This window comes from Durio zibethinus, chromosome 16 (genome assembly GCF_047325235.1).
Source record: "Durio zibethinus cultivar Kanyao isolate XHJ-2024 chromosome 16, ASM4732523v1, whole genome shotgun sequence".
NCBI lineage: Eukaryota > Viridiplantae > Streptophyta > Magnoliopsida > Malvales > Malvaceae > Durio > Durio zibethinus.
Genome location: NC_143177.1, coordinates 23,654,881 through 23,909,687, shown reverse-complemented (window position 1 = coordinate 23,909,687; position 254,807 = coordinate 23,654,881). Strand labels below are relative to the sequence as shown.

The following is a 254,807-nucleotide window of genomic DNA, read 5'->3' as shown; positions in this document are numbered from 1 at the left end:
AAGAGAGTTATCTTTCCATCACATGTAATCCAATCAAATGCATTTTGAAGAAAAAAAGGAAAAAAATGATAAATGATAAAAATAAAAATAAAAATAATTTAATTTAATTAATTCGTATAATTATTAATAATAAATAAAAATTTTAATATCTATAATTATTTTTTTTATTCTTGAACTACGACCTCTTTTATAAAATATAAAGCATCAAACTTTTGGTACAAAATTTTCAAACCTACAAAGGAAACAAAGCAAAGCAACATCTTGTTAATCTTTGTTTCTTATATGCATTGTCATTGCATACGTCTTTCACTTCAAAAAAAAATTTTCTGATTTGATGATGAAAAAGAAATATGGTGAGTCATTGTTTATGAACATCGGAACAGAACAGGTCACTTAAGAATCTTGGCTAAAAACGAACATTTGCTACAATCATCAAAACTTCCATCTATTCCCTTAAAATTTAAAAATGAAGTCTCACTTTGTCTTATTAATTAAATGGCCAAGCCATTTTAATAAACATTCGAGATAAAACTATACGATGAACTGATCTTATTCTATCGAATAATAAATCATATATTAATCATTAAATCAAATATTATTATTCGTCGTCATTTTAAGTAGTTCGATTTTAAGTATATATATATATATACAGACATAAAATTAGTGGTAAAATGACCAGAAAAAATTAGGTAATGTTTTTGTAAGCTTGTAATGAAAGAGCTTGGGAGTTGGAATTGGAAACCCCACATGATTAAAGTTTCATGTTCTTTTTTGGCTTTGGTTCCCTCATTTGCTTTTCACATGCAACCGTAGGCCATATTTTGGACTCATCAAAGTCCCTTTTTTTTTTTTTAATCTCGTGTTCTCACTTATCGTTTTGAAAATGCGTTCATTACCTTTTCCAGCAAGTGCTCTCCTTCCAAAATCCTAATATTCCTGATACATGTGCAAAATAAATTCAGCATCCATGATTTTAATGTTTCTCTTTCTTGGTACCACATATCTAGATGAACATGATTTTATCGTTTTGGTTTTTTAGTATGACTTTTGCAAGAAAGGACCACTTGGTTTCACGTTGTTATCGATCTAGACAGAAAAATAAAATCCATTCAAATATAATTCAGAATTTCATTCAGTTGTTCGTATAATTATTTTGAAAAAATATCATTCAATAAATTTAAATTTTAAATTTTAATACGTACAATTATTTTTTTGAACAATAATTTTTTTATATAAAATTATGTATTAAAATATTTGATTCGTCGATTGATGCATAATTTTTTTTTATTAATGAAAGAGGAAGATTTGAATCTCCTTTCCTTGAATCAAGAAAATGAAAGACAGTAATATTTTTCATTTTCCTTTTGGATCATTTATCCTTAGTTTGTACATTGCTATGAAGTATATAAACGTCATACCCAAATAATATATAAAGTACAAAGCTAATTGGTATTTTAAAACTTTATTAAAGTGGGTTGCTCAACCAAAAAATATATATAAATTTAGGACTCGGAAAGTGAAATTCACTTTAAATAACTATATAAAGGAAAAATAGATGTTTACTCAAAATTATTATTATTATTTTTTTATATAAGATCTTTCAGTATTCGATAGTCACTTTAAATTTTAATTATCGAGCTGGATCGAATTTCATAAAAATAATAAACTCCTTACACTTATTTTTTTCATTCATAAAATTTGAAATTAAAATTTTATTTAAAAAAAATCGAATTTTTGCTTATTATTATTATTATTATTATTATTATTATTATTATTATTATTATTATTATTATTATGTGGCAGACATCATCTTTCTATACAAATGCTAATTTAGGTGAAGTTATATTTTAACTCAACAAGACCAAAAGTAATGTTATTATAAACAACACTGATGAAGACATTGATGATTCCTTTGTAATACAAACCACAATTTCTTTAACTTTTTTTATAATAAAAATTTGTAATTTAAGAGCAAAAAAATTAAAGTTATTATAAATATTATCCCTTAAAAGTAATTTTAAAATTAATTAAATTAAATTTAACGTATTTTAATTATACTTTTTATGATCAACATCAAATTTTCGGTGTGTGGACATCGATGCATTAAAAAATAATTAACAGCAAGCGATAACGTTTCCCTGGAGATAAGCATCTTACGTTGGAAACCATGGAACGTTTGATTTGTCATATCCACAAAACATGTTCTATTTAAAATATGGTCAATGCTTGTGGTTGGCGGTCAGCCGATGAGTGCTGCTTTAAAGCAATTTGCATGATTTTGAAGTTTTAAGTGTGTTTCTTATTAGGTCATGATTTCTGGTAAAGTTTTTTTTCATTATCGACGAGTTAGGTTGGTCTGGAGACGAAAGCCACTGGGAATCGGAAAATCGTACCTTGGGATGATCATGATTCAAATTAACTTACATTTGGTTTAATATTTTAAATAATATATAATATTATAAATTTTAAAAATTCAATTAAATTTGAATTTTATTAGTTTAATTTAATTTTTAAAATTTATTTTATTTTTAAAATATTATTTAAATATAATTTTCAAAAACTTTTAAACATAAAATAATTATTTTTATTTTATATAAAATTTAAAATATATAATTTAATTTGATTCAATTATTTTTATTTTTTATTTTTAATCTAAATTTTAATTAAAAACAAAAATATTTGAATTTAATTAAATCAAATAAAAAAATCTATTAAAATCAGATATTACAAGTTTATATTAATTTTCGATTCTGTCGATTTTTTTTTTTTTACCCTGATGCTGTGGAAGGAAGCTAGTGGTCAATGCCATGAAAAAAGGAAACACACAGTGTACAAGTAGTAAAATTATTGGGCAAGAAAAGAATCATCAGAGGCACAATAAAAACTAATATTTTTCTCTGCTCGAGAAGACCAAGATGACGTAAGCTGTCTTTGTTTTCCGATCTAGTTCACGTTGGCTACGTACATCGCGTAAAGAGAGTTTAATACTGTCACCCAACATGAAAAATTATAATTTAATTATTTGAATATTAATATTAAACATTATAAAATTAAAAGAATATATTAAATATTTTCGATTTCATGCGTTTAAATTATATATAAAATATCATCAATTTTGTTGTTTGTTGGTAAAATATTATATTTTTATTTTAATATTTTATTTTCTAAATAACTAAATTTTATTATTGAAATATATATCTTCATAAATATCAGGTTATTAGTTTGACGTTAAATTAAGAGGGTACAAGAATTTTAAATATTATCTATAATACTTTTTTTATATATTTGATATATGAATTATTTATGTTTGATATAATCTTGATACGATAATTGATCTGTATGTTATTAAAATAATATCAGATAATATCGATATCATGATTCTACCACTAAGAGAATCCGAAACTAAAACTATCAGTTATCAGCACCTTGACACATGTTATCTGCCGCTGTTTAAAAATGATATCAAAGCTAGTTTAACAAGAATATTATAAACAATCAAAATCATGATAAAAAATTCTCACAATATAATCTGTAACGAAGCATTGGCTCTTACCTCAATATGATTAGACAAGTTAGCCACCTTTGCGGTTGATAAATCGAGAGGTTTATCGAAAACTAATGTTTGAGGTACCCATAAAAGCCTCCCTGCAAAAATCAAACTAAACTCTATGTTTGCAGAGCTCAGAGTAAATAATTTTGTATATTTTTATTACATTTATGTAAGTTTTAACTTTTAATTTATAATTAAATAACCATTTAACATAAATTAATTTATTCAAATACAAATTATAGAGTAAAATTTTATTTAAATAAAAAATATACAAAGTTTATCTAAAAATAATAATTCAAAATTTTTGTATATTAAAAAAAAAGTATGGTAAGATTCCAACCTGGGGTAGAAGAGTAAAAATATGAATTAAATGTTACAAAACAAAATTATTAACTTAAATTAATCAGTAAATCATTAATCATGACCGCAAAACCATGACTTTGTTTAAAATACTAATAGTTTCCTTTTTAAAAATGTATCCCTAAATGATATAATCACAATCAAGAATGACGGCTTAATTCATCTTTGTTGGATTTGAATTTAATTTGATTTAATTTTATATAATCAATTTTTTAATCAAATTTTAAATCAAATCGAATAATAATAATAAAAAAATTTAAGTATAATTTTAAGTAAATTCCTTTCCATTTAACATATATAAAAAATTATTTTTAATTAATTATTTGATTTTAAATTTATATTAAAAATAATATTTTATTAAATAAAATTTAAATTATATTAAATATAATTTTATGTAATATCAAATTAAATTAAATTTCAATAAAAATTATTAAATTAAATTTAAATATTATAAATATAAAATCAAATCAAAGTCTAAACCAATAAAAACTTGTCACGAACTCACGTGATGCTTCCTACGCACCGTCACTTTTCATTACCCCTTTAAAATGCGTGAATGCCGCCCTATCTGCGATTACACGTGTCCATCTGGCATCATGTAGCTTCAAGGTTTCCACTCTAGGCGCTGTAACCCCTGCCCAATTTTAACTTTTTTTTAATTATAGTATAACTTTATAAGAAAAATGAAAGAAATTTCATTAAAAAAAAAGGAGTAGATTATACTTGGGAGGGGGGGGGGGGGGTGAGGTGCGGTGCATGGACCACCATAGATAAGAAAATAAATTAGACTAAATAAAATCACAAAAAATTTGGACTTAACGTTAAACATAAAAGTATTTATAGGTTAAATCAAATCAAATTTAAAACAAGTTCATATTTAATATTAATAATTTATATATTTATTTAAATTTAGTTTGATTCGAATTTTCAAATCTTAAAACTTTTTTCAATTTGATTCAAATTAAAAAATAAAATTTAAATCCATCAATTAAATTTAATTTATGTAATTAAAAATTTTATTTTAAAAATAAAATGTAAAAATAATAAGTCAAATATATATTTATATAATTATAATATTGTAATTATATATTTTTTATTTGGTTAGGGTGGGTTCGGGTTTTAGTTATTTTATCTAAAATTCGATTTATAATTTAAATAGACTTAAAATTATATCTAAATTCATTAAATTAATTTAATTTATTGTTCAAATTTTTTTAAAATTTGAGCGAATTTTCAAATTTAAACAACTAACTCAATTCTTAAACAAATCTAGTCAAACATCCTCAAATTGAGCTAAATGGGGTTATGCTTAGGCTAGCACTCAAATTTTTATTTAAGATTCGATTTGGTTCGTTAATTTTATGAAGTATTTTAAAAATATATATTAAAGTTTTAATATATTTAAATATATTTTAAAGTAAATTAAATAAAATTTTAGATCAAACTCATGCTATAAAATTCGAATTCAAGTCAATCCTTTCACAAATATATTTGGAGTTAAAGGACACCAATTTTGAAGAATTCATGATGCATGGACTCCACCAAAGGCACCATTTTTTTTTTTTTGGCTATTAAGTAATTACAAGCACCAATTTTCTACAATCTTTTTAAATAAGAAATTGTTCCTATTTTTATGTTATTTTAATATATATATATATTTTTTTTTTATTTCAATGAGGATAGATCCTTACAATAAGGGAGATGGGAGAAGTTGAAGTTAAACCTCATCTCTATATCTTTTTAAAATTTGTTTGATCATTAAATCATATATACTATCATCATATTATTTTTTTTATTTTTTCTATCATAAATTATGAACAAGGATGAGATAAAAGGTCAAAATCTCCAATCTCGACGTATTTTTTTTTTTATGATTCCATTCACCAAATTTTGCATGCATGTTATACTCAGTCATGTTTCACATGTTCTTTTTTTTTTTTTTTGTGAAAAAAAAATGTTTCTTTTGTAGAGGTAAATTGACACGTGTTTATATGGGTATGGATAATCTTATCTTGCACGTCAAAATTACAAAATATCTGGAGAATTTTCAATAATGTGAAAAAATACTAAATCAATAATTTTATTTCATTTAGTCGGCAGACATATAGTACATTTTATGTCATATCTATAAATTAGTACAAATCTGAGAATATTATTATTAAAAAAATTATTAAAATTGTTGATAATGTTTTTTTTTTTAAAGATAAAATCTTATAATAAAAAGAGAGAGACGTTGGAGTCGAACTTTAATTTTATATTTTTTTAAGGTTTTTTTTTATGAAACAGTTCAAAAGAATAAAATGATATATATTTTTTAGTGTATATTTAAAAATTAATAAACTAATTTTATGTTGAAAAAAAAATAAAATGGTATTATAGAAATAAGAATGAATTTTTTAATTGAAATGAAACATTAATTTAAGATAATTAAAATTATATAAACAAGACAATATTTATAGAACAAAAGGAGTATTATGTTTAATATAATAACAAATTTGCATATTAAGATATATATAGAAAAATTATTCCAATCGATAAGAAAAACATTTTTATTAATCAAAAATTGATTTTTATAAAAATAATTTAAAATACAAATTTAAATACATTAAATTAATTTCTCAAAAATCAAATTAAGATTGAAATTGAATGAATGAGAATTGAAGATTTTTTTATGTTTCTGTTCCTAAATCACGGGTCTCTTACTGTGCAAAAGGACAAGCAAGAGGGGGGCAGCAGACCTAATTGACCAATGGGAATGGGATGTGTGAGAAATCTTTAACACTTTTTTTTTCCTTTTTTGTTATAAACAAATTTGAAATCCGCGGAACCCAACGCCTAGAAATAGAATCTTAGGCAAACTCTCCAGCTCCCCCCTCTTTCCTCTTGACCCTACAAAAAAAGGCACATCCTCTGTCAATTTCCGGTCCCACTCTCCTGCACCACAGCTCCGGAAAAACCGCTTCAAAAGATTAGAATGCTTTGATTCATCCGTCAGATACTGCCACGTTGAAGAAAACCCTTTTCAGACAATGAATTTGAAACTTATAACAAATTTGTTTAATTATTCATAAAAATTTTAAATGATTAATTGAGATACCTAAAGTCAAGAAAGAAATTTGTCGGCTCCATTTTTAAATATATAAGAATTATTTTGCTTATATATTTGAAGCTATTAAAAATTAAAATTTAATTATCCAAACTAAATTGCTAAATCTTAACCACATAAACTAGAATAGAAAAAAAAAAAAAGTCAACTTGAGTGGATTACAAAGACAAGGAAGTTCTTGATGAAATGATGAGATAATTGCTTAGGCAGATTGAGTAATTTAACTGATCCATGTCGGAAAAATTAAACGCATTAAAAAAATATATTATTCAAAAGCTAATTCAAACTCCAACATTTAACTGTAAGCTTAGTTGTTGTCAATTATTAGTTTTGTTTGAAGGACTAATGAGTAACGAGTTTGGCCAATGTAAAATCAACATCGGTTGGGTTGGGACGATAGCATTTAATAACTTTTATTTTGGTCATGTCGTATTTAATATTTTATTAACGAAAAACATTATTAATTTGCTATTGGGCTATCCATATTCCCAAATCAACTAAAATGGTCAAATTAGAGTGAGTTGCGGGTAAAACCTGTGTCATATTCAACAACTAGTCTTTGGCCAATCGAGCGCTGACTACTTGGTCTTTACGTTTGCATCATCATTTTCTTCGATGTTACCTTTTTATTATTAATTTTTACTGATCATTTACGTTTTACTTAATAAAAAATTTTATTAATATAATGAATAAAAATTTATAATTATTTCATATTTTATAATTTAATTATTAAAAATAATAAATTTTGTATTTTTATTTTTTTCTTATTTTTACTAAACAAAGCCTTAAATATTAATCAAGACACCCACCAACTATGCAAGAGCTTCAACTTGCGATCCCACCTTTGGGATTTTTGATCATGAAGTGATCTCTTCCCATGAAAAAAAAAAATTGCAGCTAGCTCTAAAATGTGAGAATTTTATTATAATAATAATATTTATATTTTGTATAAGAACAAATATATATTTTACTTTAAAAATCAAATTTAGTGTTTTTCTCTCTCAAGTTAAAAAAAATTTAAATATTAAAGAAAAAAAAAAAAAGAAGAGGAGCAGGGGCAGGATCGGATTAGATGAGTTACAATTGTGGGTGATGGAGCAGCAGGGCCATCCCGAGACCACGACGGCATGTTACGTAGAGCCCCCCAGTACCGATCAGCACAAGACGCAGCCACAGAAACGATAAAGGTCAAATTAGTAACTTTGGACTTCAGTCAACCCAATACGCAAGCCCTGGCGTCGTTGGACGGTCCCCTCTAGATTTTCTTTTCTTCCAAATCAACCTGGCCAGGTGCAACCGAAAATCTTGTTATAGATCCTAAAAGAAAAAAGGCGGGCAGCTTTTTTTCTTCACTGATTGAAGCCTGTGGTTTTTTCCTTTTGTCAGTTGCAGATTTTGAGTGTCTTGTTAGAGTTGGCCGAGTGTTATCTAAGTTTGTAATGCGCGTAAAAAATAAACGGACGTTAGGTTATTTGTCAAGGTTTCAACGTTACGGAAATTTTATTTTAAGCTTCAGACGTGAGAATCTCCGTTACGGTCACCTAAACGTTAGCTCACCGATACATCATTTTCTCGCGACGATTTATTTGACATCTCGTTTTATTCTTCTTCCCTGAGTCGGTTGTACGTCGGTAGAGTTTCGTTTCTTAGTAATTAATTAATTAATATTACATTAAAATCATAAGTTTAATATGAAATTTCGTACTTCTTCCGTTCTAATTTATTTGTTTTATATTAATTTTTATAAAATTTAAAAAACAATTTTAATATGTTTAATATTAAAATTAATTTTTTATAAAATTAAATTTTTGTGATTTTTAATGTTAAAATAAAAAATCATAAAATTTAATTTTAAAAATATAAAAAATAAAAATTTTAGATATTAAAAAAATAAAACATAATTTTAGGATATCTAAAAAAAGATATATGGAGTAGTAATTTATGATTTCATAAGAATAAATCTATAAAAAAGATAATTAATTTAGCTTTTCCCTATAAGAAATCTTTATCAATCATGATTTGATTTTGTGAGAAATTTCACAAAAATAATAAATTATTCAAAATATTTATATTTAAGTAAAATTAAAAAAAATCAAATTATTTTGGTAAAAATAAAATTATTTTTGCATTCAGTTACAATGCCAACAAAGATAGAAAATTGGAACTTTATATGCTTTTAATTTATATATTTTTTATAAAAAAAGTTATTAGTGTTAAAATTAAAATTAAAATTTATTAAATATTATATTTTAAAAATAATTATATGAATTAATTATATTAAATCGTATATTTCTTCTAATTTTGATTATGATGAATTATAAAAGATTAAAGAACCTTTTTTGGATTTTTATAAAAAAAGGTTAATGAATTTATTTTTCATAAAATTTATGAGATATTGGGTCGAGTTGAGCGGACTTTCGTTTTATAAGAAAAATTTGGAATATTATAAAAAGATGATGATTAGGTTAATAACTTAATATGGTAAGCATGGAATAAATATAGAAAGAGATTTAATTATTATCCATTTAAAACATCAAATTTATGAACCAAAATTAGTATTTTACACCTCACATTAGGAAATCCATGCAATTACCAAATACTACAATTTAAAAAATGGTTTCCTACTAAATGATAACAACAATTAAATTAAGATAAATGAAAAAAAATTATTTAAAAAAAAACTCAAATTTTTAGGCTTTTTTTATAAAAAATAATGAAAAAATAAAAAGTATAATTTAAGGTAGACAAAAATTGGGACAATGAACCAAAAAAGGCGGGTCAAAATTCGAAAGGAAAGTGCATTTTTAGAATTTGTGCAATCCAACTAGGAACCAATCGATCCACTAATGGGAGGTCCTAGAGCTCTACATTCCACGTGATATCCACGTGCTTATCTCTAACGAAAACTAATTTTCTTTCGGCGGACAAGCCGATGAATTGTCAAAAACTTAGAGCAGCGCAACTACCACCATGCCTACGTGGTAAAATCACAGCCGTCTATACAAATCCACAGCACCCGAAACTTCGTGCTGCTTTCCTCCCCAAGATATCGCACGACATTTTGACGAAAAACCTCAGCCCCAATTTCTCGTTTAATGTGTTTGATTGGAGAAAATAATGAGGACCCCACATTTCTCAGGCCACGCGGCAATTCGACGCTGATTAATCATCTTCAAAGGAATCTCTGTACAAATTTTTTTTTTTAAGTTCAATAAACTGAAAACAAGCAAAAAAACAAAATAAAAAAAAGGAAAAGAGCAAGTTTTATTTCATTTTTCTTCTTTTTCTTTTTTATTTGTGTAACGAAAATTGAATAGTACACGAGAAATTGATAAGATCTTTATTCGGGCGCCCAAAGTCCAAACCCGCCTCCCAACTAAGCCCGTTGAAACCCCTATATAAAGGACCATCTCGTTCATGCAAATCTCGCCCCTTCCTACCTTCGTTATACGTATTATTAGAAGATAACATCAAAACCCTAATTTTCCTAAAAATTTCCCTTGCTTTCCGGGGAAAGTTCGTTTCTTTCCTCTTGTCCAATCAACCAATCTCATTTACTGTCCTCCGCCCCAAATCTTTTTATCTTTGAAAGAACAATTTTTCTTTTAAGATCTGCATGGTGAACTTCATTTTCGCAGCATAAATTTTGTTGCTTTCCATTAAAAAAAAAAGAAAATTAAAATTTAAATCTGCTATAATCTTCTTCTGAAGGGTCGGCGTGGGGATTTCGAAGTGTAGGGTAAAAGGAGGGTGTTGCTCCGGTTGTAATAGGGTCTTCTACTGCTTCTTTTGAGGGGGTAGCCGGGGCCTCGGCCTCGGCGGGTTTTAAAGCCCCCACCTTTGGACAACTATCAAACCTAACATATTTTTTAACCTTTTTATTTTTCAAATAATTTTTTAGATCGTCGTGGATTTATAATAGGGATGCCGGCCCTGGCTTGCTGCGTAGATGCTGCCGTAGCGCCTCCTGGCTACGCGGCTTTCATTGCCGGGGACAGCTCTCTTCCCGCGACGGTCCCCGTTTCTTCCACCACCACCACCTCCTTCACCGCCGCCGCCGCTAATTCAAACTCAACCCATTGGTCCTCTGTTCACTCCTCTGCTCTCTACCGAATTGATGACTGGGGTGCCCCTTACTTTTCCGTCAATAACTCCGGCAATATCACCGTCCGTCCTTACGGTACGGTCACTCTGGCCCATCAAGAAATCGACTTGTTGAAAATCGTCAAGAAAGTTTCAGATCCAAAATCGGTGGGCGGACTCGGGTTACAGCTTCCTCTCATTGTTCGCCTACCCGATGTGCTGAAAAACCGGCTCGAGTCTCTTCAATCGGCTTTTGAGTTAGCCATTCAATCCCAAGGCTACGAGTCTCATTACCAAGGCGTTTATCCTGTGAAATGTAACCAAGACAGATTCGTGGTTGAAGACATAGTCAAATTTGGGGCGCCATTCCGGTTCGGGTTGGAGGCCGGGTCAAAACCCGAACTTCTTCTTGCCATGAGCTGCCTTTGCAAAGGAAACCCAGATGCTTTATTGGTTTGCAATGGTTTCAAAGATGCTGAGTTCATTTCCCTTGCTTTGCTAGCAAGGAAGCTCGCCTTGAACACTGTAATTGTTGTTGAACAAGAAGAGGAGGTGAATTTGATTATCGACATAAGCAAGCATCTTTCGGTTCGACCCGTTATTGGATTCCGAGCTAAGCTGAGAACCAAACACTCGGGTCATTTCGGGTCGACTTCAGGCGAGAAAGGAAAATTCGGGTTAACAACGACCCAGATTCTAAGGATTGTCAAAAAGCTCCAAGATTCAGGGATGCTTGATTGTTTGCAAATGTTGCACTTCCATATTGGATCCCAAATCCCTTCAACAGCTTTGCTTCAAGATGGTGTCGGTGAAGCTGCACAGATCTATTCTGAATTAGTCCGTCTTGGTGCCAACATGAAGGTTATTGACATTGGAGGCGGCCTTGGAATCGATTACGATGGGTCCAAATCTGGTAATTCTGATCTCTCTGTTTCTTATGGTCTTCAGGAATATGCTTCAGCTGTTGTTAATGCAATTCGGTTTGTTTGTGACCGTAAATCTATCAAGCATCCGATTATTTGTAGCGAAAGTGGGAGAGCTATTGTTTCTCATCATTCTGTTTTGATATTTGAGGCTACGTCTGCTACTGCTCCTACCACCCCATCAATGAATCAAAATAACCTTCCATTTATTATGGATGGGCTTTCTGAGGATGCTCGTGCTGTTTATTGGAATTTGAGTGATGCAGCCATGAGACATGAGAACGAGACCTGTTTGCTTTATGCTGATCAGTTGAAGCAAAGATGTGTGGAACAGTTCAAAGAAGGGACTTTGGGGATTGAACAACTTGCTGCTGTTGATGGGCTATGTGACTTGGTTTCGAAAGTGATTGGTGCATCTGAGCCTGTTAGAACATACCATGTGAATCTTTCGATTTTCACTTCGATCCCTGATTTTTGGAGTATCGGTCAGATTTTTCCTATAGTCCCGATTCATCGATTGGATGAAAGGCCTGAAGTGAGGGGGGTTTTATCTGATTTAACTTGTGACAGTGATGGGAAGATTGATAAATTCATTGGAGGTGAAGCAAGCTTACTTTTGCATGAACTGGGAGGTAATGGTGGTGTTAATGGGCGGTACTATTTGGGGATGTTCTTGGGTGGGGCTTATCAGGAGGCCCTTGGTGGACATCACAACCTGTTTGGCGGCCCAAGTGTTGTTAGGGTATCGCAGAGTGATGGTCCACATAGCTTCGCGGTAACGCGGGCGGTGCCAGGCCCATCGTGCGGTGATGTCCTCCGAGTGATGCAGCACGAGCCCGAGCTCATGTTCGAGACCCTCAAGCACCGTGCCGAAGAATTTTGTGTGCAGGACCATGGCAGTGATGGCGCCAATGATGCTTTAGCTACTAGCCTTGCTCGATCCTTCCACAACATGCCTTATCTCGTAGTGACTTCTTCTTGTTCGTTGACTGCCATGAATAACAATGGTTTCTACTATTGCAACGAGGAAGATTACAATGCCGCTGTGGAGTCTGGGGCTAGTGAGGACGAGCAGTGGTCCTATTGCTGCGCCTGAGGCAGCGTTTTACAATTTGCCTTATTGCATGGTTTATCAGTCCTTGAATGTCTCGTTGTTACATTTTTTGCCCTTTAATTGTTAATTTCCATCTTTAGTGAGCAAAAGAAGTTAGTAGACAGGTTCTTTTGCATTTTGTCAGGAAGGAGGGATGGGAACCGAATCCACCCTTACTGTAAATTCGGGATCTTATTCCCTCTTGTTCATGTTTCTTTTCAAGTGGACTTTGTCAGTTATAGCTTAAAATGTTCGTTTTTTGTTCATTCTTGTTTTTATTCACTCTGGTGGATGTTGCTCCTCTATTCTTCATTCTTTTGAACCTTTTTGCATGTTAGTTGTTACCATGAAAATTTTCCAACTGGCCATGAGTTGCTGATTCATGGGCTGCTTTTTTGAAATTGGTTGCTTTCACTTTAGTCACTTATGATCTCGTGTAGGGTCTTAATAGGGCGGTTCAACTGCGTCTCTCTGTTGTGTTGTGCAAAATGCAATGTAAACGGGGGTCAGCCCCTTGGGGAATGGGCTCTGCTTGTCTTGTATCTTGTCTTTGCTTTTAACGGCTAGGCCTGCCCATTTGATTCCGCAAACAGAGCCCCATCGATCAACAGAAGCTTGTGTATGTTTCAATTTTGATTCGTTGAACTTGAAAACAAGATGGGTTTTCCTTTTTCTTTTCTTTTGCAACTTGGTTGATTCGCTCCTTCGAGTCATCGTTGGTTGCATTCTGTTGACCGCAATTTCGTGAGCTTCTGGCTAGCCTCAGGTCCGCTTTGTGGTCAGGAACAGATGTAGAGCTAAATTTATGGGATAATAGACGTGCAGTTTTGGTGCTTGTGGTGAAGAGTTGAGACACGCAAACCTTGTGAAACGAAATTTCCTTTAAAAATAAAACTATAAATTCTTATCGCCTTGTAAAAGAATAGTACTTTGTTCAGTATCCTGATATAAAATTTGCATTAAAAAGTGTAATTGGGATGGCTCCAAATAGCAGTCACATGGTCACGCAAATTTGTCCAAGCTTGGAGAGCAGAACTCTCAGGAATCTCGAGGGGTTTGTCTTGGGATGATGCAAAGAAATCTGATGAAAGATTGGATTGCTTCTAATAAAAACAAGAACAAAAAAAATTGAATGTTTAGTATTATGGCTGCTATGAAGGGTGATTTCACTGTTTGTACACATACGATATACAGATAATTTTCAAGAAGAAACAGCCAAAGATCCCATGATTTTTCTATTTAGATAGCTAAGCTTTAAAACCTTATGTGAATGGGATCGTTTGCTTCCATGGTTGGTAGTTTCGACTGTGGATGCTTTCCATGCATCTTGAGCTTTGCTTGTTAACATGTAAAGCTTTTTTCGAGTTTTAGTGAGAGCTGTTTCAATTTATTCTTAACGATGATTTTGAAAATATTTAGAAAGAATAAAAAATGATTCGCAACTAGATAAACTCGAGAATTCGTTATACTTTGAATGTCTGATCGGCATTTCAACTGTCCAGTCAATATCCGATAATTGTCATATTGATAATCACTTCAACTAATTTCCTACTTGACCAAGATGGCACTTAATGTGTAGCAGTAGAACAATAATTCGACTTTTTTGAGGTGATGGTCAAATTTAGGATAAACAAACAAGCTGCTACGTACCAGAATTTTTGGAGATTACTTTCACATGGAATAGGCATAACATTATTACTATCATTGCTACAGTTGAATTTTGATGTTGCATTCATATGGATTTCATAATTCGTATTATCGTATTGTGTAAAATATTATATCTGTATTATATTTTATACGAAAATTATATATCAAAGTTTGTGTTAATACGAAAATATAAAATATAAAATATAATTTTTTAATTTTATTAAATTTATTTATAGTTTTAAGCTATACTATTTTTGTATTTTTTATTTATATTATTTTTATATTGTATCATTATATTATATTTTATATTGTCATACTTACGTTCATGTATGGATGCTTAGATTCTTTTTAAGAGCTTTAACTTAGTCTTTTTTTTTTTTTTTCAGATAGTAAAGATGTTTGATTCTTGCTAAATGCTTAATGTGTGGAGACGTGCCTCCAGGACAAGGACAAGAGAGCAATCCCTTAATATTTGGAATATTTGACAAATTTCATTGAGATTGGCTTTGAGCTTAGCGAATTGGGATCTTTTGTACATATATAGGTATCATTTTATCGGTATCTTATTCCCTATTATTGAGGAACCTCGTGCCCATTATGTTCACATAAAATGATACCAATACAACATTTCACCTTTAGCGTTTAAGACTCCGTTTTGGAAGTATGAGGAATCATGAAATGAGTGTAATCGGATTTATAGATATAGAATAAAAATAACTATTTCTCCTAGCTCAATATCACAAGTATTAAAAAAAAAAAAACATAACTAATTGGTTTTCATTGAGCCAAAATTTCATTTGATTGAGAATAAGTTTGATTAATACGAGTTTAAGTAATGTATTTTGATATTTGAATTTGATAGAGTCAATTAAAATTATATATATTTTTATTTATTATGTTACTTAAAATCTAAAATGAGTATCGAATATAGATATGTATTTAATATAGATATGCTTATTTTTTAAAATTTTTTCATATATTTAAAATTTCAACTTTCTTACTCACATTTATTTTACGTGTCGAACACGAATATTTAAAAAAAAAAGAAAAATCTAAAAGATTTTATTAAACAAAAAAAATTAAAACGGTCACAAAAATATATAAAAAAACAAAAAATAAACTAAAGATACACTTGCAGTACTTGATTAAAGATTGAAATCTTGTTGAGAAAAAAAAAGTTAATTTATTTTTTTAAGTATACAAGAATGTGATTTTATATTTATGACAAATTTATTATTTTTAAAGATTTATGATAATGATTATAGGTACAATAAATAACAAATAATAATACAATTAATTTAACTTAAATTGCAATGCATAAAATTAGATTAAAGATAAAAATAAAATTAACAAAATCAATTTTAGTGTAAGAATCAATTTAATTTAATAAAAATATATAAAACAATTATAGTATATAGTATATATAATAATGTTAAAGGGATTTTTTTAATTAGATTTGATAATTTAAAATAAAAAACAAATAAAAGACACAAAGATAATACAGTTTAAAATTTTAACAAAAAAAAAAATCAATTTAACAAATAAAAAAATATATTTTATATTTTTATGTTAACACGAATTATAACATATAATTTTTATATAAAATATTATATAAATATATAAATTATTAATATTTTATTTAATACAAATATACAAATTATCAAGCTTAACTTTAACGGTGATTCGACATTGACAGATCTGATCCTTTTTTATTATTTTCAATATAATATTAATCATTGTTTACAAGTATGACTTTTAAAATTTACGGATTCAAAATTCAGAAGTGAACCCTGCACACTGAATGATGATAATAAATATATTGAAAATGGACGATCGTCTAATCCGGTTATTGCCATTTTCTTGTCGATTCTGCATTCGAATACCCTTTTTAAGCCTTGGCATTGTAATTCATATGAAATCTTTACTATTATAGGCCCAAAAGAAGTGTAATCTGTAAAATTTCTACCTAGAAACTGATTGGCCCAAAAGAGGAAATCAAGCCCGAGAGTTGGTTTTCCTAAACGGATACGTGGCGGATTATACATAAAGCGCATCGCAGGCGATTCCATTCCCCACATTACGTAATCTTTCCTCTTTCGCCACTCTTACCAGTTCCCTTCACCAATCGATCAACGCTCCCGAAAGCGCTTCTCATTTGCTTTTCCTCTCTGTTTTGTCTCAGATATTTACATTTTCTTCTTTCAATTACTACTTTCTCAGTTTGAATTGTGCATAGTAATGTGTTGGATGTTATTCTTAATTTTAGCAAGTTAAGTTGTGTTTATATAATTTAAGACATTTGATCTTCTCCTTGTAGGGAACTTGAACAATAGGTTGTCTGGTTTGACCGTTTGTAAGCATTACAAGATGGTATGTTTGTTAACGGATGCTTTTTTGGGTAATGGGTAGCTGACAATGTTGTTTTTTTGTGGCATTGGAGTTGTTATTAACTCAACCGGTAGTTTTGAAATTTGGGTTGCAATGGATGAGAGATGACAATACATGTACTAGGATGTTTTAATGTCTCCTTTGCTTGATTTCGCAGTTTTTCGATGGATATGGTTATCATGGGACATCATTTGAGCAGAGTTATCTATGTTACCCTGCATCTTTCATTGAAAAGGTCCGACAAGTAGAATGCTATCTTATCTTGTCTTGCTTCAGATTGCTGATATGCTTCAATCTGTCATTGGTTTGGAAAACTTATCATACTTGATTTGTTCTTTACAAGGTATATGATCTCTAATCCTGCAATTTTTTTTACTTTTTTTTTTCTAATGATTGTGATCCTATGCTTCTTTTGCTTGTTTGCTGCAGCCACGAATTGAAAGTGGTGATAAAAGTAAGTTTTCAGACATGTAGTTATTCTAATATGTTCCTTTTTCTGTGCAACTTGCCTACTATTTATTTTTTCATCGTGTTTCAGTTATAATGCCTCCATCGGCCCTTGATCGCTTAGGTTAGTTGTTTTAATTGTGGCATTAATTTAACTTGTGTAAATAATCTTGGTTCCTCCTGTGTCATGATCTTATAATCCAGAATGCTAATGCGTGACTAAAGTTATGCGGCATCTCTTCATATTGATTATCCAATGTTATTTGAGCTTTAGAATGATGCTGCTGAGCGTGTCTCTCATTGTGGAGTGCTAGAGTTTATTGCAGAAGAAGGCATGATCTGTATGCCATATTGGTAGGCAGTGCATCTTTCGGTTTGTATATGCTTCACATTAGTAGTATTGTGGCATCACTTTAGGTCTATTGAGATCTAAGAAATCTTCTACTTATCTGATTGATGCCCCATTGTTTTTAATGGTTTTCCTGTAGATGATGGAGAATTTGCTCCTACAAGAGGGAGATATTGTGAGGGTGAAAAATGTAACTCTGCCGAAGGGGGCCTATGTTAAATTGCAACCCCACACAAAGGACTTTTTGGATATTCAAACCCAAAAGCTATGTGAGTGGATTATTTGTGAATATATGTATGCTTGATTCTTTAATGTTTGATGTTCAGCTGAAAATGGAATTTTTTAAATTGAGACGCATGTTCTATCAATTCATATATTGTATCATATATGTTGACAATTTTGTGTAATTTTGCTTCATGTAAGCCAAATGAGTTTCTGTATTTGGCCTGGACTTGTGAGGAACAAAGCTCCTTGAATGTGTTTTTGTTTTGCATCATATTTTGTAGCTATTATGGATTTTTTCTTCTTACTGTGCCTGTTGCACTCCAAGTAGATTTAGACATTTTCATCTGTAATCTCACTTGAATTATGCAGCTTAGAGACAACACTAAGGAATTATTCCTGTTTAACCACTGGGGACAGTATAATGGTGGCATATAACAATAAGAAGTATTGCATAGATATCATAGAGACAAAGCCATCCAATGCAATAAGTATCATTGAGACAAACTGTGAGGTGGATTTTGCTCCTCCCCTGGATTACAAGGAGCCAGAAAGGCCTGCCGTGCCCACTTCGTCAAGCAAGGCACATCTCAAGGTGAAAAGCTAATATTTTGCTATAGATCCTGGAATGGTTTATCTTGCTCTTAACCCATCGTTCATGATTTTACTGGGTTATCTTAATACCAGTTTTGCTTTTTCTTTTGGGTACAATTTTAAGTAAGTTAAATGTTTCTACAACTATACTTGGTTGGGATATTTTTCTTGTCTTGTTGTACTCTACTTAATTCTAATTCATGGGAATTTATGAATCTCTGTTGACTAGTGAGACATCTAGAAAGACATCCATTATACATCTGTGTAGGCTAGTTCACTCAAGTTCATGATAAATCTTAGTGATGGCTTTTGTTCTGTTCTAAGCCAAACCATCTTTGTTCCTTCAGTTGAAGAAGCTCCAGCTGAGGCTGAACGAAAGTTCAGCGCCTTTACTGGTACAGGAAGACGCTTGGATGGGAAGCCTCTGAAGCAGCAGCCTACACCAGTTTCTTCATCTGGTTCCAAAGACAAGGGACCTGTTTTTTCCAATGGTAATAATAGCCAACTTTCGGGATCTAGTTCACAAAATACTGCACGCCAGGCTCAGGGCAAGCTTGTATTTGGATCAAATGTCAACCGTCCTAAGGAAACAAAACAGGTACACAGCAATTTTGCATTTTCTTTTTCAAATTGCATACCATTTACTTGGCCTATGTTATTCTTTTATATGAAAAGAATGAAGATATAAGATAGTTATTTCTTTAATTTTGCAGGAATCTGGAAAAGAGGCTAAACGGGAGCTTCCTCAAAAGAAGGAAGATTCGAAGTTCCAGCCATTTACAGGTAGAAAGTACTAATTAAAGGGTTGATTAAATTAATCCACATTTGTTATGCTTACCGGCCCTTTCTCGATAAAGGAAAGCTACGGAATTATATATTCATCTGGGATGTTGTATTATCAAACGACTGAACTGTAGGTTCTCATGCCAAAATGAAGAAAGGAAGCCTAACTTATGTTTCCTTTCTGTTGTGAATCTTAAGATTTCAAAGATTCCATTCTTCAATTGAAGAAAAGTACAAAATCAAAAAGCTTCATACTTAATGATTCTTTCTGGCAGAAACAAAATCAAAAGTTTTTCATATCCGGTGTTCAGGACCAGAAGTAAATTCTTGTCCCTGAGAAAGCAGTTGGTTGATAACTTACGAGATTTTTTACTTTCTTAGGATTGCACTTGGTACACCTGAACCAACAACGGCAGAAGCGTGATTGTTGAATAAGACAGTCGTATATCTTGTAGTCCTTGGGAAAGAATGGATTTAAGTGCATTCTTAACATAATAAGGGATCTTAAAAGGGAAACCCAACTCCTTGGCTTTTGCAGGGAGCATCCTTTGCCCCTCCAGAACCTGCAATATCATAAACCCAATTGGTTGGATGTGTTTTGGATGGGTGTAATTGCAGTTTGCAGAAAACACATAAAAGAAGGAAACAGAAGAACAAAAGGAAAAAAAGTAAACACCTATCACTGTAGCACCTTCCCCAGGTACCGCTTTGAGGGCAAAGTCTGGCACAGCAAGCCCGGCCCTTGGCGTTTCCCAAATGATCACACATATCTTCCAACCGAACAGGGTTTGGTGAAGTACCATTTATAACTCCTGACATTTTGGTAGGCAAAGCAGGAGGATGAATCATGACCATTCTCATAATAATAATATAACAGAAAAGTTAATGAGCATAATAAATACACTCTTAAATGGAAAACAACAGGGAGAACATAACAAGAATGATGATCTAGTTGATCCCATCTGCCAAGCAGGCTAATAGCATGATATGGCGAGAAGAGATTGGCTAGGTACACAAAGCATCAAGTCAATTTCAATTCAGTTTTGCTGCTACATCAATGATTTATTTACCCAGATTTGGTTTTGGGAATTTACAAAAATTTTAAGTAAATCGAGACATAGAAGACTACCTTTGTAAGATGGATTAGATAAAGCTTCATGGAATAGGTCGACTATGCCCTCCAAGTTTATATGGGCATTCCTCAGGAGACCATCATGTGCTTATGGGCATTCCAGCCAAATTTACAACAACGTTTGATCCTTCAATGCAATCCTTCCACCCTGCCTCATCTGCAATTATGATTTCTAGAAAGTCCTTCACTGCAAATGCCTGGTAGCACAAAGAATTAAGGAAAAAACACATGGAATTACATACATGTCTACTAAATTTTAACATCAATTGACGACAATAGATGGAGAGACACTTGTTATATTTATATGCTTAGGTTATCCCTAATTTTACACATAGGGATAACGAACCTATCATGTGGCATGAACATCACATGTAGGCATAAAAAGCCTATCGTACGGCATTAACTTTGCATTGTAGGCATCACACACCTATCACGGAGGGGTCAATGAACAAGATATTGATTGCTCTGATATTATGTTAAATTTTAAGATGAATAATCAACCTAAGATCAATGCCACGTGAGGTTAGTATTAAAATGGAGATAAAATAAATCTCACATCAATTAAATTGGAATATCTTGAGCATATAAATATAACAAAGGTCACCTCACCTATTGCCTATTGATTTCAGGTTGTATGCACATCTTCAAATATAACAATGTCTATGCATATATTTTAGGTCTGTGCAAATGTACATCTCCATGTATGTTGCTGGTTTCAACCTTTCAAAAGTTCACACTTTTCTGCCAATAAAATTTTTATTAACTTCTCCATGTGGAAAGCATTGTAGAACAAAATCAAAAGTACTCATTACCTTCTTACCAGGAAATATTAACTCTGCTTTGGATTTAGAGCGTGTCAAGACACGAACATTATGATTGTCTGTATTTCAATTATATTAAAGTTAAGTTGTGGGAAAAAAAAAGCCTGAAACAAATTAATTCATAGATAGAAGTCTTCAATTATAATTATGGTTTACCTGCATGCAATCTTTGCACCAATCTTTTACCTATGAAACCAGTAGCTTCTGTCACTGATACGGCCATCTGATTTGCCTGCAAGAACCTTGAAAGAGTCAACAAAATCTCCAAGGAACCTAATTAAATCCAATATGAAAGAGAAGTGGGACTGCGAAAGGCCTCCATTTTCATGGGTTTTCTTTTACAATGAAACTCTCCCTGTTATAGTTTGGCTGCTAGCTTAAAGCCTGAAACGAAGACAATGGATTTTGTACGTTGAAGATTTAAAAAAAAAAGGGTCGTGTTTAATTGGGAGCCACACCAAACTAAACCCCATCTCCATCACCTGTTTCCAAGTGTGGGTTCTGAACTCTGAACTAAGCCAAATTAGACAGACAATTATTCTTTCCGGTCGATTGTTTTAACTGATCTCAGCCGGGAAAAACGATCATTAAGGGAAAAAAAAATAATACCTCATTTGGCTCTTAACTATTTTAATTTTTTTAATTCGATGTTTAAATTAAAAAAATTTCTAATTAAATATTTAAATTTTAATTCAGTATATTAAATTATCTCAACCTTTTAATATTATTAAAATAATATTAACGTGACATTTAAATATTTTATATAATAGTGATATAACTATCAATTTTTTATTTTTAAAAATAATGTGTAACAGTCACATTTAGATCACGTAATAGTTACATGTCATCTAAGTAATTATTTAAATGTTATATCAAAATTATTTTAATAGTGTTAAAGTTTGGAGTAATTTGATACAGAAAATATAATTTAGATATTTAATTAAAAAAAATTTTTTATTCAAATATCGTCTTAAAAAAGGTTTGATAGGTTATGGACAAATGGGGGTTATCCCAAAAAAAATTGTTTTAATTTAATTGGCCCAGATCAAATCTCCAATTCCTAAAATTTTTGGGCCGGAATGGAACATATTCAAACCTAGGCTTGATTCCAAAGGAGTCCATTTTATCAAATCAAAAGAACACGAAGCCCAATTAACGAATAAACGATTTTAGGCTTCTATCGTCTGCTTCTCAGTTTCCATCCCTGGTATGGTAGTGAGAGACTGTGAGCAGAGAGGGTAAAGGAAATGGCCATGAGGCAGTGGTGCACCGCATCAGCAAGGAGAGTGATGATGACGCAGCGGCCTCCTCTGACATCCGCTTCTCTGAGTGGAGTAGCGGAGGGAGCCCCGATCCTGTGCGGCAGGGGTGACAAAAAGACAAAGAAAGGGAAGAGATTCAAAGGATCGTATGGGAACGCCAGACCCAAGAAGGAGAAGATGATAGAGCGTATCAAGGACAAGGTCGACGTTCCCAGGTCCACCCCTTGGCCTCTCCCCTTCAAGCTCATCTAAAGAAAAATTCACTATTAAATTAAATTTTCTTTATGATTATAAGCAGAATTTGTACAATTTTTTGGCTTTTTGATGAATTATTTTATTTTTATGGGGTTTAAGTTTTAGACATGGATTTCTGTTTCTTCAAACTGTTGTTATGTATTAGAAATTCAAAGTTTATCATTTTATGGCCTTAGGATGAACAAGGTTATGGCTCATTATTGGAAATCTGATATGGATGTTGGCATGGAAAAAGGAAGGATATGAATCTGATGCATTTGTCCCTCCTATATTTGAAGGGTTTAGTTGGTTTAATTTGAGGATCATCAGACAATGTTGACATAAAGCATGGCCTTGCACTTTAAAGTTAAGTTTTTGTTGTATCCTGATCTTGGATAGAATGTGATTTCTGAATATTGCTATACAGATAAAATCTACATGGATACAGATGTTATTTGTCTGACAGGATTAAGAGCACCTGCTGAATGTAAAATAGAAGAAGAGATGAGAGATCATTTGTATGTTGACAATCCATGTGCTGAAAGCAGTCATTTCCTTGCTTTGTTATGTTTCAACCTTTTTGCCTGTTAGCTCCGACGTGGATGAGGCCAGTGTCGAGTTAGAGGGAACAAGCTTTTGCATGAGAGCTCAAGTTCCAGGGCTGAACTCTCCTTTGATCTCAGTATGGTAACAATGCGGGACAAGGAATGTCAAGGAAAACACTTAAACATCTGCATTAGAACCATGATGAAAGCCGGTTTCTTTGTTTTTCTCTTTCTATTGTGTTCGGGTCCAAAATTCCAGCACAAGCTCCAGAACAATGGCAACTCCAATGATGAAATAAATTAAGCCAAAGAAGATCGTGGTGACTCCAATTGAAACTGTCAGGAGATAATGCTTGCTCTCCCCTGATTCAGTTGCAAGCCTAAATCCGGTATACATGGCCCACAAGATCACGAACATTGTGATTATAGTTACCAGGGCTTTGGCAGTAGCTTTGTAGATTTTCCTTGTCCCCTGCCCTGTTTCATGGGAGAGAAAGAAAGTTGGCAATTAAGCAATTAAAACAGATTCCTATTGCTTTGGCATTGGGAGGGGTACTTTGAATTTGATTTATCTATCAAATTACAGACCAGGCTCTCATCTTCCATGTCTAACTACCCTCGGCCTGATTTTACCTTGAAACTTTTGGCGATGAATATCCAACCCCCAGCAAATTTCCTCCAATTTTCTCTCTTTATACCACCAGACTGCCTAGCATGCTCTAGGTGTAAAGACATTGAAGCGAAAAAAAAAATTGAAACAGATAAGCACCCTTGTTATTACCTTGACGAATGACAGATAGCTCCAGCAACATTTCTGATATATTCAAAAACATGTCTGCCAGAATGGAAAGTCCCACGATGAGAAACAAAAATCCGAAGACCATTGTGGTGACTCCGACATGGAAAGCCCTGGCAGCAACGGCAGTGTACCGCCAAGGTTTCATTGTCAAATGAAATCCGCAGGAAATGGTCCATAAAAGCAATACCATTGTAACCACAGAGCCAGTTATACGCAAGAATGCAGGTGTAATTGTTGCATGCCTGCGTTTCATCTTCTTCATCCTCGTCCTCAATTTGTCGTCGTCCATCGCAAGAGAAAACAAAGAGAAATATAAAACGGAGTTTACAATGACATAAAACTTTGCAATGGGAGCACTTTTTTTTTTTTTTTCTAAGCATTCCAGGAAAATTGCCAATGTATGTCGAATTCAGGGTCGTTTTCCATAGTTTTTGTTGGTTAACGCCTGTTGCAAAGGTTTGACAAAAATATACTTTTCACTATGAATCTTAATGGTGATGATCAGAATAGCTCCAACCCGAGATTTGTCATGTTAAGAGTTGTGATTTTTCCTTTCCCCTACGCATCCACCGTTTGCTGAAAGATTGGTACTTTTCCTGTGTCAGAGTAGTGTATGATCCACCAAATTGCAAATTTTGCTATCACATTTTTGTTACATCCCATCTCTGGCAAAACATTTTTATAGTCTTTAAGTCGAGAAAATATTTGTTTATTGTTTGTGTTATGGCGTACAGGGACATTTTGTCCACACCTTTCTTAATGCTAATTCCATACAGGGGCGATGTCTTTAAATTTAGTTTTTCCCTAAAGCTCATAGGCTGCAGCCGCTGCACCCCCATCCCTGACACTAACATGTAAAGGGCACTGATCCAAATGTCTCCAATGGCACAAAGGCCAACTACCCCCAGTAGCCAGAAAGACATGAAATTTAGAGAAAAATAGTTTGTATGCCATGTACACAAGCATTTGGTACCTTCAATCTGAGCAATGATCTTAATACAAAAAAATCCAGACACACAGCAGTAAATACAAAGGAGCATCAACATGAATGTTATTAAAGCTTCATGTTATCTCATCTCACTCGAATGAATATAAAGTAGCTGTTGCCCTTTATCCTCGTTATACTCAAGGATCCTCAAGACCTGCATCAACTGAAAATTAAAAGTTCAACATTAAAGAAATAACCAAATGGGAAGAGCAGGGGGAGAGACTCTTTTATTCACTGCCTATGTGATTCAGCATGGGATTTTCTCATCAAAGAGGATGGTTGGGGAGAGGAGTGGCACCTTAATGCAAACATCATTCAAAATTGGGAACAGACAAACATGTAAAATATCATCCCATAAAATTGATTTGGTGACGAAAAACACATTAATCACTTCATACATAAGCTAGAATAATTTTGGGAAAGTGTATCATAAAAACTCTGTCGAATTCAAATCAAAAATAATTTTTACTACTTTCAACACACTAATCACCCTATCTATGCAAAAAAAAAAATATTTTCAAACTTAGTTCACATTTTCATCGTTACACCCAGCTGTACAAGTGGAGAAGCTCCTCTCTTAACATAGAAACATATTTGCAATATGAATCCAAGAGATTTTTTCAACTAAACTTTAAAGAAAAGTGCCACCAACCAGGAGCCGGTTATTAGGGACAAACCAAAACTTTGTTAAGGAAATTATACAGTGAATAATGTAAATCTAAATAAATGTATATGGCTGGCTAACCTTTATTTGTTGGGATAAAAAAGATGCATGTTTTAATCATTATTTTCTCGACCATAATCATACACAATCTCAATCTGCATCAAGAATGAAAAATCAGAACCGGATGAAAGCAATAAAGCTAGTCAGAAATTTAGTAATAGTGGCTGACAGCACCAAAAAGATCTAGGTCATCTATGTAAGCAACAATATAAAACAACACTGCACTACATATATTGGGAGGTTGCAACCCCATTATGGGACATGATGACTTCCCCCCTTCCTTTCACCCCACCTTTCTCTAGCAATATAGATAAAATTTTGACAGTTGATCAAGAAAATGATAAAACCTGCTTAAAGGAAGAAATAATTATAAAAATAGTGGGAAGAAAGAACCTAACAATCCGCTATAAAGTAGCAATACAAGACAAGAAAAAGACTTCTCTAGCTAGTTTTCTTCTTCTAATCTGCAGGATAATGAAATCATTGTGAACAGTGGATAACCATAGAGGAGGGCAATGGGAGGATGGCATGGAATGTGCAAGGATAAATCTCAAATTGTTTGCTGAAAATACGATTTTTCAAATGCTATGATCAATATAGAGGAAGAAATATGAACAACCTAGAGTGCATGTCTACTCTAAATGCAAGAAAGGGGCCACTTACACTTACAAAGGTTTAGATACGTGAATAATTCAGAAAATAGGAATGCATATATAAAACAAGAATGATGGATAAGAAAGGTAACATGTAAAATGAAAGAAATAGCAGACTGATTAGCAAGAAATGAATCATAACAATTACCCCAGATGGTGGGACAGGGTTTCGAGTAAACTTGGAACCACCAGGAGCCCAAGGAACTGCAAATGGACAAAACATGTGAGCTTCAAACAGCATAATAGGTTTAAAACTGGAAAATATGCACCTCATAATAACCCTACCTATATTCACAGTCAATCAGTCACGTGACATAACAAGACCAAGACCTAATCTGTAATAACCAACTATTGGAAACCAAACACAAGAATGTAAGTGGAAAAGATATGCCACTAAGCAATGAGAGCGAAGTGACATAGTTATAGTTTGGTAGCATTTCTCTTCACCAACATCTGCAATCCTTGGCTCTCATGTATCTTGTTTCTCCCAATCAATGAAAGCTCATTGGTAACATCAAGCAACCATCTAAGAAGTTGAAGTCCTAACTAATAGTTAATTAGTTATGGACAAGAACTCATCCCATTTTCAAAATTTTGAGCTATTTTCCTCTCAATTGTTTCAAATGAAAGTTCAAAAGAACATATGAATCCAAAAATACATTTACAAATTCCTAGCACAAGACTTATTGAGATGACATAAACATTCAACATCTAGTCCATTCAACTCTCCCCTTCTATAATATACCTGTCTCTTCAAGACAAGTCTACGCATCAGTGGAAAAAAAGTTTTTCATATCCCATTAATTCAAGCCAAAACTCTCTTATTAAACCACTAACAAGCTATTACAGCACTTACCAATATAAGGGTCAGGATGCCGCCACTTATTATAAGTTGCTTCACCTTCAGCTATCATTTTGTCAATTGTGTCAAGATCTTCCTGCAAAAACCCACCAAATTGCATAATGCAACATCACCAAAGATACAAGTGCAAAACCACAAAGCTAAACAATCACGATTCAAACGGTTCGACCACGATAATCACCATTTACATGAGTCCTTAACAGGTGCAATGCAGGATGTCAATGAGCTCAAATTATCATCATTTAAGGAAAAAAAAAATGAAATCCCCCAAAAAATGAAATTACTTCACAGTACAGTAAAATGAAAAATCTAAGACTAAACAAATATTCATTCAAGTTTATTAATAAATTTTATTAATTAACAATAGACGACAAGAAAATGTGAAAATGGGAAATGGGAAAGACGAACCACATGCTTGTGGGCTTCAAATTTCTCGCGAAGGTCAGAGGCCTAAAAATAAAGATTGAATTAGTTTAAAAAGAAATAAGTGTGAAAAGATGAGATCTTGGGAGATTGAAAATTGAGGAACTACATCTTGATAGAAGAGGTGGCGATGGACGGCCCAGTTGAGGGTGTCTTTGAGGGCACGGCGGTAGAGGATCCGAACTCTCTCTTTTTGCGCTGCTCTTCGAGCTAAATACGCTGCCGTCGAGGCTCCGCTCATTTTAGTTGCTGTTGTTTTCTGTAAACTCTAGATTCCTCTGTCACTCTTCCCACTCTGTTTCTGCCTTTCAGGTTGCGGCAATGGGCAGCATTTTATATTAACTGTAGATACGGGCCGATTGATACTGAGACGACAGCGTTTGGCATCTTTCAACGCAGCGTTTAACGTTTAAATAAAAGGATTTAATTGATAATTTCCATTAAATTAAAATAAAATAAAATTTCTTAAGTTTTAATATTTGCTCGAGCGTGCTGAATTTATAAAATCTGGAATGTTCAAAAGCCTATTTGTAGGCTATAATTGAATTTAATTTATAATATTTGTTCATCTATCTAGTCAAATTAATGGTTCATCAATATTGAAAATGGTAATTAAAATACATCCAAAAATTATATTTAATATGTTATCTATTTATATTGTATTTATTTTGTGTTAAATACGTAAAAAAAATAAAATTATTATTTCATAATTTATATCAATATATTAAATATAAAAACTTTTTTATCAAATTTATATACGATTTTTAATTTTATTTTTATTTTTATCCAATTGGCCACTCTTGAAATCCCAATGAAAAATTGTCGAGGAAACTAAAAGTTAATCCACTAATTAATTATTCAGCCCTAATTCGGCTGATCCAATTACATGGCCCAATTCTCCAAAAAAGAAACAACCTGTTGTAGCCCGCCCAATATGACCACTGCCCCATTAGGTTGTCTGAAGTAAAATGCAATTACTTATAAGTTACGGCGTTTATGATCATTTCAAAATTAAAAAATTTAAAAAGAAATTTTTTTAATAGATACTTTAAAGAATAAAAAATTTTCACTAAACACCTTAAAATTTCTCATTAATATTCTTTGTATTAATAAAATTAATAAATTTGTATATATTATAAGTAAATATTAAAAAAAAAAATTTCTGGAGCCGTCCGAGAACGGAAACGAGGGAAAAAGCGATGGCCTTGAAAATGTAGGGTGGGTCAATGCAGGATACGAGACTGGTGGATCAAAATTGTTTCAGGGGAGCTTTCATTGTTCCTTTGCCTTCCCACCTTCATAACCAGTCGCCAGATGGAAGTGGGCGCACCACAGTTGGCTCTTTCAATTCATCAACCCCTTTCTCCCTTTGTTTTCTTTCAATTTTTTTTAATACCTTTTTTTTAATAATTTACTTAATTAATGTGTAATTTCGATTTACACACCAAACATTTTATTCCGTATATAATTTTTTATTATTTTTAATATGATTAAAAAAATAAAACTTCTTGTACCGGACAACAATGAAAAATTGTTTATGAGTTTATAAATAATATATTATTAGTATATAAATTTTAAATATTATCAATAAATTATTTAATAATATTTTATTAATAAATAAATATATAAAAATTAATCTTTTTCAATTTACTCATTAATTTGATTAAATTTATTAATAAAATATAAAATTTATATACGAATAATGAATTAAATATAAATTTTCACTTATTTAGTTTCGCTGTCAATTTACAGCAGATGAAAGAACTAACCTTGGGGTTTAGTGGTGTAAAATAAATAAAAAGGAAATATTTTTTTAATAAGACAATCCAAATTCCTGAAAAAAAAAAAAAGGATAATTAAAAGAGAAAAGGATCCTTGTATGGTAATCAAATGGCTACTCACCAAACCTTAAACATAGAATACAGCTAGCTTCGAAAAGCTGACTGCCGGTCAGGCCAGTGGAACCCACCAACCAGGAGTGCTGTGGGCCATCCTACCGGCCATCATCGTACCTTCCACATCCTCAATAAGCGCGTCGGTTATTGTTATTCTTAAGGTCACCAGCAGAAAAATATTTAACAGATCATGGCGTTAACAGCTCAGCACTCGCAGATTTACCGCTTGCCGTAATTAAACAACTCTGTACTCGCCTTCTTGTGCTGACACGTTTCCACACGATAGCGGAGGATTTTCTAAATATATTTATTTATATAAAATAATAAATAATATATAAATAACATGATTTAAAAAATTTTTTAAAAATTTATAAATAAAATTAATAATATCAAAAAATATATTTTTTATATTTTTATATTAACATAAATTATAAAATATAATTTTTATATAAAATATAATATAAATTTATGAATTATTAATATTTTCCGTAAATAGAAAAAAAGAATTGATGGATCTAAATCTAATCTACAAATTTTGAGTTAAAAAATAGAAAGAAGCGAGTACGGGGATTTACATACTGCAGCGAATCAGCGTTGTGTTTTATTCTTGGCAATTTCTTTCTCGCAGTTTCTCCGAGACATGAAACAAAAAAGTCTTGTTTCTCTGTTTCAGCTTCTCCTTTTAACAAAATCCTTTTCATCCGCTCTCGTTGAATTTGTATGAACAGTCATTTGCTGAATCGTTGAATTCCTGTTTTGGAGATCTTGATCAGGTTTTCGCTATGTGAAAGAATGCAGTCGAAGCGAAGAAGGGAGTAAACGGTCAAGCCAATAGATAAACTAGAATGCGAATGCTTTGCGACGTTTGCGAAAAGGCCGCCGCGATCATTTTCTGCGCCGCCGACGAGGCCACTCTTTGCCGTTCCTGCGACGAAAAGGTCTCTTCATTTTAATCTCTGCGTATTTAGACACGTCTACTTATGCTTAAACGTATACTTGATGTACGCACAGTTTGATTTACTGGAAGTCTTGATCTTGACTTTGAATATTCCTAGAAATATACTCTTTTAATGTGCTCTCAGAATCGAAGTTGAGCTTTGGAATTGAAATTAGTGAAATCATCTCAAGATTTTTTAAAAAAAAATTTGGGTAGTAATTAGATTAGAAGGTGTTAAAAAGGGCAAAATCTGAGACAATTAATAAGGAAACTTTATCGAGATTTGGGAGTTTTCAGGTTCACATGTGTAACAAGCTTGCAAATAGACATGTGAGAGTTGGGTTAGCTGACCCCAGCGATGTCCCACGCTGTGATATATGTGAAAATGCACCTGGTATGATTTTTTTTCTTTTTTAATAGTATAATTATTGTGAAAGCTTTTTTTTTTTTCTCATTTTGTTCATTTGTTGATTCTGTATGTAGGTTTCTTTTACTGTGAAGTAGATGGCAGTTCCCTTTGCCTGCAATGCGATATGATTGTACATGTTGGCGGTAAAAGGACCCATGGGAGATATCTCTTGTTGAGACAGAGAGTTGAGGTTTGTGACTCTTTAGGAGACAGGATTTTACCTTTTTATATTTAGAAAACCTGCTAAAATTCTTCCTATCTGTTTTAGTTTCCAGGGGATAAGCCTGGTCGTCTGGAGGAACTGGGATTGCGACCGCTTGATCCAAATGAAGTAAGGAAGGATCAGAATCAGCAACCTAAGCTTGTAGCGAGAGAGAACCAGAAAAATCATAGACTCTCTCCTGTTCCAGTGCTTGATGGTAATGCTGATGGGGATGGAAAGGTGGGTAATAAATTGATTGATCTAAATGCCAAGCCCCGACGGATGCATGGGCAAGCTTCAACCAATCAGGTATAGGTTTTTCCAAATTTCTGTCCGTTTTTACTAGCTTTTTTGTTCTTAACCTTGAATGTTAAGCAGTGTAGTTGGATTTTTTTTAAAACCTAATTAATGTGGTGACTGCTTCATGTTTAAGGAGCAAGCCATGGATGATTCAAGTGGCAATAATCATGACTCTGCGAGTGTGGTCCCTGTGGGATCCTTCAAAAGATGGACCGAAAAAATGAGCTAGGTATAACTGTTATCCCTTACTTATATTGTTCACTTGTTTAAGAGCATTGCTAACATTAGGTTCTGAGGGTTTTCTGTTTTCTGGGCATTTCTTGATACTTTTATTATATATGCTCATTACATATGTGAATGTATGTGATCTAAAATTAATATAGTTGCAATAATTAATAGAATAGCTCAAGCAGGTTGGCTTCCTCTCACATGACAAAGCCTTTTGCACACAGAATGTGTCTCTAACGCAAGACATTTCTTGTGGTTACATTTTCTCGTCATATTAGGCGGATTATTTTGTTTGTCGCTTCGGGATGGGATTTGTTCTGAATGACTTAGAAATTGTCAACTAATGTGAACTATGAACTAAGAAAAGAAATTTCCTTCACTGTTGATGATTCTGATGAAGTTAGCATGAAATTATTGCTGCTTCTGGGTTGCTGATTGGAAGACATGGATGAGGATATATTTTTTTGGTCTCATCTTTCTCTGCATGTATATCCTATTCGCTACGGTGTAAATCTTGAACTGGATCTTTGAAATTGTGTCTTGTTCATAGTGCCATATGTTTGACTTGACATCTAGATTCTATCTTAGCTTTCCTGGTGGGAGGTTTTGGCTTGGTTATCTTGTGATGGGTTTTATTGCCGGTATCATCATAAATTATTGTAGAATCACCTTATATTAATATTTTAGAAATATGTCTTTCTTTGCTTTTGTCCTTGTCTGGAGATCTTGTATAATTTCGTAAAGGTGAAGTTGTATTTATGAGCAAGTGCCACTTCATCACCAGGATATAAAATTAGTCCTTTCCCGCTGATGCTGTAACTGAAACATGATACGGGTTACTAAAATTGAAATAAAATGACAGAGAGTTGGAACTGTATGCAGAGAAGTCCATGTAACCTGGCATTCCCTGTAAGCAACAGAAACAAAGAAATTTCCTTTTTCCCCAGGGTGGTAGAGTTGACATTTGTGTTTAGGTGGCGTTTTGAAAAAGACTTGTCAGGTTTTTCAGCATAGTGCTTGACCCATTGAGCAGTTCCTAACTTCTATAATCACGAGTAAGAATCTCTAGGCTTCTGTCTTGGGCGCAAGTTGAGCTAATATCCTCAAGAGAGATGGTGTCTGATGCAAGTAACCTTCATGCATGATAAGACAGCTAAATAACTTTTGAACACAAATGATAGTAGCATGTTGGTTTCTCCTTGCCTACCTGTCTTTGCTCTCTTATTTTAGGCATATGAGTAAAACAAAGTAATCTGATTGTGACAGAGGAATACAAAAATTATACTACTGTTATTTATCAGTGGCAAGGACAAAACTTTACTGACGAAACATTAATATTTTTCGCTGCAGTTGATAGTTTATTTGTTCTTGATGAACTTTCCATGGTTACAGATATTTTTTTCTTACAAATTTGTTGGTTGGGATGTACCTTTCTATCACTAAGCTTCCATCCATTAGTACAGTTTTACATCTCAAGTTTTGTTGCTATCATGTTTGAGAATTTTCTTATTAAATTACACAACTACCATGTTTAGTAGCTCATTTTCTTAGGGCATTAGTCTATGATAGAGGTTCTTGTTTTGTTTAGAATAAAATTAAAGCATATATATATATAGTTGCCCTCCAAATAACCCTTCTTTCTACTGCATGGATGATTGAATTCTTTGAAATTAGTTTTCTTATCAAATTATGTTGTACATCACTTTTTGGCTGCAGATTTTGCTGGATGAGTTCTCACATCTGTGTATTTACCGGGCTTGTGGTCGTTGTCAGATATGTCTTCCTTCCCCATGCTTTAGGCTTTGTCTATTTCATTCCTCGCACAAAAAATGAGAACTGTTGAAGATTAACTTTTACCATGTACCAAAATCAATGTTCTTGCCTAACCAGAGTAGTGAAGTTTGTGACATTTATATTTTGTTCCAATGCCAAGGATCCCTCGTGAACGTTGTTGCAATTGAAATTTCTTCAACATTGTTGCAGGTGATTAGAAAGACAAGTTGAGATCAAACTTTTAAGTGAAAAAAATAGGAATAATCAATAGGAAAATGGTCACTTCGAAAGATAAATTCCCCATATTTGCTTCTCGTGAATTTCTTTAGGCTGGGATCTTGGGGATGAAAAGCAGAACAAGCAGTGGCAGACTGTTATATAGGGAATTAAATTACATAGATACCTGAGTCATTTTGGTGGTCTATCTATTCTTAATGATAGTTGCATAAACGATCTGAGCTAAAGTTTCGCACCAACAGCTGAAAATGGTGATTACTAGCAATGATAGTATCCAATAAAATCCTACCAGCCGCTACTTTCTTCCTCAAGTTTCTTCTCATGTGTTGGAATCCATGGAAGTTAGACGAATATTTTGAGAAGCAAAGTGTAATTTCAACATCTTCAATTCAACTCATTAAGCATATTCTAACGGTACTAATTTTTAAGACAACAGAAGTGGGCAGTTCGAAGAATACCCTCCCATGGCATGATTTTATTACCAGATGCTTTAAATGACAGAGCCTGCAATAAAAATTGCAAATTGCAGTGAATATGTAAACTATACCAAATAGTTTTGAACATCATCACGCAGGATGAGAAATGATAATTCAGAAATTAATCAGAGTTTACCCAAATTTTCGAGCACAAAAAGGAAATTCTAGCATTTTAGTATGTGATAATGCATACATAAGTGCACACCAACTAATCATCAGCAACAAGTTTATTAAGTGGCTAAAAGTACATTGTAATCAAGAACAAAAATAGTCTCCAGGGCTATGAGGCACAAACAGATTGGGAGAGAAACGATATCCGGATATCTCCATCTTCTTCAATTCTTCATCATCCCATCTGTAGCTTTTTTAAGGCATCTTAGTATACGTAGCCCTTGACAAACATTCCTTTCTTGGCCTCCTCTGATTCTCCCTCACCAGTGTATTTGCCAAGCTGAGCGAGTGAGTTGGCCTTGGCACGTACAAGAAGTACCTCATGAGCCGCCTTAACATTCTCGGGTCTGCCTCCCCATGTCTTCAAGCAAGTGTTCTGGAGAGCTCTGGCATAAGAGAATGAGACGTGCCATGGGTGGGGAGATTGGTTCATTGCGTTCAAGTTAAGGGTTGCTTCAACCTCAGATTGCCCACCAGACAAGAACTGCTCAACAGAAATGGTTCAATCGATTAGTACTGGATTTTGCTACTTTATACAAACAATTTTGAGATCACAATGTTTGTACAGAAATGTACCATGATTCCGGGGACAGCTGGGGGGATTCTCCTGTGGAGGAGCTTGAGGGTGTAGTCAGCAACTTGCTGAGGGGTGGCCTTGTCCTTGCATTCAGCACCAGGCGTGACCATGCTAGGCTTGAGAAGGATACCCTCAAACATGACATTGTTCTCAGCAAGGTAGAAGAAAACCTCAGCCCAAACCTTCTGAGCTACTTCAAAAGTGCTGTCGATTCCATGTTCACCATCAAGCAAGATTTCTGGCTCTACAATTGGGACCAATCCACTGTCCTGCAACACAAAGCAACAAAATTTTCTCAGTAACAATCAACAAACATACTGTGTGGTAGAAAAAATATATATAACTAGTACCGTATACATAATTATTGCTGATCTGTTGACTTACTTGTGAAATGGCGGCATAGCGGGCAAGACCCCAAGCTGCTTCTTTAACTGCCAAGGCAGATGGACCATTGGGAATGCTCACAACAGTACGCCTGGTCAATGAAAAAGAGCTAGTGTTAAATAAGGATGTTTCTTTTGCAATGTATAATATGAGTGAGAATTTATCAAAAATGGGAGTACCATTTGGCGAAACGAGCACCCTGCTTGTAGTAGGCAGCTGTGCGGGAGGAAAGACCATCAAGACCTTGGCACCATGACTCGTTGTTGGAACCAGGGAGGGGAACCAAACCCTGTTTTTTTTTAATCATCATTGAATTACATGTGTTAGTGCTTAGTACAATTCTGATCAAACAAATTTTATAGCCTCCTTTGAGATATGTATGTGTGGATGCTATATGGTCAATTGTTATTGGCTTTACCTTGTCAACTTTGATACCAGGGACAATTTTTTGCTCAACAAGAACATCAACCATCTTTTTTCCATCGGTGGTGGATTGGTAGAGAGTCTCCTCGAAAAGTATAGCTCCAGAGATGTACTCGCCAAGGCCAGGGGCCGACACCAGAAGTGTACGGTATGCTTGGCGGTTAGCCTCAGTGTTCTCTAGGCCAATTGAGGCCAGACGCTTCCCACATGTAGCATTTGATTCATCCATGGCCAAAATACCACGACCTGGGGATGCAATTGTTTTCTACATCCAAATGAAAGAAATCAAACTCACGTCAAATGATGTCTTACATAGTTTAGACTCTTTCACTTTTAACTAGGCTGAGCTAATACATAAAAATTCTACTTCTATCTCTAAAATCAGAGGATTTTTATAAGAAGAGTGGAGTAGCATTTAGTACATACCGCGGTCTGAACAAGCTCATCGGCATAGGAACTGGCACGGACGGTGAAGACCGATGGGGATGTGGGGTGGCACCTGACAAAAGAAACTAAAGGCTGGCGGAGATTTTGGCCCTTAATCCACTCAGACTTATCAAGGATAGGTGAAGACTTGAGGAGAGTTGCCGAAGCTGATGCCATTTTTTTCTCTCTTTTCTTTGGCTAACCGCTGAAGCTCTTGAAGCAGACGATGTCGGCTTTTTCACTAAAATCTTATCTCGTCAATCTTGGCCTTCCTTTACCACATATGCAAATCTCACTCACTGGATTTATAGTTGTTTAGTCTATAGTCATAAGATGTCACATTTGAGGCTGTCGTGCATCGACCAATGTCATCGCGCCATGTGGATGATAATTTTGTACATTTGGCAGGCTACATGCGTGGTTGATATGGATGGCTTTATATTCACCTCGTAAAAATTATTTGAAATAATAGGGCTTTGAAAAACCAAGATTTTTTTTTTCGTATTCTTCTAATGTCATAAGGGTATAGACAAATGCATCACATTCACTATGCTGTACTTCCAAATTAGAGCTGCTTGAGAGATTCGTCCGGAAAGTAAACATGAGGTTCTGATTTTGTTCTGATTAATGGGCATGGTTTAAGTAAAGGGTTTTGATGAAATTGTGAATTAACCCCAGGCCGGACGGTTGGCAGAATGCCAAGTCATCTAGTCCATTGAGATTTTTCAGTGCCATGTGGGCCAGGTGAATCCGTATCATCATGTGTACCCTTTTGATTTTGTTGACCCCATCGTTCGGCATGGCTAATGGAGAAAACCCATCATCTGTTGTAAAGATTCACCAAAGGTATTGTTTTGCTCTGGTGAACTGAGAACCATCGTGGTTGTAATGTTGAGTATCATTTGTGTAGACCAATCAATCCCCACCATTGTAGCCAGAGCTCGATCTTGTTAAAAGAAAAACTGGGTTTTCATTCTAAAGGAATGAATAGGCTGCCTTGAGAGTTCTCAATCTCAATAGACAGTGATATGGCATTTACAATGAAAAGGCTACGTGATGTCCAGCAAAGCTGTCTTGGCCGTATAAAGGCACGTTTAGAGTTAAGCCAAGGTCAGGGTTTAAATCACTCGCAATTCTACGTGATGACCTGGTCTTATTTCAAATCCTATGCAAAACAAAAGGGCGTCTTGAACAAATGAAACAACCAAACGCCTATTACCTCATTGTTAATGTCTGTGATCTTGGCATTATAACAAATCTACATATGTATATGCCAAGATTCTAGTATGGATAGACAACTTAACTAAAAGTTAATAGTATCTAAACACAGATCTGCAATGCCAGCAATTAATTCGTCTACAGATTCATCATTCAAGTCTTTCCATGCCATTAAATCATCAAAAGCCAATGGCATTGATTGAAAGGAAGTCTCTATCTCTGCAATAGCCTCGTACAACTGTTTAATAAAATCATCTTCCTCAGCTGGAATGTCCAAATCCCAGACACCGAAGATATCAACTGTTGATGAATTCGCATCAGCTGCAGATAAACTCAATCCAAGTCCCAAATCAATAGCTCCACCCGTACTCTTCTCCTTGTTGTATGTAGGCAGAAATGGATATCTCCGAAATGTTTCAGTGGAATCATCCTGAAAAAATGGCGACCGAATACCAGTCCATTTGATTGGAATACCATTGGTGTTTCTTACAGTGTTACCATTAATTGGAATGACAACAAGATCGTGATCAGTTCCACCTAAGTAATTGGCAGTAATTACAGTTCCTCCAGCAAAACCATCACTTCCAGTTGCAGGAGAGTCAAGCAACTCAAGTTGGTCACCAATGATCTCTAGCAAAACATCTTTGAAAGAAGTCCAATTACTTTTCAAAATTTCAGTATCTGCAATCAGACAGGAATCAACCCAAGGCAAATCCTCAGCAGAAAGCTTATCTCCCTTCCGTGTCGATTCCAATGATTCAAGAATAACAGAGGAAACAGATCCTTCTCTTGTACTACCTTCTACATCCATAGCTACAAAATTGTAAACAATGTCAATAACAGAAAGAAAGACAAGGCTATACATCGTACAACTTCATCAAATCAAAGAAACTCGTTTCAGGAGCATAATGCAGAACAACTGCGACACTTCCACTTGGCAAATGTTGAATTTTACACATCAGACAAACCAAATAAGCCGACCAGGTAATATTATTTGGTTTACAGAATAAAAAATTGGCATCAGATAAGCATGTACTCATCCTATGGTAAACACATAACCATGACACGTTGAAAAACCACAAATCTGAATCCCCTCTATAAATCTTCATCTAACCATATTCTAGATAAACAATTTAAGAATAAAAAAAAAAGAGTCAGTTCCACTAAGGAAGGCAAAACACATCAAACTAGCAGATTATAGAACATTGCAGGAATCTTCTATAAAGAACCCTTGCCAAATAGTATCAAAGCGAATCCCTCATATAGAACAACACAAGTTAAACCTAAAGGATTTCTTTTTTTTTTCTTCTTTTCTTGTTGTCCAAGAACAGAAGGCATGATCCAAATAACAACATTTAAGAGCAGAAATTATAGTAATCAAGCAACTTCTCAAATCAACCATTAAAGTACACCTTAAATTAAATTACCATAATGTTGAAATTAAAACAAAACGGCTAACAAGAACTTAAAATATTCCATATATCAAATAAAAAAAAAACTTAAGGATTCTTTCCATAATTAATATAAACCCTAAAGCAAGAAAAAAAAATTGAAGTTCGATACTTTGATGAAATGGGAAAAGAAAGCAAGAAACTTTACACAGAGAGAAACTGAAAGTATGAGAAATATACGTACAAAATTAAAATCATTCAGAAAATTGCAAGCCCAAAAATGCAGAATAGGAAAAGTGGGGCATTTTATGTTCTGAAGTTAAGAGGACACGGAAGAAGAAGACGACTTGAATTTGAGGGAATGGACTAAACGTGGGGTTTCAACAAGGCAACGTGCAAAGAAAAATGACGAGCTCTCAATCTTTGGGGGCTTTGCAGGGGAGCGGATCAGCGAGAAGATATATTAGAGAAAGGGGAGAAAAGAAAACGACACTGTTTTTGTTTATTTGGACAAAAAACGACTTCGTTGCCGGGAGTTGAATCAGCGGGAAGAACAGAGAAAGGGGAGAAGAAAACGACACAATTTTAGTCGTAAAAATTTTCCGTTGCCGGGACTTGAACCCGGGTCTTTCGGGTGAGAGCCGAATATCCTAACCAACTAGACTACAACGGATATTGATTTTGCTTACATTTTGGACACCTTAACTATAGATTTAGATATTGCAGTATAATTTAAAGTAATTAATAAATAAAAATATAATAATATTTTAACTTGTAAAATCTAAAAACACAGATTGATGATGTGTAGAATGATAATCCAAAACTTTCATCTTAATTGTAAACTCATGTAAATAAAATATATTTTAAAAATATAATCTTCATTTTCTTTTGGCAATTTTGAAAAGAAGAAAGGAACGAATCTAATATTTAAATGTGATAATAAATTTAAGATTCAAAATTTAAAATATGCATTTTTTTTTTTTGTATTATGATTTGTTTATAAAAAGAGATAGTGTTACCTCCGAATTATTATACTTTCTTTAATGTGATATTTAAAATAAAAAAAATTTTAATCAAGTATCTAAATTACATTTTCATATATTAATTACTCTAACCTTTAATATCATTAAAATAATACTAGTGTGATATTTAAATATTAACATTAATAAAATATAATTACCACGTGGTTTAAATGTGACTATTACATATTATTTAAAAAAAATTAAAATATAATTTATAAGAAAAAAAATTTTAATTAATTTTTAATTTTTACTAATGACACAACAACAAAATTATCACGTTGCATCTACATCACTGTCTTATGACAATCACGTGTAATGCACATTTAGATTTAAGTACTACATCGATATTATTATAATGATATGAATGGATTAAAATAACTTAATATACAAAATTAAAATTGAAATATTTAATTATAAAAAGTTTTTAACATGTATTACATTAAAATTTATAATAATTTTAAGATCAAATGAAGTATCATCCCATATAAAAAATAAAGAGAGAGGAAAGGATGAGAAACCCTAGAAAGTGTTATTATATCATTTAACTAGCTTTTTTAACATGTGCAATGCACGAGATTTTTTATTAATTTTTTTATAATTTTATAATTTATTTTATAATTATTGATTTAATATATAATTATACATTTATAAATGTTAAGTTACAATTAAATGATAATTTTTATATAATATATTATAAATTATACTGTTCATCTAAAAGAAGTATACATTTTTGTAAATTTTCAAGAATTATAAAAATCCTTTATTTTTCATAAAAAAAATATTTTCTTCAATTCACTTGCTAAATACTAAAAATTTTGCTATGATTTTTTTTTTTGGGATAAAAAATCAATAATCAATATTTAAATAGTTAAGATTAATAATTATTTTTATCATAATATTGATTGGGTGTATATGTATATATATATATATATATATATTTGATTGAACAATAAATCACAATTATTAATTTGATTATAACCATTTTCTTTTTATTAGTTTATATTTTTGACATACTTCAAGTAATTATTACACAAATATATAAGGCTAACAATTATTTTTATATATGTCAACAAAATTAAGTAATTTTTTAGATAAAATGAAAACAATGATTCTTTATGTTATACTTAAAAACTTTTGTTTGAAATATTTTTTTTAGTTTTAATCATTTTTAACATAATTGATAGCACTTATTGTAGGTTAGATATGGTAATGATCATCATTATTCTCATACCATCAATTATAGACAATGAAATTCAATAATAAAAGGTATAGCAAAAGGAAACAGAGAATATAAGTTTACATATTAATTTGTCAATATTAAAGATACACAATAATAAAAACAAATACGTTAATAAATTAATAGAGAATATTAACATTGAAGAAATGAATAAAACAAAAATATATATAATACAAAAAGTTAATTATAATCAATCTATGCAAAATTTTTAAAAAAGTCACGGGCTAAAGAGAAACAAATAAATTAACATAATATATAATATAAAAATATTTGAATTAAAATATTAATAAAACATTATATTTGTTTTCAAAGTAAAAACATATTTTTATCTAATTTTTTTATCAACATTCAAATGTCTTATATTTTCATGTAAAGATGTAAGCTTTTATTATTTTAAAAATACATGCTAATCAATAATTCATTAACTTATCTAAAATTATTAAATTTAAATAATCTATTAAATAATTTTCAATATTTGATCGATTTTGATTTGAATTTAAATAATTATCTAAAAATATTAAATTTAAATAAATAATTAAATAAATTTATTTAACAAAAAATAAAAGTTTATTAAGTATATATATTTGGAATTGCCATTAAATAAAAAAAAAATTATGATTTAATTTATTTGAATTCAAATTTTATGTAAAAATTTCAATATCAAATAGATTTTGATTTAAATTTAAAATATTATCCAAAATATTTAATTTAAATAATTTATTAAAAATTTTTATTTGACAAATAAAATAATATAAGTATTATCTAATGTGTCATTAAAATAGATTATCTATTTAAATATTCACATAAATAATTTTTCTCATATAACATTATACGTTGTAATATACTATGTACATTAGATAATTATGAACCAGCATGAGTTGTACCTCATCGAACAGATAAAAGCCCAATGAAGGTCATAAGCTAGAGCTAGTGGGTTGGGCTTTCACTCTAGGTGCCCATCCCGGATCCATACTTGTCATATAACCAAGGCCTTTGCTGTTGGAAATTTAGAAACATGGTGAAGCCCATACGTGGGTAACCACCATTTTAAATTGTGTTCTTAATTCTTAAGCATTATCTTGTCATCTTCACTTCTTCATCAACATCCTTTAAATCTTCCCATAGTCTTCAATTAGCTCTCTGATTTCACTTTCTTAAAAAAATTCATTCCCATAACAAAAAATCGAGCATATATAAAATTGGTTACGTGACCATGATTTTTATGAATAAACAAAAATTAGATTTCAATTATAATTATATAAATAAACAAATTAATAAGTGATTAATTCAATCGATCAAGATCGTTATTTTTTACGAAAAAATTTTTTATTCGAATTCTGTTGGTGATCATTTATTGGAGACATCTTGAATTCACGACTTGCAATCATTTATCTTTAACTGTCAGGTATAACACATTTTATCCTGATCTATGAGATTAAACAACTCATCTATTTTTAAATTTTTATTAAAAATAAATAAATAACATATTAAATTAACATATTTTATACATATATTTAAAATTATAAAAAATTAATTACTAATTATTAAAATAAAAATTAATAACACAAAGATTGATGAAAACCAATGCCTTGAAAACCTAAAGATTCCTTCAAGGTTCGTCTACGATGGGTAGTCAAGGCTTAAGATAAAGTCTAAAGGCATTATCGATGATAGCGGCTTTCAACTTAATCTAACCTGGAATGAAAATAGACTTTAATTAATTGAACCCTTGTTCAACGAAAAATAGTCTTTTTATTTTTATTTGTTTGTCTTATATTAACTTTTACAAAGTTAAAAAATAAATTAATTTTAATATATTTAATATTAAAATTAAAATTTTATGATTTTTAATGTTAAAAAATAAAAAATAATAATTTTAAGACATTTAAAAAAATTTTAAAAAGTAATTGCAACTTGTCGCTTACAACAAAATTCTTCGCTTGGAATATTCATATATACGATGGTTAACATTAAAAAAAAAAAAAAAAGGCATTTCTAAAATTATCCCTAACCAACATATCGCGTTATTGAAAATTTGGTACTACCAGTTATAACAAAATTAGGTTATATTGTCACGGATGTTCCGACAGCATCACGCGTTTCTTTAATAATCCGGATCGGCCTATAATTAAGCTTCGCCGCCGCAAAAGTGATATAATAATGAGGAAGGCAAGAATATGCGGTGGAATACCGATGTACGGTTGTTGCCGGCGAGGATGAGCGTGAGACAATTTAATAAAGTAGGTGACTGTTGGAAAACATAAATATGAATAATAAGAATAAAATTTGATTTGTAAATTATAGATTTAATATTTGTTTTCAACAGTGTGGACGTTTTATAAATTTAATTGTAATTTTCATTAAATTTTATAATATGTTATAATTTTGATACGAAGTAATTTTTTTTATTAAATATTTTATTTTAATAAAGAGAGATTGAGTTGAAAATGACATTTGAAAGATTTTTGATGTTTTTTAATTGAAAATTTAAATTTCATCGTATTTTTATCACGATGCAGTTGAATTTATAATAATATCAATTGAATTCAAATGATAATTTTAATAAAATTCATATAATATAAATTTTTTTTTTTAAATTGTAGTTATAGTAATTCTTATGTTTTCAATTTTATCTTATCATCTATATAAATGAATTCTAAATATCTTATAAAATTTGCATCGCATGGTAATTATGTGGTCCATGGTGTAGACACCCAATTGGGTCCGGGCCCAGATCAATTGGGCCTGGCCCAAATGGGTAAGACCCATTTCAATCCTGTATATTTTTTTCTTTTGTATTTTATGTATTCTATTATTATTATTATTATGTATATCTTTATTCATTTATTTATTTTTATTCAGATTAGATTTATATGTATATTATTTATATAGTTATATATTTATTATTATTATTATTATTATTATTATTTTTGTAAGATATTTTTGGATTTATCTTATTTTATTATTATTTTTTTTAAATTATCTGTTCTGATTTTTTCCTGATTATCAGATATTTTTTTTACTATAATATCTTTTTATTTATCTGTTCTAATTATCTATTATTTTTTATATTTATTTGATTTTTTTTTTTTTTGAAAGGTTGAGATTGAAGCTGAAGAATCCTACTGGGAGTGGGGATTCAATCTAAAGAGTCCAATTGGATTCAAAGACTGAATCCCCGTCCAAGGAGGAGTTGGGATTGATCAGAAACTCCTGATCAACCCCTATATAAAGGACCCTTTGGAACAGTTCAAGAACACACAGAAAACAGTCAGCTAGAGCTACTGATTTGAGAAGCAAAGGCGTAGGGAAGAGTATAGAAGGCTAGGAAAAGGTTTAGGAGAGTTCCAGAAATTATCAGAAATTTTTTTTGGGGATTTTTCGAATTTTTTTTTTCTAGGAGTTTCTGGAAAATTCCAGTTTCCGGTTGAATTTTCCGGCCAACCTTGAAGTTTCCGGCTAAAATTCCGGCCAACATTGAAGTTTCCGGCGAACTGCCCAGTTTCCGGCGAAGAATCCCAGAAACCGGCAAAGAATCCCAGAAACCGGTGAATTTCCGGCCAACTTCCGGCGAAAAAACCCAGATTCCGGCGAAAATTTCCAGAATCCGGTGAATCTTCCACCGGAGTTCTTCGGTTTTTTAGAGAGAAGGGAGAGAAAAGGGAAGGAAGAGAGAGAGGGGAGAGGAGCGTTCTGCCGAAAAACGGAGGAAGGTGCCTTTTATACCCTCCCAAAACGACGTCGTTTTGGCTTTAAGTTAATCAGAGGATCCGCGCGTTTTACCGAACCCGACCCGACCCGAGCGTCGACCCGATTCTGACCCGCGCGTGCCCAGCCCCCCTCCGAGCCGAGCCGAGCCGAGCCGTTCTTCCCGAGCCGCTTCTCCGAGCCGTTTTCTCTTCTTTGAGCCGAGCCGAGCCGAGCCGATAGCCGAGCCGCTCCAGGTTTTTTTTTTTTTTTTTTTTTTTTTTTGAATTTTTTTTGAATTTTTTTTATTTGACTTTGATTTTGATCTTGATTTTTTTTTTCTTTTTTCTTTAATTAATCCGACGACGGAGCCTCTACAAGTAAAAACAGTAGTTTTTCTTGCATACTCCTGAGGTGAGGGAATTTTCTCAATTTTCTGCTAAAAGTATTAGAGTCAATTGAGAATAATTTCCGATAATTAATTACTTGGCTGATTTTGATTTTTTTTTTCTTTAATTAATCCGACGACGGAGCCTCTGCAAGTGAAACAGTAGTTTTTCTTGCATACTCTTGAGGTGAGGGAATTTTCTCAATTTTCTGCTAAAAGTATTAGAGTTAATTGAGAATAATTTTCAATAATTAATTGGATGATTTTGTTTTTTTCTTTAATAAATCCGACGACGGAGCCCCTGCAAGTGAAACAGTAGTTTTTCTTGCATACTCCTGAGGTGAGGGAATTTTCTCAATTTTCTGCTAAAAGTATTAGAGTCAATTGAGAATAATTTCCAATAACTAATTACTTGGTAAAATTTTAAGGCTTTTGGATAACACAAATTCAAGCTGGTACCATCTTTTGATGGGCGTTGTGAGGGTGCTATAACCTTCCTCACACGTAACCGAACTCCCGAACTCTGTTCTGGTTAAGCAGACCCGAACCTATTCTTTTAGGGACCCTTAAGCTTAGGTGTTCCCTAAAAGGGCAGATTCCTTAGGTGGCCAATCGCACCTAGATAAAAAAGATTGGTGGCGACTCCCTGAAAATCAATGTCTAGCGATAGATCCCCGGATCTAGACGTTACGACACCTTGGCGACTCCACTGGGGAATTTGAGAGTCAGGCCAGCAAATAATTTGTGTTATCCAAAAGCCTAATAAAATTGAACCATTTTTGTATATATGTGTTATTATTCATTCCTGTTTATTTATCTTGTTAATTATGTCATTCATGTGCATGTACATAACATGAGCTCTATACCCGAGCTCTGTCCCTCTAGGAGGGAGTAAAGTACCTATTGCTTTCGTGAGGTCTAATGCCTCCGTAGTGGCTAGCGAAATACTCCCACTCAAATTGAACCTTTTCCGCTTGTAGCCTGTAATGGGTGAGGATTAGGGTGCCTTACTAGTCTGTGATGGACAAGGATGTAAGGAACAATTTGAGGACCTTTAGACTCTGACTTTAAAACCACATGTAGTGAACCTTAAGAGTGCCTAACCCTAGGATAGAGTCCTTTCTACCCAATGATAGGTATACCCTGAAATTAGGACACAAAAAAGGTGTTTATCTAATCATTTTGATTGCTTAACTTTGTGTATTATTTTTTGTAATGTTATGCATCAGCATTACTTTCATTTCATTCATGAAACTAACTATGTTGTTTGTCTGATTGTATGCATCTGTATTCTTTTCATGATCATGTTTCAACACAATCATTTGCATTCATTTCATGCTAGATTTCATTCAAAAAAATGTACATTTCATTTATGTATCAAAGCATCATACATAAGGCACAGCATAACATTTCTAATCATGAGTATGGTACTCAAGGTCCGAGGATAGCTCCATCTAGCGAAAACCTTGCTCATCCATACAACACAAGATCCAGAGCAAGGCAAATGGAGGAGGAAAGTTCTCATAGATTTGAAAAGCTAGAAAAAGCTCAGGAGAAGATTGAAAATGAACTTAGCAAAATTCTGGAGGCCCTCAATAACATGAATAAGGGGAAAGGAGTTGAAGGAAGTACAAGCCAGCAAGAAGTGGCTGACCCTTTGTACCCTCCAGGTTTTGGCCCATCTCAGGTCCAGCCTGCTCAAGAGGTCCCGCCATATCTTGGAATACCATCAGCTTTCAACCCAGGGCAGTATAATAGCTATATAAATCCTGTCTTCACTGAAAAAGTAGCAGAACCAATTCCTGACCTAGATGCCTTAAAGGAGAAGGAAAAAGAAAAGATGAAAGTGGAAGCTGAGGAGAGTTCCAAGATTAGCATGCTAGAGCAGAGGCTACGGGCTGTGGAAGGATTTAGCTTTTATGGGTCAGTAGATGCTGCTGGGCTCTGCCTAGTCCCTGATGTGGTTATTCCCTATAAGTTCAAAGTACCAAAATTTGAAAAATATGACGGTACCAAGTGCCCCAAAACCCACATCACCATGTATTGCAGGAAGATGGCAGCTCATGCTCATGATGAAAAACTTCTGATGCATGTTTTCCAGGACAATCTTACTGGCTCTGCCGCCAGATGGTATGTTCAGTTGGATAGGACTCGTATTCGCTCTTGGAGTGATATGGCACACGACTTCATCAGTCAATATCGACACATTATCGATTTGGCCCCTGATCGTTTATCTTTGCAAAACTTGGAGAAAAAGTCAAATGAGTCTTTTAAAGAATACGCCCAGAGATGGAGGGATATTGCTTCACAGGTACAACCTCCACTGACAGAGAAAGAGACCACAGTGCTGTTTGTTAGCACTTTAAAGCCTCCCTATTATGAAAAGATGATAGGAAATGCAACAAAGAATTTTGCTGACATGGTGATCTCTGGAGAAATTATTGAAAGTGCCATAAAAAATGGCAAGTTGAAAGGAGGAGAAACCAAGAAGACATCAGAAAAGAAAGAAGCTGAAGCTCAAGCTGTGAGCTTTGATAGACAACAATTCAGGGGTTATCAACCCTATCCATCCCAAGGCTACTCTCCATACTATCCCGCTGTGAATAATGCCTCATCCTACCCATACCAGTTAGCTTCACAACCATCTCATTCATCCACTTACCGCCTTAACATTCAAGCTCCTGTAAGAACTCAAGTTCGCCCTACTAACCCAGCAAGTGGCTCGCGAGAACAACGGACTGCTCGAGAAAAACCTGTATTTGATCCAATCCCTATGACTTATACAGAGTTATATCGAGAGCTTTATAATAGCCACTTGATTGCCTCCAGCCATGTGGAACCTCTTAAACCACCCTACCCAAAGTGGTATGATCCTACAGCCCACTGCGACTATCACTATGGAATTACTGGCCATTCTACTGAAAATTGCACTGCTTTAAAGTATAAGGTGCAACGGTTGATCAATGATGGAATGGTAAGTTTTGATCAAGGAAAAGCAACAACATTCAATGTTAACACCCTAAGTGAAAGTCAAGAACAGAAAGGATTTGGAGAGTCACAATGAATTGAGGGGCAAGACGTCAATGGGGATTTCTTCACCTGATCATATAGGGGGCTAATTTTTAATGGAGATAAGGCGGGTTGAAAGTTTTTTTGTCACTTTAAGATTTCTTTTCAAGTAATGTTGGATTTCTTTTTGCAATATGACTTTACTTGTTATCATTTTAATAAAGGCAAGTCAATGCATTTCATTACATTTTTCTCTTTCATTTGACCATTATTCCATACCCTGCTACCCTTCATAACTTCACATTCCCATTCTTAAATTTCAGATGATGAATATTTAGACAATGATAACAATAATTCTGGGATTTAATTTTGAGAACTCATCCACATTAATATGAGAAGATGATTTGAACAGAAGTAAGCTATTACTGGAGGAGAAACAGATATGTCTTGAAGATGTGTAATCTTTTATACAGATTCATGAGCTTTGTTCAATAGATGATGTTCAAGAAAGGTATTCACAATTGAGATGAAAAATGGCCACCTTTCTTTTACCATTGGAAAAACCATTTATTGCTACCCCTTTGAGCCAATCATGATTTTTTTTCTTGAAAAACCCCAACCAAGGATCACCCTCTACACTGGAGGGTAATTTTTGAAAAAAAAAAAAAAAAAAGAGAAAAAAAAAAAAAAAACACCACAAAAGGTCTCAAAAATGAAAAAAAAAAAGAGAAAAAATAAATGCCACACATGACTTGGGGCAAAGTAATGAGAATCCTTTGTGTGATGAAAGAAAAAAGTAGTGAAATGATGTGGGGGCAAAATGCCAGGCTGCATCAAATGATCCTTTGGTTTTGAACCTTTTTAATACATGTTTTGAGCCTATTATATCCATTTCTTTTATGACCCTTCCCCTTGGCCTACGTTACAACCTTGAAAAGTCCATTTGGATCAAGTGTGAATACTCAACTTGAATGATCATATGTTGAGCGAAGGTATGCTCATGAGGAAGCAATGAAATCATGGTCTAAAGTTGGACGTATGAAAGATATCAACAATGGATGAAAAAAAAATGATGAAAAAAAAAGAAAAAAAAAAGGAAAAAAAAAAAAGAAAAAATGAAAAAAAAAGAAGGAAAAAAAAGAGAAAATAAAAAAAAGAGATTCAAATTGAAAACCTGAAAGGGTGATTTTAGTAAAAAAAAAAATCAAGTCAAATGGCTCACATGAATGAAAGATCAAAGACATCTGAAGATCCCTCAAAGACTGGGGCAGAGTTCGCCAAGCTCAAGATGACTTCAACAGTAAATGGAATGAGTTTTTGAAAAAGAATCCTAGATTAATGTTGAAAATTGTCTGAATATTCATCATTTGGACATACCATTTACCTCAATGACATCCAATTTATTTCTTTTCCCATTTATTTTCTACCAAAATAGATCTCCATTGATTATCTTTACCATAATTCACTTTCTGTCCTCTTATTGTTACACCCTTAGAATGAATTGAGAAAATGCTTGATTGCATTGTATTTGTCAAAATTTGAAATGATAATGAATGAATGAACATGTACTTAAAAGAATCTTACATTCATTTGAAAAGAAATCTAAGATGATGAAGAAATGGTAGAAACCTAAAAGAGATGATGGGGCAAATCTGGAAAAGTGATGAATTGATCGATATGACTTGCAAGTTATGATTGAATGATGAAGACAATCAGTGGACAGAGTTTGTTTTTGAATGGTTAATGCTGAGACAGAGTAATGACCCAATGATGGTGGATGAAACTTGTTTTGAAAATTTGTTATTGCTGAGAAATTCATTGAATGATGGTCAAGTGATGATCGATTGATGAAACTTATTCCAAAGTATTGAAAAATAGAACAAGGAAGAATCTGAGTGGAAGAGACAATTGAGAGCTACACTGGTTCGATCTTAGAAGAGCAGTGCAATTGGATCCTTGAGGAATCAAAGGGCTTGACACCCAAGAAAAAAAGAGCTTGAGAAACTTGAGTACCATACATTGAACAGGAATTAATTGACCAACATTTGCATAGCATGCATTGAAATTCATATGCATTTGCATAGCATACACTACTTTCAAGAAAGTATAGTGTACAAATTCAAGAAGCAGGGGTGTTCCAACATCCCACATGAAAAAGACAGATATGAAAAGACTTTGCAAGTTTGAGAAGAAATTTGTCAGGTAAGTTCCTAATCCTTGAAATAGGATGTCTCTTGGTATCGGGGTTGATTTATAAGACCTTTGGGCATAATCTCCTGAAATCCCTTCAAACACAACTTTCAACTCCTTCGGACATGATCGTCTAGGAGTATTTACTTTTTCAAAGTTCGTTGCCTCTGTTTAGAGGAGCAATTTATTTTTCAAAGTTCCGTTGCCTCTGTTTAGAGGAGCAATTTACTTTTCAAAAGTCGTGGTGCCTCTGTTTAGAGGAGCAATTTATTTTTCAAAGTTCCGTTGCCTCTGTTTAGAGGAGCAATTTACTTTTCAAAAGTCGTGGTGCCTCTGTTTAGAGGAGCAATTTATTTTTCCAAAGTCGTGGTGCCTCTGTTTAGAGGAGCAATTTATTTTTCCAAAGTTCCGTTGCCTCTGTTTAGAGGAGCAATTTACTTTTCAAAAGTCGTGGTGCCTCTGTTTAGAGGAGCAATTTATTTTTCCAAAGTCGTGGTGCCTCTGTTTAGAGGAGCAATTTATTTTTCCAAAGTCGTGGTGCCTCTGTTTAGAGGAGCAATTTATTTTTCCAAAGTCGTGGTGCCTCTGTTTAGAGGAGCAATTTACTTTTCAAAGTCGTGGTGCCTCTGTTTAGAGGAGCAATTTATTTTTTCAAAGTTCGTTGCCTCTATTTAGAGGAGCAATTTACTTTTCAAAGTTCGTTGCCTCTGTTTAGAGGAGCAATTTATTTTTCAAAGTTCCGTTGCCTCTGTTTAGAGGAGCAATTTACTTTTCAAAAGTCGTGGTGCCTCTGTTTAGAGGAGCAATTTATTTTTCAAAGTTCCGTTGCCTCTGTTTAGAGGAGCAATTTACTTTTCAAAAGTCGTGGTGCCTCTGTTTAGAGGAGCAATTTATTTTTCAAAGTTCCGTTGCCTCTGTTTAGAGGAGCAATTTATTTTTCCAAAGTCCGTTGCCTCTGTTTAGAGGAGCAATTTACTTTCAAAAGTCGTTGAGTCTCTGTTTAGAGGAGCTTCGGCCAAAAAAAAAACAAAAAAAAAAAAACAAAAAAAACAAAAAAACAAAAACAAAAAAATCAAAAAAAATAAAAACAAAAATAAAAACAAAAATAAAAAAAAAATCAAAAATAAAAATGTTGAGTTGAGTCTTGATTGGGTGTCTACGTCTTTGCGCAATTTCTGTTTCACAGAAAATGTGCAAAGAGGGGCAGCTGTAGACACCCAATTGGGTCCGGGCCCAGATCAATTGGGCCTGGCCCAAATGGGTAAGGCCCATTTCAATCCTGTATATTTTTTTCTTTTGTATTTTATGTATTCTATTATTATTATTATTATGTATATCTTTATTCATTTATTTATTTTTATTCAGATTAGATTTATATGTATATTATTTATATAGTTATATATTTATTATTATTATTATTTTTGTAAGATATTTTTGGATTTATCTTATTTTATTATTATTTTTTTTAAATTATCTGTTCTGATTTTTTCCTGATTATCAGATATTTTTTTTACTATAATATCTTTTTATTTATCTGTTCTAATTATCTATTATTTTTTATATTTATTTGATTTTTTTTTTTTTTGGAAGGTTGAGATTGAAGCTGAAGAATCCTACTGGGAGTGGGGATTCAATCTAAAGAGTCCAATTGGATTCAAAGACTGAATCCCCGTCCAAAGAGGAGTTGGGATTGATCAGAAACTCCTGATCAACCCCTATATAAAGGACCCTTTGGAACAGTTCAAGAACACACAGAAAACAGTCAGCTAGAGCTACTGATTTGAGAAGCAAAGGCGTAGGGAAGAGTATAGAAGGCTAGGAAAAGGTTTAGGAGAGTTCCAAAAATTATCAGAAATTTTTTTTGGGGATTTTTCGAATTTTTTTTTTCTGGGAGTTTCTGGAAAATTCCAGTTTCCAATTGAATTTTCCGGCCAACCTTGAAGTTTCCGGCTAAAATTCCGGCCAACATTGAAGTTTCCGGCGAACTGCCCAGTTTTCGGCGAAGAATCCCAGAAACCGGCAAAGAATCCCAGAAACCGGTGAATTTCCGGCCAACTTCCGGCGAAAAAACCCAGATTCCGGCGAAAATTTCCAGAATCCGGTGAATCTTCCACCGGAGTTCTTCGGTTTTTTAGAGAGAAGGGAGAGAAAAGGGAAGGAAGAGAGAGAGGGGAGAGGAGCGTTCTGCCGAAAAACGGAGGAAGGTGCCTTTTATACCCTCCCAAAACGACGTCGTTTTGGCTTTAAGTTAATCAGAGGATCCGCGCGTTTTACCGAACCCGACCCGACCCGAGCGTCGACCCGATTCTGACCCGCGCGTGCCCAGCCCCCCTCCGAGCCGAGCTGAGCCGAGCCGTTCTTCCCGAGCCGCTTCTCCGAGCCGTTTTCTCTTCTTTGAGCCGAGCCGAGCCGATAGCCGAGCCGCTCCAGGTTTTTTTTTTTTTTTTTTTGAATTTTTTTTGAATTTTTTTTGAATTTTTTTTATTTGACTTTGATTTTGATCTTGATTTTTTTTTTCTTTTTTCTTTAATTAATCCGACGACGGAGCCTCTACAAGTAAAAACAGTAGTTTTTCTTGCATACTCCTGAGGTGAGGGAATTTTCTCAATTTTCTGCTAAAAGTATTAGAGTCAATTGAGAATAATTTCCGATAATTAATTACTTGGCTGATTTTGATTTTTTTTTTCTTTAATTAATCCGACGACGGAGCCTCTGCAAGTGAAACAGTAGTTTTTCTTGCATACTCTTGAGGTGAGGGAATTTTCTCAATTTTCTGCTAAAAGTATTAGAGTTAATTGAGAATAATTTTCAATAATTAATTGGATGATTTTGTTTTTTTCTTTAATAAATCCGACGACGGAGCCCCTGCAAGTGAAACAGTAGTTTTTCTTGCATACTCCTGAGGTGAGGGAATTTTCTCAATTTTCTGCTAAAAGTATTAGAGTCAATTGAGAATAATTTCCAATAACTAATTACTTGGTAAAATTTTAAGGCTTTTGGATAACACAAATTCAAGCTGGTACCATCTTTTGATGGGCGTTGTGAGGGTGCTATAACCTTCCTCACATGTAACCGAACTCCCGAACTCTGTTCTGGTTAAGCAGACCCGAACCTATTCTTTTAGGGACCCTTAAGCTTAGGTGTTCCCTAAAAGGGCAGATTCCTTAGGTGGCCAATCGCACCTAGATAAAAAAGATTGGTGGCGACTCCCTGAAAATCAATGTCTAGCGATAGATCCCCGGATCTAGACGTTACGACACATGGTCTTACTCTTAACCAGCACATCCCATTTCTAATTGGCAAATATAAAGCATAACATGCTAATTGCTAACATTAATTTCATGTATACTTTACGTAAAATAAAAAGTTATGGAATAAACATTCTGATTGATAAAATTTAAAGGTAAATTATATTGGGATTTTACGCCTTTAAGAAAAGCTCTTGAATTCCCTTTATTTCTAAAGTCACAAGGAGTTCTTCTGATTCTATATTAAAAAAAAAAAAAAAGTCATGAACTAATTGGCCTCTTCACTCTTTTACTTTATTCAAGATGAGAGACACCATTTCCTACTATCAAAATCGAAAAAAAAAGGGGCTTCCACCGGTTTACTAGTTAAGAGGTTTTGAAGAAGTATATCAACGTAGATTCTAATTCTCATCATTTTTATTTTCTTTTATAAGTGCTTTGTTAATAAAAAATTAAAAAAAAAATTCATTGACTATGTACAAAAGCAAGTTTTCATTGACTATGTACAAAAGCAAGTTGTTTTTGTGCTAGCTAGGATTGGGATTAGCTGCAAAATAGGCTGCTACACCAACAAGTGGTGCATTAATGTAAGTAGTTGGCTCTGACTTCCTAAAATCAGCTCTATCGTCGCCATAGGCATCATCTTCTCCAGGTCCTCCAACTATAGCACCAATTAAAACATTTGGATTAGGATTCGTTGAATTAAAATAAATCGAACCCTCCTTGCAAGCGATGAATTCAGGATGATCTTTTACCGACGGTAAAGATGAGCCACGATGATGAATCCGTTGTGGGAAATTGTTGCTATAACCGACAATATACGATAATCCCATCGGATTGTCACCTAAAATGTAATCAACTTGCTTCTTTGCCTGAATCCGAAGAGAAACCGGGCCGATAACTTGGTTCCCGCAGTTGACTGTTTGTGAGGTACGATCAAGGTATTTAGCATAAACGACGAGGAGGAATGAAATTGTTGTTGCATGTTGCAAATTGCTGCCTCCAGGCTTGTAGATGAGGCCACCAGGGGTGTACTCGATGTGGGACGAAGATGAATCAGGGATTAATGTGCACATGAAGCTATCAGCTGAGGCTTTGTATGATTGTAGAGAGTAGATATTTCCTTCTAACACTTCCTGAAAACAGGGGCCAAAGTCAACTATCAGAAAAGGCGAGCAATTAAATGCTTGGAAGATAAGGAAATTAAACGAGGTTTGACCTTGGAGACAAGAACGTTTAGACCAGCATGCTTGTTGTCCCATCCAAATTCATTAATGTTGTCATCAGCACCAAGGGTTTTGCTATTGTTTTCTATGTAACTAAGGTAAGAGTTGTCTCGAGAGGCTCTCCGTAACCATGCTGCTCCCCAAAGCAATTCATCCTGACCTCCAAAAAAAGCCCAATCAAATTGAATTAAACCATATAAAATATGTTAAACCCATTTCTATTACAACTTTTACTTACTTGATACCCGCTGAAATCACAGTAAAATGGGCAGACACCGTCTCTAATATTGGAATTGTCACTATAAGCACCTCTAAAATTGTCAGCAAACTGGAAAACCTGAACAGCATTCCGCAACAATTTCTCCGCATACCCTGGGTCTACTGATCTGAACGCCATGGACGAAGCTGCAAGAGCGGCCGCCGTCTCACCGGCCACGTCAGAAGCTGGGTTTGGTGTATCCACGGCGTAGACAGTCCTGGCCGTGTCCATATCTTCTGGTCTTTCCCAGCAGCTATGATCTATACTTGGATCCCCAACCTAAATGGCAAATCAATAAAAATCCTATTAACACCAAGATACTAAGATAATTAACATTAGACCATTGTTGGGGAATGTTCATTGCGTGCAAAATGAGCGGGTGGGAGATCAAACAAGCAACAGAGACATACCCTATCTATATGGAAACATAAAGGTTAGGTCGATGGGGACGGTAACTTAACCCATGCAATTTTTTAAGAAGAAAAAAGAATATGGTCCAGATTCCAGCTTCACGTGACTAGTTTGTCAGAAGGAAAAATTGGTCGAGCCAACAAGCGTCAAACCTTAATTACACTTTTAACATTTTAAAAATAAGCATTGGTTTTTGCATTAACGATTGACTAAACATGCCCTGTTACTTTCAGTCCTTCGATTTAAGGAGTGAAAGCTGACTTAAGACTGTAAGGAAACAAAAAAACAAAGAAAGGTTTATTGCGAGAGAGGAGAATTCTTGGATCCCATATTATGGATTTGGTTTTCCTTTCTACAGACATTACCAGCTCCCATCTAATATTTCCAGAGCAGTTGGCGCTGCCAAATGCGCATCCCAAGAATCAAAAGTAAGATTTTCAGGGCAAAATTTGTTTAGTAAACGACAACAATGGAGTAGAGCCACTAGCCACGTTTTTACCCAGTCATGGATTAGTTCAACTGGAAGCCTACAGCAATGAACCGAAGTTTCCCAATTCAGAAAATCACAGAAATGAAAAAGCCACTGCTACCGCTTCTACTGGCAGAGCACCGAGCACTGAGCAGTACCAAAAAAGTAACCATAAAATTGCTAATTAATAATACCTGAACAAAAATTCGGTTAGGCTGAGAGACAGTTTTAAGCAAATAATCAGTGGCCCAACGAATTGCCACAAGAGCATTTCTCAGCTCATTCGGCGGCATTAAATCTCCAAACTCAATCACGCTCCAGGCCAACATTGTCGTCGTGAAAGCCATAGGGAACCCGAACTTAACATTGTCACCAGCATCATAGTACCCACCGGTTAAGTCCGTGTTGTACATCCACCCATCACTCAATCCTGAATTGGCCCTCCATCCTATACGTTGGTCTTGTGGCAAAAAACCTGAACGCTGCCCTTCAAAAAACAGAATTGATTTCGACAATGCGTCAGAGTAGTCGTGGTAGCTGGATTGAACCAAAGGGAAGAATCCTGTAAAAAGAAAAAGGGAAATGAAAAGAAGAAGTTTATGAAGAAGAGAGGAGAGTTTCATCACTTTCATTGCGTTGGGGCTTTCAGTAAGGGGTGTGGTTCTTCCCTTTTGGTTCGATTTATATCGGGAAATATTATTAGTATTACTATAAGTAGGAAGTATAGTTTAGACGACGAGTCACGAGGAAGATCGTGAGTGAAGGGGAAAGCGAAGAAGCGCCGACACTAATTTGGGTTTTGTCAGTGAAGTTCACATGCGTCACAAAATGTGAGTGCACAATTTGCTTTGTAAACCAAAAGGGCAAAAGCGATCGAGGCAGCCAGGAGGGGTCGTTTTGGTGTGGGCTTGTGGGGTACCCTTTATCCTTTGGTTTAAACAAAAAGTGAAGAAGCTGAAGCAAGGGTTGCTATATGTTCTACTTTTAGGTTGAAGAATGTTGGTAACACACAAAGGCTTTAATGGTTATTGAAATTAGACATGGTAATTTATATATTTATATAGTATAATTTTAAATGAAAATTATATATCATAATTTATATTAATATAAAAATATAAAATATATTTATTATTTTTATTATCGTATTATTTTCGTATTTTATTTTCATATCGTATTATTTTATTATATTTTAAATTATTAAATCTACTCGAAGTTGATCACTTTAAGGCCTTGTTTGAATAATTTTTTAAAGATTTTTGTTGAAAATGAGAAGAAAGTTGTGATAATTAAGGAAAGAATTAACGGTTCATTGAAATAAATACAAATTTACCTAGAATAATGCATAATTTGAATTTTAAATATTGAGAATGCATTAGATAATTTTTTATTTAAATATTTTGATTTATTCACCAAAAATGTTTCAAACATAGATAGTAAATAGCTAATCAAAACCAACTTGTTAATATGAACTAATATATTTAAATTATAAATTTATTAAATATATATTTTAAAGATAACCATATGAACTAATTAAATTAAATAATCATGTGCATAGTAACAATTTTAATTAATGTTAAATCTGGCCTTTTCATTTTTTTAAAAGAAAAACTTTATGAAACTTTCAATTATCATAAAAATTGAAGCTTTTTTATTTATATATATATGATAAATTATCAAATAAATTAACAAATTTTTTAATTTCACAAGTAAAATTAAAATGATGACATATATATTTTTAGTATATATTTAAAAAATTATATTATTATTTTAATTTCACTTATAAAATTAAAAAACTCTACTTTTAGCATAATAAAATAAATTTGATATATATTGATTTATTTCAACAAAAATATTCTTGGTGAGACTGGAGAAAAGCCTCTCCTCTGAATCAAGTTTGGGCCTCGCGGCTGAAGACACAGTCACACAGACATCCGTTTAACTCATCAGCCCAATGCTCGAGGAGGATTGAAGTTGTCGGACCCAATAACTTCCGACTACTTTCTATAACCGGATCCTGCCTTTACCCTTCGCTTCAGAAGCACGATTATTAGCCATTTCTCTTCCCCCTCAAAAATCCAAATCCTTCTCTCACGCCGTAAACGAACTTGGGGTGGTCCGTACGGCTTGCCTTTTTCACTTTTTTTTTTTTTTAATTTTTAATTTTTTATGCCTTCCTTCTCGGCCGTATCTTTTACAGAAGGTTAGACTGCGGCCAGTAGCGTCAGGTTCGTACTTTTTTTTTTTTTATATTCCTTAGATTCTAATATTTAATTTTCGCTTTTGTTCCTTCTGCTAGGGTTAGGGTTGTTCTTGCCTTATCTTTTCAATTTCGATTAATTTTGTTCTGGATCCGGTAATTAGGGTTTTCTTCGTTGGTTTGTCGTTAGAATCTGAACTTTAATTTATATCTTCAGTTTTTGTATTAAATCATTGATTCTAGAGGTTGAATTGTTTGTTTCTGCGATAATTGGTTAGTATTGTTTTATTCTTCATGCAAATTCGAACAACGAAGAGAGAATTAGAGAGCAAAAAAGAGAGGAAAACAAATGCTAGGCCCCCTGCGTCACTCTTATTGCTGTGGGAGCAGGTTATACGTTAACAAAGTTATTGTTTCCATGAATTGTTATTGGACTTGCGTTGTAGTGTCTTTTAGTTGATTTCTGTTAGCTTTTTTTCTTTTTCTTTTTTCTAAGGTTTGAAATACATTTGAATTCTTTTTGCTTGGTTGGATATGATGATTGATGGCAAATGTGCCTGAATCGTTTTGTTTGTTAATGGTTATGATTGAAGGGAAATGGCAGGCCACGATTTGGTGTGTAACCGTCTTTGCAATTAAGCGCAGGTTACAATTTACAAAATGCAGGATGTTACTACGGCACTGACTTATTTAAAATAGATTGTGTCAATCGTCTCTTCTTCCAGCTTTTTGAAAAAAAAAAAAAAGGTTTAAGCTTCTCATATTATATATTGAGAAGAGGGCATCTGTTGCTGGGTTTGGAGTCCTTTTGGGGAAGAAAAGGGAGTCCTGATGAGACATAATTTTAAACTATGAAGGTAAATGAGGAGGCAGTTCAGCGGTGATTCTTAAACCGGGAAATGGAATTTTGTAGTTTGTAACATGGTTCTTATACAGAATATCTCCTGTGCAAACTAATAAACTGAGTTTTTTTTTTTTTTGGCTTTCCAACCACCTAGATAGTTCCAATAATCCCCTCTTTACAAAATTTGAATTGTTGTATCACTTTTAAGTTATTTTGTTACAATTAAAGTTGAAAGTCTTAGAGAGAAATCTAGACCATGTTTCCAATTGGATTTTGCTATCTTATATGTTCTCTTTATTCTACTTATTTTCTGTTTTGAGCCACAACTGTTTCCTTTGGCAACGGAGAAGCTCTTCTTCAATCGGCCATTCCTTTTTTTCATAGTTAATGCTATTGCTTCCATTTTTTTTTCTGTCTTAATCATCTCTTGGATTCTGTCCGATTATCTTTGTCCGTGTAGCAGTAGCACAGATGGACGGCTGTGAATTGGAGTTTATGTGTTTGTTTATGAGTTTCTGGGCCTGATGTCTACTGGGGTGATGACTATTTGCAAGAGATGGTTGAATTTTTCTCGAGGAATTTCATTGAGGCGTGGGGTCATCAAGAAATTGGTGCTCACTTGAGTGGCTTGTAATTGATATAAGATGGATTGCTTGTTGACTGTTATGTGTTTTACTGTTGGGATTTGGTGTTTATATTTTGGAGGGAATGAGAGGCTTGATATGGCTCATGGATGATCATGGGTGTGTGGTTGTACTGTGGACAGGGAGGAGGCAGCAGCTGTTAGTGTGTTGGTTGAGTTGGTGTTTTTGCTGATCGGTGGTGGTAGGTGTTGATAAACATAAGTTTGAACATGAGTTCAGTCAGCAGGAGCAGGAGCCGGACCCCCATGGATCGTAAGATCCGATCTGATCACTTTTCTTACCGTAATGCACCCTACAGGAGGGAATCTCGTCGGGTTTTCAGGTTTTCTAATTTTCAATCATTTAGTTAATTTTCTTTTGTCAGCTAGTTAAGTGGCCTGAGGACAAATGTGTAAATATATAATTCTTAGAAAGTTTTCTTTTTTTCTTTATGGTTGTAATATAAATATTTAAAGAACATTGAACGTGGTAATTCCATGGAGAAGTAAATGGGTTTGCAAGTCATTTTTCAGTCTGAGCTTTTTTTTATGGGAATTTACTTGGTTTTACCAATAAAATAACCCATGTTTCTCAAGTGTTTGAAGTCATAGTGGTTGAATGAAAACATTTTGGGTTTGTCCCTCAGTTTCACACTGAAAAGGAACCTATAACATGATTATTGTCTTATGCTTAAGCAAGATGATGATTAAGAAGATATTTTGAAGTCCCTGGATCTATATTTCTTTGCACTGGAGTGTTTGCTACAAAATTACTGCACAGAAGTAGGGTATTCTTTATTATATTTATGTGGCTTTTATCATGTGATCTTATGATATTTTATGTCAGTAGTTTTTCAGTATGTATGGGTTGAGGTTAGGCTTTTCTGGACTCATTTCCTTAAGAGGTTTAGTGAATGGAAAAAGTTTTATCGCTTTCTACTGGGATGTGCCAGAAAGTTCAGTAATGACCTGGCTTCTGCATGGATATGTCTAACAATTTTTCCTTAATATTTTGCCCACTTTTCCTTTCCTTTTTTTGTCCATAGATACCTTTTTTTTTTGTCTACTAGAATTTCCTTGAAGAATAGTGATCTAACAATCTTTGGAATATTAACCCTGTTTCTTTTTTCTTTCCAGCCAAAACAATCTATGCAAGAACTGCAAACGACCAGGTCACTATGCTAGAGAGTGCCCTAACGTGGCAATTTGTCACAATTGTAATCTTCCTGGGTAAGGAACCTTTTTGTCTCCCCGTAGTTAAAGCTGGATCTGATAGATCTTTTGAGTTAATTGAAGTTTCTTGTTCTTTTGTTTAGTTAACCCATTATTTTCAAGGTGTCCAAAAGAGATGTGGGTATTGTTTTGTTTAAACATGTTTTTTCGTCAATAGTAGTTCTTTGGCTAGTCTTTAGCTGCATATTTCAAATTCCTTTGTTTTTGTGCTTTATACTTTGGATAAAACTTTTTCCTGCTTCTTTTGTTTATTTTTTTTCCATTCTTGGAATGAGTTCTTGAAGCAAATATACTAGGTCTAATTTGGGAAGTTCCGATACTATATGTTAATTCTTTGTCATCTCTCTTTTTGTGAGTAATCTCATAGTCTATGCTTCTTTTATTTTCATAGTCTTGCTGTAGATGTGGAGCTGTTATAACTGTGCAGGAACTATTAAACAGGCACATTGCTTCAGAATGCACAACCAAGGCTCTATGCTGGAATTGTCGTGAACCTGGCCACACTGCTAGTGACTGTCCCAATGAGGGAATCTGCCACACCTGTGGGAAGGCTGGACACCGGGCCAGAGACTGCACATCACCCCCAATGCCACCTGGGGATGTGAGGTTATGCAATAACTGCTATAAGTCTGGTCATATTGCTGCTGACTGTACAAATGGCAAGGCATGCAACAACTGTAGGAGGCAAGGTCACTTGGCACGTGATTGTGCAAATGATCCGATCTGCAACTTGTGCAATGTAGCTGGACATATGGCTAGGCATTGCCCAAAAGCTAACATTATAGGAGATCGAGGTGGTGGTGGTCGTAGTGGTGGTTACCGAGACCATCGAGACATTGTGTGCCGAAACTGCCATCAGCTTGGTCATATGAGCCGAGATTGCATGGGCCCTCTGATGATCTGCCATAACTGTGGTGGAAGAGGACACATGGCATATGAGTGTCCTTCTGGGAGATATTTGGACCGCTATCCTCGGAGGTACTGATGATGCAGCTTATGTCAGTGGCAACGATTTATATTAGCATTATGCTTTGCTTATGATTGAAGGTTTGGAAGTTGGAACCAGATAGACTTTTGGATTATAGCCTAGCAATTTGTGGAGTTGGTGTTAAGCATATATTTTATTTTCATTAGAACTTCATTTTTGTTTGGATTAAAAGATTTATTACTACCAAAATCTGCTTGTTGATCCGTCGATGTGATTTTCCCTTGATGTATTAAATCCTCCGCTAATTGTTTCAAGCTTTGAAAGCAGAATGCTTCCCCAGTGACCTCTATCATATGCTAGTGTTGAGGTAGCTGTTAATGGAACGCATCAGGATGTTGCTAGGCATCGTATTGAAATTTATGTATATATGCTTGAATTCCAAGCCTTTAGGTACTTGGAGGATGTGGCCATTTATCGGTCATGTTTTGGGGGCAAAGCTCTCTTAAATAAATGTGGGATGAGGAACTTAAAGCTCCTATAACTTTTACAATGAGTCGTCCCACGATTGGCAGCGAGTTCGTTCACCACAAATCTATGGGCAATCTCCCCAGATCCTTTTGAGACGGATTTGGATAACCCAAACAAGAAAGCCTAAAAAGGGAAAACAGTTGTAAGGCCCACCCAACAATCACGGCCATCGAAAGGCCCAAAGCGAAGTCAAAGATTTATTACATCAATGACCCGTAATTACTGTATAACCTCTGGCGGAGAGGAGTGAGTCCAACAAAGCCGAGGGCCCAGGAGCTTAGATTCGTCATTACATTATCGCACTTTAGGACATAATCGTCATTCGCTCACTCACCAACAAAATAGAACTCTCTCTCCTTAGGTTAGTGTTTTCCTCTCTGTAAACGACACCGTCTCTGTTCCCCCTGTCTTTCTCTTTCTCTCTCTCTCTCTCTCTCTCTCTCTCTCTCTTTGATTCTTTTATTTCGCAAAATAAAAATATTGTATAAAACACAAAATGACGCCCGAAATTTTTACCCCGAATTCAAAGCCCTAGGGCTTTCAATCTCTAGGGTTTCCCTCGATTTTAATTTTCCAATTTTTTTCTTCTATGGATACCGAGGAAGAAGAGCCTGGCCACGCCTCTAACGTTGAGTCTTCTCTTCGATTGGAAGATAAGCCGACGACTACAGCTACGGCCTCCGAGTTACTGCATGAAAGCACTGGGTCACATTGCGAGCTTGAGTCCGTTGCTGGGTTGGACGAGTCGGGACCACCTGCATTATCAGCGTCATCTCCTGTTGCTGAAAAGGAGGAAGAAGGTGAGGGCAAGGGAATTGTTGATGTGCAGGTGCTTCCAGAGCGGGAACTGGAGGCAGCGGTCGGTGATGGAGAGGGCGGCGAGGATTTGATCGCTGGAGAGGAGAAGCACGAGATGTTGGATGCTGGTGATGAAATAAGAGCTTCGTCTTCGATTGATGGTAATAAGGAAGATGAGGGCGTGGCTGACAGAGAGGAGAGCCACGTGACAGAGGAGAAAGATGACGTGATGGAGGAAATGGAGGAGGCTGACGTATCGGATGAAAGAGAAACGGCGGAAGTGATTGAGGTGGCTGTGGCGGACCGACAAGTTGCTGAGTTGGCTGAGGAAGCGGGAAATTTGAAGAAGCAAAAGATGGTGGATTATGTTCTAGACCAAATAGATATTCCAGAGGAGAAAGAGGTGGCTGACGTGTCGGAGGAAAGAGGGATCGCCGACGCGGCGGAGGTGGATGGTGTGACTGAGAAAATTCTGGTTAAGGAAGAAACTGGCGTGGCTCACGTCGCAGAGGAAGAAGGAATTGCCAAGGCAGCAGAGATAGATGATTTAACTGAGCAAATTGTGGTTATGGAGGAAATAGGCGTGGCTAATGTGATGAAGAAAACTGGGTTTATGGAGGAAAGAGAGGTGGCTAACGAGGCTTTGAAAAGGGAAAAGCATGTGGAGAAACAGGTGGATAATGAGGTGGAGCAAACTGGGGTTCTGGAAAAAACAGGGGTGGATAACATGGCTGAGAAAAGGGAATTGCTGGTGGAGAAACTGGTGGTTGATCTTGCAGAACGAACTGGGGTTGCGGAAGAAACAGGGGTTACTGACATGGTTGAGAAAAGTGAAATTTTGGAAGAAAAATTGGTGCTTAATGTGTCTGAGCAAACTGACAATTGGGACGATATTAATGCACTGAGGGAAGCAGGTACGGATATGGCTGAGGTGGCGAAGGACACAGTGATGGAAGAGGAATCAGAGATGGCAGAAGATACAGAGTCGGGAAATGTAGTAGAGGATATTGAGAAAGCTGAAGGGACAGAGACAGAGATGGGAGATGCAGCAGAGGATATTGAGACGCTCGACATGACGGAGGAATTAGAAAGTGAGGCAGCAGAGGAGATGGAGGGTGCAGAGGAGATAGAAGATGGTAGTAAAGCCAGTGGTGGCAAGCGGAAGCGGGGAAAGAATTTGAATTCTAAGGTTCTGGCAAAAGCCCCATCGAGGAAGAAGATGGAAGAGGATGTCTGTTTCATTTGCTTTGATGGTGGTGACCTTTTTCTTTGTGACCGCAGGTGAGGCTACCAAAGCCGTTCTCATGCCAGTGTGATCTTGTGTATTCACTGTCCTAATATTATGCATTATGTTTTTTTTCCTCCTTAGGGGCTGTCCTAAGGCTTACCACACTACTTGTGTTGGTCGAGATGAGGCATTCTTTCGAGCTAAGGGTAAATGGAATTGTGGTAAGTTGCTTTATTTCTGTGTGCCCTCTTTAACTTTTAATATCTGAGTTTTATTTTTGGGGCCTTTTGAAATATGAAATGGGATATGTTGTCTGTTATAGTAGTGCTATTTTATCTTGTATTATGAGTGTACCATGTGCCGATGATTAGGTTTTTTGCAATTTAGGGGAAAAGATTGATGTTTGGTATTTTGGCTGATCCAGATTTGAGAACATGAGCACCTAAATCTTTGAACCGTGACATCCCTTTCTCTTTTATTATTTAATTGCATCATTATTGAACTTGTTACTTCTTTTCTTTGCAAAAGGTTTGATTTACATGATAGTGAAGCTTGCTGGAGTGGGCTTTTCTGAAGGCACAGGAAGTTCAATATTCAGTTTTCCCTGCACACCATTTAAGTTTTGCATGCTCCTCAAATTGGTTTAATGTTTCTCAAAAGAACATTTGAAGTTTGGCATCTTTCTGCAGTAACTAGGGTTCATCTATCATCCCAATTCAAGGCAATGGCTACTGGCAATGCTGGGATTTCTAGTGAAACTGCAAGTTGTAATTATTATCTTGGAATGTGATCGCCTCTTAGTCATTAGATACCCTTGGCTTATGAAAAATTCAATTCAAGATCTCAGAAGCGGAGCTTTCAAGTGACTCTCAGTGTTTATATATGTAAAACACCTTGTCAAGAGTGTGAGAGCATTTTGGTTAGCAGCTTTTTTGTATAGACATAAGCATGGAACTATGAAACTGCTGTGCTTTGACTTATAAGTGGTCGGGAAGAGATAGCATCAGTTATGGAACCTGCAAAATGATTGAGTTTCATGTATAAGTGGCAGAGATGCACTTGCATGCTAAACGTGCATTTGGGTCCAACTAATTATATGTTTGGCATCTTTAAAGTTGTGAATGTCTTGCTGCTAAGTACTGTTCAAATTTCACATGGAATGTAATGGGATGCTGAATTGGACTTTGGGTCAGTTTTTTTTCTTATGTAAAGTTGACTGAGAATGACACATAGCTATCTTTACAAATGGCAATATAGATCTGATCTAAATTCCCTTTACTTGAGCCAACAGGAAATATGTCATTTGTTTGTTTAAACTGTTAGTATATGGTGAACATGCATAGAAAGGAATAAGAACTTAAAATTTCAGTAACTTGTGTCAATTGATTATGGGACTAGAGGCTACTGTTTTGCAAGCCCTGGGCAAATCTTTTGGATTAAGGTCTTACTTTTTCTTAGAAATTTTCTTTTCTTTTCTTTTGTAGCTTTAAGCAGTGCCCTTTTCCCCAAGAAAGCGTAAGTTTTAAATGCTCATTACCATGAGACGAAGCAAAAAGGACTGAGGAGTATAACTTTTTGTGTGAAGAAATGAAAGAAAAAGGATTGAAGGGAACATATATATTTCGGCTTGAATGAGCAATAGCCAAGACATTTGACAGAACTGGTTATATTAATTTCAGGATACATTGGGTAAGATAAGCTAACTTTTGAGGCGTAGTCTACTGAGAGTCAAACATGTAATGTGCCTATGTTTATACACTTTGGGATCGTCTAAGAATGATGAACATTCTATGTTTATACTGAGGGTCTTCAAAATATGTATGTTCAAGGTTATACCAATGTTGCAGCTTGTATTTGCTAAACAATTGCCCTACATTTTTTCTTTTTTCAATGTCTGAAGAAAGTAATAGACTGGTTCAATAAGTTTTAGAATCCTTGATAATGCAAATCTGCTTGTTCAAGTTGCATGGGTGCAAATACACAGGGGAATCTTGGAATATGCTTTCATGACTTTCTTCTTGTTTGCCTGTATTTATGTGACTGCTTGTTTGCCGATACTCTGTTATAATGTTGCAGGCATAATATATGTTACTTGACCTGTGGTCTGATTTTTCTCTTGGATGCTCGTGCTTATATAATATATATATATATATATATATATATTCATTTATCAACTTTGATTATTATGTTTTCAGAACTTGTTTATTATATTGTCTTTTATATCTCTATCTAATTTGATTAATGTTCTTTCTTTGAATTAGGTTGGCATCTGTGCAGCAACTGTAAGAAGAATGCCTATTATATGTGTTACACTTGTACCTTTTCCTTATGCAAGGGATGCATCAAAGATGCTGTAATCCTATGTGTTAGGGGTAACAAAGGCCTCTGTGAGTCATGCATGAATCTTGTCATGTTGATTGAAAGGAATGAGCAGGTAAATGGAGAAATGGTATTATTATACTATTCTTTCATTTTTATTTTTTACGTACTTATTCTTTAAATTTGCCATCTTCCTTTAATTGTTCTTTTTTGAAATATCGACATCTTGATTGTTCTGTTTTTAATTATATGCGCATTAAGTATATATTTCTCCTACTGTTGTCTTTTTGTATTTGCGATATGCTTCCATGATTTTAATTGATAGTGCAAATCTGATAGTTGTCTGCACTTTTCTTGATTGCTCTTGCTATAGCAATTCTGTTTGAAGTTTTAGTTTCTCTTGATGGTTTTTGGGCTAATAGGTTTATGATTTTGTGGTAAGTTAATATGTAACAGGGCAATTTGTAGTGTTAACTTTCTACCTTCACATGGTGTCAAAATAATAATTTCATTCTTGAGCTCTTGTTTTTTTCTCTGGGTGGTTGGCGGGTGGTATGAGTTTGTTCGCTGCAAATATCTTCAATTAATTCAATCTCTTTAGAGCTGTTTTATATAGTGTGATTTATTTTGGTTTTATTGTCTTCACTGCTAGTATTCGTCTTTTCATTTATAGTTTGTTTCACAGTCTATGGTTCTTCATTGCATAACTCTGGGCTATAAATGTTTCATAATCTTTGAGGGCAAATAACGAATGCATTTGAATTGTATGCTGTCTCAAGAAATTCTACAAGCCTTTTGTCCTTACTGGCATTGTTTTCAGTTGTAATCTTCAGTGGTTTCTGCTTTTAGTTCTGAAGTTCCTTGTAAGTGAAAGTGGACAAGACTGGAGAACATCATATTCTTCAGATTGAGAGATACTATGCCGAGCTAAAAGGGAAATCAAGAAACACGCATCCATATTTCTGCTTAATTCAGTAAATAAATTTAACAGTCATAGCTAAGTATTTTATAGCTGTTTTTACATATGAATGTTGATTCATTCCTTGTTGGGGTTTTAGGGCTCTGTATTAGTTGCTTTATTGTCACAGATATCTCTCTCTCGTGCTGTCAATTGTTGGAAATTCTCTTTTTTGTAGTTCTCCATTATATTTTTTTTGTTACTTTTGCAGGCACAAGTAGATTTTGATGACAAATGTAGCTGGGAATATCTATTCAAGGATTACTGGATTGATTTAAAAAGGAGATTATCAATAACTTCCGATGAACTTGCTAAGGCTAAAAATCCCTGGAAAGGTGCTGCTAAACTGGAATCACCTAATGAACTTCATGGTTTTAATGATGGGGGAGGGACTGACTCAGATAGTTCTTCTAGGAATGTGGAATTAACTGTTTCTAAACGAAGAAAGACTAGGAGTCAATCAAAGTCACGTGCAAGGGAGGGTGTTTCAGCAAGCACAGCTAGTGGTGAAGGGGCATCTACAAATGAAAGTGCTGAGTGGGCATCAAAAGAGCTCTTGGAAGTTGTCATGCACATGAGAAATGGTGGCAAATCTGTTTTATCTCGAATGGAACTAAGTCAACTTATACTGGATTATATTCAAAAGCACAAACTTCGAGATCGTCGCAGTAAGTCTTATGTCATTTGTGACTCAAGGCTTAAGAATCTGTTTGGGAAACCAAGAGTGGGGCATATTGAAATGTTAAATCTTCTTGACCCTCACATTTTTTTCACAAAGGAGGATTCTCAGACAGATGATCTTCAAGGGAGTGTTGTTGATGCTGAAGCTAATCAACTAGAGGCTGATTGGAACTCTGATGCTTTAACAAGGACTGGAAAAGATAAGAAACGTAAAACACGTAAAAAGGGTGATGCAAGGGGACTTCAATCAAATTTAGATGATTATGCTGCCATTGATATGCATAATATCAATCTAATTTATTTGCGACGAAATTTGGTGGAAGATTTGCTCGAAGATACTGAAACATTCCATGACAAAGTTGTTGGGTCTTTTGTGAGAATAAGAATATCTGGTGCCGGTCAAAAGCAAGATTTGTATAGGCTAGTGCAAGTTGTTGGTAATACTTGGATAACTGTTTATCTTTGCATGTTTTTGACTTGATCACATAAGTATCAAATCCCTTAAGGTTGTTAAACGCATCAATGATTTGCTGTACAGGTACAAGCAAAGTTGCTGAACCATACAGAGTTGGCAAAAGAACAACCGATTCTCTATTAGAGATTTTAAATTTAAATAAGACAGAGGTCATCTCAATTGATATTATATCAAATCAAGAGTTCACTGAGGTAATTATTAGCTGAATGTGGAAGTACATTTTATTTTTCCCTTTTGTTGATTTCCGTCTGCATTCTTGGTGAAGAGAGTTATGTATCCTTTTCTCTGATTAAAGTAAATATGACCTTTAAGAAAATTCTGATTATAAATATTGAGGCTTTGCTTTTTTGACATCTCTCAAATACATGTTTATTAAAACATTTTCATAATCTGTTGCTTAGACACATAGAGGTTTGTTTAATTTATTTATTTTGCTTGTAGATATAAAAACCTATTTCTCTTTTTCATGGAAAAAATATAAAGTGTCAATATCAGCAGTGTTATGAGCTTGTTATAATTTGGAATCTTGTTGGGCCAGTATTTTGTTTTTGATTATTTTATTTAAATCTTATTTCTTGTTAAAAATATGCTGGCACTTGATCTATTAGGATGAATGCAAGCGTCTGCGCCAGAGCATAAAGTTTGGACTTATAAAGCGGCTGACTGTGGTAATTTTCACTTTTAATTTATCACATTTTCATATATTATGCGATGTTTATCAATTTTTTCTTTCAAATATTATTTGGAAACATATTTAGAAGATTAATTTGTTGCTGCAGGGAGATATACAAGAAAAGGCAATGGCAATCCAGGCAGTCAGAGTCAAAGATGTAATTATCTTTCTTTTAAACCAGGGTTATCATGTATATATTTATGTAGATATATTTGCTTATTTTTATTTGTGGAGAATGGTTAATTAGTATGTTCTGCAATCTTGAAAAGCATGATGCACAACATGATCTGTTGGGTAGTCTTGATTAAGTATGATACCGTGTACAAAAAAGAAAGGCATCTGAAGAAATACATTTCTAAAATATGGATAATATGTAAAAATGGATCACGATCTTTCTTAATCCTGAAATTGATCCACTTGAGTAGTATGATTGGTATTCTAATACTTTATCTGTGGCCTTTTTTTTTTTTGTTAAAAAGAATAATCTGAGTTTCTCTGTTATCATAATGCAGTGGCTGGAATCAGAGATAATGCGTCTCAGTCATCTTCGTGATCGAGCTAGTGAAAAAGGACGTAGAAAGGAATATCCTTTTCTCTTAATTTTAGTTTCTGTTCCATTATTCTCCTCAATTGCAGTTGGATGCTTGTCAATTAGTTTTTGATGGCTTATGGCATTCTTCTGGCATTTGTTGTGGATTTGCTGTGAGGCTTGACTGTGATTTCTGGATTGAGGGAAGGGAGGAGGACCGGTAGCCTCACCCTTGTTCAGAACATCTTTTAGCAGAAAGGGAGGGATTTCCCTCCAATACCCTGGATACCTTCAATTTTCAACCCTCAAAATTGGGGGATTTAATGAAGATTCCTCGTTAAAAATATTTTACTTATACTGATAAAATTACTCTTATTTTAAAATTTTGTTATAACTTATGAAGTATATAAATCTAAAAGAACACAATAAATTATCATTTATTTCAGATTCCATTCTTTGATCAATAAAGGTCGGTCATATTCCCATGCCTTTCCTTTCCCTGTTTGATTTTAAGCAATCCGAATAATGAAAGCCGCTCCCTCTGTTTCCTTTCATCCCTTACCCTCATAGTTAGAAAGCATAATGTTAAGGATGTTTATGTGGCTATGGAGTGTTGAATTATATGATAATTCATGCAGACATAATTTGATAAGGGACTTCAAGCTTGCTTAAGCTTTTTTAAGTGATAGATTCAATGTTCTAGGATAAAATTTTTGATCAACCCAAGACATTTGTGTGAATAATAAAGATGAGTTTGCTGTAATTCAATGCTCATCAATCACTATCTTTATGTTCAATTCATGGCATGTGCTTGTCTTTCTCTCTCCTGTTCTGTGAGTTAGGTTAGATTGTGATAGGATTCATGTTTAGTTATAGTTGTTTCTAAACTAACACCCCGACAAACTCAATGGTGTGGCTTGTCACTTTCCCTTTCATTCAAAAACTATGCCCATTATTTTTGGTTTTGGCCTCCAAAACATACTAATATTTGCATTAGCCTTACTCTACGGGCAATCTGAAAAAATATATATATTGTTTTTTTTTTTAATAAAAAATTGAAGAGACTTCCTGAATGTAGGGTGCAATACATTTCCTATGGCTGAATGCGGAATTGAACTTGTAAAAAAATAATTCTGATTCTAACTATAATTAGAATTTCATATTGTTTGCTGAATTCATCTACAGTCTGTCTGCATCAAATTTCTTTCTAATGAAATGATTGTTTGTCTCCAACAATTTCAATGTAACCCTTGACTTGTGTTCACGCTTAGAGAATGTGTAGAGAAATTGCAGATTTTAAAGGCACCTGAGGAACGACAGCGTAGATTAGAGGAGATTCCAGAGATACATGTGGACCCCAAAATGGATCCTAGTTACGAATCTGAAGAAGATGAAGGAGAAGATGATAAGAAACAAGGTCCTTTTTTCTTGTGAAATTTTTTCTTGTATTCTCTTATATCTCTTATTCTCCATAAAGTTTGATAATCTTTTGGTTCATTCAGATAACTTTATGAGGCCAAGAGGTAGCTTTGGCAGGAGAGGGAAGGAAGCAATTTCTCCCCGGAATGGAGGTCTCAGTTCAAGTGATTCTTGGAGTGGGAGTAGAAATTATACTAGCATGAATCGGGAATTAAGCAGGAACTTATCTAATAAAGGATTTACGAGCAAAGGAGATGATTCTATTGGAACTAGTGAAATGGGAAATGGAAATTTATGGAACCCAGGACGGGAGAGAGAAACACAACAACAAAACAGTTGGGACCGGCCAAAAACTGCTTTGAGTTCAGAAATTGGCTTGAGGAAGGACCACTCTGCTGTAATACAGGAACCACCTTTGAAGGTTGGGTCAGAAATTTCACCTACACCACTGCCCACAGGAGTAACGACTGTTCCAATTAATGAAACGGAGAAAATTTGGCATTACAAGGATCCATCTCGCAAGGTTCAAGGACCATTTTCAATGGTGCAGCTGCGGAAATGGAGTAACACTGGATATTTCCCTGCTGAATTAAAAATTTGGAGAACTAATGAGAAGCAAGATGATTCTATACTTTTGACTGATGCCTTGGCTGGAAAGTTTCAGAAAGACCCTGCAGTAGCAGATAGCTTTCCAAAGGCTCAAAAGGCCTTGTATGGGAACTCTCTTGGAGCAACCTTGAATCAAGGAATAGAAAGTCAAGTTGGAGAAAGATTGAGGTTTGATCAAAATCATGAAGCTTGGAGTCCTCAGCATACTTTGGGTTTGTCAGGCCAATCTGCTGGAGAAAGTTTGAAATCTCAAAATGAAGTCAGTTCTTCCACAGTCAGAGTTGCTCCATCTTCACTTGAGATCCCGAAGTATTCTCGAGATACATGGGGCTCTGACACAAACCTACCTTCTCCCACTCCAAACCAAAATCCCACTGGTGGGACTAAGGGACAAGCATTTGAAAGCAACTGGTCACCTACCCCTGTTCAGTCAACGGGTTCTCTTTCTGTAGCTAATCCATTCCAAGGAGGTACCGCAGGGCTGCAACCTCCCGTTGTTTCAGAGAGTGGGAGCCCAGTTGCTCCTTTAGTGCATTCTCATCCGATGGTGTCAGGTGAATCAAACAGGACACAGGTCAATGCTCAGGCTTCAATTAATTCAGGTGCTGATTTGAAAAATGCTGGTGCATCTCTTCAGAATTTGGTTCAATCTGTGAGTTATCATAATCCTTCTGTTGAAACTCATGGATGGGGTTCTGGCTCAGTCTCAAGGCAAGAAGCAGTTGCCACGTCATTTATGCCAGCAACTGGAACTCAAGCATGGGGAAATGCATCAGCTCAGAAGCTAGAGCCAAATCCCTCACCTGCCATGCCTGCTCAACCTGCTGCTTATGGTCACTGGAATTGCGCATCACAATCTGGTCAAATTTCTGCTCCTTTCGGCATAGGGAATCCTGCTGGGGTATTTCCTACTCCTGGCCAACCGACTATGTTGGCATCGGATTCTTGGATGCCTACTGTTCCACTTCAGTCAAAAGTTCAGCTTCCTGCTCCGCCCAATCTACCTTGGGGTATGTCTGTTGCAGAAACCCAATGTGCTGGCCTGAGACAGGCACCAGCAAATCAGAACACTGGTTGGGGGCCAATGCCGGGGAATCAAAACATGGGATGGGGAGCACCTCTCCCTGCAAATACTAATGTTAACTGGGGAGCTGCTAGTCAGGGATCAGCATCTGTTAATCCAAATCCCGGTTGGGCTACACCTAGCCAAGGACAAGTGCCAGGGAATGCAAATTCAGGTTGGACTACTCCTGGGAATGCAATGCAAGGATGGGCACCACCTGTCCAAGGGCCCACCATTTTTAATGCAAATTCTGGATGGGTTGCCCCCGCGCAAGGGGCAGCATCAGGAGGTGCAAATCCAGGTTATGTGGCGCCCTCTGGAAATTCAGGCATGTGGGGAAATGAATCAAATTACTATGGAGACAAGTTCTCGAATCAAAGTGATATGGGCTCTCAAGGTGGTGATTCTGGTTTTGGTGGGGTCAAACCTTGGAATAGACAGTCATCCTTTGGCAGTGGAGGAAGTTCTTCGAGGTCGCCCTTCAAAGGGCAGAGAGTGTGCAAATTCCATGAAAATGGGAACTGCAAGAAAGGAGCTTCATGTGATTATTTGCACCCTTAAATTTTGGCCAATTTAGAGCAGCATAGAGTATATCTGTACAGTAAAATTCCATTGGAAAATTCCTGACATTATATTATCATTGCATGATTTATGCATGTAAAACCTTTTTTTTTTATTTTGTAGTTTAGCACCTCTTCTTTTTCTTCTAATGTCGTCCTAACTCTTTAATGTGAATAATTCCCTTTCTATTATGACACCAGTTGATTTATGGCAGCCATGTTCGATTATTAGAATTGCTAAATGTGGTAGCTCGAATTGCCTCTTGGTTACTGTTGAACTATGGCTAATAAGTACTGCACGTCCGTTTTTGGGCCCGTGAATCTACATGGGTAACGAAAAAAAAATGTTTGATATATTTTCAATGCGAATGTGATAGAACTCCAAAAGTGAGATCATTATGCATGATTTGCTTGGCTTATTTAATTCTTTGATGAATCCAAATGCTTGATTATAAAGTGAATATATGTTTGTAGTTGGCAGTTGCATCATGTCATTTTCTTCCAGCCTTGCAGCTAATATATATTATACTGATGAGGCAAGAATATTGCTGAAAATACAAGTATAAACTAAGAAATGAATGGCAAATTTTCCATTTCCATCGCATCAAAAGCAGCAAGACCACATTACCCCACCAAATGTACCATATTTTGATCATCACTGTGGTCCACAGACAATGGTGTTAGTGAATCTTGAACTCAGGCTTCTTGGTCAGAGCACTGGGAGGCCAGGGCAGTCCACTCGCAATACTGAGTCAGCCCCCATTAACCCCTTCCAGCTTTGATTCAGATATTTCAACCACTCGGCCAATCTGCCCAGCTTTCGTGGTCTCAAATCAAACCTACATTATTTTACAATTCTTGGTCCCTTAAGTCCCCTTCCAGCCCACCACACACCCGTTGCCTTTTCAATTGTCAAGACTCTAGAAACAAGCAATAGCCATCTGAATCATTTTGAACGTGTCAAAAAATTAAAAACCTCTTGTGAAAATAATACTTGTCAAGTTGAAATCTAAGAAAATTCAAAAACAACTAGTAAAAATAATAATAATCTTCTTTAAATTCAACTTGTAAATTTCTCCCTTTTCATTAAACCTAGAAATAACAATCATAAAACCATAAAAAAAAATTTTACAACGGAATTGACCCAAAAAATTTCTAAAAAAAATGGCAAAAAAAAATGCAAACCTACCTAAATTACGTAATTAGACCTGAAAATTCTACAAACCTTAAAACACTTTTTAAAGAGTATAATAAGCCTAACAAATCCTAGCCAAATATAACCGGGTTCAACCCTGGTCACGTGAACCTGTCCTGCTATTCCTAACTTCAAAAACGCGGAAACATCCGGGTCAACTCATCAGAATCTGTTCCTGCTAGCTCTTTCTTTTTTCTCATTTCTAAGACTTTCCGATGGCTATTGGAGTGCATATCAACAGAAAAAGTGGGGCTACAAGCCGGTCTATACTCAGGGAAAAGCCGACCGGACTTGTAACGAACCCCACAAGCATTGCATAGGGTTTTGGCACCAAGTGGACCGGTTCGCCACTGTGGAGTCTTTTGAACTTGGCAATGACTACATCTCCGTTGAAAAGGGTTCCCACTTGACAGTCCACTAGCTTGAACCGCCGGTTTTTTCTTCTGTTTCTTTGGTGGCGGTTCCGTGACATCATTACCCAACTCCGCGTTTTGAACATTAGTCGAAGTCATGGAAAACCCCGAAGAAGAACTTGAAGATGACGCCGTCGAAGACGACGACTCCGAAAGAGGCATTGACCCAACCGACCATGCTCGGCCGGTTGGTTTAGCCCTTTTGCTCCTAGCTTTAGATGGCACCGGCGATGAAAAACTCGGCGTTTTCACAATAACCGGCTCCGGTTCCTCTTCCAAACGAGTTTTTGCATGGTTCTCGCTTTGCTGTTCAAAAACAGGGCATGGTAAAGGAACCTCTGGAAGCGAATCATCCACAAAATGAGAAACCCATTCAAGCCCTGCTATTTCATCATCCTAAAGAAACATCAAATAAAAAAAATCAAAATTTTGTGTGAAAAATAGGGATTTTTACTCTTTAATAATAATTTATTTAATAAATGAAGATTACCGGTACGGATAGTTCTTTGGTAAGAATAGAATCAATGGAAAAACTGCTAGAATTAGAGTTCATATCATCATCTGCAACACGTTCTCGGGAAGAAACAGAAACAGAGTCTTTTTCTTCTTCTTCTTCTTCTTCTTCAATGGAAGCTTCTTCAAATTCTCCATTCGTGAAATCAAAGAAACAATCAACGGAAAAATCTTCAGTCTGACCGGCGGCGTTTACGACATTCATGTATAAAAAATCATCCAAAACAACTTGCTGGGTCTTTTGCATGGTTAGTTCTCCTCTTACACTTGATTTCAATGCTCTCGCTTCCATGCAGTACTCCATTTCTAAACCCAGAAAAACAAAACTTTCAATCAAGTCCCCAGAATCTCTAAATCAATTAAACCCATAAATTTAGAAACAACAAAAAAAAAAAGGATAAAGAATTATATATATATATATATAAATTATGATTTACCTGATAAAGATGAAAGAGGAGAGGTGAGGAGTTGGTTAAGGCCTTGTTCGTGGGCGAAACTAATGCTAGAGTTAATGGTTTATCTTTTTATGTCTCTTAACAAAAATTTTCAATGATTTTATTTAACAATTTCTCAATTATTCATACGAAAAAGATGAGAACAAACTTGGGTCTTGTTTAAAGAGCTTGACTATTGTAGGGTTGGCTTTGTTTGGACCGAATCATAATTTTCCACATAGATTTTCTGACTTTCCGATTGTTTCATGCTTGACTGTGGTACTATATTATAAAAAATTAAATAAAATAATTTTTGGTCCCTTCCAATAATGCAAAAGCGAGGAAAGTCTTTCCTAATTTAACTAACTTTTTTTTAAATTTTTATTAGATCTTATTATTTAAAATTAGATATGAACATAATATAAATAAAATATTTGATAATAATATAATTTAAAATTTTAACAATTATTATATATAAATTTAATAAAAACATATATTTTTTATATTTTTATATTAATATAAATTATAATACATAATTTTTATATAAAAAATAATATAATATATAAATTTTAAAATTTTATATAATACAAATATATAAATCATTTTATCTAATTTTTATGATTAAAATCGGTGACGAAAGAATTAGTACAACCAATCATTCTAAATGTGTTATAAAAATAATATAAATTATATATAAATTTGATAAAAATGAAAATATATATTTAATATTTAAAGATTTAAATTGTAATAATGATAATTTTATATTTTATAATTATTTAATATAAAATAAATAAGATACAAGGACACGAAATTTCACCTCTAAAGAATTAGAGATTGATGATTGGTCTGTGAGTGGAGATGGTGACAGGCGGCTTCTGGCGCTAAGATAAGTCCAAAAACTGTAACACGTAATGCAGCATCCTCGAAACCGCTGCATTTTGTGTTTTTCTTGCCTTTTCTTTTTCCAAAATTGACACCCAACTTTGGGATTATTTACAGGACTAGATTGCTTTACCGCGTTAATCCCGGCCCTTTTCGATGGATTTTGCATAACAATTCCCGCTCCTTGTTTTCTAATTTTGGGTTTTTTATCAGCAAGCGCTAGGATCAAGCGTGTTTAATCTGACCGAAAAGAGGGCTTAAGATTTTGTATCGGACGGTTCACGAGTCGATTGACAATCACGTGCGCATTGGTACATCTGTGGGTTACTTGATTTGGTGGCCAAATTACGTGTAAGAAGTTAACGCCTGCCTGTTGCATTGTGGAATTGCGTCAAAACTTAGATCACGTATGTATACATGAAGTTTATGAAATTATTTTTTAAAAATGATTTAATAAAATACAAATTGATCAACTAATAATATATATAAATTTATTTAAAATATTATTTATAATTTTAATTTAATAAATATTTATTTAGCAATAAAAATTTTTATTAAAAATATATCAAAATTTATTGAAATTTTAAAATTTTGTGCATTTGATTTATATAATAAAATATTTTAATATATCAATTTAAATTTTAAATTTTATTTAATCATTTTAATAATGAATTTGACTAATTTCACTTAAAATATTTCATTTAAATCTTTCTTGATGGATCAAAAACTAAGTGGACGACCAATGGATTTTGGCTCAAATATTCAAAGAGTTTGTTATAATTAAATACAAATTAATGTTGTTTTGAGTTGATTAAATTAAAAGATTATGATAAGATAATTTTTTCATAAACTTATTAGATTCGTTTTAAATAAATTTTTTTGAATATATTCAAACAAATATTGAATAAAGCCAAAAATCCTATTTTCACTAAAAAACTAGGTGGATAATATTTGAAAAAATAAATAAATAATTGCTCAATATACTTAATTAATCCTCTATTTCTTTCACATACATTTTTTTTAGCAAACAAAATATATATATATATATTTAGCCAAAAAAAAGTTTAAAATTAAAATTTTGGGCAATAGATGATTTTATATTTGCTTTTACTAATAGGAAGAACAAGGAATAAGCAAAAATTGTAAAGATATTTGATGTTAACAACTCAAATATAGTTATTACTCCTTTTAAGAAATTATATTGAAATAAGTTTGAATTCTCTCTATTTTCTTAATTCTTCTCATATATGAAAACAAATGAATGTCTTCCATGAAATACTCTCTTATTTACTAAAATATTTATCTTATTATTAGAATTATCTTAAACGAATTTTATTCTCTAGTGATTTCTAAATTTGTATCAAAATTAATTCATATTCAATAATTATAAAAAGTGAATATATATCTTTAAAATTGATAAATAAATAAATAAATAAATAATTTTAAGATAATTTTGAACATGTTATAAAAAATAATTAAAAAAATAAAATAACTAAATAAATAGCATTGTTATTTATGGCAAGTAAGAGATAATTTTATAATAAATTTATGCAAAAAGGTAAAACATGGTAGTAATATTTTTTTATAGAAAGAAGATAATATTTAGAGAATAAAAATTTTGTAAATATTAGAATTTGAATTTCAAATATAGTCGTTAACATTTTTAAGAGTAATTTATATGAATTAATTTAAATAAACTTTGAATTAAATAATAATATTTTTCTTTCTAATTTTTGAATTATTTATAAATTTAAATCATTAAAATAAAGAGAAATCATTGTAAATATAAAAATAAATTTCATAATTTAAAATATATTATAATAATAAAATATGTATATGATATAAAAAATAAAAATTATATGATTTAAAATTTTAATAATTATTATATATAAATTTAATAAAATAAAAATTATATTTTATATTTTTATATTAATATGAATTATAATATATAATTTTTATTTAAAATATAATATTTTGTATAATATAAATCCATAACTTTTTGTATTTATATATCAAAAGGTCAGTTCTAAGTGATGGCCGAAAAATTTTCCTTTGACAAAAAAGGAAAGGCGGCTATAGGAGTGAATGCCCACGTAGATTTCGTGTTGGGATAATCGTTTGGCTGTACTTTAAAAAAAAAAAAGAAAGTGGCCGACTATTGATGCAAGAAAGACTAACGAATGATCCAACCAAAACAGAACATGGCGTTACAGCCTTTGTATTTGTATGTTTAATTCATGCAAATGGAAATAATGGAGCATGGCATGCCGTTTTGGAATACTTTATTATTGTTGTCAATGCCTAAACGACAATGCACTTCTGAGTGCACTCATGTGCATGACATGCTCATTTCCTTTCATCCACTAACAAATTTTAAGCTCAATGTCGACTGTTTTAATGTGTTTAATGGTCAACCTCATGATTAATACTACTACATTTAAAATTGAAACCCAATTCAATTAATTTTTTTGACATAAAAAAAAGAGTTTTATCTTAATAACTAGAAGAATGTTTTCAAATTTTACACTATGATTCGATTAAGAGAAGGGGAAAGAAAGAAAAGTAACAAAAATAGAAAAACTCTTTATATTTATTTGGAAAAAATTTTAATTTAAAAAAATAAAAAAGTAAAAACTTAATAATATTTGATTTTTTTTGTAATTTTTACTTTTTTAGTATTTCAATTCGAGGAAAAAGTTCAGGAAAAAAAGTTTAAAAATTTTTATTTTTATAAAAAAATTATTATATCTAGGAGCACTTTAAAATTATAGATAATGAAATATTATAATTGAAAAAAATTATTATAATAAATCATTTTTTTCATTTTTTATTCAAATAATAGTTGTTAAATTTTTTTTTGTTTTCTTTATTAATTTTAATTATTTAAACAAGAGGTACATATATCATTTATTTAAAAAAAAAAAAACTTTCATTTCCTTTCATTTCATTTCCTTTTCTTTTATTTCATTTATTGATATTTATCCAAACATTACGTTAAAATCTTGAGTTTAACACTATCTTTGGATTGAGGGAAAGGAAAAAAAATTTTTTTAAAAAGAAACTAATGGAAATAAAAAAAATATTTCTTTTGTTTGAATAAACTTTTAATTTTAATGAAAGAAAATAGGTGAAAACCCAATAATGTTTGGTTTTCCTTATAATTTTTACTTTTTTAATATTTCAAATTGAGAAAAAAACTAACAAAGAAAAGTTGAAAATTTTTATTTTTATGAAAAAACTATTATATCTATATTTTTATTATAACATTAATTTGATTATATAACTGATACTTTTTACAAAAATAATTTTTATTTATGAGTATTTTATATAATATCCTAATTTATAAATATTTTATGATTTTTCAAGTCTTAATAACAAAACAAGCTAAATAATTATCAAAATAAATTAAATGTTGAATTAAACACAAAATTAAGAGTAAATCAATAACTAGCTAATATATCTTATTATATCAAGCATGCTCAATTTTATTTAGAAATATTTGTTTATACAAATTAACTAGTATAAAGATATATTTATATATTATATGTTACTTTTTTAAAAAGAATGTTATAATTAGAAAAAAATATTGTAATGAATTATTTCTTTTCCTTCTCACTATTTATCTAAACAATAGTTATTAAAAATTCTTTACTTTCCTTTATTTTCTTTTATTAATTTTAACTATCCAATTAAAGAGTACATGTACCATTTCTTTTTCTTTAAAAAACTTTCATTTCCTTTATTTTCCTTTTTCTTTCCTTTCTTTTATTTTCCTTTCCTTTTCTTTGTTTTATTAATATCTATCAAAAGATAGCATAAATCTCATTTAATTTTATATTAAAAATATTTTGATATATTAATTGATTATTTATTTATTTTATTAAAATTTAGATGTAATATGTGATTACGACTTTGCTTTTTTATTGTACTAATCAATTCATAAAAAAAAGTTAATATTTGATATACTGGCAATGTAAAATTTTAATTACATAAGTAAGATTAAGAAGGTGACTCATGTTTTATTTTGTTTTTAATTAAATTTTTAATATTTTTAAATACACATGAACAATATGTATCACTCTTTTAACACCATTTATGTAATTAAAATTTTACAATGATAATGTATCAAATATTAAAATCAATCTCTAATAATTTTAATTAAAAAAAAAGAATATAGCTAGCTATATATACACGTAATAAGAACAAAAGAATAAAGAAACAAGGAGAAGGTGGTAGATTTGGGATTAACCTAAGTACCTAACAATTACTATTTAATTGGATAATTAAACCCCATATGAGGATTTTATCCCAATTCACAACCACTTAAATGTAATTAGGTCAGAAGTTGATAAGGCAACTCAAATTCATCAATGGAAAGTTCTGAAACTATGAACTTTCATCGGATATGGGCCGGCAATTATTTTGTCTTTAACACAAGGCAAAATTTCTACAATACCAAAATTGGGGATTAAGTTGATAATATACATTGATGCTAATCTATGTCCTACATATTCCTTAAGTTAAACCTCCGTTTTTCCTTCATAATTAACCTTCTAGATTAAAAACAAGAAATATAACTATCAATCTTTGGTCGAGTGATTAAAAGAAAAATTATAATATGATGTACAAGATTGTTTCGAGTTCAAGTAATTTCAGTTTTTACTCTCAATATAAATAAAAAAAAATACTCATTTACCAAAATTAATTTAATCAAAATTTAGAACTTAATTCTATTAGTTTATGCATCCATTTGACATGCAAAATTTAATTGTGATTTTTTATGAAAATATATTAATTTAATTGAGAAAAATATCAACTTCAAAGTAAAAGCTATTTTTCCTCATTAAATTGAAATGTTCGTTGTTGAATTTCCAATGCTTGTCATTTTTTTTAGTGAAATTCAAAAATTAATTTATGAAAATCACAGCCATTATAGTTGTTGAAGTCAATAGTTTTTTAGAACCGGTTGGTTGTTTACCTAATTTTGATCCAGTCCTTTTACAAAAGTTTTGTCTTTTGCAGTGAATGATTCAATAACATATCATATCATCTTGTTCATTTATGAATGTGAGGGAAACAAATTCAAAAGCAAGGACCCACTCTGCATGGTTTCACCTGGTTTTGGGTTAATTCCTTTTAATTTCTAACGAAAAGCTGGTTTCCATTTTTCTTTGAGCTAATAGGATCTTTGAATTATATTATTTTTAATGATTTAATATCTATTAAAAAATACTTATATTAGATATCTGATTATTCTTTCCTTAAAGTATTTTGTTCAATTAATTAATATCGATATTTAAGAACTACATCACAAATTAGTCCCTTTTTTTTTTTTTAGTTTGGATGTTTGGTTACCTACTTTTATCATCACTACCCCTCCACTATCTAGTCTTTGCATCATTGTTAATGGCATCAAGATAGAAAAACAGTCTCTCCCATGCCGTTCATCATTGAGCAGATATGCAAGTGAACACGCTTGTTCAACGACCCTCATCCACAAATTGATAATGGACCATTGGACCTGATGTTCAGATTAACCTCTTTTTTTTTTCCTCAAATGATCAAGTACATTTGGAAAGGGTGCAGCAGCAACCAGACAAAAGAGCAGTTATTTCATGCTAAGTTCATTATTCAGTGATACAAATTATGGTATCTGAGATCATGTTTCTGAGTAAAAGTAATTGTTAATGACAATTCTAACAATCAGAGGGATCTTTACTACATGAATACCGTCTTCCCAGTATAGATTTCCGAACGAATATCTTCCTTGAATTTTTAGTTGAGAACGAAATGTGACCTTGAACTTTTGCTTCTGTATTGTGGAGTTGAAGGACAAAATCGACGGCTTGACGCTCACATACGTGCCTGCGGGAGCTTGAACACGAGCAGTGTAAACAGAATTGATGGGACCAACGTTTGTGACTGTTCTTGAGACAGTCAACTGCTGCTTAAGCTCAGGTATAGTGATGGAAGGCAGATTTAGATTTACAAGGAACTTGGCTGATTTATGACATGGGGTGTGAACCCTAGTCATTGAGCTGATGGCAGTGCTGTTATAGCCCATTGCATAAAGGAAGCAGACATAATCAGAGATTTCCATGTCATATATGAGTCCAGGGGCTAGAGCTTTGTTTGGATCGACCTGTCCACCTCCATAATCAAATGGGTCAGCCTGCTTGTGGGGTGCTCCCTCAGCTACGGTATTTTCGCCATATTCATCCTTCACAGAAGCTTCGCAACCCAAAGAAAAGAGAAAAAAGTTATAGAAAAAAGTTGCAAGAGCAAACCAAAATCCATAAATTTCTGTTTCCTACCTGTTGTTACCAGTGCAGACTTAATTGCTGCAGGGCTCCACGTGGGATGGATTCCCTTGAGAAGAGCAACAATGCCAGAGACATGGGGACAAGACATGGAAGTTCCCGAAGCAAGTTTAAAGTTAAGTGGAGATGCTTTAGTTTGAGGTGAATCCAGTAACTTGGAGGAAGAAGAAGCAGGGGACCAGGAGGCCAATATATCAACTCCTGGAGCAGCAATGTCTGGCTGAACAATTCGCTGGCATATGTTAATTAAAAAAAGGCCTTGTAAGTTGTAACTTCTCCTTACAAAAACAATGCTAATACCTTCAACACTGATGGTGAAAGGGAGCTGGGTCCTCGTGATGAAAAATAAGCTACTTCTGGGGCTAACTGTTGCCCGACAACTGTCTTTGAGAAGCTAAACTTGACTACTGGTTTTCTGTTACATGAAAGAGTTCATTAAATAACAACATAATGCCCTTCCAATGGAATGTCAAGGCCTAGGTTCAACTGATGTCTTCATAAAGACAAGAAATTATTCAATAGCTGGCTGTTGGTACTGAAGAAAAGATTCATAAATAGTTATATGCCTACAGAATGAGAGAACAAACAATGTGGATTCTTTTTCGTGTCACGTCAACTCTATATCGGTGAGGAACTCCAACCCTCGCCCTCACGCCCAATCAAACAAAGAAAGACAATAAAAAGAAAAGAAGGTACTCTAATGTTAAACTGACCTGCTTGCAGCCATGTATGTCAGCAGAGATGTCCCAGCTTCAAAGTCCACTTGGACACAGGGAAAAGTCCATGGACAAGAAACATCCTTAGTAGGAAATTGTGCAAAGATAACACCTGCACCCTGAACTTTGAGTACAGAGTTTGAAGCAATGGTAGCTGACCTCTGTGACCTAGATTGGAAACAAAGAACTACTTTTCCTCTTGCTAAAGTGGCATTCAGGGTTTCCAAATCACAACTTCTGCAGAAGTATACAATATCAGCATAGTCATTCCTTCCGGGTATTCTAGATCACAAAGATTCATGTGCAGTACGAGTCTTACCCAGCACTGTTTTCATCAACATCAGTGGCTGCGATATCTTGTCCATACACGATAGAATGAAACTTGTTTACTTGCCTTCCTGCATAGAAAGACTGACCCTGTATGAAAAAAGTATAAGTCATAGCTAAATAAACAAAGAGCAAATTTGTATTTCTATCTATTATCACAACTTGTATACAAATTGCATTTACGAACTAAAATGTACTAGTGGATGGCAGTTCAATTACAAGCTAAACATGAATATCTCATACGTATTCATCAGCTGTGCCAGGGTCACATTTAAATGCTCTCACAGGAAATCAGAATCAATTAAAATCTAAAAATTTCAATAGAAAAGCAGAAGCTCATAGTTGATAAAATCACCTTCACTATAAATCAGCAGAAACGGGATTTTATTTTAATAAATTTCTCCTAACAAGAAGATAGACCAACAGACATCAGCAAGGGAACTCGAAACAAAGCTTCATGCGCTCATGGTAATATCATTTAGCAGGTTAGTGGCAGAATTTTGCAACAGGAGGCTTATTTGAGAAAGAAGTAAACTGTTGTATCTTTATTGGTGTTAAACACTTATCATTTTAACTCCAACAGAGCCAACCATATCTAAAAAAACAACCAAATAATAAGTTACTATTTTTTATGCAGTTTTGTTTTGGTCTGATTATTTAGATTTTTTTTTCCTGACATGTCAATAAAACCTTGCATGAATTTTTCGACCGTTAAGAAGGAAATTACGAATTACCACAACAGTTTGGTTGTTTCCCAGGGTGATCACAGTAGGGAATTCTCGATCAATGGTACTTGCAGCAACAGTAATAACCCATGGAGCAGTATTAATGACGCTTTGAGAATAAGGACCAGAGTTGCCAGCAGAGCATACAACAGAAATTCCTCTTGTTACAGCGTGGAAGGAACCAATAGCCAACGCGTCATCAACATAGGGGGAAAGTGGAGGTGGTGAGCCCAGAGATACTGAAAGAACATCAACACCATCAAAGATTGCATCATCAAATGCAGCAAGAAGATCAGCTGAGCTACAGTCACCAGAAGCCCAACAAACTTTGTAGATAGCTAACCACGATGAAGGAGCACCACCTCTAGCTAATCCTTGTGCTAGTCCCCTAAAGTTTGCATTTTCTACTAGAGTACCACTTGCAGTAGATGAGGTGTGAGTACCATGACCTGAAGCATCTCTAGGAGACAAGAACTCGACCCCGTCACTAAGGGCAAGCTTTCCAAATTCAGCTTCATACCCTTTAACGTACCATCGTGCACCGATAATTTTCCTGTTCCAAATACCCAGAATTAGACACCTTATAATTTAGCTAAACTGATCAGTCAACTCTACATACAGTTCATATGAACTAAGAAATGTTGAACAGGATTATTAGATACTACAATGACAATGAACTTAGAAACATCAAAGAAAATTTGGCCCCATTATATAAGCTCTATTTGGCACATAAAGTATATTCCAAGTTTATTGCAAAAGTACTAACAATGGAATAGGAATTGTAAACAGACTAGAGGTTTGAATAAACTTAAACCAAATATGGCATCAAACTGCATTCATTGTCGAAAATCTGGGACTAAGACAAGTGTGACAGAGAAAGGAGATAGTTTCTAAAGAAAAAATATCTCTGGATTCTTGGAAATGCTAACTTGCAATATACTGTAAATTGTAAGAAGTAAATACTCTTATTTTGAGACACATTAGACCAAAAGCACAGAGGTAAAAGGTTCTCAAATTCAAGAGTAGACAGATTCAAATCTTTAGGCTGATTACAAATTATTCTACTAGTGAAGCACGCAACTTAGTTAATCAACGAGAATGTTGCAGGCAATATGATCCACCTAATTTTGATAATGATTTTATACAAAAGGTAATTATACCTATTGCAGTGGGAGTGGTTAAATCCCTCTCCTTCCTGGCATATCCCTTTCCATCGAGATGGAAGCTTTTCCATGCCCTTATCTTTGAAGCTTTCAGACTCTGGCCATATACCTTCTCAGCAACATGTATGATTAAAATAAGATGTCAAATTCCAAGAACCACAAAGATAAATAGCTTTTTTTTTATAGAAAAAAAATGAGAGAAGTAAAAGTATAGAAAGAATTTCTAAGCTGACCAGTATCCATGACACCAATGATAGTCCCAATGCCTGAATGGCTCTTTGAAAGAATCCCAGCCACAATTTGAGGCTTTACTTGCAGGAAATCCCAGCTCCTAGTGGTGTGCAGACTTAGAATTCTATTTGGAACTACACGAATAACTCCAGGGACATCTGCATCAATATGTCATGAGACAGAAAATCAACTAAAAGACTAGTTTAAGATAAATATTAAAGGACAAAAACAGAGTTTACAGTTCACCAACATTGTTGCACCTGCAATAAGCTTGGCTTGAGATTGACTGAGGACTGCAGCAAACCCTGAAAACCCATGTTTGTAGCTGTATAAAATGGATTCCTTGGCAGATTCTTTGCTGTCCAATTGAGATCATAACATGTTATTTACTATTTTCCAATAAATAGGTCCCTTGGTTGACTGATGAACTTGTCAAAAAGAAAATTTGTTTATTCTTGTAAGCAAAAGTACAATTAAGAAACATTTCCTTTATGGAGATTAGCACTTAAAAAATGAATAACATAAATAAACTGAAATTCAACTAATTGGAGGAAAAGCTCCATAAATAGAACAACTTTTTACTATTTTTAATTTGAATAAAGATACTGAAAAGAAAAGCAACTAAACAACTTCTGATAAAGAGAGTTGAAATTTAAACCTTCCAAGAATGTCTGAAAGAATCTGATGATGAGAATCCTCCACTAGATTTGGCTTATCAGTATGTCTATCTCCCATATATACAATATAAACCTGTCAAAAAAGCATCTTTATTAGAAATAACGCAGAGAATGATCATAAACTAAGCAAAAAATTACTTATATAAGTAAAAGAAAGAAAACCCACATTGCTCGAAGCAAGCCCTAGAAGAAACAAAGAATGTAACAAAGCAAGAACAACAGCCCATGGCCATGAAGAAGAAAAAGAAGCCATGATAGAAAGAGAGAGACCTGAAAAAAAGGATACGAAAGACAAAAGGCAATGAAAGAAGATTGATTACACGGTGATTTATATCAGCTGTTGCTTAAGCTGGTGAAAGGGAAGAGTCGAGAAGCGAATATAATAATTTGCAAACATGCTAGGGCCGCAGTGGACACCAGCTCCACTGCTAGTGCACGATGGATATGTCATTTGTCAGTATCATTTAAGGCCTTGTTTGTTTTGTTTGCAATCTTCAGAGTCATCATATGAAGATGGGAGTCTTTGTTTGTCTGTTTTTTATTGTTCTTTTAAGTGAGAAAATGCGTAAGTGGTAGAAGAAACGTTGACGTGAAATTTGGGTTGACTGATTTTCCCCATAAACGGAACAATGGATGGTGAAGTCACTTCTGTTTGATCTGATCTTTCCTAACAGCTTCTGCTACAGTCTTTTGCTCTTGGAACTTTAGCTACTCGGTGGAAAATTCAAACATTATTTTTATATAAAAAAATATGATTCCAATCCGATTCTTTGAAGATGATGATACATATATGATACATTAATATCTTAATTGTTCATTCGCTTATATGAGGTGGATGAATTTGTGAAAAAACCGACGTGCAAAAAAGCGTTGCCTGCAAAATGAAAGCAATTGTTTCAAATTTTCCATGGATAATATGATCATATTTGATCATATTCAAATGAACAATTATTTGTTTTTAATTTTTCTCCCAAAGTGAAATTAAAAGTCGTAATAAAATTATTATAGTTGTAATTAAAAAAAATAATATTATAGTTACGATTTAAAAAAAATTTTAATAAAAATTTTATATTTAATAAATTTCATTAAAATTAATATTTGAATTCAATTAATGATATGATAGATTCAATTATACTATATTGAAAATATGATTCAATCCAAATAAATATTTAGTACTAAACTTTTAACATTTTACTTTTTTATCACCATCAATTATTCATATTAAAAAATTAAATTAAATTACATATTTAATATGTATAAAATATAATATTATAATTTATATTAATATATCAAATATATTTTTTAAATTTTTTAATTTATATATAATTTTATTAAAATTTTAAGCACTATCACTTTTATTTATTTTTTATATTATATTATTTTATCATATTTTAATTTATCAAAATTTAAAAAATATTACTTCAATTATTAAGGTTTCAAATATATAAACGGTTAAATTGCAATCATAGTACAAATATAGAATTTATAAATGATATTGATAAGTGATTTGACGAGTAAAGTATCAAAGTGGTTTCAACGGATCTTGGAGAATGTTTCACCAAAACTTCATCACTACAATGATTGTGTTAGCATGAAATTAGCGAGGTGGGGTGGTTTGATATTTGAAAATTCAAAACAAGAAGAAAGAGCTCAGGAAAAGTAAGATGAAAATGCGTGCACCATAACAATCTCCTTCCGGTCTAAAAAAGGTTCAAATTCAAAAAAGTTCAAATTTTGCTCCCGGTGATACACCAAAAAAGCTTCTACTTCAACCAGTCTCTCAAAAGCCGAAAAAAAAAAAAAAGTCTCCAAGAACATATCCGTTCGACGATTTAAGTTCTCTCTTTCTCTCGCTTTCTCCGTTTCCAGCTCTGCAATCCATCGGAAAAGCGCCATTTTGTCCGTTGAATGGAGGCAATCAGAGCGCGGCTCAGAGAACAAGTCTCCCGCCAACAATAGGTCTCTCTCTCTCTCTCCCTATTAAAACCTTAACTTCTTTTTTCTGACCTTGCTTTAGATCCAAGTCAACGTCCATCTCTCAGCTTCATCCTTGATCTTTCTCTAAATTTTCAATATATATATATATATATATTTGTGTTTTGTCTTCGATTTGATTTTCTTGTTAATCTGCGTGATTCCGATTATGCGTTCGTTCGATTTTTAGTAAATGTTGGATCTATGTCCATGTGCCTTTGTGCGTTTATGATTCGTGAATCGATTAAAAAGTATGTGGAAATAATTAATTGTTATGCGAATATTAAATGGAAAATGATGAGCTAATGGAAGTTGGAGGATGGAATTGGAATCAGTATTTCCTTTTTTTCAATATGGCATTTCAATTGAATGTTAACAATGAAAATGAATCTATAATCTTGAAAATCCATTGAATGTTGAAATCAATTAGAAACTGGTCATTATGCTTTATTTGTTTATTGCTATTTACCAGCAGCTTAACGTGTTGTAATTCAAATGCTTGACTATGTTCTTGTTCTTTTGAACTTCTTCGCTAAGTTTTACTGACAAAGATGATATTTTGCTGAATGTTACTTCAGGCTGTCCTCAAACAGTTTGGTGCCGGGGGATATGGAGGTTCGGACAATGTAATTACTGATGAAGTGGAACGCCACCAACATCAGAAGCTTGAGAAGCATTATATCTCAACGCGTGCTGGCAAGGTTGCTAAGTTGTTCTCTTGCATCAACTTTTGTCCCTTGTGTTTTCTTCATTTTCTTTGATCAATTTTGTTCTCAGCATTTTCAAAGGGATATTGTCCGCGGTGTAGAAGGCTATATCGTCACTGGATCCAAACAAGTTGAAATAGGTGTGTTGGTGAAGCATTTGTTAGTTTTTAAATTCCACTTTGAATTTAATGGGCTTGACATTGTTGTTTTGTTATGTACATTTTTTTTTCAACAGGAACAAAGTTATCTGAGGATAGCAGGAAATATCGTACTGAAAATACTTGTACCAGTGGCACTACATTATCAAAAGCTGCATTAGGTAATGGACGTGCTCGTGCTCAAATGGAGAAGGAACGTGGGAATATGTTGAAAGCCCTTGGCACACAGGTTTGTTTAGAAGTTTTATTACTGGAACAAAAAATCCTAGAAATTTAGGTTGCTAAGTTCATGAATCCATGGAAGAAGACTTGTATGTTACAGGCCATTCGATGATCTGTACATGGATTCTTCATTTTGGCATTTTGTATATTTTTCAACCTTCTCCCTAATTATGATAGGCCATACAATCATCTGGGTAATGTTTTGAATGATTTGATTGTTAGGTTGCTGAGCCACTAAGAGCAATGGTAATGGGAGCTCCTTTGGAGGATGCGAGAGATCTTGCTCAACGTTATGACAGAATGCGACAAGAAGCTGAAACACAGGTTTTATAGGCTATCACTATCTTACTGATTCTTTGGATATCTGCTTGTTTTAATTTGAGAGGAATATATACTCATTCATACATATATATTTCCAAACAATTAGGTTCATGATGTGAAAGGCTTGAAGCCTGCTAATCAGTTGTGAAAATGGGGGTTCATGGCAGGTCTATACATTATGTTTTGCGTTCTCTAGAGAGTTGTCTAGAGTGATATTCCTTTTTTATCTATTATTGCAATGTCCTTATATACTTGCCCCTTGTGCTTGATGATTATTAAAGCTTAAACATGAAAGTTGATTGTGCTACAAGTGCGTATTTACATTCTCTTGGACCTAGACAGGCAATTGAAGTTTCGAAACGCCAAGCAAGAGTAAGGGAAACACCAGGAAATCCTGAGGGTGTCATGAAATTGAAATCTGCGGAGACAAAGCAACAAGATCTAAAGTCAAACATGGCAATATTGGGAAAAGAAGCTGCTGCAGCAATGGCCGCAGTTGAAGCTCAACAGCAGAAGTTGACACTTCAGAGGCTTATTGCTATGGTAATGCAAATTTCCTTCTATGGTAACGTAAATTTCCTTCTATGGAAACTTAATTCTATTCTGGATGACATGCTGTAGAAACGTAATTTTGAAAATTTATCCATGTGTCATTTTATCATGGGCCTAAAGGTTGAGGCTGAACGTAAATATCATCAACCAGTCCTTCAGATACTTGATCAGCTTGAAGGTGAGGTATGCAGTTGTGCTACCGAATCCTTTTTCCCACTTTTCTTTTGCTGCAACTGAGCAGCGGTATTATGACGACATGATTTCCTCCATCTTTCTAACAGATGATATCAGAATGACAACGAATTGAAGCACCTCCTGCCCCAATTGTGGACAGCATGCCTCCACCACCATCATATGAGGAAGTTAATGTTTATGCTTCTCAAACACATAATGGGTCGACAGACTGCATGGGATACTTTCTAGGCTAGGTTTGTAACTTGGTCCTATACACCATTGGCACTTGTGGATTACGAAGTTGTTGTAATCTGTATGATGGCTGACAAATTGATTTATTACTCAGGTTATGCATCCATATAACGGTGAATCTGATGTGGAGCTGAATTTGTCAGTTGGTGACTATGTAGTTGTGCGAAAGGTTTAACAATGACTCGAGTCTTAACAGTTTTACATTCATATATGACTTCCAAGTGTCTAGTGACTCAAGTTTTATTTCCTTCACTTGTTGCAATAAGGATTCACTTTCTATATGCTCTTGGCAGGTGACAAACAATGGGTGGGCAGAAGGAGAATGCAAAGGGAAAGCAGGTTGGTTCCCTATCGGATACATCGAAAGAAGGGAACGTATTCTTGCAAGCAAAGTAGCAGAAGTTTAGACTTCTCTGCTTGTTGGCGTCAGAGAAGAAGAATTTGTATGCGTATTTTTTCCCTTTTGTGCTTATATATATTCAGAGGTCGATCGCCGTTCGTAATTTTTTTCTATTTCCCCATCAATACGTGAATACATTTTTTATTTTTATGACACGAGTTTGTGTCCTCAATTTGTTTCTATTTGCTGATTGATTAGTGTAAAACTCTCGTTTAACTTACTTCTTGTCTGGCTACTTATATCATATTGATTTGAAGTGAGACATTTTCTGATATAAGGCTCATAACCTGTTACATGAACAGATGCGTGGTTATGCGTACGAAGTGATAACAGAGGTTCGGTCCTTTTGGACTTTGGTGCTTCACCACAGGCCTAGGTCCGGGCCCTACCCTCTGCGCATGATGATTCAAAGCATAAGGTCTCTGCACATGATCGCCGTCGACTCTCATTGGTTCGACTGTCCCTCCAATACCCTCTCGGCCTATGCTTTTTTTGTCTACTTCCGGATTCCACATTTATTCTGCTGTAATTTTTCAAGGCGATGGCGATTTCAGAAACTGATCGTAAGTTAACGAAGTTTAGCAATTCTGGGGTAGGATTAAACATGGGAACATCAAGTTTTTTTTTTTTTACCCTATAGCCGAAGAGAAAAAAAAAGGAAAAATTTAGAACATGGATTTATTCCATTTCTTTTATTCTTTTTGATACATTATTTCGCCTCTTCTCTTGTAGAAAACTCGCTTGGTTTCCTTTCCAACGATGGAGATCCAACAGCGTCATAGCTTATGGAAACCAGGAATAACATCAGACGTACAGTTAAGTATAGCTTCATAACTTGGTATATAAACATAGGAAAACAACTTCTTGAGACAACACGTGATAGGATAAAACGATGGTCCTGCTCAAAGGAAAATATGGAGAACAAAGAGGAGGGCCAAGTTAGTGAAATGAATACTAGACTAATCATTTCGTTATTGGGTAAATCGAACTTACTAGTTATTTGGCCAGTTGGGACTCATGTTAGCCAACATGATGGCCAATATAATGAAGAGTATGACAGCCTGCATCGGGTTAAAATAGAATAATTAGTAAATATTTTTGGAATATGACAAAAGGATGCAAAAATGTAACAGTGACTCACCAGAAATGGAGTGTAATTGGACTGATTCTGAATTATGTAAGATTTCCTGGTCAAACCAATTAAAATTGTTAAAGTATGAAAGGATAAAAATGAAAAGAAAAAACCATGTGAAATTTGAAACATTTGCTGACCTTTTGTTCAGGACTCCTGAGTCCCTGCATCTCTTCAGGATTGAATCTAGTCTGCTCGATGTCTTTTGTGCATTAGGATCATTACTGTCAACCTACAATAGCCAAGGAAGTACTTTTGGTGTCATGAAACCAAAAAAAAAAAGAAAAGAACAAAAAAACATGGGTTTTTTTCATGCATGCATGGTTAGCATGTGTTGGTATATCTCATCTAATATTAAGAACCACATACCTTGGCTTTCAACATACAAGAAAAATCATAGAAAGCACCATAGACATCAGCCATTGAGTTTGTTTGGTCAATGACTTGTGCAGTGAGACCTGCAAACATAACCAAGATAAACCAAACATTAACCCTATAACCGTTTACTATATATTCCCTGGACCAAAACTTAAGATGAAAAATCGAATGATCATAGATTGACATAAAAGTAGCAAAGCACACCAAGATCAGGTTTATTATGATTCTATTTATGTAAACAAGTTTAAAGAAATCTTTCAAACCCATTTAACTGTCTGTGCATCAAGTTTAATCTCCAAAGAAAATGATTCCAAAGACTATTATCTTACCACGCCTCATTTTCACCACACCTCTGAAGACTTCAATGTTGTTGTAGCATAAGAATAGTGTTCCAATAGCCATGATCTAGTAAAAGCAAGACACAAGAAATTAGAGACCAATTTGAACAGCTCATTAATATTTGAAAACCGGAGCTGATTTAATGCACTTCAAGAATAAGATAAAAGAATGACATGCAACTCAAATGATATACAAGAGCGAAGACAACTGATGGAATGCTCTCTCCAACCTGAGGGATAGCACAAAATCGAAATATTGCAGGGTCACGTAAAGCAGACATGTACTTCAGGCAATCATCCACATGCAGCAAAGCATTAGTAACCATGTCATTCAAGCACTGCACTGCCTTGACTGAGTTTTCCTCGTCTTTCAAGTCCTACAGATGAAAATATAATTTAATAAACAACTATTTGAAAAGATATTCCAAATATTTAACAAGTTACTCAAACTTGAATTAAATTCAGTTGCAACTTTGACAGGCAGTTAGGATAGAAATTGAGATGGAAGATGCAACAGAGGCATACCTCAAGATTGTTCACATATTTACTCCAAATCTGGTGAGGCCAAAACATGCGTGACTTTGGTATCTCATTAATATCCTCTAGATAATCTCGGATAATATTTGTTTTCTGTCATTTTGTTAGATCCAAAACACATAGTTTTATAATCAAATCTTTAAACAAATGTTAAAATCCAGGCATGAAAAATGTTGGCTCATTTATATATATCAGAGCAAAACCTGAAGAAATAAACCCATTGAATTGGAGAGAGAATCTGGAGTCAAATCTTCTGACCCATAGGCATGGAAAATTTTGGACAGACCTAATCCAACAAGTCCAGCTACATAGTGACAATATTCATCATAGTCATCAACTGTTTCTACCTGAAATAAAAACACAAGTTCTTGGCTTCACATATAAGGTAATATGAATACATTTAAAGTTGCATTTATGCATAACATATTGTGCAAATTTAGTCACTAAGCTTGAGAGATCAAGTTCTCATATATAGTAAGAGACAAACTAGAAGAGATCAACCAGTGTTTGATACTTCATAAATGAACATTTCATTGGCGAATAGTCAAATATCTAAAGCTCAAAAACCTTTTTCACATTCATACATCCAGGTAATAAGTCAGTGCCCAGTAACTCATGACAGGTATAGCAAGTAATATGAAAATATCCATAGGTAAAACCTTCTGTAAAATTAATTCCAGTGTTTAGATATTTCTTGTTTAAGGGAAAACCCTGAATTTAGTTGACCGAAATAGAACCCTGTCATTCCTTCCCACCGTTCACTAGGAAAATCATTGTTCATCAGGAATAAGGCAGGTGAAAATAAATAATATATGCATGACGAACCTCCTTGCAAATAAATTTTGCCATCCCTGCACCCATTCTTAGTGTAATGTCCTCAATTGCCTCCTGATAACTGCAGAATCAATTGAGAACTATTGACTATATGCCAAAAATCCAAAAGCAAAAACAACTTGAACTACATATTTAAGATATCAGTATCAAATTAAACTATTGGCATAAACAAGGAAGATCAAGAAAAAACTTAATAACTAACCCTTTTTCAAGTTCCAGAAAAGCAGCAGACACAAGATGAAACTGGTCCATGAGAACTTTGTATTCCTTTGTACCACCTGAAACGAGAGAAAGCCATATAAGCAAGTGAACCAAGATTCTCTTTTGACAGGTGAAATTTCAAGCAATAAAATGAGCCCAATGGACCTATTGCTATTCCAGAAAAACTAAATACAAGAAAACTTCAAGATGCTCACATGAAAAGTGCCAGTCATGTTTATATATGTGACGATAAAAATCTGTGAGAATAGGAACTTTGACATCTGTTGCTACGCTAGTGTCATCCTCTGCAAGAACAACCATCAGTACAGATCAACCTCATGAATATATTAATCTAAAGAAAAGAGCAAAACTTGTCTTCTCATTCACCAACTTGAAAAGGAATCAAACTAGATCAAGTTTCACATGCAAAATATTACTTTGATTCATATGCAACCTAGCATGTGATGGAGCCAATATGAGGAAAAGATTCCTAATAATGTAGAATCAGTGAAAAAATATACATGATGGGAAAATGACATTGAAGAAAATGAAAGAGAAGAAAAGGAACAAACCAACAGTGTCAAGGGCTCGAAGAACCAAATAAAATATGCAGACCTGCAAAACCTCAAAATGGTATGTTTGAGATTACAAAATCAAAACCTTGTGAAAAAAAATTGGAAGACAGAAAAGAAAGACTGAAGAATTATCAGTCGAAACTTAAGAATTAATACCCATACTAAATATCATAAAAAATTCAAAAGAATTGAGCATCGAGAACAAAAGGTGATCGCTTACGGCGTTTCTGAGCTTGGTGTCAAGCTGTTGAATAACGAGAGCAAAACTACGAGAAACTTTGTGAAGCATGGAGAAACAGAAAGCCCAGTGTGGCTCTGATGGGATCTGTTTCTCGGCATGCCTCGCAGCCATTTTCAGCTTCAACAATGGATAAAAATCACCTGGGTGTTTCACCAGCGCTCCCAAAACCCCCATTTAGAAAGAAAACTCTTCAAATCAGATACAGAACAACAAAATAATGAAACCAGGCACTTTTAAAGAGCGAGACAGGCTGTCGGGTTTTCCATGCCTAATTTGGTAATTGTACTTGATTGAAAAAAGATGCTTGGATTTGGTCTTTTTCTGGCGTCCAGTAAATAATGGGCTGTCAAACTTAATTGATTTTTTTATTAATTTTTGCTTGGAGTGGCCGAAAAATTGAAAAATATTTTATTAAAAATAATTAAATAAAAAGTAAATTTATAAATTAAAATATTTTGTTACATAAATATATAAATTTTAAAAAATAATTTTTTAGATAAATTTTTTAATAAAAATATTAATTAAATATTTATCGTTAAATAAAAGTTAATCAAATTTAAATTATAAATAATATTTTTATACATTATTAATTTATATATTAAATTCAATTGCTCTATCAATTTGAATTTTTATTAAAATTTTTATTAAATAATTTTTTTAATTTTATAAATTTCATTTAAAAATTTTCTTATAAATTTTTTCATAAAAACAATTTAGGTTTTGAATTTTGTAGTTGAGTTTGTGAAAATGACCTCATAATTTTGGAAATACTATAATTGTTAGGCTTCGATTTACTTTCTTTTCTTGGAATGGCCCCATTTGTTTGACAAAATCGTGGTTATGGGAGTGCTAAGTAATTCCCAACAACAGCCAGTGACTCGGAAAGTGTTGAAATCTCGAACATACCGGAAATTTTCTAGTCAGATTTTTTTTTTTTTGGCAATTGTAGTCGGCCCTTAAGGCGTGTTTGGATGTACGGTTTTAAATTTAAAAGAAAAAAAAATAAAATACAAATGAAAATAAAATGAGATAGAGAAGGGAAGAAAATGATTATTTCTTCTAAATTAATCATACTTTGTTTAATTTTGATAAACTATTATAAGACTTAGTTACTTTGATTATAATGTATTTTACATTTAAAACATTTACACTTCAAAACCTTTTAAGTTCTAAATATTTTTCTTTATAATTCCTTAATCATGAGATAGTCTTATTTTATTTGATAAAAAGTTTAATATCCAAATAAAATTTTGAATTTTATTTCAAAAATTCAAATAAGCTCTTGGTTTTTTGTTATATTAAATTAAGACTATAAAATTTTTTATTTTATTGTAATAATGCTCATTAAATCTTAAAATTTGATGAATAATGTTCAATTGGTGAAATTCTTAAAATAATATTCTTTAAATATTGATCATTAATTCATCCAAATAAATCTAAGTAACTTTTTTTTATAAATTAAATCATTTAATTAAAAAATTTTAAATAAAAAATAAATATTTTATATAATCAAGATTCTAATTAAAATAAAATATAAATTTATAGCTTTAATTTCCTACAATAAACGATTAAGGATTTATTTATATTTTTAAAAAAATTTGATGACTTATTTGAGTATTATATCTTGATAAAATTATTTAAAAAAATAACGTATTTTATTTGTTATAACTTAAAAATATTTTAATAATTTTATTAAAATTTAGAGAATACTATACCACATAATACTATATGAGAAAAAGGATCACAAAAATAAAATGTGAGAAATGTCCAAATAATAAAAAGTATAAATGAAATTTATTATCAATACTTATTAATCCGAATAACAAATAATTTAATTTATTTTAAGTAAAATTTTGATTTTATGAATGAATAAAATAAATTTAAAATAAATTTATATATTTTATAAAATCAGATTCGATTTGATTATAAATTAATTGAAATTTAAAATAATTTTTGAGATCGTAAGATCTCATATAAAAAAATAAATGAAATTTATCTTTTTTAAATTAATAAAGTCTGCAAAACAAATAAAACTACCTAAAAAAAGTAAACGAAAGCAGTCCCTTTCCCCTTGTAATTTCCCTACTCAAACGTCAGCACATATTTGTCGTTATTAAATAATATCTACAACATCAATTAATGCTCCGTTGATAATTGAGTTGAGGTGGTCCCATATCAACACAGTTTGTTCAATGAAATTTCATTAAATCGCCGCTATACTTTTGTTATTATAATTGTTGTAGTTATAGTTTCGCAAAAATTGGACTTGGTTGTAATGATTATGATTTTTACCAAACTTTGATTTGTTTCGTTTTGAGCAAAATATCTCAGATTTGATAACAATTAAATAAAAAAAAATCAATTATTATTATTTTTTTATTCATTATAGTCAAAAGAGGTAAGCTGCAGAAAATTTCTAACATTGTTTGGGTTTTGAAAAAAAACTAAAAATCTACCAATGAGGCAATGTTCACTGGTAACGTCTCTAAGGGGGTAATGATTTGAAAGCGATGGCTTTAGTTTTATTTTTTTTATATAATATATAATATATAAATTTTTAAATTTTGATTTATATTAAAATTAATTTTTCATACAATTTAAATTAAATTTTATTGATTTAATTATTTTAATGTTAATTTTAAATATATTTAAATAATTTTAGATATAAATGAATTATTTTTGTTTTATAAAAATTTAAAACTTAAAAAATAATAAAATATATCATTCAATTTATTTTATTATTTATTTTTTATTTATCGATAAAAAAAATTGATTTAACTTAATATATTTGTATAATATTTAAATTTAATTCAAATTAAATAAAAAAATAAATCCAACCAACCAAATCCGACTTTACAATTTTAAAACGATTTTTAATTTTCTCAAATTTATTCCCACGAGATTCCTCATTTGACGATAATAAATGGTAGATTTGAGTCAAAACGTTGAAAACGTCCACCGCCATTTTATTATTAATCTTAATTTTTATATAATATATATACACACATAAATTCAGATAAGATCGAATATAAATTTTAAATTTAAATAAATTTATAAATTATACTCAAATTTTTTTAATGAACTTTTAAAATTTTATACAAATTCACTCAAAATTTGAGCTAATATGAAGATTTGAATAAATAAGTAGACTCTTGAATAAGCTCAATATTAAATTATTACAAAATGAAGTGTCGTAGCTGCGAAAGAAAAATCAACTTATCGTTATTCTTTATTGCCCTGGGTTCGTACATCATGGTTGTAGCAAGGGACGGCAAACGGCACCAGCTAGATGAGTCATTATCAGTTGTTTTTTCAATTACCATTTCCCATTTCTGAAGCAATTTTGAAGGATTGGTTAATTACCAATTTCTATCTGATTCATCTTCTCTAAATTATTAATTTTTTTTTCTTGAATTCTCTGTCTTCAACAACGATTCATTACTTACATTAATAAATCAGTAATAATATTAAGGGATATTTAATTTTAAAAAATGATATTCAATTTTTTTTTTATTTTTAAGATATTTCGTATTTAAATTTATTGATTTAATTAAAAAATTTTACATATAATAATTCTTAAATAATTATGATAAATTTTTTAACATATAATACAAAAATTAAAATGAATCATTTGAAAGTTTATAGTTAAAAACGTCATAAATTAATGTCATTTATTTCATCGACTCGCTTCCTCACATCTCTCGCTCTCCCAAACTCAAGAAGCCTCATCCTTCACAGTTCACACAGTATCAGAGGGGCCCACTTATTGTCTGCTGTATTAGCCAATTAAACACTGCTTAAAATGGAAAACCAATGAATTAACGCTAATTAATTAATACTGCCCATTGCATTAGCGGATTTTGTTCTTTCTTTTCAAACAATTTAGTTTTTAAGTAGAAATGATGTTTTTTACATTAAAATTAGAGTCATATTTGTTTGATTATGACAATTACATAATATATTGGTATAATAGTCACAAAAATTATAAGCTTGAAATCGAATCTCATTAAAATTTATTTTTTAAAAAATTTGAATAAATTATATAAATTAAATTACATATTTAACTATAAAAGTAAATTGGATTAGGATGCCATAATGTTAAATTAAGCAGTAATAAATAATAGATTTATATTATTTTTGTTAAATATTTATACCCAGAAGGTGGAAAGAACCTAGAAATGCCTATTTAATATGAGACGTAGTTGTAGGAATAAAAACTTTAAATGACGATTTGTTTAATATATTTTTTATGTCAAATATCGTTAATTGTAATATAAAAAATTTAGTAGCGAAAGTTTAGAATTGAGTTGTACTCATTTTTAGATATATTTTTAAATATGATAATGATTATTTTATAATTTTTTATTTAAATCAAATTTAAAAATAATGTATTTTTTTTTAAAATTTTAAAATATTACAGAAAAAATGGATTTATGATTCTAAAACTTTAAAGATTATTGAAATTTTGTTACTTTTTTTTATAATTAGATTATTCTGAATTAAACGTGAAAATAAAATAATTACAATCAAAATTTTATGAAAAAATTTATGAATTTTCTCAAATCAAATGCCCATAATAGTTATTCTATCAATTTATTTTACTTGATATTCCTAATCTTTATTTAATTTGTCCAATTCAATTAATTTAAAATCAAATTAAATGATTTATTAAATTCTATTGACATTTTAAAATATAAACATTTTTTTGGTCAATTAAAGTTAAATGTTTAGGTAAGAAAAACTTGTCACATTTCAAGATCAAAACATACTTCAAACATCAGGATTTACGTTGAATTTAAAATTTTGACATTTATATTCTTTTTTTTTTTAATTTGCTATTTAAAACTTTCACGTCAAACGTTCAATGTAAAAATTAGAATTAACTTATACTTTTGTTCTGGTTGCTCAATGATAATTTTTTTCTTAAGCAACTTTGAAATTCTAAATTAATTTTTTTTTTGGAGATTAATCATTAGGCAAGTTTTTTTTTTTCAAAATTGATTCTCAAAAAACAGTAAATTGAGAACTTAAAAGAAAAAAAAAATTTTATTTACCAATGGTCACAAATTATATAGGGACACCAATGGTCAAAAGTTTGACCGGAAGTGGTAAAAAAAAATGTAAATCAAACGGTTTAGAATACAGCCCGTAGTCCTCAACAGTCAAAAGTTTGACCCCAACCTGAGTAAAAAGTACTCAAATCAAACGGTTTAAAACACAGCCCATAGTCATCCACGGTTTACCCTTTTAAGACGTTATAACGCTAGTCAGTTGTTGGAGGTTATCTTAGCCGCCAAAAGAGTGTGTTGTTTGTGTTTAGGTATTTGCCTCCATTTCTTTAAAATCTTTTGTTACTCGTGCATCAGGTTTTTGTGCTTCAATTCGTCACCCAAAACCTATGAAGGAAAACAAAGAAAATGCAAGGCAAAACCCTAACTTGTTATTCTCTCACTTCTCTCCCGAACCCTAATATAAAGTCCCATCCTTCATTTCTTTTCCATAAAAGACCCATCAATTTCCCAACCCGTTGTTTTCAACGGTCTTTATTGCTTTCTTGTTCATGCAATATTACATCGCAACATCAAAGCCGTAGATTTAGATTGAAAATTCATTGCATTAACCCTAGGCAAGAATTAACTTATGAAAGCAATGAAGCTTTGGTTGAGAAAGAAGACGAGGAAACGACGGTGGAAATTAAGGGAGAGGGATTTGCAAATCAGAGCATATGGAATCAAATTAAAGAGATTGTGATGTTTACTGGACCCGCTACTGGACTTTGGATTTGTGGGCCATTGATGAGTCTCATTGATACCGCGGTTATTGGACAGGGAAGCTCGGTTGAGCTCGCTGCTTTAGGTACTTAAATTCGTTGAAATTTTTTTTTGGTTTTTATAATTAATTGAAGAAAAATAGATAAAGAAGTCGAAATTGATACTTAAAAAAAAAAAAAAAACATTTAGGATAATTTGTTGAATAATGACTAATTGGATTGTCAATTTGGATTGGCAGGTCCTGCAACAGTTGTTTGTGATTATATGGGTTATGTTTTTATGTTCCTTTCAGTTGCTACTTCCAATATGGTGGCCATTTCCCTTGCTAGACGGGTTAGTTTCTTAAATGATGTTATGGTTTTTTCAGTACTACTTATAATATAGTGTTATAGCTAAGTTGGTGTCATGACTCGTGAGTTAAAGAAATATCAACTCAATTGATAAACTTACTTAAATGTAAAATATGGATGAAATTTGGGACAGAACATGATTGTTGATTTAACTAAAAAAGGAGATGGGATAGAAGAAAGTAGCTAAGGAAGATGTAATCTCAGCACACTCATGAAACGGTCTATCTAGGCTTCAAGAAGTCATTTAAATACCTCTCTTGTTGCTTTTACATAACAAAAACGACTGGCTATCATAAATTCATAATTCATCTAGCACTAGGATTACAAATTTTGTGCATATTGTTCACATGTATGCTACATCCTGATACAGCATTATTGCATGTTTATTTAATTGTATATGATTAGTGTGTACAGACTGTGATTTGTTTGTCTTCCTATTTTATGACACTCTAGCATTTGGATCCTTTGTATAATCGGTTTCTATTTGCTCCTCGGTGTTTAAGGCTGCATTTTAGGCTTAACTCTTTAACAATATGGTATTGCTGCAGGATAAAAATGAGGTTCAGCATCAGATATCCATCCTGCTTTTTATCGGGTTGATTTGTGGCTTCTTGATGCTTTTTTTAACAAGATTCTTTGGGTCATGGGCATTAACTGGTAATAAAGACTGTTAAAGGTTTTTTTAGTACCAGATTATATAAATGTAGGATGCCTATTAATATTGTTGATCATCCATGCCTGTGGTTTTCATTCATAATAGATAACAAGAATCCAATAAAAAAAATTGCTTCTACTTCTTTGATTTTTCAGCTTTTTCTGGATCAAAGAATGCACATCTTGTACCTTCTGGAAACACATATGTTCAGGTTCATATTCTTCAATCTCCTTTCCCATTTAAACTTTCAGATATTCTCTATTGGTAAGCTTTCTTCCCTTTTATACTAATAAACCTTAGAGTTAGATAGAAGGAAAGGTAGCTACCTTATTAGAGCCATTTTTTCTTCATCAGTTCTATTTCCTTTCCTCTTGACTGTTCAGAGGTCAGAGATATTTGAGAGAATTTTCTTCTTTGGCAAACTGAAGCACACTTCTATTGAAATAAATTTCTTACTTCACTTTGTTACAAGTTATATTTATCTAATGGGATGTCAAATTATATGTACCAGGTTAAAGTATGTTATGAAATGATCTCCATCTTCAATAGCGGATGGAGTTTGAAATGCTATTTTCTGCTTTCATCTGTTCATGTGTTTATCATGGGATGGAGGGGAGAAGGTATATAATTGTCTTGTTGAGGCTATAGTACCCTAGATGGAGTTAGGCAACATAAATCTTCCTTTTGGGAATTGAAGCCATTACTATTTGCATCTGGTTGGATAGTATCAATTACTTAATCCTGTTACCACTGACCTTTATAACATATTCCTCCTGCTTGATATTCTTTGACAGCAACTAGTTGAATAGAATTTTGTCTAATATTTATTCTTATGGCCTCCTCTGTGCTTGTCATGCTTGATTATTCCTCTTAATTGAAGCAAAATATTTTCTTTTTGTAGATTAGAGGTTTATCATGGCCAGCAGTTCTAGTTGGATGGGTTGCTCAAAGTGCCAGGTGGTGATGTATTTTGTTTTCTCCCTTTCCCGTGAATTATGTTTAAATAAGCTTGCAATGCATTTTTCTTGTTGGCTTTTGTTAGTTCTTGACACACTATACTATGTGATGCACACACAATGTTGTGAGTGCCTTTTAATGAGCTTGCAGTATTCTTCTTGTTGTCTTTTGTGAGTTCTTGGCATACTTTACTATTTGATGCACACAAAATGTTGTGAGTGCCTTTCCATTGAGCTTTTGGCAAGGGAAAGTTATTTTTTATTTTATTTGTTTGTAAAGTGAAGCTGTATTAGCTGGACTCCTACTGTCCAGCTAAAACCAAGGATATTAAAAAGAAGCTATTTGGATTATTTATGATCTGATGGATTGATTATCTATTTTAAAAGACATATTTTCATTTACATGCATATATTTACTCTGCAATATCTTATATGTCCTATACCAGCATACTTGTTTTAGTAGGATTTATTCTATTCCGATTACTGATGAATTTTCCATTATTGAATTGTCAAGAGTGTAAGTATTTGTTACTTCATTTTCGTTTCTAGTACTCTGACACTCTCTTTCTGTCTCCTAGTCTTGGCATGAAAGATTCCTGGGGACCATTGAAAGCTCTGGCAGTTTCCAGTGCCATAAATGGCATTGGTGATGTTGTCCTCTGCATCTTTTTAGGCTACGGTATTGCTGGGGCAGCATGGGCAACAGCGGTTTCACAGGTACAGAATGAAATTTGAAAATGACACAGACCCAGATTTCCCATTCATATTCATTTAAGTGTTCGTTGACGGGGTAAAACTCTTTGCCACCATCGCTTACCAGCATATGTTCTAGGTTGTTGCAGCTTATATGATGATTGAAGCTCTGAACAAAAAAGGGTACAATGCATTTGCCATCTCCATTCCATCACTTAATGAGCTGCTGACCGTGCTAGAACTTGCTGCTCCTGTATTTTTAACTTTGGTGTCCAAGGTTTACATTCAACTTCATTTAATAGCACTATCTGGTACTCTGTGATTCTCTCCTTTCATCTGAGGCATTTTTATGTTGTTTTAGGTAGCTTTCTACTCTCTCCTTATATATTTCACCACATCTATGGGCACACACACTATTGCTGCTCATCAGGTTAGATTTACTCACACTCTTTATTTTTAGTCTCTTTCTTGTCTGCTTTAGATTGCATTATTGAAAATCAATGACCAATATTTTCTACTTACTTTTTTAAACTAGGTCATGCTCCAAATATTAGGCATGTGCACCATCTGGGGTAATCCTCTTTCTCAAACTGCACAGTCATTTATGCCCGAGTTGATATATGGAGTCAATCGTAGTTTGGCAGAGGTTCGTTATCTGAATTTTAATTTTATGCTGATTGCTTTTTCCCCTGCCTCAACAGCATTAATGTATAGCATAGAGTAACTAGTACAGCATCTCAATATGGATGTTGTCCTCTAACGTGTGTTGAATCGTTTATGATATCAAACAGGCTAGAATGCTTCTAAAATCCCTTGTCAGCATTGGTGCTACACTTGGTCTGGTAGTAGGGATTATTGGAATGGCAGTTCCTTGGTTTTTTCCCAATATCTTTACACCTGATCCAATGGTCATAGGGGAGGTTAGTTCATGTTCTTCAACTTGTAATCCATCCTTCATGTTTCCACCAGTTACAGATTTAAATATTAGTGGTTTCATTACAGCATGACTCATGAGCAAAAAAAGATTCCACATGAGGTCAATTCTCCTGTTGTGATATTACTCGATGAAATTCAAACCTGAATGTTTTACTATTTGCTAATATCCTGGATATCGTTGCAATATTCACTCGTAAGCTGAGATTTTCTATTTGTCCTGGATTGAAGGTATAAGATACGAACACAAGGATATTTATACAACAATGACATGTGGATCTTTTAAGTATTTGATCCTTGCTATTTCATTGTGCCCATGCAGATGCACAAGGTGCTGTTACCATTCTTTCTTGCATTAGCTGTGACCCCAAGCACTCATAGCCTTGAAGGCGCTTTGCTGGTATGTTGATTTAATTTTAGTTTTAAATATCTCGATTCAAAATAACTTGGTTTGCCAGTTGTCCATGTCATGCTTCATGATGGAGCATTACATGAAAAAACCTATGCTTACTTCTATAATTTACTATCATCAAAAATGCATTTTTTTTATAGGCTGGACGAGATCTTAGATTTATTAGCTTCTCAATGCATGGATGCTTTGCATTTGGTGCACTTTTACTGCTGGTAGAGATATACTTCCTCGTCCCATTTTCAGTACTCTTAATATTATATGTTGCATGGATTATGCAGTAGAATTGTCCTAACTTTATGTTACCAGTTTGTGCGTTCTAGAGGATATGGCTTGCCAGGCTGCTGGTTTGCGCTTGTGGGGTTTCAATGGGTAAAGACTAGCCTCTGTAACAATTGCATTCAAGCCATTGGTTTCAGATGATATGAATGCTGAAATTCTAACATTTTTCAGGCTAGATTCTTCCTCTCCCTTCAACGTCTTCTTTCTCCAAGTGGCATACTCTACTCAGAAGATTTGAGACATATGAAGTGAAGAAGCTCACAGCGTCTTAGTTTCTGAACCCGACGACTATAGAACCTTTTGCCTTTGACTACTGTCAGATGCCATTCATCTTACTGTGCATATGATTGAATTGCTGCTAGCAAAGATCCTTTTAAAAAAAAAAAAAAATAGAAAATGGTTCAAATATCATCTGTCTTTGAGCTCAATAACGCCATAGGCCGAGGTATGTTTTTCCTTTTTTCATTCTTCCCAGCGACTGTAGCAATATATTATTTTTTATTGTGATACTGAAAATGTGTTACTTTTGTACAAAAATCTCACCAACAGATTGAATAATGTGGAGAAATATATATATAGTTTCAAGAAAGTTTGTGAAGCCCTGCTTCACTCAGAATATCAGTGCGGGCGAGTTGAGACCAGTAAAAGCTGATCGTGTACACAACATTCTTTATAAGGGACTTATGTGGATGGACAATAAGATTTATTTTGATAAAATCGAAAATAATAACAAAAATTATTATAACTGCAAAATGATATATACTGAATAAATTTTATTAAAATTGATATTTGAATTCAATTAAAAATACAATGATTTCAAAAGCATCTTATTAAAGGTACGGTGGAATCCAAACCTTTGTTAGGTATGGTTCCCCACTTATTTCCACGGTTGAGGACGTAGCTTTTACCTAGTCTGAAGAAAGAATCAGTGCTAAGATTTCAAAGAGAAAGAATGTGGACCTCAAAGTCACGGAAGGATACCATCCGGCAGATGCTCAGATTCTTCCAAAGGTGGGATCTCTTGCCACCCATTTACATGTATACCTCCATTTTCAATTTACATGTACACCTCCATTTTCAATCTTGAAAGTAAAGAGTAAGAGTAGAGACAGATTGAAACAGTTTCAACCGAGCATTAACTGTCAAGGCATATGCTAAAATTGCATATAAAATCTACACATATTCGGAAGCTAGAAACAACTACAAACATACCTTTGCCATCCTCAATCAACGATGTCCTCTAACCTATCTCCGAATTTGTCTCAACTCTCAACATTACATGCATCATATTTGCCAATGAGCCAAATTGTTCTCTTTCATCAAGCAATACCTGCCATGGATTCCTTTAACTTCAATTGAATCATCAAACTTGTTACCAAACATGTATCCTCAGGGACAGTCTTTTCATGAACAAATGGCCTTATGAAAAGAGCGAGTCACCATGGTCACAGAAAAACATTGCCAGAAATCAGCGTTCAAACCTTGCCGGTTCTCCTTCTACCACATCCGGATAATCTGGGTAACGCTCCTTTATTCTGCATATTTTACAAAGGGAATTAGGGGAGGGTCGTGCAACAGCATACAATAATGTGCATCCAAACAATTAACAGAAAATAGAGAGTAATTCCACAAATGCAGTTGTTCTGTCTTCTGTCTTTACCATCAATGCAGGTTTCAGCTTTGATTGCCTTCTCATAAAAACTCTCTGAGACTTTCTTTTTCTCCTCGGCCTTCAATTTGGTGAGACTAGGCCTGTATATGATCATAGTCCGGCCAATTGGACCGACTACAACAGAACTAGTTGCTTGCTCCGGTTGGTTCACCACATCCTCTAACTCTCCCGGACAGGTCCTGTGAATTTTGATCTGTTCATGAAGTTTAAAGTTAAAAAATAGATATACCAAATAGTAAGCTGGCAATCCCACTGCCTCTTCACCAATATCGGTATGAATCTCTAATAAAAATTGAACATCCACATGAACTTATCTTCCCATAAAACTTAAAATCAAGTTGGCATCTTTGATACTTTTTCTGTCCATGAATGCAAAAAAGAAGTAATATTGACAAGCATCTCACAATTAATTGATGGAGCTCGAGTTTTTCCCGAGTCGACCCAAATAGTCCAAGTAGCTCGACTCGGTTACTCCACTACTAGGACAAAAGAACACAGACTAATCCAAAGCAAAGAGCAATTATGAAATGGCATGGAACAATAATTTTAAGCTAATACAATCAGGAAAAAAAATCTGTTCATTTATTATGATAATTCACTTGGACAACTAATTTTAATATGACATAAAACCCTAAACCCTCAACAGCAAAATTAAAAATCAAACCTTTAGAAAGAGCAAAGGAAAAAAGATGGTACCTTTAGAAGTTCATTGGCTTCAAGAGTATCTAGAAAAGAGAGCACGACATTATCAGTAACACCAGATTTGCCGACCAGTTGACACTTTTAACTTCTTCCCTAATCCATGTGCATAAGAAGCCAGCTCTTTCTTTTCCTTAACCGTTAGATTCGGTAGTTTCACTTTCCTAACCTTGGAATTTCCCGCAACCACCTCCAAACCCAAATTTACCACGCTACCCTCTTCACCATTTTCAATCGCAACATCATCCTCGTCGTCATTACTATCATGTTCTTCAACTTCAGAGTGAAATTCTTGTTCTAGTTCCTTCTCTAGCAAGGGTAAAGGCTAGTTGTCATTGTGGTTTGAATTTGGGGAATTGGTGATAGAGAGAGATTGGGATTGAGGGAAATTGAGCGAAGATAAAGATGAAAGAGAAGAAGAATGAAGGGGTTTTCGAATTATTGTGATTTTATTGTGGAATCCTGAGATTGAGATGCAAAGGGGTCTCACGAAGAAGCTAAGTTTTGCCGCCATTACTCTCACTGGATTGTGTTTTTCTTTAGGGACGATAGCATTGGTCAGAAATTCGTTACTGAATTTAATGGATGCCGCCATGGGTGTTTTGTCTAGTGGTATGATTCTCACTTCCCATGCAAGAGGTCTGGAGTTCAATTCTAGCAACACCCCGACCATTAGGGTTTAGCTCTTAGGCTCTAGCTTTTCCCTTCACACGAGTACTGTTTATTTGTTACTCATTTTATTTGAAATCTTCATCCTATGGTTGGCCATCAGATTGGCCTAGCCTCCTCCAACTTTCATTGTTTCACATTGGCGTGATGGGAATACTTCTCTTTAGGCAAATGCCAGTATCTTGGATTCGTTGCATATTGTTATTTTGTCCTTCCTGCTTTGCTTGCAAAAAGCTAAGCAGGATTTATATACTCTCCACATTTTATATACTGATCCTTCAAAATGAAGACAGTCATTGCCTGCTCTCACTAGCCATTACTTCTGTTGGGCACCCTTCAATGCCAACAAAGCAGCTCCATAGGCAGCCTCTGTTTGAGTTGCTCGGCTCACACGTAAACCAAGTACTCTCTCTCGAATCTTTGTCCATTTCTCGTTTTCTGCACCACCTCCAGCAGTAAACACTTCGTCCACTTGGGTCGCGCCTAGATTCTTCAATAAGATGTAAGCCTTTGCCTAAATATAATACCAAAAGAAGTACATTTTAGAATAATTTTCATCCGTAGCAATGCATGCCTCCTTTCTACAAGCAAATAAATCTCTATACCTCTATACGGGCAATCGATTCCAAAATACCATGCAAGTATTCTACATCACTTTCTGGGCGTGGATGTAACCTGCACAAAATTGAAAATTAAATAATGTTGAGAAGGATAATAATTTCTGTTATTCTAGTACTATATTGAACCGCCAGTCCTGTATGCGACTGTACAAAATCTCAGACAGAAAAGGAACAAAAACATAGTCATTGAAGATACATTCCTCTATAGAAACTATTGTCATCATATTGATCTGCATTCCTTAAATGGGGGAACTAATGGCTCGCTATTCCCTTTTCCAGATAGAAATAAGCATTTCACAGTTCACATTATGGAGCACATTATAGTCACTACGTTTCTTATGCAGTCAACTAACTTGGATATAATACTTTTAAACTACCTGGCAGAATACTGTGGAAGTAGGAATCAGAACTTGTAGTCATATAAAACATTCTTACAAGCAAATAAGTAAGCATCCCTCTCATGAACTGTACAGCTTACGGGATATATGAATGTTCTAATGGGGAGAGAGAGAGAGACTAATACCTAGGCTCCATCTTTGGATCCGCCACAGGGAATCTCTCTCCAACTGATTTTAAGGGATAGTAGTCTAGAGGGGAGGCATCCATGGGATTAATATGTTCACTCAGTTTTTCCAATTGCTCATCAGTGAAAATTTCCTTAAGAACTGCTCCACCGGTATTTGAAGCTCCTCCAACAAGCCATTTATCATCAAGGCGATGACTATACACCCCATATCTTGCATCCTCTATCCTAGTTATACTTAGCAGTTTAATTGCAAGGGTTGAACCCAATGAGGTGACCTACATAAAAAATATGCTTAATTTATGAAACTTGGAGAGAAAAGACATGCTAATTGCAATTAAGGTCTCTAAGAATAGCAGTAAAATGCACCATAGCCAATTGCATCATAAACAGAATTATAGCTGAAAAATGTGTCTGTATTTACTTCGGCAATAATGAACCAAATATGAAATAGATCGAGGAAGACTATCAAGGTCATAAGGAAATCCCGATGAATGTATGAAAACCAACAAAAAGCCACTTCTCATTTCCTGATAAACACAAATTAAAGCCAAGTCACAAAATTCTAACCGCTTTCCCAGGTTTTGTTGCACGTGCTGCAAGAAAGGCCGCTATGCTATCAGTGGTCCCAGTACATACAATACAATCTTCTGAAAAACCTGTTATGATGTATTTTATAAAATATTAATTGCAGCTTCAGAAGTTTAGGGCAGGCTTAACATGCAATCAAGAAGCAACAAATATCATGTGCACATAAATCCAGAACAATTTATCCATAGTTTTCCAACTTTTTCTTTTCAAAATTTCCAACTATTTCTCTTTTCAGAAGAAATAAATATAAAATTCAAATTTACATTTCTCTTTAAGGGATGCAAAATCTCAACTTTTACTTTTCTAGTAGAAATGCAAAATCTCATTCTGACTGAGAACGAAATGTATCACACTTAAACCACACAATTAACTGCCCCTTGAACCATCTAGGGAGGCACAGGAAGCTATTTATGGAACAAATGCATACCAAATTGTGCTCTAACATCCCCTTTCAAATGGCCGATTGAAGTTCCAGGAGCCTTGATTGCAGGTAAAAGTTGCGAATAAGGCTGAGATAACAGCCAAGCCGGATAGGAGTCGAGTTCAGGATCATAACCAACCTAGACACATATGGAGCAATTGCATAATCATTCATTGCTTAAATTTGCTGAAGCCTGTGGGTTACCAGGAGGAATTAAAATCCTAAGCTTATGAGTTAAGAGTAATGAGTTATTGTATGATACCTTCAAAGCATTGTTGTAATCAGAAACTCCAAGCTGCCCATGAAGAAACCACAACAACCAATCAGCTTGATGCAATAATATTATAGATTTTTTGTCTGATTTGTCATTGTTCCACCATGAAACAAGCTTGCACAGGGTAGAGGTTCCAGAGCAGACTGTATGGTTTACAGGAGCAATGGACTTTACAACTGGTAAAGCATCAGGACAACTCTCATTGTAGAGGTAAGGTCTGGCTAATGGTTCTCCTGTATTTCTGCAGGTGATAAATTCAGATACCACATTGAAATTCAATCCAGTAATTGAGAAGGAAAATGCTACATGGATCAGCAAACAATCTTTTATTCTTTTAGATAATCACCCGTCAATAATGAGAGTAGTTGCAGAAGTCCCATCAAGAGAAATGGATGCGATGAGAGGACGGAGATGAACAGGAACATCTTCAAGCAGTGAGAAAAGGGTTGTTTTCCATGACCAAGCCCAATCCATTGTTTCCTCCCTCTTTCTAGACAGCAGAAACAACACCATCAGCATGGCAGGGTAAATAAACAATCCCTATTTGAATTTTGAACTCTAACCTATACAATTCTATGAAAACTTTAAATGTTCAAGCAACTTCGACAAAAAAGATTTATAACTAATCATGAAGTTGTCGAGGGTTCTTACCACGTATTGCGGATATACTCTCTTCCCTTCAGCATGAATTGTCCCTTGCTTGTCAATCAAAGCATACCTAGCTCCGGATGTTCCAAAATCCATTCCAAGATAAAGCCGTTCACTAGCTTGAAAACCCACTTCTTGATTCTCTTTCTTACATCCAATAACCATTGTTCTCCGCCTTGCTGATTTCTCTACTCTATTCTTGCATTGTCCAGTTCTTACATTCAACTTCTTTGAAATACAACATCCTGGAGACATATTTACACTGTTTAAATCCCTGAATGACCATAGCACTCGCATTTTATGCGTGTAAAATAGCTATTTTTGAAATAAATAAATAAATATATAGACGAAATTCACAATTTTCTGGAAATATTAGCGTGTAAAAGGCATACAAATTAAGATATCTGACACTAAAATTTATTCAAGAAATGTCTGGCATGATGATTGAGAGGGGAAAACAGTACCTGGCTTGGGGGGCGATGGATAGAGAACCAGTGTGGAGAGGGAGGAATGGAGAACTGAGCCAAGCATGCTTTGGCACCTCGCTTGTGCTGGTTTCACTCTGATTTGAAGTTCGCAATGGATAAGGGAAATTTACTGTTGTTGGATTCTTCGATTCATTGGTTGTGGTTTGTATAGGCCCCTTCAATTGGATTGGGCTCCTCTGAAATTGGATTGGCCAAGGATTTACAATTTCCATCTTTTTCAGTTCCGTGATAAGAAAGACTCTCTCCATCCAAAAATGTTTGAACTGTGTTACATTTTACGAAATTTTTTTTTAAAAATTTTGATTTTAATGAATTTAATATTAAAATTAAATTTTCATATTTTTAATGTTAAAAACCAACAAAAAATTTAAATATAAAAAAATAAATTTTCTAAATATTTAAAATATATATAATTTTGGAACACCCAAAAAAATTAACCAAAAAAAAAAAAAAGATTAGAGAGAGTACAAAGTATGAAGTTTTGATTGTAAATATTACCTTTAAATGAATATTTTGCTGCTTAGTTCTTGTAGGAGATATTAGTTTCAATAAGCAAAACTTTTATTGATTTACATTTAGTTTGATGTTAATCCTTTTTCCTACGTATAATTAGGTGTTGATTTTTTGTATTTGCCATCTTTTTAACCAAAAAAATCATAATTTAAAAATATTTAAATAAAAAAATTATAAATAATATTAAATTTTAAATTTCAAACGTGTTAAATATTAACACTTAAAAATAATTAAAATATTTTTTATCTTAAAATATTTGTTATATATTTATTATCATGAGTTTAAAAAAATTTTGATTTACATGTGTTTAATATTAAAATTAAAGTTTCATAATGTTTAATATAAAAAATAAAAAAATCATAAAATAATTTTAAAATATAAAACAAAAATTTTTTTGATATTAAAAAATAGATAAAAAATAAAACAAAGGAAATAATTAAATTTAAATTTAAATTCCTGTTATTCACTATTTGATTTTAAATAATCTTATCTTTTGACGTATTGCTCCCTATACATCAATCAAAAACCATACAAAAAAGTTACAAGGTGGTTCATATGTCCTGGCCAAGTCAAAGCAACAAAGCAATTTGACATCATGTCATAATTGATACGGACAATTTGATTGGGAAATGACACTTTGTGACATGTGACGGTGAGCTCATATAATTAGAGATGGAAAAATTGGAAAATATAAATGGCAAAGGATGTGGCAGTTGCTCCCCACATATGAAATGAGACAGATCAGGCTAGCACGTGAGCCAATATTGTGATCGCAATTCAAAGCAGAGCTGACAGCTAATGTAGCGTCTTCTCTCGGTCACAGGGCCGTTGGCTCAGACAGCACTAGACTATTTCCAAATAATTTGCCCACCAGGACCACCCCCGCAAGGCCACAGCCAAAAAGAGGTCGCACGTGCCAATCAGTAAAAAGTAGACGAGAGTCGGGAAATGATACGCTCACCGCATCCGTTCCCAATTCTTTGCTGGCACTCAGCATTCTAGCATAAAATTTACATATTAAAATATATGTAAATTTTTTTACATATATTAATAAAATAATTATAATTTGTTATGTTATATTTTTTTAATTTATAATTTATAATTTATTAATTTTACGTTAATCGATGAAAAACACTAATTAGATAAAAATAAAATCATGCGGTGCGGAAATAGGAAGATGTTGCCGCTTGCCAGACTGTCGGACGCTGATGTCAACGTCGTAATAAAACAATGCGAGAAACTGAGAATGGATTGCATTTTTATTTTTTTTAATGTATTGAACATGATAATTCCAGGCTTTGAAGCGGTATTATTGGAGGCATGAATAGGATATTCCAGCAGAATGCTCGCCAAAATGCAAACATTGTTATTTGTTCCATCAACTTTCCATTACATGCGGATGCCAAACTTTTAATTATGATTTCTTTATTTTCTTTACGGAGAAAAGCAACGTTACACTGTTTATAAGTAGTACTTAAATTTGATTTACTAATACTATAAATTCTTTTCTTTTTCTTTGTATGTATATGCATAAGATTTTTTTTTTTTTTATTCTCATCCCTTTCACTTAGTCAAAAGGAAATGGCAGTTGCTGAATGCAATCTGAAGCAAAAATAAAATAATAAGTTACAAATATAATGGAAGAAGGAACAAAAATACTTATTAACAATAAAAGAGTTAATCACAATGAAAATGTACTAAAGGCAGGCAGCAAGAGCTGGGCAGCTACGGTAGTCGAAACTTCCGTCAACTCCGGTGCACCTTCACTCCACGACAGTCGCTGAACTAAAATTTTATTAAGTGAATTTAATTCAATTATATTAAATTATAAAAAAATCAATAATAACATAATAATATTAAAAGGCTAAAATTTTTATATTCACTTATAATTATCAAAAACTTTACAATTATCATTGACACGATTTTATATTTTAAAAATATTAGACAATAATTTTATTATTAATATTTTTAACTCATTTTTAATACATAATTAAATTATTATTCAACCATTAATTTTTTATTTAACTATATAAACATATATTCAAAATATTTATTACTGAAAATGCTCTTTTGACAATTAATCATAGTTTCAACAATAAATAAATTAAGTTAATAAAAAATTTTAGAACTTTATTTAAAGTACATATAAGTTCGAAATATTTTTTGATCTTAATGAAAGCTTAGAACTCCTGCTACGCCCCAAGAGCCCCCGCTCTACTGGCGGAGATTCAACAGCTAAATGGACGATAGCGGATCCAATGCCACGGTTGACGTGGAATTGACTTTTGAGTTCCTCTGGGACTCGTTCCTACGTGTAAAGCCTGACAGGTATAGAAACCCATCACATGGGAGAATATCCCTTACCCCCCACCGTCCATTAATTCTCCTTTAGATCTCATTTCTGCGCGTGACGTGCAATCGCATTGATTTCTTTAGGTCCCCTTAATCTTTCTTAATACTTGACTAATTAGTAACAACACAAACTGTAATCTTAATTTTTTTTAATTTTAAATCTTATTCCTCAATAGTAATTTTGTTCTTAATTTTGCATCGTGAAAAAAAAAAAGAGTTTTGAGAAATTTAAATATTTGCAAATTGCATTCACAAATTAACATAAAATCATATATACACGTAAATTTTATGTGTACAAAAAAATAAATAAAATTTTGAAGAAATTCGTCTGAATAACATACAAGAGGTGATTTTTGTTGACCTCCACTAACATTGCATTGAATTTAAAGCATACTATAAAACTTGAATTATGTCTTTTTATCAAGCTCACATTTATATTTTTAATATCTTAGAATAAAATATAAATAAAACATAAATAATTATCATATTTTTTAACTTGGTATTGGTTGCATTTTTAATAAATTTATTTATCAAATATATATATATATATACACGGATATGAAAATATTAATTGATAATAAATATATATTATTACAAAGTGCCTTTTATGATATAAACGATGGGTACATGTTGCAACTCGTCTTAATTGCTACTATACGTGTTTGTTAACGCAACATTTGCCACTGATTAATTGCGAATACTTATTTGTGGAACATTAATTAAAATTTCATTATTATTATTATCTTTTCCCCTCGAGTGAATTCCACTAAGATAATGATACCTAATATTACTCCACATTTTTATTACATAAAACATAAAAGGAAAAAAATTTTCACTTGAATGGACAACAACAGCTATGAAAAATAGAAATAGCGAAGTCTTTTAGCCTAAAGAAGAAAAAAAAAAGTTTAAAAATAGGAATTCGACAGGAATTGCATGACAAGGAGCCGTTGAGGAAGTTACATACATAAATACATAAAATTCCGTTAATTGTGACGTGTCGCAATCTTATCAAATACAGCCAAAAGCACTTTCTCCCCACGACGTTCCTCTACTCCTTGATTCCCACGTTTCTACCAAACAGTCGTGGATTTTTTCCTTTTTTTTTTTTTTGGTTTTACAAGAAGGCGCTAAACATTTTAAGTATTTTATTATGTGAATAGTGAGAAACGTTGTTATGTAGAGTTAAAAAAGTTATTTGAATTTAAAAAATTCCGACAACTTGCTAAAAAAATCAAATCGAAACTCGGTTCAATTCAAAATTTCATTAAAAAAATTTTAAAAATTGAATTAATTCAATTAAAATTTAAACGATAAAAAATTAATTTAATATTTAATAATATAATCCCGAACTGAAATATGTCAAATATAAATTAGCTTGTTCTCAATCGCCATCTGCGGTTATTCCCGCTCATTTATCACTTTTTTTTTTTTTTTCAAAATCCATCTACTTTGCGGGTGCATTTCACCGAGTTTAATTAAACCCGCCCCATCTTCCACCCAACCTCCACGTCACTCTACAGTAAAAATAAAATTTGTAAATTCAAACTAAAAAAAAAAAAAAATCGTTCCCTTCTCCCACCAGTCAGGCAGTCTTTAGTATCCTACATTTCAATTTCAAGTTTCCAGCTCTTTTATTTATATATATTTTTTGTTTCTATGCAACCCTTCATTGTCTTAAAGAAGAAGAAACAATCTTTCTCTTTCTCTCTGTTTTCTTGCTTTCTAATTTCTATAGCTACTTTCTCTGCAAGCAATAAAGCAAGTTGAAATAAAATCCGAAAAACAAACGAAATGCTCTTCGCTTTTGTGTGTCAAGCCATGTGAGTTTACTGGCAAGCTCTCTTCTTCTTCTTATTCTTACGCATTCTCTTTACCGAGTCACTGACTCAGTAGTCAGCGTCTCTCCAAAATGGCGTCTTCTTCTCGAGCAAGAAGCAGCTCGCCGTTTTCATATCGAAAACCTTCGAGTCCGTTCTCATCCACTTCTTCAACTTCATCGTTAATGAGCAACAAACTAATGCCTCCCACGTGCTCGTCGTCGGCGTCTTCGTACTTCAACTCAGGAAGTGGTTACGGTTCTCGATCGATGACGCCGAGTCAGTCCAGGTCCGATTCGCTGTACTACGGTTCACGCGGTTACAATGCTCACACACCAGTCGCTTACGAGCCGGAGGAGATAATAGGCGGGCCGTTGGAAGCGCCGAGATCGGGGGATAGTATTTCAGTTACGATTCGGTTTCGGCCGTTGAAGTAAGTGGTAGATCTGAGTGTAGCGGATTAGATCTAAGAAGATGATTTTTCTTTTCAATTTTATTGTTGTCGGAGTTTATTTTCAGGTAATGCAATTCATTTGATTGATATGCTCATTTTTATTTTCTCTGGTTATAGTGAAAGGGAATTCCAGAGAGGGGATGAGGTCGCGTGGTACGCGGATGGCGATAAGATTGTGAGAAGCGAGTATAATCCAGCTACAGCTTACGCATTTGGTAATTGCTTAATTTGTTTTTGACTTTTAGGATTGGAATTTATTGCAGATTTTCCCTGTAGTTTTTTTATTGTCAATTTCTGGAATTGTTGAATCTATCTATTTGAAAAGTATTCCAATTAAATGAAGAAATATATTATTTGTTGGTGGATTTGGTTTTGCTATGTAATCTGAGTTTAATTTATAAGGATTTACTAATTTTTGGTTAAAATGATTTAGCAGAAATATGATGTGTATGCCTGGCAATGAATGCTGATTTCATAAGAAGGTTATGTTGTTTGCTTTTTACAGACAGAGTATTCGGACCTCATGCAACTTCTCAAGAGGTTTATGACGTAGCTGCTAAACCTGTAGTGAAGGCTGCAATGGAAGGTGTTAATGGTATGAAAATTGAGTTACTGGAACTTAAATTGATTTTTTTTTTCAGTTGATTGCTAATTAAATTTTAACTAAAATTATCTAAAGATGAATTGATTCAAAGTCATTTATTGTCATGTTCCTCAAACATGTTGGTTTGTTTCAATTCTGAAATTATATTATGTATTTAATTGAAGCTGATAGTGGCTTGATGGAATTATAGGAACTGTTTTTGCTTATGGTGTTACAAGTAGTGGGAAGACACACACTATGCATGTAAGTCTAGTTGCCTCCCATCAAACTTCTTTTATCTACTGTTTCCCTAGTTTTAATTGAGTAGTATAGGAATTCTTAAAAATCTAGTCGAATCAATTTTGTTGCTTATTTTTCTGTCAAGTACACTTCTTCATTGATTACAGTATCAATTTTGGTTGTGCAGTTATATATATAGATTTTTCAGCATAACAAATTTGCTAGTTTATGTTGCATTTGATTGAATTTGTCTTATAGAGCAATTGGGAAGGGAACTCCTAAAACAAATCTGGAGGTTGCCTCCACAAATTGTTAACAAATAATCAATTACAGACGGTAGAGATATTACACATTGCAAAACCTCTTTTTTGGCATAAGCCATTGCATTTGAGTTTCTTGAAAGTGTCTTATCAATGGAGTTCTTTTATCACTTTTTGTTTATATTTGACAGTTACTCTACATGAAAGTGTCTTATATTTGACAATTTATCCTTTCTGAAAGTTAGTAATCACATGATATTGCATGGACAATGTTTCAGGAAAATGTTCATCAATTAGTACATGTTTACTTGTACTTAAGTAGTAATGAAACCAAATCATGTTTTCATATTAACTTCCAATTTCATACTCTGTGCATCTCTTACATACTCTGAAAAAGACACAAGAAAAAAAATTTTGTATTTGTATTTCAGTTAAGTGTATTTTTTACCACTTAACTACTATCTGGGGATGTTCTGTTGAATTAAAACTGTATATTCATTTGGGACCCTTTATTGGCAAAGAGATTTTTGTAATATGCTCTTGGAATTTTTATTCATATTACTATTTAAATCCAATTATTAACAGGCCCAGTGTGATGCATCCTGAGAATTATCAATAGTTTTACATCTGTTCTTTATTATGAGTCTTATTTGTGTTATCCTATTACATAAATATATAATTATTTCCAGTCATGTTACTTTTTACTTGTTTCTTTCATATTATGCACAGGGAGACCAAAATGCTCCTGGTATTATACCATTAGCAATAAAGGATGTGTTCAGCATTATCCAGGATGTAAGTGTCGTGACATCATTTATTCAGCCTAAATATAGAACCGTCAGATGAATGCTGTTTTTCCTTTCCTTTTCATCTAGTGTTGTTTCTTTAACCTACACCTGCACCTGCATGACTTGAATTTGTCAGTTCCATTTTGATGTGAAACACCCAATTTTCTCCTCGAATTCTAGTTCATCAGTTATAGACCTTACGGTAAAATGTTTTGGAGTATGTCAGTAGGGACGACATTGCTTTATAGAAGTTACCTTTGGCACTTGATTAACAAATGGTATTTACTTGTCATTTTAACTCGATGGTTTTTTTTATTTGTTTGTCTTTCATGTTTCAATGCAATGTTAAGGATTATTTGTGCTTCATCTTATAAAACTGAAGTGCATTTGCTGTTGTCTTAGGCAACTATTTAGTTACCTTTTTTCTCATTAACTTTCATTTATTTAGTGTTGAAAAGTAAGTGACATTGATTGTCTAGGACAACAGTAGTTATACCATAACAATGCTTGCTTGCTGCAGCATAGTTTACTTGTTTTCAATTATTTTCACCAATAGTATCCTATGAATAAAGTTTGAATGACTGACTGCACTCATAATTCAGACTCCAGGGAGAGAATTCTTACTCCGTGTGTCATATCTTGAAATCTACAATGAGGTGAGTTGTACTTTTAAGTTTATGATTGAATTATAACATGGCCTTTGAGGTTAGAATTTATTTCATTTTAGGTTTCACATTTCTGTTGCTGCTGTTTATTTTATGATGTTACTTTAGTGAGAATAGTTTTGCTCAACTGTTAATTCTATAATCTATGTGGTTCAAATTTCCGGCTTTCAGTTCCTTTCCTTTTTAAGTTGGAATTTCTTTTAATTTGATTTTATGTTATTCTGCTTCTTACATCAGGTGATAAATGACTTACTTGATCCAACTGGTCAAAATTTGCGTGTTAGAGAAGATGCCCAGGTATTTTGCTCATCTTATTCAAATTCTTGCGTTGTGTTTATTTTGGTTTATGACCTTGGTGTCATTCTCTCAAAAAAGTCACATGCACACAAAGACACATTCTTCACATCTAATATCAATCTAATGAATCTTCTTTATAAATGCTTTTTCTTTTCTTTTGGGTGGATTTGGGTTGAGATTATCAGAAATGTTTCAATAAAGTTGCTGATGGAATGGCTTGTAATTAACATATAGTAGTTTCATACTTGTGCTTATGTTAGCATTATCTTCCAGGGAACTTACGTTGAGGGTATAAAGGAAGAAGTGGTTTTGTCTCCCGGGCATGCCCTTTCTTTTATTGCTGCAGGGGAAGGTGCTTTCCGGGGTTACTTTTGCAGTTTTCCTACCTTTTCCATATCTTTTTATTTCCCCCTGCTATGTAATCTATTTGTGAGAGTTTTTCTACTACTAAGTTTCCATTTGTGCGTTGGTTGGTAGAGCATCGTCATGTCGGTTCAAATAACTTCAATCTCAACAGTAGCCGAAGTCACACAATATTCACATTGGTAAACATTCTTGACATAGGAACTTAATCATTTCCCTGTCAAAACTTTGGGTAAATTTAAAATTTGGTTAGTCACTGTTTAGTTTAACTTAGAGGGTTTTTCTATGTCTGCTTTTTACTGTTTCTGAAACAAAATTGATACTTATGTTATACATGCCCTTTCTTTTCTAACTGCTGTTACTGGCAAATTCACAGATGATTGAGAGTAGTGCTCACGGTGATGAATATGATGGAGTTGTCTTCTCTCAACTTGTATGTTTTAATTCACTGTCATTTTTCAAGAAAGAATATTCCTCTCTAATAAATGGCTTAACTTGCCACTTTATTTGTTCCTTTCTCCAGAATTTGATTGATTTAGCTGGATCTGAGAGCTCAAAAACTGAGACAACCGGACTAAGGAGAAAGGAAGGATCTTACATAAACAAAAGTCTTCTAACTCTTGGAACTGTAGGTTCCTTGTATAAACATTATTATTGATGAATGTTTATTACTTTCCTCTTGTTGAACACCTTCAGTCTATTATAAGGCCAAAACATACAAAGCCTCAAGTATGTTCCTTCAACTACTCTGCAGGATTATAGTTTCTGTTAAGTTGGAGAAAAGGAATTGATTCTTGACAAATTTATTTTCTCCAGCAGTCTCAGTTATTTACTAATAGCAATAAGTGCGGAGTGGATAATGAGTTTTAAGGTCAAATTATTCATTTCTGACTTTGTTTTATTGGCTGGTATCTCAGCTATTATTTTTAGTTTTATAATTAGATCATCTGGTTTCGATGAGAAGGTAATAGGAAAGTTAAGTGAAGGAAAAGCATCCCATGTTCCATATCGAGACTCCAAGCTTACCCGCCTTTTGCAATCTTCACTTAGTGGGCATGGACATGTTTCGGTAAGTTGATCAGTATATTTTATTTGTAACTGTGCATTATTTGCTAATTCTGATAGGTTCATTGGATTTTACCTACCTTCCTACAACATAAAATTACAATTTTCCTCTCTTTCAATTTTTTCTCTAGTCTTATTATGTAATTTGTCTGTGATTATGTATTCATTATCAATATTGTCAAAATGTTATTCATCTATTTTGCATTTTTCCTCTAAAATTACAGCTTATTTGCACAGTCACACCTGCATCTAGTAATATGGAGGAAACTCATAATACCCTGAAGTTTGCAAGCAGGGCAAAGCAAGTGGAAATCTATGCCTCACGTAATAAGGTCTCTATAGCATCAGTGTCGTTTCTATTGACTAGTTATAGTGAGATATATTTAAGACCCAATCTTATGATGCTTTCAAAATTAAATTTTATTCCAGATTATTGATGAAAAATCATTGATTAAGAAGTATCAAAGAGAAATTTCCGTCCTAAAAGAAGAACTTGATCATCTAAGGCAGGGAATGCTTGTTGGTGTTAATCATGAAGAACTTTTGAGCTTAAGGCAACAGGTTTGGCAATTTCCTTTGCACAATCATATTGTTTTATTTGATAGAGTGACTATTTACTGTATTCTTCATGCTATGTGTTGGTTATGGGACAGTTGGAGGAAGGACAGGTGAAAATGCAGTCCAGATTAGAGGAAGAAGAGGAAGCCAAAGCTGCTTTGATGAGCAGAATCCAAAGGCTCACCAAGCTTATACTTGTTTCTACCAAAGCTAGCATTCCTGGATGTTTGAGTGATGTACCAAGTCATCATAGGAGTCATTCTGTTGGTGCGGATGATGTAAGTTCTTATCATAAATAGGCCAAACCAAAAGCTTGATTCTTTTATACTGATGGTTGAAGAAGTAAGACCGCAAGAATAGTCCACACACCACGCGTACACGCACACGCACACACACACAGAGAAAAGGGCCAATGTACCATTCTATTCAAATGATGAAAAAGATGAAACAAAATATGTTCTCTAACCTGTAAATTTTTTGAGTGCTTATACCTCAACTATGCATCTGTATCTCTATATCATATATCTCTGCTACTGAGTTTTACCATCCTTGTCTGCCTTTCTTTTGTAGGACTGTATATTGTAGTCATGACTCATGAGAACTTTTTGTAGGTCCTGGTTTTCAGTCTATTAACATGATTATGGTGTTAATCTTTTTGACACTTTTCCTTCATCAGAAACTGGATGTAGATGGTACCTTGATCATAGATGGTGAGAACCAAAAAGATTCTCCATCTTTGATTGCAGCGGTTGCTTCTGATCCATCTTATGAGTTTAAACACAGAAGATCCTCCAGCAGGAGAAATGATGAGCTCTCGCCAACAAGCAGTACTGTCACTGAATCAACTCAAGCGGGTGAACTTATTAGTGTGACAAAACTGCTGGCAGTATGTTTGGCTTGTTTCATTTATTTCTACCTTTTTAATTCTCATTTGTTATGTTTTCTGAAAGGATTCCTTGTATTTTCCTTTATTAAATTTCTCTCTTTCTAACTTGACAGTTGGATGGTCTTATACCCACATAATCAATCCTCTCCATCTTTTAATTTCATGTTGTCTTTTTTCTTTTTTAATAATTTTTATGGTGGTTCTCCTTAACTCTAGGTGACTAAAAAGATGTGCCTTTAGACTTATTTAGTTAAAAATTTCCCATACCTGTTAGATATGACTGTGCTAAACAGGTTTTGCTAAACATTAGGAAATAGAATTGAGTGAAAACTATCAGGTGTATTCCTTGGCAATCTTTTTTTAAGTTACTCTTTTAGACATTTAAACTTTGGTTTAGAAGCATCATTTCAGCATGGGGCAGAGTGTAGTTTGACTCTTCTATTCCACTTCATTTCCCTTTTCCAGTTTATCTATCTGCAGCTGAAATTTGAAGTTCACCTGTCACCAACACACATTTCATGTGAAGATATTTTTATAAATCATAATACAGTGACATATCATCCTCTATTGCTTCCATGAATCACAAATCGTAGTTGCTTTCATTGATATCAATCTTTCTAATTTTCCTGAATTGCTATTGATAATGTAATAAAAGCAAACACCTCTGTGGTTATAGGGTGGGATGACATCAGATCAGATGGACCTTCTTGTTGAGCAAGTTAAGATGCTTGCTGGAGAGATTGCATTTAGCACCAGTACCCTGAAACGCCTGTTGGACCAGTCTGTAAATGATCCTGATAGCTCAAAAGCTCAGGTACTCTTTTCCTCCGTCTTACATCATAGCACATGTTAATTCAGAGAAAGTGCTGATGGATATTCCTGTTGCTGGAAGAATTGGGGTTTTGATGGTATTCCATGGGTAACTTACTTTTCTATGGCAAAGAGGAAAGATTGAACTGATCTATTATTAATACTTATTCTCTAGTCTATCTATAAATTTTAAGATTATCTGGATGCCCATGAGGTTATAAGACAAAGTTTGAATCTAATTAATGCAAAGGGGAGTGCAATCTAGACTAAACTTTCAGTTCTTACTTGTATTTCCATTATCTATCTACTGACTCAATATTAAACTTTTCATATTTTTTCTTAAGGTCCTAATAATTTTTATTTTTTTCCCTGAAAACAGATACAGAATTTGGAAATAGAGATTCAAGAAAAGAGGAGGCAAATGAGGGCTTTAGAGCAACACATAATTGAGAGTGGTGAAGCTTCAATTGCTAATGCATCATTTGTGGATATGCAGCAGGTAGTGTTGTCATTCTGTTTATGTCAATGTTGTTTATACTAATTATTTTATTTTATATTAAATTATATGTGAGGGTTTTATTGCCATTGGCTTTCGTTTAATTAATTCTAAATGTTTTCTTGTTGAAACAGACAGTTATGAGATTGATGACTCAGTGTAATGAAAAAAGTTTTGAGCTGGAGGTGAGTGATTTCATTCCAATCTTCTAATTTATGGAGTTGAAGTACATTTGATCACTCTTTCACCATTGATTAAGGCATGTTAAATAGTGACAATTTCTTAAATATTCAATTTTCTGGTAGTGATATAAGTGGTGTGGCATTGATAAACAGGGTTCTTTACGTTCATTGTGTAATCAAGTTGATTCTGCTCCTTGATACAGATAAAATCAGCAGATAATCGTATCCTCCAAGAACAATTGCAGAACAAGGTGAAAGCCTTGTGCTTGATGTCTTTTTTCCTCCATACATAAAATGGCTTATTATGGCTAATATAAATTTTAGTGTTGCATTTGGTCCTTCTTTAGCTGCTGCTAGCTTTTTTATTAAATCAATATGTTGTAGCTTGATAGTTTCTCCTTCATAATTATGGAACTATTTTCACTTATGGTTTTGGTTGTTTGCAGTGTTCTGAGAATGAGGAATTGCAAGGGAAGGTGAATCTCCTGGAGCAGCAGTTGGCATCTCTTTCTGGTGACAAATTATCTTCTGAACAGGGAATATCTGGAGAATATGCTGACGAGTTAAGAACAAAGATTCAATCTCAGGTAATTTACTTATTGTTGGGATAGTCTAACTCTTAATGGCTGATCCTTTCTGTTGTCACAAGTTTTAGTCTTCAACTGGTTTGTTTTCATATAGTGGTATGTCTTAGTTTTATATGATTTCACGAAATATTACCAATATGCCTCTGCCTGAACTCACCTCCATGATAAGTACAAAACAAAAAAAAAAAAAATCATTTTAATCAGGAGGCTATCAATTACTTGTCTCTTTTGTTTCATATATATTAGGAATGTTTAGCACAATTCAAAGTGTGATGGTCACAACTTGCAATTAAAATTTTGTGACGTAATTTGATATCTTAGTGCAGGTGACGTGATATCTTTTAAGCAATTCTCTGCCATTTTCTCCTTTTGAATGTTGCTTCTATCACTTACTCATGACTCAGTAGCATTTTAGGTAGATTGTAAGACTCTTGCTATGAAATTGTAAGGTGCACCTATTATAAACGATTTTTACTTGGTTCTCAGCTTTTCTTTTCTTAAATATTTCATAAAATTTTAAATTTTGATGGAGGTTTGCTGAGTTTTTCTATTAAGATGATTCATTAGTATGCCTTTTACATAGTTAATTATGTAATATGATAATATCCACATGTTAAGAGCAAAGATTTGATTGTCATCAATATAGTCCTTTGTCTTCCTTGCACCTTTGAACTGATCTAAGTTGTGTTTAACTATGCAGGAGATTGAGAATGAAAAACTAAAACTAGAACAGGTGCAACTTTCTGAGGAGAACAGTGGGTTGTGTGTCCAAAATCAGAAACTTGCTGAGGAAGCTTCTTATGCTAAAGAATTGGCGTCTGCTGCTGCTGTTGAGTTAAAGAATTTGGCTGGTGAGACGACCAAGCTCTCAGTACAGAATGCCAAACTGGAGAAGGAATTATTGGCTGCTCAAGAGTTGGCGCACTCTAGAGGTTCTGCTAATCTAACTGTCAATGGTGTCAACCGTAAGAATAGTGACAGCATGAAACCTGGTAGGAAGGGGCGGCACTCTGGCCGCTCTCATGACTTTTCTGGAGCAGTTGGTGATCAGTTTGAGTTGTGGAATCTTGATCCAGATGACCTAAAGATGGAACTACAGGCTAGGAAACAAAAGGAGGCAGCTCTTGAAGCCGCCCTGGCTGACAAGGAGTTCATAGAAGATGAATACAGGAAAAAGGTTGAAGAAGCAAAGAAGAGGGAGGAAGCTCTGGAGAATGATTTAGCTAACATGTGGGTGCTTGTTGCTAAGTTGAAGAAAGAGGGAGCTGCTACTGTTGAGAGTAATACAGATGAGCACCATGGTAATGGTTTGGATAATGTTGATGATCCAAAAGCAAACAACATTGAGATTAATGATATCCTGAAAGAGAGACAAGTTTCAGAAGTGTCATTAAAATCAGCTAATGAAATACCTAAGGAAGAGCCCCTGGTTTCTCGCCTGAAGGTTTGTTCCTGTACAGACTTTTCAAGCACCGCAAATTTGAGCTGACTTCTGTTTATCATGCCCCCCCCCCCCCCCCCCCGCGGGCTCATTGCCTTCACTCAGATGCCTCACTCATAGGCTGTTTTAAGTTTTTCTGCTAGCATGTTTCTTCCTGTTTCAAAACTAAACTCAGTCCATGCTTTAGGTGAGATCAACCCCATAGATCAGGGACCCCTATTGCATCTGTAAACACCAAATACTTTCTCAGACACTAGATCGTAAATGTTTATGTGAGGCTTTAAGTCTTTGTCATTCATTCCTCCCATCGCCCTCACCAAACCTGTGTTCTGGTTGGGCATACTACATTATCATGTTAACTTCAGAGTTCTTTTTTTGAAGAAAGATTATTCCAAATATAATCATTAGGCTGTGCTAGACTTCCAAGTTTCATACTTACACCCGGCTCATCTTTGCTTATATTAATTCTTGCATGTTCAGTTAGTACTCTACTTTTTTCCTTATTCTTGTCAAATCATACAGTTTAGTTTAGAATTCTGAAAGTATATCCTGATTCATTGAGTAATATTGCAAACTTTGATAGGGCTTAGGAGCCCGTGGATTGATTCATTATTGGGAGACAAATGTTTTCTTGAAAGATCATTCTGTTTGATTATTCCGTGGCGATAATCACATTATTTCATGGAAGTTAATGGTTTTGCATAGACCACTGCAAACTTAAACGCTTTAATACTTACAGGCCCGAATGCAAGAGATGAAGGAAAAGGAGCTCAAATCCCTGGGAAACGGAGATGCCAATTCCCATATGTGTAAAGTATGTTTTGAATCACCAACCACTGCAATTCTTCTCCCTTGTCGGCATTTTTGTTGTAAGTGATTTTCTAAGCCATACTGTATATTTTGCACTTAGTGCTTATCAACTATTTTTGGAAATGCTTATTTTTTTCGTTTTTTGCAGTATGTAAATCTTGTTCGCTTGCTTGTTCTGAGTGTCCAATTTGTCGCACACAGATTGCGGATAGGCTTTTTGCTTTCACTTCTTGACACTACTATTTATACCCTCCTAATGAAGGTCATGCAAATTAATTCTTTTCTATTTGTAGTATACACACTCATCTTCTATTCTGAGATAAATCGAATCGAATGAAGAAACTTCGATTCGCTCTTCTTGCTGTCTGCCCACATAAAAAAAGAGCTGTTCAGATCATGAAATTTTAACATTTTTATCTTTTTTGCTTGCAGGGTTCGGATCACCTGTTTCCTGTTTTCAATGTGGTAAGCGGGTACAATTCTTTCATTAGTTTCTCTGTATTTAACTGTTTAAAATGTTTGTCAATGGCTTGTTCTCTACCTCACTGTCACTGGGGAGCTGTAAAAATAAGAAAGAGATTAATGGTCAAAAAGATTTAAAAAAGGGGTAAAATCACTACATCCAAAATTCAGATACACGATGTTGCTTTGTTTTGCAGCGAAATTTGTGATCTGTCTTTTAAAACTTTCAATTGTTACGTACAGAAACGATTTACGCTTCCTATGAAGCAACTTTTCGTGCCGTGGCTATTTGTAAAATGTTATTGTTCATAAACCATGACTGTCTTCATTTTAGGAAACGAAATTGCCCAGGATATCGATGTTATGTTAGACAATTAGGCTATAATTTTTCTGCAATGTTGAGTTGCCGATCTCTTTCATTCTTTAACTCAAAGCTCAAATCTCCCTCTGTTGCTTTTACTTTTCTTGGTTTATGTAGCAAACCTGAAGGGGGAAGGGCATAACACAGATAAAAAATGTTAACAGTTTCTTGAGATTTATTAATTTAGGGTTGAACTTTTATTGTTCGTAAGGGGATCCTTGGGGTTACCCTTTTTTTCTTCTTTCGACCAGAAGTGGTCATCGCCTCAATCCCAGTCCCCCGCCTTAACCAGGATATGAACATCAAAGTAGCTGTTTTGGGGGTTTCAAAATATCGGGTTTATATTTTATTGTAAGGTTGATTAAAGGTGTTTATAATTTGATTTTAATTAAATTAATCAATAAAATTGATTTAATTCAGTTAATTGATCAAATTAATTTTGATGGATTAATGAAAATAATTTTTTAAAATTTTTTATTTTTAATTATTCAATTCGAAAATTGAATTAATTAAAATTTTAATCAAAATATAATATAATTGAAATATAAAATAATAAAATATATAAAATGAATCATGCATTAATTTCATAAATTATTAAAATTTTTAATGTAACATTTTAGAATTTTAATATTTTATTGAATAATTTTATTTAATTTATTTTAAATATAAAATATAAAATATTTAAATTTTATTTTAATTTAAATATATTTATTATTCAAAAAAATTAATCGAAGTCTATTAATTTTAAAAATTTATAAATTCAGTTTGATTAACTAAAATAAAATAATATAATTTGTTTAGTTTATTTTAAATATTTCGATTCGATTTGAAGGAAGAATTAAATGAAGGAAAATGAAACTTTCTATTAACATATGGATAAATTACAGAAGTAGAAAAAAAAAAACCATCGAAAATCGCTGAGAAATAAAAGGAAAGAAAACACTACCCTGATCCAAGGACAAACGGATTGAACAAACATTCCATATGGACATTCTCTATCTCCAGCTTGAACATGGATTTCTAGCGAAATTGTCTGAATTTTTTTGACAGAGGAAGAGCTGACTTGAGGAACTAAAACACCTTTGAACTTCTTTGAACTTCTTACACCCATCTACCAAATCATTTCGACGAATAGAGAAATATAAAAAGCTGAGGCGATTGAGCAGAAACTTCGTCTACCCAAATTGCTTGAGATGAAAAAAAACTTAAACTACTATCAAAAGCTCGTCCGTTCACTGTTAATAATTGCTCAAAAGTCTGCATGAAATTAATCCCATAAATAAACATTAAAAAAAGGGGTCCTTGATAAGTCACAACCACAAAAAACTGTCTTTCAATCTAGATTTAAACCTTACAGAAACCATTGGCAGCAGATGAAGGCTCAAGAAAATCGTCGACGCGCCAACCCGGTAAAGTTTCCATCAAGTACTCTGATATACTGCTTGTTGAAATTGAAGCAGTGTCACTGGTGTAATTATCTTCAACCCTGTAAGTTGTGGAGGGCAATGGTTTCTCAATCGAAGGAGAGCTGAAGACTTCATTATTGGAAACTGAACGGAATCTCTTGGAAGACTGTGAAGTACTTTTAGTCTCAGTTTCAATAGTTGCACCATAGCCATTAGAGGAGGATGAAGTTGGTTTTAAAGTAGGGGAAGAAGAAGAGAGCCTAAAACCTGTGAGAAGAAGTCTGTTATGTTTCTGGGTATGTTCATTGGCTCTGTGAATTGGAAGGTCACATTCTCTGCAAAGAATCGCTCTATCTTCTTGACAAAAAAGAAACGCACGTCTCTCCTGACAGATATCACAAAGCGGGGATTCTTTGAAGCTTGGGTGAAGAAGAGAGAAACGACAGTGTTTGCTTGCAAGCTTGTTTGCATGGTGAACTCGACGATCACATCCTTCACAAAGAGCAGCTTCATCAGCAGAGCAGAAGACTACGGCTTCTTCTTTGTCGCACACAGCACACCAAATCTTCATCGTTAATCAATTTCCTGATACTCTTTCCTGTTTCTTATTTGGTTTCTGATTTGCACAAACAAAGAGCTTTGATATAAAGGGTCGTGAGTGGAAACTGAAAAGGAATGAATATAGATAAGTATTATGGGCAATGAGATAAACAGCAAGTTCAGGGCTCTTGAACTCTATCTGACTCTGAAGAAAGCTCTGGATAGATGCCTAGCTTTTCTCTTTCTTGAGTAAAGAGAAAGCCCCAACTTGGCTTTCTGGAGTTTTTATTATATTCCTCTTTCTGCTAAACCTTTCACTCTCATTCTGAAATATGTCTGCCTGAAAATTTTGGGGGGCATGGCCAGCATTTACAACCAAACCCAAACCCCAAATTTAAAATAAATGTTATCAATTCATTGATGCTGGCAGCTTGCTTAACTTTTCTATTATTGATTGATACATTTATTTAAAGGATCTGGCTCTGGTGTTTCATTTGATTTCAGTTTCTGCCTCCTCTTTAATGTATTTTTTTTTTGAGCCACATGATCATTCTGTTGAACAGAACACACTTTCAGATTACTATATTTGGAAAGGGTAGGCTCTGTTTACTTTTCACCTTTCTATATCTAACAGAAAGACAGAAACAATGCTCTGGAACCCGTCATGGTTGTTGTAGATTCAACAGTAAATTTAATGCTTTCCCTATATAAAAATAATACCCTCCATAGGGTTCGTTTGGATCTCACTGAAGCATCAGTGCGGCGTGATTGCATGCTTTTTTTTGGGCAATTGCTCCATTCAATGTTGTTTAGATCGCATTCGATGCGGTTTTTAACTGCACATATATAATATCAATTGTTGACTGGAGCAAAAAGGGGAATTGAGCAACTGCATCACTTCTTTTTACATTTTTGTCGCGTTTTCTCTTCATGTTTTTCTTTATTTTTCATGCTATTATTTTTTTAATTATTTAAATGATAAATAAATTTATATTGTTAACTTTTTAAATTTGTTAATTTATTTTTATTTTTACTTAATTATTTTTAAATTATTTATGTTTATCAAGTCTCTCATTATTTATTATTTATATAAAAATAATTTAATATTTTTTAATTGTTTATTATTTTTATAAATACTAAATAATTTAAAATTTTTTATTACATATAAATTTTAATTTATATCTTTAATGATTATTTTATTATCTTATTATATTTAATCTCACCATTATTGTTACATTTATATTTAAATATATATCTTATTATTAATTTTAATCTTATAATTATAGTATTTAATTTCATCTTTATAATATTTAATTTTATTTCATCGCGGTTTTTAATTTCATTAAAAATAATCTTACCGTCTATCTAACTGAATCTTTAATCATGTAATTATAAAACATAGAAAAATCAGGATTTCATTCTCAAAACTTGAAAATATTTTGACAGTAAACAAAGTTTGTGAGATCAAAAAAGAAAGAACTGTAATAATTTTCTACTATCCGTCTCAAATTTTCTCACTTTTCTGTCATTTCAAAGCTCAAAAGTTTATGCTTCTTGTCCTGCTTGGAGTAGTTTCTTTGCCATGAGTGGATAGAAGAGAGAAACAAACAGGAGCTCAACTTGGCTGTGGTTGCTAGCTGTTCTCAGGCAACGCTCTAATTATTGCGAATGCAATTCAATAATGATTGTAGCCATATTTAATATTTTAAGAAGTTGTCTTTTTCAGTCTTATCTACGATCAACCATTCTGATTCGCTGTTCCACTTTTAATTATTACATATATAATATATAAATTTATCTGTCAAATTTAAAATTTACATGGCAACCGATTTGCATTCAAGTATTTTTCTTAGTAGCAGTAGCAGTTGATATAATGCATTCTGTCGAATGCCCGTTATAAAAAAAATAGACAATTTTATAATGACAATAGAAATATTCGTTCGATCAATTTAATTAATTTTGAATTAAATTATTTTATTTTATTTTTTAATTAAATTTATAAATTTTAAAATTTTGATCAAATTTAATTCAATTAGATTAATCAATTTTTTAATTAACTGAATAAATATATTTAAGTTAAATTATATTTTTAATTTTTCATATTTTAAATAAATAAATAAAATTATCTAACAAAATATTCAAATATCAAAATGTTATGTTACAACTCTACATTTTATTAAATTAAACGATCTATTACATGTATTTTTTATTTTATATTTGGATTATGTTATATTTTAATTAAAATTTTGATAAATTTGGTTTTTAATCAAATTAATCAAAAATCAAAATTTTTTAAAATTATTTTTGTTAACCTATCAAAATTAATTCAATAGCCAATTGATTAATCGAATTAAATTAGATTGGTTAATTAATTTCATTAAAATTGAATTATGAATATTCTAAGATTGAAGATTGCCTATAACAGGGATTGAATTGAATAGTTGAAAAATATAGCTCTCCAAAATTTATACTTTGAGAGTAGAGGTGGTATATTTAATGCCAACGGTTTTGTTATTTAGTTTGTTAGTAGAATATTATATTTTTAATCTTAATGTTTAATTTTAACTATAACAATGTTAAATAATAAATAATAAATAAAACAATTGGCCTAAGTAAAAAGAATATATATATATATATATAAAATAAGAGAAGTAATATTTAGTTGGAATTTTTTTTGTCTCATAATTGTTAATTTTGTTTTAGTATTGGTCGTATCAATCGATATACTCCAATTATATTAAAATATGATATATTTAATAATGATTTTTTGTATCAAAATTGATACCGGCTAATATTAATTGTTTTCATTAATTTCGATCTATTTCGGTGAATTTTAGTGAAATAGCATGCTTGAGCCGATATATAAATGTAATACATATTTTGTAATTTCTAACTTTTTTTTTGTTATTTAATTATTTTTAACTTAATAAAAAATAAATTTAATTGGCAAAATAACCTTTAAAGTTGAGTTTCTTTATTTTTTTATATTTTATTTTTCAAATAAAATTTTATTTTTTTATTTTTTATTTTTTTAAACAAAATTTATACGTATTTTAATTTTTTTTTCAAGAAAACAATTATACTATTTTTATAAAGTTTAACAATTACAAAGTCTTAGTTAATTTTTTTAATCTCTTTTGTTTTTATCTTAATATTTATATAAAAAATACGTATTTAAATATTATATGATCAAATTAAGTATCTAAAAATATCATAAAAATTGTATGATATTATTTTTATGCTTTTAAATTTATTTATTTGATTTTTGAATATACTACATATATATTTTATAGATTATTAATAATATTACAATATGCAAGTTCATACATATTTATAAATATATTTGTACTAAATCAAAAAAATCTGAAATGATACGCCAAAACAATTGATATCGATATATATTATATTTTTAAAAAATCGAGATGTTATCCATACGATATTAATAACCTTGCTTTGTTTAGGTTCGGGCAAGCATATAATTAATGTTGATGTAGGGCAATTTGCAATTATAAAAAACATTTTTGTGTTTGTGAGTTGTGACAATATTATAAACTAGCAAAAGATAATTATACCAAGACAAAATTACTCATAAGTTAATTGTTTATAATCAAGATTATATCTTTAAATTTACATATTTTAATTAAAACAAAAAGAAATACTTCGAATCTAACTTTTTAAATTATTAAATATATGTATATATATTTTATTTAAAATTTAATTTAATTTATTCATACATTTATTTTTTAAAAAATAACATTTAATAAATTTGATATTTAAAATTTAATACTCATAATTTCTATTTTATTTTTAAGAATTATATTATTTATCCAAAAAAAAAAAAAGAATTCAAACTCACCTTTTGAATATAAAAATATATGAGCTTCAAATTTAACCAAATGATATATTCATACCAATTTACATCTAACTAAAATGAACAAATTGATCAATAAAAATTCAATTCCCTTGTCAAATAATTTGAATTGACACCTATAATAATATAGTAAAGAATTTTGTTTCATGTATAATAGTAATAAAATTTCCTTCTTTATCAAATAGATGCTAATTTTTATCAAAAGTATTTCGAAATTCAAATGGATAAGATTGATATAAAAAATATATTTTTAAAATCATAAAAAGAGAAAAAAAAAATGAACAAAACTTAAAGTATTTTGATTAACTTATAAAAAATATAAATGAATATAATATTTAATAAATAATTTGTGAACATATTTAATTTGTATTATATATATTTAAATTTAATAAATGATTGTGAATAATAATTTAAAATTAATTAAATAAATGAATAAATCACAAAAATCAAGATTTCATACTAAAATTTTAGAAAGATTTTGATAGTAAATAAAGTTCATGAGATAAAAAAGGAAAGAATTGTAATATTTTTCTAATATCAGTCTCAAAATAAATAAAAAAAAAACCTCAGCTTCATTTAAATGTAAGATAAAATTAATTATAATAAAATTTAAAATAATAATTAAATTTACTATAATTATAATTAAAAAATTAATAATAAATTTATATTAATTTAATTTTATTAAAATTTATATTTAAATTCAATTAAAAATACGATAAATTTAATCAAATCACATCATATCTGCGATAAGATCCAAATCACTACTAAAAAGTTTATGCTTCTTATCCTTATTAGAGTTGACAATCCAACCCGAGTCTGATAGGTTTCAATTCGATATAATCTCAAAAGATCGATTGTTTTTTTTGAAAATCAAATTTCGAATCGAGTATTATTAATAAAAAAAAAAAGAATCGAGTCAAAGTCGAGTTTTAGACAAACTGATCTGATTTGATATTATATTAAAATTTATTTTTAATTATTAATTTATATATAATTATATATTTATATTTAAAAAATAATATTTTATTAATTTAAATTATGTATAATTTATATAATATTAAATCGAATCAAATTTAAATATAAAAAATAATAAAAATTTTTTGAATTGAATTAAATTTAAATTTTAAAATTATAAAATCAAATTAAATTTGAAATGAATAAAAATCTATTCCGACATGATCCATTGTAAATCCTAATCCTTGCAGCGGTGTCTTAGCTTGAGTGGAGAGAAGAGAGAAACAAACAGGAGCTCAACTTGGCTGTGGTTGCTAGCTGTTCTTAGGCAATGCTGTAATTATTGCCAATACAATTCAATAATGATTATAGCCATGTTTAATATTTTAACAATTTTTCTTTTTCAGTCTTGTCTCCAATCAATCATTCTGATTTTCTCTGTTTCGATTTAAATTATTACATATATAATATATAAATTCATCTCTCAAATTAAAAATTTACAGGACAACCGGTTTGCATTTAAGTATTTCTATAAGTAGTGGTTGCAGTTGACATAATGCATTTTGTTCAATGCTCATTATACATGGACAAGCAAGAAGGATTGTAAAGGTGTTTATTTGATTTGATTTAGTTAATTTTGAATTAAATTATTTAAAATAAAATTAATAAAATTATTTTATTTTTTTAATCAATTTAAATTTATAAATTTTAAAAATTAATCAATGGAATTTAATTTGATAAAATCAATTATTTTTTTATTAATTAAATAATAAATACATTTAAGTTCATCTATATTTGAAACTCTTAATTTTTTATATTTTAAATAAATTAAATAAAATTATCTAATAAAATATTCAAATACCAAAATATTATGTCATAAACTCTAATACTTTATAAAATTAAATAATTTATTGCATGTATTTTTTATTTTATATTTGAATTATATTATATTTCAGTTAAAATTTTTGTTAATTTGATTTTCGAATCAAATGAATAAAAAATCAAAATTATTTTAAAATTATTTTGAGTAACTAATTAAAATTAATTTGATAATCGATTGATTAATTGAATTAAATCAATTCAATCGATTAAATTTGATAAAATCAATTTATAAATACCTCTAAGAAGGAAGATTGTTTATAACAAGGATTGAATTGACTAGTTGAAAAATATAGCTCTCAAAAAATTATATAAAAAAATTATTGTAGAGATCCGCACTCAACCTGCGAAGTATTGTCTGCTTTGATAAAAAAATCTCATGATTTTATCTCATAAAAAACGTTTCACAAATTGAGATTAAATTTTTATATATATATCATTTTTTATCCATACATTATCTTAATATAAGGTTGAGGGCGTTACAATTATATTTTGAGATTGATTGGACTAGAGGTGGTAAATTTAATGCCAATAGTTTTGTTATTTGTTAGTAGAATGTTATATTTTTAATTTAATGTTTAATTATAATAATGATAAATAAAACAATTGGCCCAAGTAAAAATATAATATATATATATATATAATAAGAGAATTAATATTTAGTTGGGATTGCCTTTGTCTAGGTCAAGGGCAAGCATATAATTGGTGTTGATGTAGGGCAATTTGCAATTATAAAATACATTATTGTGTTTGTAAGTTGTGACAATATTATAAACTAGCAAAAGAAAATTATAACAAGACAAAATTACTCAAACCTTTTATTTTTTCTTCAGCCTTTTTTTTCTAATCATGTATCATCATTGTTCAATATATTTATAAGAAATTTTTTTTAAAAAAATTTTGCATGAAAAGGAATTCAAACTTACCATTTGAACATAAAAATGCATGAAGTTAAAATTTAATCAAATGATATCTTCATACGAATTTAAACTTAACTGAAAAAAACAAATTGATCAATAAAATTCAATTCCCTTGTCAAATAATTTGAATTGACACCTGATAATAATGTAGTAAAGAATTTAGGTTCATGTATAATAGTAATAAAAAATTCCTACATTATCCAATAAAATTTTTTTTATTCAAAGTATTTCGAAATTCAAATGGATAAGATCGATATTAAAATTATATTTTTAAAATCATTAAAAGAAAAAAACTCAAATAAAACTTAAAATATTTTAATTAACTTATAAAAAATAAAAATGAATATAATATTTAATAAATAATTTATGAATATAAATAATTTTTATTATATATTTATTTAATAAAATTAACAAATAATTTAAAATTTATTAAATAAATGAATAAAGCACAAAAATACAAAACATAATAAATTTTATTTATATTTTATTAATTTATACAAGATGACACAAACCAAATTTAAGCATGTTGTTAATCGTTTACATCGCCTACTGGCAACTGACAAAATTCCCGTTGCAATGAAATGGGAAAGCCAAAAAACAAAAAAAAAAGAAGCGTTGCAAAAGGATTTTATTCAAGGAAGGAAATCGGCTGACACACAACACGTCAAATGACACTTTTTTCAGAGCTGGATATGGAAAATTTTGTAAGATTTTCAAAAACCAATAACACAAAAGAATGTAAAGATCAAGCAGCTTGTTTGTCAGCATCATGACACGAAAAAGCCAACAAGAACGAAGATAAGGAAAGCGAACAGAGGACATTGCAGTTTTAATTATTTGACTATATGGTCCCAAAATTTCCTCACATGCTGAAGAGATTTTTGGAGCATAAATAATTCATAATCATAATGTTGGCAACGTTTTGATTTTTTTCATTAAATTTTTTTTATAAATAATTAAGATTATTTCAAATATTTATATTGATATAATATATTGGATCAATTTAATATATTTAATATCATATCAACTCGATCATGTTATTATTATTTTTTATTAATTTCTTGTATTTCATCTATAAATATAGATATTTAAATTCATATATAATTATATCATATTTAAACAATAATTATATCATATTAAATATAAAACATATTTTTATTTTTTATTAAATTTATATATAATTTTATTAAAATTTTAAATTATCATTTTTATATGTTTTTTGAATCGTTTTTATTTTATATCATTATATCATATTTAAAATCGTTATGTCTAATATTAATGGACTTCTGTTATTTGATTAAAAATACCAAAAATAAAGCAAAAAACAATAAAGAGTGATGGTAGAAAAGTGTTTTTTTTTTTTTTATTCTTCCCTTCTCTTTGTGAAAAATTGATAAAAAATTTAACTCCATCCTCCTGTTTAAAAAAATTATATAAATATTCTCCTAATAAAAAATTTATCCCGGAAATATGTAAAGTCCAAACGTTTCACCTGGGTTAACCCTTAGCCTACTATAGCAGTAAGTCCAGTCCCCACTTTCTAGCGAACTTTTCTCAGAGGCCCAAATAAAACTCCAAAATAGGCCCGATTTGGCCCATTAATCAGCCCAAAACCAAACTAGTCGGTCTGTACCGTACGCGATGCGACTTCGCGTGTCTGTCACAGCCCACCGCTGCTCTTCAATGACGAGAAAAAAGATTTGGTTTTTGTCAGCTCAGTTGAATGGTGGTTACTAGCAACCGCTTTCCCGACATTGTCAGTACGCCTAACAATGGCTACAGTCTTCATTCTGGCACGCCCAACCCCTTCTCTTTACTTTACAAAATATCTCCAGGTCAGGTCTTTCTTTATTCTCTCTTTCTCTTTCTTTTTCTTGGGGAATTTTGTTTGTTTCCATGATGGGGTGCTTTAATTTTGTTTGTTTTGATTTGAAGTTAAAGCCCAAATCCCTCAAACTGACTGGAACTGCTTTCTTTTATATGTAATTTTAATTTTTATGACATAGGCACATATTTTTCAAGGAAATCGATTGTTTTATTTTTTATTTTCCTTTTTAGAGCAATATAAAAACAACCCATGGTGTCAATTATCTCATTTTTTCTAATTTAATTTATGAAACAGGTGTTTCATTGCCCTGCAATGCAAAGTCCATTGCTTAAAGGTTGGAACTCTGGGTTGAACATAAAGCAGAAGGAGATGTTCAAGCCCTTTACTTCAATAACTCCAATAGAGTGGAGGAGGTAAAAATTGCTGTGTATTTGTCGTTCATTTGGCACCTGTTTAGTAGTTATCACTTATCTGTTAACACCTAAAAAACATTTCTTGTGACTGCAATTGTCTCTGAGCCGTTTAGTAAATGTTATTGTTTTCGTGTATATCGATGGTAAGTTTTTTGAATCCTAATAAAACAGGAGAACTTTGATCTGTGCAGTCAATCAAGATGCTGAGAAAGCTTTCAAAAAGACTGTAGAAGTTGACAGACTCATCTATATGCCGAGGGAGGCAAATCCGAATGAAGTAAGCATTTTCTTCTCGCTTTTTCTCATAAGCCACCTGAAAATTCATGTGCATGTATGTAAGTGGAAATTCCATTTATGTCTATTAAGCTGAAGTTATGTCTAGAGAATGAATTCTTCATATTTGTTTCTTTATGGACCGATGATTTTTGTGACAAGAGTGCTTATATGTCTGAAATGTTTAAGGAACCATGAAGAAGACCGTAATGCTGCTATTCTCTTAATTAGTTTGGATGGAATTCAGGCTGGGAATAGGTTGTTATTAGTCTGTCTTGTAGGAGATGCCAATGGTAGGATTGCAATGATTTGGTCTTCCTATGCACTGGATTGTCAATAGGCTTTGGGCAACATTTCGATCTATTTAGCCATACATATATTGGCGTTTATTCTTACTTGAGATGGGTTTCAATTCTTTCTATTGTCTAACTTAATTTGGATGCTATTGCCTGGTACAAGGTTGTATGTAATTGAGTTTACTTGCTATTTTCTTTTTCTTGTAACCTTGCTTTTGCTGGGTTTCTCATGTGGACAGCTTCAGAAACTAGTTTTTGAAAACATCCTTGCTTTCAGTGAGAGCTTCTGGATTCTACTTGCTGCAAGAACTGACACTTGCAAATCAGATGATCATCAAGCACGGTTTTTGAGTTGGTTAATTTGAATGTTTCACTAGTACCACTGAGTTTTGACCTCATTATAGTCCCTAGATTTTGTAATCATCATGCTATTGTTTTGTCCTCTTGCAGAAGATTATGAGGAACTGGCTACTGCTGTAATGAGCATAATCGAGTTCTTCATAAGACCCATGTACCTCTCTCTCAGAGATAAAGGCAAATAAATTTGGTTTCTGGAAAGCTGTGTTCTTTCCTTTTGTCATTCTATTCCTTATTGATTCTTTTTCCCCTTTTGACAGGAAAAGATTGATTCAGCAACTGATGTTCTTAAGGGGATCTTGAAACCTGTAGTCCATGAGGAGGAAGGGATTCCACGGCCCCCTGAAGTTCCTGAGGCTCTCAACCAAATGGAGAAAGTATAATGGAAAATTTCTTTAATCCAATTTTGGATGTTATATGAATAATTTAAATTTCTATGTTTCAGACGCCTAAATAATTTTCTCTTAGTACTGTTTCACCTTTTTCCCTCTTAACATAGTAATCCAATAGTGGCTGAGATATTTTTTAACAGAAGTAGCATAGGTTTTACTGTACTAGATGAGAATTATTGTTATATATTTTCTTTGGGAATCAGTCTTTTAATTGGTTCATCTAAGAATAGTTTTATTATTCTTGTCAGCAAATATTTCAAATGGAGCACACAGGGCAACTAGATGAAGGTTTCCTTGCAGAAGTCAGCACACAATTACAACAAGTGAGTTCAGTCTACTGTTTATATATCATATTGTTTTAATGGTAATGGAAAACTGTTCTGCTTGTAGCTTAAGATGGTATGTTAATACATTAAGACCCTTCTTGATTCTGTCCTTGTGAAAGAAGTTGCAATGGAGATTTCTTGCTCAGCTCTCTGCTTGTGGCTTAAGATAGTATGTTGCAAAAGGTTCTGCCAATCTATGCTTCTACAGTTCTCTCGAAACGTAGTTGTGCCAAGAAGGGTAATAATCTCGTATTGCAGCTTGCTTTTTGTGTTGAAGTCAGAAACCTTATACAGCTAATTCGTAACAATGTTTTTACTGCAGGGAATGAAGCGTTGAAGGCTGAGAAGTGTCTTGAAACCTTGATAAAAGGTTTCTGTTTCTTCTTTAGCATTATTCATCTGATAAAGTGATCTTGTCGTATTTATGAAGTTATTCATTCATGTCATATTTATGTGCAGTTCCTGAGCAAGAGTGGAACAAGCTTTTGATTGATGGATTAGTTGTTGGTAAAGGAGAAATTTCTCCAGAAGATTTTTGTGCTGTAATCAAGAAATGGATCGAGCTGACTTTAATCCGAACGATAAGAGGCACACTTTGCCTTGAATTTCTTTTGGCTATAAATTGAACTCTTTTCCAGAACTTTTTCTCTTATCACCCCCTCATTTTTTGTTCTCTCTTTTCAGGATGGAGGTTCTTACCCGTAACTAAAATTCGTATATTTGTATTAAATTTTATACGAAAATTATATGTTATAATTCGTGTCAATACGAAAACATGAAATATTTATGATTTTTGTTTTTATAAACTTATTTATGATTTTTGTTAAAATTTTAAACCAAATTAATTTTGTGTTTTTTATTCGTATTATGTCACTATGTCATGTTTAAAATTATCAAATTTATTAGCAACGAATTCTTATTGAATACTTGAAAGGCATCCAATCAAGAGCAGAGAAGATTGTCCCGTTGCTCAAGGGCAATGCGAAATAGGTGCCTCACCAGGAATGAAAAATGACTCCATAAATGATGTGTTTTCAACATGCAAATTGTGAAAACAGGTCTCTTCTTAATGAAGGAAATGGCACAGTTTGCGAACAATTTTATTGTGCAAGACTGATCCTGTTCCATAATCAAAGGAATTATGGAGTATTTCCATTTGTTTACCAACTTGCATTGTTTATTCATTGTATTTCCAAATGAATCATATGGTTAAATTGATTTTAATTTGTTAAACCTCATTGTCTGTAGATTTATATTTTATTAAAATTAATTTAATTACATTATGCATTTAATAAAATACTTATTTCAAGCCTAATCCAAAGAAGTCTGTATTTAATAAAAGAAAATTATTTCATACATTTTTTGGTGGAATCTTTAGAATTTTTTAGTTAGATTGGAAGATTGTTATATACCTTTTAAGGTATATTAAAAATAATATAAAAAATATATAATAATTTTTTAATTTCGTTTGTAATTTTTAAAATTTTCATTAACATTTAATGATGTATAAAAATTGAATTCTTAATAAAATATTTTTTTATAAAATAATTTTAATGAACACTTTTTAAAAAGTATCCACTTAAAAAAAAACTTAAAAAGTCGGTGATTTTTATATTGAAAAATTATTTTATTTAGTTTTTTTTTTTTGAATTTCATAAAATAAAAAGAAAACACGTACATTTAAAAGTATATTAAAAACATAAAATTAATTAAAAAATAAAATATATCCATTTTTTATCCTTTGAAATTCACTGACATTATACGATGGTTTTTACAATTGCATTATTAGGACGAGACCCATCATTAAAACAGTGAACAATTTTACCTTACCAAAAACGTCATCGTAAAAGCTGTAAAACGTGGAGGCAGACTTATCAAACGATAGCAAAGTTGCAATACTTCGACTCCCAAGGGCTCAAGTCGGATCTTAAAGAAAGAACCGAAAACTCTCTTCCCTTTTCATTAAAACCCAAAGATTTAAAGGAGCTTCCATTTTTGTTCTTAATTTTAGATGCTGAATCAGATCTGAGGTAATTTCTTCTCATTTCTTATAATCCTCAATCTCCCTTATCTCTTTTGTTCAATTCACAAATCCAATTCATTCTCCCTTTTTGGTTACTTGGATAACTTTATTTTGATGTTGGATTTGGTTTGCTTTTGCAGAGAATTGGCGGTTGGAGAAAAGGAAAAGGAAGAAAATGTTGACGAAGTTTGAGACGAAGAGTAATAGAGTGAAGGGACTGAGTTTCCACTCTAAGAGGCCATGGATCTTAGCGAGTCTCCACAGTGGCGTTATCCAGTTATGGGACTATCGAGTGGGAACTCTGATTGATCGATTCGACGAACACGATGGCCCTGTTCGCGGCGTCCATTTTCACATGTCTCAGCCTTTGTTTGTCTCTGGAGGTTCGGATTCCTTTACTTTGCGCCTCAATTTTTATCTCTGATGTGAATGATAATTCTGGATCTAGATTTACTAATAGAGATTTCATGTAGTTGGACTTGGCTTAGACGTTCTAGATCTGACGTTCTTGAGAAAACGAATGTCAATCGAACCATGGATGGAATTACATAGGATACATTCATATATCCATGAACGCATATATCATATGCATTTATTCAGTGGTTTTATGTATGCCTGGTATTTCCAACATGTAGATCTATTTGTGGTGTTTTTTTGGATAAATGAAAATTTTTATTTCACCACCCAAAGTGAACAGAAAAGTCTGCTACTAGTGACAACAAGAAGGAAACATGGTTCATTAAGAAAACATGGAAATTAACACTGAACAAGATTCCAACTAGCACATAAACTCCTATTTGGTGGCGTGTAAACTGCAGCAGGTAAGCTTTGAACCTTAGCTTGAATGTCCTTCACAATTTGCTTGAGGACAGAAGCCTGAGATGGTACTTTGCCTGAATATCTGCATTGATTCTTGGCTTTCCGAATTTACTAGATATAAGCAGACCAAGCCAGATGAGAAAGTAGAGAAACAAGGGAAGTCCCCTTGAAAGTTTGAGCAGCCCTAGGTAGCTCACTTGGCCAGTCCGTAGGATCCCTGTGAATGAATAAGAGCTTCAGTGTATTCTGCCTGACAGCTTTGGAGAATCTGCATGTGATAAAAATAAGATCTCTGGAGTCTACCTCATCATTGCGTAAACTGGAGTTCAAATTTGGAATTTGAATTCCCCATGAACTAAGTCTGGAGAGAGTAGCTAGTCTATCCAAGACTGCAAGCCAGGTGATGAAAGAGTGTTTGAGAATGTGGTGAATCAATCCATGCCCCAAAACTTTCAGTTTCACTGGTCTCCAATCCCAAGTAGATAAGCATTATAAACGGCATATTTTGATGGCAACCAGATATCCAGGTAAGAGTCAGGGCCAGTAGAAATTAAAGACTTGGCAGTATCCCTTAAATGCAAGAGTTTTCTCCAATGCCAGCTACAGGAATTGGGATGGAGATCTGCCAAAAAATCTTTTTTTAAGGTGGTAAGCATACAACTGAGACACCAAAAGAGCCTGATCTGCAAAAGAGAGACAAAATGTGCCTTAAGGTACATGCAAGATTCCCAATGCAGAAAATTTTCAGCCCCGAACTACCTTCACTTTTAGGCCTCCAAACTATGTCCCATCTCTGATCCCAACTTGGCACTCCCTCGTTTGCCCTTCCACAGGAATGCCGATCAAAGCTGGTTGATCTTATTAATCACCCTAGTTGGAAGAACAAAGATATGACACCAATAGTTCTGCATGTTGAATAGAATAGACTGAATTAATTGAACTCTGTCAGCATAGGAAATTCTCTTAACAGCCAGCTGTTAATATGACCTGTGATTTTTGGTAAAAGAAGGTCACAATCTTTATAATCAAGCCTGTGATTTAATGAATGAATAATTTTCTATTTGTGTCGTTTGACTCCTTTTTAGGGTAAATTACTATAATTAAAAGGTATGAAGATGAATATTCTTAAAATATAGAGTTTGAGTACAAATAAGTGGGAAATGGTTTTACATATTTGAGGATATAATGCAGTTACAATTTGTAAATACAAATAGATCGAAATGTATAAAATTTCATAACAATGTGAATTGATTTTTAATGAGATTTGCATTTCACTCCAGTTAGTGATTATATCATTAGAATTAGGGAAACATAAATGGATTTGTTCAAAATGGTTTTATGACCAATAAAAATTTATGAAAAGACAATTTATGAATACAATTAATATTAATATACTTTTGGCTGATAGACTACACTGCCTAGAAATAACTTTGTAGCACTTTTCCCGTGTTTAAACCAAAAGAAATAACTTGCTGTTCAACCTTGCACCTTAGATGTACAGATTCTGTGTGAGTAGATTTATTGTTGAAAAGAATGTTGGTGAGTTTAGTAATTTGAAAATTTGTAGTGCTGTTCAACATGGGTAAGGAAGGTCTGAGCTTAAAAAATTTTATTGGCTTAAAATTTTCCATTTGTGTTATGATTTTCTTTGACAAAGCATAGGGTTCTTGTGCAATACAAAAGATACTAAAAATTGATGGTTTTTTTTCAGGGGATGACTACAAGATAAAGGTCTGGAACTACAAGTTGCATAGATGTCTTTTCACCCTTCTTGGACATCTTGATTATCTTCGTACTGTGCAATTTCATCATGAGAATCCATGGATTGTGAGTGCCAGTGACGATCAGACTATTCGCATATGGAACTGGCAGTCACGAACTTGTATATCGGTGTTGACTGGTCATAATCATTATGTTATGTGTGCATCATTCCATCCTAAAGAAGACCTGGTTGTGTCAGCCTCCCTTGATCAGACTGTCCGAGTTTGGGATATTGGTTCCTTGAGAAAGAAGACTGTCTCTCCGGCAGATGACATTTTACGGTTGAGTCAGATGAACACAGATCTTTTTGGTAGCGTTGATGCAGTTGTTAAGTATGTGTTGGAAGGTCATGACCGAGGAGTAAATTGGGCGGCATTTCATCCCACCTTACCTTTAATAGTCTCTGGAGCAGATGATCGCCAAGTGAAATTGTGGCGTATGAATGGTAATTACAGGAAAACTGTGCCTTCTTCTCCATCTATATTTCATTTGGTATAGATATTGATTAAAGCCTCTTGTAATTATACTTGTTCACCAATTCAAATCGTCTGAAGAACTCACCTTATTATTTTCTTTTATTAAGTTTGATGTGTGTTACATGGCCATTGATATTTTAGCCAAGCTACCTCAACCTTCCCATTATATTTGTGCAGCTGAGAATTTAGACACCTTAATTGATTTGGGCTTTAGTAAATTGTTAATTTATTTGCAGAGACAAAGGCTTGGGAAGTGGATACCTTAAGAGGGCACATGAATAATGTGTCATGTGTTATGTTCCATGCCAAACAAGACATTATTGTATCTAATTCCGAGGATAAAAGTATTCGTGTGTGGGATGTAACAAAGCGAACTGGACTTCAAACATTCCGTCGAGAACATGATAGATTCTGGATTCTTGCTGTTCATCCTGAGATGAATGTTTTGGCAGCTGGACATGACAGTGGCATGATTGTATTTAAGCTAGAGAGAGAACGTCCTGCTTTTGCAGTGAGTGGGGATTCTTTGTTTTATGCCAAGGATCGGTTTTTAAGGTATTATGAGTTTTTGACTCAAAGAGAGGCACAAGTAATTCCAATTCGACGGCCTGGTTCCACAAGCCTGAATCAAAGTCCCCGGACTCTTTCTTACAGTCCTACAGAAAATGCTGTTCTTATCTGCTCAGATGTGGATGGAGGATCTTATGAGTTGTATGTGGTACCAAAAGACAGCATTGGTAGGGGTGATAGTTTGCAGGAGGCAAAGAAAGGTCTTGGCGGTTCTGCTATATTTGTGGCTCGGAACCGATTTGCTGTGCTTGACAAAGGCAACAACCAAGTCTTAATCAAGAATCTAAAAAATGAGGTGGTTAAAAAAAGCGACCTCCCAGTGCCTACAGATGCAATATTTTATGCTGGAACAGGTAACTTGTTGTGTAGGTCAGAGGATAGAGTAGTTATATTTGATCTCCAGCAGAGGCTTGTTCTTGGTGATCTTCAAACCCCTTTTGTGAAGTATGTTGTTTGGTCTAATGACATGGAGAGTGTTGCTTTGCTCAGCAAGCATACCATTATCATTACTAACAAGAAGCTTGTGCACCAGTGTACTCTTCATGAGACAATACGTGTTAAGAGTGGAGCCTGGGATGACAATGGTGTTTTTATTTACACCACCCTTAACCACATAAAATACTGCCTTCCCAATGGAGACAGTGGAATAATTCGAACGCTTGAGGTTCCGATGTACATAACTAAGGTTTCTGGAAATACTATATTCTGCCTGGATCGTGATGGAAAAAATAAGACTATAGTCATTGATGCTACAGAATACATTTTCAAGCTCTCTCTGCTTCGGAAGAGATATGATCAGGTTATGAGCATGATAAGAAACTCTCAGCTTTGTGGTGAGGCCATGATTGCTTATCTGCAACAGAAGGGGTTCCCTGAAGTGGCTCTCCATTTTGTGAAAGATGAGAAAACACGCTTTAATTTGGCTCTAGAGAGTGGGAACATTCAAATTGCTGTTGCATCAGCAAAGGAGATTGATGACAAAGATCATTGGTATAGGTTGGGTGTGGAGGCCCTTCGACAAGGCAATGCAGGTATAGTGGAATATGCCTACCAGAGGACAAAGAACTTTGAGAGGTTGTCTTTTCTCTATCTCATAAATGGTAACCTGGAAAAGCTTTCCAAGATGCTGAAAATTGCAGAAGTTAAGAATGATGTTATGGGTCAGTTTCACAATGCTTTGTATCTTGGTGATATCCAGGAACGTGTTAAGATCTTGGAGAATGCTGGTCACTTGCCTCTTGCTTATGTCACAGCATCAGTGCATGGGCTACAGGATGTGGCTGAAAGGTTAGAATCTGAGTTAGGAGATGATGTGCCTCCTTTGCCAGAGGGGAAACAACGTTCTTTATTGATTCCTCCTGCCCCTGTTATGTGTGGTGGTGATTGGCCTCTTTTGAGAGTCATGAAAGGCATATTTGAAGGTGGATTGGACAGTATTGGCAAGGGAGTTGTGGATGAAGAGGAGGATGGTGCAGAAGGTGATTGGGGTGAAGATCTTGATGTGGTTGATGTTGATGGCCTACAGAATGGGGATGTTACTGCAATTTTGGAGGATGGAGATGTTGCTGAAGAAAATGAAGAGGAGGGTGGATGGGACCTTGAGGATTTGGAACTTCCCCCTGAGGCAGACACCCCAAAGGTTTCTGGCAATGCTCGTTCTTCTATTTTTGTGGCACCAACTCCAGGTATGCCTATAAGTCAAATTTGGATTCAGAGATCATCTCTTGCTGCTGAACATGCAGCAGCTGGCAATTTTGATACAGCAATGCGCTTGTTGAGCAGGCAACTTGGCATTAGAAACTTTGCTCCTTTGAAATCTTTGTTTCTTGATCTTAACAGTGGTAGCCATAGCTATCTTCGAGCATTTTCATCCGCACCAGTGGTGTCACTGGCAGTTGAGAGGGGATGGAGTGAGTCTGCTAGCCCTAATGTGAGGGGTCCACCAGCCCTTGTGTTCAATTTTTCTCAGTTGGATGAAAAGCTGAAGGCTGGTTACAAGGCCACAACGGCTGGAAAATTTACTGAGGCTCTTCAGCTCTTCCTCAGCATTCTTCATACAATTCCATCGATTGTTGTGGAGTCGAGGAGGGAAGTTGATGAAGTAAAGGAGTTAATTATTATTGCTAAAGAATATGTTCTTGGTCTGCAGATGGAGCTTACACGTAGAGAAATGAAAGACAATCCAGTACGCCAGCAGGAGCTTGCTGCCTACTTCACCCACTGCAACCTTCAATTGCCTCACCTCAGACTTGCTCTGCTGAATGCAATGACTGTCTGCTACAAGGCAAAGAACCTGGCTACAGCGGCTAACTTTGCCAGGCGTCTACTAGAAACCAACCCCACAAATGAGAGCCATGCAAAGACTGCCAGGCAAGTACTGCAAGCTGCAGAGAGGAATATGACAGATGCATCTCAGTTGAACTACGATTTCAGGAACCCGTTTGTGACATGTGCAGCAACTTATGTACCAATTTACCGAGGACAGAAGGATGTATCTTGCCCATATTGCACTACTCGCTTTGTGCCCAGCCAGGAAGGGCAATTGTGTACAGTTTGTGATCTTGCAGTGGTTGGAGCAGATGCCTCAGGGTTGCTCTGTTCTCCTTCCCAGATACGATGATCATGCTGCAGAAGTTGGATCTACTTTTGAACTTTATCTTGCTGATCCTTTTAACTGCAAAAACGGCCTCATTGTTCAATATATCCGCAAGTTAAAGGTCAGATTACTGGAGAAAAAGTTGAGAACCAATTGAATTCGTTCGTGCTGTATCCTTTTCTTTGCCTTTTGTTTTGTTCCACTTAATTCTTCATCATGATTTTCAATGTAAGAATGAAGTTGGAGTTATAATTTCAGGCTATTCTTTTTTTTTTTGTTCCATAGACAAGAATAGTCCTGGAGAGTGGAAAACTTGTTAAATGATGATATCTCATAGGTAGCATTTGCATATTGATTTATGCAATGATAATAGTTCGGAAATTTGCTTATTTCTATGATACATTCATATTCTGGAGTTACAATTGGTTGGCACTTCTTGAGTAGTGAAAGTGATATATTTTCCAAATCAAAATAGTTAGAAACTGTGTGTGTGTGTGTGTGCGTGTTTATGTTTATACATGTATATTTGGTCCTATTGAAAAAAAATAGCCCATAGACGCCCTCCAAAGCAGGCCCAAGTTTGCTATTCTCTCCTATGTCTTGTTTATTTTTGGTAGGAGGGAGGTTCCTTACCAGCAACATGTTATTAAATATTTGAAAGCCATGCCATCCAATCAAGAGCAAGCAGAGGAGATTGATTGTCCAGTTAGTTGAGGGCGACGCACGAATAGTTGCCTCAGCAGACAACAGGTGACGAGAAGTGTTTTCAGCATGCAAAACATGTGTAAATAGATCTCTCCTTAAAAGAAGAATGAAAATGTACATTTTTGTGAACAATTAAGCAGGGGCAATTATGGATTAATGGCCAAATGCCCATATTTTTTGCTTCAATTTTGGTCCCTCTATATATATTTTAATTAACCCTCAAAAACCGATGCTTGCCCTCTCTTCCATATCCTTTTTTTTTTTTCATTTCTTTTATTGTATCGCCTAACAAATAAAAGTCTCCATAACTTGATTTGAGAACGGCTTTTTATTGGCTCGAACCTTGAAGCTTACATCCCTCTATAAATTTAGGCTTTTATTAGTATTTTTCCTAATAAAAAAAAAACTTGACCAAAAATAATATTTTGACTTTCATTATTAAAATTAAATAAACTATATTATTTATTTAATATACTTTGCCAAAAACTTGTTTAGTTAATAAAAATCATTTAAAAGTCGGTGATTTACGGTTAATAGTAATTTTTTATTTTACATTGTCATTGAATAAAATATTTTCTTCAGTAGCACCCTAGACAATTGCGTTATTAGGGAAAGACCCAACAACCTTTAAATCATTAACATTTGTACGTTACCAAAAGCATCATCGTAAAAGCTTTAAAATACTTCTCATAAAAAACTTTGAAGACTCAGATCTTAAACAAAGGGAGTATCCTTTCCAGGAAAAGAGAGAGAAAGAGAGAAAGAGAGAAAGAGAGAGAGAGAGAGAGAGAGAGAGAGAGAGAGAGAGAACGGAAAGCTCGCACTTTTATTTTGATATAGACGGAAAGATAAGTTCTCGTCGTTTTGTTCGTAATTGTAGATGCTGGATTAGATCTGAGGTAATTTCTTCTCATCTCTTTGCTCAATTCCCAAATCCAATTCTCCCTGTCTGGTTACGCGGTTTAGGCTTTGGATTTGGTTTGGTTTTGCAGGGAATTGGTGGTTGAAGAGATAGAAAAAGAAGAGGATGTTGACGAAGTTTGAGACGAAGAGTAATAGAGTAAAGGGACTGAGTTTCCACACTAAGAGGCCGTGGATCTTAGCCAGTCTCCACAGTGGCGTTATCCAGTTATGGGACTATCGAATGGGTACTCTGATTGATCGATTCGACGAACACGATGGTCCGGTTCGCGGCGTCCATTTCCACATGTCTCAGCCCTTGTTTGTCTCTGGAGGTTCGGATTTCTTTTCTCTTCGCCTCTATTTTATCTCTGCTTAATAATTCTCGTTGATTATTTTAGTGGACTATGGATTTGAATGTAAAATTTTGAATTGTGCTGATTAATTTCGATTGGATTAGCTTGAATTCCGGAGTCCTTTTATTCTTGTCACTGTATGACATTTGAGAAATCTGATGCATATGATACTGCTGGATCTAGATTTACTATAGAGATTTCATTTTGGTGGACTTGGTTTAGACCTTCTGGATATGCACATCTAATTCAGGGCCAGTAAAAATTAAAGACCTGGCAGTATCCCTTGAATGGAAGAGCTTTATCCAGTGCCAACTACAGGAATTTGGGATGGAGACCTGTCAAAACTCTTGTTTTTAAGTAGCCACCTCACCCAAAGAGAGCCTGATCTGCAAAAGAGAGACCAAATGTGCCTTAAGATATAGGCAAGATGTCAAATCCTCGAAATTTTCAGCCCCAAACTACCTTCACTTTTAGAACAGCAAACTATGTCCCATTACTTCTTGGCTTCCTTGCGAGTCCCTTCTTTGCTTTTCCACAGGAATGCTGAGCAAAGTTGGTTGATCTTATTAATGACTCTAGCTGAAAGAAATACAAAGATATGGCACCAATAATTCTGCAAGCTGAATAGAATAGACTGAATTAACTGAAGTCTGCCAGCATAGGAAAGTCTCTTAACAGCTCATCAATTTATACGACCACTACCTGTGATTTTCTGTATAAGAAGGTTTAATAAAACCTATGATCAGTGAATGAATACTATTTGTGTTGTTTGATGCCTTTTTTAGGATAAATTACTATGATTAAAAGGTTTGAAGATGAAGATTCTTAAAATATAAAGTTTGATTGCAAGTAAGTGGGAAATGGTTTTAAATATTTGAGGATATAATACAGTTAGAAAATTTAAATACAAATATATTGGAATGTTTAAAATTTCATAACTAATTAAATTCAATTTAATGAGATTAGCATTTCACTCCTATTAGTGATTATATCATTAGAATTAAGGAATTGCTGTGGTTTTTGACACTGTGGCTCATGTCCCCACATTGGGGGGGGGGGTTGGTTTGATCCTTCAGGATGAGTGTTCAAATCCTGGCTCTTGCTCTTTCTCTAACTTGGGGGGTTATCCTCTATTACATAGAAAAAAAAGAAAAGATAAATAGATTTATTTAATAAGGTTTGTGACCTATCGGAATTTAGTTATTTATAAATAAAAATTATGAAAGGACAATATTGGAATACAACAAATACTAATGTACTTTTGGCTGAAAGGCTACCCTTATTAGAAATAGCTTTGTAGCACTTTTCCCTTGTTTAAACCAAGAGAAACAACTTGCTGTCTACGTCGAACCTGAGATATTAAACTTCTGAATGAGCAGATTTATTGCTGAAAAGGAATGCTGTTGAGTTATTAATCTGAAATTTTCTACAACTGGTTAACATGGGCAAAGAAGGCCTGAATTTTAAAATTTAATTGGCTAAAAATTTTTCGTTTGTGCTATAGTTTTCTTTTACAAAGCTTAGGGTACTTGTACAATACAAATTATACTAAAAATTGATTTTTTTTTCAGGGGATGACTATAAGATAAAGGTCTGGAACTATAAGTTGCATAGATGTCTTTTCACTCTTCTTGGACATCTTGATTATATTCGTACTGTGCAATTTCATCATGAGCATCCGTGGATTGTGAGTGCCAGTGATGATCAGACTATTCGCGTATGGAACTGGCAGTCACGAACTTGCATCTCTGTGTTGACTGGTCATAATCATTATGTTATGTGTGCATCTTTCCATCCTAAAGATGACCTTGTAGTTTCAGCCTCCCTTGATCAGACTGTTCGAGTTTGGGATATTGGTTCCTTGAAAAAGAAGACTGCCTCCCCATCGGATGACATTTTACGGTTGAGTCAGATGAACACAGATCTTTTTGGTGGTGTTGATGCAGTTGTTAAGTATGTGTTGGAAGGTCATGACAGAGGTGTAAATTGGGCTGCATTTCATCCCACCTTACCTTTGATAGTCTCTGGAGCAGATGATCGCCAAGTGAAATTGTGGCGTACAAATGGTATTATTGGAAAACTGTTCCATCTTCTCAATTTATATTTCACTTGCTAGAGATATTGATTAAAGCCTTTTGTAATACCCTTTTTGGCCCATTGAAATCTTTATGAAAACTTACTTATTTTTTTTCTTTAAGTTTGATATATGCTACATGGCCCTTGATATTTGAGCCAAGCTACCTCAACTTCTCCTTTTTATATTATGATCTTGGCTGTGTATATACAACCTGCTGAAGTAGATGGTTGAAATTTTTGTGCAGCAGGGAATTTCGACCCCTGAATTGTTGTGGGATTGAGTAAATTGTTTATTTGTTTGCAGATACAAAGGCTTGGGAAGTGGATACCTTGAGAGGACACACGAATAATGTGTCATGTGTTATGTTCCTTGCCAAACAAGACATCATTGTATCTAATTCTGAGGATAAAAGTATTCGGGTGTGGGATGGAACAAAACGAACTGGACTTCAAACTTTCCGTCGAGAACATGACAGATTCTGGATTCTTGCTGCTCATCCCGAGATGAATCTTTTGGCAGCTGGACATGACAGTGGCATGATTGTATTTAAGCTAGAGAAAGAACGACCTGCTTTTGCAGTGAGTGGGGATTCTCTGTTTTATGCCAAGGATCGGTTTTTAAGGTATTATGAGTTTTCAACTCAAAAAGAGGTACAATTAATTCCAATCCGACGGCCTGGTTCCACGAGCCTGAATCAAAGTCCCCGGACTCTTTCTTACAGTCCTACAGAAAATGCTGTTCTTATATGCTCAGATGTGGATGGAGGAACTTATGAGTTGTATGTGATGCCAAAAGACAGCAGTGGTAGGGGTGACAGTTTGCAGGAGGCAAAGAAAGGTCCTGGTAGTTCTGCTATATTTGTGGCTCGGAACCGGTTTGCTGTGCTTGACAAAGGCAATAACCAAGTCTTAATCAAGAATCTAAAAAATGAGGTGGTTAAAAAGAGTGGCCTCCCAGTGCCTGCAGATGCGATATTTTATGCTGGAACAGGTAACTTGTTGTGTAGATCAGAGGATAGAGTAGTTCTATTTGATCTCCAGCAGAGGCTTGTTCTTGGTGATCTTCAAACCCCTTTTGTGAAGTATGTTGTTTGGTCTAATGACATGGAGAGTGTTGCTTTGCTAAGCAAGCATACCATTGTCATTACTAACAAGAAGCTTGTGCACCAGTGCACTTTTCATGAGACAATACGTGTTAAGAGTGGAGCCTGGGATGACAATGGTATTTTTATTTACACCACACTAAATCATATAAAATACTGCCTTCCCAATGGAGATAGTGGAATAATTCGAACACTTGATGTTCCAATATACATAACTAAGGTTTCTGGAAATACTATATTTTCCCTGGATCGTGATGGGAAGAATAAGACTATTGTCATTGATGCTACAGAATACATTTTCAAGCTCTCTCTGCTTCGGAAGAGATTTGATCATGTTATGAGCATGATAAGAAACTCCCAGCTTTGTGGTGAGGCCATGATTGCTTATCTACAACAGAAAGGGTTCCCTGAAGTGGCTTTGCATTTTGTCAAAGATGAAAAAACACGCTTTAATTTGGCTCTAGAGAGTGGGAACATTCAAATTGCTGTTGCATCAGCGAAGGAGATTGATGACAAAGATCATTGGTATAGGTTGGGTGTGGAGGCCCTTCGCCAAGGCAATGCAGGTATAGTGGAATATGCCTACCAGAGGACAAAGAACTTTGAGAGGTTGTCTTTTCTTTATCTCATAAATGGTAACCTGGAAAAGCTGTCCAAGATGCTGAAAATTGCGGAAGTTAAGAACGATGTTATGGGTCAGTTTCACAATGCTTTGTATCTTGGTGATATCCAGGAACGTGTTAAGATTTTGGAGAATGCTGGTCACTTGCCTCTAGCTTATATTGCAGCATCAGTCCATGGGCTAAAGGATGTGGCAGAAAGGTTAGCAGCTGAGTTGGGAGATGATGTCCCTCCTTTGCCAGAGGGGAAAGAACCTTCCCTATTGATGCCTCCAGCCCCTGTTATGTGTGGTGGTGATTGGCCCCTTTTAAGAGTCGTGAAAGGCATATTTGATGGTGGATTGGATAGTATTGGCAGGGATGCTGTGGATGAAGAGGAAGGTGCAGAAGGTGATTGGGGTGAAGATCTTGATATGGTTGATGTTGATGGCTTACAGAATGGGGATGTTACTGCAATTTTAGAAGATGGGGATGTGGCTGAAGAAAACGAAGAGGAGGGTGGATGGGATCTTGATGATTTGGAACTTCCCTCTGAGGCAGAAACACCAAGGATTTCTGTCAATGCTCATTCTTCTGTTTTTGTGGTACCAACTCCCGGCATGCCTGTGAGTCAAATTTGGATTCAAAGATCTTCTCTTGCAGCTGATCATGCAGCAGCTGGCAATTTTGAGACATCAATGCGTTTGCTAAACAGGCAACTTGGCATAAGAAACTTTACTCCTTTGAAATCCATGTTTCTTGATCTTCATACTGGCAGCCATAGCTATCTTCGTGCCTTTTCATCTGCTCCAGTGGTGTCCTTGGCAGTTGAGAGGGGATGGAGTGAGTCTGCTAGTCCTAATGTGAGGGGTCCACCAGCCCTTGTGTTCAATTTTTCTCAGTTGGATGAAAAGCTGAAGGCTGGTTACAAGGCCACAACAGCTGGAAAATTTACTGAGGCTCTTCGGCTCTTCCTCAATATTCTTCATACAATTCCATTGATTGTTGTGGAGTCAAGGAGGGAAGTTGATGAAGTCAAGGAGTTAATTATTATTGCTAAGGAGTATGTTCTTGGCCTGCAGATGGAGCTTAAGAGAAGAGAAATGAAAGAAAATTTGGTACGCCAGCAGGAGCTTGCTGCCTACTTCACCCACTGCAACCTTCAATTGCCTCACCTCAGACTTGCTCTGCTAAATGCAATGACCGTCTGCTACAAGGCAAAGAACCTGGCTACAGCGGCTAACTTTGCCCGGCGTCTACTAGAAACAAACCCTACAAACGAGAGCCATGCGAAGACAGCCAGGCAAGTTCTGCAGGCTGCAGAGAGAAATATGACAGATGCATCTCAGTTGAACTATGACTTCAGGAACCCATTTGTGACATGTGGAGCAACCTATGTACCGATTTACCGAGGACAGAAGGATGTATCTTGCCCTTACTGTACCACCCGGTTTGTACAAAGCCAGGAAGGGCAATTGTGTGCTGTCTGTGACCTCGCTGTTGTTGGGGCAGATGCTTCAGGATTGCTCTGTTCTCCTTCACAAATTCGATGATTGAGCTGCTTAAACTGAGGAGTGTTTCTGATTCTTATCTGCAGGTAAAAGGTAAGTAGTGCTAAAGAAAATTTGATCGCCAATTAAATTGCAACTTTTATTTGCTTTTTGTCTTAATTATGATATTCAATGTAATAAACAATTTGGGAATTTTGATTTTGGCTCTTCTTGTTATTCTTTCATGGGCAGGAATAGTCAGAGGGCCCTTGGTAAAATAGATAATGGTCATAGTTAGGACTTCTACATCTCAATATATGCAGATGTCATCTGGCAAATTTGCTTACTCCGTGTGAAACTTTGGGGTTTGACTGGACTTTGTTTTTACATCTTTTCAACTTTTTTTTCTCCCTATATAAGGTCAAAATATTATTATTATATTTTAAAAAATATATTTTAATGAAATATATAGTAATTTTTTTAATTTCATTAATAGAATTTCAAAATTTATTGATAATGTATTAGATAATTTTTAAAAATATTATTACTTTTTACTATTAGTTGTTTTACTCTTGCAATTATTTTTTGTTTGATCTTCCTCTCGTAAAATTGTAATGTTATTGATAATAAAAAAAGTAAATTTTATTAAGTATATAATAATAACTACTTTTATAAAATTACCTTTTGATTAAAAAAAATAAAAAAATTCATAAAGAAATAGCATTATTGTTACATTTGATTCAAGAATCAAAGCACCAAAATATAGAATTGCTATTTGGAAGTATGAGCCAAATTTTCTTGAATTTTTTTTTCTTTGACACCATTTCTTAAACATTATTATGGAATTTAAGAATCCTTGCCCATTAGCATCAGAATCTCTCAATTCTGGCGATATGAAAAAAAAATAATAATAAATAAATAAGAAGGGAAAAGGACCGAATTTTTTTTTTAAGTGTAGGGAAAAATAAAGTAAAGAGAAGTTCTGGGAGATGGAAAGGGCAGTTACGGTTCTAACATGTGGCTTATATTTATTGGTTGAAAAGACGTGGACCAATATATTATGACAGTGACACGTGATCCGCAATGTGTACTTCGTATGAGATCCCAATGCACTAGCAGGATTGCTAGAATACTGTAAACAAGGAACGAGTGAAAAAACAGGAGAGTGGGAAAAATGGAGGAGCAAACCAAAACCAAACCTGAGGTTGTTATTTTTCCAACCAAGAAAGAAGACCCAGAAGAAATTTTCTTCGGAAAAGAAGAAGAAATGAGCTTTCTTATTGGGAATTCATCAACTCCTCTGATTCTGATACTGATGATGTCCTCTCTCTGTCTGATGCTTCTTGGCACTCTTCCCTTTCTTCCTACCCGAAGGACAGTTCGATTCCTGACTTGATTTCAGATTATGATGGTGATGATCATAATCATCACCTTGATTCTGAGCTTTTCCGTGATGGGTATGGTGAGCCGTACATAGGTGATCAAGAAGACGATGATGGTTATGATTATGATGATGAGGATGAGGATAATGGGTATGATTTGGATGATGAGTTGGTGCCACGTGCATTGAGTGGGAAATTTGGAAGGCAAAGGATGAGGAAATTAGGGAAGAGGGCATTTGCCAAGATGAACACTTCAAAAAAGTAACCATTTTTGTATGCCAAGCCTGGGTGTGTTCATGGCAAGCATGGGTTTGGATTGAAGTACAGTTTCTAGAGAGAAAAAGGTAGCAACTTTAGAGGTGATTCATGGACGAGACGCGCCATCTTTAATTGGGTACTTGTTTGAATCTTCATTTAACTTAATAAGTTGTATTTACTGTAGTTTGGATCGCTTAATTATTGGGATTTAATTTGATTTGACTTGGCTCATTTGGTTGTTAATAACCTAGTTATTATGTTAGTGTTTATAAAAGTTTATTCTGTAACCTCCATGCTGCTCATCTAATTTTCTTGCCTCTTTTTTTTTTCATTTTTTTTCTTTTTTCCCTATTTGTGTTTTTGGTTGGTTGAATGTTGATAATTCTAAGGAACTTTAAGGAAATGGGCGTGTTGAAATTGCCAAATAATGAAACAATTTGTGTCCTTTTGGTTTTGCTTGACGTTTTGATGTACCATACAAAGTGTGTTCTAGGCCTGAAATTGTTTTGTGTAACGGTCAATTATGATATTTGTGAAGAACTGGTTTGAAAGGATCTCAGTGGAAATGGATATCTACTTGAGTTTCATATTGGTTAGAATAAGGATCTTTTCATGGTTGGATAGGTCCATCGAGCATTTTAATGTTTTCTTCTATGCTGTTTATAATCACTGTCTTTGGTTGTTTGACTGGTTTAAGTCACATCTCGGGAATTTTGGGGAAAATGGGTGTGTAATCTGAATTGCTAAGGTGACAATGAAAATGAATTCCATGTCCAATCATTAAGACCTTTGGTGAGTGCCGTGTGGTAAACTTTTTTTGCCCCTTCAAAGTCTTTGTAATGGCGTGATTCTTGTGAATTAAGATGCCTGAAGTGCCACAAGATGGACTTCTTGAATGGAACTTTTGCATTAAAGTATAGATTGTAAAAGCTTGGCTTGAATCCTGGACAAAACTGTTCTTGGGTTAGAAATATATTCTGAAGTGATGTGGAAGTGATTGTATGAGTTTCTTTTTCTATGACGCTAAGGTTTTTTATTTTTTTCTTTTTTGTCCAGAAAATAAGAATACGAGTGATATTAACTAGGATCAAAACAAACTCAGTACAGAAGCCTTTGGCTTTCAAGAACGTAGAAGAGGTGGGATGGGCGGTTGGTCGGATCTAGTATGGATTGTACATAGACGGTAGTTGGAGGTAGTTGGAGTTGGCGACTCTTCTAGGTTCCCCCATCTGGGATCCCTAGGGAAGGAAAAAGGGGGTGAGCATAGCAACTCATGAACCTAAGGCTACAACAACTACCCCTTAGAGGGAGCAGGACAGCCATACCAGGATGGGGAAATAACACCCAATTAGAGGGCACATCCCCTTATTGGAATCGGTTGCCACTCAATCAGCAACCATATTGGCTTTCCTACTCATCCAACCAATCTCAAAGTCTTCAAAATAATGTCTCCAAGCCCTGACATCCTCGGAAACAGGTTCCACTTTCCAGTGAACTCCCTTTCTATCAACCTGCAACTCTTTGCATAGAATTTCAGAATCTTTTTCCTCTACAACTTTCTTGAAATTCATACTCTTGGCCAGGTCAATGCCTTCCTTTAAGGCCATTGCTTCACTATCAGACTAAGTTAAATGCCTTTTTTTTTGGTCTATTGTGATTATTGGTATGAGTTATGCTGTATTAACTTTGATGTGTCTAGAACAGTGCTTACTTTCTCACAAGAATGTGTTGATTGGGAGGGAATTATGAGCTGCATATATAGCTTGGGAGTTGTTTTTCATTTCCCAGTTTCCTCTTTTCTCCTTGGAAGTTGGATAAATTGAATTGAAAAGGGTGAGAAAAAACTGAGAAAATTGAAAATTGATTTGAAATTATAGTATTTGGTTCGGTTATGATTGGATCGATTTTTTTCTTATTTAATTCAAATTAAGTTCGATACTAAATATATACATTAGATTTGAATTGGAATTTAGATAAAATGTAAAAAAAATTGAATCGATTCGAATTATATATTTTTATTAATTTATATATATATTTTAAATTTTTATAAAATAAAAATAATTATTTTATATCTAAATTTATTTAAATATATTAAAAATTATCTTAAAATAATATATAAAATTTTAAATTTTAAAAATCAATAAATTAATTAAACTGAGCTAATAGTTTTTTATTCTAATCGAATTATATCATATAAAAATTTAATTAGAATTTAATTCAAATTTTAAAAATTTATAATTTTATTTATTATCAAAATAAATTGAATTTAAATTTTAAAAACTTATAATTTTATATATTATTCAAATAAATTAAATCGAATTTGATTTGACTCTGAATTATTATCCCCATATTGTAATACCCTAAAATTTCATCTCATATTGTAATACCCTAAAATTTCATCACCAAGGAGATGAAGTGTATATTTTCTTAGTCGATTATCCACATACCACAGGGCCCATTCAAACATCCCTGTCTATGATCTATCCTGCCAAGTTTCCAGTAATTCAAGCAAACCTTACTCCATGATTGGGCCAAATCCAAGCTTAAGACAGGAACGAGATCCGATAAAGGTCGTCGTCCAAACCCACCAAGTGGTACGTGAATTATTATCAGTTCGTCCTTTCCCACCCCTGCCCGATCTGCCCTCTACAAAAGAAGACGTGACGCAAGAAAGTAACCTTGGAAAATTTTGGCCGTCCAAACTGCCGTAGATTTGGGGACTGAAACTAAAGTAAAAACCATTAACAGTCACCATGGATTCTGATTCAATTTGTAAAAGATATGACATTGACCCACTGCAAAACAATGCTTCTTGTCTCCTAGTGCCCTTCGTTTCTTAAACTAAACGAAGGCAGTGCTAAATTGTAGACCTGTTGGGAGCCCTAAGACACTAAGAAGCAAGGTTTTCATTTTCTTATATGGCTTCCATTTCATTGCCAGTTTGTCTTAAATGACTACATAATTATGATATCTGTGTAGCAAATTAGCAAATTATAGTTCATTTGCTTATTATGTATATATACTTATGCCAACCTTTGACCTTATGATCATAATGACAGTTTAACGTCTTGTATTCAGATATTTGATTCAATCATAAATTTTTTTTTTTTCATCTCAAAATATTTATTATGTATTGATTTTTATGAAATTAAAAAAAAAGCTTAATGTATTTAATATTAAATTTTCATAAATTTTAATATCAAAAAATAAAAAATTTGTAAAAAATAATTTAAAAATATATAAAAAGATAATAAATATTAAGATTTTTAATATACATTATCAAATTCTAGAAATTGTACTCAATGATATATGCATAATTCTATATGTTCAAACAGTACTTGAATTCAAATAAAAGCAGCAATATATGCAAAATCTCCCCCATCTCTCTTATAAATCAAACAATTGCCATATTTGTTGTATAAATTAGGGTTTAAAGCTAAAAAGAAACATTTCCCTTCTCAAATGCTAAAACATAGAACTGGAGATTTTTAATATGGCTTTACGACCAGTTCATAGAATTTAAAAAGAAAAGGAAAATAATAAAGTAGCAGGACAAAGCAAAATTGGCCATTAAATCAAAATGCCACAGATAAGAAGTTTGATAGAAAATCCAAAACTAAGCTGTCACCATTGATCTGGAAATTTTGATAATTGCAACCTTACATATTCAATGTATTTGATCAATGAAAGATAAAGCTATGTAGGTTCATAGACCCTTGGTTTAGCGATACTCAGTACATAAATTTCATTGATTTTTTTAATCGCATGCATTGCACTTATAGTGATGACTGATGATTTTTCTTCTTTCTCATTGATTATTGGCTTTGAAAAATAGAAATATTCTTAGCAGCAGCACCAGCAATCAGCTTCTCCCAAATGTGCCATTACAATTTGCAAGAGTTTAATATTCCTTGTTACCCGTTAGAATTTGGACGTGATAATGTTTAGGATAAAATCAAATTTAGTTTAATTTTTTTAAATAACATATAATATTATATATTTTTAAAATTTATTTAAATTTAAATAATTATTTTTAAATTGATTCGATTTAAATTTTATTAATTTAGTTCAGCTTAATGAATTTTTCAATTAATTTTTTATAAATGATTTTAATAAAATTTTAATAGATTTATATATATAATACTTATTTTATTTTATAAAAATTTAAAAAATATATAAATTAATTTTAATTTAATATTTTTTATATTTTAATTTAAAATTTAATTTAATTTAATATATATTTGATATTTAAATTTGATCCAAATCAAATAAAAAAACAATCCAAATTAAATTAAATATGATATTTTTAAATTTATTTTTTATTTTTTATTTTTTTTCTCACCCATATTAGAATTTGACTTTTTTTTTTTCTTTTACAGTTGTTAGGTTTCCCAGGGAAACGTGTAAGAGAACGGGTGCTCTTTCATGTTGTCCCGCTTCAGATCCAAAAAGGGCAAAGAAAAAACCTCCATACCCTTTTGAGATGATGATGACAAAACAAAAAAAAAAAGAAAAAGAAAACAATACTGCCCAGACCTCCTTTTTGGGATAAGGATCTGCCCAAACCTAGCTAACTGGTAGTGGTCCGTACTCACTGAAGTTTTCTTCAGATATTTTCATGTGGGGTAGATTTTTTTTTTTTTTCTCTAGAATAAAGTACTTGTTACACATAAGTAAACCCTAACCTCAACAACAAAAAATTAACTACTGAATACAATTTAAAGATTTAAATTTAAATTTTATTACATTTAGCCAATTATTTTTTGAATTAATTATCATATTATTAGAATTAATACTTAAAAATTAGGAATTCAAACAAATTTAAACATATAATTTTCTTTTCAATAAGATATGTAATAAAATTAAATATTTAAAAATAAATTAAAATTAAAAAAATTATTACGTGTAAGTTTGGTTTAATTTTAATTTTATGTTAAATTTACTTAATTGATTGATTTAATTATTTAATAAATTTTATAAATAACTATTATAATTGATTATGTTTATAATTTGTATTTGTAAATTCATCAAATAAAAATATTGTGATGCTCCCTTATGTTTGAAATTATTTTCATAAAACAATTGCCAAGCACTTCCTGTTTTTGATAACAAAGAAAAACCCCCCACTCCTTTTGCTCCCTTCTCAATGGAACAATAATGCAATGGTTAATTTGCTATTATTTTATATTAATTGTAATCACTCTATATTATATTTAAGGTTTAATCCTTAAATATATATATAATTATTTGAAACAATAGTGTGATTTATGATAAAGTATTAAATTTTTAATTTTAATGATTAAGATTTAATTATTAATAAATTTAAATATAAAAATTTATTCAAACAACTTTAAATAAAAAAAGAATTTACAACTTTAATTCATTCTTTGCATAATAAAAAATGAGAATTTTTTAAGTTTTGAAAATTATAAGATGGGATTACTTACAAAAATGACCATTTGTATTTTGGTGACATTTCATGCCTTTTCATCGTTATAAAACCATAGCTTTCAACCTAATTTTTGAGAGTTACAAATTGAATTTGTTAAGGAAACCAATTTTTCTTTTTCTTTTTTTTTTTTTGGTTTGAGGGAATTTGTTCAAAGAAAATAATGCTCCATTTTTTTATTAACTTACTTAAAAAAATCCCTTTCAATTTAAATAATATAAATATTTTTTTAAAATCATTTTCTACAAACAAATCTAAATCAAAACATAAATTTTGAAAAGAAATACTAGCTCACTTTTCCTCCCTAAACCAAGGATTTTTAGCGTCTCGATAAAAATTTAAAACTTGATTTTCAAGCATTGAAAATCAAACAGTATGGTAGGAACTAGGAAGGAATTGAACCAGCTAGGTAGTCATCTCAGTCTTTGGGTTTTCTTTTGTTTTTTTTAATTTCATGAAAGAAAGCTATTTACTACTGGTAAAAGTGAAGGAAACAGTGTCCCTTTGAGGTAAAATTTTGCAGAGAATGCAGGAGTAGAAGGCGATCTAGCCCCAATGAGAAAAACCCACCTCGGACCCAGGCGAGTTGAAGCCCTGGGAGGGTCGTAAAGGCCGGTTTTTGGGGTGCAAAGGACAAGTGGAAAGTGAAAGTTGTCAGTTCTTTACCCACCACAGTTCTACATATCTTTGTACGAAGATCAAACTGTTTAAATGATTAAATCTATCATCTATTGCTTACTTCTTCATACTAGCCATTTCTATGAACAAATGCTGACGATACAGGGAATTCTTTTTTCTTTTGTTTTCATTTTCTCAGCATCTTTTTCTAACAGTTTCCACTTTCCGCAGAAAAAAAAAAACACACAGAAAAGCCAAAGTTATCATTACATATGTAATCAGATACAGGTGATATAAGGTAAAGGAAAAAAAATAATTTAGTAGTATTTAGTATGTATAGATTTCTTTATTTTAATGTTTGTCTTGTGTTTCTTTGTCTTCTGAGAGACTGGTTTCAATTCAACAAACACTAGAGTAGGTGATGATCCTGTGGCGGCGTTTACGCTGCTCTTATTCCCCATTTCTAAACTCTTGAGTTCTTTAATTGTTGTTGGTGGTGGTGAGAGATCAAAAGCAAAGACTTTCTCCCCTTGCTGGTTTCACGGATGTGTAAGGAACAAACCTGAGAAACCCAAATCAAATTACACGAGTCATAAACTCAAAAATATCATGTCTAAAAACACACGACAAACTCCATCAAGAATATAAAAGCACCAACATCATTTCTACCACCCACCTAGACAAACATCTTCCTTGTTAGTGCAGTATAAAAAAGAAGACAACGTAATTTGTCAAGCTGAAGAAGAAGAAGAAGAAAAATCGGAAAATGAGTGGGTTTTATACTAAGTTTTGAATAAATGATTATGTCGAGTAGGCAGGGAGGATTTGAAGGCACAAGGTGCCAAGACTGTGGAAACCAAGCGAAGAAAGATTGTGCTTACATGAGGTGCAGGACTTGTTGTAGGAGCAAAGGATTTGAGTGTCAAACTCACATCAGAAGCACTTGGGTTCCTGCCTATAGGAGGCGTCAGAGGCATCAGCAACTCCCTCCTGTTCCACAGCAGCACCTCCCATTACACAACCCTAAAAGGCTTAGGGAAAATCCTTCTTCAGGTACAGTTGCAGCTTTATACACACAGATCTATCAACTATACTATTTTCAAAATAAAACCACTTCATTTATTGGGATATTCATAGCAGGTTGCATTCCTAGTAGCTTTCTTCTCTTCTTTCCTTTTTGTTTATATTCTACTGTCAGAAATGAAATTTTGACAAGGACATAACTATACAAGGATAGCCAACCAGCTTCTGCCATGTCTCAATCTTTTTTTTTTTTCTATTGTAAAGCTGATTTGCTTGGTTTAAAATTCCATTCTTTTTGTTGGTCTTTTTTTAGGGTTAGAAGTGGGAAATTTTCCGGCTGAAGTGACTTCTCTGGCAACATTTCGTTGTGTTCGAGTGAGCTCCTTTGAAGATTCAGTTGATCAGTATGCTTACCGGACGAGTGTGAGTATTGGAGGGCATGTGTTTAAGGGTGTTCTCTATGATCAAGGCCCTGATCAAGTTCATCACTCACTAGGTGAATGCTCCTCTCGTGAGACACAGGCGCAGCCAAATGAAAGCAACGCTGCTGCTCTAACAATGGCTACTACCACTACAACTTCGACTTCGGTTGCTGCAGAAACTCTTCTTCCTTTTGCATATGCATCACCCTTTAATGCTTTCATGTCAGCTGGTACGCAATTTTTCCTCAACCCAAAATCTTAGAAACATTTTGCATATGGGAAAGTGAAAATTTGAAGGAAAAAATGCTTTAGAAAAAGCCTGTTTTGCTCCAAGCAAGTCTAATCATCTTTTGAATTAGAACTCCCATTTGCGTGCCTTCTTGGTCATAGCAGCTCACTAGTAGTTGCCCTAGTACATATCTGACATTCATAAAAAATTCAAAAAGAAATAAAAAGGGGGAGAAGTGAAAGTTTTTGTATTTTTGTTTCCAAACTCCAAGGCCTGCAATAATATGATCTTGTCTCTAAGATTAAAATGTGGCAACTTACAGATTCGTTTAACTGTTTATCTTCTTGCTTATTTATTTGTTTATTCTTATTCTCTCATGAGTTCAATTTGAATCGGCATTCTCTTTGTTTTATGAACTTCAAAGCCACTTTTTTCCTGTTTATCCGTTTCTCTGCTGGTCCCTAACCGAGCCTGCCACCTGACATACAAAGCACTTCTTACATGCTTCAAAACTACCAAAGATTTTGAGATGATTAACTTTTATATGTTTATGGTTAATTTGCTGTATTTGTTTTAATTTCCCAATGCATAAGCATCAAACTTAACTAGCTATATTCAAAATGCATGAAGCATGCAAAAGGATTGTGGTTATGATCTGCTAAAACTGCAGAAAACAGGAGAAGGTGGTTCACTTCATGAGCAAACTTATCACACTTTGTCACATTTTTGACATACAATTTTTTATTTATTAATGCATTGAAAGATTTAATTAATTAGCATAATGTTGTATGCATATCTTTCTAACTTCTTGTTTGGAATTATAGTATGTTTTCATGTTCATGCATGCAATCTTTTGTGTGTGTCTCATGATATATGGTATAATCCTGGTTAGTTGTGGCACACACCTTATATTAATTTAATCAAAATTGGTGGCATGGGAATCGCCCCCATCTATGGCTATAAAGCATGAGCTAAGCTCTCGAGATGAATAATTTATGGTTTAGAAGTTAAAAAAGAGTATATATGTGGGGGCATCTCATGGAATTTAGGTGATAAAGGCTTTAATTAGAAAGCATTACATTATAAGGCTTCAAGTTTTATTTTTTATGGTAAAGACACAAGTCAAATTATGTAGGAAAAGGTTGATGCCCCTCAATGAGAAAAAAAAAAATGGAATATATCCTTTGTACTTGAATTGAAAGAGAAAGAAGGTACCAAAATCAGTAGTATATACAGCAATGATGCTATTCTGCATAAAATGCATCTAGAATCAGACTTTCTGCAGAAAGTTAGGAAGTGGGATTCCTCTTTCAGGATAGCTGTCCTATTATAGTAAGAAAAACGTTATTAGAAGGAGAGATGAGACAATTAAAAACTTCTGAAGGAAGAGATATTTGGTGCAGATTATAAAAGCATCATCTTAATTAATTGATTTCAGTTCTCATATTTGGAATAAAAGATTATAACCTTATAGTTCATTAGAGCAGATGGTTGTCGTCTGGTTAATTGAACTATAAACAAGAACTATTAAAATTAAACTGATGATCGTATTCTCTGCCCTTTGCCTCTCTTTATTGTGAAATTTGCTTTCAGATCCATGTTGGGTTAATGTCTCCAAAACTATTACTCAACCTGTGCTAGCTAGGTCAAACTTGTTGCTGCTAAATTGTTATGATCAGATAATTTCGAAGATTGTTTTATTCATGTAATTTACTAGTTATGTTGAACATTGATCATGAGACAGTGGCAACAAACTTCTACTTAGCCAATACTTCTGATCAGTGTATATTAATCTGAGTTGATCATCTCCAATCTCGATGAAACTAGATAGACCATGAGCTCCAGAACGGGTGAAATCAAATTGGTTATCATGATGGCGAATAATTATCATTTTACGTTAAAAAACATGCATATAATCCATCTTGTTGAACTCAAATATGGTTGGTTTTCATTTCCCAGCTTGATTTAACTCTCTTAATGAACTCTTCTGTCTGCTGGATATATTCAAGATAATTGTCTCCATTATTATTACTATTATTATTGTTATGTTGATCATCAGTTTTCATTTCTGTCCACCGTCGAATCCAATGCAGACAGATCTTTTCCATGCTAGAATTGTCAAATAGTGGCACCTCTCAATCAGGGAAGACTGAACTTGTCATCGCCTTCAAAAGGCTATGTATAATAATGTATATACTTTGGTGAGAGAACCCAAAGAGTCAGAAAATTTTGTGATGAACCCTAGTTTTTATTTTTCAACGGTGGTAACCCTAACCTACCAAGGGCGATGCTACTACAGCAATGGTGGGATCATTTCTTACTCCATCGATTGCCTTTTGCTATAGTAAATTTGGTTTTGTTTGCTATAGATCCTGATTTGCATTTTTCATTTTTTCACTAAGCCGTATGGGCTGTGAGTACTCTAATCCAATGACGCACTCACCTTTGGGTTCTTTGTTTTGCTTGTCATTTCTTTCCTTTTAAGTTTTACAGCAAACAAATCCATCCATTGGTCCATTATTCATGATCCGTTCATGGCTCCAGCGAGCCATTGATGAGAAATTAAACCAATCTCATATATTTATCTCCACATTAATTATTCCAAATCTTGTTAATTAATTAATGCGAATTTATTGTTCAAAAAAGAAAAAAAAATGCACCTTTACAAAATAATATTACTAATTTCAAAGTAAAATTTTCTATTGATGATATTTTGGCAAGTGTTAATAAACATCTTTCCTTATAATACGATTTGAAATTTCTTCAAATTTAAAAAAAAAAAAACTTTTTTTATATAATTATATTTTAATAAGGTTAATAATAAGCTTTGCAAAGTATGATTTATATTGTACCAAAATAACCTAATTAAAGAAAATAATCAGATATGGACAAAAAAAAATTTGATGTCAGTCAATTACCCCTAAAAAATTACTACTATAATTTAAGGGAAAGAAAATTATATTTTTATTCATGAATCATGTACGGACCATTTTTTCAACGGGCTAAACCACAGTGGGCCATATGAGCCGAATCAGCCTTGTTGGTTTAAGCATGAACAATGGGCTATTATCAAGTACATTTTCCGCTTAAACGGGAATCTACTTTGTATTGTAACTGTTAAAACCAAATCCAAACCCACATCTATTATTTTTTTCATGAGCATGTTAATACATGTTCAAACAGAAAATATTCATAATGTGATTTTAATTGAATTAATCAATCAAATTAATTTAATTTAATTAATCAATTAATTATTAAATTAATTTTAATTGATTATCAAAAATAATTTTAAAAAAATTTTAATTTTTGATTAATTCAATTCAAAAATCAAATTAATAAAAAATTTAACTATAATATTATAAAACCTGTATATAAAATTAAAAATATATGAAATTATTCATTTCATTTCAAGTTATTAAAGCTTTTAACTCAATAATTTGATGTTTGAATATTTTTATTTGATAATTTTATTTAATTTATTTAACATGTGAGAAAATAAAATTTTAAAATATAATATAATTTAATATATTTTATTATTCGATTAATAAAAAATTTGATTGAACAATTCAAAATAATTTTAATCAATTAATTTTTAAAATTAAAAAATTTAACTTGATTAATAAAAATAATTTAATTTAATTAATTTAATTTTAAATTAATTGAATCGATCAAATGAATATCTTTACACAAAATTGCTCTACGTGGTGTTTACACTTGTGGAAGGGGAGCTCCGCTGCTGGCTTGACTGCTTATGTCACCGAGGATCCTGAAAGAGGGGGAACTGTATGATATGTTTTTCTTACTCTTTCTTATGTATATATTAATTGGGAATGAGGTGGTTGATTTTCATTTATGACACGACCTTAAGGGGTTTTGGAAAGTGAAGCCTTTGTTCTGAGTGACAGACTGACAGAGGCATTCGCTGTGTTGATGAATAACGAATGGCACAAAATGAATTATCTGGCTGAACAGTGATTGAACGATGCAAATCGGAAGGTTACTTTCTATTTATTGTTATAAATAACATAAAAACAGGTTTAGATTATTTTATTAAATTTTCGAAATGATTTCAGCAAAAAAAAAAATATTCATCTAAAATTTATATGTCAAAGATCATTTTTTCAATATTTAAAATTTAAATCAGACATTAGAGAGCGTATAATTAGCCATTTTAATGTGACTTTTCCTTCTTTGAATAGGCATCAGAGGCTTTTAATTAATTATTAAAATGACAAAAGATCCAAATACACCGTCGTCGTCATCTAAGATCGAAAGATTTCTAATTAAGATAATACTAAAAAAAGTGATTTAGAGGGTAAAAAAAATACTTACAGCATTCTCAAAAAAAATTATACTTCTTTGGTTTTAATTTATTTTTTATGTATTAATTTTTATAAAGTTAAAAATTTTTTATTTTAATGTATTTAATATTAAAATTAAAGTTTTATAATTTTTAATGTTAAAAGTAAAAAAAATCAAAAAATAATTTTAAAATATAAAAATAAAAATTTTAGATATTAAAAAAGATGATATAATTTTAAAATATCCCAAAAAAATGTAACAAAAGGAGTAAAATTACTCGAACAGTAAAAAAATGAAAGGCTTACGTGGAAGGTTGTGGCGGTTATGAAAAAGAAGACGAAATCTGTACGATCTACAACTCTCACCCAGTTTCCTTTTATCTCTTTCTCCTGACCGTGCGTTTTTGTTATTTTTAGTACGCGCATATTGATGGGTCTCTAAAATTAAAAACAAAACAAAAGGCAAATACACGAGAGATCGATCTCGACGTGCTTTCTCGTGACGGAAAATTAACAGAATTAACCGGACGGGAGTCAATGGGAGACGTCCGTGGAGGATGCTGCCCGCCGATGGATCTGTTCCGTTCGGAGCCGATGCAATTGGTCCAGGTCATCATCCCCATGGAATCGGCTCACTTCACCGTCTCTTATCTCGGCGACCTAGGCCTCCTCCAATTCAAAGACGTCCGTACACTGTCTTTTTACTTGTGAACACTTCTTAATGCTACTATTCGATTGCTTAATTCTATCCAAATTTTGTAATCTCGCTTTGTTATACTTCAGAATTAAACTTGAATTTCGGTGCTTGAGTCTCGGTCGCAGTTTCTAAAAACCTTAGACTGGAACTGAGTGCCCGGAATTCTTTGCAGTAGAGATAGTTTTTTCTTTTTTGTTTATTTCTTTTTTATGATTGCTAGGGTTTTGGTTTTATTCATCAATATCTTTATTTTTCATCTTTTGTTTTAAATTTCATGAAAAGCTATTTTTTTTTTAATTCTTTGTTATTTGATGGATTAATTGGTGGAGATTTGAGACTGATTTTTTTATTTGTATGATGTCTTTCAGCTCAATTCAGAGAAGAGTCCATTTCAGCGAACTTATGCTGCTCAGGTATCTTCTTTTCTGCCTTTTTAATAGTGTGTGTGATTGATATATTCACGTTTAACACATGCCGAGTTGCTGCTTATTCTTTACTTGCTGAAAAATGTCAATGATAAATAATACTAATCACTTAACCAAAAGGTTGGTTTCTGTTTAGTTACATGTACTTTGGTATTTTAGGAAGTGCTTGAATAGTTCAACTGGCTTTATAGGATTTGAAAAAGATTGATATCTGTTTGAAACAGCCAACCTTACTGCCTTTCTATTGTAATGGAAGTACCATACTTATTCATATGAGCTATGTTAACAATTTTTATGATGTTATGTTTTCTTGCCATAATATGTTCTTAAGTATTATTTTTCAAATTTTGGTTTTTAGTCCTTGTTTGTTAACATCTCTTTCTCATCAAGATTAAAAAATGCGGAGAGATGGCACGCAAGTTGCGTTTTTTCAAGGAGCAAATGCTAAAAGCAGGCTTCTCCCCTTCAACAAAATCTGTGGCACAAAATGACATTGATGTGGATGACTTAGAGGTTCATCATCTATTGCCAAGAAAAAGATTCTTTTATTTTATTCTTGAACTAATTTTTTTTTCTTTGTTACGCACTAGGTGAAACTTGGAGAACTTGAGGTGGAGCTGATTGAAATGAATGCAAATGGAGAAAAATTGCAACGTAGTTATAATGAGTTGGTCGAGTATAAGCTTGTTTTGCAGAAGGTATGGCTTTCTTTGCTGGCCTACTGAATTTTGTCATGGTTCTCTTCCTAGTTCGTACTGATATTTTTGAATAATGAGAAACAGTAACATAAAATATTGTCTTTAAAGTTGCTAATTCTTCCAGTGAAAGGCTATGTTTGGAGGATTTAAACATATCAGAGTCAAAAACTGTGCTATCAATTGGATAGGAGTCAATGGTCACGGTTATTTCATTTTCAATCAGATAAAGAATTAAGTCAATACCAGAGTTTTTGTATCATATTTTGTTCCTGTTTTTAGAAAATATTCTTAGTGGATTTGAATTCAAATATAAACTTGCTCTCATTTTTACATGAACTATTTTTTTTTTGTCACTCTCTACACTCAGGTGGATATCTCTTTTCAAAGTTTCATTTCCTTCCAGCTTGCAATGCTTTACAATAATTGCATAAAATGATAACCTGTTTTTCTGTTTAGGCTGGTGAGTTTTTTGCTTCAGCTCAACACAGTGCTACAGCTCAGCAGAGAGAAATGGAATCACGTCAAATGGGTGGAGAATCCATAGAAACACCTTTATTACAGGATCAAGTATAGCACCATCTTTCTTTTGGTATGCTGTATTGTCTAGCTATAATGCATACCTTTACTCATAAAAATCTCCTCACTGTTTTGTAGGAAGCCTCAACAGATTTATCAAAGCAGGTGAAGCTGGGGTTTATTACTGGCCTTGTTCCTAGGGAAAAATCTATGGCATTTGAGAGGATTTTATTTCGTGCAACTAGGGGAAATGTGTTCCTCAAGCAGGTTCCTGTAGAGGAGCCCATCACTGATCCTGTTTCCGGAGAGAAGGTGATTGTTTTTGCTAGTATGTTCCTATTCTTAGAATATTTTTAGAAAGAAAAAGACAAACTTATTTAACTATGGCACACACGATTACAGTAGTGTTTACTGCATGCTACTTGCATCACAAAATGCAGATGGATATACACAGACATGCACTTGAAAGAATGTTTCTTATCTTCATCATGTGCTTGCAGAAAATTCCCCATTTATTTGAAGAACTTAGAGTTTATGTTATGAAAGTGTATCAAACAAAGATTATTTGCATGTGTGTCTATGTTTGTGGACATGTGAATGTATGCAAAAATCAAACCCATCATGGAGCTGGAATGTTAAAGTAGATCTAGTTTTTTAGGTTATGAAAACAGTAGCATTCTTGGTATAAGAATTATTGTGGTCATGCTTATGTGTGTTGTTTAGCTGGCGTAGTTTTCTGAGTTTGGATTTACGAATAGAAGATCCTTGTCTAATCTTGTACCATGTTTTGTGTTGCCTTTGATTTGTGAATATCAATGTGCAGATGGAGAAAAATGTATTTTGGGTTTTCTACTCTGGAGAAAGAGCAAAGAACAAAATTCTCAAGATCTGTGAAGCTTTTGGAGCTAATCGTTATCCTTTTGCTGAGGACCTAGGCAAACAGGCTCTGATGATTACAGAGGTTTAGATTTTTTTTTCTTTAAACTGTCATTTCTGTGTACTTTCTTAATGATTTGGCAGACTGGTTCTTGGTTGTTCCTTAACATCATATGTTTATTCCCATATAACATTCCAGGCCTTCCAATTCTCTATTTAGTAGATTGTCTGAGTATGCATGTAGATCTTTTCTTGCACAGACCACTCCCTCCATTTTACTTCTTGAAGAGGAACTCTCCACCTTGCCCTCGCTCTGATATTTTCATGCTTCTCTTAACAAAATTCGAATCTTTCTGCAATTCCTTTGTGATTGTTTGGATTGTTTTTACCTGACTGATCTCTATTATCACTATAAATTTCAGGTATCAGGACGAATTTCAGAGTTAAAAACTACCTTAGATGCTGGATTGCTTCACCGGGACAATTTGTTGCAGACTATTGGTGACCAGTTTGAGCAATGGAACCTTAAGGTCTGTTGAAATTTTAAATCATATTACTTGTTGATCATCTTTTCTCATGTAACATATGCTTATATTCTCCTGTTGTACTTGAGATGCATTAAGATGCTACTGCACTATTGCAGTCATAAACTGATGTGCTAAATCATTTGAATCAAGTTCAGTGAGTAAATTATATTTTCTTTCACTCCTGAAGGTGAAGAAGGAGAAATCAATCTATCACACTCTGAATATGCTTAGTCTTGATGTAACAAAGAAATGTCTTGTGGCTGAGGGATGGAGCCCTGTTTTTGCCACAAAACAGGTATTAATTTTCTGCCCTTTGTGCTTTACATTTTAACAGATGTTCTTTTTGTCCTTGCTTGAAATGTTTAATTGGTGTCATGATGATCTTTCTTTAATTATAGTTTGCTTCAACGACGTTATAGAGAATTTTCTTTTATTTAGTAGATTATTTATGTAGTTTGGGCATTTTTTATGCAGATTCAGGAGGCATTGCAGCGGGCTGCATTTGATTCCAACTCTCAGGTTGGAGCCATTTTCCAGGTCTTACATACAAGAGAGTCACCACCTACCTACTTCCGCACAAATAAATTTACTTCTGCTTTTCAGGAAATTGTTGATGCATATGGGTAAGTTTACAATAAGACTGTTTGACCTGATACTGCTTTGTTTATAAATAAAAAGAAAACCACTATCTGTCAAAAGTAATACCCATGAATACTCTGTGTGTGTGTGTATTGTAATTGATATATCTAATGTGTAACATGCACACACTTTTTAGTTATTTTGTGCATATTGATGTAGACTTTTAATTATCTGCTTGCATATAGCATGTTATGTCCCAGTTAAATACGAGCATTGACATCCTTCAGACCCAGAAATTAGGAGTACCCATTCTATATGTTGCTTTCCACTGTAATTCAATGCAATGATTTTTAGAAGGGATGAGATCTATAGTACAGCCTGTTGATATAGGGAGATAATTGTAATGGATAGATTAATAAATTATTGACTGCAAAGCTGCATGTGTTTAGAAAGTAGAGAATCATGGTATAAGAGCTCTTCCTAATTCATTGTAAATATCCTGAAAAGATATTTAAGGTTACTATTGAAATCAAAGAAGCAATTTTTTTTGGGCCAATTGAGAAGAGATTGTTCAGTATTCATTTTTGTGTTATTTTGGCCTATATTTATATATTTTATATCATTATTGTCTATTCAGTTTTTATTCCTTGTCGTAAATTCACCTTATTATTGGCTTCTTGTGTTAGCATCCTGTTTGGGAGTATGTGTTTGTCTGTATGTTTTGTATCAGTGTTCATGTGTCAATTTGCCCGTAACAAACAGAAACATAATGCTCTTTGTTGCATTTAATTGCAGGGTGGCAAAGTATCAGGAAGCAAATCCTGGTGTATACACTATTGTTACATTCCCTTTCCTTTTTGCTGTCATGTTTGGTGATTGGGGGCATGGAATATGCTTGTTACTTGCAACATTATTTTTTATTGTCCGGGAAAAGAAACTTTCTAGTCAGGTAATCTCTTGTGATGATGTAATCAACTTTTCAATTTATAGAACCTTACAGCTTATATGCTGGTATGGAAAACAATTTGAGGACATATCTATTCCTTTTTTCTTTCTTTTTTTTTTTAACTTGCTGTTTATATTGCTATTTCTTTTTGGGTCTCATCAATGATTAAACTGCTGAAGGAATAAGATTCAGTGATGTTTTAATTGGGCTAGCAAAGTTGTTTATAATCTCTTAACTATTTCTTATTATTTTTCCTAACGTGGTAAATAGATGCAACATGAGATTATATTTCAAAGACATTTTTTGCTTTATTTTGTGAACAGAAAATATCAGTAGGGGTCGCATTAATGTGTACTATGAACAATATCATATCCAGGATTTTGTGGAAACATGACCTTGCCATGTCTGTGGTTTTGGTTTGATAAGTTACCTTACAAAGTAAAAGTACCTGTTATTATTTTATTATGAACTAGCTTATATGAACAAAAACATATATTTTGCGATAAAATAAAAGGTCATAACGATATGAAATAAATAATTATTTATATAGCTTTAACTATTTGAATTTGTTTAACAAACAAATTTATTTTTTAAATCTTTTAGTTATTAATTTTCATAATGTTATTATATTAGTATTTTTTTTATTTTGAATAAGCTTGTATGAAGGTAAATAATTGTTCTATGACAAAACAAAAGGTCATAATGATTTGAAATATATAATTATTCAAATAATCATAACTAGTTGAACTAGTTTGGTAAGCATATTTATTTTTTAAATCTCCAACTTATTAATTTTTGAAATATTAATAAATTAGTATTATTTTTATTCTGAATAGGCTTGTATCATGAAAACAATTGTTTTATGATAAAATAAAACTTCATAATGATTTAAAATAGATAACTGTTCAAATGGTCATAATTATTTTAATTGATTCTAGAAACTGATTTTCTTTTTTAATTTCCAACTTCTCAATTTTTGAAATATTAATAAAATAATATTATTTTATTTTGGGTAAGCTTTTATGAACTAAAATAATTGTTTTACAAACAAAAGATCATAACGATTTTAAATATATAATTGTTCAAATAGTCATAACTATTTGAACTTGTTCAGTAGACAGATTTATTTTTTAAAATTTTTTTGCTGATTAGTTTTTTGAATGTTAATAATATAGTATTATTTTATTCCAAATAAGCATGTATTAACTGAAACAATTATTTTATGATTAAACAAATTGTCAAAATGATTTAAAATAGATAATTGTTTCAATAATCTTAACTATTTGAATTAGTTTGATAAACACATTTATTTTTTAAATCTTTTGCTTATTAATTTTTATAACATTATTAGTTTTGCAATATTTTTCCTTATTTGTAATCTTTATATTTATCTTTTTTGGTCTGCTGTCCCTATGGATGGAAACTAAGTAAATTATAATTCTTGGAAACTGCAGAAGCTTGGAGATATAACAGAAATGACCTTTGGTGGTCGTTATGTTATTCTGATGATGTCACTCTTCTCAATTTATACTGGGTTGGTCTATAATGAGTTCTTCTCTGTGCCTTTTGAATTATTTGGTCACTCAGCTTATGCTTGCCGTGATCTCTCTTGCCGGTATTTCACTTACACCTGTGATAATACCAAATGTTGTATAAGCTTCCTAATTCCTATTATAGTATAAGCCCTTTCATTACAGCTTTTTGACTGCCTTTTTGCAGGGATGCATCTACTGTTGGTTTGATTAAGGTGGGTGACACTTATCCATTTGGGGTGGATCCTGCATGGCATGGTACCCGAAGTGAGTTGCCATTCCTGAACTCGCTGAAGATGAAAATGTCAATCCTTCTTGGGGTGGCTCAGATGAACCTTGGAATTATTTTGAATTATTTCAATGCCACATTCTTTGGTATTAGTCTGAACATCTGGTAAGTTTGATATGCCAATCAAGATCTTAGCTTGCTCTGATATTCCAAGTTTTTGCGTGACTGCTAAATAAGGTTGCCTTTGCTCCTGCATTACTCAGGTTTCAGTTTATTCCCCAGATGATCTTTTTGAACAGCCTATTTGGCTATCTGTCACTCCTTATCATTGTGAAATGGTGCACTGGTTCGCAAGCTGATTTGTACCACATAATGATATACATGTTCCTGAGTCCTACTGATGAATTGGGTGAAAATCAGCTTTTTCCTGGGCAAAAAACTGTTCAGGTCATTTATCCTTCTTTTTATTTTTTTAAATTTAACACCATTCACTGAGGGAATGCACATCGAACTTAATATTCTTGTGCATTTCTTTCCAGCTTGTGCTATTATTACTTGCCCTGGTTTCTGTACCATGGATGCTATTACCAAAGCCATTTCTTCTAAAGAAACAACATGAAAATGTATGTTAGACTGCTCTTTCTCAATTTCTAGCTGAACACGTTTTTAAGTGTTACTTTCATCCTCTATCCATCATTTATTATATGTGCCTTTTCTTTAGAGGCATCAAGGTCAATCATACGCACCACTTGAAAGCACAGATGACACTCTCCATTTAGAGGCGAATCATGATTCCCATGGTCATGGTCATGAGGAATTTGAGTTTAGTGAAGTCTTTGTGCATCAACTCATACATACCATAGAATTTGTGCTTGGTGCAGTTTCAAATACAGCTTCATACCTTCGATTATGGGCCCTCAGGTATGTCATTAGTAATTTAAATTTATGCTTAGTCTCAACTGAATTTGGCTGAAATAACACCATTTCCAAGTTTTACTTTTGGTTTGAGTTTCAAAAAGATTTAAGTCTTTGATGAGCCTCGTTTTCTGCATGCGCATCCCATGTGTTTGTCTAAACTCGTTGAAAACACCATGAAGATAAATTTTCTTTTCTGCCCGTATTGCTAACAGTCAGAGTGTTCTTTGACACACATACCTGATCTTCATAGAGAAATTGCTTTGTGCCTTTCAACATCTGTTCCCCAAGAATAGGCTATAGTCATTTATGCATTTCTTCATATGTTCTTTGTGTTCTTTTTCTATGAATGTAATCTAATTTTAGTAAAGCCTAACTGCAAATTGCACCATGTTCTTTTTCTTTTTGCAGTCTTGCTCACTCAGAGTTGTCAGTTGTGTTCTATGAGAAGGTTCTTCTCCTTGCTTGGGGGTATGTCTCGCACATTATCTTATGCTTCTATATGCTCAACAAGCAGAACAAAACAAATCTAGGCACCTTGTATCTTATGATATTGCTCTTATGACTCTTTCCATTTCTTGTTCTTTTTCATTTAATGAGTTCATAGATCTAAAGTCTAAAATTCATGGACCTGTGGATATGCATGATGAAGCTGTGCTTTTTGCTTGCTACAGGTTTAACAATATAATCATCCTTGTTGTTGGCATCATTGTCTTTATTTTTGCAACCGTTGGTGTGTTGCTGGTTATGGAAACTCTCAGTGCTTTCCTACATGCTTTGCGACTTCACTGGGTTGAATTCCAGAACAAATTCTACGAGGGAGATGGTTACAAGTTCTATCCATATTCATTTGCGTTGCTCGACGATGAATATGATTGAAGCCCTGAATTGAATAAAAAAAATCATGTTGATGGAGTTGAGTGCAGACAGGTAAGAAGTTATGTTGATTTTTTTTTTTCATTTGAAACATGACGAGAAAGTTGATTCAGGTGCGCACCCTGTAAGGCGAGTTGAGGAAGCTTTCTACAGCCTGAACGCTACTTGTTTACCGTCCAATTGGTGGTTGTTTCAGTTTGTTATTGGAAGGAGTAAGTGGTCTACCGGTTGGGCTGGTATCTTCGTATGTGGCAGAAGCTATGTAATAATACTTTTAATTTATTTTATTTTTCTATCTAAATAAATATTTTTTTTAAAAAAAATTATATCAAGAACTCATATTGACAATAAGATATATAGGATAATCATATTCTAAAAAAAGAATATACTAAAAACTTGATGAGAAAGGTTAATTAAACTTGTAACTTAAATTAACATTGCATTCGTTTCAATCCATTCAGAAACATAGGAAATTTAAAGCTTATGTAAACATCAAGTTCACAAATAATTGTAACATGATATATACAAACAAACTTAATGAACAACTTACACGCTACTGAGAGTTGGTATTAACGGCAGCAACACTTGATACCAGAGAGTCTACTCCACAGATATTTCGACCCCTGCAGATTTTGTAGAATCCATTCTCTCCCCAGGTTTCTCCCCATGAGTTCTTAATTACCCAGTATGGTTTATTCTTCATCCGGATTGGTGCATAGCCAGCTGAACCATAACCCACCAACAATACTCCATGATCAAGGCGCTTTGAGCAAATGTAAGGGCAAGAAACTCCCCCAATGTATGTCTGCATGAACACTGCATTGATAGCCACTGCATTCAAAGGAAGAAAGTAGAAACAGATAAGAAAATTGAAAACCATTACTTATTGCCAATTAATGACGCTTTTACGTGTAGGAAGAGCTAATTTTAGATTAATATTACTGTCAATTTATATTGATTTTACCTGCAAGAGGACCATTCTTCACAAGATTAGCAGCAATTTGATCCTCATCCAGAGAAACAACACTGAAGTTGGCAACTTTTGCAGCAATCTTGGTCTTGTCAAATTTGCATGTCCCACGATCAGTGCCAGTGTAGGGGTAGTCCTCCTCAAGCATAAGTCCACCAGCTTTGAGGGTATACTCAAAAGCACTATTCATAAGCCCACCATTGCATCCAGAATCACAAGCACCTGCTTCTTCCGGATCACACTGCAATCATTATACAATTACCCTTTACTGTTATTCTTTCTTAATCATTGTATTTGGAAATTAGCATTGCTTCAATTACCTCAGAACCTTTATTATTAGTAAAAAAAGGTGAAAAAAATCGAACCTCATGATCACAATCTACGAGCTGTTGCTCGCTCAGGCTCACGAGTTTACCTGTCGCCAAAAAATGAGCACCTTCCAAGGCTCCTGTTGTACTAAAAGACCAGCATGATCCGCATGAACCCTAATCACCAAAGAAGCAAAAAAATAAAAAGGCTTCAGTTCATTTAAAAAAAAAGAACCAAAATTTACAAAGGTCAACATTTCTAACACTAATAACCTGATTTTTAACGGGTGTAACAGCTCCTTTTTCTCTCCAGTCAAAATCTTCGGGCAAATTATCGGTTGGCAAAATCGGTGCCTCAGTTGCATCATCAGGCAGTCTCAATCTCCTTAATCCCAAATATGTGTTCCTAAACTCGGCCGGAGTCAAATCGGAGAACTGAGTCACCCCGTGAGTCGCAGAAGGGTCAAGCTTCTGATGACGCGCAGCATGTCTCAGGTTATCCTGAAAAACATTGAACCTGTAATCGTGCTCCTCCTGTGACCCGTACGATTTCTTGAACTGTTTCTTGAATAGCAAGAAGTGATGCTCTGCTGCGGTCAGGAACTGCGGGTCGGCTCCATCGTCACCGTTCGTTACTTGCCTGATCAACGGATCAACTTCCGATCCGTCGGCCGAAAAAGTCTCCGCCGGAATCACGCCAACGAATAAAAAATGGGAAATAACAAAGAGAGAACAAGCAATGCGAAAATCCATTTTTTTTGTTTCCTTTTTACAATTGAAAGTTGAAGTTAAAAAGATAAACGAAGGTGCGTGCTTTATAGGCACATGTCATGATGTCATCATTCGAGGGTATTTTAGGGATTTGAAAAGGGCGCTAAGGTGTGGGGGAAAGGGAGGCCAATGGAGGAAAGACGCGGTGGAGTGGAGTGTTTGGGTTGAATGGCAGTTGCTTTGGGTTTTGGGCTGTCCTGTTCGGTAATGGCAGGATTCCATTGGAATAGCGAAGAAGTTGGGTTCGTTGGATTTGCATTGGGGAATTCGGGGTTACCTTTGACACTATTGATTTCTTGTAATGACCTTTTTGACAGTTGTCACAGTTTTGTTTGCCTTAGCTATTAGATATGATTTGATAATTTATGTATTGTATATAAATAATCTTAATATTAATACGATATGATTATTTAAATGATTTGAATAATTTAAATATAAATATAATATGTTTATTATATATGTTAAAAAAATATGATATGATTAATATATTTAAAATTAATTTATATTAAAATAATATGATATAATACGACTAATATAATTATATATAAATAATATAATTTATTTATTTAAATAAATAATATAATTTAAATTAGTATTTAAATAATTATTTAAATTTTGAATATTTAAAATTTATTTAAATATTAAAATGATAGATAATTATGATTATAAATTTATTTCTTAAATAAATTAAAATAATTTTTAAAATTTTTTATATTATAAACATTATCATATAATTATTGTTTGACAATAATATGACACAAATAATATCATGTTTTAATCTTATCGAGACGATTAAAACACGAAACATGATTATAATAAATTCATATATAATTTTTTTATGTTATTTTCGTATTGTATTTAAAATTATCAGGTTTAATTAATTGAGTTTCTTTTATTATATAAGATATAAAACAAAATTTTTTTTTATTTTTATAAACAAAATTAAAATAGAAGAATAAAAAAATTATAGAGATTAAAATTTAAATATTAAACAGATATTAAGAATGATTGCATACATTAATTGAACTAAATACTAAATTCAAAGAAAAATATTTGTTTATCTTTTTTATTTGGTTTGGTAATATTTTTCCATGAATATCTTGATTTATTTTTTTGTCAATAACTAGGTGAGTATGTTGGCTTGATATTTGCTATATGAATTAGTTAGGTTCATTCACGAATCGTGGTACCAAACATTGCAAGCAAATTGTTCATACTATATATATTTAGTCATAATTTTAGGATAAGGTAATCCCGTGCAAATTGCTCCTTGTCCGCCAAACGAAGAAAAATATGACCTACAAGTTTCTATTCAGTCTACCGTTTTTTTGTCCTTTAGCATTATGCCAACTTTTGTATTTGCTTAGAGACTATAGCCGGTTGCTTGCACCATCGATCGGAAGACGAAGACAATAATGAAATAATGACACTAATCAAATCCTTGTGGTTTGGCAGAAATTTGGGGTTGGCTCAAAAGCCCATGGAATTTGTGGCCCCATTCATTGCAGACTCGCAGTTTTGGTCCATGCTTGATTTGGGCTGGGAGGACTAAGACCCGTAACAAAACAGCCTAAGTTCTTGAGCAAGTGTGAACCTATAAGTGTTCATGGGCTGAGTTTGAATTATGCACATATTTTATATTAATAATTTATATAATTATTTATGTTTGGTTTAATAAAAAATTTTGAGTTTCAAAATTTTTTCAAGCTTAACTCCAATTAAAAAGGTAAATATCAAGTCCACCCTTAAACTTAATTTATATAATAAAATTTTTTTAAAAAGTGATTAAATTAGGTTTAATAAGATTATATTCAATTCACATATATCTATATATATATAAATTAAAAATAAAATTTTAATTTAATTAAATATATATTATTTTTATTTTTTATATACATGTGAATTAATTTATATATAATTCACATATATATAAAAAAAATTTTATATATGTGATTTGGGCCAAGTCCAAGCTTTAAATTTATTATCCAAAATTCAACTTAAAATTTAAATGAATCTAAAAATTATACCAAAATCTATTTAACGGATTTAAATATTTTATCCAAATTTTCTTCAAACTTAAGTGAGCTTTCAGATTTAGATAGATAGCCCGACTTTTTAATAGATTTATGTATACCAAAGCTTAGCTAAAAATTTTTTGAGCATACAAAAAATCATGAGACTAACCTTTTTATATATATAAAGTATCGAGACTTGAATTTAATTATTGAATTAAGAATTTAATATTTTATTAATAATTTATATTTTATCGATCAAAATAACAAGATTAACACCTTCATCATTTCCTTCTACAGAATAGCATACTAGTACTAGTTCTAAAAGGCCTCAATTTGTAGTTAAGCAACTAACATTAACCTTTGTGGAATTGCAATCAGCCAATCAACTTTGGGAATACCTTTTGTCCTTGCTTTTGCTAAAGATTCCATACTATAGCACCGTATACTAGAACAAAGAAACGAACAAGTCTTAAAAGTGTGACAAAAATTGGAGCCATAATGATATGTATACGAGGTTAAGTACTAATAACAACAAGTTCACTGTACTCAAATTTTATATCAAAATTGATTTTTTTTATATTTTTAAGCGATGTTTGGTGCATAGAATTATAATTATTTTATGTTATATTTAGTTTCTATATAAAAAGTGATAAAATTATAGAAATAGTTATTTTTAATTTATGAAATTAAATTTACATATTTAATTATACTTTTAAAAATTATATTAACAACTTAAATTATATAACTTTAAGAAATAATAATTTTGACTAACAAAAAATTTATCTTATCATAATCTTTGTATGTGTCATAGATAATATTATTTAATTTAATATTTTTCTTAATATCATATTATGTTATGCTATTATAATCTTATACATTAAATATATCGTTAATTTATTACATTAAATATTCATTTGGTAGCACCATAAAAGGTTTTCTCACGCTATTAAATGAACTCTAAACTTACATTCCAAAATGAAACGTATAGCCATTGACTTTCATTTTGTGAGAGATAAGGTTAACAAAGGTAGGGTTGAGTAAATTTTGGTTAAAACCACAAAAAAAAAAAAAAATCAAATTTTCAAGAGAAATTGAGTTGGGTAATTTGGGTTATATAGGTATTTTGATTATTTTTTTAGTTTAAATGATTAAAACAGTCAGTTTTTGGTTTTACAATACCTAAATTGAATAAATCAAAATACTTAATATAAAATAAATAATTTAAAATATATATGATATAAATATACTCAATAATATGATACAGGTATACTAAATATAAAAAACAAAAACTTAAATTGACTAACCCAAAAAAATTAATTGAAATCGATTACTTTGATTTGATTTGATTTTTGTTTATTTTTTTATATATAGTAATTAGTTTGATATTTTAAAAAAATTAAATCGAATAAATTAATTATTCAATTTTTACGATTGAATTAATTGAACCGACTTTTTACTTAATCCTAAACAAAAACTTCTTAAAACAAAGCTGATGCTTTGACAAAGCATTTGGTGAGACAGAAGTCTCTTGAGTTAAAAATCCATTTAGGATAGGTGTCTTAAACGAAGAAGACTCTATATTGTGAGGATAATACTAATTTAACTTTAAGATAAACATTCAAATTTCTTATTTTAAACATATATCTTTAAGAAACTATTTTGAATTGAAGATAAACACTAAAGACTCTTATTTTAATTACATATTTTGATTTGTTCTTGGTCAGATTATATTTATTGGACTTTCAAATTATGATGGCATTTTTATTTAAAAATTTTTTGAAATATTTTTATATTAATATTTAAATTTAACTTTAAATAAATAATTTTTATGAATAAAAAAATCAGACATCGAGTCTTAAAATTTTTATTTAATATTTGTGTTAAATATCAAACTTAAAATCAGTTAACAATAAACAAAGAAGTCCAATTTGAATACAAAATTAAAATTATATATTTATTAAATATAGAATAATCCATTATAATATATTCCACTATGTGTAGGCAAAAATAGAATAAATATTTCACGTGACAAATTAAAAAATAATAATGAAAGAAATATTAGCTTGATATTTGATATCATATTAAATATTAAACTTAAAATCAATTGATAATAAGTGAAGAGATCAAATTTAAATATAAAATTATAAGATATTATAAATTTATTAGATGTAAATTAATCTACTTTAATAATTTGATATGAGTTGAAATTCGACTTATGAGTTCAACAAACAATTTAACTCATAAATGAATATAAACATGTGTTTTAAATTTTTAATAGATGTTCATTTATTATTAATATAGTTAATGATAGTGTCTATAGACATAGATTTAAGTTAGTTAATTATTATATAATTACTACATTAAAAAAATAACTTTCATTTTATGTATTACTCTTATCAAATTCAAAATTAGATAATGTGTTAATGACATTGTTGTTTGTATAAATGTCGTCTAACATTTTCCTTACTACATATGGAGTACATATCATTATGCCATGGGTGGAATGATTACATTCTAGATTTTCTTATTTTCGTTAAGAGCTCAATTAAGAGAATAAATATAAAAAATCACTCGTTAATAAAAATAATGAATGAAAAAAATTATATTTGATAATTTGTGTTATCATATCGTATAAAATATTATATTCGTATCATATTTTATATAAAAATTATATATTACAATTTATATCGACGTAAAAATATAAAATATATTTTTTAAATTTTGTTAAATTTATTTATAATTTTTATTGAAATTTTAAATTATTTTATTTTTATTTTTTTATTTGTATCATTTTAATATATAATCATAATATTATATTTCAAATTATCACATCTAAATAATTTTTTTAAAAGTCATAATTATATCACTAATGTTTTTTGTTTTTTAAAATATTTGAGTGATGTTTTATATTAGTATTAAATTAATAAAAACGAAAAGAATGAAAGCGTACTCAATAATTTCAGGGCATAAAAAAAGGGGAAAAGTCAGTGCATCCAAGATCTGACGGTGAAAAATCCGATTGCATTTTGAACAACCGGCATCCTAGCACATAAAATATCAAATTTGCGGAACGCCAAAGTCCAAATTGTTTTGAATTTGCAGAATGCTAAAGTCAACTACAAAATTTTTTATCATTATTATTTTTTTAATATTATATTTTTTATCCAGTTTTCGTCAATATTACGGCATTGCCCATCTCCTTATAGCTTTTAAAGGGTTGACATCCAAAACCTTCCGATGTTTGTGTTGGTATATAATTTGAATATTCTCTCGACAACAAATCGAATACTGATTTTGATCGCCCATTGGATTGCTATAAAATGCTATAAATTAAGAAGAGTGTGGAGTTGAAAATTAGAAAAAAGATGGGTTCTTTTTCTTGTTTTGCAGTTGTTGTTTTGGCTTTGGTTTTGAATTCAGCAGTATACTCTAATGGAGGAAAGACTAGCGTCTATGTCAGGAAAGTGGAGAAAGCTGTGGATATGCCTCTTAACAGTAATGTCTTTCGAGTCCCTTCTGGCTACAATGCACCCCAACAGGTGCTTCCTCAGTTTCTCTGACTCGCAGATTGAAAATATCAAAATTTTTTTTCTAGCTATTTTTTGGTTTGATCTGTTCTTATTTACTTGGTGTAAAAACTAGAAAAAAAAATTTTTGTTATTGCTTTTTTATTGATATGAATTTTTAAAAGCGTTCACATTGATCTGAATTGATTTTATTTGGATTTTTTTGGTGTCCTGATTTTAAGGTTCATATAGCACAAGGAGATCAGGTCGGAAAAGCTGTGATAGTTTCATGGGTGACTGAGGATGAACCAGGTTCCAGTACTGTGCTTTACTGGAGTGAGAACAGCAAGCAAAAGAAAAAGGCTGAGGGCAAAGTCAATACTTATAAGTTCTACAATTATAACTCTGGTTACATTCATCACTGCACCATCAAAAATCTGGAGGTAAAGTTGAATTCTTTGTACCAACCAATTGTTTCATAGCATTTGCTACATTCATAATTTCACTGTTCTATTCTGTTTTATTGCTACAGTACGACACCAAATATTACTATGTAGTCGGTGTGGGTCATACTATAAGAAAATTCTGGTTTACAACTCCTCCTGAAGTTGGTTCTGATGTGCCATACACCTTTGGTCTCATTGGTAAGTTAAAGCTTGCTAAACCAGTTTGATTTGGTCAAGGCAATGCTGTAAATATTCCACTGTCGCCATCAATTCTCATAGTTCAAGAGGTTATAGGTTTGAATTTTGATGTTCAGATGTGCTGATGTATCTGAATTGGAAATCATTATGCAGGGGATCTAGGGCAGACCTTCGATTCAAATATCACACTCAGTCACTATGAACAAAATCCACATAAAGGTCAGACAGTATTGTATCTTGGGGATCTTTCTTACGCAGATGCCTATCCCAATCATGATAATGTAAGATGGGATACGTGGGGAAGGTTTGTTGAGAGAAGTGTTGCATATCAACCATGGATATGGACTGCTGGAAATCATGAAATCGACTTCGTCCCTGAAATTGTAAGCATTCATTCTTTTTCATTGTGATTAATTTGTTAAAACTATGAACTGTTCTCTTACGAAATCCGCCATTTGGAAGTCAATAACCAACCTCCACCTCCTTTGCTTGGTTACCCATGCCAAAGGGGACATAGGAGTTACAAGAAAGCTATGTCTCTGGGGCTAACCCACTCAAAAAGCAGTGCTGATTTGTGTCATCTTTATTTTTCTGCTTTGTCCTTGAACTCTCAAAGATTGCTGGCAGAGTAACTTGGTAACAACATGATTATGGTTCTATTGCAGGGTGAAACAAAGCCTTTTAAGCCTTACACTAATCGTTATCATGTTCCTTATAGAGCATCAAAAAGTACTGCTCCCTTTTGGTACTCAATAAAGAGAGCTTCAGCATACATCATAGTCTTGTCTTCATATTCAGCCTACGGTAAAGTATATTTATATTTCACGTAATTGTGGACTTGAATGGTGTTGCAGAGATATGTGCTGGATTCATCTTGTAACTATCTACAATTTTTCCACAGCTAAATACACTCCTCAGTACCAATGGCTTGAACAGGAGCTACCAAAAGTTAACAGGACTGAAACACCGTGGTTAATTGTTCTTATGCATTCCCCATGGTACAATAGCTACAACTACCATTACATGGAAGGAGAAACCATGAGAGTAATGTATGAGCCATGGTTTGTGCAGTACAAAGTTGATGTTGTATTTGCTGGTCATGTCCATGCCTATGAACGATCTGTAAGTTCTTTGTCTATGTTATAAGGTTCTGCAGTACCATGTGTGATTTTGTAGCTGCCTCCAGATTCTAGAATCTGAAGTTTCTACAAAATTTGACTACACAAATTACTTCATTCGCAGCTTTTAAATTCTTAAAAGATCTGTTGAATGCTGGAAATTATTTCATTCACAGTTTGTTCTGAAGTTGCTTCTTGATACAGGAACGTGTATCCAACATTGCATACAATGTTATAAATGGTATGTGCACTCCTGTGAAGGATCAATCTGCACCTGTATACATCACTGTAGGCGATGGAGGGAATCTTGAAGGCTTAGCAACCAAGTAAAGACTGTTCTTATATTATATACTGGCCTTCTTGTGTGATGGTTTCGTGCATGATTGTTAGAAGCCTTTGATGTTAATGCATTTTTTTTTTTAATTTGTAGTATGACTGAGCCACAGCCAGCATATTCAGCTTATCGCGAAGCCAGTTTTGGTCATGCCATTTTCGGTATCAAGAACCGGACTCATGCTTATTATAGTTGGCACCGCAACCATGATGGATCTGCTGTTGAAGCTGATTCAATGTGGTTTTTCAACAGATTCTGGCATCCAGTTGATGAGTCACCAACCTCTCATTGATGATAACATGCCCTTTTCCATTCAAGAAATTTTCTTGCACCCTTTTCTTAAAATAAAATACAGAAATCAATAAAAAAAATTCCAATCTTTTTCTTCTTCTTTCTTACTTCACCATTTCCCTTTCGGTGAATTTTGTGTACTTTTGGTAGTATAGGTTGAGTAGCCGAGTAGACACTCCTCCATGCCTGACTTTTGCTTGGGATAATGTTCAAATGCTCAGTTCTAATTTTCTCAGAATTGTCGTATTTTTAGTGCTAATGGAAAGTATTATATTGAGATATTATAAGAAAAAAATTGTAGTAAAATTATTTTTTAGAGTAATTAATTTTTTTTTGAAGAGATTATAAAACCAAAGACCAAAAAAATTAAATTTATTATATTGAGATATTATAAGAAAAAAATTTGTAGTAATATTATTTTGTAGAGTTTTTTTTTAAGAGATTATAAAACCAAAGACCAAAAAAATTAAATTTTTGAAATTTTTTATATATGCAACTGTTGCACAAAGTATGCTACCAAAATACATTTTTCTATTAATTGAAAGAAAATTTGTCTAAATAGTCTTATAAATTTAACTCAATTACTATAACATACGAAATATAATTCAATCACCATAAAGTTTTTTTTTTCTATTACTTGAAAGAAAATTTGTCTAAATAATCTTATAAATTTAGCTCAATTACTATAACATACGAAATATAATTCAATCACCATAAAGATTTTTTTTTTCTATTACTTGAAAGAAAATTTATCTAAATAGTCTTTATTAATGCTATTAATATAAAAATTTGATTTGATTCTTCTTTATCATTGAAACAATATTTTAGCTTGTAACTTTTTAATCAACTGTTGCTTAAGTTTTTTCCTTTAAAAAAAGAATTGGGAATCAAATTTAAAACCTTTATGCAAACTAATTAGTATGTTTATTAAAAAATTTATAAAAATAAAAATTATATTTGAATTTTTTAAATTTAAAAGGAGATATGTTTAGATTATTGGAAAATCTATTTTAAAAGAACTATATCTAAGTCAATTTTTTTAAAAAATTAAAAAACAGATATATCTAGATTATTTAAAAATTCAATTTAAAAGAGGTATATCTAAATAAAAAAAAAATTGTCTTGTACCTTGATATATTATAATATATATATGAATTTAAAGATAAAGTGCTTTTATTTTTTCAAAATTTAATCACTTCATTAAAGAGAAAAATAAAAAGCTGGGATGGGCCTCAGCTACTTAAAGCGGGAGAGATGGGATTGGACGAAAGTCATCATTAAGGGAAGGCCGAGCTCAACTACCGACATTACTTAGTATAGAAAACACGAGGCCTTTCAGGTAGGACGCCAGGCAACGATGATTTCTTTCGAGAACTTGATTAATATTTTTTTTAATAAAATGGAGGGAGCTGAAGGCGGTTGTTGGGGGCGGGTTTATGAAGGGCAAACTAGTAAAAAACAAAGTCTTTCTTTCTTCGTTTCATTTGATTTGATTTGAGATCCAATTCCAAATTTCAAAGAGTAGTTTTCAACTTTCGACATCCCAAGTGCCAAAAGGTCTTTGTTATATTCTACTTACAAAAAATATATATTGATATATATATATATATATATATCTACTCCTTATCCCCAATTGAAGCACTAGGTAGTTCCTGATCATCGACCGGTTTGTCTGATCCACGTGCCCCGTTGATTTTCGGGTGAACGGTCTCTTATGAAGGGGCCGCACCAAGTCTGATACAACGGCGGAAGGTACAATCACGAACAACTGCTCCAAGGAAGTTGGAGCCATCGAAACTGAAAATCACAACGGTTGTATCAACAGCACTGATAACGATACCAATAAAATCACTATAAAGAAAGCGAATGTGAAGGATCCGGGAATTTTCAGTTGCTTGCTTCAACTGGTGACGTCCTATTCCGATCCCGATTACATCGGCATTCGCCGAGTTCTTCTTGCTCGCAAAGCGGAGTCCGGTATTCATTGCCGACTTGTAAGCTCTAATTTTCTGTCAATTCGGTTGCGTTTATTTGTACTTTCTAGTTGCGGATCTGTGTTTTGATTGTTCGAGAGCATGACTTTGAGCTAGTTTTAGGGGAATTTTGGAGCCAGTTTTAATATTCATTTTATTTGCATTTAAATGGAAGCTTTTAACTTATTTTCATTGTTTTTGTTTGAAATTTGGCTTGCTTCGTTGATTAATGTGAAGGATTGGAGATGTAACGAAAAAGGTTATGTGGCGTATCGAAATTACATTCGTCGGCCAAGAAACTGGGAAAATTTACAAATACCAAGCCACTTGATCACTCCTGGAAACAGGTATTTTAATTTATCCAAAACCTGCCTTTCTTTATAACATCATGAATTGAGGCTATCAAAGTATCAATTGCAGTCAAATTTGTTAGATTGAATATATGGCAGACTCGTAATGGCTAGGGTTTAAGGTGTTTTATGAGCAATCAAATGCTAATTTTGTGGGTTTTATTTTAAAATTTATGTTGTTATACGATTCTGACATCAGGATAATTTACTGGTTGATGCATTAGTGGGCGATGGATTTTAACTCCAAGTCCACTCCCGCATTTATTTGAGGTGGAAACCTGGAACTCTAGCAGGGTATGTACAAAATTTATTATGCAATTTTCATTCTAGATCAGTAAGGGCATGTGGTTATATTCTTAGTTTGCTTCATTTATTGCTACTTGAAATCAGCCAATACTTCTTTTTTTAATATAATTTTTCTCACTTTTAAAGTTAACTCATTCATCATGTTCTTGATGATGAAAATGAAGGAACAGAAGATCTTAATTTTCTTATCCATTAAAAAGTAAATGTCTTTCATGTCAAAAGCTTGAAACTTAATTGCTTTAATGTTGCAGTTCTTATAAGACTTGAACCTTGATTGAAATAGGCCTTTAAAAGAATTGAGAAGAGTTGCATGCTTTTCCATCCTTGCAGGATTTACGAAGTGGCCCTCTGGCTTCAAATCATAGAACAAGTTTCAGCTCTAGCACAGGTGATAGTGATCACCCATGTCAATGAGGAGTTGAACCTGCATATTCTTTTGTAGGAATGCACTGCATCTTTGATCAGTGCAAAGCAGCTGGTACCTTCCTTTTATAAATCTTTACTGCAAGCTAGACTTCTTTCTTCTTTGTCATACTCTTTTGAGTAGTGAATTTCAATTTTTCTAAAATGAAGCAATATGATTGGTCTTATATGCAGTTACAGTTTTGAAATTTGGGCACATGAATTCTGATCTACTTGCATATGGGGCTTCAGATGGGACTTTAACAGTTTGCACTGTCTCTGAACCACCTTCAGTTATCAAGCAATTAAAAGGGCATTTGAAAAATGTCACAGGTTGGATTTACTGGTATTGTTTCTTTAGTCTTTCTTATAAGTTAGACTAAAGTATTTGTATCCATGCTGTCTGCAAATTTCTTTCATTTAATGAGATCATGGTCAAGTTCATGTTTGATTTACTTGGTCCATTCCATTTTCTTTATTTTCTTTTTGGAGTTTTTGTGGAATTGGACCGAGTCAGAAAGGTAGCCACTTCTACTCCATATTGTGAAGGATCTTTCACAGTTTAAAGCTGAATCAGTGAGATACTGGAACATCTTGTGACTGTTATGAAGGGCAGCTCAGTAGAATAACTAGATTGCAGCTCAGAAGTTCGTGAGAGTGAGAACAAAATATGGCTTGGTGGGAATAAGTTACTAAGAAATAAATCAAGGTGGAAGACTTTCAGATCTTATTTATCTGACAAATAATTTGCATTGGAGTGGGTTCAGAAATGCTGATCATTTTGTATTTACCATGAACCTTTTTTCCTACAGAAGGGGGAAAATGGTCTAAGAGGTATATCTTTGAAGCATCCATCATTATGGTACCTAAGATGGCACCTAATGGCTTATTGTGGGAATGTTCTACTCAACATTATCTTTAAACAATTAGTTTTAGCTATAGATATCCCTCTTGATATAAAATGGGTGCTAATTTACATGTTATACAGTGCTGATAGTCTCATTAAATTTCTAGATATCCTTGAATCATCCATCAAACCTAAGATGGCACCTAATGGCTTGTTGTAGGAATGATACATTCAACCTAATCTTTAAAAAATTAGTTTTAGATATACATATCCCTCTTGATATAAAATGGATGCTAATTTAGCTATTATACATTGTTGATAGTCTCATTAAATTTCTAGATATCAATAACTAAGATTGAGTTTTATTTTGATAACTATGTTTCTGGAAGACTTGTATCTAGTATTTATTAACCAACGTTTCTGATTTGCCACTGCATTATCAGATTTTGATTTCTCCTCAAACAATCAATATATAGCATCATCATCAATGGATAAGACTGTGCGAGTATGGGAGTTATCAAAAGGCCTTTGCATTAGAGTAATATATGGAGTCTCATCACAAATGTGTATTCGTTTTCATCCTTTAAGCATATATCAGCATTAATAATTCATCCCTTTCAAGCCATGGAAAATTTTTATGGTTATTTCGTCTGCATTTGCTTGTTATCTAATATAATCTAGAAACAAATGCTGTTCCAACCTGTGAAAAAGAACACTTGGTTTATCTGGACTAATTTTAATTGAGGCTGGAATTAATTGTTTACTCTCATGTAACTATAATGTATATCTTGAAAAAATTTTGCAGATATACAGGTGTATGTATATTTAATTTGAGTTAACTGGTAACTAAAATTTTTTTCTTTCTTCTTTTCTTGGCTGCAGGTAAATAACAACTTTCTTTCAGTTGAGAATACAAATAAAGATATCACTGTAGGTACTCCTCCATGTCTTTTCTTATTATGAAAATTAAAAGACAAAACGTAGTTACCGCTCGTGACCACAATGTGAAAAATAATCTGTTGATCATCTCAAGTCAAACTTAACAAGCAATTAGTTTGGTTGATGTAATATGCTAAATCCTGTACACCAGGTGTTCAATTTCAGCACCGGGAGGATTATTACCAAATCTGTCTTTTGACAGTGAGGTTACCTCAATGGCCCATGATCATGCTGGTCAGCTCATTTTTTGTGGAGATGCAAAGGTCTCTCTCCTATGTGTCTGTCATAATCAGAGAATCAAAGAAATTTGGTATAGTTTTTCAGAAAGTTTCTAATGAGATAATATTTTGCAGGGATGTGTATACTCCGTGAGTATGGACTCCTACACAGGTGCATTATACCGATCTCATTGTTATAGAAGTAGCAATAAGCAGAAATTTCCAGTCACAACCGTGCAATACCGAAGTTTCTCTTTGCTGGCCTGGGGACCAGTGTTGCTGGCATGTACTCAAGATGGAAGTCTTTCTTTCTTTAGGTTTGTTCAGAGCAGCGTGCCTTCTACTTCTAGTCTTTATGTCGTGTAACTGATAGATGGTTACATAGATGGTATGTTCACATTGCAGTGTTTCTTTGGAACTACGAGGTTAGCTGACCCTGCGTTGCTCTCTCAAATTAAGTCCACAAATACACAGCATTCGAGCATCCTTCTGCCCTCTGCTTTCCCTTGACAAGGAAGAATATATAGGTTTGTGTGTCCAATTAAATTGCCACTTAGAAGCATTTGACCCCAATCTCAAATCAAGAAGCATTTTCCAAAGAATCTTACACTCGACCCACGGGATTATTTTAGTTATATAAGTCTGCTGACATTGTGGTTTTTTGTGCTGTGAAGTTGTTGGGAGTGAGGATTCAAATGTCTGCTTCTATGACTTAACTCGGCGAGGCATACATGTGTAAATAAGCTTCAGGTTCTAGTCTCCTGAGTAGCAGTGGACACTTCCAATTTCTTTGCTAATCTACTGTTAACACGCGAAATCTTTCGTGTCTGCAGGGTCATCGTTTTCCAGTTATAGTAGTAGCTGGGAACCATGGAGAGAATTTCTTTGCTTCGTCAGACCTTTATGGCGTTGTTATAGTGTGGAAGAGAGCAAAAACAAGTTAAAGCCGCCAGTACATTATACAGCGATAAAAGTTAAAAAGCTTTAAAGCACATACATGCATGGGCTGAAGAAGGAAATCAGCTTTGTTCACTTGGTTTGACTATGCTTTTGTTCAAGGGCTGAACCCTTCGAACTGCCCCGCATGATTGCATTTCATTCCACTTTCTGCGGTTGATGAGGAAATCATGTGTCATTGTTTGACCCAAATTTTGTATTCATGATATTTTTATTTTATTTTGGTTTTGAGGAAATCAAAAAAAGAAAAAAAAAAAAAAAGGGCCCAGTTGCTATAACGCTTCTGATTCATAGGAAAAAGTTTAGTGTTGATAGCTAAAGAGTTGAATTACCGCCATTGTAATTGTTTACTTGCGTCGGCGTGGATTGAACAGATTTCTGACACCTGCATAGGAACCTTGCCAAGTGGTCCAGGCTGTCACCTGTAACGTGCAAGCTTAGCGTAGAATAATAAATCCAAACCACGGTCAGGGGAAAAGAAGACCCAATATTAAGGATAATCTGTCTTGTTGATGTGACTCACGACAGTAGCGTTGTTGTTAGGATTGATGGCTACAACCGTTATTCCACCAATTTGATATGGCCAATGCCCATTCTTTCATCCGATTAGTGGAACAAAGATAACGATTCCACTCGTCCTTTATGTGATATGGTTACCGGTCGGGATTCTTTTCTCTATAATCAGTTCAAATACGATAGAAAAAAATGTATATGATACGAAAAATTACATAAAAGTGATAATATTTAAAATTTTAATAATAATTATATATTAATTTAATAAAATTAAAAATATATATTTTATATTTTTATGATTTTTAATTTTAATATATAATTTTTATATAAGATATGATATAAATATATAAATTTTAATATCTTATACAATATAAATACACAAATAATCATATATAATTAAAATTTATTTAAAACAATAAAGCAGCATTTGATGATGTTAAAGGGTTTCCTTTTTAATAAATCCTTGATAGTAATTTAGCATAATGGAAATTGCACTGCCAAACTTCGCAAAGATAATAATAAGGTCATTCAGTTTGCCAAGTTTTGAACGAAGACACATGATAAAACCCAGGAATCTATGGCACTTTTATAAGCTAAAAACAGATTTTGATTATAGACAACTAATTTATATACCACAGGGAGAAAGAGATAAAGAGAGAGGGGTGGGGAACCTATATGGCTACATCATGAGATTACATCCAACCAAACACATTGTTGACTTCCACTGAGTGAGCCTCAAACCACATAAACAAGACATAAGGATTTTAGACCAGTTACAGTCAGCTCAACCATCATGAACTCACAAGGCTAGAGATTTGGATGCATGGTTGAAAACGATAATAACTTCAGTCCCTTAACTAAAACACTAGGTTTATGTACTTTTTGTCACCTACGTCGTCGTTTCGTATCCACCTGAAGCACAATGTTGATGTTAGAGTTATAACAAATACATACTAGCTGAAGAATATAGTAATTACAATTAACACAGTTCAATCTGAAACTTAAACCATACAAGCAGTAGTCATAAAAGCCCCTATTTATTCTCAATAAAAAAGATAATATAACCAGTGATTTCCATTAGGATGTCATTAAGGCATGAGCTCTAGATTTATACATAAACTAATATGTAACAATGTAAACCACATTGATGCATGCCCATTGTATTGCCATACATGGCCTGGACAAATTTCATTGCAGAAGTTCACTACTATCTTACGAACTCAACAAACGACGACAGAGGCTTCCACTTAATTAAGAAATAAAAATTACTCAGCATTCTCCTAAGTAATAAGGGCATAGTCCATGTTCTATCTCCTTAGTGTGCACATAACTGACTCCCACTTACCCATCAAGTCATCATAACATATGTCCCAATACCTGTGACTGTCATCAGTCTACGGCTCCGAAAACTTCTCAATTCAGAAATTGAAACCACAAAAACAGGCATATATATAAAAGATAAAACTAGCCAAATGAACAACTAAATTGGTGACTATAGGAAATAAAGCAAAGGGAGGCGAGACCATAGCTTGGGAATTACGAGTAACACCAAGTTTTGAAGGTTCTTTTGCCTCCTTTTGGTAAGAAGCTTGATTTTAATGTGAGTTTTCCTGTTATTCATCAATGCATCATGAACTGATGATCAATTAGGAGAAACATACCATTTTGACCTAAATTCATTCCGAAGGCCAAATGATCCTGCAATGGTGAATGATTATATATATGTATACATATAATTTGGATGGGACGTAATAGTCTGCTTATGTGGATAAAATAAATGGCAATTCAATGCCACCTTGATATCCAACACAAATGCATGTTAGCTTAAGAAGAGGCAAGATTTAAACTATGTGTTGAATAGCTAGAAAAAGACTACCAAAAAAGAATTGAAGTGCAAGCAATTAGGAATACCTTTGTATCTGAGTGTCTGGAGGCGGCATGGGAATTCTGCAACTTCTTTTGACCTTCAGATGAACAACTTTCACAAAAGAAATGGTCAAGTCTTTTAGCCTCCTCTGCAGTCATTTCTATACAAGCAGGATGAAACCTGAATCAAAAGTATATGCTGAATATGGCAACAGTTTTTACAGCATACCGTATAAATTGGATGCATTTTATTCACAGAATTCATAGTTAACAGAAAAGGAACCTTTCAAATTAGACATGAAAGTAAATCAGACAAAAAGGTCTTTCCAAGTCTGGTCTCTCTAGAAGTCCAGAAATTAAATTTCTTAACTAGGATCAAGCAGAACATAAACCTCAACCTAAGAAGGTAAATAAAGTGAGAATGTAGCAAAAATCTATGTGGATATAGCGTGTTTCTTATTTGAGACGTCACCCCATGTTAATATTCTTTTGTTTCACAAAATAGCTCCTTGTAGGCTTATGTAAGGCTCAAAGTCAAGCTTCGGTCCAGCACTTTGACATTATAATCTTCTTGCAGAAAGTCGGGTGTCCAGCAAATGACAACCAAGACTTTGATTGCATCACAACTACATAAATGCTTCTACATAAGCCTACAAGGAGCTTCTTTAGATCTATTTTCTTAAAAGAAAAAGCTAATTAAACCCTAGCCAAACTAGCTTTGAAAAAACTAAGAAAAAAACAATGTTCTGTTTCCACAGCAGACAAGGAGAGAAAGGAGTAGAAGCAAACAAAATATCCTATCATTTCACTACAGGGCCAAAGTTTAAAACTTCTTTACCCATTTTTGCTCCTACTTTTTTTACACTTAAGATTGGCATAAACCATGGGAAAGGGAGGAGATCTTAATTCGAAAGCAATACCTCTATGTTTTTCTAAAAGCTCCTTAACCAAGAAGCTCCCTAAAAATTTTTGCTCCTGTTTGAATTGGCAGCCAAAATAATATCAATTCAGTCTTTTTCAAAAACGACCTGCTAACTAATGACAGCTAAATCCATAGCCTATCCTGCTATCCACCACTCTTAACAAATTGCTTTTACGTCCTTGAATAGATCTATATGAGAACTGATATCGAGCAAGCTTATAAAAATAATTTTTTTTTTTTAGAAAAAATAATTCAATTATAGCTAGAAAAGCAATCGGGAGAGAACTCTTCTTGCATAGCTTCAAAAGCTTCATACAAAATATTCATCCACAATACCTGACATATAAAATATGAATCCAACTTACCAGTCACTGCAACCTTCGCACTGAACCATTAAGTCATCAGGATTGTAAGGCATCTCACATTTGCAATAACTGTCACATTACAATAACAAACTAGAAAAGGTTAAATAAATTTTAAATACAATAATCGAAAACCCAAAGTTGCAAAACACTCCATCTCATTTTAAACACAAAAAAAAAATGTACTTGTTCTAAACCAGTTCCTTCCCATAAGTTTGTCATTTTGATTAATAAAATTTCGATAATTTAAGCAGGAATTAGCATGTAATTAAAAAAATATAAAATATTCGAAATTAAGTACCGTACATATGTAATTACAAGATAAAAAAAGAGAGAGGAATGTACACGGCGACGCGATCGGGGTTGAAAGCACCAGTGGAGGAATTGTATTCGAAACGACAGAAGAAGTCGTCGTTTCCAACGGCGTCAAGCTTGGTATAGCTTGTGAAGCTATGGACCGTACACTTTCCTTCGATGGTATCAGCGCTTTGGACATCGTAATGATCAGACAAGAAAACCTCTTTAGATCCGTGGAACTGTCTCCTCCCTCCGATCGACTCCTCCGGCCTGTAATACCACCTCACGTGCACCTTCACGTTTCCCCCTCGTGCGTCCGCCTCGATCCGCTCGATTCTCGCCACGTATTGTGGCTTTGATTGATCCGCTGGTCGCATCAACACGCAGTCCTCCGCTGCCAATCACCACCACAACTTTTAGAAAAACCTTAACTCGTACAAATATCTCTCTCTCTCTCTCTCTCTCTTTTGCTCCCGTCTTTTTATTTCTTTTGGCTTACCTTTAATTGTTTTGTTGATGTGTTTGACTGTATAAGAGTCTAGAGTTCTCCTTGGTGCTTTAGCTTTGGCCATGGAAGAAAAACAGACAAAAAAAAAAAGGCTGAGCAATTGTTCAGAGAAATGCAATTACAAAGGCATGCACAAGGACAAGACAGAGATCGTGGACTGACAAAAACGAAATTAAAAAAAAAAATTTATTTTTTTCTATATTTATTTTTGGTCGGGAGGTGAGATTTAGTGTTTCCTGGAGTATGGGAAAGTTGTATTTTGGATAATCAGCGTTGGTTGTAGATATGATAATTTTTGTTTTTATATAATGTAAAATATTTTTTACAAATAATTTATATATTCATATTTTGTTTTATATAAAAATTATATATCATAATTTATATAAATATAAAATATTTTTTTTAATTTTATTAGATTTATTTTTATTAAAATTTTAAATCATATATTTTTATATTTTTTGTTTGTATTATTTTTATGTTGTATTTGAAATTATTATGGGTAAGTGATTGAATTTAAAGAGGGATAAGATTGGAATTGCGGTGAAAATTGGGGGGGTTTTAAGGGAGATAAAAAGGATGTTAGGATCCACGTCAGCAGGTGATTGGATTGGGTTGTGTCTGTCACAAGATTTTCAAGATGGAGAAGGATGGAGCGGTGACGTTTACGTTACAAGATTGGAATGAGGAATGTCTGCGTAGAAATGAGCACAGAGAATAAAATGGCGTGAAAGAAAATCTAACGGATGAGGGAGATGATCGTAAGCAATGTCGGCAAATCAGGGGGCCGTGGGGTACAAGTTTTGACTCCGTCAGGTAATTTGTTCATTGTTTGAATTTCGAATCGTATCTTTTTGTTCGAACTGAACCTTTGATGTTTCAGGAACCTGTTCGGTCCTAATAAACAAAAAAAAAAAAGCCAACATAAATGATAGGGGAACTTGATTTTTAATTTCAAATAAATGAATAAATGCACAAAGTCAAAAAGTTAAATCATCCTGTTTTACTCATAAAAGATTGGTTCAATCCATAAAAATTATTTTTTTAATGTAAAAATTTTAAGCTTGAATTTAATTTATAATTATTTATTGAGATAATTTTAAATATATAATTTTAATAATTATTGTATTAGTTATGATACGTTTTATCTTAATTTAAAAAATTAAATAATTTATTTATCTTAAATTATTAAAAAAATCACCTTATTTTTAGAATTTTTATAAGTAATAATGTGTATATGCATATATATATATATATAAGTTGAGATCTTTAGATTTAATTTCATAAAAACTATTATAAAATTTTTATGTGATTTAAATTTTAATTTAATAAGTAATAATTCGCATAAAATCAATTCCGTAGAATTAAAAATTATATATATTCAGATAAAAATGATCTAAGAACTCAATTTTAAACTGAAAGTTTGTCAAAAGAGGAATAGAAATTATCAATTTGGTTAATTGATATAAGTATTTTTTATTCTTTTAAACTATATAGCTTAATCATTTTGAAGGGTAAGAATCGTTGAACATTCTGAGCCATGTAATAAAAATGGTTATCAGTTGTTGATATTGCAAGACAATGTTAAATCAAAAACACTTTTTCTAGGGTGAATCAAACCCCCATGAGCTAGGTTTAAAGGAAGGCTGTGCCAGCTTCTTTATCAGGGAAAAAGTGGGTTTGGCTGTCCTTCAATTTCTAACCTCACCTTTAAGGCAATTCTTAGGTAGAAAGCAATGGGAAGACCCCCAAAAGATGTCCATTAACACGGGAAAAACTGAAAAAAAAAAAAAAAAAAAAAAAAAAAAAAAGAGAGTCCAAATTGACCGGCCATCATGAATTCCATTTGTAGTTTTCAGCCCCCACAAGAATAAAAATTTGGAAGTCTAACCCCATCCATTGTTGGTAGTACAAACTGGCCAAAGTAGTATGTCATCATCCTCCTTTTCCTCTACTTTCTTTCTTTTTAGGTTATATATATATATATATGTCTGCATGTATGTCATAGCATCATCAAAGCTTACAGGCACTTCAATTGAGAAGCCACTCAACCAGGATCTGGGAAAATGGTACCTGAAAACATGACATGTTTGAAAGATACAGTTTACTAGTATTTCAATCTTTTCATCCTTGAATATTGGTTTTCACGTTTCAGAGAGCTTGTATCATTGCTGAGTTTGGATTGCCGCAACCAAAATGACGTCTGGTCTGACGAAATGAACCGACATAGCTGCATTCACTGCAATTACCAGTAGCTTGAAGGAACAAATATCTATTGCTTCATATCTATTTGCACCATTTCCCTCTTGTTAATGGGTGTAGTTTCTGAGCTGCCAAGGATCCTTGGATCCAATCAATTGATGAGATAGAATTTGGAGAACCTAGATTATTGGCTTCTCCCTTGAGGCCAACCTGTATTATAACCAGGAAACAATCATGAGGAAGAAAGTCAATGGAAAGCCATGAAATAATAACCGGGAAAGCACAAGAGGAATTGGTCAACCTTACATGACCATTTCTGCTAGGTTATGTCTCTTTATCCTTCAGCTACCCGTTTAGTATAAACTTAATTTTCTGGCCTTGTGACTGACCTTGAAGTTGTTGTCATCGATGGACACCATTTTATATCCAGCAGCAGAAAGCTGAACAAGTTACCACCGAAATTCATTTCTTTTTTCAGCAATCATTCATATAATTTCTTATAGCTAAGTTTCAGTATCGTAAAGTTTTATTCTCTTACTTGTTCAAAAAACCATTTAGTATTGAATGGAGTTACTAATTATTTCCACTTTTCCATATTTTCTTTTTTCCTGAAATTGCTCATAAAGGGGAAGAGAAAAATGGATTCTCTTCTCTGGTAGCTCGCATTACAGCAGCAGCTGGCGCTACTGAGCTAGGCCCGATGCCTTCCTGTAAGACGTTAATGAAACCCATCGTACTGAGCTGTTAATGTTCATTATTGTCCGGTTCATGTAGAAACGGGAACTGTACTTTTCTGCTTTTAATTAATTGAGACAGAGAAGAGGGAGGGCAATCCTGCAGTTAATGAAAAAATTCTAGATAAAATAAAATTAAAAAATTATGATAAAATAAAATAATATTACGAATGTGATTAGATTAAATAATATTATTTTATTTTATATTTAATGTATATAAAAATTAAAATAAAATAATTTATTTATTTGTTAAAATTATTTTTGATCAAAATTTTTATAATTTAAATTATTAAATAACTTTTAAAAGTATAATTGAATGTGTAAGTTTAATCTCATATATTAAAAATATTTTTTTTACTTAAAAATAATTGAATCACTTTATGTTAAAATGATGACTAATCTTTCATGTAATCTTATTTATTTTTTTATATATAAATTAAATATCATATAGAATGGTTATCATCATAACTTATTCATGTTCTATGCATCAAATATAATCTAAAATCATGTTTAGTACATAAGATAATAGATTTGGTACGTAAGATAATGACATTGGTACATAAGATAATTGATAAAATAAAGTAATAATTATTTTATATTATATTTGATTTATATCTAAAGAAAGAAATAAGATTACAAGAAAAAAAATTTTTTTTCTTAATATAGGATAATTTAATTTTTTTCAAAGTAAAAAGAATTATTTTTAATTTATAAAATTGAACTTATATATAATGTTATATCTTTAAAAATTATATCAATAATTTAAATTATTTAAACTTTGAAAAATGATAATTTTGATTAATAAATAAATTATTTTATCTTAATATTTGAATACATCAAAAATAGAATAAAATAAAATAAAATAATTTAATTTATTCTTATTTATAATATTATTTTATTTTATGTTATGATAATGTTATATACCAAACACATACTTAAATATTTTAATTGTTCCCCAAAGATTTTAAGGAAAATAAATGCAAAGGTAAACAAATAGTAGCAAAAGAAAGTAGTGCCGTAGTAGTTATACAATTAATTTTTGCAAAATCAACTGCCTTTTATCTAATAAAGTTTGTACTACTTGAGAGTCAAGTCGCTAAAATGTAATAAATTCATTAAAAAAGGTCATTTCTCATTACAAAGACTTGCAGTAAATCGCACTAAAATAAGTTTGGAGTACCACGATGGGAGTGCGAGTAAATGAAATGAAAATTATACATAGGGTAAGAAGAATGATAATGTTTTTATTTTCATTTGTCATAATCAAATTAATTAATCTAACTTTTTTATATTAAATTTGTTAAAAATAATTATTCAAATCTCGTAAGAGATTTGTTTGAAATTTGTTTAAGATTTATTTAAGATTTGTCAGATATTACTAGATGGACAATAAGATTTGTAAAAGAAGAATTTTAAGAGAAAGAAGATTCTTAATAGGTAAGTTTGACTTACAAGAGAATAATTATAAAAGAAAAAATATTTTTAATAGGTAAATTTGATTTACAGTAGAAAAATTTTAAGAGGAAAGAGATTCTTAATGGATAAGTTTGTATAATTATAAATACATGAAGTTTCTACATGATTAAGTATGAGAAAAATATATAAGAAAGTTATAAGATTTTGTATGATAGATATCCCATAAGAGTATTGAGGCTCTACGTCTTATGAGTATATATATTTGTCTTATGAGTATATATATTTGTTTGTGAGTGGACTAGAGGAGACTGAGAGGGTCCACATAGATATGATGTTATGAGTATATATGTTTATTTGTGAATGGATTAGAGGAGACTGAGATGGTCCATATAGGTATGATGTATAGGAGTATATGATTATGTATTTGGTTATGTTGACATGGTGCACAAGGGTTTGAGTTTGTGTTTATTTGGGTTGAGAATACTTCATAAGACTAGAGGAGATTGAGAATGTCTTATAAGTATTAATTGTTGAGTGAAGTTAATGATTTGATGTAAGTTTGTAATTCTTTACAACTAGTGGATCTTGTTTCTCATCCGTGGATGTAGGTTAATTAGATCGAATGATGTTAACTTGTTATATCTTGTGTGTTTGATTTATTGTTTGATTTTACTTTCGTTGATATGATTGGATTGAAAGCTTTTAACCCAACAAATGATATCAGAGTTGTGGTGTTCTCCAACAAAATTAATTAACCTAACTTAAATGGATGCAAATTTATTCAATTTATACAGTTAAAAGTTTTTATGCTTAATTCAATTAGTCAATGATTAGAACTTGGTTAACACAACTAGATTTCTAATTTGTTCAATTGAAACTTGTCTAAACAATCATATCACTTGTTATAAGGAGATGATTCACCCTTCATAAAAAAAAAAAATCTTGTCTAAAGTCTCATCAATGATCACTTCAAAACTAATCCATCGATACTTAATTTGTCTATGATTATTAAATATAATTCTCATCCCTTCAAGTTAATTCTTCTCAAGTTTTACATAAATATCTTATCAATAGTTGATTATTTCAATTAAATAATCACCTTTAATCTCATACAAAAAATAAAAAAAAAATCAAGTACATAAGATAACAAAAGGAGTAAGCCAATCATTTTCTTTCAACACTTTCTCTCTCTTAAAGCTTCTCCTGTACACTTCACCATCTTCATTCACCTCAATTCATATTCTTACCTTAGACATCACATGGACTCGAGTGGTAGAGAATGTTTTGAAATAATAACTTCAACACCATTTAACCGGATCTCTTTCCTGCTTTACCTCTCACCTTTCAACTTAAGCATCCAAAGACAATTAATAAAAATTTTTAAAACTTTATGAAAACTTTTATAAAGTAAAATATCTTTAAAATGTTCAAGGTAAAAAAAATAATATTAAATTTAAAATAGAATAAATATAGAATTTAGTTTAATTTATTTTTAATAATATTTAATATTATTTAAAATTTAAAACTTAACATTTGAAAACTTTTCCTTTATCTATAAGATGCAGATTCATTTGTAAAAAAAATCCAAAATATAATAAAACACAAAGTAATCACTGCCGAACAAAAGCAGTTGATTCAAAAGCAGACTCAACTAGTCGTTATTTTTTTCTCTGTTTTTAAGTGAAGAAAAGCAAACCCTACGCCAAGTGAAAGCAGAACTGCCCAAAAGTCGGGTTACGTTAAAAAATAAATAAATAAACAAAAGGAGGGAAAGGAAGGGGCGGTCCATTTCATTTTTATTTACAGTAAACAAGCAAAATGCATGGCTAAATGACAAAAAAGCCTTCTGAACTTTGCGTCTCTTGTGGGGCCTACCACCATTACCGATTGTCACTGGTGATGTCATCCACTGATCGATCCGATATCACCCCTGACGCCAAGAACTTCTTTGCATCGTAGGCTGATGCTAAAGCTACGTCGGGACCCACATTCTACATCAGAAGTTAAATTAATTAAGCGTTGATTACGCTAATCATGTAATGTAACTGCGCACGTGTCAATTAGATGTGTCACCTACTTGGCAAAGCAAGATTAACTAGCTTTGGTTCATACTTGTTAATTGAGGATTACCGACTAAGATAGTTTAAATGAGATTATAATTGGTAATTTTGTTTTATAAAAATCATATTAGTATATTTTGAATTAGTTTTTTTAAATTAAAAAAAGCATAATTTGAAGGATTAAAAATCAAGAATAAATTTATGGATTATTACATTTAATATAAAACTATTACTAAAAATAAAATATTAATTAATTTTAAAAAAATCTTATCTCAAAGCTTTTGTTAATAAAAACCCTTCTAAATAAACTCTTGGTACAATGAATGATGAATTATTTTCAAAGCATTTTATAACCCTGCTAGAGTCTAATCTACTTCTACCAAAGATTTCATTAATTTCATGGTAAATTATAATTGACACTTATACTAGATTTGATAATTTATATATTTATATCATATAAAATATTAGATTTATATATTTATATTATATTTTATATAATAATTATATATCATAATTTAATATGAAAATATATTTTTTTATTTTATTAAATTTAATATAATTATTATTAAAATTTTAAATTTTATAATTATATCTTATTTTAAATTATCAATGTGCTTATATTAGTGTTGTTAAGTGAACATGAAATGTGGTCAATTACTTCACATTTTATTACTAATCAAAATTATTACCTTTTATTACTGCCACAATTATTGCCTTTTATTATTAATTAAATTTTAAATTATATTATTTTTATATTATATTATCATATTATATTTTAAATTATTAAAATTACTTATATTAGTGTTATTGAATAAAAAATGCTATGCGATCAATCACTTGATGTGATAATATTATAGTATACCCGATAATTACTGCAAAAATGCATGTCATTATGTGTTAAAGATAAATTATTAAATGATAAAAAAATATTTATATAAATTTAAATAATTATTTTTAAAATATCATCATAAATGAGTAACTATGTATTTTACTTTTAAAAAGGCTTTTAAAAAGGAATACTAAATATAAAGTGAAGGTCAGAGTTGTGACTGCTTTGTGTCAGAGAAAGAAAAAAAAAAAAAAGGCACCTAACGCTACGGTACGTATTGCGAGTGAATGCAAATGACATCTCTCTCTCGCCCTTTTTCCCTTTCTCTGCTGTTTCTCTGTTTCCTGAAGCCAGGGGCAGCCTTTTGTTTGGTTGTTCAGTTTGGTCCTATGATTTTCCTTTTATTACCAAAATACCAGTGCATCGCCTATTGGTTTGTCTTCTAAGCTAAGCAATGTGTTTGATTGGGGTTTTTGGAGTAATGAAAAAAAAAAATGTGGGAGATAGGATTGGGATCCCAATTATTCATAAATAAATAAAGTATTAGGAACTAAAAATTTTCAAGGGATGAAAATGCTTTTTCTTAGGCACGAAATCAGTTGAGAATTGTTGGAGTATTTTGGAATCTAAATGATAAATTGATTTTTTTCATTAAAATTTATGCAAATAATTAGAAAAATTTTGTATTTTTGAATCGACGTATAAAATATCATGTCAATTATGTTACTATTTAATTTCATAAATCTTTTATTTTTCGTTTATAAATAAAATTATTTAAATAATATCTATCAATTGATTTTTTTTTTGTTGTATTTTTTCACCTTCTGATCTCTTTTATTTTGATTTCTGACTTGATCATTGAAGTGTAAATATAATAAATATATTTTATCTTTACTTTAATTTTTTATTTCTCTTTTATAATTTTAAGATTTTGATCTCCAGCTTAGAGTTAAACACCAATAAAAATAATGAAAGGTTTAATATTTAGTGATATTTGATAAAATGAATCAATATTATTAATGTAAAAATTATTTAATTATATTCGTTATAAGGTATTACCCATTTTAAAAGTTAAAAGGTCTATTTTTTTAAAACTTTTTGAAAAAAAAAAAAGACTTCGATAAATAAAAGGTGATGCATACTTATAAAATTATAATCCGATATTCCGAAAACTATTAGATTGGGATAACTTTTTATGTATTGAATGTTCCAACAAAATAAGTCAATACTCAATCTTTTGTAGAAAAATAAGTTTTTTGATAATATAATAAAAAAGTCTTAAGCAAATCCCTTTCTTAAAGATTTTAAGTATGTATTCTCTCAAATCATTTAATGTGTTTACAAATTTTATCCAAATACTACTCACAATAATTGAACCTTAGTTGAAAAAAAAAAATTCTCTTTGTAAACTAAACTAATCTTTGCAGCTAAAAAAAGAAACCTAATACAAATAAATATTTTTATTCATTGGTTAGAAGTAATTAATAACTACAAATAATTGTTATTTGATAAACTTTAATTAAATAGCAATTTATAATAAAATGGATCGGTGTTATGAATAATTTTTAAAGTATTTGAATTTTAAAAATTTTTAATGTGATACTTAACATTAATTTGTTAATTAATATAATACTTACTCATAATATAGATAATTTCAAAATGATAACACGTTATGAATAAATATTTTTTAAGTAACACATTAATTAATAAATTTATAATTTAAATATCATCTTTGAAATTAATAAAATTTAAGTATTATATTAAATATTATTTTTGACATTAACTCTAAAAACAATTAAATTCGAAAATTATTTAACTCATTTAAGTCCTTGAATCTTCTCTCACATGAATATACTTCATGAAAGGATGCTTCAATTAAGCTTGAACTACCTTCCCCTTGGATTTTTGAATCCATATAAAGCATAAACAACTCAAACTTGATAGCAATATAAATTGCTCATAAAATTGTGAAATGGACCTACTTCCTATTAGTCACTGTTTAATAACTATATATGATGAAGGCAATCTAAATTAGTTTAAATCCCTTATGTGAGCCAATAAAATAATAATAATAATAATGGGAATTGAATCTGCTTGGGGTCCATAGTACCAATATTATAAATTACCAACCCTTTAAATTTGCCTCAATTTATACATTTGTACTTTTTGGGGGTGGTCCAATTGCCAGACCATTGGTTTCGTTTTGCAGAATTTATACCATCAATGAGAAAATGACCCTTGATTTTATGGCCAAATCAAAAAGAAAAAATGACCATGTTCTTTGATGGTCAACGAATTGAAAACGATGAAACAGTTTTGGTGAATTTTCCATGAAAAACCAAGCATCTATCACACTTTTATTTTTCTCATGGTAGGTATTGCTTGGAAATTGGGAGGGTTTTCAGAGCAAGGACGACTAAAAGATAGATGTTTGGTTTTTTTTTTTTTAACAAAAAAGGTTGCAGTACAAAGATAGAAAATTAATTATAAATACTGAAATTTAAATATAAAATAATTAAACATTATTTATTAGAAATAATTACATAAACAATTAAATTAATATCTGAATTCAAATGTACTATATTTAAGTAATCTTATATAAATATATAAAAATCAAAATCTTTAGTATAAAAAAAATAATCCGGTGTAGATAAGGTACATTTTTTATATGTGGAATGTCATAGTTAAATGACATGTGTTATATAATTAATGAATTTGATTATATAATTAATTTTAAAATAATTTATTATGGTTAAATTAACAATATTTAAATACCAATATGCTTGCCTCCTATAAATTAGTTATAATTAATTTGAACATTAATTCAAAAAATAAAAATTTAAATAAAAAACAATTAATTATGAATAATTTTGCATATTTAATAATTTTTAATTATAATTATATAAACATATTAATTTGATAGAATAATCTAACATATATATATATATATATATACACACACGAGATAACTTCAATATATTAACTTAAAAAAAATGAAATAAGTCTATATATTTAGGATAATTTTTTATACATAAATAGTGTCAAATGATATCATGTGTTTTGATCATAATTAATAATTCAAATTTCAAAATTAAAATTACAAGCTAATTTAATCTTTAATATTTTTTTAATTATCGTCCAAAAAAATATTGTTACATATTCAATGGCTTTAATTTTAGTCTTTTTTTTAACTTTAAGTATGAATATTTCTTTCTTTTTTTTTTTTTACAATAAAAAGTCTTATTGGCCATGCATTCTATAGCTTTAATTTTTTTTCAAATTCTCTACAATTTTTTATTCTTATATTACCTTAATTTTGGGTGTTTGATGACAACAATAGAAAGAATAGATAGGTCAAATTATATTATTTAAAATTTAAACTTTATAATAATATATAATTAAAGAGACAAAATTTTTTCATAATAATATGTAATTGATCGATAACTCAACCGTTGAGATTCACATTTAAAAATATGTATGCTATCTATATCTATATAATGGTGGTACGATAAAGTTGACATATACGACAACTATTGTCAACAAATTTTTATTTGTATTCTTCTATTCTTTTTTACCCTTGATACATTATTTAAATAATGATATGATTTTTTTTTATATTTTATACCAATTTTCTGCATTTTATAATAAGCTCTAAAGTGAAGTTACAAGATTTTAACTTTGTAAGTATTATTATTTTTTTGTGACATGTTCTTTTATATTTTTTTTAAATTATATTTTTGTAAATATATTTTCCTTGATCATTCAATTTAGAATTATTAGATTAATCTTAATTATGATTATTTGATTTTTTTTTCTTTTTCTTTTTTTTTCTTTTTATTTTTTGGTTACAAAAATTCGGGATAGATAGGTTGCTCAATCCCCCAAGTCAGAATAAGACGTGTCGTATCTAACAATTTAAAACAAGTGTTTGCAGGTCGTGCATTCAAGATGATCCTAATAAATTATCACAGGCAATTTTTTTTTTTTTTTTTTAAGTCTTGGTTTGGTGTTCTTAAATAATTGATAATTAATATTTTCTTTTCAATTTTATAGTTGCAAGGTTTTCATATTACAACAAAAAGTTATAATGTTAAAAACGAATGTGAATGATGATAAGTTTTTTTATCAAAATTCTAATTTTTTTTATAGACCTCTTTGAATGATTTTTTTATTTATTATTAATATTTGGCACTTATGAGTTTCTATTTCTTTGATAAATTCATTATTTAATTTGTCAAAAAAAAAAGAGACTAAAAGTCTACTTTTCTCTTTTTTTTCTTTGTTTTTTGATTAATAAGTATTTCATTTATAATGAGTAAGGAAAGAGATTGTTCTTCACTTATTTTTATTTACAGTTTATTTTTCATTTTTTATATGTAATTTAACAGAAAGTTTGACCAATTTAATATTATTTGAACTTATATTGGTTTTCAACTCAAAGTTCATACTTATATAATAAATTTTTTGTTTTTTCTTGTTCACACATATTTAGTAAATCTTTGATTCTTTTTTTCTCAAACATATATAATAAATCTTTGGTTCATCATATACTTCAATATATAATTATTTTTTCTAAACACATCTTATAATGTTCTAAATTAATGAAATTTCGAGTTTCAATAGCAATATTAAAATTTTAATGATATAATTTTGTGACTAATATATGTGTATTCAAATTAATAAAAAAACAAATTATTATTAAAAGTAATCATTCATTTCCTCTAATCAATTAAAAAATAGGTGAAATCGCTTTGAAATCTTAAATTAATTAAGATAAATTTGATCACACTTATGGAAAAATATTTAATTTAATTTTTTTCATTTAACTTTTTAATTACATGTAGTATTCATATAATAATAAGTTTCTCTTATATATTATTTGAATATATGCATATATAAGTTTTATATTTTTGTTAAAAATAATATTTTTATGTATAATTATATAAAAATAAAACGTGCATAGTTCGGGTCATAAACTAATTTATAATTGAATTTTAATCCTTTATTTAATTTCTAGTATTTTGATCTATCAAACCTAATAACCCTAAACTATACTAACCTATTATTAGTTTCATTAAGCCAAGACTAGTGATAAAATCATCAAATAATAATCATATATTATTTTTTAAAATATAAAAACTTGGGTTTGAGTTTCAAATTACTTGTGGAAGAAAATAGGAAAAAAAATGAGGGAGAGCTAGTACTAAAATTCCTTTTATACCCTTGACCTCTATCGATTTATTTAAATCATTCTTAGATATTTTATTTTATAAAAGTTATTTGGATTTGAATAAAAAATAAAAAGATTATATTATTACAGTTAGTATTTAATATATTGTCAGTATAAATATTTTATTTCACAAGTGAAAGTAAAATATTAATACATTTTTCATTTATTTTTTAATTATTTTTTTAATATTATAAGAGATATGTATCACTTTCTTAATTCTATTTATGAAATATAAAAATTTGTATTAAAAAATATAAAAATTTATTGATAGTGGATGAAATAAATTTGATATTATTTTTTTCATGTAAAAATACTTTCATTACTTTTTTTAAAAGACACAATTTTTTTCGAATTTTTAGTTTTAATTCGAAATTGCACCAATTCCCTATTTTTCTTCAAAAAACAAGCCAAAATAATTGGGATACAAATTACACATTGACTTTTTTTTTTTTTTTTATGAAATTGTATGTATTAATATAAATTATAATTATAATCAAATAATTATAAATTCTTTTAATAAAAAATCTTTATACTATAATAAACCAAAAATTGAGGTTAAACATTGAATAGATTTTTTTTTTGACCTGAAAAATTTTAATTAATTACAGATAATTAAACGAAGAAGGACACAATTTTAAACGAAAGAAGTTCAACACTTCAACTAACCTAATTTGCACATTTGAAAAGATTACAACTTTCGAAGATAATAATGCAATAAGAAAAAACAAAGGGGTAAAATCATTAATAAAGAAAAGTACAAACCCATGGAGTTTAAGCTAAACATCAAGAATAGTGACACGGGCAATTACTCGTTATTGTCCGCACGCACACACCACACACCCAAGACCTTGACGCGCGTAACCGAATCAAGCCGTCGAATCGAGTCTCTGGATAGCAATCAATTGTGCTTGTGCACACTCGAGGACTAAGGGAGCACGAGGGCGTTCGAGTTCGAGTCACAGCAGGCACACCAAAGTGAGAAACTTCAGGAATGTCCCAAAGACCTCCAAGCGCGTGCAACGACGCAGAACCCTACAGCACCCTAGCTTGCCGCCCAGATTCGAAAACCTTTAGGAGGTTCCCAACACAGGCTCTGCAGCAAAAGGGTTTGGTTCCCTGCGGACAAGTCTACTGTCCAAATTTTAGAAACTTTGAACTTCTCGACTAAAAGCCATGTAAAAGTCACCCAATTAACTTATTGTTTAAGTGTGCAAATGAATAAGGTTGAATATTTTTTATTTTTGTTTATTTATATTTATTTATTAAGTTTAATAAAAGATTTTGAATAATTTTTTTATTTTTATTTATTAAAAATTTAAACATGAACAAAAATATATTTTGTTTGTTTACGTTAGTGATTAAATTCATTTAAAATTTATTTATTTATTTATTATTTATTTGTTATTCATTTATAATAATATTAAAAAAATTATTTTTTTATTTTTTATTTTAATTATATTTTAAGATTTATTTATATTCATTTGAATTTATTCATATTTATTTAAATTTCATTTATTTAAATTTATTTAGTTATAATTTATTTATTATTCATAAATATATTTATATATATTTATAAATATATTCATTTTTATGAATAAAATTATTTAATTTAATTGAATCAAATATAAATATTTTATTATTTAAATAAATAAAATAACTTTTTATTAAATATAAATCAAATCTAAATATCTTTAAAAATAAATAAACGAATTATAAATATATATATTTTTTGGTAAGATAAATTTTGAGGTAGATAATTATTTAATCTTTCAAGTGAAAGTAAGATATATCATACATAATAATTTAAAATAAGTAACTACAAATCATACATTAAAGATAACTCTAACAAATGTCCACAAAACTCAAATTTAATATTTTTTCATAAAAAAATAAATTTAATTAATTAAATTAATCATTTATTAATTATAAATATACATTTATTCGGTTAATTTTGAGCCCTTGTCATTCTTAACCACAAGGGTCTCGAGTACAAATACAAGTCCCCCCACCCCTCATTTACGCATATTAAGTTCTAGAGTATGACATTCACACAAAGTCTCTGCAGTCTGGCTTACGCTAATAACCTTCACGCGTGGTGTTTTGGTGAGTTCTATCGAGTAGCGCACTCAGATTGATACTAGGATCTGAAGCCTATAATGGTACGCCTTCATATTTAAAAATAATAAATAAACAAAATAAAGAGTTTATAAAAGCCAGTAGTTGAGTAAATAAATAAAATATTAGTAATAATAGGAATAGAAATAAAAATAAAATCAAAGAATAAAATATGGGTTATATGGTGGATATTGCAGCAACCAGAGCTTCCATGCTGAAAGATGAGAAAGACAGCAAAGGGGATTGAGAGAGAAAGGGAGAGATGGTGATGAAAGAGGAGGTTTAAGGGAGGGTTTAGGTCCACCAACTGGTTGTTAAAGATAGAACTCCTTAACCAAACATATCCTCAACAACAGGCAAAGAAGAAGACGAACAGAAGAAGAATAAGAAAGCAGTAGTGGAAGAAAGTTTAAAAGAAGAAGCAAAAAAAGAGAGGGGAGGTAAGAGAAGGAGGTCAAGTAGTACCAACCTCTACAACTGGGTTTCAAAGTAAGAACATCAAAAAGCAAAAAGTTTTTTTTTTTTTTTTTCTCTTTTTATCTCCAAAAAGAGATAAATAGTTTAGAAGAGAAAGAGGTAGAGGGTTCAAGTTTGTGTGTGAATCTTTCACGTGGGTTTCATGGAAATGATGGATAGAGAGTTTATGATTAGTAAAACAGGAGCAAAACAAGTGATATAATTCCTTCATTGATTGCTTTTTCTCTTCTCTTCTTCTGTCTGTCTTTTATTTGGGTTTAAATTATTATTATCATTACCTTTTATTAGGAGCAACTAACTGAAAATAATTTTTTTTTCTTTTCTAAAGTTTGGGTTTGTTTTGTTTTGTATTTTTATTGTGGTATGTGCAAAAATTTTGATGAAAAGTGAAGAGTTGGGCTGTTGTTGTTCTGGGTTCTTGGGATCACAAAGTGTTTGGTTTCTTAAGGATTTTGTTATCACCAGCGGATCAGGTGGTGTCTTTGAGATTTGCTGTTCCCCAAAACTCCCACAACTGTTACTGGCTTCGAGGTATTTTTTTATTCATATGTACATAATTTCTGACTTTAACCCAAAGACCTGTAGATATTGTCTTTAATTTTTTTTTTGTTCTCTTTCTTCTAAGTTTCTCTTCCCACTACCTTTCTCTTTTCTCTTTTGTGCCTGAACAAGATATATTCATAAGAAAGATACTTATTGAGATTTACAGATTTTGTGTTTGTCTTATTTCTTTGGCTCTTTTTTTGTTCCATTCTTTTTTCCTTCTTGGCTGTTTGATAAATAATTGATGACTCTCACCTTAGTTATCTTTTTGATCATTCTTCCCCCGGTTTGAGTTTTGATTTTGAATGTTTATGGGATTTTGCTTTAAGTGCTCGTAGATTTCTCACAGTTGTTGCCTCTATATAAAATTCCATATCTCAGAAAATATGACGGGCTCATGTATAGAGAATACTCTATGTAAGTTTGGTTCTTCGATGCTTTTTTGTTTAAAGATTTTAGTGTTTTTTGCTGCAGACCATTGCAGTTTTGAACTCCTTCACTGCTAAAGCTCTTGTTTATAATAGAAAGTTAGAAACTGATAATAGTTTGTCAAGCAGCTTAGCCTCCGCCTTTTACAAACTCTGATAACAATTATATGGTAGTATGAAATATTCTATTCTGTATTATTTCTTTTGAGATTATATAATTTGGTGAGAGTAAGATGTGCATATAAGATTTTTCTACATACGCTCAAAATTGTTTATAATGGAAGTCGTTTCAATTGCCTATTTTCAGTTCATAGCGTGACTATGTAATCTGATTTGAACGAGGCGCCGACAAAGTTTCAAGTTCAAGAGAAATATGGCTACTTATTACTCTAGTTCCAATAATCAAAGTGATACAGCTCCAATGATCTATTTAAGAGAAACAATGCCTGGTTCATATCCAGGGGCACCAGTTCTTCCTGGTAATACAATGATGTATATGAATCCTGGGTCTTACTCAGATGCGTTTGCTGGGAATTCTCAGCAGCAAAATAACTGTGTTGAAATTCAGGCTGCGGAGGCTTCGGATTCAACTTCACAGCAGCAAGAAATCTTATCAAACCTTGGTGGCTCACGAGTTGGGGAGCATGAGTTTGGTGCTTGGAGGGATGATAGAAATGAAATTCTAGTTATGCATCCAATGGGTGGTACTGCCAGCATTCTTCAGAGTGGTCAAAACTTGCAAGGTCAAGGATTATCCCTAAGCCTTGGTACCCAAATTCCTTCTGGAATTCAAATGCTTTCTATCCCCTATCGAAATCCCAATTCAGGTTTTGATTCGTTCTTGAGTTCTAATCCTTCACTGACGGGTGAGGGTGGCAGCAGGAATAGCTCTTCCAGAGATGAACATTCGAGAAATACTGAATGTCTGCCACCTGGTTTTACTGGAGGTAACCAAGATTCAAATAACGGGGATTTATCTGTGTATGGAATGTCGAGTATCGCAAGAACTATTCCTAATTCCAAATATCTCAAGGTGGCACAACAACTGCTTGATGAAGTTGTTAATGTTCGAAAGGCTCTAAAGCAGCCTGATGGAGAGAAAAACCAAAGCTTACAAGATAACCGGATGAAGGCTTCCAAGGAGGATGATGGGGGATCAAAGAATGTGCCTTCAAACCAGCTAGAATCCTGCAATAGCTTTGCAAAAGAGCTTTCACATGCTGAAAGACAAGAACTACAAAGGAAGTTAACAGAGCTGTTGTCGATGTTAGATGAGGTAAGAGTCAGATCACTTGATTGTAGTTTTTTCCCTTCTCTTGCTGAGGTAAACACATTCTTTTGCGTTTGTCTTGCAGTTACACTGCAAAATGAATTATATTTGGTGTAATGTCAGGCTGTTTTCTGTTGTAGTCACTTTATTGTTACTTTGTCATAGAATTTATAAAACTGCAATTCTCTAAAGTTGAGATTGGAATATTTTTTCAATTAGATTAATTGAAGAGTGCTCAAACTCTACCTCCCGTCCCCTCTCTTAATGTGTGTGTTTGTGTGCATGCACGCACATGTGCATGAGGTCTCCATCTTATGTGAGCTATATATTTCCAGCATCTGAAAGGAATCTTGGTTTCTGGACTCTAGGACAGATAAAACAAGCCTGAAACTTTTAATCAAACTTATCAGGGTTCAAGGGAGAAAAATCCCTTGTTTCATTCTCCTTTTTTATTCCCTGGGTTAGGCTGGGGTGAGATTTGTCTTTTCCCCAAGGATATTAACAAACTGAGAATTCCAGCATATATTTTGGATGTTTAATTGGTTATAGTTGCTGAAAGACATATTAAACTTGTTACCAAATCTCCAGTTTAGCTTCCTACATCTTGTGTAAGCTTTTCAGAAAAACTCTTGGAGCTGGAGGCCTAGGGGCTAGTCTGGTTTCACAAAGAAGCTTTGATAAGTAGAACTTGGTTCTTGTCTGTTTTTTGGTTGATTGGTGTAACTAAAATAACATGGGTATCTATCTTCTTTTCCATAGAAAATTTCTTTTATGAATGTTGTTATGTCTATTGGTTCATGTAATTAAATTATTAGCATCTCATTCTCATTTGGCATCATGCTTCATCGTGTTAATGTCTATACATAAATCTCTCCCTGGTCTTCTAAGCAAATTCATGTATAAAGATCAAGTGGTCTTGGAAGGTGAATGCTTTTAGCCTTTAGGCCTATTCTCTTGGTTATGTCTTCCCTGCTTTATTGCTTTTCATTATTGATTGTGTCTAATGCTAAATAGTTGTTGCTGCAGGTTGATAGAAGGTATAAACAGTATTATCATCAGATGCAAATTGTAGTGTCATCGTTTGATGTGATAGCAGGGTTTGGAGCTGCTAGGCCTTACACAGCACTTGCGCTACAGACTATATCCCACCACTTCCGATGCTTGCGTGACGCAATTAATGGTCAAATTCGGGCAACACATAAAAGTCTTGGGGAGCAGGATACTTCAGAGAACAGTAAAGGAGTAGGAATTACTCGTCTGCGTTATGTGGATCGGCAGCTGAGGCAACAGAAAGCTCTTCAGCGGCTTGGTATCATACAACAACATGCATGGAGGCCTCAGAGAGGGCTGCCTGAAAACTCTGTTTCAATACTTCGTGCTTGGCTGTTTGAGCATTTTCTTCATCCGTAAGTTTGACATAATACTCCCTCCTTACGGATTTCCCAAATCTTACCCTTTCAAAAAGATTTCAACGCCTCGATTGTACTTATTGCTATTTTTGTTGTCCTCCAGCTACCCAAAGGATTCTGATAAGACCGTGCTAGCAAGACAAACAGGCTTGACTAGAAGTCAGGTAATTACAAACTAATAATCTTACTACCATATGATGAAGCAGATGTGATTAGCAAAGCTAGCTAAATTTGGATTATTGCAAATTGTTTGTTGTAAGGAATGTTCACTAGAAACTTGGCTGGGAAAGTGTTATTAAGGTTAAAATCAGTGGTGGAAGCAGTGGCTAAAAATGCTGGATATATGGTAGAAATAGGTTTTAAGGAGTACGGATAAAGCAAACTCATTTACAAAACATGGGCTTTAATTCTGCCAAATGAAGGTATAGCCACTAGTATTTATTCTAAACTTGTTTGCCTCACCTGAATAGCAGTAGTAATTCTGTATACTCTTAAACCCGCAGCACACTTTATTTCCAAGTTACTAATGGCTATAATACAACAAATTCTTGTTGCGTATCTTGTTGTACTGTTTGAGTTTTTAATATCGGTCAATATGTGCCAGCATCTCTTTAGACTATATCCTTAAATCATGACATCATTTCTGCATGTTTCAGTAATCATTATTGTTGCCTTGATGATATATTTGCATCTGCTCAGGTTTCCAATTGGTTTATAAATGCACGGGTGCGTCTCTGGAAGCCTATGGTTGAAGAGATGTACAAGGAAGAATTTGCAGATGTAGAAATGGACTCTAATTCTTCATCTGAAAATGCAGTCAAAGCAACAAAAGGTGATACAAGGTCCTCTGAGGACAGAGATGAAGGTCTGCCGCAAAGTGGGAGTTCATCAGCCACAGAGAGATGTAGCACTGGACAGTTGATGGATTCCAAATCTGACCATGTTACCGATGTAAATATGGCAGGATCAACTACTGGAGTTGGTTTCCAAAATGTCACACGTGGAGAAGCTGAAATTGAATATGGATTACTGAGGTTAAGAGAGGAGCAGAGGCCTAATGTTGATGACTCTAATCTCTTCCCTGAGGCAATTGCTCATTCTGATGGCAGTAGCGATCGGTTTATGGCAGCTGCTGCTGCTGCTTACCACATGTCAGAGTCGAGAAGGTTTGGAAGTGGAAGCGGTGTCTCTCTCACCTTAGGATTGCAACATTTTGAGGGTGGTAACATACCCATGTCAGTTGGAGGCCATCAAAATTTTGTTCCATTGAGAGGGGATGACATATACAATCCTGCAGCATCTTCTGTAGGAGCCGAAACTGCAGATTTTGAATGCATAGATGCTGGCAACCGGCACCTCAGGTTCAGTTCCTCGCATTTGTTTCATGATTTTGTAGCATGAAATGTGCTTGCCAAGGTATTGGAAAGATTAGTCCTCTGAATATGAACAAGTATAAAACACAGTTGTAATATATCAAGAAATTGATTGGAGGGTGAGCATATTTGTAAATAATACATAATTTTTGTTTAATATGTGAAGGAAAATGTACAATTAGTTGCAGCTTCAAATACACTCCTGATTTGCAATAAAGGTGGGAATCTGCCTGTTGCTCTATCCAGGTGAACCCAATGATTTGGATTGTGTTCTGCATTGTTAATAGTTTCCTCGTCAGTATCACATTTACATTTGAATCATTTGACTATCTTCATTTTAGGAATTAAACAAAATAATATAATTTTAGCACATCTAATTTTTTTTTTTCAAAATAAAAAAATTATTTAATTATCCTTCTCATTTCAATTTTAAAGTTTTCAAATATGTTTTTTTGATAAATTATATTTCTTATGGGATATGTATTTTTGGTAAATTATATAATTTATTAGATATGAAAATTCAGATATTGAAATTTTATATGAATAAATTAAAAAAAGTTATATTTAAGTTTGAAAAAAAATTAGTCGAGAAAAAATATTTTACAAAAAATTTTAAATTTTTGAATATGTAAATTTGAAAAATTTTAAGAAGTTTTAAATTTGTAAATTCAAAAATTTTTAGATTTACAAATACGAAAATTTAAAAGTAAAAGGAATATAATAAAAATAATTAAGTAATTTATTTAAAAATATTTTTTTAAAAAATGAAAAATAAAAAATAAGATATAAATCGAAGCTCCTGTAATATTTTATCAAATGATAGAGCTTGAAATTTGTACTATTAAAGCGATGAGACCGCCATTGAAGGCATAAAGCGATAAAACCCGAAACAAGATAATTAGATACCCACATCCAAACGCCGACGTTATCTATTGTTCCTAATAGGGATAAACTAAGCAGTATATCCAAAAACCGCCGAAATCACTGATGAGCTCATTTCGTCCGGCCACTTGAAAATCTCTTCGGGCTCAAGGAGCGTTTTATGTTTTTATTTTATTTTATTTTATTTTCTAATTTTCAATTGATTTTGTCTTTTTTTTTTAATATATTTTTGTCGATCCTTTAGCCGCGCTTTCCTAATCATGGCCATGTAGATTCCCTTAACTGTTGTTTCACGTCCCGTGTTCGATTCCCTCAAACCCCACAACGGCCCCTCTCTCACTCTGTATCTCTAAAAACAGCAAAAAGAAAAAAAAATGGTTTTCTATTTCAGTCTTCTTTGCTTCTCTGTTCATGTTCTTCTTCTAGCTTTCTCTCTGACTTGACTTCCGGAATGATATCTCAAGAACAGTTATCCGCCATTAAGGTACGAAATAAATATCCCTAAAACCAAAGCAAAAATAAGCATTTAGTTTAAGTATAATTTAACTCCTTTTATTTTTAATGGTAGGGGGCGAAAGTGCTTATGGTAGGGGCAGGAGGGATTGGTTGTGAGCTTCTCAAGACGCTTGCTCTTTCTGGGTTTCAAGATATTCATATGGTAAGTTAATTACCCTTTGTTTTTAAATTCCTAAAAATGGGTTTTATTTTTTTTCCCCAGTTTTTACTTTGCCCATTGTTTAGTGACGAGTAGAGTTTTTTTTTTTTTTTGTTTTTTCCTTCTGGGTTATACTTTTCTTTTGTTTTGGTTTTAAATTATTTGTCTAACTGGAGTTGGTGCTGGGGTTTAAACAGTCTAATTGTGTGTTCACCTTAAAACCTTTTTTTTTTTCCGGTTGTTTTTTAGAATTAGGGTGATTAATTATGTTTGATACGGCAGAAATTAGTTTTTACAAAAATTCACGAGGGATTAGTTGATTCTATGTCTATAATGTGACAATAATTAGTGAAATACTGATTATAAAATGTTGGCAAGTGATTTTTTGCGGTCGCTGTGGGTGATGACTGTGATGAGTCCTAGATGTTTAGTTCTTTTACCATAGATTTATGGATGCATGTTTTGGGAGGAATTAGCAAAATCAGATAGATTCTGGTGTTTTCTATGCATTTGATTGTTAATGGTGATAGTGGAGCTCAAGGTGGAACCTACGGTGCTTTGGTGCATGTTATATGACAGTGAAATTTGTAGCAGCATATAGGTCACCAAGCTGGTAAAGCGTATTGTAAAAATGGCAGTGGTCTGGGGAGATAGTGCAAGTTTAGAGTGGTGGTAAATGTCAATGGTGGTAGTATGATGTTTCCCTTAGGTTGGCTTGATTGGTAGTAATGCTAACAATTGGTTTTACAGTGGAGTGATTACTGATTAGTTAGAGTTGTCTAGGAATCGGGTTGTTTATGATGATACAAAAGTTAGATGCATAGTTCTAAGATGGTGTTAAGTGCTGATAATAAGGTATTGATAGGTTGGGTGTTAGTTATCAGTGAAAGGGGCTATCAATCCTATAGGTGGTAGTGGTGCTAAGGATGGTACCTGGGTGTCATATTTTTCCTTGGAAATTTGATGGCTGTAAAATGGTTTGTTTCCTTTGTTATTTACTATTATTAAAATATGTTATTCACTATGTGTTGTGAGGTCAAGTTGATTATGTGGGTTTGAACTGATGTATTGGTTTTTTGGTTCTTGTGCAAGTAATTTATTGGCTCCAATAACCGGTATATTATTCTGGAAATTATTTATTCTTGCTATTCCATTCATGTGCTTGTAGATTGACATGGACGCTATAGAAGTCAGCAACCTGAATAGACAATTTTTGTTTCGACAATCCCATGTTGGGCAGTCTAAGGCTAAGGTAAGTACATCTACAAGCATTTTTCCATGTTAACTTGCATTGGCAATTATAAGTTGATGATTTGTATTTCATCTATGCTTTTATCAGGTTGCTCGAGATGCAGTCTTAAGATTCAGGCCCAACATCAGCATTACACCATACCATGCAAATGTTAAGGAGTCTCACTTCAATGTGAATTTCTTTGAAGAGTTTGATGTTGTTCTAAATGGGCTAGATAACTTAGATGCAAGGCGCCATGTAAACCGTCTTTGCTTGGCAGCTGATGTCCCATTGGTTGAAAGTGGGACCACTGGGTTCCTGGGACAGGTAATTTAGGTTTTTACCTTCTTTTAGCTATAATCTTTGGATTCTTATCTTGTAACTAGGTTGCATGTGTGGATTGCTCATTTTCATGCTTCATCTAATATCTTTAGTTTGTGCAAGTACGAAACCACACAATTTGTTTTGATCTTACATGTTGTATAACCAATAATCTGAGGTTCTGCTATTTTATGCAAATAATTACTTATTGAAGGAACTCACTCCTAGAATAGGTGACCTGTTCTATCCTATATATACGTAGCATCTTAAGTTCCTGTCTGGATGGAACTTGTTTCACTTGGTAAGTGCTATTAAAGGCTTCATAAAATGTTTTAGCAAATAGGTCCGGTACTAAAAGTGAAGTGCTCCTTTACTTCTTGTTTAACATGTGCATGTATTTGCTTCTCTTTCTCTCTGCACTTCTTTAGTACATTAATTCTATGATCACATTAGTTTCTGAAGGTTAAGGTTTCTTAGAATTCTTGCCTATGTTTAACTCATGAATTTGTTGTTTATTTGACTTTCGAAACTTAAACTATTGTGTTTCCTTTGCTTATCAACTCTTTTCTATCTATCACACACACTATAAAATTATGTTTGCAGTGTTACTCTGTTTTTTTTCAGCTTCAGTATTACTCTTATGTTATTGCTTTTCTGGATGACGCAGGTGACTGTACATTTGAAGGGAAAAACAGAGTGTTATGAATGTCAGCCAAAACCTGCCCCAAAGACTTATCCTGTCTGTACAATTACAAGCACTCCGTCAAAGGTAATTATTGATTGAGCTGAGAGATTTCTGTTTGGATGGGGTAGGGTGGGAGTTCATTTGCTTCTATTGGCTTTGAGTAACCATTAGTCACTAGAATTATGATGATTAAATCTCTTTGTTGTTGCAAGAAACTGCTATGCCGCAAGTTCTAATCATAATGTTTGAATTGTAGTTTGTTCATTGTATTGTGTGGGCAAAGGACCTGCTTTTTGCAAAGTTATTTGGGGACAAGAATCAGGAAAATGATTTGAATGTTCGTTCTAGTGATGCTGCAAACTCTTCAGAACATTCAGAAGATGCATTTGAATGTAGACAAGATGAAGATATCGAGCAATATGGAAGAAGAATATATGATCATGTATTTGGTCATAACATAGAAGTGGCTCTATCTAATGAAGAAACGTGGAAAAACCGTAACAAACCAAAGCCTATATATAGTAATGATGTCCTGCCCAAGAAACTAACTAACGAGAATGGGAACATGGAAAAAGGTTGTGCCACTGATGATGTCTCTGCTATGTCATCTCTCGGCTTGAAGAATCCTCAGGATGTTTGGAGCCTCGCAGAAAATTCAAGAGTGTTCCTCGAGGCTTTGAGATTATTTTTCTTGAAGAGAGAAAAGGTCAATGTTGATCTCATGCTTCTGAAAAACTGATTGATCATCACTTCCTACCTAGTTAGACTGATTTGTTTTGCCTTTTGACAGGAGATAGGGAATCTGAGTTTTGATAAAGATGATCAATTGGCGGTGGAATTTGTTACTGCTGCTGCAAATATTCGGGCTTCTTCTTTTGAGATTCCTTTACGTAGTCTTTTTGAAGCCAAAGGTATTGCTGGTAATATCGTGCATGCTGTTGCAACAACAAATGCTATCATAGCTGGGTTGATTGTGATTGAAGCAATTAAGGTTTTAAAAAAGGATAGCAACGATTACAGGTTTAGTTCAGTTTCCTTTTTGTTTATTGAATTTGTTTTCTTTTGATTATTTTTGGATATTTAAATACAAAGTAATTGTGTAGTTCAGTTTTGTCTTAAGTACCGAGCATATGTTATTGTGTTCATGTTAGTACATATAGTTGTCGTTGTCTTTGTTGGAATTTTACTTCTCATCTCCATGCTTCATGAATGCAAATTGCTTTTAATGATAATTATACTGTATGTCAGATCTAATCTGATTTGGATGCCTATGCAGGATGACATATTGTCTAGAACATCCTTCAAAAAAGATGCTTCTAATGCCTGTGGAACCCTATGAACCTAACAAGTCTTGCTATGTTTGTTCACAGGTATATCTAATTGGCATGTCTGAATTCCTTTGTAAATGTTTCAAATCAAACTTGCTCATGTGTAATATCTTGAAACAGACACCACTATTGCTTGAGGTTAATACTCATCGTTCTAAGTTGCGGGATTTTGTTGAAAAGATTGTTAAAGCCAAACTTGGCATGAACTTTCCACTAATTATGCAAGGGGCAAGTATTCTTTATGAAGTTGGTGAAGATCTTGAAGAGGATATGGTAGCAATTTATGCTGCAAACCTTCAGAAAGTATAATTCTTCTCCCTTTCCTTGCTTTTAAAATAAATTTATTTGCCTTTGTACAATTAATTACTTGTGGGTTAAGTCTTGAAATCATGCGTCTTGTTTGGCACAAAAGAAAGTGCGATAATTGTGATTTATTTCTCTTAAACAGACCTTATCTGAGCTGCCTTCTCAAGTAACTAGTGGGACTGTGCTTACTATAGAGGATCTTCAACAGGAGTTCTCATGCAATATCAATATCAAGCATAGGTTTGTCTTTACCTTGATAATCATGATCTAAAAAATCCTTTTGTTATGTCCCTGGAAAGCTCTTTATGTGATGAACGTTAGACTGGCTTCATCAAATTAATTTCTCTTTTTTGCCTGTCTTGTTCTTTGATGTACTTGTGTGCACAGATGACGATGAATAAGGTTTGTTACTTGGGTTTTTTTTTATTTTTATTTTTTTTATCTCAGCTGATTCTTGACATTAATTATATGATTAGACTAGACATCTTCTTCTTCTTCCAACCTAAAAAAAAAGACTAAGACATCTTCTTATTAAATCACAATGAGTAAGAGCAGACTCAAAGTTGGGGCTTGATATGTACTTCATTTATTTCTGAATGCCTCCTCTAATTTGCTTTTCTGTGGTTGTAATAAGGTGGACTTGTAAATGTTATACATGATGCTTGTAGTGTCAATTGAATTTGCATCACTTGTTATCCTGCATTGGGGACATTTGCCCTCAAATATGAAGAGCAACTTAAATAATTTACTTTTTAATCTCTCAGGGAAGAATTTGACGAGGAGAAGGAACCTGATGGAATGCTTCTCTCTGGATGGGTTGAAGCTCCTGTGGATAAGGACAATAGTAAGGCTGTTGGAAACGGTGAAAGTACATCCAATGCTTTGCCAGCGGAGGAGATTCTGGAGGGTGAGAAAGATGTTGAAATTCAAGAAATTTCAGTGGGGACCGAAAATGCTACTGGGAGGAAAAGAAAACTGTTTGAGGTTTCCAAAGGCACCACTCCAGATCATTCAGGCCTTTCTGATGAAAGAAAAAATCACAATCAAATCGAAAAGCTTGACGTTGACGATGAGGATGATGAACTCATCATATCTGATGATTGGGAATCACTCACTAAGAAGAAAAGGTTGTAATAGGTTGTGGACAGCATCTCACCTCTGACTTTGTATCTTTAGGTTAAATGGTGATTCTTTTAGAGGCCAGGCAATAATTGTTGTGTTAGGACAGAGTAGTATTTTGCCTGAGCCTTGATTAGAACATTCCCTTTATGTGGCTTAAAAGAGTAGCAACAAGAAAAGTAATCTTAATTATTACCATCACACAGTTTTTGTAATCAAATCTGCAATTCTTACATTCTGCTGATATAATGCAAATCATAATAGCAGCGACTTTTGATTAATAGATTTACACCAATGCAGGGTGAAGCACAATGAGTGCAACTGAATACTTTTCGACATGGATAAGGTGTATCATGCTGCATCTCCTTCATCTTCGAATATTTCTTCTCCTTTTCTCAGCATCGGGATGTTTCTTGAGATCCTCGACGCAATGAACATCTGCAATGCACGCGAATGATCTAGCTTTTCCTGAGTAATAGCTTGACAACCCTCTCCTGCTGGAGGACAAACAGTATCCATTATGTTGAATGAATCATCAAACAAAAAGATAAAAGAACATGGTTAGCCACGAATGAATCAAACCCTTACTTTTGGGGAAGGTTGCTCCTCAAGGCTCCCATGTCAAAAGCCCTCATTTCACTTTGATTCTCCATTATCGAATATGAAAAAAGAGAATAATTGCTGGGGATTCATATGGAAGTTTCTGTATGGGAAATAGTTATGGAGGGATGTTATAAGAGCTCACACACACACACGTCACGGGGTAGAAATTTTTAGGTTTCTCTACAAATATGGATTGCTTTGCATTTAAACTCCCTCTTGTTCATTCAAAAGGTTAAAGGCATCTCTCACCTTCCACCCATTCTTTTATACTGCCTATTAGCTTTCGCTAATTTAATGGTGGTTGATAATTAAGGTTACCCATGCCATTGGTGGTGATGGTGGAGAATGAATGTTATAGTGCAATTTGTTTGTCTCAAATACCTAGTGTTGAACCTGTTTGTGGCTGACGATTTTTGAATAAAAGGAAATAATTTCATGCAAAAAATAATTCAAAGTTAAAAGTTAAAGAACTGAAATTTCATTTTGGATCCTTAATATATTTAGTTTCCTACTTCACTAGAAGCTTTTGATCATGTCCAATTCTGAAGGTCTGATCAGGCATGGTGATAAAGAAACATGCCCATTACCTAAAAATAGAATCCATCTCCTTTTTGGCCATAGCTTATGTTTTTTTTTTTTCTTTCTCCCTTCCATCCTATACTAATCACAAAGCAAACAATGTTGAAGGAGATTTCTGAATTATTAGTTTTCAGCCATTTATGCAAAGGATTAATATACTAAATGCTCAGAAACTTTTGGTGTCATTAGCCATAATCATCTCAATCCGGCATTTTAAACTGGAGGAACCACTCTATCTGTTCTGTTATCTCGGTTTTGATTCATGACACTACCGTAAACTTGTATAAATTCCGAATCTTGACAATGATGATTAAGTTGCTTCAAATGCAGCAAAAGTCCGGTCATATGGATATTGAAGGTATGGTTACCTAATGCAGCTATGTCAAGTAGTTCAATCCTGCATTTTAAACTGGAGGAACCACTCTCTATCTGTCTTGTTATCTCGGTTTTGATTCATGACACTACCGTAAACTTGTATAAATTCCGAATTTTGACAATGATGATTAAGTTGCTTCAAATGCAGCAAAAGTCCGGTCCTATGGATGTTGAAGGTATGGTTACCCAATGCAGCTATGTCAAGTAGTTAAATGTGATTGCAGAAGTGAAGATTTCCACATATATACCAAGTAAATGAATATTAATGTTATTTTTTACAATTATATACCACTTGGTAGCTTTAGAAGGAATGCTTGATATGAATATGATCATCCAATCCTCTTAGTCTCAAATGTATCGATGTCTGATTTCACAGCAGTTTATGTTTCAATGTCAACTTCTTATTAATCTGAACAAACTTAATGCTTAGACAGAATCACACCCGCCAAGAAGTAAAAACAAAGGATTCTTTTGGACGTTAGAAAATAGACTTGTTTGTTCGAGCTTCGGCAGTGCAGGTGAAATGTTAAAATTGCTACCTGCAATTGGCATATCTATCTGGTCTCATACAAGTAAATATTGACACAATTGCAGCTGGAACCGATTCTTATTGAAATTGTTGGTGAACTGAATTTGAAAACTTACACCACTGTGCTATAACAATATACAAAATTGCTTACTGCTATTCTTTCATATGATAGTAATTAATTGACACATAAGATTAATGGACTGTATGCATATATCAATGGACAACAGTACATTAATCATAATGTATGATTTGGTATACTTTTGAAAATGAAATTGAATACCCAACACAAGAATGAAGGAAAGAGAAGTGAGCCGGAGAGAGTTTAGATGAAATAGTTGTTACATAGAGAAGTGCACCTTTTTTCTGAGAGGAAAAAAATGCCTGCCCAAGGCCTTCTGAAATGGTAGAATTATATCTCACTTATCAAGCAATGGTATTTACCTACCACTCAGCCCTTGAAATTGTGCAAACATTGCAGTTCCTGAGTGTTCACCAATGACCTGAACTTCAGCTGGACCCTTATTGTCTTCTGGATGAGAAACTGGACAGTTGATATCAGAAGGAGGACTGCTGGATGGAACCACAATAGAAGGGGGGGCAGCGGCAGTGTTAGATGACTTGGTCTCATCCTCGGATTTTCCCTCTGAGAATGCTTCTTGCAGCTGCAAGGCATACTCCAAGTTCCACAAAACATCTCCCATTGAAGGTCTATCAACACCATATTCTAACAAGCACTTCTCTGCAGCCTCTGCAAACTTATTCATTGATTCAGGATTGATGGTCCCCAAAAGATGAGGATCAATAATCTTTTCAAGCAATCCCTTCCTCTTCCATTGCATTGCCCATTCAGCCAAGTTAACCTGCTCTCTCGGCAATTGTGGGTTAATGGCAGGCCTTGAACACAAGGTTTCGAGCAGAACCACCCCAAATGAGTAGACATCTGATTTTTCTGTCAATTGCTGCCTCCTGAAGTACTCAGGGTCCAAGTACCCAAAGCTGCCTTTCACTGCAGTGCTAACATGATTCTGCCCCATAGGTGTGTCTTTTGACAGCCCAAAATCAGCAACTTTGGCAACAAAGGCATCATCAAGCAAAATATTGGTGGTCTTAACATCGCGGTGAATAATCCCTTGTGCAGTACCAGTATGAAGGTAGTGAAGTCCACGAGCAGCTCCAATACAGATCTCGAGCCTTTGCTTCCATGATAATGGTGGCAAGTCTTTTCCATACAAGTGATCTCTGAAAGGTCCATTGGACATGTACTCATAAACCAGGATCATTTCATTGTTTTCATCACAGTAACCAATCAGTGACACCAAGTGCCTATGCCTTAGTTTTGACAACATCTGGATTTCTGTCTGGAACTCTGTGATACCTTGTTCAGATTGTGGGTTCCCTCTCTTGACAGCAACTTTGGTCCCATCATCAATCGTGCCTATATAAACATTGCCAAATCCACCAACACCAATTATAGCACTTGGATCAAAGTTTTTGGTTGCTTCTTGCAACTCTGCCAGAGAGAAATAACGGCCTAAGCCTAGGGTCGACGAGTAAAAGTTGCTCTTGCCAGAGGACTTGCTCAAGAAGCTAGAGTCTCCAGCATGGAGTGGGAGCAGCCAAGAAGAAAAGCTATTCCTCTTTTGCCAATCTTGGGGTCTCCTCTTCCATTTAATAACCATTGCACCAAGACCCACAAAGGCACCAAACATCATGGCAAAACCGACTGCAGCCACGGCCCCCTTGTTGGCTATGCCCACCCTTCCATCAACACCAAATTCCCCATCCAAACTATCAACCGAGTTGCTCATTTTCAAGACCTCCAAGCCATTAAGAATTGCATTAGTCAAACCCGTATCCTGATTCAATGGACCAATCTGAACAGTTAGTCCATCGCTGAAGAGGGAAGCATTCACCACAATATCTTTGTAGTATGGAACAGCCAACCCACCAGTTAGACTCGACAAGTCCAATCCCGAAATGGCCATTTTACCATTAATGTATACATTGAAATAGAGGTCATTCAGTGCCTTGCTAACAACGTCACAGAAATGCAACCGAAGCATGTAATCAAATGCTGTATCCACTTCTAACTGCCATGTCACATTGAAGTTTGGTTTCACTGTTTTTGCATCAGCCATCTGAATAAGAGATGAATAAACCGTTGCTGGTGCAATCAGTGGGGTCAAAGTCTCAGGGTATTTGATAGAAGTTGTGTCAGCAGAGACACTCTTAGCCAATTTTTTGTCGCGAAGATAGTCAGTGTCAGGTATCCAAGTCCGTCCTAACGTATCATTCTTTGAGGTGATCACAGGTCCACCCATGTTAAGCCTGTACACAACGTGGTAACCATACTTGGACAAACCAGGAAAGTTGTTTACAGGGAAAAGGGAAGAGCCTTCATCGGCGATCAAGCTATCCGGTGCTGAAACAACCTCAATGGCACTTATAAAAGCAGCTGAATTCTTCATAGGAGAAAACTTGAGGGTAAATGTAGGATCATTCATGTTAAGAAGGTACTCCTTGAGCATAGGTATAGTGCCATTGTTAACCTTGAAGTTGTGAAGGAGAACATACTGATTTGCAGAGACAGAGAATGTTGCTTGTTGAAGATCAAACTGGTTATCTTTTATTGCAAAGAAATAGAGACGCACCCAATGAAAACCAGGTCGTTTTAACTGGAATGTATAAGCGGCTTCTTGGGCAAAAACTCTCGCAGTTAGATATAAGGGTGAAGGAACATCAGCGGAGGCGACAGATACTTGACCATCTTCCTTGGTTTTCAAGAACTCAGAGGCTTGTTGGTCAGTTTTGAAGACTCTTCCATCAGGGAGTGTGGGTGGAGAGTTGGCACCACAATCAATTAGAAAGTTATCCTCGGGAGCGAAGGTGCTGGGCAAGGCAAAGATAGTGGGGCAAGAGATGAAGGTGTAGAAGAGCAGCAGGAGGATAGCCATCGATGAAGATGATGGCGACGATGACAAAAAAGAAGATACAAAAAGGTTGGTTTGCTGTGTTTTTGGTTTCTTTTCTATCTCCATCCCTCCTGGATCAGAGGGATGTTAAGAAATGAACCAACAAAGGATCTTTGAAGAAAGAAGGTAATGGTGTTATATCTGAAACGTGGGTTTGTTACTTATTTTCTTGAATATCATGGAGGAAAGGAATTGGCAGAAGAATTGGACTTTGCATTCCCAAATTATGAGGCAATGTTTGCGGAGAAAGATCTTTCCTGTTGTTGAGGATTTGTTGCTCCTGCCTCCATTTTTAGCAACTGCCAACAAAGTAAAGGTTTACAAGCTTTGGACATGGTCAATTGCCAACCAAATTTCCTCATTCCCTTGAAGGCTTGAGGCAGAGAAAGCTTTTCAAGAATGCTAATTTAGAGCTTTAAAGGCAAGCTGCGATGAACTCTTGGCTTTTTTAGAAATTGAAAATGCTTGTAATAAATATATATACCCATTTTTAGACACCCCAAATTCTCTCCAAGCAAAGAATTTTCCGACTGCTAGCATAAAATGTCGTCAAACAGTACTGTTACAGCTTATTTTCTTCAGGGCGTGAGGTGCCATGACTGGCATCAACTTAACTCCAAGCACGTCCAAATAAATATTTGAAAATGGGCATGACAACATTAGTGAATCATACTGTATCTTTTCTTTGATGAGCAAACATGAATTTTTATAAATTAAAAAAATAAATACACAAAAATTTTGTTTTATTTTTTATTTTTAAAATCTTCTCATCGTCGACACTGACATTTAGTCATAAAATGCATGAAGAATAAGCTTGTTTTTCTAACAACGTACTAGTAATAATGAGACTGAGAGCAGCAATAATTGGGGAGTCAAGTTATTCCCAGAAAAAAGGTAGGATTCTGTCGCTGCTTTCCTGCAAGAAATAACTTTTATTAATTTATTCAGACATATGGAAAGTTTTTCATGCCTAGAATATGGACAGGCAGCAAACTTGCAGTTTCATGCGTAGTGACTGGTGTTAAATTTGAAAGATATCCTTTAAATCAAAATAATTTGAAAATAGTTGGATTTATGTTTAAGGTACTGAATATTATACACTTTCAATAAATTATATAATGAAATCTAATTAAAATTTTTAATTTTAAATATATTTTCAAAATTAAAAAATTTTGTTAAAAGTATTTAGTAATAAAAAAGATATTATAATGTTTTTTTTCTTAACAGAAAAAGCATTTCAAATATTTGAGCTAATCTAACATATCAAATCAACTTAATACATCCAATGCCACATCAATTCGATTATATTATTATTATCTCTTATTGATCTCCTATCTCTTATATTTAAATATGAATATTTAAGTATTATCATTCCAGATTTCATCTTGTCCAAACCTTTTACTTTTCTCTAACCTTTCTCGTTTTAATCTCTAACTTACACGTTCAGAATGCAAATATAGAAAACACTCTCTGTCTTAGTATCTAACCACTCTCTTTCATCTCTTGTTCTTTCAAGATTACCCTCAGGAGCCCGGCACATGTAAATTAATTTTCTATGCGTTCCATTAACGAGAAGACAATGGAAAGCCAACGAATTATTTTTCTTTGGGGGCCAATGATGATAAAGGCAAAACTGTCACAGCTGGTCTTATTGCCATTCTTTATCTTTGGATTCATAGTAATCTTGCACTGACGCATCTAGAAAAACAAAATTTTAATATCCAATAAATAAAGATTTTCCTGGTGTACAACATAGGAATCTCAATTATTTTTATTCACCAGCTTCATCAATACATCTCATCGGTTGGTTTCTTGAGCCAGTTGTTCTTAAAATGATACCAGAACTCAAACAGAGGAGCTCAAGAAATTTACCATCTGTATGGAAGTTAAGAGTTAAACGCATAAAATATCTTCAACGCCATTGCAGGACATCTAAAGCTTGTTGGTGAATCTGTTTGTCTCCGGCTGCCACTACATTAAAGCCTAGAAGATGAGCAAAAAACTATATCAGCCAAAAGTTGGAAAATGTTAGATTTAAAATTAACTACTTGATTCAAGACTTGACTTGCATTAAACAAAAAAAAAATTCGAGAGCTTGGGCATACTTGTTGGGCGTGAATCTGAAGAAGCTTTCCAGTCAAGCTGATGCCCATTCCAGTCAGTTATAACACCCCCAGCACCCTCTATAACAGGTATAAGTGCAAGGAAATCGTATGGCTGAAAAAGAGGTTACCATCGTAATTAGAAAAACATAGCATAGTAATTACTAGTATGCTCCTCATGTCGACAAAACAAGCCATCCACAATTAGATTGCAAATGGCAGTCCCTTATCTTTACAGAATAAGAAATGCATACCCGAAGACCAGACTCAATGACAAGATCCACATAACCAGAAGCCAAGAGGGCATAAGCGTAGCAGTCACAGCCATATAATGGAACTTTGACCTGTTGAAATGAGAGAAGTCAAAAGAAAACAAACTGAGGACTAGGACAAACAAGCCTATCTGATCCAAAAAAAAAAAAAAAAATCAGATCAATATTGATAAAGAGTATGGAAATACAGGAGTCACTAAAACATCCAAGACCGAGCATTCATAAAACAACTTTTATAGGTTAACATGCAACATTACAGAATGATTTACAAATAGAAGGAAGTTGGTATCCTCAATTCTGTGGTAATTGAACATTGAAAATCAAGCCAAACCTGATTCTTCAAAGCCTCTGATTTTGTATAGTATTAGATTTCATTCTTAATTAACTACGCTTTGCCCCTTGATTATGTTAAATATTTTCAACTTTTTGATGCATATGAGGACAAAATCCATAGGTCTTTAACGCATGACAGGATAAGCATCAAATAAATATGTAATGGGATATGAGTCATTTTGTGATTTATCTTATATCAACTAAAGGGTAAATTTGCACAAGACATTACCCAATCCACATGAAATAGAAATTCATTACCTTATCTCTAACTCGGGCAAATGCCTCTTCAGCATCTCCATTGAACAGATGTGGACTTGTTGTGTACCTAAACAAATAAAGAAAAGGTTAAAACTTGAGGAAAAAGAAGGTAAACAGATATCAGCTTACTGCTATAAACGGGACTTGTATGCATGTATTTATTACTCTAGCAATAAATGCCAATATACTTTAAATTAAGATCACTCGGTTTACTTCCTGTATTACAATTAATTTCCCCAACCTTTTGAAGTTATAGCTGAAATCTTCAACTTTTCACATTCTACTATTCTAGTCATTGCATTTGAGAGCTGTTAAAACTAACCCAAACCTTTCCATATCCCCCAGTCATCACCTCAAACACACCCACACACTACATGCCAGAAAGGAATCTCCTCAGAGACTCGGGTGTTTCAGAAAACTCTATCATATAAACGTTGGACATGACTTTGTTAAGGAAGAACTAGTCAAATACAAGGAAAACATACAAATATGCTCGTGACAGTTCCATACAAGTTCGTGTAGCCACTTCTTGTCCATTCAATGTACTTTTCCTTCCACTTATGCCAATCCATCTTTCTCTAAGTACAGGCTGATCAATTATACCAAGAATCTAGAAAAATAGAAAAGATTAAAAAAATGGTCAATTGAATAGAACTTGTAATGCAGTTTTCATCAACATAACTGAAGGTCAAAATATGCTTCTACTCTTATACAAGTAAACATGATTTAAGATTTGAAGATGTTCTCCAAGAAAGGCACAAACAATCCAAAGCAAAATTAAGAACTGATAGATATCGTACACTCACAGACAATAGTTAACCTATAAAAAAACAACAAAAATGTAGAGATATTCAAGCCAGCTGGTAAAACTAAAAACAACGAACGCATTATATTTTAAGTCACATGATTCAGCTTTGCGTGAGCTCATAGGACAATGCTGCAAACTGGTTTTGTTATGATGACGACGACTTTCATTACTAATCAGGCCTTCAGTCAATGCCAAGCACGCTAAGATTGCTCCCTCATGGGAGAGAAAATGCATCATTTTTCCCAGAAATCAAAATTTAAACAACTATTAGCATAAGCCACAGAGTATTACAGAAGGTATAGGTGAAACTTACTGGTTTACCTTCCTTCAGTAAAGCAATAAGAGTACCGAACACAGGCTTTCCTGGAAATTGAGAAGCACACACTTATTTTAGGCAAATATTCAACAGGGAAACTAATATAATAATACTTCAAATGAAAAATAGAAAGAAATAAAATACCAGTTATGAAACTTTTTGTGCCATCAATTGGGTCTAAAACCCAAACATAATCTGTAGATTTCTCTTTACATCTCCAGCCTTTTTCCTCTCCAAAACTACAATTACAACTCTGACAATTCTCAGCAAAAAAACAAAACTTTATGACTCCAAAACGATAATACAAAGACCCATAACTCACATTGCATGAGAGGGAAAATTCTCCAATATAATCGAAACCATAGATTCCTCAGCTGCTTGGTCAGCAATTGTTACCGGACTCAAATCTTCCTTATCAAGAATCTCGAATTTCTTTCGAAAATAGTTGCGAATGACATCGCCGGCGGCATCAGCGAGCTTGTTGCCGACGTCGACAAAACGGTCGAGTTGGGTGTCGTTTAACGATAAATAGTCGGCATGGTTAGAAAGTTGGGAGATGGAAGTCATGGGTTTTGTTTGGAGAGAAATCAGGGGGCTTTTGAAGGAAGGAAATGAGAGGAAGGGACTTGTTCTGGTAAAGAAAGAGGCACGAGAGAAAGGGTGGGATTTGGAGGGAGTTGTAGAAAGGAAATGGGATTGGGATTGGGAGAACATTTGGAAGGAAGAGGGGTTTATAAAATATGCGGGAAGGCGAGAGGAGAAGAGCAAAGGAAAAGGGAGGACTTTAAATTCTGCTTCAACTACACTGAAAACTACTATGTGTTTAGCCTTTGTTGCTGTCGCTGTTTTTTTTTTTTTTTTTTTTTTAATTTCTAATTTATCTTTAAAATTCTCTTATCCTATTATTTACATTTATCTCATTAAAAAAATATCACGTGAATAAATTCATTTGAACCGACAACCTTTTAAGTGCTAATCCTAATAAGATGACAATTAATAGTAAACTTAGAAAAGGTCCCTGTTGAAAAAAAAGATAACTTAAATAACTTAAATAATTATGTTTGGATAAATATAAAAAAAATTTAAAAAAAAACATGTAATCTTTATTTGAATAATTAAAATTAATAAAAAAAATTTTAATGATTATTATTTGAATAAAGAGTGAAAAAAATAAAAAAATGATTCATTATAATAATTTTTTTTAATTATAATATTTTATTATCAATGATTTTAAAATATTTTTAAATCATGATATGTTTACTATCTTGTCTGACATCATAATTGCTGTTATACCAATAGTTTTTAATAAAATGAAATAAGAAGGTATTTTACAAACAAGTATTGATAAATTTTGAACTATTCTGTTATCTCATAAACTTAAAAAATATACTTATTCTTATTCAATCATTCATCAAAATCAAATCACCAAAAATTATAAAAAAAATTTATATTAAAAGAGATATGTGAAACTTACTTGAAAAAAATAATTTTGATAGAATTACATGATAATTATGATCTGTTTAAGGTTTTTATTAAGTTTTTAATATTAATAAAAAGATGAACATAATAATCTTTTTATAAAAAAATATATTTTTCAACTTTCATTTTTTTAACTTTTCTTTCAAATTAAGATATTAAAAAAATTAAATTTATAAAAAAAACTAAAAGTTATTTAATTTTTACATTTTTTTAAATTAAAAATTTATCCAAACAAAAAAGAAGAATTTTGTTTCCTTTACGTTCTTTTACTTTCCTTTCTTTTCCTTCTTCTCCCTTCAATTCAATCACACTATAAATTACTGATGTTCCACTTCCCATATTGGTGATACTATTTTCGCCACCATTTTAAAACTTACCAAAAAAAAAACTAATAGTAAACTTAATCTTTGTTGTTTTATCTATGCTTTCTGGGAACAGCCAACCAAATTACATTTCCAGACCCAAGTCATAACCCAAGTCTGCCTTCTGCAATTTGCCAATGCTGAAAGCTTGTCATTGAAAATTCAAAATACTATATCCTTTTAGGAAAAAAAAAAAAGGAAATTTCTTAAAGGTAGACCAAATTCTTTGTATACATCGAAGCAGTTGCCACTAAATATAGGACTGCATCATGCGCTTGTACAACAACTCGTTCCAAAAGGCACAAACCAAAGTCGTCCAAGGTGGAGTCGATCGTGAGCCATAAACATGACATAACTAATGGATTCCCACATCATAGAAAGTTCAAACAATTTACATGCTACTGTAATTTGCATGATGAGAAAGTGGCTTACGATTCCATTGCTTATATAAATGATCTACAACACAAAATATGATTGCTGATGCATATGGCAATATGAAGTGGCATTAACTAAAGATCAAAATCAATATCAACTTTGAACTCAAAGTTCAATGTAATTAATTCATAATCATACTTTTAAAATGTGACATTTAATTAAATTTTCGCATCCGTAATTCTTTTTTTATTTTCACATTTATAAAAAAAATCAATCCCAACTTTATTAAGGAGAAAAAAGAACTCAATATGCAATAGATTTAGTTGCCACTTTTTTTTACTTCTCTCCTTACCTAGGCCCTTGAACTCTTATTTGTTGTCAAAATTGCATTAACCCATATTTAATAATATAGGAGCTCAAGCCTCCATCATATATCTTTGACATATACATCTTCTCTTGAAAAGAACTTCAGCACATCTAGAGCTTGTTGGTGCATCAGTTTGTCCCTAGCTGCTACTACGTCAAAGGCTAAAAAGGGCGAATGATAGACTAATCAGAAGAAGCCACCCAGTAAAACTGATCACTTTCCCAGTCAGTTATAACATCCCCAGCACCTTCTACAACAGCTATATTGGAAATCATGTGGCTGATAGAGAGGTTATAATCTTAGTTAGATAAACTTATCATGTTTATTCTGGCCGAAGAAGTTGATGCTTATCTTCTGCAACTACATATTTGGTACAAGGAAAGATATGAACCGAGAATTTTAAGTTAGTTGCAGAAAACCAACAAATTTACAAGCCTCAGGAAAAGGACTCAACAATAAGATCAACAAAACCAGAGACCAAATAGGCCATAAGCATAACAGTGGCAGCCATATAATGGCATTTTCACCTGTGGAATATGGGAACATATAAAATAAACCAAGACCTAAGATCAACTGTATGCATAATTTCAGTATTTTCATGAGAGCTTTCTAATTGATTTTGACCCTTTTCGATATTAACCAATGATTAAAAGAATAAATAATAGATTTAGATAATAATGCATTTATAAAGAAAGAAACAATAGAAAAAGTAAATATTTATTACAGATCACACTTCACACGCATAATAAATTCACAAGAACACATAATTCAAGTCACGTTATTAAAAAACAGAACATCAAAATTAAAGGAACAATGTTTCATTCACACAGATTTTCTGTGGCTGTGATGACCAGGTAATTTTTCCTTAATCTTCTCCATCATACTCTTCTTCTCGTGCTCAATGTGGTGCTGCCCCGGCGTTGCGGTGGTGCCGGTTGTGATGGTGGTTTGGGCAGCGTTTATTATGGTCTGTGATTGCTCCTCCTCCTTGTGCTTTCCACCTGTTAGTTTCTCCTTTATTTTCTCCTTCAGCCCTTTCTTCTTCCTTCTACCACCCATCTCGTCATCCTCGGACTAAAACCCAGAAACAATTCAAAACCAAAGAAGAAACGCAGTTAACTTTATACAAAAACGACTTAAAGACAAACACCTTATATATATATATATGTATGTATGTATGTATATATATATATATATAAGCGGTTTTTCATTACCGAGCTAGAGCTGGAGTTGTTGGAGCGCTGAATCTCTTCTCTGCTGGAAACCTCGTAATGCAGCCTCTGTGGATCCTTCTGCTGTTGATGCTGCCGATACTGTTGACGCTGCAGCTGCTGCTGCTGGTACTCAGCGGCAGAACCAGTCTCATATCCCATCTGACCATCATACGTACCTGTCTGGGTCATACTCATAACTGGATGCTTGGTAACGTGCACGGGGTTACCATATTCGTCAGTCAATTGAACTGGGTTCCCATGCTCATCAGTGAGTTGAATGGGGTTGACATGAACATCTCTTAAATCAGCCATTTCCTAAAATTATAAGTGATGACAGCAAAGGCAAAAGAAAGAAGCTTGAAAGAGTTTGACGGTAGTGGACTAGCTAGTAGAATAAGGGGCTTGGAGATGTTGATGTATTTGATAAGAGACTAATCTCTGCGACTTAAAAAGGAAAAGCCACAGCTGGTGGACAAAGATTACGTTTTTGCATGAAACTTGGGTATTTTACAGGTGGCGAGGCGTTTGCAAATGATACATTCAAGATCTTGCCACGTTAGAGAGGTTGAAGAGGCACGTGTAGTTTAAGTGGGTTACAAATGGATGTGACATTTGGATGATCAGGATCAAAGAAGACAATAGGATAAACTTTCCTGTCTCCCAATGATTTCTTCTCTTTTAACTTGACAAAATTACAGCGAATTCGTCTCCAAGGCGAAGTATGCCGAGAACTTGACGGTTTATTACTGTCGGTTGTTGCCCAATCATGCATCTCGTCTATACGAAAATCGTCGGGCACTCCCAATTCAATAAGAAACAATTGCACGCTTTGACGAAAACATGTCTAGTCGTGGCCTCTTCGGTATTAGGTTAATGATTCATAGCTAAAATTACATTTGACTTTCTTTCGTATTTTACATATTATAATTGTATTGATTTAAAAATATAAACCATAAATTTTTAATTTTATTAAATTTATTTATTATTTTTTAAAATTTTAAAAAATATTATTTTCATATCTTTTATTTATATTATTTTCTAATCATATCATGTCAAATTGTTAAGTCTAGTTGAAACTCTTATCCCCTGTTTAATTTCTGGTTACATTTACCTTCATAATTGGCTAAAATCAAAATGATAAATAAAAAAATAAATGCTTTTAACCAAAACAGGTTGTAGAAACTCTCAAAAAGATCAAATTACTTCAAAATGTCGAAATAGATCAAATATTTTCATCACCTATTTGTTCAGCAAAACAAATATGCATGCTTTGCCTTGCCCTGCCTTGCCTTGATGCACGTTGAATGAAACGGATAAATAGATACTACGGTAAACAATCCAACCCATTCCGACAGTTTCGATCCGAACTCATAGGATTAAATTTTTTTTTTTAAATCAAGTTTTAGGTCGGATAATGTTAAAAAGTTGGATCGAATTTTTTATTTTAGATAAACCTGATCCGATCCAATATTATATAAAAATAATTTTTTAAATTAATTTTTTATTTATATATTTATATAATTATATATTTAAATATTTATATTTAAAAAATAATATTTTATTAATTTCAGATCGAATACAATTTATATGCTATTGGATCGGATCGAATTCGGATATGAAAAAAATTAAAAAAATTGAAATTAGATTCAAAGTGAGCAAAAACCCGTGTCACCCCGACCCGTTGCTAACCCTAATAGATACCAAGGGCAATTGGAAAACGTGGAAAGCCAATAACATAAAGCCCTAAAAAGAAATAACTGGCTTCTCGGAAGATCCAGAGTCAATTAGCCATACAGAATTTCATATGAATCAATTGGTCTATGAATCCAAGCAGGAAACAGATCAATCTGTACAAAATAAGAATACAATCACTAATGTTATACTATTTTTTTTTTCATTCCTTAAACTTTTTCTTCATGTTTAGCTATTCTTTTACCTGTAATTTCCATTTTCTTCTTTACAGTGAGAGTCCCACAAGATAATTGTGTTGAAACTTCAGAATGGTGGTGTCAGGAATTCTTCAAGAATGACATCCTGCACTGTCTGCAATCCCTATATCCAACATGACTGCAGTGGAAAACAAAACCGATATCTGTATAGCAGGAAAAAAAAATCAAAGTGAGTCCTGCGAAACCAATGATTTGAAAATTTTGATAAATAGCTCGTGTATTTTGAGGTATCAAAGTCCGTTTACTTCTAGCAAAGGCCAAAAGCAAAGACAGATTGTGGTCCCGACTGTGACGTTAAGCTAAGAAACGCAGATTTTATTTGTAAATTCAATATATAGCTCAGCCTGTAACGAAAAAAGTAGTACATCAGTCAAAGAGATACTAACCTCCTAACAGCATACATGAAGTTCACATCTTGCTAGATTTGGTCCAGAAAAATCCCTTTTTCCTGGCAGAACAATTCTCTGAAGGGGGCCTACTTCCCTTTGATCCAAAAGAAAAGTGCTTCCGCAGGAAAGGCCTGCCCATGGAGCTTTTCATGCTCAAAATGGAGGCCTTCCCTTCATGTCCAGTACTTTTCACACGATTAAATACAACAGAATCACCATCAATATAACTATCAACACCATCAACAACCCAGCCCCTCGATATTTTGTTGATTTTAGCCTTAAAATCTATTTCTGCTTTAAATGCTTTTGCAGATAATTTATGTGTCTTCTTCTCCCCCAAAGTACATATGGGGCAAGCAGGGTCATACTTGTCGATTGCAGGGGTCATATTTTCCAAGCATTCAGCATGGTAAACATGCCCACAAGTTAGAACAGCAACAACAGAAAGATCATTGCTAATAATAATCTTTTGGCTGCTCCATAAAGATTTTTCTGATAATAGCTTTAAGCAAACACCACATGTTCGGAGATCAACAGAGGGGGAAGCTGAGATTCGGCCACTGGATTTGCTTATCTTCTCCCGATCAAAACCCCATGTGTCATTATCAAAAGACCACCTTTCCCTACGAGATGTAGCCATAAGTTCAGAAAAGGCATGCATAGACCAACCATCAGAAGAACCACCCCCAGAGCCCCCAGTGGATTCATTGCTCCATGAAGGCATCGATAGCCTTTCCTCGCCAACCGAGCATCTATTAGGTGACTTCAATCCCAAAATACAGTTATCAGATACTTGACGCAATAGATGACGTCCAGGAGATCTGAGAGGCCACCTTGTTGTTGTTGAACTGGTAGGATGCACATGACTCTGGGATGACAAAGGGGATGTTGCTAAGGAGGAAGCTGATGGCAAAGAAAGTGATAACTTAGAGGGAGATGGATATGAGGCAGCAGGGGATTCTACTGACGCCTTCACCTGGAAAACAATCCAGATTTCAAAAAGGATGTCATATTATGGGGAAGTTATCACAGAGTTGGAACTAGGAGGAAGGCATGAACCTACGTCCTACAGGAAAGAACTTTACCTGCTCTAAGTTCACATCAATAGAGATATTTCTTGAAATAGATTGATCTGCATAATATATGTAAAAGAAAGTCAGACAGAACAACTCCAAAAGGTCCTTTCTTACATCCTTTTATTTTTTTAAAGGATCTTTCTCGCATCTAAAGGTTGAAAACCAACAAAAAGATAGAATGATATGGCCAACATTTAATAGAAGACCTGTTTCCTTCTACCATGAGAACCATGAGATTAACACAAACAAAGAGACGAGTGAAACAAATCTCAGGCCTAGCGCACCCCCCCCCCCCCCCCCACTCCAAAAAAAGGTAACCATCAAGCTTGTTCATAGAATTGTTGGAAAATTCACAAACTGAATTAAGATAAAGCATTCACATATTACTCTCACTGTTTATGTAACATAAGCAAGGTAGAGTGGGACCATCCAAAAGCAAAAGATTGCTCAAAGGAGAAGGAAGGAAGGAAGGAAGGCCAATAGCAATGGCCCTATAAAGTTGATTGGACCATGATCGTCAAACCAATAGGCCAAGGTTAATCCAGTTATGCATGCATCTATTTTACTAAACAAGATTTTCCGGAGATTACCAAATGAAGTAACCTAAGAAAATTAAAAGTATTAATAGCATGCATCTAGAAAAGAGAGACTCAGAAATTTTGTTATTTTTAACTGAATTTATACATTATTGCTCCCTTCCACTACATATAAGGGCTTGAGCCCATCAATGTTCTTATTTTTGGTCAGAAGCACCATTCTATGCCTATATTCCTTGTACCTTTTCATTCACTGCAAGTTATCATCTAATCTAATTCAGTTATGCTCCCATATGGTAAAGTAGTAAGAGGAAAATTAGTTTAACGTTCAAAACTAACTTAAACATTTCTGAATATTGCATGATTCACACTATGACCAGCATCCCAGGAGTTTACCTGAAGCAGGAGTTCTCACTTGTCCAACAGTTCCTTCAGAAGTTGGGGACTTTTGCCACGTACGAGACTGAAAACTCTCAGGCGGACTTCCATCCACTGATGCACGTGCAGATTCATATTTGATCTCTGATCCATCATTCCGACTAATCGCATCCGAAAACCAACTAACAGAAGTGTCTTCGCCCGCTACACGCCCTCGGTTATCCCAACGAAAACTCCATGTTGGTGAACACCTTATATTCCTATGTAAAGCCTCATTACCTGATGCATTTACTATAGTTTTGTCTCTAGCAGCAACACAACAAGCAGCCCCCATGATCCAATACACCACAATCTAATTCTCTAACAGTATTCAAACAACCATCATTCACGCTATCATCAACATTACTCCTGGAAGAAAACCGCCAGTGTTATACTCCTTTGCTCACTAACATTTAAAAAAAAAAAAAAGAAAAAAAAATTAAAAATCAATAAGCAATAAATTAGATGATAGAAAATAAAATACTACTTGTAAAATTCATTGCACTTGATTTTAAAACCTAACCCTAATCCTTAATAATTAAATTTAAATTAGATGTCAAAACAACAGAATTTGAGAAAAGAAACCAAAATTAACCAAAAAACCTACAAAAAAAATTTTAAAAAAAGAAAGAAATTACCATTATTGGTAGTAAAATGGGTTTTAATCAGTTAACAACTAAGTTGAGAAACAAAGTGACAGAGTTTGTAGGCTCAGAAGAACACTCTCAGTATCCACATCAACTCACTCAAAACTCAAGAGAAAGCCAAAAAAAAAAAAATAGCGTAATATAAAAGCAATTAACCGAAATTTAAAAAAAAAATGCTAGAAAAGACCAAGCATCTATCAATAGCTAGTCTTTAGGGACTGAATAAGAGTGAATCCAAATACAAAAATAATATTAATTAACTTGAAAAAAAAATTCAAAACCCTAAATATAGTAAAACGAACAAAATCGAATTCACGTCAAAAAGAGATCCGAAATAAATGCCTAGAAAACATTAACTCACGGTAAAAAAAAATCAAAATCTAAAACATGTATATTCCAGGAAAAAAATAAAAAGAAAGTTAAATTTTTTTATAAATTACTATAATAAAAATTGATTTTCGGGTACTTTAGATAGAATGACTAACAAACAACTCGGAACAAGTAAAACCAGAACTTGACGGATTCGAACCTACCTATTTGAGCTCCGGAACGACAGCGTATTCAAAAATAGAAACCCGAGTGTTTTCAGAGATGGAGAAAAAAAAGAGGGAGAGGAGACTAAAAGGCTGCTTGTTCTTTCTTTTCCTTTATTTTTTTCTCTTTTGTTTCAGGGAGAAAAGAGGGAAGGAGTGAGGTCGTTTTAGACGGTTTTATAACGTCGTTAGAATCGGCCGTTAAGTTCTTTTGACAGAATTGTGCTGAACCGTGTGATACATTAGAGCAAGTGATTCCGTGCTTATTTTAACTTGTACCTTATGCGTTAAAAAAAGAGAGAGAGAGAGAGAGAGAGAGCCATAGAGGTAACCAAAACAAAAGGGTTGGTTACTTATCAGGTACGCGGAGTGCGTAGTACGCATACTCGTGCTTTTCACGTCACACGAAGGTATAATCATGAAAATTTTTTATTAAATTATTTTTTCTACTAAAGAGATTCTTTACGGAGACCTTATTCTTACTCGTTAAGTTCTACATTCTTTCGCTCTCATTAGTAGGGTTGATAACAATTTAATTTAGACCAAATTTAATTTGATTTTTTTAAATATTATATAATATTATAAAAATTTAAAGTTTGATCTAAATATAAATTAAATTTTTATGTAATTTTAATTGAATCAAATTTTACTATAATAGAATTTTATGAGTTTAATTTGATTTAATTTATTGATTTTTAATTTTTTTAATTTGTATATAATATTTTAATATAAAATTTTAATATAATTAAGTAAATTTTTATTTTTTAAAAATATAAATATATATCATTCAGTTCAATTTTTTTTTATTTGATACCTTTTGATCTAAAATTCGATTTGAACTTAATATATATATTTAATATTTAAATTTGATCTGAATTGAATAAAAAATCGATCTGAATCAAATTGAATATTATATTTTTAAATTTTTTTTCAAATTTCTTGAATTTTTTCACCCTTACTCACCACATACCATTATTTTTGAAAATTCAATTTTTTTTTTTTTTAGGATTGTCACTTACAATTTGTTTGATAAAAAAATTAATATTATAAATAATTAATAAATTATAACAAAATATTTAATATGATATTTAAATTTAAAATTTTTTTAATGTAATATTTAAATTATTAATATCTTAATTAATGTAATACTCATATTTAATGTGATTAATTTCAAATGATAATTTATGATGAATAAATAAATTTTTAAATATCATATTAGATATATTTAAAGTTCAAATCTACACTAAACATTTGAGGGACTATTTATGATATTAACTCTAAAAACAAATTTAAAAAAAGGTGAATAAATAAATAAATAAAATGAGAAAAAAATTTCTTTACATTTGATATGAAAAAAAAAAAGTTAAGGATAAAATTATAAATAAAATACTTTATTTTGAATTTAAAAATAAATACAAATCCATTAAAATTTTTTATTTTCTTTTTATCAAATGAAGAAATAAGATGAAAGAAACATTAATTTTTTTTTTCTTTGTTAAGATTAATGTTTGTGTTTAAACTTTTAAAATAAATTATCTCAAACATTTAAGGTCTTCATTATCCTGATTAACATATTGACAAGTATTTTAATATAATATAATTACAAATATTTAAATAAAAATTAATTAATTAATTAATTAATTTTATAAATTTTATAAATTAATAAGATAATAATAGTTAATATATTTTACGTTCCACATCAAATATAATATTTTTCAGTATATGTGGGAATGACACGTAATGATTAACAAATTTTTATTAGGTGAAATGTTTAGGACGTGTAACGCAACGCACAATTGTCAACCGGAAAATGCGTCTGTCATGGAAAATTTTTGCGTTCGGTGGGGAGTACGCTTAAGACTTTGAGTTGCACACGTAAACGGCACAAAATATGTAGAAGGAAATAAATATGGCTGATGCTGTGGTTCAGCTCGTTACATTTGTGGAGTCAAAAGAAGTTGATAATGTAGTATTATTTATGATAAATTTTTTTATTTTGCACCATACCTATCCTTACATTTAATTAAATAAATAAAAATAAAATTTTAATTTTAATTTTAATTTAATTTATTAGTATAATATTTTTAAAATTTAAATTTAATATTTATAACTAATTTTATACTCAAATTAAATCTTCCTTGTCAACAAATAAATAATGTTAAAGATAAAAATATCAATAAAAGTTGACACAATTAGTTAAAAATACAAAACATTCAGATTTGAACATATAATTAAGATTTAATATTTGAATACAAAACATTCATATTCAAATTTTTACAATTTCAATAAATGATTTATAAGTTTAAAAATGTTTTATGAGTCGATGATTTGTCCTAATTTTAAAAATGAGATAATTTTTTTTTATTCGTAAACTTTTATTGATTAAAAAATAAAAAAAAAAAGAAAAAAGTGACATTTTAATAAAGAATTTTAAAAAATAAAAGAAAAAACAAAGGTGGCGTGTGGTGTTTAAACTTGATTAAGAGATACCTAATCATTATCAATGTTATTACAAACAACAATTAAAACATCAAAATCAAACGAAATTAGGTAAAATCCAACTCTTTTCTTTTTAACGAAGGGTAAGATGTTGATGAACTAAGACATAAGTCACTTTGATGGGGTTTTTTGTGGGGGCTTCATGAACAAATTTCTATGCCAAAATCAAGCATGGGAGCAACTATCTTTTTTTTTTCTTAGCCCTTAAGCAATTGTACAAATAAGGAAAGAAAATTGTCATGTGTCTCATTAAACATGTATTTTTCATAAGGGAAGATGAATTCTTTAAATTCCCTCATGGTGACATAATGATTGCATGTAAATATCTCATAATGTTTTATGTAGAAATAAGTCTGTAAATTATTTTATGAGCAAATTGAAATTTAATCTTGACCACCAATAGTAACTCTTTTCAAGAATTCTTAGAATGAAAATTTTAATAAATAATTTCTTCAATTTAAAAAAATATATAAATATTAAGATTTAAATTCAAATTTATTGAATATCACTTCTTAAATTAATTGCATAAACCAATTATAATACTTTGCATTTCTAAATTATTGGAAATGTATGAATTTGCCAATTAAACAAACTTGTCTTTGATCTATAAAGTAATATTATATATATATATGAGAAATTATCAAATATATTGACAGTGAAATTTTTTTTTTAATTTCACAAGCTAAGCTTAGTATACATTTTTTAAAAATAATTTAAAAAAAGATATATGTGTTATTATTTTAACTCATTTATAAAATTAAAAATTTCATTAACAGTATATCAAATAATATATATATATATATTTATATAAAGGATTAAACATGAGACTGCTGTAATCAAGTTGGGCAGTGGGAAACTTTACATGGAAAGGGTTCGCCACCGTGCATTATTCTCAGCGGAGGCTCAAGTTGGCCCAATCTGACAAAGCCGCTTCGACTTGGCCCAATCTTGGTTGCCAAGGGGCCAGTCTTTAAGATTTTCGATTTTACTTTTATACCGGCTTTCTCTTCAAGAAAAACTGAGGCAAACGAGAAAGCAAGAAGTATGGTGATGTGAAGTTTGCTTTGACTTGCAGCAAATTTTGCTTCTTGATCAACTGCATGTCTATATTACAATCTTCAAGCTCACTTTCCTTCAAATGTAAGACATATACGGACAGCTGAAAGACACGCAAATCTCAAACTCTACCGTTAATAATCATACAAATTAAGAAAAAAATAAATCTATTTTAACAAAAAAGAAGTACAGTGATGAAGCTGCCACGCTCTTTACTCAGTGCTGCATGCACCATGCACCTAAATCATCAATTAGGTATGACTTATGAGCTTGAAGGTAGGCCGGACAAGAGCTGGTAATGGATCATATCTTCCATAGTCTTTGGTTTTTGCTATAAGCAGCCTTTCATGGACAGCAGTTGCTTCCCCACCCTTATTTAAAAATCATAAAAAGAATCAACAGAGAAAATGGTAGATAATAAAAATATTATGCAAAAAGAAAATGAAACCCTTCCGAGTAAGAAAGAAGAAGGGGTTGGTTAATATCTTTGAGCAGGTGAAAATTTGAGCTTTATTTCTTTCATCAGAGAAGAAGAAAACATTTAATTTGATTTTTTTTACTGTGGATTTGTGGTATTTTGTCTTGGAGACATGATACAATTGAAGAGCAACAACAATGATAAAATGGGAAACATGGGAAAAATGTGTGGGCATAGGGGGAGTTTCCTGGTCTTGGGCCATGCCATTAAAATAAGATTCTGTGGACGACATGGTTGACATAACATTAACAAAGGAATAAGGAGGTTGGGTTCATGTATACATCATCTCTGCATAATTCCTGGCATGCTGCTTTAATGGATTCTGATCAGTGTGATATCAGATATGTTCGTGATGTTTAGTTCATCTGAAGGCTGCATTTAAGCATTTGGGAAAGATTTATTCTTTATATTCTCTTGGAGAGAGTATATACCAACATATATTATGGCACCTTCTTTTGGAAATGGTTTCTAATTTTTCTGATAATATTTTTCTTCTTTTTTGTTTCATCATTGCATCATTTTCCCTTTTGTATGACTAATTGAGCTTCAATTACTTGTCTAATTAAAAGAAGATTAAAAGATTTATGGCTTCATATTTGAATCTTATCAAAATGCACAAATTCTTTGTCTTTAAGGGAAAAGAAGTGGAAAATCAGGAGAGTTTGTGACTTTGTAACCTTTGATATTTACTCTGAAAATCAGTAAAACGGAACCCTAGGACATGTTAGTGTTACAAGTCCACGATTCCAACCCAAAAGACATGACTATTAGGTGTAGGCAGACCCATGATTTTATAATCCAAAATCACCCCCTTGTCTTACTGATATCAGCTTCGTGCCACCGGCAGCACCCTAGTTAGTCTTGCACATTATTGCGGATCATGATACTTAAATAAATATTCGTTGATTACTGAAATTAAAATTCTAACACTTTATTAATGCATCACACGATTATTGACACGATAATGTCTTATTTAACTATTGCATGGTGCATGATTTGCAAAAGGGTCGCAAAGGAATTGGTGCCAATTTTGCCTTCGATATAATTATTCTTCCACCTCGTTGGAGATAAGCTTTGCCATTACCTATGGATGTGTATATATGCCTTTTTAGGGGCAACTTGTGCCTGAGCATCAAAGGGAAAGTGCAAAAATATCCTCCCAAGAACATGAAATTGAGAGAACATCAAATGTTCCTAGTATGCTTTTGTAACACAAAACTGAGCAAGTTTATATTATGAAGTTGATCAGCAAATAGAAGTTGCAAGAGTTTATTTAAAATGCTTTTGTCACAGAAAAACTTACTTTAATTTCCAAATGCTTCATAGATGTAGGTTAAATCACTATCAGCATATACAGTCTACTACAACAATAAAACTAATCCTGCAGTGATGAATACACGAAGGTTCCTACCTTAATTCTTGTCTGAAATTCAATATGCTGTTGAATCAATACCATCAATAATGAACTTACTTTCGAAAATTCGACAAATTGGACAAGAATAAAACCCAACTACTTCTAACACACCACATGCATTAATAATGAAGTGGACATCCATCGAGTATCAAGACAACTATGACGAGGTACCAACACTTATCGCTTTGTCATTTTCATGGCGCAAGCTGTTTTCTCTACTATAAGCACCTTTTGCTCCCTGAGAAATTGAAAATGGAAGATAAATTCTGTTCAGTATGAACCAAAAAACATAAATGAAAGTGCCCCTCCCCCTGTAACATATGCCATTTGAAACAAAACTCGAAATCAAGCTGAATTACAAGACTGTTTGGAATGACTACGGTTCATTAATTTGTGGAAGGGAAAGACAAGCTTACTTGAAAAATTGCTCCAAGTTTTCTCAATCCTTTTGCCCGTAAAACTAGAACATCCTTCGATACACTAGGGTCTTTGAGTACCTGGATGATGAACAGATTTAAATAATTTCCTCAAAATGAAAAATATCACTCTATGTTGAATCTGATTCGGCTTCTAGACCAAACTTACATGTACAGCAGATAAAAGGATAGTTGAAATTCTGGAAAAGATCATAAGAGTTGCAAGGCAACCCAAGAAAGGCATGCGTGACAACTCCACCAAAATGTTATAGAGGTGGGTTGGACCATTTTTTTAAGTGCAGGGTGGAAAAATGAAGTCAATGACTTCATTGAGAACATATTTCATGGCTGCGTAATTTTCCAGCTAAGTAATGAGAATGCTTTATCCTCTGATACGAATCCAATCATCATAGCAATAGAAGGGGAAGGGGAAAAAATTGCGTGTCATTTTAGATGAATGCTATGAAAAGAATACACACACACACCACAAAGGCGTTAGTTTTGAAATGAATCACACTGATAAAGGTAAGAAAGAAAATGTGTTAACTCACTGCTAAGCAGACGTGAGATAAAGTTGACTCAATATCAACCACATTGATCTGCCAAAGGTATTGAAGCATGGCATCCTTCTTATCTTCAAGCGTTTTCAATATGTTCTCTTCTTTGTTTTCTCCCAGGTTCACTTTCTTCAGCTCATCTTGTATTTGAATCAAACTAACAGCACCTACAAGGACATGCACATACTTGCAAGTTTCATTTGAAATTTGAAGTTCAATTAAAATGGAAAGGCCATTAAACAAGATCTAGATCTTTAACTGCAGCATTTTGTACCTGAAGCTGCCATTACTTGTGATTTTATACGGTGCCCTTTATCTCGCACCCATTCTGCTAAAAAGGGTACCCTCATATAACGCCTGTCTTTTCCGAGTTCCCTCGCAGCTTTCCTCGTGTAAATGTATCCAATGGTATGTAGCATAGCCTCACCAAAAGCTGAAAGTGGTAGAAAATACAAAGTTAATGGCAATAGTAATATTTAAGAAGCACAATGAGAACATATATAAATAAAACCTACCAGCTTTTGAAAGCCGACTTGCTTCTGAATTTGCCCAATTAATGAACTCATCAGTTTGACCATCAACGAATGGCTCAAGGCGATTTTTTAGTATTGTGATAAGCTTTTCTTCCCTTTCTTTCTGAGATGCCTGCATGTTTAAAAAGGGAAAAGGCAAAAACTTAAGTGTAATTGTAAGCAAAACATTAGAAAATAAAACTTCTGAATAGGGTTTTACGTTCATCTTTTCATGAATTTTCTGCATACGAGCTTCCTTATCTAGTGAATCATCTTCTAATTCAACAGATGACAAAGAAGCCAGAGCTAGTTGGCCAACGTATTCTTCAAAGAATTCACTTCCAAAAAGCATCCCAAAAACAGCTGAAGGATCCAACATGGAGTCCCTGTGTACGAAAAGGAAAACATTATTTAGGATTAATGGCAGTATCTATGAACACGTTTTTTGTACTTTTCAAAATCATGTGCTTTAGTAAAATAACTAAGAGGTAAATAACTTTCCTTTATAAGAAGAGAACTATTCAAAATCATACTTATAGCATGTAAACTTACGGTTGTACTCCTGCTTTCCCATGCTTGTCATATGCTTCACGCTTTTCAGGATCACTTAGAACCTGATAAGCCTCACCAAGTGCCTTCACATATATCAAACAGTGAATGTAAGAACCAAATACATGATAAAAAAATGCAGATGATGGAATATGTTTTCATTGTTATGGCTTTCAACTAGAGCAGATAAGATTAAGGAAAGGACAAACTCAATACAAATAGTACTCTAAAGTAGTTAAAAACCAGCGGTACGTATATAGAGCTTAGGATTCAGTAACTAACAGTGCCTGCTGGTGGCTCTTCATTTTTTAAGGAGATTTTTCTATGAATCTACAAAACTATATTTGCAAAGATTTGACTAAACTAGCAACATACTGAAAAGGTGAAAATTTCGAGTGTTAAATCTGATTGCTTACCTGAAAATTTTCGTCAGCTTTTGGATCTCCGTGATTTTTATCGGGGTGAACTATCCTTGCCTAAAAAATTCCAAAAAAAAGAATCATATAATGTACAACATATTTCATTACACAAGTATGTTATTCTTGTTACGGTTTCAACGCACACCATAAGGCCAACCTTATTGAACTATAAGATGTATTTTTTATGATTGAAAATCTCGGAATAAGGTTCATTTGTACTTCACGATATTGCTGACAAACAATTATAGAACAAAATCAACAAAAACAACATATAAAACTACTTCTAAGAACAAATGCAACCCTAATTCTTGTCAGACAGAAGGATAAAGTCTTTTCCCCTTCAAGTAAGGTAGCAATCTCATATGTGTTTCTGAAATCATGCATATTTGAAAAAACCCACAAATCTAAACATAATGGAGAGAAATGAGAAGCTTACTTTGAGGTAATAAGCCTTCTTGATTTCTGCTGTGGATGCATCAACATTGATACCCAATATATCATAATATGCAGTGTCTTTTACCATTGATCTTCTCTTGGCACTGCTATTAGCATTAGAATTAGGAACCCGAATACAACGAATTAGCCTCATGATAAAGAAAAGAACAACAAAAACAAGATAAAACTAATGACAAATTTCTCAAAAAAAAAAAAGAAAAGCTTATAGTTATATAAACAAAAGGGTATCCACAAAAAATGACAATAAATAAATCTTGTTTTGAAATATTTAATTTTATATATATATATAAAAAAAAAAACTATGACCCTTTATGGCATAAGAATCAATTCAGAGCTCTAAATGAACGTAACAACAAACGATGGAGGCTGTACAACAAGCAGATTCCAGGGAAAATGAGCATTATAAATTCATATTCAACGAGCAATGAAAACAAAAAGAAGATTCTTGAACTTACATGTTCTGGAAAGTGAGATGAACTGGTTAAGAAATGATTGGTGATTTGTAAAGAAGGGGAAGATCGATATAAACCGGAAAGGGGGGAAATCAGTCAGCCACCGGCCAAAAAAGGAAATAACCAGAGGGCGTGTATTTTGTGAGAACCTCACTCTTAAAAGACAGATATTCAAAGATGATTACCGGAGGTCGATGGCTCTTGATCATTACACGTACAAATGTGTTGGCCAATGATATATAAGTAACGACATCCCATGTTGTCGGAAACGACATTGCTTCGTGTGCTAAGTTATTTGTGATTTATGAACATGTCATGTCGTAATGAACGCAGCAACGTTGTACTTTCTAGAAAGGGAAGCTTGAAAGGAAGCTTCCACCAGCCAACCCATAAGCGTCCTTCCGTTCTTGGCCATGTTGAAACTCTTTGTGGATATGGTTCTAACAATTATAAACGATACAGGGTCATGATTTATTTGAGCCTGTTGCAATCCCTTGACCAAGCCCGCCATAAACAACTTTTCTTCATCTTAATAACTCGCTTCCATTGGGCGATCCAGGAAAGGCCCATGTCAAGTTTTACTTGGAGCTCTCCTTAGGCTATAACGGCGTAAAGGGGATTTTCGACGACTGTTAGATAGGGCTGTTTAAAGCAGCAATTAGATTTTGATAATTTTAAATATGGTATAAAAAATAATAATATAATTTAAAATTTTAATAAAAATTAAAATATATATTTTACATTTGACATGTTCACAAAAATTATAATACGACAATTTTTTATATTTTACATATTTAATATAAAATAAACATGTAAAAACACATAATTAAATTGTCAAAGAAAATGGGAGAGTATAACTCTTTGAAAGCGAAGACTATTATCCATCTTCAAGCAAAACGATATCTTCTGGATGCTTGATTGAAATTCGATTTTCCACTAATATTTCCAAAGATAAATAGGGAAATTTGAA

The 254,807-nt window shown here is 32.7% G+C and overlaps 30 protein-coding genes, 1 non-coding gene and 8 pseudogenes across 79 annotated transcripts; 19 read left to right on the top strand and 20 right to left on the bottom strand.

Moving 5' to 3' along the window:
* Positions 1 to 10,257: 10,257 nt before the first annotated feature.
* On the top strand, positions 10,258 to 13,381 carry LOC111297322 (arginine decarboxylase-like). Its single transcript, XM_022892036.2, has one exon. The coding sequence runs from the start codon at positions 10,941 to 10,943 to the stop codon at positions 13,116 to 13,118; it is 2,178 nt and encodes a 725-aa protein (XP_022747771.2). The 5' UTR covers positions 10,258 to 10,940; the 3' UTR covers positions 13,119 to 13,381.
* A 3,457-nt stretch (positions 13,382 to 16,838) lies between these two features.
* LOC111297317 (ubiquitin fusion degradation protein 1 B-like) lies at positions 16,839 to 19,721 on the top strand (annotated as a pseudogene). The gene is made up of 9 exons (XR_016328781.1): positions 16,839 to 17,132; positions 17,308 to 17,385; positions 17,580 to 17,604; positions 17,689 to 17,725; positions 17,823 to 17,958; positions 18,086 to 18,215; positions 18,541 to 18,763; positions 19,110 to 19,360; positions 19,476 to 19,721. The product of XR_016328781.1 is annotated as a ubiquitin fusion degradation protein 1 B-like (transcript).
* A 131-nt stretch (positions 19,722 to 19,852) lies between these two features.
* LOC149514463 (uncharacterized) lies at positions 19,853 to 20,909 on the bottom strand. Of its 2 annotated transcripts, XR_016328780.1 has the most exons (3): positions 20,675 to 20,909; positions 20,222 to 20,357; positions 19,943 to 20,108 (listed from the first exon to the last, which is right to left on the bottom strand). XR_016328780.1 is itself a non-coding variant. In XM_089745569.1 (2 exons), exons 1-2 carry the CDS (start codon positions 20,404 to 20,406, stop codon positions 19,853 to 19,855), a joined length of 441 nt encoding a protein of 146 aa, XP_089601695.1. In that variant the 5' UTR covers positions 20,407 to 20,490. The 2 variants fall into 2 exon arrangements, 1 of the variants encoding a protein (XP_089601695.1); XM_089745569.1 differs by lacking the exon at positions 20,675 to 20,909 and having other exon boundaries at positions 19,853 to 20,108; positions 20,222 to 20,490.
* Positions 20,910 to 22,679: 1,770 nt separating this feature from the next.
* On the top strand, positions 22,680 to 24,129 carry LOC111297305 (small ribosomal subunit protein bTHXm-like). Of its 2 annotated transcripts, none has more exons than XM_022892012.2 (2): positions 22,680 to 22,975; positions 23,461 to 24,129. In XM_022892012.2, exons 1-2 carry the CDS (start codon positions 22,746 to 22,748, stop codon positions 23,477 to 23,479), a joined length of 249 nt encoding a protein of 82 aa, XP_022747747.2. In that variant the 5' UTR covers positions 22,680 to 22,745; the 3' UTR covers positions 23,480 to 24,129. The 2 variants fall into 2 exon arrangements, with proteins under 2 accessions (XP_022747747.2, XP_022747737.2); XM_022892002.2 differs by having other exon boundaries at positions 23,422 to 24,129.
* On the bottom strand, positions 23,772 to 25,098 carry LOC149514462 (uncharacterized). The gene is made up of 2 exons (XM_089745568.1): positions 24,321 to 25,098; positions 23,772 to 24,016 (listed from the first exon to the last, which is right to left on the bottom strand). The coding sequence occupies exons 1-2, from the start codon at positions 24,625 to 24,627 to the stop codon at positions 23,772 to 23,774; spliced, it is 552 nt and encodes a 183-aa protein (XP_089601694.1). The 5' UTR covers positions 24,628 to 25,098.
* Positions 25,099 to 25,246: 148 nt separating this feature from the next.
* On the bottom strand, positions 25,247 to 28,307 carry LOC111297295 (NADH dehydrogenase [ubiquinone] 1 beta subcomplex subunit 9-like). Of its 2 annotated transcripts, none has more exons than XM_022891989.2 (6): positions 28,098 to 28,307; positions 27,974 to 28,015; positions 27,560 to 27,641; positions 26,852 to 26,907; positions 26,072 to 26,145; positions 25,247 to 25,480 (listed from the first exon to the last, which is right to left on the bottom strand). In XM_022891989.2, exons 1-5 carry the CDS (start codon positions 28,227 to 28,229, stop codon positions 26,104 to 26,106), a joined length of 354 nt encoding a protein of 117 aa, XP_022747724.1. In that variant the 5' UTR covers positions 28,230 to 28,307; the 3' UTR covers positions 25,247 to 25,480; positions 26,072 to 26,103. The 2 variants fall into 2 exon arrangements, with proteins under 2 accessions (XP_022747724.1, XP_022747716.1); XM_022891981.2 differs by having other exon boundaries at positions 25,247 to 25,489; positions 28,098 to 28,306.
* A 2,151-nt stretch (positions 28,308 to 30,458) lies between these two features.
* On the top strand, positions 30,459 to 33,916 carry LOC111297288 (B-box zinc finger protein 19-like). Its single transcript, XM_022891973.2, has 6 exons — positions 30,459 to 30,821; positions 31,118 to 31,214; positions 31,304 to 31,419; positions 31,498 to 31,740; positions 31,865 to 31,960; positions 33,676 to 33,916. Exons 1-5 carry the CDS (start codon positions 30,729 to 30,731, stop codon positions 31,958 to 31,960), a joined length of 645 nt encoding a protein of 214 aa, XP_022747708.2. The 5' UTR covers positions 30,459 to 30,728; the 3' UTR covers positions 33,676 to 33,916.
* A 738-nt stretch (positions 33,917 to 34,654) lies between these two features.
* LOC111297280 (fructose-bisphosphate aldolase 1, chloroplastic-like) lies at positions 34,655 to 36,707 on the bottom strand. The gene is made up of 6 exons (XM_022891966.2): positions 36,427 to 36,707; positions 35,996 to 36,265; positions 35,757 to 35,866; positions 35,578 to 35,668; positions 35,193 to 35,462; positions 34,655 to 35,100 (listed from the first exon to the last, which is right to left on the bottom strand). The coding sequence occupies exons 1-6, from the start codon at positions 36,601 to 36,603 to the stop codon at positions 34,822 to 34,824; spliced, it is 1,197 nt and encodes a 398-aa protein (XP_022747701.2). The 5' UTR covers positions 36,604 to 36,707; the 3' UTR covers positions 34,655 to 34,821.
* A 915-nt stretch (positions 36,708 to 37,622) lies between these two features.
* LOC111298726 (uncharacterized) lies at positions 37,623 to 39,418 on the bottom strand. Its single transcript, XM_022893454.2, has 2 exons — positions 39,280 to 39,418; positions 37,623 to 38,457 (listed from the first exon to the last, which is right to left on the bottom strand). Exon 2 carries the CDS (start codon positions 38,453 to 38,455, stop codon positions 37,730 to 37,732), a length of 726 nt encoding a protein of 241 aa, XP_022749189.2. The 5' UTR covers positions 38,456 to 38,457; positions 39,280 to 39,418; the 3' UTR covers positions 37,623 to 37,729.
* Positions 39,419 to 39,635: 217 nt separating this feature from the next.
* Positions 39,636 to 39,708, bottom strand: TRNAE-CUC (transfer RNA glutamic acid (anticodon CUC)). The gene has a single exon. It is a non-coding gene; the product is annotated as a tRNA-Glu (tRNA).
* Positions 39,709 to 54,201: 14,493 nt separating this feature from the next.
* LOC111297235 (endoglucanase 24-like) lies at positions 54,202 to 57,215 on the bottom strand. Its single transcript, XM_022891891.2, has 4 exons — positions 56,376 to 57,215; positions 55,281 to 55,580; positions 55,036 to 55,197; positions 54,202 to 54,952 (listed from the first exon to the last, which is right to left on the bottom strand). The coding sequence occupies exons 1-4, from the start codon at positions 56,811 to 56,813 to the stop codon at positions 54,344 to 54,346; spliced, it is 1,509 nt and encodes a 502-aa protein (XP_022747626.2). The 5' UTR covers positions 56,814 to 57,215; the 3' UTR covers positions 54,202 to 54,343.
* A 1,000-nt stretch (positions 57,216 to 58,215) lies between these two features.
* On the top strand, positions 58,216 to 62,319 carry LOC111297257 (uncharacterized). 6 transcript variants are annotated; one of them, XM_089745566.1, is made up of 5 exons: positions 58,216 to 58,406; positions 58,972 to 59,023; positions 59,989 to 60,188; positions 60,982 to 61,074; positions 61,519 to 62,319. In XM_089745566.1, the coding sequence occupies exons 3-5, from the start codon at positions 60,076 to 60,078 to the stop codon at positions 62,060 to 62,062; spliced, it is 750 nt and encodes a 249-aa protein (XP_089601692.1). In that variant the 5' UTR covers positions 58,216 to 58,406; positions 58,972 to 59,023; positions 59,989 to 60,075; the 3' UTR covers positions 62,063 to 62,319. The 6 variants fall into 6 exon arrangements, with proteins under 6 accessions (XP_089601692.1, XP_089601691.1, XP_022747690.2 ...); XM_089745565.1 differs by having other exon boundaries at positions 59,686 to 60,188; XM_022891955.2 differs by having other exon boundaries at positions 58,972 to 59,235.
* Positions 62,320 to 63,047: 728 nt separating this feature from the next.
* LOC111297220 (zinc finger CCCH domain-containing protein 19-like) lies at positions 63,048 to 74,059 on the top strand. Its single transcript, XM_089745564.1, has 10 exons — positions 63,048 to 64,612; positions 64,701 to 64,780; positions 66,821 to 66,993; positions 68,048 to 68,954; positions 69,056 to 69,183; positions 69,601 to 69,660; positions 69,772 to 69,822; positions 70,178 to 70,248; positions 71,460 to 71,611; positions 71,697 to 74,059. The coding sequence occupies exons 1-10, from the start codon at positions 63,123 to 63,125 to the stop codon at positions 73,844 to 73,846; spliced, it is 5,262 nt and encodes a 1,753-aa protein (XP_089601690.1). The 5' UTR covers positions 63,048 to 63,122; the 3' UTR covers positions 73,847 to 74,059.
* An 819-nt stretch (positions 74,060 to 74,878) lies between these two features.
* On the bottom strand, positions 74,879 to 76,694 carry LOC111297244 (GATA transcription factor 5-like). Of its 2 annotated transcripts, none has more exons than XM_022891902.2 (3): positions 76,404 to 76,694; positions 75,944 to 76,272; positions 74,879 to 75,849 (listed from the first exon to the last, which is right to left on the bottom strand). In XM_022891902.2, exons 2-3 carry the CDS (start codon positions 76,268 to 76,270, stop codon positions 75,172 to 75,174), a joined length of 1,005 nt encoding a protein of 334 aa, XP_022747637.2. In that variant the 5' UTR covers positions 76,271 to 76,272; positions 76,404 to 76,694; the 3' UTR covers positions 74,879 to 75,171. The 2 variants fall into 2 exon arrangements, with proteins under 2 accessions (XP_022747637.2, XP_022747648.2); XM_022891913.2 differs by having other exon boundaries at positions 75,944 to 76,316; positions 76,404 to 76,656.
* Positions 76,695 to 82,809: 6,115 nt separating this feature from the next.
* LOC111297201 (subtilisin-like protease SBT3.6) lies at positions 82,810 to 88,022 on the bottom strand. Of its 4 annotated transcripts, none has more exons than XM_022891859.2 (11): positions 87,762 to 88,022; positions 87,423 to 87,514; positions 87,025 to 87,122; positions 86,767 to 86,922; positions 86,531 to 86,642; positions 85,380 to 85,923; positions 84,638 to 84,735; positions 84,316 to 84,555; positions 83,903 to 84,017; positions 83,597 to 83,822; positions 82,810 to 83,513 (listed from the first exon to the last, which is right to left on the bottom strand). In XM_022891859.2, the coding sequence occupies exons 2-11, from the start codon at positions 87,497 to 87,499 to the stop codon at positions 82,942 to 82,944; spliced, it is 2,238 nt and encodes a 745-aa protein (XP_022747594.2). In that variant the 5' UTR covers positions 87,500 to 87,514; positions 87,762 to 88,022; the 3' UTR covers positions 82,810 to 82,941. The 4 variants fall into 4 exon arrangements, with proteins under 4 accessions (XP_022747594.2, XP_089601688.1, XP_022747602.2 ...); XM_089745562.1 differs by having other exon boundaries at positions 87,015 to 87,122; positions 87,762 to 88,020; XM_022891867.2 differs by lacking the exon at positions 87,762 to 88,022 and adding an exon at positions 87,608 to 87,741 and having other exon boundaries at positions 87,015 to 87,122.
* A 1,178-nt stretch (positions 88,023 to 89,200) lies between these two features.
* Positions 89,201 to 92,641, top strand: LOC111297191 (SH3 domain-containing protein 2-like; annotated as a pseudogene). Its single transcript, XR_016328779.1, has 11 exons — positions 89,201 to 89,400; positions 89,994 to 90,116; positions 90,193 to 90,262; positions 90,358 to 90,509; positions 90,725 to 90,826; positions 91,166 to 91,366; positions 91,496 to 91,558; positions 91,657 to 91,803; positions 91,896 to 91,970; positions 92,095 to 92,244; positions 92,504 to 92,641. The product of XR_016328779.1 is annotated as an SH3 domain-containing protein 2-like (transcript).
* Positions 92,642 to 92,765: 124 nt separating this feature from the next.
* LOC111297181 (squalene synthase 2-like) lies at positions 92,766 to 96,645 on the bottom strand. Of its 2 annotated transcripts, XM_022891820.2 has the most exons (14): positions 96,417 to 96,645; positions 96,194 to 96,236; positions 95,837 to 95,926; positions 95,623 to 95,698; positions 95,412 to 95,481; positions 94,790 to 94,933; positions 94,575 to 94,679; positions 94,280 to 94,426; positions 94,041 to 94,116; positions 93,703 to 93,791; positions 93,474 to 93,565; positions 93,343 to 93,388; positions 93,195 to 93,262; positions 92,766 to 93,099 (listed from the first exon to the last, which is right to left on the bottom strand). In XM_022891820.2, coding segments are annotated over exons 1-14 (1,242 nt in total). In that variant the 5' UTR covers positions 96,612 to 96,645; the 3' UTR covers positions 92,766 to 93,098. The 2 variants fall into 2 exon arrangements, with proteins under 2 accessions (XP_022747555.2, XP_089601689.1); XM_089745563.1 differs by lacking the exon at positions 92,766 to 93,099 and having other exon boundaries at positions 93,194 to 93,262.
* A 5,084-nt stretch (positions 96,646 to 101,729) lies between these two features.
* LOC111297138 (protein DETOXIFICATION 46, chloroplastic-like) lies at positions 101,730 to 107,107 on the top strand. 4 transcript variants are annotated; one of them, XM_022891768.2, is made up of 14 exons: positions 101,730 to 102,293; positions 102,447 to 102,541; positions 103,107 to 103,215; positions 103,369 to 103,424; positions 104,115 to 104,170; positions 104,748 to 104,886; positions 105,002 to 105,139; positions 105,224 to 105,292; positions 105,398 to 105,508; positions 105,654 to 105,782; positions 106,118 to 106,195; positions 106,348 to 106,419; positions 106,514 to 106,576; positions 106,658 to 107,107. In XM_022891768.2, the coding sequence occupies exons 1-14, from the start codon at positions 101,855 to 101,857 to the stop codon at positions 106,736 to 106,738; spliced, it is 1,635 nt and encodes a 544-aa protein (XP_022747503.2). In that variant the 5' UTR covers positions 101,730 to 101,854; the 3' UTR covers positions 106,739 to 107,107. The 4 variants fall into 4 exon arrangements, 2 of the variants coding, with proteins under 2 accessions (XP_022747503.2, XP_089601686.1); XR_016328776.1 differs by lacking the exon at positions 106,348 to 106,419 and having other exon boundaries at positions 106,486 to 106,576; positions 106,658 to 106,917; XR_016328777.1 differs by lacking the exons at positions 106,348 to 106,419; positions 106,514 to 106,576; positions 106,658 to 107,107 and adding an exon at positions 105,865 to 106,026.
* Positions 107,108 to 107,824: 717 nt separating this feature from the next.
* On the bottom strand, positions 107,825 to 109,573 carry LOC111297171 (uncharacterized; annotated as a pseudogene). Its single transcript, XR_016328778.1, has 3 exons — positions 108,855 to 109,573; positions 108,147 to 108,351; positions 107,825 to 108,021 (listed from the first exon to the last, which is right to left on the bottom strand). The product of XR_016328778.1 is annotated as an uncharacterized LOC111297171 (transcript).
* Positions 109,574 to 109,671: 98 nt separating this feature from the next.
* XK-1 (xylulose kinase-1) lies at positions 109,672 to 113,253 on the bottom strand. Of its 5 annotated transcripts, none has more exons than XM_022891783.2 (9): positions 113,068 to 113,246; positions 112,607 to 112,877; positions 112,302 to 112,441; positions 111,944 to 112,196; positions 111,688 to 111,820; positions 111,240 to 111,328; positions 110,670 to 110,947; positions 110,132 to 110,201; positions 109,672 to 110,040 (listed from the first exon to the last, which is right to left on the bottom strand). In XM_022891783.2, the coding sequence occupies exons 2-9, from the start codon at positions 112,856 to 112,858 to the stop codon at positions 109,843 to 109,845; spliced, it is 1,413 nt and encodes a 470-aa protein (XP_022747518.2). In that variant the 5' UTR covers positions 112,859 to 112,877; positions 113,068 to 113,246; the 3' UTR covers positions 109,672 to 109,842. The 5 variants fall into 5 exon arrangements, with proteins under 5 accessions (XP_022747518.2, XP_022747511.2, XP_089601685.1 ...); XM_022891776.2 differs by having other exon boundaries at positions 112,607 to 112,848; positions 113,068 to 113,219; XM_089745559.1 differs by having other exon boundaries at positions 112,302 to 112,445; positions 113,068 to 113,184.
* Positions 113,254 to 117,627: 4,374 nt separating this feature from the next.
* LOC111297124 (kinesin-like protein KIN-7D, mitochondrial) lies at positions 117,628 to 129,076 on the top strand. Its single transcript, XM_089745557.1, has 25 exons — positions 117,628 to 118,209; positions 118,348 to 118,445; positions 118,736 to 118,825; positions 119,025 to 119,077; positions 120,043 to 120,108; positions 120,704 to 120,757; positions 121,004 to 121,063; positions 121,337 to 121,415; positions 121,541 to 121,608; positions 121,803 to 121,859; positions 121,950 to 122,054; positions 122,391 to 122,495; positions 122,716 to 122,823; positions 122,921 to 123,052; positions 123,145 to 123,327; positions 123,726 to 123,935; positions 124,612 to 124,749; positions 125,125 to 125,244; positions 125,376 to 125,426; positions 125,627 to 125,674; positions 125,870 to 126,010; positions 126,711 to 127,454; positions 128,191 to 128,320; positions 128,410 to 128,523; positions 128,694 to 129,076. The coding sequence occupies exons 1-24, from the start codon at positions 117,869 to 117,871 to the stop codon at positions 128,493 to 128,495; spliced, it is 3,267 nt and encodes a 1,088-aa protein (XP_089601683.1). The 5' UTR covers positions 117,628 to 117,868; the 3' UTR covers positions 128,496 to 128,523; positions 128,694 to 129,076.
* Positions 129,077 to 129,931: 855 nt separating this feature from the next.
* Positions 129,932 to 131,585, bottom strand: LOC111298725 (B-box zinc finger protein 20-like). Of its 2 annotated transcripts, none has more exons than XM_089745035.1 (2): positions 130,435 to 131,585; positions 129,932 to 130,341 (listed from the first exon to the last, which is right to left on the bottom strand). In XM_089745035.1, exons 1-2 carry the CDS (start codon positions 131,059 to 131,061, stop codon positions 130,204 to 130,206), a joined length of 765 nt encoding a protein of 254 aa, XP_089601161.1. In that variant the 5' UTR covers positions 131,062 to 131,585; the 3' UTR covers positions 129,932 to 130,203. The 2 variants fall into 2 exon arrangements, with proteins under 2 accessions (XP_089601161.1, XP_089601162.1); XM_089745036.1 differs by having other exon boundaries at positions 130,208 to 130,341; positions 130,440 to 131,585.
* A 7,704-nt stretch (positions 131,586 to 139,289) lies between these two features.
* On the top strand, positions 139,290 to 142,368 carry LOC111298412 (uncharacterized; annotated as a pseudogene). The gene is made up of 11 exons (XR_016328775.1): positions 139,290 to 139,489; positions 139,777 to 139,895; positions 140,067 to 140,172; positions 140,704 to 140,815; positions 140,915 to 140,975; positions 141,082 to 141,198; positions 141,462 to 141,540; positions 141,706 to 141,777; positions 141,862 to 141,909; positions 141,999 to 142,127; positions 142,224 to 142,368. The product of XR_016328775.1 is annotated as an uncharacterized LOC111298412 (transcript).
* Positions 142,369 to 143,441: 1,073 nt separating this feature from the next.
* On the top strand, positions 143,442 to 150,206 carry LOC111297116 (coatomer subunit alpha-1). The gene is made up of 4 exons (XM_022891739.2): positions 143,442 to 143,569; positions 143,703 to 143,945; positions 146,093 to 146,587; positions 146,855 to 150,206. Exons 2-4 carry the CDS (start codon positions 143,738 to 143,740, stop codon positions 149,806 to 149,808), a joined length of 3,657 nt encoding a protein of 1,218 aa, XP_022747474.1. The 5' UTR covers positions 143,442 to 143,569; positions 143,703 to 143,737; the 3' UTR covers positions 149,809 to 150,206.
* Positions 150,207 to 151,198: 992 nt separating this feature from the next.
* LOC111297103 (coatomer subunit alpha-1-like) lies at positions 151,199 to 157,359 on the top strand. 2 transcript variants are annotated; one of them, XR_002691057.2, is made up of 5 exons: positions 151,199 to 151,388; positions 151,482 to 151,724; positions 153,317 to 153,811; positions 154,126 to 157,127; positions 157,266 to 157,359. XR_002691057.2 is itself a non-coding variant. In XM_022891725.2 (4 exons), exons 2-4 carry the CDS (start codon positions 151,517 to 151,519, stop codon positions 157,074 to 157,076), a joined length of 3,654 nt encoding a protein of 1,217 aa, XP_022747460.1. In that variant the 5' UTR covers positions 151,199 to 151,388; positions 151,482 to 151,516; the 3' UTR covers positions 157,077 to 157,359. The 2 variants fall into 2 exon arrangements, 1 of the variants encoding a protein (XP_022747460.1); XM_022891725.2 differs by having other exon boundaries at positions 154,126 to 157,359.
* A 677-nt stretch (positions 157,360 to 158,036) lies between these two features.
* Positions 158,037 to 158,940, top strand: LOC149514461 (uncharacterized; annotated as a pseudogene).
* A 6,457-nt stretch (positions 158,941 to 165,397) lies between these two features.
* Positions 165,398 to 166,589, top strand: LOC111298411 (protein SHI RELATED SEQUENCE 3 pseudogene; annotated as a pseudogene).
* Positions 166,590 to 171,023: 4,434 nt separating this feature from the next.
* Positions 171,024 to 179,834, top strand: LOC111297075 (V-type proton ATPase subunit a3-like). Of its 5 annotated transcripts, none has more exons than XR_016328774.1 (19): positions 171,024 to 171,379; positions 171,761 to 171,805; positions 172,208 to 172,330; positions 172,408 to 172,515; positions 172,972 to 173,082; positions 173,170 to 173,343; positions 173,855 to 173,992; positions 174,330 to 174,437; positions 174,622 to 174,729; positions 174,909 to 175,057; positions 175,809 to 175,962; positions 177,414 to 177,574; positions 177,679 to 177,885; positions 177,984 to 178,167; positions 178,260 to 178,343; positions 178,442 to 178,641; positions 179,047 to 179,106; positions 179,310 to 179,565; positions 179,641 to 179,834. XR_016328774.1 is itself a non-coding variant. In XM_089745555.1 (18 exons), exons 1-18 carry the CDS (start codon positions 171,233 to 171,235, stop codon positions 179,512 to 179,514), a joined length of 2,466 nt encoding a protein of 821 aa, XP_089601681.1. In that variant the 5' UTR covers positions 171,024 to 171,232; the 3' UTR covers positions 179,515 to 179,834. The 5 variants fall into 5 exon arrangements, 3 of the variants coding, with proteins under 3 accessions (XP_089601681.1, XP_022747429.2, XP_022747422.2); XR_016328773.1 differs by having other exon boundaries at positions 179,625 to 179,834; XM_089745555.1 differs by having other exon boundaries at positions 179,310 to 179,834.
* Positions 179,835 to 179,897: 63 nt separating this feature from the next.
* On the bottom strand, positions 179,898 to 181,579 carry LOC111297097 (putative cysteine protease RD19B). Its single transcript, XM_022891715.2, has 4 exons — positions 181,063 to 181,579; positions 180,847 to 180,966; positions 180,476 to 180,722; positions 179,898 to 180,342 (listed from the first exon to the last, which is right to left on the bottom strand). The coding sequence occupies exons 1-4, from the start codon at positions 181,540 to 181,542 to the stop codon at positions 180,065 to 180,067; spliced, it is 1,125 nt and encodes a 374-aa protein (XP_022747450.2). The 5' UTR covers positions 181,543 to 181,579; the 3' UTR covers positions 179,898 to 180,064.
* Positions 181,580 to 186,814: 5,235 nt separating this feature from the next.
* Positions 186,815 to 189,706, top strand: LOC111298724 (purple acid phosphatase 2-like). The gene is made up of 8 exons (XM_022893453.2): positions 186,815 to 187,114; positions 187,324 to 187,524; positions 187,614 to 187,725; positions 187,879 to 188,108; positions 188,391 to 188,529; positions 188,627 to 188,847; positions 189,048 to 189,169; positions 189,274 to 189,706. Exons 1-8 carry the CDS (start codon positions 186,941 to 186,943, stop codon positions 189,467 to 189,469), a joined length of 1,395 nt encoding a protein of 464 aa, XP_022749188.2. The 5' UTR covers positions 186,815 to 186,940; the 3' UTR covers positions 189,470 to 189,706.
* Positions 189,707 to 190,867: 1,161 nt separating this feature from the next.
* Positions 190,868 to 195,958, top strand: LOC111297068 (uncharacterized; annotated as a pseudogene). The gene is made up of 13 exons (XR_016328457.1): positions 190,868 to 190,911; positions 191,189 to 191,462; positions 191,679 to 191,788; positions 192,016 to 192,085; positions 192,428 to 192,575; positions 192,695 to 192,832; positions 193,790 to 193,928; positions 194,228 to 194,276; positions 194,437 to 194,548; positions 194,639 to 194,820; positions 194,909 to 195,030; positions 195,178 to 195,253; positions 195,337 to 195,958. The product of XR_016328457.1 is annotated as an uncharacterized LOC111297068 (transcript).
* Positions 195,959 to 196,462: 504 nt separating this feature from the next.
* LOC111297047 (chromatin remodeling protein SHL-like) lies at positions 196,463 to 200,203 on the bottom strand. Of its 2 annotated transcripts, XM_022891635.2 has the most exons (6): positions 199,920 to 200,203; positions 199,469 to 199,814; positions 199,127 to 199,195; positions 197,885 to 198,020; positions 197,635 to 197,671; positions 196,723 to 196,885 (listed from the first exon to the last, which is right to left on the bottom strand). In XM_022891635.2, the coding sequence occupies exons 1-6, from the start codon at positions 199,990 to 199,992 to the stop codon at positions 196,863 to 196,865; spliced, it is 684 nt and encodes a 227-aa protein (XP_022747370.1). In that variant the 5' UTR covers positions 199,993 to 200,203; the 3' UTR covers positions 196,723 to 196,862. The 2 variants fall into 2 exon arrangements, with proteins under 2 accessions (XP_022747379.1, XP_022747370.1); XM_022891644.2 differs by lacking the exon at positions 197,635 to 197,671 and having other exon boundaries at positions 196,463 to 196,885.
* A 14,215-nt stretch (positions 200,204 to 214,418) lies between these two features.
* LOC111297029 (BEL1-like homeodomain protein 6) lies at positions 214,419 to 220,252 on the top strand. Of its 7 annotated transcripts, none has more exons than XM_089745552.1 (6): positions 214,419 to 214,555; positions 215,376 to 215,519; positions 216,267 to 217,235; positions 218,256 to 218,635; positions 218,742 to 218,802; positions 219,338 to 220,252. In XM_089745552.1, the coding sequence occupies exons 3-6, from the start codon at positions 216,333 to 216,335 to the stop codon at positions 220,037 to 220,039; spliced, it is 2,046 nt and encodes a 681-aa protein (XP_089601678.1). In that variant the 5' UTR covers positions 214,419 to 214,555; positions 215,376 to 215,519; positions 216,267 to 216,332; the 3' UTR covers positions 220,040 to 220,252. The 7 variants fall into 7 exon arrangements, with proteins under 7 accessions (XP_089601678.1, XP_022747316.2, XP_022747353.2 ...); XM_022891581.2 differs by lacking the exon at positions 214,419 to 214,555 and adding an exon at positions 214,631 to 215,000; XM_022891592.2 differs by lacking the exon at positions 214,419 to 214,555 and adding an exon at positions 214,652 to 215,000 and having other exon boundaries at positions 215,381 to 215,519.
* Positions 220,253 to 220,829: 577 nt separating this feature from the next.
* Positions 220,830 to 226,819, top strand: LOC111297028 (SUMO-activating enzyme subunit 2-like). The gene is made up of 11 exons (XM_022891565.2): positions 220,830 to 221,377; positions 221,462 to 221,551; positions 222,717 to 222,800; positions 222,888 to 223,106; positions 223,768 to 223,869; positions 224,042 to 224,491; positions 224,576 to 224,805; positions 225,062 to 225,155; positions 225,234 to 225,416; positions 225,562 to 225,659; positions 226,184 to 226,819. The coding sequence occupies exons 1-11, from the start codon at positions 221,345 to 221,347 to the stop codon at positions 226,551 to 226,553; spliced, it is 1,953 nt and encodes a 650-aa protein (XP_022747300.2). The 5' UTR covers positions 220,830 to 221,344; the 3' UTR covers positions 226,554 to 226,819.
* A 1,829-nt stretch (positions 226,820 to 228,648) lies between these two features.
* Positions 228,649 to 231,878, bottom strand: LOC111298723 (putative receptor-like protein kinase At4g39110 pseudogene; annotated as a pseudogene). The gene has a single exon (XR_016328771.1). The product of XR_016328771.1 is annotated as a putative receptor-like protein kinase At4g39110 pseudogene (transcript).
* Positions 231,879 to 232,328: 450 nt separating this feature from the next.
* Positions 232,329 to 236,501, bottom strand: IMPL2 (inositol monophosphatase family protein). Of its 3 annotated transcripts, none has more exons than XR_016328772.1 (9): positions 236,008 to 236,501; positions 235,830 to 235,924; positions 235,683 to 235,732; positions 235,072 to 235,171; positions 234,562 to 234,628; positions 233,953 to 234,042; positions 233,702 to 233,813; positions 233,469 to 233,579; positions 232,329 to 232,512 (listed from the first exon to the last, which is right to left on the bottom strand). XR_016328772.1 is itself a non-coding variant. In XM_022891552.2 (9 exons), the coding sequence occupies exons 1-8, from the start codon at positions 236,397 to 236,399 to the stop codon at positions 233,509 to 233,511; spliced, it is 1,002 nt and encodes a 333-aa protein (XP_022747287.1). In that variant the 5' UTR covers positions 236,400 to 236,497; the 3' UTR covers positions 232,329 to 232,512; positions 233,469 to 233,508. The 3 variants fall into 3 exon arrangements, 2 of the variants coding, with proteins under 2 accessions (XP_022747287.1, XP_089601676.1); XM_022891552.2 differs by having other exon boundaries at positions 235,047 to 235,171; positions 236,008 to 236,497; XM_089745550.1 differs by lacking the exon at positions 232,329 to 232,512 and having other exon boundaries at positions 233,296 to 233,579; positions 235,047 to 235,171; positions 236,008 to 236,497.
* Positions 236,502 to 238,969: 2,468 nt separating this feature from the next.
* On the bottom strand, positions 238,970 to 239,909 carry LOC111298410 (uncharacterized). Its single transcript, XM_022893126.2, has 2 exons — positions 239,483 to 239,909; positions 238,970 to 239,342 (listed from the first exon to the last, which is right to left on the bottom strand). Exons 1-2 carry the CDS (start codon positions 239,792 to 239,794, stop codon positions 239,091 to 239,093), a joined length of 564 nt encoding a protein of 187 aa, XP_022748861.2. The 5' UTR covers positions 239,795 to 239,909; the 3' UTR covers positions 238,970 to 239,090.
* A 1,317-nt stretch (positions 239,910 to 241,226) lies between these two features.
* LOC111296987 (uncharacterized) lies at positions 241,227 to 245,240 on the bottom strand. 4 transcript variants are annotated; one of them, XM_022891516.2, is made up of 5 exons: positions 245,026 to 245,240; positions 243,829 to 244,255; positions 242,906 to 242,952; positions 241,818 to 242,796; positions 241,227 to 241,574 (listed from the first exon to the last, which is right to left on the bottom strand). In XM_022891516.2, the coding sequence occupies exons 2-4, from the start codon at positions 244,142 to 244,144 to the stop codon at positions 241,840 to 241,842; spliced, it is 1,320 nt and encodes a 439-aa protein (XP_022747251.1). In that variant the 5' UTR covers positions 244,145 to 244,255; positions 245,026 to 245,240; the 3' UTR covers positions 241,227 to 241,574; positions 241,818 to 241,839. The 4 variants fall into 4 exon arrangements, with proteins under 4 accessions (XP_022747251.1, XP_022747271.1, XP_022747265.1 ...); XM_022891536.2 differs by having other exon boundaries at positions 243,829 to 244,218; XM_022891530.2 differs by having other exon boundaries at positions 243,829 to 244,218; positions 245,030 to 245,240.
* Positions 245,241 to 250,361: 5,121 nt separating this feature from the next.
* Positions 250,362 to 254,092, bottom strand: LOC111298722 (chaperone protein dnaJ 10-like). Of its 5 annotated transcripts, none has more exons than XR_016328501.1 (11): positions 253,841 to 254,092; positions 253,366 to 253,468; positions 252,927 to 252,986; positions 252,514 to 252,596; positions 252,182 to 252,347; positions 251,965 to 252,094; positions 251,724 to 251,882; positions 251,444 to 251,616; positions 251,062 to 251,352; positions 250,893 to 250,973; positions 250,656 to 250,714 (listed from the first exon to the last, which is right to left on the bottom strand). XR_016328501.1 is itself a non-coding variant. In XM_022893451.2 (10 exons), the coding sequence occupies exons 2-10, from the start codon at positions 253,450 to 253,452 to the stop codon at positions 250,634 to 250,636; spliced, it is 1,020 nt and encodes a 339-aa protein (XP_022749186.2). In that variant the 5' UTR covers positions 253,453 to 253,471; positions 253,841 to 254,090; the 3' UTR covers positions 250,362 to 250,633. The 5 variants fall into 5 exon arrangements, 3 of the variants coding, with proteins under 3 accessions (XP_022749186.2, XP_089601159.1, XP_089601160.1); XR_016328502.1 differs by having other exon boundaries at positions 251,062 to 251,281; positions 253,841 to 254,091; XM_022893451.2 differs by lacking the exon at positions 251,062 to 251,352 and having other exon boundaries at positions 250,362 to 250,714; positions 253,366 to 253,471; positions 253,841 to 254,090.
* Positions 254,093 to 254,807: the final 715 nt, after the last annotated feature.

Bases quoted from the DNA above. Each gene is read 5' to 3' on its own strand.
- LOC111297322 (XM_022892036.2), top strand. From the start codon at position 10,941: ATGCCGGCCCTGGCTTGCTGCGTAGATGCTGCCGTAGCGCCTCCTGGC.
- LOC149514463 (XM_089745569.1), bottom strand. From the start codon at position 20,406: ATGAGAATGGTCATGATTCATCCTCCTGCTTTGCCTACCAAAATGTCA. The intron at 20,109-20,221 runs GTGTTTACTTTT...ATGATATTGCAG, and splicing joins GGAAGGTGCTACAGTGATAG to GTTCTGGAGGGGCAAAGGAT.
- LOC111297305 (XM_022892012.2), top strand. From the start codon at position 22,746: ATGGCCATGAGGCAGTGGTGCACCGCATCAGCAAGGAGAGTGATGATG.
- LOC149514462 (XM_089745568.1), bottom strand. From the start codon at position 24,627: ATGGACGACGACAAATTGAGGACGAGGATGAAGAAGATGAAACGCAGG. The intron at 24,017-24,320 runs GTAATAACAAGG...CCCATGAAACAG, and splicing joins GCTATCTGTCATTCGTCAAG to GGCAGGGGACAAGGAAAATC.
- LOC111297295 (XM_022891989.2), bottom strand. From the start codon at position 28,229: ATGAGCGGAGCCTCGACGGCAGCGTATTTAGCTCGAAGAGCAGCGCAA. The intron at 27,642-27,973 runs GTTCGTCTTTCC...GGGTTTTTGCAG, and splicing joins TTGAAGCCCACAAGCATGTG to GAAGATCTTGACACAATTGA. The intron at 26,908-27,559 runs GTAAGTGCTGTA...GTCCATTTGCAG, and splicing joins GCATCCTGACCCTTATATTG to TTCCTTGGGCTCCTGGTGGT.
- LOC111297288 (XM_022891973.2), top strand. From the start codon at position 30,729: ATGCGAATGCTTTGCGACGTTTGCGAAAAGGCCGCCGCGATCATTTTC. The intron at 31,420-31,497 runs GTTTGTGACTCT...TATCTGTTTTAG, and splicing joins TGTTGAGACAGAGAGTTGAG to TTTCCAGGGGATAAGCCTGG. The intron at 31,741-31,864 runs GTATAGGTTTTT...TTCATGTTTAAG, and splicing joins GGCAAGCTTCAACCAATCAG to GAGCAAGCCATGGATGATTC.
- LOC111297280 (XM_022891966.2), bottom strand. From the start codon at position 36,603: ATGGCATCAGCTTCGGCAACTCTCCTCAAGTCTTCACCTATCCTTGAT. The intron at 35,669-35,756 runs GTACTCCCATTT...TTCATTGACCAG, and splicing joins GGTGCTCGTTTCGCCAAATG to GCGTACTGTTGTGAGCATTC. The intron at 35,463-35,577 runs GTAAGTCAACAG...TTTGTGTTGCAG, and splicing joins GCTATGCCGCCATTTCACAA to GACAGTGGATTGGTCCCAAT.
- LOC111298726 (XM_022893454.2), bottom strand. From the start codon at position 38,455: ATGGATGTAGAAGGTAGTACAAGAGAAGGATCTGTTTCCTCTGTTATT.
- LOC111297235 (XM_022891891.2), bottom strand. From the start codon at position 56,813: ATGAAAGTGATGAAACTCTCCTCTCTTCTTCATAAACTTCTTCTTTTC. The intron at 55,198-55,280 runs GTAAGTAAAAGT...TTTGGAGGTCAG, and splicing joins GTGATTTCAGCGGGTATCAA to GATGAATTGCTTTGGGGAGC. The intron at 54,953-55,035 runs GTCAAACCTCGT...CCCTGTTTTCAG, and splicing joins TAAACGTTCTTGTCTCCAAG to GAAGTGTTAGAAGGAAATAT.
- LOC111297257 (XM_022891939.2), top strand. From the start codon at position 60,076: ATGAGTTCAGTCAGCAGGAGCAGGAGCCGGACCCCCATGGATCGTAAG. The intron at 60,189-60,981 runs GTTTTCTAATTT...TTTTCTTTCCAG, and splicing joins GAATCTCGTCGGGTTTTCAG to CCAAAACAATCTATGCAAGA. The intron at 61,075-61,518 runs GTAAGGAACCTT...ACTATTAAACAG, and splicing joins CACAATTGTAATCTTCCTGG to GCACATTGCTTCAGAATGCA.
- LOC111297220 (XM_089745564.1), top strand. From the start codon at position 63,123: ATGGATACCGAGGAAGAAGAGCCTGGCCACGCCTCTAACGTTGAGTCT. The intron at 69,823-70,177 runs GTAATTATCTTT...ATCATAATGCAG, and splicing joins AGGCAGTCAGAGTCAAAGAT to TGGCTGGAATCAGAGATAAT. The intron at 71,612-71,696 runs GTCCTTTTTTCT...TGGTTCATTCAG, and splicing joins AGAAGATGATAAGAAACAAG to ATAACTTTATGAGGCCAAGA.
- LOC111297244 (XM_022891902.2), bottom strand. From the start codon at position 76,270: ATGGAGTACTGCATGGAAGCGAGAGCATTGAAATCAAGTGTAAGAGGA. The intron at 75,850-75,943 runs GTAATCTTCATT...ATGTTTCTTTAG, and splicing joins CCAAAGAACTATCCGTACCG to GATGATGAAATAGCAGGGCT.
- LOC111297201 (XM_022891842.2), bottom strand. From the start codon at position 87,694: ATGGCTTCTTTTTCTTCTTCATGGCCATGGGCTGTTGTTCTTGCTTTG. The intron at 87,515-87,607 runs GTGGGTTTTCTT...CTTTTTTGACAG, and splicing joins TAGGGCTTGCTTCGAGCAAT to GTTTATATTGTATATATGGG. The intron at 84,556-84,637 runs GTAAGACTCGTA...ATACTTCTGCAG, and splicing joins GTTGATGAAAACAGTGCTGG to AAGTTGTGATTTGGAAACCC.
- LOC111297181 (XM_022891820.2), bottom strand. From the start codon at position 96,611: ATGGGGGTTTTGGGAGCGCTGGTGAAACACCCAGGTGATTTTTATCCA. The intron at 95,482-95,622 runs GTTAGTTATTAA...TTGATTCTGCAG, and splicing joins TTTCTGGAACTTGAAAAAGG to TTATCAGGAGGCAATTGAGG. The intron at 93,389-93,473 runs GTCAGCAAATGT...TGGTTTGACCAG, and splicing joins TCAGGAGTCCTGAACAAAAG to GAAATCTTACATAATTCAGA.
- LOC111297138 (XM_022891768.2), top strand. From the start codon at position 101,855: ATGCAAGGCAAAACCCTAACTTGTTATTCTCTCACTTCTCTCCCGAAC. The intron at 102,542-103,106 runs GTTAGTTTCTTA...GTATTGCTGCAG, and splicing joins CCATTTCCCTTGCTAGACGG to GATAAAAATGAGGTTCAGCA. The intron at 103,216-103,368 runs GTAATAAAGACT...TTGATTTTTCAG, and splicing joins TGGGTCATGGGCATTAACTG to CTTTTTCTGGATCAAAGAAT.
- XK-1 (XM_022891776.2), bottom strand. From the start codon at position 113,134: ATGCTTGGCTCAGTTCTCCATTCCTCCCTCTCCACACTGGTTCTCTAT. The intron at 111,821-111,943 runs GTATCATACAAT...ATATGTGTCTAG, and splicing joins ATTACAACAATGCTTTGAAG to GTTGGTTATGATCCTGAACT. The intron at 110,948-111,239 runs GTTAGAATTTTG...TTTTTTATGTAG, and splicing joins CAACAAAACCTGGGAAAGCG to GTCACCTCATTGGGTTCAAC.
- LOC111297124 (XM_089745557.1), top strand. From the start codon at position 117,869: ATGGCGTCTTCTTCTCGAGCAAGAAGCAGCTCGCCGTTTTCATATCGA. The intron at 118,826-119,024 runs GTATGAAAATTG...ATGGAATTATAG, and splicing joins TGCAATGGAAGGTGTTAATG to GAACTGTTTTTGCTTATGGT. The intron at 121,860-121,949 runs GTATGTTTTAAT...TCCTTTCTCCAG, and splicing joins GAGTTGTCTTCTCTCAACTT to AATTTGATTGATTTAGCTGG.
- LOC111298725 (XM_089745035.1), bottom strand. From the start codon at position 131,061: ATGAAGATTTGGTGTGCTGTGTGCGACAAAGAAGAAGCCGTAGTCTTC. The intron at 130,342-130,434 runs GTTTAAATCTAG...AATTTCATGCAG, and splicing joins CTGCCAATGGTTTCTGTAAG to ACTTTTGAGCAATTATTAAC.
- LOC111297116 (XM_022891739.2), top strand. From the start codon at position 143,738: ATGTTGACGAAGTTTGAGACGAAGAGTAATAGAGTGAAGGGACTGAGT. The intron at 143,946-146,092 runs GTTCGGATTCCT...GTTTTTTTTCAG, and splicing joins GCCTTTGTTTGTCTCTGGAG to GGGATGACTACAAGATAAAG. The intron at 146,588-146,854 runs GTAATTACAGGA...ATTTATTTGCAG, and splicing joins GAAATTGTGGCGTATGAATG to AGACAAAGGCTTGGGAAGTG.
- LOC111297103 (XM_022891725.2), top strand. From the start codon at position 151,517: ATGTTGACGAAGTTTGAGACGAAGAGTAATAGAGTAAAGGGACTGAGT. The intron at 151,725-153,316 runs GTTCGGATTTCT...TTTTTTTTTCAG, and splicing joins GCCCTTGTTTGTCTCTGGAG to GGGATGACTATAAGATAAAG. The intron at 153,812-154,125 runs GTATTATTGGAA...ATTTGTTTGCAG, and splicing joins GAAATTGTGGCGTACAAATG to ATACAAAGGCTTGGGAAGTG.
- LOC111297075 (XM_089745555.1), top strand. From the start codon at position 171,233: ATGGGAGACGTCCGTGGAGGATGCTGCCCGCCGATGGATCTGTTCCGT. The intron at 175,963-177,413 runs GTAATCTCTTGT...TGGAAACTGCAG, and splicing joins AAAAGAAACTTTCTAGTCAG to AAGCTTGGAGATATAACAGA. The intron at 177,886-177,983 runs GTAAGTTTGATA...TGCATTACTCAG, and splicing joins GGTATTAGTCTGAACATCTG to GTTTCAGTTTATTCCCCAGA.
- LOC111297097 (XM_022891715.2), bottom strand. From the start codon at position 181,542: ATGGATTTTCGCATTGCTTGTTCTCTCTTTGTTATTTCCCATTTTTTA. The intron at 180,723-180,846 runs GTTCGATTTTTT...TAATGATTGCAG, and splicing joins TCGTAGATTGTGATCATGAG to TGTGATCCGGAAGAAGCAGG. The intron at 180,343-180,475 runs GTAAAATCAATA...CTTTGAATGCAG, and splicing joins GAAGAATGGTCCTCTTGCAG to TGGCTATCAATGCAGTGTTC.
- LOC111298724 (XM_022893453.2), top strand. From the start codon at position 186,941: ATGGGTTCTTTTTCTTGTTTTGCAGTTGTTGTTTTGGCTTTGGTTTTG. The intron at 188,848-189,047 runs GTAAGTTCTTTG...TTCTTGATACAG, and splicing joins TCCATGCCTATGAACGATCT to GAACGTGTATCCAACATTGC. The intron at 189,170-189,273 runs GTAAAGACTGTT...TTTAATTTGTAG, and splicing joins CTTGAAGGCTTAGCAACCAA to TATGACTGAGCCACAGCCAG.
- LOC111297047 (XM_022891635.2), bottom strand. From the start codon at position 199,992: ATGGCCAAAGCTAAAGCACCAAGGAGAACTCTAGACTCTTATACAGTC. The intron at 199,815-199,919 runs GTAAGCCAAAAG...GGTGATTGGCAG, and splicing joins CATCAACAAAACAATTAAAG to CGGAGGACTGCGTGTTGATG. The intron at 197,672-197,884 runs GTATTCCTAATT...TCACCATTGCAG, and splicing joins CCAGACACTCAGATACAAAG to GATCATTTGGCCTTCGGAAT.
- LOC111297029 (XM_089745554.1), top strand. From the start codon at position 215,131: ATGGAAATGATGGATAGAGAGTTTATGATTAGTAAAACAGGAGCAAAA. The intron at 215,186-216,303 runs TATAATTCCTTC...TTTGAACGAGGC, and splicing joins AACAGGAGCAAAACAAGTGA to GCCGACAAAGTTTCAAGTTC. The intron at 218,803-219,337 runs GTAATTACAAAC...GCATCTGCTCAG, and splicing joins CAGGCTTGACTAGAAGTCAG to GTTTCCAATTGGTTTATAAA.
- LOC111297028 (XM_022891565.2), top strand. From the start codon at position 221,345: ATGATATCTCAAGAACAGTTATCCGCCATTAAG. The intron at 223,870-224,041 runs GTAATTATTGAT...TTTGAATTGTAG, and splicing joins TTACAAGCACTCCGTCAAAG to TTTGTTCATTGTATTGTGTG. The intron at 225,156-225,233 runs GTATATCTAATT...ATCTTGAAACAG, and splicing joins CTTGCTATGTTTGTTCACAG to ACACCACTATTGCTTGAGGT.
- IMPL2 (XM_022891552.2), bottom strand. From the start codon at position 236,399: ATGTTCTCCCAATCCCAATCCCATTTCCTTTCTACAACTCCCTCCAAA. The intron at 235,733-235,829 runs GTATTTTATTTC...CTCAATTTCCAG, and splicing joins CACAAAAAGTTTCATAACTG to GAAAGCCTGTGTTCGGTACT. The intron at 234,629-235,046 runs GTATGTTTTCCT...TTATTTGTTTAG, and splicing joins GAACTGTCACGAGCATATTT to GTACACAACAAGTCCACATC.
- LOC111298410 (XM_022893126.2), bottom strand. From the start codon at position 239,794: ATGGCTGATTTAAGAGATGTTCATGTCAACCCCATTCAACTCACTGAT. The intron at 239,343-239,482 runs GTAATGAAAAAC...TCTGGGTTTTAG, and splicing joins ACAACTCCAGCTCTAGCTCG to TCCGAGGATGACGAGATGGG.
- LOC111296987 (XM_022891516.2), bottom strand. From the start codon at position 244,144: ATGGGGGCTGCTTGTTGTGTTGCTGCTAGAGACAAAACTATAGTAAAT. The intron at 242,953-243,828 runs GTAAACTCCTGG...TATATTATGCAG, and splicing joins AGTGAGAACTCCTGCTTCAG to ATCAATCTATTTCAAGAAAT. The intron at 242,797-242,905 runs GTAAAGTTCTTT...ATTGTTTTCCAG, and splicing joins TTGATGTGAACTTAGAGCAG to GTGAAGGCGTCAGTAGAATC.
- LOC111298722 (XM_022893451.2), bottom strand. From the start codon at position 253,452: ATGGTAAAAGACACTGCATATTATGATATATTGGGTATCAATGTTGAT. The intron at 252,987-253,365 runs GTAAGCTTCTCA...GGAATTTTTTAG, and splicing joins AGAAGGCTTATTACCTCAAA to GCAAGGATAGTTCACCCCGA. The intron at 252,348-252,513 runs GTAAGTTTACAT...TTTCGTACACAG, and splicing joins GGGAAAGCAGGAGTACAACC to GGACTCCATGTTGGATCCTT.